Below are 288,358 nucleotides of genomic sequence, written 5' to 3'. Positions count from 1 at the left end.
ATAAATCACTGCCGTGAACACATTCTGAAATCTCAATACATGCATATTTATAATTGGTATATTTCTAATTAGGCATCCACAAAGATCCACGTTAAAATTGTTTTATAATAATATAAATAATGACTTCCCCAAGAATGATGATAATCTTAATAGCATTACAGGAATCGTTTCAGAAATCTGACGCATGTCATATATTCTTTAGTTAACAGATATAACGTTACGATTAAGGAGAAAAATATTTCAGTAATTGAATTCTTTTCTTTCCTTACGAAGCATCCTCTCTCAAAAGAAAAATTGGGACACGTGGAAATACGTAGGAACAAACCATGGTTCGACCAGGAATGCATTAAACTAGCAGAGAAGAGAAAACGCAAAATTACGTTGACTACAAAATCCGAATGAAATAACTACACAAAATTTCGTAGTCATCAGGCGGGAAGCTTCCAGAACTTTTAGAACAAAGAAACGCAATTCTTTGAAAGCTAAAATTAAGGAACTTGAAGATAATAGTAAAACTAAAAATATTCGGGACATGTATAAAGGGATCAACGAATTTAAGAAAGGCTATCAACCTCGTGCTTTTATTAAAGAAAGCTGACGGAACAGTTCTCACTGATACAGACAGCATTTTAAATAGATGGAAAGATGTCTTTGACGATTTGCTTAACACATAGCCAAAAACTAATGTGCGTGGAGAAAGTTAGATACACACCGCAGAACCGTATATTCCAGAATCCAACCGAATAGAAGTAGAAATCGCTATAAAGAAATTAAAGAAACACAAATCTTCGGGTGTAGACGAAATTCCGGCTGAGTTAATTTTAGCTGGAGGCGAAATATTGTGGAACAAGATACACAAACTCATCCTCCTTATCTGGAACAAGGAAGAATTGCCGCAAGAGTGGAAAGAATCAATCATTGTTCCAATCCACAAGCAGGCGACAAAACTAACTGTAATAATTATCGAAGCATCTCTCTTCTGTCACCATCCTATAAAAGCCTTTCAAACATTCTATTAGCAAGATTGACCCCATGCGCAGATGAAATGATTGGAGATCAACTATCAACCAAATATTTACCATTCGCCAAATACTCGAAAATAAGTGGTAATAGAGTAGCCCGGTACATCAACTATTTATTGATTTTAGAAAGGCTTACGACTTGGTTAGAAGAGAAACATTGTACAACGTTCTTACAGAATTTGGAATACCGTAAAAGCTAATTGGATTAACTCAGACATGTTTAAGTGAATCCCAAAGTAAAGTCCGGGTAGGAAGATTTTTATCCACGAGCTTTCACTTCGAGAATGGCCTGAAGCATGGAGATGCGTTGTCGCCATTATTGTTCAACTTTGTTCTGGAATACGCTATAACTAAAATCAAAGATAGCAACCAGGGCCTAGAGTTGAACGGTGTTCACCAAGTTAAGGCATACGCTGATGATGTAGATTTAATAGGGGTGATAGGAGAACAATAGAAAGAAATGCAGAGGTCTTATTAAACGTTTGCAGGGACTTGGGTTTAGAAATAAATGCAGAGAAAACTAAATACATGGAAGTGCATCGGGACCGTAATACGGCAAATTATGAATGCGTTAAAATATTAAATAATACTTTTGATAAAGTGGATACTTTCAAATATCTAGTATCAATTTTAACAGACGAAAATCATATTCACGAAGAAATTAAATGTCGACTAAAAACAGGGAATTCGTGTTATTATTCAGTTCAAAATCTTTTATCGTCGCGAATTCTGTCGAGGAATTTGAAGCTTAAAATATATAAAATGATAATCATGCCTGTTATTCTGTATGGTTCCGAAACATGGGCGCTTACTCTGAGGGAAGAACATAGACTGAAAGTATTTGAGAACAAGATCCTGAGACGAATATTCGGACCCAAGAGGAACGGGAATGGGAAATGGCGGAAACTTCATAACGAGGAACTAAATAATTTATACGGATTACCAAACATGTCTAGGAGGTTTAGGTGGATAGGTCATGTAGCTAGAATGGAAGAAAGTAGAAACGCTTTCAAAGTCTTGACTGAAAGACCAATCAGAAAACGACCATTAGGAAGACCTAGGCGCAGATGGCAGGACATTATTATGATGGATCTCGCAGAAATAGGAATACAAAGTAGAAACTGGATCCAGTTTGTTAAGGATAGAAGTCAGTGGAGAGCTTTTGTGAACGCGACATTAAACCTCCGGCTTTTATAGGCCATAGAGTTAGTTAGCTTAGGAAGCATGAGTAGATGCCTAGGCTGATGCTACAAATAGATGAAATGCGCATTTACTGACATTGGGTAGTCTATATACTCTTCGTGTGCTAGGGCCTAGGGGAGAGGAGGAGATAAGATTTCACATCAGATTACGTCATACACACTCACACACCTTCATTTTCATTAAAAATGGAAAAGCCAAGAGAAACCAACTTCATCTCACTTTTCTTTGTGGCAGTGGGACACAAATCATCACACTTATCTGCAAAAAGCACTTTTCAAATCGGATTATTGGGAGAGCCTCCAGTTCCAATGTTGGGGGGACATTGTTGGGGGGACATGTCCCCCCATTTCCCCGGAATTTGTGCCCGTACCTACAGCTGAGACAACTTTCCAGCATGAGGAGAGGGGCATATCCTCCTCTGGCATTTATTGCAATTTGTGCCCAAGTAGCGGAAGTGGAATTAATACATATTGATGTGACTACTAAACGCACTACAGCACGAAGTTCTGTTTGAAATACTACAGAATACGATCCTTTCTTTTTAAAAAATGAAAAAGCCAAGGGAAATCAATTTCATCTTACATTTCTTTGTGTCAGTCGGACACAAATCATCACACGTATCCCAAAAAGCACTTTTCACGTCAGATTATTGGGGGGACAGTCCCCCCAGGTCCAAGATTGGGGGGGGAATGTTCCCCTCGTCCCCCCTGGGATTTGCGCCAGTGGTTACATGGAAAGGATTTTACAGTACCTTGCAAGTAACTATTTGAAAGTTAAAATACGAAGAGAACTTCCTTCACTCTCATCTTGATTTCATCTGCGTCAATCTTGGTCAGGTCAACGATGACCAGCGGTAAAAGTTTCATGAAATATTCTTGATATCGATAGCATATGGAATATTACAATGTTGGCACATTGCTGTTGGCTGAGGAAAAGTGATCATGACAGTTACGACAAATGCGATAGTAGAAACAAATAAGCGTGCATCTAAAATTACACGCGTGCCTTATCAGTAAACATGCGAATCAGCGCAGCTGTGTATTCAATTTACATTATTAGATTGTCTTTTTTTTTAAAAAAAAAAAAAGAAAGAAAGAAATATTGTCATGATAGTTTCATTTATATATAGAATTTTTACTGAAACAAAAATTATGAATTCGTGTAAACTCTTCTCATTACTTTTGGTCTAGTGAAAATATTGATACATTAGGTAATTATATACGTGCAAGACGCGTTTATTGTAGTCATAATAATGTTGGAAATAAAGATTTCAAATTGTCATTTAGGATCGTCTATTAGTTAGTAGTGGCGAGGCTTGAGGGAGGGCAGAGTAGACAGCGTCCACAAGTCAGAATTTTAAATGAATTAAGTCAAATTCAACTAACTCAGTATTCCGTAACTTAATTTTTTTTTTTAACCTTAAGATTTCCTATACTTTCTTTTCCGAACAGGATGAAACTACACTCTTCTACAACCAGCTTACATGTAGGTAGATAGATCGCACAGAGTCTAGAGGAACCTTGAATATTTTCCCTGTGTTGGATCCATGTTACTGCATCAACTTATAGAAGCATAGGAGTACCTGCCGCACGCAAAATTAAAGTCTAATAACTCGCTGTGTAGAATCTCTGAAAAGACGAGACTGTGTATTACAGGGTTTTCAATCTGATTTGTTATAAGCTAGATTTGTAAGTGTTAAAGACAGACCGCTATTTTGTTCTTTTTTTAATTTTCAGATTTCTTCTATAATACTTTACATTGTTAGAACAAATTCTTGAAATTTTTTACACATTTTCTAGTAAATGTGTCTCCAACATCCGGAAAAAAGATGGCCCTAGCACAAAATTCAGATGCTGTCTTGGAAACTAATTTCTTCTGTATTTCGCGAGTGACATATGGAATGAAGCGACAACGGCTACTTCATCTCACCGCTAAGTGTCCATAAATTGTTGTGTTAACATTTAGTCGTGGAATCGCATTTAGTCATGGAATTCGATTTTAATACATTTGATTTCGATCCTACAGCTTGCTTACTGAATAATGAATTTTAACTTTGTTGTTTCAACTAAAGAAATGAAAAGGCACATTTGAGTTTGATCGAACACGATAGAAAGTACATTCGTACGTTTGAAAGTTTGAGGAATAACGAATACGAATTTCACTATCGAAATATAACCCTACAATGCATTTTGATGCCAATTGGCATCATAGTGAATCAATAATAATAACAATAATAATATTCTTAAAATGTGTACATTAGCGAATAGTGCACGCTGATACCATGTGGCACCAATGGAGTTAAGCTTTCTATCACTCAGTTTTCGTCTAGTGGCATAGGTCGGACAGAGACTGTCAGAGAGCACCAAAAAGCATATAGAAAGCATAGAACGTACACATTTGTTACTCGTAAATTTTTTCACAATACCTTTTTTTTCTGTTAACATTTTAAAAAGTTTCCCAATTTTCCATACCACATGGTTTCTGCTGATATTGACACTAAACTCTGTTTTCATTAGTGTAATACAACCGTGACATCTATCCTGTAACTTGATATCCCAGAAATAAAAATATGAAAATCATATTATTGGATATTAATTACATTTAACTCCGTAATGCATTAAGAAAGAAAGAATAAAAATAATTTCAACACGATCAAAATTAATTCGTGCAATAAAGGGTTAAAGGCATAATAAAAAAGAATGAAAACTTTCTTCCTGGTGCTTAATGTTCGGGATGTTGAGCCATGGTATAGAACTGAAGCAACAATAATATAAATAAATCTAATAAACATTAAGGGCCTTATGCAGAGTCGTTTTGACGCGTGATTAGTGCCATACTTATGAGTTTGAATCACATATGTTTCATGCAGTAGTCAAGCCTTTAGTATGACGCTAATCATTCGTTAAAACGATTCTGAATAAGGCCCTAAGCGTCTTAACCTCATATAAGGTTTGTTAGGCTGGGTTCACATAGAGATTGCGCTGTCAGAGGGCTTTAATCTACACGCTATTAAACATAATGAAGTCGTTGCGAAGAACAGAGAAATTGTGAGCAGCTTAATTAACGTTGTGCTGTTTCGGTATACAAGAACTTCCATTTAGAGGCTGCAGGTAGGTTTTAGAGTATGTAAAAATAGGAAACTATTTACAAAATTTTGATAGCTGCTTAGCAATCGTTATGGGAGATCACTTAGCACCGTTAGGGTAAGTACCCCATGCCGTAAACGTCGCCAACACCTAGTGGCCCACTTACCGGTAAACGGCGATCGTCGATATAGCGACGCGTCGAAGTATTGCCGCTAGTGTGCCACTAGTGGCAGGGATTCGAGGAGTCGAAACAGTTATCTAGAGTCGGGGTATTGAAGTTACCACCGCGTAACAGCGAGCATTTCATTTTGGTCGGCGCTTCTTCGATTCGTCGCGGAGAATCGCGAAGGGACCAATACGAACTATCGCCAGTCATGTGCATGCGGTTATTATATATTATTTTTTTCCTGGCAAATTGTACCTATAAGGACAATATTTGAGCTCCGGGGGTCAAGACTAACTCCTGCCTTTACATCATGAAGTGAAAAATCTTGAAATTTATGCATATAATTGTATGAATTAAATGACAACTGTAGCCGATCATTTGAAAGTGAATATGGGAGAACCATGAAATAAAGTAGATAAACCTTTGCCATTTTGTTTCAAATTACATGGCGAGTGTATTTGATCTGATTCCAAACAGTTATCGTCAAATATACACGGTTAGTGGAGCACTCTGATTACAAATATTAAAAAGACTTTAACGATTTATCCCTCTACAAGCTGTGTGTTCCTCATCGCCTCCGTGGCGAAGTCGGAAGAACACACGACTAGTAATCCTAAGGTTGGTGGTTTGCGCCCAGCTCGGAGCACTATTCTGTTTTAGTTTTTTTAGAAAATATTTTTAGACTCACCTTAATATAAACAAATTACACATATAAACGATTTAACGTATTTTTTGTGAATAATTTTGTGGTTCATTGGCGTTCTGTCGCATCTCTGCCTCTGGTGGGCCGCTGGTGGTATAATTTTCAAAACGGAAGTGAGGTCACAGCGTATCGTCGCTGCGGGGCTACCAATTTTTGGCGACATGTCGCTAGTTGCTCATCGGTGGTCCACCTACGCTTACGGCATGGGGTAATCTTTGACTTAAAGCAGGCATATACCCAGATTTTTTCTACAACTGAAAAGATGATAAGTAATTGTTAAGTAATTACATCAATTTTGTCAGAAAAAAAGATACACCTAGATTGTTTCTAAAGACACAAAAACACATATGAAGTGCAAGAGCAAAGCTTTATGAAACACCAGTCATTACTTTGCTAAGCATATATAGTTCTATTAGGAAAGTGTCTGGACCCGGTGCTCTCCGACATGCACCTCTGACAGTCTGAAAACGTGTTTAAGAAGGCTTTTAGTGATATTCAAAATGATTTAATCTAACAGAAACGACTGTAATTCAGGAGCATGTAAGAAATGAAATTTCAAAACCCCATATCTATATCTATCTATATCTATATCTATATCTATATCTATCTATATCTATATCTATATATCTATCTATCTATCTATATCTATATCTATATCTATATATATATATATATATATATATATATATATATATATATATATATATATATATATATAGGAAGGCGAAACAATAAACGTATCAATTAAGTGTCTACTGAGTGTAATTTGTAACATTTACAATAAGTAGTTAGATATGGTTACTACGAGCGCATTTCCCCTAACTGTCAAAAAAATTATGAACCCACCCCTGACTATTCTACTTTAACACAGAAGGAACCAACTAATTATTCAAAGTTACAGTGCGCAAAGTATTCCCATAACTACAATGTTAAAGTGAGATTGCATATGCTTTTATGACATTTAAAATCATAAAAACTTACATCTAAAACTACAATTAAATTATTCTACGCATTTACAAATATAATCATATCCATAATTTTCACATCTACTACATCTTCCAAAGCTACAGAAGTCACTTGTACATTCTTTTTTAGTTTGCGTTGCAATTGATTTACATGTTGTGCAATAATATCGAAAATAGTCTAATTTTATTATGTTTTGTTTAGGCATTTATTATATAAATGAATTGTATATATATTTCATTTTTCTTCTAACTTATAATGACCCCATGGTAGGGTATTGATCCCATCCTTTAAAACACATCTCTTATCATCCACGCAACTTAAAGCTAACTTATTTACTTCTATACTGTACAAATCGTGCTTATAACTTCTAATCAAATTCATCTTCTTTTAATATTCTTTTTGGCTAATCAAACAGTCCTTATATTCGTTAAATGTAAGTTCTTTATACACGACACTCTTCTTAACACCTTTAGCTTTCTTACAACACTTTTCTTTACCGAACTTACCTTTAAAGTCTTTATCTGTTAAATCTATTTGAGGTGCTTTTATACTGTACATCTTACTTCTTAAACCCACAAACTCTTCTATGATTGTACCTTTAATTTCATCTTTCATCTTACCAAGTATTTTCTTATTGATTTGTGGTATCTTATATTTGTTATCTTTAGGGTAATCGCTCGTGTCGAAGTAATCAATATAATTTTTCATGTCCTCGTACACATCTTCTGTTTGGATATGGTATATATAACTATCGGTATCTGTATAACATACTTCTATTTTGTCTTGATATTTTGGTTTCATCACATTATAATGGAAATCGTACATTAAATATTTTGACAAATCTAGAATTGACATACCAACATAAATTGGTTTGTTAAATTGCACTTTAACCTTGTTCATGTGAACTGCTACTAAATTTTCCGTAAAAACTGTAGTACTCTTATAATTCGGTTTTGCTACAAGCTTCTCGTATTTTTTCTCATCACTTACAAGTTTAATATTAACTCTCTTTCTAATATTTTCCCTAGTTTTCCCAAATACTTAATTATTCATGAGCTTATAAAAGTCTTTTTCAAAATCATTTGTTGCTTTCGTTCTCATTTGTGTGTTTAAATCAATATATTTATTTAACCAATCTGATTGTTCGAACTCTATTACTCGATGTATCTTGTTAAGTTTTAATCCAAGTGAAAGACATTGTTTTAGGTTTCGATAGTGAATTACATATTTTTCTTTGTCATATAGGGTTGTTAATAGCTTCGATTGTTTTGAACCAGGCGGACATATATTTTGAGGAGCTAATGGATAGTCTTTGTGATAGTCATGTAATTCTTTAGGATATTCAAGATCAACTTCTAATATATAACCAGTATCAGAATCATCAGTTATACTTGTAAAATCTATTTCTTCAATCTCATCTTCACTTAACCATCTAAATCCCTTATACGGTAAATATTGACTCATTGCCCACCCATACAAGTTATTGGCATCTACATACATTAAGTAAGAATCTTCTTTATTCTTATCATAATCTTCCATATACTTATTGTTTGCTTTTACATATCTTTTTGAGCATTGACTAATCCCACCTCTTATACCTTTCTCTACCATTAATACCATATCATAATCCCACAACAATTCTAATTTTATATTTGTCATCTTTAACATTGCATCCCAAGCTAAACCTGGTGCCGTCATATACCAAGCAGGATCAAGATCATAAGCTTTAAGACATGTTTCTCTAAAGTTCTCAAACACATCTGCTAACAATAATACATCTGTTTTTAAATATAAATCATGGTATTGTCCGAGATTCTTAATGTTAAATGTTCCCCATACTTTCTTTGCATGTTCATAATCTTCATCACTTATATGTGTGTTCATAAGCTTGTTGAAGAATGCTTCCTTTATCGGTAATTTTCTTTCTCTAAACCTATCCCAATTGTTAACATAATCATATGGGTAAACACCTTTTCTTATTACAAGTTGAAACTGTTCTTGATTAGGATAAAAGTGTTGGGTATGTATCATTTGCTCAGGTTTCAAGTTCGATGATAATTTGTCTAAACTAGAAGCCATAAATCTAAATGAATCTACAAATTTCAATTTAATAGTTCCAACCTTTTTACTGAATGATATGTATCTTTCTTCATTATTGGGTATTAGATCTATTTCTTCTTTATTACATCCAAGCTCTTTTATAAACAAGTGAGAGTCATATCCTCTTAAGTTATGTATGATCACTGGTACAAACTTTGGTACTTTAACTTTTAAATTGCAGTTATTACATAGTGGTGCTATAAATTTTCCTGTTATATGATCGTGATGCTTAACTTTATGATTTTCTTTAGTATACTCCTGCTTACAGTAATAACAACATTTAGATTCATTGAACTCTTTTCTCTGACATTTTGTTAATGGTAATTCGTTATTTTGTTTGTATATGTTCGATATGTGTTTGGCTTCTTTTGTTAACAGTCTTATAAATTTAGTAGCAGCGTTCTTACCTCTATACAAAACAGGATTAGTTTTACTTCCATCGCTCTTTACTACATAATAACAAAATCCAGATGGCTTATGTTGTTGATATTTTTTCGTATATGGCTCGTTATCCGGATAACATTCTTCACAACCCATAACTTTATGTAGCAAACATTCAAAATCAGCATCCAACATTAATGTGTTTTAACTTGGTCTTCATTTTGTTCTTTTATATATAATAAATTGACATGATTTTCTTGCTTGTTTTGTGTGTGATGTAGTATATAGATTGAATAGTCTTTATCATATGCATAAACATTTATAGAAATATTAAGTAATTTTTGAGCTCTTGGAATATCACATAGTTTTACAGGAAAATGAATATTTTTTAATTTTTCTTTTAAGTATTTAACAGCTTGCTTGTACTTGGAAGGTCGTTGTGGATCTTTATTAACTGGGTATAGTGCAGAACAAATTGAATATAAGAAACATTTTTCATCTTCGTTCTTTACATTTATGATTGCTTGTTTATTTTTAATTTTATCAGGTAATTCTATGTATGTTGATCCTCTATATGGTGTATATTTGACGATTGCTAGTTCTAAAAAGTTAATGTTTATAAGAGCCCAGCCAGAACCTCTAGCTTGGAACTCATCCATTTTTGTTCTTAATCTTTGTTTCATCTTAGTTATTTCTTCTTTTAAATTATTTGATTGATATATTTCTTGGTTTTCAGTGTTAAAATAGAAGTTTTGAGTTTCTTTACCTTTCTTATATGTACAACTTATATAAAGATTAGCTTTCAATGAACTATGTTTACTTAAGCTAATTTGTAGTCTGTTTAATATAGCTTTAGATGTTGCAATAATATATTGTTCAAGTGGATCTTGTGGTTTGTAATCTGTTGTAAATTCCCATGTTTCTAATCTTGATTTCATTGTCGTTTCTTTGAGTTTTACATCAATTGGTACTGATTCAGCTTTGATTTTTGGTTCTTCAATTACTTCTTGTTTATAGGGGAATATATCTCTAATCTGCCTTCTGCTTTGTTCATCGTCATGTTGTTTAAGAAGGTTTATTAGTTCTGCTTTTCTTAATCGGGAATATCTTTTGATTCCCTTTTCTTTACATTGTCGTCTTAACTCTATTACAGTAAATTTACTATAATTACTCATCTTATTTATTATATATAAAATCCTACTACTCAATTTTTATCTTCGCCGGATTATTTCTGTTCATTTTTGTACTATTTTTAGTTCCATATATCCTAATACAACGCTTAACATTGTACACTCCTGCCATTGTCTACATATTACGCGTTGTATTAGAACACGACTTTGATGAGAATACCCCATCAAAGTCACATATACACATATTAAAATTAAATCATTTTTGTAAACTTACTCATCATCATCATCATAATCATCACTGCCATATTTATATTCATCATCACTATTCAAATCAGATGTTTTTTGTTGCATTATTAATAATTCTTTTTCCTTTAACATTATTTGCTTCTCTACTAGTGCTGCTAAGAGTTTAAGATCATGATGAATAAGCTTAAGTCTATCATGTAATAAATCTAATTCTTTCTCCATATTTGTTATATAGAAAACCAACAAAAATGAAATAAATTTAAAATCTAAGAATAAAAAACAAACATGACTAGTGCTAAGGAAATATTATCTTACAAACCTGTATTTGATTGTGTATGTAAATATTTAGATATTGGTGGTTATAATGATGAAGACAAAATAAATTTTAGCATCTCCATAGGTATGTTAGATCATTTGTTCAAGAAAGCCACTAAAGAAAACAACTCATTTCTTACACAAAACATTCTCTATGCAAATGTTATGAATTTGTCAGATGAGATATTAGATTCACTGACTAATGAACAATGGTTATCTATAGGTTATGATGATTATGAGGGGGAATATAACTATGATCACATTACAGAAGACTTCATACGTAAATATTTGCAGAAAGTTAATTTGAACGAAATATGTTTATGGAAAAAGTTATCGGAAGAGTTTATAAGAGAATTAGCTGATAAAGTTGATTGGGAGATTATTTCAGGAAGCCAAGACTTATCAGAAGACTTTATAAGAGAATTAGCTGATAAAGTTGAAGGAAGTATCGTATAACCAAAAGCTATCTGAAGAATTTATTAATGAGTTTATAGATAAAGTTGATTTTGATGCTATATCTTATGGAAACAAACTCTCTGAAGCCTTTATACGAGAACATGCAGATAAAGTTTCTTGGGGACGCTTATCTGGAACTCAACATTTATCAGAAAACCTTATAAGAGATTACGCTGACAAAGTAGATTGGGAAATAATTTCAATATTTCAAAATTTAACAGAAGGATTTATTGCAGAGTTCAAAGACAGAGTTCATTGGCATAACATTTCAATTTTTCAACACCTCTCTGTAGAGTTTATATATTTATTTAGACATTATGTAGATTGGAGAGTTATAATAAGAAAATACAGTAATAATCCTGATTTAGGTGGTATATTGAATTTAGCATTCGATGTTACAGCAGATGGTTTGTTTAATGTTTAACTAATTACCTTTTATGACTATTATATCATAAAAGTCGTAACCTTAATTATTAGATATTAACCTTAATTATCTTTTATGATTATTATATCATAAAAGTTGTAACTTTAATTATCAGATATTAACTGATCATATAAAAAATCAATTCTTCTTCTGATAGTGATGTCCAAAACTCATTGTTTTTACCTTTTTACACCTATTCATCTTTTAACTCCAATCCTTTTAATTTTTCGATTACTTCATCATCCTGAATTTCTTCTATAACTTCTTTGATCGTGTTGAGTTCACACTTGAAAAATTCACCTTTATATTTAAATTCATCTAATTGTTTATGCACAAGTGACTAACTTTTTAGCATCATTTGTCTTATACGTTTCTTCATAATGAAATAGCTCGAAGTCAAGTCTAAACTCATTAAACTGACCTAGGCGTTGTTCAAGGTTTTTTGTATAACCCACTTTATATATATTCTTCTCTTGGTGCTGTTTGGTAGTTGCTATATAAACAAAACCTGACTTATCATTATCTTTTTTCAATTGAGACCATCTTTTTATTTCTTGGAACAAGTCTGGATGAGCATATGTACCCCTGATTATTGTTATTCTTCCTCCACTAACCACGTAATATTTTTTTGGGATTGATGCCCTTCTTCTAATCTTTTTATTAATGTTCTTGATTCTTTATTTTGAAGCCAACTATCAAACCTCCTGCCACCATCTTGACATAACTTAGTAGCGTTAAAGTATCCTGTACTCTTATCTATAATCAATTTAAAATCACCAAAAATACCATACCAATAATTACCCTTAATCTGTTCATAACAAATATCATTTAAACTACACGAATTATCCATAGTACTCATATTTTATTATATAAAAATGTTGATTTAATCATTTTCGGAGTTTTTACCCACACAAATAAATTCTCATTCACCATCTTGTCATATCAAGTATTAACTCTTTCGAAATCGTTACACCCTTACATAATCATCTAACACAGAGAGTAACGGTTCGCTAACCTTTTATGGAATAATAACCATAAAAGACAAACATTTATATTTTACACTACAACATTACTCTTATCTATCCAACTATTATGTGAATCATCAAACCCTAGCCATTTAACATATACTATATCACCTTTCCTTCTTAACACCCTTTCCACCAAGTATTCATCTTTATGTTTCGTCTTTAATAGTTCTGGTTCGTAAAATCTACCTTGTACATCTTCTAAATCTTTAATTCTATATGTAGGTGGATTAGATGGAATAACTTCACTAATAACAAATACTTCTGTTGACCAATTAGGTGTATATCCTTTCTCAAATAACCCTTTCGATTTACTTATACGAACATGATCACCTAATCCGTATTTGGGTTTAACACGTCTATATTCTTTTTTATACACTTTTTCCAATATTGTTCGCTCATTCTTCTTATTAACTTCTATAGGCTTTAAACCAATTGTTCTATGTACTCTATTATTATACTCACTAACCAATGTTGGTAATATCTCTATCCATTTATAATTTCCTTGTGTTGTGAACCTTTTCCACATGTTTTGTTTAAGTGTTCTATTAAATCTCTCAACAACAGAAGCTTTCTTACCACTATAGGTTGAGTAGTGATTAATCTTATTTTCATCCATTAACTTCTTAAACTCTTTATTATAAAACTCTTTACCTTGATCTGTTTGTAAGTTACTAGGTTTTCTCGTTTTTAATATGGATTCGAATGCTTCTGTAACATTCTTACCACTTTTATCTTTAACAGGAACAGCAAACGCATATTTAGAGAACACATCTATAATCGTTAGCAGATACTTATAACCTTTATTTAATTTGGAAACACCTTTTAATACTCCACTATCCATTTCAACAAGATCAGCTTGCCAAAGATCATCGATACCTTTTATAACTACACTTAATCTGTCAAAGTTTTTTCTAGATGGTTTGTGAATTTCTTCTATAATGTCTTCTCTAACACCTTTACCTTCTTCTAGTCAATCGGGCTTTTTAACGAATTGAGTTTTAGTAACACCACATACAGAACAAATACCTTTCTTTAGATATCTTCCATTCTTTGTTTGTTCAATTCTAATGGTATCTTTCTCCGTATCTGTTAACTTCTTACACTTAACACAATACATCATTATTTATTGTATAGAAAATCAACAAAAAAATTCAAAATTTATCATTACCTAATACTATACTTTTAACATTATCATCATCATCACTTGATTCGTTTTCATCTTCTATTTCTACATACATAATAATCAATAATAACTTACCTTCTTTCAATTCAGAATCTTTAGATGGTCTAATTGCTAACTGATCATTTATATTAAAGTATAATGGAAAACTTTCAACTAAAACGTCATTTAAAAATAAGTCTATAAGATGTTTATTAAAACTCGATTCTATATGCATTAACCTACCTCTATAAAGAAATTTGTAGGCAGCAGCTAAATTATGTATAAAAAAGACTGGTTTCCCAAGATCATCTTCTGCCAATCGACTTCAACAATTTCTTTTCTTGTAAGTAAATTAAACTCTTTTTTCACTGATTCAAGCTGTTCTAATGTTACAACATCTTGTTTATCAATAGCATTAGATACATTACCAAAAATATCCATATTTATTATATAGCAAACGTCTTTAGAAAAGCTCTCTTTCTATGTACATCACAACAAACAATAATTGACCTTCTTCCATAGCCGAATTTTTAGTTGGTTTAATCGTTATTATATCATTCTTCTTAAAACCAAAAGGTATATTTTCAATCAAAGTATCACCTAAATATATGTCTAAAAAGTATTTATCCAAACTTAAGTCCATATGCATTATTTTCCCATTATAGAGAAATTTGTAACCGTTAGAGAGATTAAATATTCTAAAGATTGGCTCCTTAACGTTTTTAGCTCTTAATCGATATAGTAGAGGTACAGTTTCTTTCTGCATAATCAATTTAGTAGTATCCATACTAACCTTTTGAAGATCTTCTTTCTTTATGTATGTGTCTTGTAACGTTTCTAATGCATCTTCAAATCGTTTTCTATCGTTCTCTAATTGAGCTTCTATTGATCTAAGTTGACTTACGCTAACAACATCATTTAAATTCTCCAACAACTTTAATTTTTCTTCACTAATATCAACATTATCTTTTCTATCTTTAACATTACCAAATATATCCATACTCATTTATTATACAGAAAATGTCCAACCTAATTTTTCAAAACATTTCTTTAACATCTCTATTTGTTTAGATGAATGTTTAAAATCAATATCAACATGAACATCGTGCTTTTTCAACACATAGTATAATACACATTTTAAGTTAATAAACAATACTCTTTTCGGATACAGTTCTTTAAAGGTTTTGTATAAGTTTTCGAAGTCCGTTATAAGTGTTTCTTCCATATGTCGTAAGTTTAATGGTTTTTGATCGGTAAGGTGATAGTGTATTAAATAAACATCATCATAATATTTTGTGTATTTGTTTTTCTTTAATACTTCTAGAACATCTTTTGTTGATATTAAATGTTTTGATATATCTCTAAATTCATCATTTAACACCTTGGACACCTCTTCAGGAATAATTCTATACTGTAAAGCTTGTAAACGAGATAACTGTAACTTAAATCTTTTTATAGTATCATACCATGGTTTTCTTACGCAAGCAGCTCTCATTCCTTCACAAGTACTGTAAACAAAACCATTCGCTACAGAACAATTATGACAAATATATGTACTCCTGCCTTTTGTTAATGACTTACTACCACAATTACTGCATTTTAATGGTCCGGTGTTATAATTTGATAACATATCCTTTAAGGTAATTATTGGATATAACTTTACCAACTCTTCTTCCGTATACAAAAATTTAGGTATTAACATTTTCCATAACTGAACAACTGTATATGCGTTGTTTTTATCTTTTAAGTCTATCTTACTAACATCCCAAAAATACCAATTAAAATTAAATCTAACTAGTGCATCTAGTTCATCCTCATGCTTCTCAAAATAATCTAAAAATCTATTGTGTATAGCTTCCATATTTATCTTAAAATAAAACTTTTATGAATATAAACCATAAAAGTACTTAAACTTAATCATTTTTAATCATATACATAACATCACTAAAAGAATACCCTTGATTTAGAAGATTTAAAACCTTAACACAAATATGACCACATATAACTGAACTAAAGTCTTGTATTCGTTCGTCATTGTAAAATAAGTTTTCGGTACCAAGATATTGTACTAGTTGTTTAGGAGGAACACCACCATAAGAATCGAACATGTACTTTATGTTGTTATCTTTCCAATAGCATATCCAATGAGTACCAATGTTTTCTGATTTATCAAAGTTAACTACACCACATTCATTTATATAGGGTTTTTGTGGAAGTTCATCACTCATAAATACACCTCTAAATTGTTTTATCTTTAATTCTTTAACCAACATCTCTATATCGAAGTTGGTCAATGGTTTTAGTTTTTTGATTTCTTTGGTTTACCTGCTCCCTGCTTTTCTTCCATAGCCATATTGTGTCTTTTTTGTTCTTCAAGTTCTTGTTTATTCTTCTTAGCATCCAGTACAGTTTTAGTAATCGCTGCTGCACCACCTGCTAATGAGCCAACTGCTCCTAAAGCTGCTAAAATGGCTGGAATTGTAAAGATAAAACCACCCATATGCTCTTTCTTAATCTTTTTCATTTGTGCAGTAGTTGAAGTTAAATCCATTCCTTTACCTTCTTTAATTTTCTTAGATTTATCACTAAGTTGTTTCTTTGTTAATACATGATCAATATTTAAATCCTTTAGTTCGTTATAAGGAACACTAAACATACAACCTTTAATAGAACACATCTTCCTATTTATTTAAGAGAAAATCTTAGTTTGTAAAAATACAGTTGTTGTTGCTCCACCAAAATCAATTAAGGAATCATTCTCATCTGTTATCCTTATCTCAAAATTGTCAACCTTGTCTTTGGATATAGGGAAAAATAATGGATAAGTAGGCTCGTAAATAATACTATGTTTGAACTCAGCATCTGTTTTGAATGATGCTAAAATTCCTGTTTCCCTATGTGTATATTCTGTATCTTTCACAAACATACTATCTGCTATATTACAGTGAACATTTATAGTATCAAACGGATGAAACTTTGGCAACTTACTTCCAATATGTGTTTTGTTCTTTTCTAAAACTTCAAAAACATTAAACCCGAGGACAGTACCTATACTCCCAATTGTAACATCATTACTATCAGTTTCAATTTTAACTCTATTTCTTAAATGATCTTCTGATAATGTTATGTTGATGGATTGAGAGTTTAAATATTCATTAAGTGATTTTAAATTATATTGACCTTCTGGTATAAAAACTTGTCTATTATCATATGAGAAACTGTTTTTTTTCTGTTGTTATGTTTGGAGTTAGATATGTACTGTAAAACCCAACTAGTCCTATACTTAAATAGTTGCTACTGTTGTCTAATTCGTAATGGAGTTTCTTCTTTAAAACAGAAGTATCACTCGTTAACTTAAATACCTTAGCCATTTATTATATAATAAATGAATGAGTTTGATTTACCTAGAGATATTCCAAGAGAGAAAGTAATCAAGTTAATAGAAGATGTTATTCAAAAGTTAAAATACAGTTTAAAGAAGAAAAAGAGAAAACTACGAATTGTTAAATATGCATACTACACTTTGATCACGTTATCAGTCATACTTTCTGCAACAACTGGATTTATTAATATTTTTATACCTGTAACAATTTACTCAATATTAACAACGTCTCTTGCAACTAGAAGTGCTATAATAACAGGTTTGTCTTCTAAGTTAAACATAAGCAAAAGAAAAGACGAATATAAAACCATTGTCACTTGTATTAAATCATTTAAAGAACAGTTAGAGATGATAATAACATTAAATGGTGAAATGGATAACGAATATATAAAAGATACGTTGCTTAAGATCAGAGAACAACTTAAAGATATAAGATCATAAAAGAGTCGATTTTCTCTATAATAAATGAGTAAGAAAACTATTAATTAGGATGTAAAAGAGATGATAAAAGAAACAACAGTTAAGAAAAGAAATGGAGAACTTAGACCTGATGATATTCGATGCCTTATAGTGGGTTCATCTGGGTGTGGTAAGACGTTTTTGTTATTTAATTTTTTATTACAGCCAGGTTGCTTAAACAATAATTACTTCTATATATATTCTAAAAGCATGAATCAGCCAAAGTATGAGCAGTTAAAAGATCGATTTGAAAAGGCAGAACTAAAGTTTAAGAAACAAATAGCAACGTTCTTAAGCGGTAATGATTCTATTGTACCTATTGATGAATGTGAAAAATACTCTGTAGTAGTGTTTGACGATTACATTTTGGAAAATCAAGATACTGTTAGAAATTACTTTACAAGAGGTAGGCTTAGACATTTAGACTGTTTCTATCTTGCACAAACATATTCAAAAGTACCTAAACAGCTTATAAGAGATAACGTTAACTTCCTATGCATATTCAGACAAGATGATACTAATCTTAAACATGTGTATAATGAGTTTGTTGGAGGAGATATGTCTTATGATAAATTTAAAGAGATATGTTCAAAATGTTGGCAAGAAGATTATGGTTTTATAGTAATTGATATGACAAGGAAGGTAAACAATGGTAAGTATAGGAACAAGATAAAACACTTCTTAAACGTGTGACTTTTTTCACGTTTATTTATGTTCTTTGACGTTTATTGACGTTTGTTCGTTTTCTATATAATAAATGGATGAGAAAGATATTAATAAGAATATCAAGTTAAAGGAGTTCTTGATAAAGGGCTTCAAATCTTGGAAGAAAGAAAGAGCAGGTATATATGATAAATTTAAGACACAAGAACAACCTGTAATTGATGCTATTCAAAATTTAGGAAGTGAGATCAAAGAAGTAGTAGAACAAAATAAAAATCTAATAACTGAACTTGTTCCAGTTGTACATAAGACGGCTTCAATAGATCCTAGTCTACTAGAAACACCTAAAAAGATAACTTATGACAGTTCTCCAAGTAGTAGTGATACGCCTATAACGGGAGAAATAAAACAAATGAGAAAACAAATTAAAGACAAAGTGGAAGGAGTAGAGCCTTTAACAACAGCACAATCATTTGGTAAGATTGCAACGAAATATTATAGTAAAAGAAATGATAGTGTGTTTGGAATAAGAACTGTAGAAGATGGAAAAATAATAAATAAGATAGGAAATTCTGAAGTTAAAGTGAATGGTGATGATTTGATAATTAATGGTAAAACTTATAAGGGAACAGAAGGTCTATGGGAATTGTTAACGATGAATACTAATAAAACCATTGAAGATTATGATAATGATGATTTTGAACAGTACAAGGAAATAATAATAGAATCAGATGCTGCCTTCCAAAAATATAATCGAGATAAAAAAGTAGCATCTAATAGAGGTTCTAAGTACATTAATATTATCAAGCCTATTTGGGATAATTATATTAAACCATCTTTACCTCCAACTCCTAAAAGGACTGGTGAAGGAATTAAACAATATACAGAGATACCTAAAGAATATATATGGATGGATGATGTGAGAAAGTTAATTGATCGGTTAATAGTTATAGATGGAGAACAAAAGGCTGGTAATAACTTTTATAATGAGAAAGTAGGTATAGTGAGTATGATTAATAATAAGCTTTCACAATTTATTCCTAATGATCCAAAAGGTATAGGTTATTTGATTAAGATCTTAAATACATTACCACCACGATTCTGGAATGATAAGAAGCTTGGAAAAGGATTAGTAAATGATTTGATTAATAAACTCCCATTTGAATTACATATTCCAGGTTTCAGATTTTGCAGGCCTGGGACTAAGCTTCAAGAAAGGTTAGAGAGAGGTGATGAAGGCATTAACCCATTAGATGAGGCTTGTAAAGAGCACGATATATACTACAGAGACAATAAAGATACAGAGTCAAGACATATTGCAGATAAGGAACTAGAAACTAAAGCATGGAAAAGAGCATTTAGTAGTGATGCGTCAATTGGTGAACGATTAGCTGCTTTTGGGGTTGGTACTGCTATGAATGCTAAGGTTAAGTTAGGATGGGGATTATAAGTTTTTAAATGTTATTATGTATGATTCTTTTATGGGTATATCCCATAAAAGCGTTGTTTCAAGATTTTCTTTATAATAAATGGATAGTGTTGAGAGTTACGAGTTACAGAGTTTTAAAGCTAACACGAGAACATTTAATAATTTGAATGAAGCTAACAAAGATATTGAGTTTGATTTCGATGTGGGGGATGGCTTTATACATCCACACAAAGCAGATTGTCATATGACTTTTGAAGTTGTTGGTGCATCAGTCGGAGGAACATTTGGTGCAAATGATACTATAAAACTTGTAGATAACTTCTTACCATTCTTCTTTTCTCAAATTGAGGTTAGAAAGCATGGTGTTGTTATAGACAAGATTGAGCTACCAGGAATAACATCAACAGCTATCGGAACATTAAAGATTTCCAAACCAGAAGTTGAATATCTAAAACAAGCAGGATTTGAAACAGATTATAAACTTGGTCTAAGAAAGGACTTTAGTGTTTTATATCCATTAAGATTAATTCCCGGCTTTTTAAGTGATTATAAAGAGGTTATGTGGAAAGGTGGATTGAGAATAACATTTACAAAAGCTAACAACAATAACGATGTCTTGTATAAATGGACTGGATCAGGAGCAGGTGCAGCAGCTCCTTATGATGGAAAAATAACAATAAAAAGTATGGAGATAAGAATGCCTATTGTTGAATACGAATCTAATTTTGAAAACAAGTTAAAGTTGAATATTCTTAAAGAACCTAAAATCATGTTTTCATTCCATACTTATCAATGTGTTCAAAAGACTGTTGTAGGTTCTTTCTTGGAGTTTGATGTTACTACTCAATTTAATTCTAGACAATTTGATATGCCTGATTTCGTAGTTGTAATGTTCCAAACTGATAGAAGTGGCAAACAAACAGCAGATGCAAGTAAGTTTGATCATTGTAAGGTAAAGAATATCTATCTTAAGAATGGAAGGAATGAGGTATTTCCAAAAGAATCAAGAAACTTAGATATTGCTAACAAGGATTATTTTAAGATGTACGAAGATTATACTGCATTTAAGAGAATAACATGTGGTAATATCGAAATGTACTATGATCCTAAAGAGTTTATAGATAACAGACCAATGTATGTGATTAATTGTAGTAAGAGGAAAAATGTATCGGTAAATGAGAGAACAAACATAAAGATTGTAGTAGATTTTGCAGAAGCTGTGGCTGCTAATACTATACGTTATGCGATATTAATTGGACAAAAGAACTTTACATATGGCCCTAAGAATGAGAAAGTAGTAGAAGAGTTTTAGATTGTTAAATGTATGTTTTATTAAAGTTTTTCCATAAACAAAATTGATAAAAAAATGATTAAATATTTTTTGGTGAAGATAACAATTGAAGAGTGTTCGTTGATTTTCTATATAATAAATACGATGTCAAGTCATATTGAGCTTTTAAATAAACTTGGAAGTCTTGAACAAAAACAAGTTATTGGATTAAGAGAATTAGAATTAAATACAGAATATAAGATTGTGAAAATGGAAAAGATTAAAACTAAGTTTGGAAAGAGCATATTAATTGAGTGTGAGGAGTTTAAGGTATTTCTTCCACCTAGATTTACAAAACACTTAACAGATAAAATGATTGACGAGATCGTTAAAGATGGAATAAAAATCAAATACACTGGTTTAAAAGATAATTACCCAACTGTTGAGTTCTGTATGTAAATTTTATGTAAATTTTGTGTATGTAAATGAGGATTGGTTTTATGAATTTCTCATAAAACGAACATTTTCCTTACAATAAATAAACTATGGCTAATTATTTGAATAAAAAAATGATGTTAAAGCATTGAGATTCCTTCGCATAGATGAGTTAGAAAAAGGTAAAGCGTACGAGATAACATTATGGAAATTGATTCAAACACAGCGTTATGGTCAAAGAGTTTTAGTACATTTAGATGAGAAATATAAGACGTTATTACCACAAAGATATAATGATGAAACTGAGCAAGTATTGAAAGATTTGAAAAAGTATAAGCTGTTTGTTAAGTATGAAGGTTTGAAAGATTTAGATAATGGTTATAAAATACATCAGTTTTACTTTAGAAATGAATCCAAAAAATAAAACTTGTAATTTTAAGTGTATAAGTGTTTTTATGATTTCATTATCAATATCCGAACTTGTAATTTTAAGTGTATAAGTGTTTTTATAGTATCAGACTATAAAAACTAAGACCTAGAACACAATATCATTTGAATTTTAAAGATACATGTATAAATAAGGGATTTATTTGAGTTTTTGTAATTATATCCTTAGAGTTATGCAATTTATAAGACATTCAGTAGATAGGAAATTTATTTTTCTATCGATTGCCGTTTGAATTTTGAAAATCGGTTAATATTTGACGATGTTACAGCAAGTTCAAAATTTCGGGAATTTTTTACGGGTTTATTTTTGAGTTTTGGGGAAAATGTTATTCTTTAAAAAAGTCTTAAAATTTTATTTGACTTATGGTAGTATTTTTATTTTTTCGATTTGTTGAAATTTTGTGGAGATATTGAAAAAAGGAAAAGTATCCTTTGGGTTATGCAACCATTTATGCTTTTTATAAAATTGGTTATTAGTATTCATTTGTCGTTTGAATTTTGAAAATCGGTTAATTAGGAGCCGAGGTATTAAATAATAACGTTATTTGGGGGTGGGACTGCAAGTGTTGCCAACTCACTTTTAACAATTATCATTTTTATTAGTAATGGGGTGAATTCGTCCCTATATGTTTTAAAGCGATATCTTGAAAAATTAAAATCCTGGAACGTTCCGAAAAAATATATTGAGTTGGAGACACTGACTTTTCTTTTTTGAACATTGATGTTTTAGCTATATTTACCAGCTAGGTGGTTATGATCAATAAGTTACTCACCTACTCAATAGATGGTGTTGCATGCGGTATGTTTCAGAATTATAAAAGCTAGAGATTTGCGGACAGATTTTGTATCAAGAATTTTTTCAAAGTGATGATCTTGAATCGAAAAAAGCGGGACAGACAACAAGCCGTGACAGCTAAGACAGACAGCCTGGACAGACAGCCAGGACGGACAGTTTTGGTGTTGTTATTATTACATATTCAGAAGAAAGAGAGAAGGAAACGATATATATGCATCTGCGAGTTGTATTTCTAAAAAGAAAACATGTTAACTGGTATTATGCAAGTCACGCATGCAGTAAAAAGCAATTCAACTCACACATATATGTAAGCAAGTCATGCAGCTTTCCTTTTTTGTGCTACTAGTTTATGATGTAACCCAGCCTTTAAAAGAAGTTTTATATATACATTTGCATCAAACACATGAGTAACTCAGACGAGAGAGTATGTAATTTTCTTCAGTCTATCACAACCAAATCTAACAATGATATTATTGAGGCTAAAATAATACGATTAAAAATTAGAAAAAGAAAACTAAAAGATAACATAAGGAAAATACAAACAAGAATAAAAGAACAAACGGAAAAACTTCGAGTATGTGAAAAGGAATGTGATAACATAGACATCGAAATCTTGAATTTGGAAAATATAAAAGAAAGTAATATAGAAGACATGGAGGAAATTAATTCACTATAATCTCATAATATTTTTTTGAAATCGGAGGGCACATATATATATATATATATATATATATATATATATATATATATATATATATATGGATGGTGCTCACAGGATGTCGCGATGGTTGGGGCGACATTCACCAAAAAAAAATATATAAAATTTTGTCTTTCCATTAAAGGAAAAGTAATCTAAACAAATTCTTTTAGATGTAAGTTTTTAGATGTAAGTTTTTATGATTTTAAATGTTATAAAAGCATATGCAATCTCACTTTAACATTGTAGTTATGGGAATACTTTGCGCTCTGTAACTTTGAATAATTAGTTGGTTCCTTCTGTGTTAAAGTACAATAGTCAGGGGTGGGTTCATAATTTTTTTGACAGTTAGGGGAAATGCGCTCGTAGTAACCATATCTAACTACTACAATAGAGAGTAAACTTGTGTTGGGACTTTGTAGGACGTCTGAACTCAAAGATAGAGCTATTAATATTATTGATGAAATGAAAAACAGGAACATGGAGCTCATTTTCAAAATTTGATATGACTTACTGTATTACCTTCATTTTTTAATGCTGATATTTCGTACTGTATAAAGGATGTCGAGATATATTAATTACTGACCAAAGCATGACGATCCCTGATAAGAACACATAAACCTATTACCGGTATCTTATTTTGAGTTTTAGATATTTTGTTATATATGTTTGCGCTATTTCTGTGAGTATATAATTTCATAATTAGTGCAACTTAGTGAATATAATATGTTGCTTCGAATTTTAAACTCCCAAATAGTACTACATCGCTAGAAATCAATGACATTACTTCCCAACACAATGTGTAGGAACTTTCAAATATATATACATAGCGTTAATTTACTATGTAGCCAAAATCCACTGGTGAAATCCTCACACCTAAACAATAATTAAAAGTTCATATGAACATATGACGAAAAATGCGTTGTTTCAAAGTAACGAGATGCCGAAATCGAGAAAATTGTGACTGAGTCTGCCAAGCTCGAAAACTATGAGAGATGTTAACAGCTGTTAAAGACATATTAGAGGAAGTAGTACGCTGTTTCTCCAACCAACCATGTTTCAGAATTGTAACATATCGGCGCAACAAATTTTTAGTGGAAGCTGCGGTATAGATTCCACTCTTCCTCCCCTCTCTAAAATCATATGCGCCGGTAGAGCCCAACTTTGAAACATGGCTATTCAGATGGTGTGCCACAGTAACTTAATGCAAAGGCAATTGCAACTGAAGTTTTATCCTTTTTGTCAAAATGTGACTTTGATATGTCAAACTTATGTGAACAGTGTTATGACGGATGCGCCACAATGGCACGAGTGGAAAGTGGTGCGAATAAAATAACACAAGAGTAATATCCTATGGCGTTATATCTTCACTGTGCTAGCCATAAATTTAAATTGGTTATTAATGACACTAATGAAGTTAAATAAATTCGAAATTCAGTTGCAACTATGCAAGATGATATCAACATTTTTCGTGAAAGCCCCGCCAGAAGAAATCTTGTTCTTAATGTGCCTCTCTTCTGTGAAACACGGTGATATGCAAAACTGAAAAAGCATCAGAATATTTTCGGAAAACTGCAGAAATAGTGAACTGCCAAAAACTGCTGTTTTCTGGTGGAAACAGAAAAGCTTGATAACGTGCTTATTACTTACAATCTTAAGCGTCATCTGGTACATCTACAATATCAATGCATATCATGGCCAAATACAGTTCTATTTTAGAACCAACCACAAATCCTTTACGGGGAGAGACAATAGATCTTTCTAGGGTACAAGAACACACACATTGAAATTATTTTGGACATATTTGAAAATGATCGCTGAGATGCCACCAACTGCTTTCACAACTATAACAGTTGCCGAAATCTCGGCTGTCGCTGTTGGGATTGTAACAGAAACATTACACTATATTAAGTGTCCATCGAAAACGTGCGCTTGATAACAAGAATGTGTTAATAGAGCATGCAATCACAAGATTCGCAAAAGAAGGGTCCTCGTCGGCTGCAATTTCTGTTCGACGAACACCAATGAATAAAATGTAGGCAAAGTACATTATTGTACTGTATCTTTTTCCCTCTCAATGCTACCCTAATATCTAATCTATTGATCCAATTTTTTATTTCTTTACTATATAGTTAATGAAGTTATACTATGCACTAAAATAAATTGATCAATTTGACATGAAGGATTACAAGTCTCTTAAGATGATTGTGTGAGAGAAAATGAAAAGAAATATTTAACTTTTACCTCCCACGGTTATGCCGGCTAGGCTAAAGGAGACCGTGATTATGCGAAAAGAAGTAGGATATACCTATATAACTGCGCATACCAAAATGTATGTAAGTGCATATCAATGGCGGGAGGTGTTATACGTTTTCAGAGGAGTAACGATATTTTTTGATTGATTTCCTTTTAGTTAAAATCTTTTATGAACACTATCTCTCGATTGATTTCCTTTCAGTTAAAATCTTTTATAAAGACTATCTCTCGATTGATTTCCTTTTACAGAGTAGTTAAAATCTTTTATGGACACTATCTCACGATTGATTTCCTTTTAGTTAAAATCTTTTATGAACACTATCTCTCGATTGAATTCTTTTTAGTTAAAAACTTTTATGAACACTATCTCTAGATTGATTTCCTTTTAGTTAAAATCTTTTATGAACACTATCTCTAGATTGATTTCCTTTTAGTTAAAATCTTTTATGAACACTATTTCTCGACTGATTTCCTTTTAGTTAAAATCTTTTATGAACACTATCTCTCGATTGATTTCCTTTTAGTTAAAATCTTTTATGAACACTATCTCTCGATTGAATTCTTTTTAGTTAAAAACTTTTATGAACACTATCTCTAGATTGATTTCCTTTTAGTTAAAATCTTTTATGAACACTATCTCTAGATTGATTTCCTTTTAGTTAAAATCTTTTATGAACACTATTTCTCGATTGATTTCCTTTTAGTTAAAATCTTTTATGAACACTATTTCTCGATTGATTTCCTTTTAGTTAAAATCTTTTATGAACACTATCTCTCGATTGATTTCCTTTTAGTTAAAATCTTTTATGACCACTATCTCTCGATTGATTTCCTCTTAGTTAAAATCTTTTATGAACACTATCTCTCGATTGATTTCCTCTTAGTTAAAATCTTTTATGAACACTATCTCTCGATTGATTTCCTTTTAGTTAAAATCTTTTATGAACACCATCTCTCGAATGATTTCCTTTTAGTTAAAATCTTTTATGAACACCATCTCTCGATTGATTTCCTTTTAGTTTAAATCTTTTATGAAAAAGTTCCATATAGAGCTGTGCTGTGAAAGTAAAATATACCGGTACGACAGAGACTGTTCAGCCTACGTTTGGCCGATTTCGTTCCTTCCCCCTCCAGGGCAGAATGGACTCACCCGATTTGCTCGTGGCGTTCTGCAGTGTTGTGTAGTGGCTTTCTGGGAACGGAGTTGTTTTTCCGCGCGGATGATAATAACGCACAAAACAGGACCATTGTTTTGAGTGTTGTGTTAAACTTGTTTCCAAGTGTGTGGGTTTCCTCTCTGTGACCAAAATGCAGCCCAAACTAAGGCGGTTTTCGGAAGGCTATGAATGCTATGTGATTCATATTTCAAGATTTTCACTATCACAACTAGCAACAATTTTCTATTCACTGCTGTTTTGAAAAAATGATCACCATTTTGAAATTTTAAACTGGACAACCAAGAAAATCTATACAGCTAATTTAGAGTGTCTCGTGCTCCTACTCTGAAAATTCGAAGTTGAAAGATTGAAAGTTGCGCTTAGTAGTGTGGATTTTCGCTATTTTAAAAAAAATAGCCGCCATTTTGAAATTTTAGGTTAGTATGCCGCCAAAATCTATACAGGAAATTTAGAATGTCTCGTGCTTGTAACATGAAAATTTAAACTTAAAAGACCGAAAGCTGTACCCTGTAGTGTGTGTAGTACAGGCAGATAAACGAACAAATGTAGATCGAGTAATACTAGGAGTCTCAGTAAATATGAATACAAAATATCTATATATTAAAAGGTTGGCTTTATATGTTTGTCTCAAATCCTTTCGACAAATGAGATCTTGAAACCACAAGTGCTAGAAACGTGCCGTTTTCGCTGATTGATTCCAACTTTTGGGTACATTGTTCAGTTCTAATTAAATATTTTCAAAAATGTGGCCATCATTTCTTAATTATATTTTTGGGAGGTACACTGAAAGTGTTGATTTAAAAAAAAAATAAAGCATCATATCCTATGAGTTATACATTCGAACAATACATAGTTGTATGCAGCGGTTGTATATCTCTCGGGCGTTTGCTTCATGGCCAAATGATAATGAAAAACGAAGGATAACCATTTGTCCAGGCTAAGATAAATCTTTATTGTTTGGAATGTTTTTCCAATGACACTATATATCACTGACAATATAATTAATTGTGTATGCAATGTATCTGCATACAAGAAAGAAAAAAATACTGATCATACATGAATTAGAAACTCCAACCGGAAGCATGCTCAATCTTGCAAATCGTGCGAGATATTGAAAAAAATTGAAAAAATCTTCCCTTTATGGTACTCCTTGCCGATTTTTATCAAGATGTTTTTCACTTGTGTTTGTAAAGGGACATGTACAGATGTGAGGAATAACAAGTAGATTCATGCTCATATGTGAATAATGCGCTGTGTAAAGAGTGCAGATTTAGCTAGTATTAATTTAAAATAAAAATATAATTCAACTTTTATAAAATAAATGTTTCAAAATGTCTTATGTAAAATAAATATTTTCCAGCTTAAAATAAATGGTTTTATTGTTGAAGTTCACTTCCGATACTTTCTGCGTTCAATTACGGGAATTTCCCGAACACTTGTTGCAAGACGGTTCTTTCCCGAAAATTAATTTTAAAAAACAAAGATATAATTCATATTTTATAGAGTAGCCTAAATTTTCAAAATGTTTAAATGAAATTAAATATCTTCCAGTATAAAATAAATAGTTTTATTGTTGAAGTATTCACTTGAGATGCTTTATGATTTCAATTAGGGTCTACGGGAATTTCCTGAGCACTTTTCTCACAACGGGTTTTGCGCGAAAACGTAGCTCTCGTTACTATAGAACGTACATCGAAACTTCCACTAGTACGAAAGTTTGAATTCAGCACTTGAACTAGTAAGCGTTACATAGTCTTCGGAACTCCGAGCATTATGCTTCTTAAGTTTGACAAAATTTTTACGCTATTGCTGGTATTGATTCTAACAATGCTTATTTGAAGTGTAGCAATAAATGATCGAAATAAACTATTGTTGTTGGAAAACCAAATTTTACTGAATAACACTTGTGTTACCATCAAAAATAAGAAATAATACTAACAGTTTTACTAATGTATTTATATATTTACTAGTAGTACCGGCACCAATGGAATTAAACCCGTCAAATGTATGATGTATAACATTCCTCGGCGTCACCGAGTCAGCGAGCACATTATTCACGGAAACTAAAATATAAAATTGCATATTTTACTTCAAATAGACTATAATCATAATCCATGCATTAATTTGTTGTACAATTATCCCAAGCTAAAATAAGTTTTTGCTATTCATTCAGTGCATTTAGAACTTTATAAAGGTCTTATGTTGAATGCTGTTGTATACCTTAACGTGAAAGCATCTGATTCGCCCAAGGAAAGTCCAATATCTGTTAATAACTTTCAATGTGATTACCTTAATTATACCAATAATATACTAACAAAAAGCTCAAAAACCCGGGTGTTTTTTTTCAGGTGGGCCCACCGGGTTTTTCGGGCTGGGGCCACTTGGGAAAACCCTATTACACAATCTGGTTCTTGGTCAGCCAGACATATTTTATTTTGTAGATAGATGCTCAATCCTTTCGGCGACCACATGAAATTTATCACAGCTGTGGTGCTTGTAGAGTGCTGGAGGGATATCAATGAACACCTATTCAGCTCATAGTTGTTACATGGACATCTAGTAAAAGATAGAGTATCCTACCGAATATGTGGGACCATGTTTGGTATTCAAAACAGTCTAAAAGCAGCTAGAAATTGAAGCATACAGATTCTACATCTTGTTGAACCACTCATCATGCAAAACCTGTTGCAGTTCTTTGGGAGATAATGGTGATGGAAAACAGATTGAGGATCCTGCCTTTGTGCAAGTTAGGATTAGTGTTGGTTTGCACAAATTCAGTAGATTGTCGCCAGTGCTTCTCGAAGAAAACGAAATCAGTTAGAAATCCTTTTAGATGATGCTATTAATAGAACATGCACTATTTTCTAGGATTTTTTGCTGTACTTTGTTATTGTACTAATGGGGGCACTGTAGCTTAATAGTAGAGCGGTCAGAGAGGATACTAAGATATGCATAAATGTAGGACTTGGTATTTTTTTTAAATGTATTTGATATTTATATTTGTTGCTATAATATCCATAACTGTGTTGTATATTTTACTTTCAATAGGTATGTTATTGTTAAATTTTTTGGTATGTAACATTTGTTGCCGTATTAACATACTCTTAGGCTTCCAAACTATGGCTTCGTCCGTTCGTCCCCCTATCGACAGGTAGGCTATCACAGCAAAAACGGTAAGAGATATCAAGAAGCACTTTACTGCAATTGTTTCATCGTCCCAAGAATATTTCATCTCGTCCATTCAAGCTCAATTCAAACCGGAAGTGGTTCGATTTAGCCATTTCTGGTTTTAACATTTATCGCTACAGAAAAAAAAAATATAATAGATAGCGACAGACGGTGTTCTACAATTGATTCAGGGTCTCAAGAGAATGTATGTTCACAACCCGTAACACTATAAAAAACCGGAAGTGGTTAATATTTACTATTACGTACAGACAGTGGCGTATTTACGATTTTGTTTCGGGGGAGGCTTTGCTAACTTTCGGGAGGGCTTTGCCTAAAAATGTGAAAATTCTGCAAGATATTCCATATACTTTACTATAGTAAGTAAGATTTCGGGGGGGCTTAAGCCCGGAAGTCCCCTAAATACGCCACTGCGTACAGAGCAGATTCCGATTTCCACAGAGCAGAAACGGTAAGAAACATTGATATGCGGTGTTTTGCAATTGTCTCAGCTTAACTCTCTGTTCAAACTGAAAGTAGTTCAGATTTATTATTTCCGGTTTCAACAATTATCACCACTGAAAAAAGAGAGTAAGGGATAGCGAGTACTGACTTTTTGATATGGATTCAGCGTCCGAGAAACAGGTTCTATCTTTGATCTTACTCTGTTGCAACTAGTACACCGGTACTAGTTATAGATGTACTACTTCAAGTTTGAGTACTGAATTCGCATAGTTTGGTAGTCTACTAAAGTGGCACTCTGTAAAACGAATCTCACTTGTTTATTTGTTAATTCCGTTTACTGTTGTTATGTTCGATGTATTTCCAATTTATACATATATGTATTTGTTATTTATGTATGTAATATATATGTATTTGAAGAAAGAATTGGATATTTTGTGGCAACGTGATTTTAGTATATCTTCACTTGGCTAACAGCCCGAGAAGACATACTAAAATATATCTATTTATTACTGTTTGCTACTGTTTGTTAAAACCAACATTGAGTTATTTAACGCAAAAACAACCCATAAATACGGTACCAGGCGTAAGGATAAAATCTCCAGCAAACAGCACTGCACTAAATTATACGAAAGAAATCCAACGTATATGGGTACCATACTATATAATAAGCTGCCTTTATATCTTCGAAAGACAGAACAAAGAGGAGAATTTAAGCGATTATACAGAATCCTTACAGGACTACCTATTACAGGACTGCTTTTATTCCGTGAATGAATTTATAGATGTGTAAATGAATTTGGTTATTGGTAGTATTTAAAATGTCTATTTTTGTGTTTCTTTTATAGAGTAGACGTAGCGTAATATTTTAATTAATTTGTATGCATATGTTAGAACTATGTATGTTTATGTATTTTTATACCCTGACGAGTCTTATTCATACGCACGATTTCGTGCAATATGTGTGATCATAAAGACGAAATAAAATGAATATGAATATGAATATGAATATTATTATCTATTAATATTGGTCGAGAATGGTGTGATAGGTCGCTAGCTCTGGGTTTTATTTTTTGTTAGTTTAATTATATATTTATTATTTATTACTTTCTATAATTATTAGTTTCCATATTAATTACTTTTATTAAATTTACTTATTACTTTTAAAAATGTGCAAAATGTTTGGATTATTCCCTTGTACTTGTTTGTTAGAAACTTGAAGCATGTCCTTTTAATATTACGAAAAAGTTAAGTCGTTTACACTACATGAGCGAATGGTGACTTGCTTAGATATTCCATATCTGCTACAATTCATTGAGCGAGACATTATTGAAGACAGTTTCGCCACTGCCAGTGGCGTATTTAGGGGGGTGGCTTCCGGGCTTAAGCCCCCCCCCCCGAAATCTTACTTATTATAGTAAAGTAAATGAAATATCTTGCAGAATTTTCACATTTCCAGGCAAAGCCCCCCCCCCCCAAAAGTTAGCAAAGCCCCTCCCGAAACAAAATCGTAAATACGCCACTGGCCACTGCCGATGTGCTTTGTCTCTTGTAAAACTAGAGCCACCACTGGATGAGGGATACTGGAAATTACGGAGCGGTATTTAGTATTCAGTGGCTGTTTTTGTACAGAGAAAACGTGTGCTATTCACTTACGCTATTTCAATGTAAAGGAGCAATTCCTGAATGATAGAAATTTCCCCTAATTAGAAGATCCCTTATTTATTTGATAGATAAATATACCTCTACTGGCATTTGAAATTTAATATTCTTTTTCTACTACAACTATTATGAGACTGTATACATACAGCTTAAAGTGTGATTCGAGCTTTGGTACAAGAAGAATTTGAAAAGAGATAAACTAAAGCCCGACATTCAAAGAAGATGCTCGAAGGCTTGTTCACAAACGAGATGTCCCTGCTTCTTCACGTGTCCACCGACTTTGAATCTGTGGTCAGCGAGAAAGAGATTCCTTGCATCATCGACACTGGCGAACTTCAATTACACGAAGCATCCTGGATTCCAGAAGAAAAAGGTTGATGTCAATTCTTTAGATCCTCTTTCACCTGCATCTTTCTTCTTGCCACTCATCAGTCACCTAAAAGGATGGGTGCGATCTCCTTAGGAAAACGACAGCATGCAATTTCGAAGAATTAAAAGTGGTGAATTAAAGAACCTTATGGGGTTAAAATATTATTACGGTGCTACCATTTTCTAATACTTTAATTTGTTGGCGAAAAAACATAACAAATATATTTTTAAAAAACAAGGATTTTGTAATAAAAAAATCTGCCACTAAAATTATTATTTTTTTTTATTGTAACATCCACAAAATGAGCAAAATTTGTGTAAAAACAAAAATCAAAAAGTGTTACGTAACAAAGGGGGAGGGGTTCGTCCTTGCATTACGAAGTGTGACAAGGGGGAGGGAGTGGGTGAAAATTGGTCAAAATAGCGTTATGTAATATGTAGACGGACCCTTACGCTAACAACAAAAAACTTGTTTTTAATATTGAGAAACTGCTCTTGGATGTGGGTGTGTGAAAGGAATGTATTATGGCTAGTTTTGCATGTCTATCTTTTTAGTTGACTTCAAATCTCGGTCCGCCTTATTTAGAGTCGTTTTGACTTACGATTAGCGTCATACTAAAGGCTTGACTACTGCAGGAAACATACGTTAGTCGAGCTCTTTAGTATTGCACTAATCACTTGTCGGAACGACTCTGCATAAGTCTCGTTATGTCCGGGATTTCTCCAGATGAAAGGTGGTAACCCTAAATAGAAGCCGGGTCTCCCACGCCAAAGGCGCGTACACTAACCGCTTAGCCACGAAAAAGCTCAATTGAAGATCAGTGTTAGATAGAATAAAAGTAATAAATACTATTTATATAGCAAAGATCAGTCTAGAACAGTATGGAAATAATAATAATAATAATAATAATAATAATAATAATAATAATAATAATAATAATAATAATAATAATAATAATAATAATAATAATAGCAACTAAAGGTCAATCTTAAATAGAATAAAAATAATAAATGCTGTTTTAAGTAGCAATTAAGGTTATTCTTCGCCTCAAATATATGTATCAAATAAAAGGTCATTGTTACGAATAGGCCCTATGCGTATTTCACTTGTTAAGTTGAATAGATTTTCAAGCTTATTTTGGCAACAGTGATGGTGAACAATAACAAAACAAGGATGAGAGATGAACTCGACGGAAAGGGATATTGAAAATTCTTGTAGAATTTGTGGATTTAAGGATTATAGCGGTATTAATATATACAGTCCAGAAGGAGCCGAGTGGAAATTGGAAATTAAAATCCTTCGATATTTGAATATAAAGGTAATATGCATTTGTTTTGTCTTAGTTGTGTGTAGTCACTACTCTGGTACTTACATGTATGTTTTCCGTAAACAAAATTTGTAGTCTTTCATGGTTAGTTATGCTATGTTCTTCATATTAGTTCATATAATTTTCTGTAATTCGTAATTTTTTGGCAGTCATGCACTTTGCATAAAATTGTCTAATATTGACAGAGAGCGAATCCTGCTTTCGTGGAGGCATCGTGATTGTATCAGTATCAAACATATTAGTTGCTTAAACTCTAAACAGTAAAGATTAGTTTTAAATGTAGAGAAATTCAGCATGTATGTTATATTTATTATATTGAAGTAGGGAAGAACCATATTTTCATCTATGTTTCTTATGGTGTTGAGCGCTAGAGTGATTTTTTAAACAAGTCTTCTAATGTCACAAAGACTTCTTATTGAAAACTTCTGCATTTTGCTTTTATGAGAAGTTTTGCTTCGAGTGTGGAAACCAGAGGATAAGACTGCACTTTGTGCTGAACATTCATAGGAACCAATGCTTAAACGAGCCCTGCTGGGTTTCTAACCCCCTTCGTTTGCTCAGCTGTTTTATAAAGTAGCACTGGAGATCTTATATTTGCAAGATTGGGGGAGAGAAAAATACCCAAAATCACCTGTTCTACACGAAGTGCACTCTTACCAAGCGGAGATGATGTAAGGCAAATATCACACATGGTTACGAGGGGTGGAGGGCACATGTGCGGGCGCTAATTAGTAGCAGGGTTGTTGGAATTGCCCCCAGCCCAGAAAAGCGGATTCTTTGAATAACGCTCACAATAACCCCTCAAAAAAAAAAAAATCAAAATATACTTCAAAACGTGGATTGAAATGATAATCTTCGGTGTCTTTTAGTTTCTCCCCCAGTCTTGAACATACAAAATCTCGGCAGACCACAGAAAAATTGAAAAAAAAAAAAAGAAAAAAGTGGAATATTATTTAGTTTCACCCTCCAAATACTAGGTTGTGACCCTGACACACTTTGTAGTGATTATTGTTCGAAATACAGTGTGGACATGTGGGATAAAAACGAGTACATAAAACACGAACCAACTTGTGCTAAGTGACCACTAAGAAGCACGAATGCTACCTAACCGAGTCAGAGCAGAAGCGCAGCAGGGGGAGCCCGAGCGGCACCGAGGGGGTGCATCGGTGTGTAGGAGGCCCGTAAGCGGCGGTAGATGTATGCATAAACGAGCATAATGGAAAAACACTTTATATGGCTTATATGTTGCACAGCTTTGGGGGAGATACTAAATGCCATCCAAAATAAGTATCAAAACTTACTAAATTCGGTTTGGGTAGATGTTCGTCTTCTTTTCTGTAGTTTCAATTCGTTTCGACAAACTGTTAGCCTGTTTAGTAGACCATGCCTTTCACAGAATTTCAACAACTGACACTCCTTATTTTTGTACAATCGATAGAACTCAAACACGATATGTGACGCACCATTTCCACATTGCCTTTCGCATAAATCATAACAAAAGTACATCTCCGCCAAGTAGTCCCTTCCACCTCCACATATAGTGCCGGTTACAACATCAAAAATAACAAACAATAAGTATTTTCTTAACTTCAACCATTCCCCTCACCTGACTTTCACTCACTCTTCCTTACAAACCAAACTAACTTCTCGAATTCAAGTGGGAAATTTTCTCAAAATGGTCCGGCGGCGATACAGCAGTTAACCCAGGTCACGAAGACTGGCCCTTTAATCCTGAATGTACTAGTGTCTACTTTCTAATGCTTCTCGAGATTTCAAAATATAATCGAGTGCAAAATGTGCCCCACGAAACGCGGATAGGTCTCCACGGATTCCCTTTGAGCGACAGAGGAATTCCATAGTTTCATTTCAAATGTGTACAATACACCATGACTGGTATTTTAAGTAGGAATGCGGCTTTAAATTTGCGTACAAAATTTTATTAAAACTAGTGATAACCAATTCCGGAATTGTTACTTTCCGAAATCCGGAAAATAAAATCAGAAAAATTCCAGATTTTTTCCAAAATCCGAAAAGTAAAATTTCCGATTCCGGAAAATAAGTTTTCCGGAATCCAGATTACGGATACTTTTGGCCACCCCTAATTAAAACCTAATTTTGCCCAATAAAACCCACTGGACTGGGTTTTTCATAACCATAATTAGAAGTCACTGTGATTTAAAATAGATTAAACTGTGACAGTCTTATCTAGAAACACATACGTAGTTTCATTATTTATTTGGTCTAGGAATTAATTCGTGCGGTTGGTACGCACACATTGAAGCTGTAGTACAAACACAAAATACATAAATACCTTAAGAAAAATATTGTCCATCGCTAGCCACCACTTTCGCCCATCTGTCAGGCAATGTACGGATTCCGTGGCGAAAGAAGTCCTCATCCTTGGAAGCGATCCAGTCAGAGACCCATGTTTCGATATCTTCTGAAGAAGTAAACCGCTGTCCAATCAAATCGTTGTTCATGCAATCGAACAAGTAGTAGTCCGAAGGAGCAACGTCTGGTGAATACGGCGGGTGGGGTAAAACTTCCCATCCGACATTTTCTAAATAGGTTTTGACCGGTTTTGCGACATGTGGGCGAGCGTTATCATGTTGAACAATAAGTTTATCATGTCTGTTCTCCCATTCTGGTCGTGTTCTGGCCAGAGCTTGCTTCAAACGCATTAATTGTCGTCGATAACGTTCTCCATTCATAGTTTCACCCGGTTGCAGCAGCTCATAGTACACCACACCTTTCATATCCCACCATATGCACAGCATAACCTTTGCACAGTGAATATCTCGTTTTGGTTGTGATGAACCTGGTTCACCTGGTTTCACCCGGGCCTTTTTTCGTTTAGGGTTCCCGTAATGGATCCACTTCTCATCACCCGTAATAATTCGATGCAGAAACCCCTTTCTGCTCTGTCGTTGAAGCAGCAATTCGCAAATGGTTTTTCGTCTTTCAACGTCTCTGTCTTTCAATTCATGTGGAACCCAATGTGACATCTTTTGAATCATTCCCATGGCTTTCAAGCGTTTGGAGACTGTTGTTTGATCAACGCCTAATGCTGCTGCAAGTTGTTCCTGCGTTTGACACGAATCCTGCTCGAGCAATGCTGTCAATTCTTCGTCTTGAAATTTTTTTGGCTGTCCAGCTCGCTCTTGGTCTGCCAAGCCGAAATCACCACTTCTAAACCGTGCAAACCACTTCTGACACGTTCGCTCAGCTAGAGCATGGTCACCATACACTTCCACCAAAATACGATGACTTTCAGTCGCACTTTTCTGCATGTTAAAGTAATGCAGCAGGACACCCCGCAAAAACACTTTATCAGGCACAAATTGCGCCATGTTCACTTAACTACAAACTGGTGTTGTTGACGCTTTAATCCACTGCCCTATACTACGAACGATACGCGATGACAGGGATTTGCAACACATGTGTGGATACATGGAACTGTGGGACGCTCCGTTCGTTGCGCCATCTCTTGTCCACCCGCACGAATTAATTCCTAGACCAAATATGTTAGTTCCTTCATTAGGAAATACACTCTTAATTTCTAATAAACTATTTCTTGTGGGAGGAGTTGCATTTCCGAGTGCGCTTGATGCAGATTGGTTTTAGAAAGCGTCAACCATCGTGTCTACAAATACAGCGTCCGGACACATACCGTAAAAAATAGTGCCAAAACGCGAATCAAGCTGTGCTAGGTAGCCACGAAAAATGCACGAATACTTAACCGAGTGAGGGCAGGCGAAACTAGAGGACCCGCATCGAGGTGCGTCCGTAGGGTTCAGATAATGGGTATACGCGTTAATAGGAATGTTGCGAAATAAATAAATAAACAAAACCTTACATATTTCTTCTGTACATATTAAGAACTTACCTCCCGCTGGAACATTGCCTTCACAAAGCACGAGTTCGTTATGACCTTCTTATGCAGTATTATGTAGTTACAAGTATAAACTTCGAATTACGTTTCGGAACATTATTACGCATGTATGAGGTAAGATTTTCATATGTTTTGATTACGTATACATTTCTCTTGAAAAAAAAAAAAAAAATTAAATAATATTTCTTCCGTAAATTCTACAAATCTGTGTAATTGAACTAGAATAACAGGGTAATTCGAGAGTTTTGATTCCATTGAGTTAGGTCTCGACTTTGAAAAGTGACCGCAACCTGGTCAAACTCGAGGTGAAAGGTTAAGTGGCTCTTTTTATCACAGATTGAAGCGGTATGTTCACTTCCACACAGCTAATGCTATAGTACCTGACACCAAGAATGCATCCGCTTGAATGGGGCCGCAGTTGCTCAGTGGTATAGCGTTCACCTCTGTTTCATACGCATGTTTCATAAGGTCCCTACTTCGATCCCGGGACAAACACAGTGTGCTTGGGTTTTCTCGGAGTTCTTCCGTTTCCTCCCACTTCATTTATTCCACCATTTCATTTATTTCTCATAATCACCGTCTCCTTTCGCCTAGTCGGCATAATCGTGGGACGTAAAGCGAGAAGATTGCATTCACTTGAATCAATTCAGATGGTGCGACCACCAAACGTATCTTTAGCCTTTGTGTCGTCTTCGTCCACTTCCAAGCCACTGCCTCGGCCACCATCATCTCTGCCTGAAAACCTTCAGATTATAAAACGAAGGCGTTGAAGAGAAGCTAAATATAATTTCAAGAATCAAAATCGTTTGAAGAAGCATGATGACAATTTAGGCACCTCCTGCATTGAATCAAGCGGATTCATTCTTGATGTCAGGTATTTTAGCATTAGCTCTATGGGAGTCAAGGTGGCGCCTCACTCTGTGAGGAAAACGAATAAGTTGACCTTTGTTCTCGAGTTTGACCGGGTTCTAGAGGTCGAGATAGAACAAAATCGAATCAGCTCCAACAAATTGCCTTTATTCATATATATATATATATATATATATATATATATATATATATATATATATATATATATATATATATATATATATATATATATATATATATATATTTGAAACAACATCGTCAACATTTCGAAGGTGATTTCTGACACCAAGATAAGACAAAACGTATAGACCAATCTAGGTGCACAAATGCATCCTTTCAGTTATAGACTGTCGAAAAAATGAAATTTAACGGTCCATAGCTCGAAACCTATAGGACCTACCGTAGTCGGGTCAAGACTTTATTTAGGAACTAATATCTGCGCTATCCAAAATTACGTGTTTCAGAAACCTGAGGTAATCACTCAACAATTTTTATAGAGGCAGTTTGGCTACGGGCATATAATTTAGATTACTAACCAGCTGCCTCAGTAAAAAAAATTGTTGCGGAAGTACCGCAAGATTCTAATACTTGGATATTTGGATAGGATGCATACAAGTTCCTAAGTGAAGTCTTGACATGACCTCGATAGGTCTCCTAGTTTTGGAGCTATATATTTTTTTCTATAACTTTGAAAGGAAGCATTTGTACACCCAGAAAGGTATCACAAAAAGTATCGAAATAGTAGTCAACAATACATTAAATATGTTAAACACAGCAAATAAAAGAGTACATTCACAAATTATACGACACCGAAATTTGAAAGCTCTGCTCTAAACTATCAGCCGTAAATTAATCCATTAGTCACTGATACCATTCGTGCCTCTTAAGGTTGCTCCTGTTCTATAATGAAATCAAGTAAAAAAAATAACTAATTTTTATACAATCTACTTAATGTACGGTGTCGGTCACTGAATTGTCGATTATGCTATGTTGTTTTTACCAGTATTTGCGTAGCGTGTTTTGAGGAAAATTAAAAGAATTTTCAGTCAGAGTGACTGGCCAAGGGATTTTAAATCTGAGTGAATTAGGAATCCCTATATACATTTATATTAGTGTATATGGAATTAACCACTTCGTTGTCACTCTACAAAATTGTCTGCTTCTTTCTTTGTAAAAATCGAAACATGTTATATAACCGAACGGTAGTGTTTATTTTGATTTTAGTTTTACGCTTTTGATGACTTAACTTAGATTATGTGTTTGAGATATCGTAGACGTTGTGATTTTTTATGGACATCATTTTTTATTGATTTATGGTTTGGTTGCTGAAGAAGCATGATTAGTCACGCATTGATTGCTTAGAACAGATTTTCTCAACCTGGGGGTCGCGAAGATAAGCGGAGGAGATAAATATAATTAGAATGTAATACAGGAAAATATTTTTAAATATTATTTTGAATTTTATTCTCATAGGCACCCGCATAGCAGAACATGCCGCGATCTGCGATGTGATCGCAGAAAATTTGCTGCGCCTGTGCAGAAAAATTGCCAAAGGAAAAAAAAAATAGCCAAAACAAAAGTATAAAAGCATATCTGCTATTTGTAGATTTCTTAAGTGCACGAACGACTCGCATGAATATAGTGTGAATTGTTTTTTTACGTCGCATACAGCATATTTTTAACAATCACAAGAGTTCCTTCTGCAGAAAATTTTTGCAGAATTCCTGTAGAAAATTGTTGACTTACAAAAGCTCATCGCAGAAAGACAAAAATGTTCTGCCATCGTGATAGGCATATTTTTATTTTTATACATACTGTTAAGAGCAACAAGAAATAGGACTACTAAACATTTTCAACAGGTGCAGAGTTGTTTAAAAATCAATTTAAATGAAAGAGGTACGATATGATGAAACTAATGAGAACTGCATATTAAAATACCAGAAAAATACAAACGCAACAAAACCTGCATATTGGAATACAATTAAAATTGAAAGCTAATTAGATAGCTGAGCATGGTGTGATTTCACTAGTGCAACAATGTCCGATCAATCTTCATAACGCACATTATCAAGTGATTTAAAATACTCAATAACTTTTTTAACAACTGTCCAAGTTTTTGTAACCAAAATTAGATTTTTTTTTTTTAATCATATATCCCTAAATTAAGGGAGTTATGAAGTCTTAAAGTTTTCAAACGACCTCCAATTTGAAACAGTATGACGGATCAGATTCGATATTTGTAATATGAATGAACTGACCAAATTAGGTTTTAATTCATTTGGTTTTATGGAAGTTAGTGTATCCATTATATACAAGAAATAGATTCTGCTGTTATGGAAATAGATGGATATCGTGAGATTTCCACAATACCTACACAAGCTTATTATAAACAAGAAATTATAAGGGGGTCGCTGGGAAGAGGATATGATGAAATGGAGATCGTGATAGGAATTAGGTTGAGAACCACTGGTTTAGAACATCAGATTATAGGGGACAAGTTAACTTTTTATTGTTATTACTGAAAGACAATGTGAGAACATTTGCAAAGGAACTTATTCTGTTGGTAGTATGGTTTGAAACGTTCTTGTTTTTTTTTTTTTTTATTATTATTATTATTTTATTATGTAATCAATTTCCCTTACGTATGTAAGAGAAATTCATTATAAAAGTAATATTTTCTGCTTGTTACTATCTTACAGGGTGTCTATCGGTCACGAAACTCATGAAAAAGTCACGAAATCAGAAAACGGTCATGAAAGTCAAGAAATTTAGCTTTTGAGTCACATTTTTTTTTTTTTTTTTCTGTGTAAATAACAGTCTGTTATAAGTATAGACTGGAAAATTTTGTTCTATAAAACGTTAAAATTCACCACCAAAAATGTCTCTGGTCTGCTTTAGGTGCTACCAAATCGCAAACAAACTTAACTTCTATCGCATGCATGAAAATTCGGCCCAATTTGCTCTTGAGAATGATACTAAATGTTATGGTTTAGGAAGGAAAAGGTCACGAAAAAGTCACGAAATTTGATTTTGGAATTTTAGTAACGACACCCTGTCTTACGATGAAATTAACTAACCGCGAGGATATTATCGTATTAGCGTTAATTTTCCTTTGTAGCTGTGTCATTAGTATAACATCATTCTTATTATTATTTTCAGGTGACTGAAACTGATGTACTTCCACGGAAGGTGTGTTATCCTTGTTGCCACAAGCTTAATTTTGTTCAGGATTTCGTAGAAAGTGCTATTAGAGTACAGGAAGAACTCCGAAAGTTAGTTGAGAAGTCAAAACAAGTCAAGCAATCGTCAGAGGCGGTAAGATTTTTTTAAAGATGTTTATTGCGATAATTTGAAGTAACTTGTAAGCATGTAAAGTGCAATAGAAAATTTTATATTGATATACATTTGTTGTTGTTGTTGTTGTTGTTGTTGTTGTTCTTGTTCTTGTTCTTGTTCTTGTTCTTGTTGTTCTTGTTGTTGTTGATTATTATTATTATTATTATTATTATTATTATTATTATTATTATTATTATTATTATTATTATTATTATTATTATTATTACGAGAAGCATATCAAAAGATGTGGCCGTTTTGTTTTAGCGTGGAACTGGTAATATTGACGAAGCTGCGCGACTAGGAGAGCATATTCTAGTATTCTGTACCCGCAATAGAGGTATAATTAATGTGGAATTCCGTACCTGCGAGTAGCAGTAAAATGAAATGAAATGAAATATCTGTTGTACGTCCCAAGGTTATGCCGGCTAGGCTAAAGGAGACGGTGATGACGAGAAATGAATGAAATGGTGGAATGAAGAAAGTGGGAGGAAACAGGAGAACCCCGAGAAAACCCACGAACAAGGTGTTTGTCCACCACAAAGTTCACTTGGCGCAAGCGTGAACCAAGGTCTCTAAACACCAGAGGTGGACACTCTACCACTGAGCCACCGCGGCCTCGCGAGTAGCAGTAAGTTGAAGTGATTACCGTCATTGAAAATCCCGCCCAATGAGAGGTGAGGTCTATGATCCGATTTCTCAACGCAAGAGGATGGAACGCAGTTGATATGTATTGCCAAACGCTGGCTTATCTGCGACGTGCCGTCCAAAAACCGACGAAGAAGAATGCTATGGTCTGGAATTTTTCTAATTCATGACAAGTGCTGTTGAGACAATTCAAAGCTTCTGATGGATACTTTGTATTCACTCCTTATACAATTCTGACATGTCCCTAGTGAGTTCTTGTTTGTTTTGTTCTTTCATCTGAAAAAATCCTTTACTTCGCAAATTTCAATGATGGTTAAGTTCTCAAGACATCAGTTCTTGAGAACTTAACCATCAGGCTGAGGTCTTAGGCGGCAGATTTGTAAACAGAGCGGTCTATGAAAGCTTGTGTCACTCTTATCAAAAATGCCTGGAGATCTATGGTGATCATGTAGAAACATAGTCAAGGTATGTACTTCTATAGAATCAGCAATAAATTTTTTCTCCTTCACAATAACCTCCTCCTCTTCTTATTCTTCTTGTTTCTCACCTCAATTATAGGTTGTGGACAACGTGGAAATTTTGAAACTTTTCTCTCCCGTGGGAGAGCTGTTTTATACTCTGATAAGGTCTCTTCTTGGTAATTGCATCTGGATATTCTATTTTTGGTCTTCCTCTTCCTGATTTTCCTTCTGCCTTTCCATCTATCAACACGGTGATCCAATTGCAGTGCCGAATGAGATGACCAAGCATGATGTTTCTTCTTTTTCCTATTATCTTCATAATCTGTGATCCTTCATTTGCTTCTTTTAGTACGTCTTCATTCTTTTTTCCTTTCGGACCATGATATGCGCCAACACCACATTTCAAGTGCTTCCAACTGGGATATTTAAGCTTTTCACGATATCCACGTCTCTGATCCGTAAAGCGCCACGCTCCATACCAGGATCTTAATGAAGCGTGTTCGAACGTCCAACGACACATTTCTTGATGTTAGCAATCCTTTTTTCCTATTGAATACTTGTTTAGCCAGCGCTGTTCTGGAACTTACTCGTTTTCACTTCTTTGACGTGCTTCTTGTATTATTGTTTATTGTAAACAATCGAAATGAATATAAATGAAGTGAAGATTTTAACGAATTACCTGCCTACTTGTGTTCCTATCTCAATTATTACGTCCAATATTTCAAATACTTCATTCAGGCACTCCATTTCAAGAACAAATTAAATTAATTTATTACAATAAGCTTTTCACATGTGTGTAGTTGTATCAACATTGTGTAGGAATTATAAGAATGATTAATGGACAAATTATATCAATACTTGGTGGTAAAATACAATCCCTGACTAAGGCCTGTGTTTCTCCTAAAGAGTGCACTCAGAATATTGGATATAACAATTAACATAAAGACACAAATAGGTGAGTACGTCGTTCCTTTATATAATGTGTTTCGTACGATCAATGAGTGGTGAAAATGAAGATTGTTACCTTGCATGTACGTTGATATTAACTTTGACCAAATTTTCAACCACTTTCCTTACGGTCGTCTTCCTCAGGATAGATTAAGATTAGGAATTAGATTTCTGGGCTCTCGGCATCTAAAGCCATTTAGCCCGTCACATGTATGAGGGATGACGTCCCTCGGCGAGTACCCTATCCAATGAAAGGGAAGGAAGGAAGCGGGATGGGACCATTATACCATCCCGCCATTGGCCTGCTGTGAATGAGGGGAAATCCAGGAAAAACCTCACTCAAGATAGCTGGCCTGAAAAAAGCTGTTACACTTTTTCGACCGAGTGTTCCCATCGGGAATCGAACCCGGGACCGCTCGGCGCCAATTCCTCAGGATAGAAAAAATGAAATGAAATCTTTGAGTTTTACGTCCCACGGTTATGCCGGTTAGGCTAAAGGAGACGGTGATGATGACTGATGAATGAAATTGTGGAATGAAGAAAGTGGGAGGAAACGGGAGAACCCCGAGAAAACCCACGCACACGGTGTTTGTCCACCACAAAGTTCACTTGGCGGGGGCTGGGATCGAATCCGGGACCCCAAGCACCAGAGGTGAACGCTCTACCACTGAGCCATCGCGGCCCCTCAGGATAGAATCTTCTATTCGAGGAGAGAATGGGTGGCCCCGCGTAGCGTAGTCGCTAGCGCGCTCGCCTTCGGTGCGAGTGGTCCCGGGTTCGATTCCCGGCGGGAAAACGATCGAAAGTGTAAAAAACTTTTTCAGGTCAGTCATTCCTCATTCTCCAGGCAAATGCCAGGATGGTACCTAACATACAGGTCCCAGGCCACTTCCTTTTTTCCCTTTCCCCTGATAGTGTGCTCGCCGAGGAACGTTCTCCGTCACATAGCTGCCAAAAGCATAGAAATCTAAATCCTAAATCCTTCGAGGAGAGTATGGGTCCTTATATTTGCCTCTTCTTTTTGCTTGTAAAACTAATTAATATTTAAGTGTATGTGAATACACTAAATCAAAGTATAACTACCCATCGTGAATATTCTGGTTCTTTTAGTTAATGCCGTTACCAGATAATCTGTTATTGAAGTTTTGTACACAAAAGCATTGAACGTCTTTTACACTTAAACGTCCCTAAATTAGTACTTCGAGGATTTCCTGATGTTGTTTAAAATTAAATGATTCTATGCGTATACAAGCTCGAAGAAGTTTTTTTTTCTTCGTGATTCCAGTTTCATGAAAGAATTTAAGTCAGATAGATATGACCCAAAGTTAAAACTCCAAGACTAATCTGCTGTGGTAAATGTATAACCAGGGTGTCTACTGGTCATGAAAGTCATGAAAGTCATGAAAAAGTAATATATTTTGCTTAGTGGTCATGAAAGCCATGAAAAAGTCCTTTATTTACCCAACTGGTCATGAAAATCTGAAATCTCAGAGTATAGTTTTATACTTCATACTTTTGTACCTCATACTGCATGTACTGAAACAGTTGTGTCACGTCAGTAATTGTGAGAATTTCCCCCACCAGTTAGTGCTGGCTAACTGGTACTTTACTGTCTTCCTAGCTGCTCCCCATTTCATCTTCTAGTCTCTGTAATATAGTAACAACTTTTTACTGTCCAACTTTCTGACCTGCTATTTCTTTACTTCTAAGAAATGTAAATTGTGTATTTTTGGACCTTTAGACTTATGCAAATAATATTATTCGTTTGAATTTGCAGATTTTAAATTTGATAATCTATTTTTTTAAAACGAATTTCTTTTATAATTTGTTTTATCTTTGGCAGTTCTCTGAGTGCTTAATTTCAGACAAATTTCTGCTAGATGGATAATTATACTCAGAATTAAAATTTCAAATACAGTATAGAGTGATTCACTGGTAAGAGCAGGCCCGTATTTAGGTAAGTGCTATTCTGTGCTCGAGCACAAGGCGGCAGAATTTTATATTCTTTCTTTAAGATTCACAATAAGTGATATTTAAGACTAGCAACCCGCATAGTTCCGTGCAAGCACGAGAAAATATGTTAATCTTTTTTTAATTCGCTCTAATTACAGTAGTTACTAATTAGCTATCTTATCTGAAAAAGTCATCCTCTCCTACCCCCACCCCAAGGGGTGACGATGAACTTGAACATCATGAAAACTGATATCGTTAAACTCAGAGACCTCGAAAACTATGAATTTAACACTAATATCGGTCGTTTTTGATTACTTTTAAAATCTCGCCCCCCTCCCAACCTCACTCCTAGAGAGTGGAGTATGACCTTGAAGTTGAATTTAATTAAAATGTCACTAATTATCTCAGCGACCCCTAAAATTATGAATACTTTGGAAAGAGCTTAAAAGTATACGACTCGCTTAAAAGTATATGAAAGTATCCAGACTCTATGTAAACTAATTTCGAATATGACACGATGGAAAAGAATTGTATATTTACGTAATCAGTCTTTTCTTGTAAACGAAAATTATAAATTTAAAATTCAGAGTACATAGAATGCAGATAAAAAACCTAGCTGAATGTAACGGGACTGTTCACAAGATTTTTTTAAATCTATAGAACCTGGTAAGCCTTAAACCCATACTTGAACCGCAATTAAAAATTTGTTTACTGCCTTTTAAATTGCTCTTGCATTTTAAAATTAGTTGTCAGCTAATCGACATTATGTACATTAGACAAATAAGAACATAATGTGATCTTCATCTTAACCGATACACCACTGATGGTAGGGGTTTATTATTACTAATGGTAAATTTTTATCGCCATGGTCATGAAAATTTGAACAAAAAGGTCATGAAAAGTCATGAAAAAGTCATGAATTTACTTTCTGGTATAACAGTAGACACCCTGATAACGTAGTCCCACTGTTTGTCAAGATATCCATGATCTAAATTTAACCCTGGTTGTTTAGTCCTGATGTAAATTGATTCTGTTATTCATTCAAGATAAGACGATAGTTTTTAAGGACTGTGATATACTTAACGGTATGTTTTGAATCATATAAATGCTTAAATGGTTCTTCCTCTTCGTCATGCCTAAGTATCTTTAAACACAAACACACGTCACCTCACAAATCCCTAAATGGACTTTCCGCTTACAAAATAATTTCTAAATTCCATTAGATTTGTTTCTAAATTTTCGGGTGCCTTGGAAGCAATTAACTGAACGCCATGTTTCAATGTTCATTCTGCAATGACAAATACTCAACGGTTATTCTCCAACGACAAATAACATTGAATTATTATTTCTACTGTACGTGAACAATGTCATATGCCGTCATGTACCATTACAATTACACACTCTTTTCATTACATTATATCGTAGTTACGGTCAACGAACAGTTTCAGTTAATCAGCCTTAATTCCATTAATTTAGTACTAATGTGCCAGACATTTTCCTTATTTCATATATTATTAACTAACTAACTCTATGACTGATCGAATCCGAAGGTTCAGTGCCACGTTCACAAAACTTCTCCATTGACTTCTGTCCTTAGCCAAATGGATCCAGTTTCTACTTTGTATTTCTATTTCTGCGAGATCCATCTTAATATTTTCCTCCCATGTGCACCTAGGTTTGGTCTTTTTCTAGTTGAACTTCCAGTTAAAACTTTGAAAGCATTCCTACTTTTTTCCACTCTGGCTACATGACCTGCTTACCTGAGCCTTCTAGACTTGATAACCCCCTCCTCCTCCCGAAGTTTCCGCCATCATCCATTTCCGTTCCTCTTGGGTCTGAATATTCGTCTTAAGATTTTGTCCTTAAATACTTCCAGTCTACGTTCTTCCCTCAGAGTAAGCGACCATGTTTCGCAACCATAGGCATGATTATCGTTTAATATATTTTAAGCTTCAAATTCCTCGACAAAATTTGCGACGACAAAAGATTTTGAACTGAATAATAACACGAATTCCCTGCTTTTAGTCGACATTCAATTTCTTCGTGAGTATGGTTTTAATCTGTTAATATTGATCCTAGATTATAATTACATGGGCGCATGGGGGAATATTCAGAATTAACAAAAAATTGGTAACTTACCAATGAATCCTCCCTTGAAAAATTTAAAGATTTTGACGTTTCGAAACTCTCAAGAAACCAGCTGAGAGTTCCGAAACGTCAAAATCTTTAAATTTTTCAAGGGAGGAATCATTGGTAAGTAGCCAATTTTTTGTTAATATTGATCCTAGATATTTGAAAGTATTCATTTTGTCGAAAGTATTATTTGATATTTTTAACGCATCCACAATTTGCACCCCTGCAAGCATTTAATAAGACCTCTACATTTCTTTCTATTGTTCTCGTTTCATCCCATAATAATAATAATAATATCATGTGACGAATATAAATAGTTTAGCTGCTGACGTTTTCATTAAACTTTTACTAATCAATCACTCAGTCATTATTATAATTTTAATTATAGGTGAATGAGAGCACATATGAAAACAGTAATTCCCAGAAGTGTGAGAGCACCAATGAGTCGGAGTCCGTTGAAGAAGGCGGGAAATCTCAAATTGAAGATGTAACCATAAAAACTGAAACGGAGATTATCGACTTCCCAGTCGAAGTGAGTATTAATATAGAATCAGGGGAGGAAGATGAGAATGCTGGAAGTGAGGATGCAGGTTCTGGCAGTGAAGATGCCAACGATGAGGCTGAAGAGGTTGACCTCCATTTAAACAACGAAAATACTCCACTTGAGGTCAGGAAGAGGAACTGTGATTCAACGTCGGGTAAGTTTTTCTATCAGGTCCTTCTTCTCAGGTGAGAATTTAATTTTTTTTTATTGGTTTAAAGCACCTTTCTTTTCCTACAGCATAAATTTATATGGTCAATATATTTTAATTACGGGCGTGCTCCGATGTGTTACAGCATTGGTTTTTGGCGTTGTTATGTTTACGAGGTTGAAGGGAATCATGGGAGCAGAATTGTTGGAATTTTCCTCAGCCCAAAAATCCCCAGTGTTTTTCGTTGTTATACGAGTGGGAGTCCGAAAATAAATTTTCCCCAGGCGACTGTGGACAGAGGTGGGGGTGCAAGACCAAAAATAGCATGTGACAGTAAAGATCAGACGTACGTTTATTATTCCACATATGTACCACCCCCATAGCAGAACATGCCGTGATCTGCGATATGATCGCAGAAAATCTGCCGCGTCTGTGCAGAAAAATTGCCAGAGGAAAAATAAATAGCCAACAGAAAAGCATAAAAACATGCCTGCTATGTGTAGGTGTCTTCTTGAATGCACGGACGACTCGCATAAATATAGTTTGAACTGTTTTTTTTACGTCGCGTAAAGTGTATTTGTAATAATCACAAGTGTTTCTTCTGCAGAAAATTTTCGTGGAATTCCTGCAGAAAATTTTTGACTTACAAAAGCTCATCGCAGAAAGACAAAGAAAGTTCTGCCATCGGGTGCACCACGTACATTGTTATCATACCGGTCCCTTCCTTCGGAAACCCTTCCAGGAAAAATTCGGGGCTCCTCATACGGAAGAAGCGTCGAACAGCTTCTGAGATTTCAGCATTGCTTCCAAAGCGCCTGCCGCCGAGAATCTTCTTCAAAGCCGGAAACAGATGGAAGTCACTGGCTGGGAGATCATGACTGTGTGGCGGATGAGCAAGGCTCTCCCAGCCAAGAGACACCATCTCCGCACTAATTGTTTCGACATCACAACAGGCCCTTAGACTTCTACGAGGCGATTATGGATTTCTGCTCCCGATACGGCACGTGCTCATTCATAGCGGACAATCAATCGCACTTCCTCCTCTGACCACGACGTCAAAACGCGCTTTCTCTCCATAGCTATCACGCTTAGACTAAGAGACTCGTTTCCGCTTTGCGCAGGCGCTGCGGTGGCACAATCTGCAGGATCGCGGGCGAACAATACCCACTTGTGGAGAGGGTGAACATATTTTCGGACTCCCCCTCGTAAAACTGATATAAAGAGAACGATAAAAAATTGAGTCTCCAATTAAACGCGCCAACATGACATACAGTATATTGCTGGACGGAGTTTCATTACGTGAGGGTGTACGCGAAACTACTTCCAACGACATGTATGTTCACAATGACCGTTAAAAGGTCAAGAAAAATAAAAATGAATCACCCCTGCTCACACCAAGTGAACTTTGTAGCGGACAGACACCGTGTACGTGGGTTTCCTCGGGGTTCTCCTGTTTCCTCCCACTTTTTTCATTCCGCCATTTCATTCATTTCTATCATCACGGTGGGGGGCGCGGTGGCTCAGTGGTAGAGCGTTCACCTCTGGTGCTTGGGGTTCCGGGTTCGATCCCAGCCCCCGCCAAGTGAACTTTGTGGTGGACAAACACCGTGCTCGTGGGTTTTCTCGGGGTTCTCCCGTTTCCTCCCACTTTCTTCATTCCACCATTTCACTCATCTCTCATCATCACCGTCTCCTTTAGCCTAACCGGCATAACCGTGGGACGTAAAACTCAAAGATTTCATTTTTTTCTATCATCACGGTCTTCTTTAGCCTAGCCGGCATAATCGTCATACGTAAAACTCAAAGATTTCATTTCATTTCATTTTCTTAAAACGAGCTACGAAAAATGCTTCAACGTATACCAAGAGTTAGGGGAAGGCTGTTATATTGTACAGAAGAGTCAGGGAATTTTCCTTTTTTTACTTTGTTTCTTCATTAATTAGTCTTCATATTGAAAACAGAATATGCAGCGCGAAGTTGGTTTGAACATTTAACCATGGAATTAACGCATATTTGTGATAATTGGTTTTTAACCGGTTCTTAGCTTCTGTAGTCATAGTGTCATGTTGTGTTCACGGTTTTAATACAAGTGAGTGATTCAGGTCACATCTAGCTAATTATTCCCAAGCGTTTCGGTTAGATAGATCTAATTGGTTCTTGGCTTCAAAAAGAAAACTATCTATTTAGCTAGATTTGTTGGTTGTAAATAATCAAAAAGAAATAGGCTAAATTAGTGTTCAGAATGCCAATATATTCAAGGTGTCCATGGGATATAATTATCGTATGGTACTGTTGTTATATTCCAACTGCAAAAAGTTAGACTCATAGTAAGTATTTTCAGTAAGAAAGTAAGTCCACAAGAGCTTTGAACGGCTATAGAAAGGGGGAGGATGTGATTGATTTCTTTCTTTTAACGTAACTATAAATGATAGTGTCGCAGGTGAGAGGAAATTTACTTACTTACTACTTTTTAAATAACATTATTATTTAATTTTAACAAAAACTCCTTCGTGGCTAAGCGGTTAGCATGCGCGCCTTTGGCGTGAGAGACCCGGGTTCGATTCCTGGCGGGAACTCACGTGGTTCGGATTCCACGTTAATCAGAAGATCCATGTCTCATATAGCCTCGCTGCTGAAAGGGACGTTAAACTCATAATCAACTCAATTAATTTTAATAACTGTATGTTAAAACTATTTTGTTTATTACAAACTAAATACAACTATTATTTAAAAAGTAACTCATACCAAAACAGTATGATACGTAATCAAATGCAGTTGAGTTCGTTCGTCTAGTCGATGTCTTAACTTGGATTTTGGGGAATTGTTATTCTGGCAACACTGTAATTTTTATGATGGCAACACTGAAGATTCTTCATGTTTATATTTTCTGTTGTAGAATAACATTATCTATGATTGTAGTAAGTTACATTTCATTATCTCCTTTCACTTATAAAAAAACAAGCAAAAGAAAAATGGTAAATTTTGTATTATTTTTTGTTAGTCATGCTCTTAATCAGAAATCTACTTTTCAGGTCGTTCAGAAGTTCGTCAGAAGAAGAGTGTGAAACTTTCAAAGAAGAATAAAAGTAGTAAACGTAAGGCCACAAGAGAAAAACGGTTGAGAAGTGTAAAGAAAGAAGAGACTGGTGATAGTGATGAATTAATAAGTGGATATCGTAGCAACGATGCTGAGAAAGAAGAGGAAGAGGGAGAATCGTCGGATGAAGCAGAAACAAATGAACCGGAACACGCGTATTCCCATGAGAGAGAGAGTGACAGTGACGGTGAGGAACAGGACTCTGACGGGAACGATGAAGTGGTGAACAATGTAGGAATTAAGTGTGATATCTGCCATCTTATCTCTACCTCCAAAGAACAATTTGATAGTCATTATGCATCATCCCATGACAAGGGACCAGTGTATCAGTGCTGCTTCTGCAATAAAACGTATTCGAAATATTCGACTTTTCGATCGCATAGAAATCGACATATCCATGAGAGAAGATATAAGTAAGTATGAATTCTAGAGTATTTACTGAATAATTTAAGTTGACGCATATTTGTGATAATTGGTTTTTAAAAAATCAACTTATTCCTTTATTTACTGTGTCGGAGTTTAATGTACCAAGAGCAGATTTTCTCAAGCTGTCGTCCTCGTGGTCTTCTTAGATTGAAAATTAGTCAGAAGAAAAGAAAACAGGGTGTCTTTCGCTCAGGAAATCAGAAAATGGTCATGAGAAGTCAAGAAATTTAGCTTTTTGGTCACGATTTTTTTTATCTGTACAAATATAAATAGAGACTGGAAAATTTTGTTCTATAAAACATCAAAATTCACTGCTAAAATTGTTTATGGTCGGCTTTAGACGCTACCAAATCGCAAGTAAAGCATGTTTCTATGGTATACATGAAAATTCGGCCTAATTCACACCCAAATTCGCTCTTGAGATTGTACTTCAGCTGGCATCATTGAGCAAATCGGATCGCATCGCGGAAACCACCTATGCTTCTAACCAGTTTAGTCAACTGTGAGAAGACACCAAATATTGATCGCTCCGGAGAACAGCCTTTGAATTTTTAAATGTTATGAATTTTTTTGGGTTTAGTAAAGAAAAGGGTCACGAAATTTCATTTTGGAATTTTAGTAAACACCCTGAAGGAGGGAAAATAAAAGTAAAAAGATACGAAATCTTTGAGTTTAATGTCGCACATTTATGCCCTTTAGTTAAAGGGAGACGGATTGTTAAGGCAGGTGAATTAATGATGGAAAAAGTAGCGTATGATAAGGTGGGAGAGAACAGGAGTATCCCGGGAAAACCCACGGAGGCAATGTTGTCGACTACCAGCTTACATGGTCGGGGATAGAACTAGCACCTCCACGCAACAAAGATAAGCTGTCTACCACTGAACCACCGTGCTCCCCTGAAGTAAAATTAAAATTCAAATAAATTTCTTATCAAACACTCAAATTGAGGATCTCAAACAGTTCTAGATTATATAACGTAATAGGGAGAAGATTATACAAATTCTAATAGTTTTCATAGATGTATTATTGTAAAAAATATTGGTGCACGATGGTTTAGTGGAAGAGTTCTCACTTCTAGTGTATGGGGTCCGTGGTTCAACCCCAGCTCCCGCCAAGTAGGTTGTGTTGAACGAACACCGTGTACGTGTTTTCCGTTGGGGTTGTTCCTTTTCCTCCCACTTCCTTCATTTGTGCCATTATTATTCATTTCATTAACATCATCTCCCTTAGCCTTGGTGCATAATCGTAGGATCTTAAATTAAATACAGGGTGATTATAATTGAAGTCCCACTTTCAAATTGCTAGATATATATATATATATATATATATATATATATATATATATAACACTGGTCAGAATAACTTTAAATTTGAACTGAATTTACTTGAAAAAGGGGGAAACGGTATGGCATAAGAAAAACAAAAGTTTCCAAAGTGTATCAGTATATGGCGCTGTAAAACTTACTTTTGTTCTAGAATTTCTTGCTCGCATAGAAGTGCTTAATGAATGACCATGAAACATTTTGTGGACAGACGAAGCCCATTTCCATCTTCAGGATAATTAAAAACCGATTTTTTCTCATCCAATGTGGTACGACCGTGCCGTGGTGGATAAGCTTTCCACTAAAAGTGCCACAACTCTTAAATGACTTGGAAGTCATTTTTTCTCTGTGACATAACCGAAACAATCATGCACATTGAACAGTACAGTTGGTTTAAAGTGCAACTCATGCCAAAGCCATCGTATTTTGATTCAAAATGTCACTTGTAGCTGAATCCACTTTCATTATGCCGCTTATAGCACCATTTATTGATACACTTTGGAACTTTTGTTTCCTTATGCCGTACCGTTTCCCCCTTGTTCAAGTATATTCAGTTCTAATTTGAAGTCATTTTGACCAGTGGTTCTCTTTTTACAGCATTTTGAAAGTGAGATTTCAATTATAATCACCCTGTATATGTAATATTCTTGATAACCTTCAATTATTTTTAAAGAAACTATTATGTATTTTCTTCTGTTAATGGTGGTATAAAAGTAAAGACATTTTTAATTTAACTAAAGTACTAACCTATTTGTGTTCTTTAATATATAATTTTATTATTATTATTTTCAATATTTCGGTCTCGTATACGAGTAACCTTTAACTAGGATTAATGAGACTTAATACATGTTGTATATTTGAAATCTTCAGATGCTTATTGTTTTAGTATCAGTGGATATTTCAAACTTATATACAAAGTAACGCATTTTTAGCGTCAAGAATATCCCTTTCTATGTAAAAGATAATCCAAATAATAGACTCCCCCGCAGGTGATAATGCGTAGAGTGCACTTCCATATACTTTACCTATTGAATCTTATTTGTATGGTATAACAACTCAGAGCTATGCAGAAGAGTTATTATTACCTTCACTAATCTTGATGTGATTTTCCGTCTTCTTAAAACCAGCAATATGGATTCTGACTGTAGTTCATTGTTGCCAACTTTTGTTTCCAAACTTGTAGTAATCCATGATTATGGAGTTCCACATAATTATACAAAACATGTAAACATAAATTTTGGAGTAAAATAATAATAATGATAATAATAATAATAATATAAATTTGCTTTGGAACAAAACATCAATGGGGTGGTTTGTAGAACATTCTAACTAATAAAAATCCTTTCGAAGAGGACAAGAGTAAGGTGGTCCGTAGAATTTTCTGACTAATAAGAGTGGTCCCCACTGGAAATAGTTTGAGAAGCGCTGTATTAGAGAGTTTCGATTATCTCTCTTACTCTTCATGCAAAATTTCTGTATTCCCTGCAGATTTTACAAATTTGTATAAATTACAAAGTATTTACAAAGATTTCGAATTACAGTGCTTTCTGACGTCAGTCCTGAAGCGAACATGGGGGCGCGGTGGCTCAGTGGTAGAGCGTTCACATCCGGTGCTTGGGGTCCCTGGTTCGATCCCAGGTCGCGCCGTGTGGACTTTGTGGTGGTCAAACACCGTGCTCGTGGGTTTTATCGGGGTTCTCCCGTTTCCTCTCACTTTCTTCATTCCACCATTTCACTCATCTCTCATAATCACCGTCTCCTCTAGCCTAACCGGCATAATCGTGGGACGTAAAACTTAAAGAATTCAAGAAAATTCTGAAGCAAACGTGTTAAAATTCGCTCTTTAAGCTGTAGAACGCGTCGTTTTGGTTATTCAAATCATTGATGTATATAGAAAAGTAATCTTTTTTTCTTCTTTCTTGAAATAAACAAGAATTTTAATGAATGAAAAATATAATTTGCTTACGAATGCGCTAAATCAATTTTTCAGGTGATGTTTCTGCTGTCCTGCTGCAGTCTTCCACCGTTCTATGTACAGATGTTTATTGAAACGAAAAAGCTCCTTTCTCTAATATGATCGAGTTCCTTAAACAAGAGTAGTGAAGTCCAAACTAAATATCATAGAGATTATTTGAAGAACACTGAAGAGTAAATTGAATAACTTCAATTAAAATCGCATATAAAACTGAAAATGTAAGGAATTTTCGTGAACTTATTCACTAATATGTCATCCCCATCATCATTGTTGCCATATCATGATTTTGAGTATTAAAAAAAATAAAATTATGTACCACTTTCCCATCTGTTACGTTGTAAGCCAAAATATGCCGTTACTTACGACAAATTAATCTTATTGACATTTTGTTAATACACGGTTTGGATAACAAATGACAGATGATTTACAGAGAATTTTTTGTAGGTATTCAAAATATTTTGTAGGTGTGATCATTGCCTGAAGTTCTTCTCGCATCAAGGTCTGCTGCAAAATCATATCGCCGCCAAGCATAATATTGTGAAACCGTATATCTGTGAAGAGTGTGGGAAGTGTTACGGGTCGAAAAAGGGTTTGGAGCTTCATCAGGAAAAACACAAACCAGGAGACAAAGCAGAATGGCAGTGCGAAGAGTGTGGGAAGATGTGAGTACATTTTATTCTGTTGTCTTAATTTATTGTTATTGTGATTAGTATTTTGCAATCATTAGCAGGTTATTTGTAACCGTCGCAAGTTTCTATACACCAAATCCTACAACCACTAAGCTTTTAATAATGTAGAGTTCCTACTGGTCAGAAAGTCAGGGAAAATGGTACAGGTCAGTGAAGCTCTGGGAAAAAGACTGGAAATCAGGGAAAACCAGGAAGATTTTATAAAGTATATTTTTTCTAACATTAATTGTATACATCAATTTCTGCTTAGCCAACCATTATTTGGTTTTTGTTGCTGTTTTTGTCTTCTACATGTAATTTTGTTTCTATTGCTTTTTATTTTATTTTCTACATGCAGTACTTCCTTTTTGTTTCAGGTTATGTTGTTAATGACGTGAGTAGTCATCAAGAAAAACATTTTTTTCAATTTTCATTTTATTAATGAATGTATATGTCTCATATATTGAGGGTGTTTCATTGTCAGACAATTGGTAGTGAAATAATTGCTATATAAAACAAGTAACATCAAAACTCATTTTATACAGATTTACAAAAAGTCTGGAGTGTAGTTCATTGTACAGATGTTTGTAGGTAATCTAATAATTGCAGTATTGGATAAGTAACAGATCTTTATTGAAAAACTGGATATAGATATTTTAAAAGAGCCTTGTCATTATTAAGTGAATATATATAAGAAGTATCGTATCTTCAAAGTAATTAATTGCCAGACGTTTGTGGGTAGATAGTAAGAATCACAGTATGGAACGTTGCTCAGATTTTTATGGATGGTAAGTGGAATGTGCGTATGAGCAGTTGATTACTATTTGTTCCTATAGAATAAATGTTCACATATATAAATATTCACTGTTATTTATTCCTTATTTATATATGAGCTCCCTCGTGGCTAAGCAGTTAGCATACGCGCCTTTGGCGTTGGAGGCCCGGGTTCGATTCCCGGCCCTAACTCATGTGGTTCGGATTCCACGTTAATCAGTAGGTTCACGTCTCATATAGCATCGCTGCTGAAAGGGGCGCTAAACTAAAAATCAACTTAACTCAATCAACTCCTATGTCAACGTCATTCGACATCTGTCATGAAAGTCAGGGAATTTCCTGCCGAAGATCAGGCAAGGTCAGGAAGAAGTCAGGGAAATAGATTTCTCCAGATTAGTAGGAACCCTGTAAGGTGAATTAATGAAATCAACTACCTCAGCGTATTTGTGTTCTGTAGGAACCCTGTAAGGTGAATTAATGAAATCAACTACCTCAGCGTATTTGTGTTCTATTGAATCGTGATAATTACGATATCACACTGACATCTTCTTCCAGACGTGCACCTTGAGTTACTTGTTGGGTTGCTGATATATTACATTTTTAATATTGTATCTTTCCCTTCCAACTGGAATGCTATTTCTTGTGGAAGACGATGTCAGTATGACATCGAAATTATCATGATTAAATAAAATAAAATGCGTCAAGGTACGCGTTTTTATTAATTTTTATAAATTTAACAGTGTATTATACATAAAATAAAAACACTAGTTTATTTTTATAATGTGGTTTTAAGTTCCTCTCTCATCGTTACATCATCATCATCATCATCATCATGGGTATTATTCCATTATTGGCAGGTTACTTGCAGCAACTGAGACGCTTCCATGCTCCACGGTCTTTCGCTAACCTTTTCGTCTTCATGTACGATTTTTCTGTTTCGATATCGTCAATTAATTGTAATCTCCTTCGCTCCATCCCTCTTTCCTGCCACCATACCCTCTAGCACGTCTCTCATGATACAGCTCCTTCTTATCCACTCCACTGTTCCAACCAGTTTCTCTTCCCCTACTTAATAATAAATTATTTTCTCCTCCATCATTTCTGACACTCTCTCATTCGTTTTCCGCTCGACCCAGCTAATTCTTTCCATTCTTCTCCTCACCCACATTTCGAAAGCTTCCAGTCGTTTCTTATCATTTTTGCGTAGTATCATGTTCCTAACCCATACAGCACAATACTCCACTCGAAGCATTTTAATAATTCTTTTTCTCAACTCGTTATTCAAGGTCCCATAAAATAGTCTTTTTCTTTTTCCTAAAGGCTTCTTTCACCATTCCTATCCTTGCTTTTATTTCTCTTTCCGTTCCTATCGTTTATAGTTTTGTTACACCGAAACATACATTTATATATATTTTCGTTTTCTTTTATATAATTTACACGGGCTTAGTACTATATTGAGTGTAAGCCTCCGTAAGATAACAGTTTTGGATCTTGGCCAGAATTTTATATCTTTGCATGGTTCGTTACTATTTATATTCAATATATTTCCCAATACTGTAGTCGTAGTCTGGTTCTGTTCTCTGATTTTTCATTGTTCCAGTGAATCATTAATGTTTTTATGTATTATTTGCATGAAATTATTCGCTGGAAGTTTTATATAAGGTGATTTACCTACCTACCGATAGTATTAATCGAATATTTTTCATCTCTGTACGAGATGTGGAAGTGGATCAAGGTAAAACTTTGTCGTGCACCTTTCGTTAGCCGGCAAATTTCAAAGAAATCACACATGTGCAAATTACATGTACAGGGAATGGACGGAATCACCAGTCACTCTGTACGAGGGCTGATCAACAAAGACTGAGACTAATTTTTTAAAACATGTGTTTATTACTTAAACTCTATGTTCACAGGATCTTTTTCAAAGTAGTCCCCTCCTGAGTAAATGCACTTTTTATAACGTTCCTGCCATTCCTGGAACACGTAACATGCCATTTTTTGATATGTCCTTCAGAATCACCTCACACTTCACCACTGCTTCAAAGTTCTCGAAGTGAGTACCGCGGAGCTTTGCCTTAAGAGATGAAAACAGAAAAGAATCGCACGGAGCGAGATCGGGACTGTAAGATGGGTGGATGGATATTCCATGACTGGAAGTGCGACGTGAGGTCATACGTTGTCATGATGAAGTCTCCAACCATTTTGATGAAGTTCAGGTTGCTTCTTCACAATGTGCTTCCTCAGTGTGGCCAAAACTGAAGTGTAGTATGCCCCTGCAACAGTAGTGTGAAGAGGAGCTACATGCTGGTAAATCATTACTCTACAATCAAAAAACGTGATAACCATAACCTTTCCTACAGATGGAACAACTTTAGTCCTTTTTGGTGTGGGAGAACCTGGTGATTTCCCCACTGTGCTGGCTTGCTTTCCCTCTGGATCGAGTGATGTAACCAAGTTTCATCTCCAGTGATAATTGACTGAAGAAGCTCATCTTCTCCCTCAGCAAAGAAACGCAACATCTCACGGGAAGTATAAACTCGCACAGCCTTTTGTTCCGGAGTCAGCAGTCGTAGTACCCAACGGTCGCAAACACAGGACATATGAAGGTGATCGTGCATTAATGAGAAAACACTACCATATGAAATTCTCAACATTTCACTTAGTTTACGTAATGTTATCCTTCGATCCTCACGGACAATCACAGCAGAGGCCGAAACACCAGGTCCACCGAAACTCTGTTGCTCGAGGTAGTGCACTTTCACCGTAAGCTTACTGGAGCTTTTCATATGTTTCAGAAGCTGTATGGTTCAAGCGAAAACAAAACTTTATTCCTTTATACTGTTCTTCTCGTGAACCTCCATTGTATGCATATACACAGCACGTTGTGAGGCGAAATGGAAACAGTGTCTAAAACACAGCGGATTACTCCCAACCTACCGATACGACAATGCTGCCACCTAGTGAGAGTATACATGAAACATAACTCTTTCAACCGTCAAACGTGCCAGCATTCGGCAACAAAGGAAACTGCGGTACAATAATCAGCCTGAGTCTTTGTTGATGAGCCTTCGTATATATATATATTGATTATTCTCTTGTCCTTACCCACCAGTGGATTACTAAATGAAAGTTACAGCACTCAGTTTGTTTAAAAGTTTAAATATATATAAATCTTAAATTATAGCACAGGCATAAGTTCGAATCTACTTATCTTAAGTTGCGAAGTATAATGTCTTCTTCTTTCTCACCTCAACTATAGGTTGGTGGGCAATTTGGAAATTTTAAAATTGTTCTCACCCTCACCCTTGGGAGAGCTGTTTTATACTTTGATAAGGTCTCTTCTTAGAAACTGCATCTAGATATTCTATCCTTGGTCTTCCTCTTCCTGGTTTTCCTTCTGCCTTTCTCTCTATCAACACGGTGATCCAATCGGAGTGCCGAATAAGATGGCCAACCATGCTGTTACTTCTTTTCCCTATTAACTTCATGATCTGTCGTCCTTCATTAGCTTCCTTTAGTACGTTTTCATTCTTTTTCCTTTCGATCCATGATATGCGTAGCATTCTGCGCCACCACCACATTTCAAATCCTTTCAGGTTGGATATTTCAGGTTTTCAGCTTTTATAATGTAGTTGTACTAAATTAATACTTATTTTGACGCCCCAAAGTGTCAGTTCATCTACATCACTTAAAGCTATAATTTTTGTATGATTTAAATCGTATCAAATAGTGAAAGTATATTAAATGTGAGTTGAAAACTCTTGTACTTATCCGGCTGCCATTTTATAAAACAACTGAACTTGATAATTTCAGAATCATTTCAGTCGTTTTGTTACTATGAATTTATAGAACTATTCTTAAACGATTGCAAATAATCCTTCTTAATTATAAAACTTTACATTTCTTATTGTTGATAGTTGTCATGGAATGTTAAAAAGTATCACTTCTATTATGTAACTTCTTCTTTGTAGATTGCAGACTAATAGTGGTTATCGGTCACACTTAACCCTGCATAAATTTGGAAAACGTTTTATGTGTGATTTGTGTGGACGCTGCTTTCATCAAAAGGGCAATATGCAACAACATAGGAAGTCTCACACAGGCGAAAAGCCGTTTGTCTGTGAGAAATGTGGAAAAGGGTGAGTGTATACTAGTTTATAAGTTCTATTGTGATTTGTGTGTTTATAGTTGTAAAATCATCTTTTATTTTTGACGTCAGCATTAATATATAAATTTTCCTATAACAAAAAAAAATCCTGTTTCTGTGATTTCACAATTAGTCTTTTTATTTTATCTTTAATATACATATTTGCTAGTAACTTAGCATTCATTCATTTCATTTCAGCCTCTTTTTAAGGCAGCTTCATAACGCATAGACCGTTAATCTAAATCACCACCCATATCCTTGAGTTGTAGCTTTTCTTTTCTTTATTTGGAAATATTCTGTCTCCTTGATTTTCAGATCTAGTAGGGTTTTTTTTAATTGTTGAAGCGAGCGTTAGCGAAGCTTCTACCATTAATTTGCCATTTGCCATTTGTGTATGTGTGTGTGTGTGTGTGCGTCTGCATCACGATAACTTTCGTAAAACTTATCCCATCTTAATGAAACTCGATGTGTATCTTCCTTCCACCTGCAGAAATAAACCCAATTATTTGGGGTTGCAGGCCACTCCAGGAAACAAGGTGGATGCTAATGCTCTTTTCGGAGCCGAAGTCACCCTTTTTCTAACGTCTCTTCTATCACACTTTCCAGTTGTACAGATGGTGATCAGAAAAATGGAAACACCTGTAGTTGGCAACACGTCAGATGTATGGGTTGGCAGTGGTGTCGTGGCGCACGCAGCGCCGGACCGCTAGTGGTGGTGTGTTAGATCGGTCTCCATACTACGTCAAGCGCAGTGAAACAGCAGTGTCCAGTAGCTGCAGCAGACGGAGGTAGTGTAAAATGGGAGACCTCTCAGATTTTCAAAGAGGGCAAATTGTTGGTGCGCGGTTATATGGAGTGAGTGTGACGGCAATAGCTACTGTGTTAGGTGTGTCGCATGGGACAGTGTCGAAGGTGATGACGGTCTACACAACACACGGGAAAACCACATCGGGGAAGCGGAACAGTGGGCGGAAGAAAATCATGAGTGACAGGTCACGCCGGGTATTAAAGCGCATCGTCACGCAAAACCGTCGTGCCACTGCGAAGCAAGTGCCGGAGGAACTCAATCAGCACCTCCCCCACCCTGTTTCGACAATCACAGTCCGCCGCGAATTACATGACATGAACTCACGGGGGGGGGGGGGTCGTGTTGCACGGGCCAAACCGCTCATCAGGGACCATAACGCTTTTGCACGCCGCAAATAGTGCCGCGACCATGCAACTTGGACCGTTGATGACTGGAAACGTGTGATATGGTTGGATGAGTCATCCTTCACCCTATTCCCAACCACGGGCCGTGTTCATGTGTGGAGAACGCCCAAAGAAGCTTACGATCTGCAGTGTCTCCGCCCAACTGTGAAACATGGCGGCGGCTCGGTGATGCTGTGGGCCGCCATATCATGGTTTTCATTGGGACCTGTGGTCACACCTAGCGGACGAATCACTGCCAACGATTATGTCGCAATTTTAGGAGACCACTTGCATCCTATGGTCCGGATATTGTTCCCGGACAATGACGCCATCTTCCAGACAGCTGGCGTTGTTGCAGCGTGGTTTGAGGAACATCGGGATGAAGTTCAACACCTCCCCTGGCCCGCCCATTCCCCAGATCTCAACATAATTGAACATCTGTGGTCCGTCGGCGACGATTTCCACCTCCATCCTCTCTCACAGAACTGGCCGATGCCCTGCACGAGGAATGGTGTAAAATTCCACTTGCTACCATTCACGACCTCTATACCTCCATCCCACGTCGCACCAAGGCTGTTCTGAAGGCGAAAGGTAACCCGACACCATATTAATCTGGTAAGTTGCAATTTTGTTCAGGTGTTTCCATTTTTCTGATCACCATCTGTATGTTCAGTATGCGCGCAATAATGTTTCCAAAGTGGGAAATAAGATAAATGGTGATGTTATCACGGCGTTTCTTTTGCCTGCTTTTTCTTTGATAATGCAACCATTGTAACACCAAGTTAATTCTTTGGTCATTCTCCACCCAAGTAGATCTTGTTAATAAATGAAGTTAGTACTTTCATTGCATTGTCTCCTGATTTCTTGAGCAAATCCATCAGTATGTTGTTGTCTCCAGTGGTCTTCATACTTCTCTTGTCTTTGTAATGGCTTGTACTACTTCATTTTCAATATACTGGGTCCTTTTTTCTTCATCATCCACCTCTTCCTCTGCTTCGATCGCAGAATCTTTGGCTTATTGATAGGAAAAGTCACAGAATGTTATGAAAAGCTGGTAAAACCTGAAAAACTAAAAGAATTTTATGTACGGATTTTTACTTCTTTAACCGTTATCTCTTTTTGCCTTACCCAGTTATTTGGTAGGGGATGTTTTATAAAATAAATTAATTTGTTTTGCAAAACTTCTCTACCTACACACATAATGCATACCTAGGTACATGTACATGCACAGTAGATAAGAATTTCCCTGATCGAGAAAAATGTACTTGCTTTTTTACATGATATATACATGTGGACCTAGAAGTTTGGGAATCATGACGTGGAAAAGCCAGGGAAGGGAGTTCGTGCTCGCCAAATAAGTGGGAACCTTACAATAGATACTGGAATTTATTATTGATTATTTCGGCTCTTGGTTTTAGTAAGGTATTTTTATCTTTACCCATGGGGACGTACTATATATATTTATTGTAGATTGGGAAAAATTGTAGCAACAGTAATTTTTGGAACTAGCGACTGAAATCTGTGACCTTGTAGTGATGTGGGATAGTCGTAAGCCATAAATTCTTACATTCTAAAAGGTGATACACAGTTCCGTCGTGATTATTATTTTTTATGGTATTAACGATTAGAAGTGTAAATTAATTGAAACATCATGTACCTAAAAGAGATTCACTTACTTTAGTCTAACTGAATTCGCCAATTTATTTATTTATTTATTTGTTTACAGGTTTGCTGTAAAACTTCAGCTTCACAATCACTACAGTACACACAGCGAAGAGCGGCCATTCCAGTGTCCCGTTTGTTCCAAGTGTTACAAAACGGACGGTGCTCTGAAGGAACACACAAAAATCCATTTGAATCATAGACCTCATATATGTAGTTACTGTGGCAAAGGATTTCTCAATAATAGGACATTACAGGTAATAGCATTCTCGTCTGGTGTGCAATTATTCTATGACAGTCATAGGGCTCTCAGAAAAAAAAAAGTGCGCGGCAATTGTGTTATGAAAAAATTGTTTTGTCAGGCTGTTACCAATTTGAAGATTTTGAAAATAAATCTTCATTTGCTGTTTTTAGAAAGAACATGCCTAAGTTAACACGTACAGGAGGGAAATATAACGTTATCCATTGTGGTTTGGCAACAGTACTTGGGTAGGTTGTTAGAAGGATAGCTCATAGGGTGGTTGGATTCTGTGTGGCTTTGAAGTCAGGAACCAATGCAACGTTGGTCCGTGCAGCGAGAGCTTCGTCAAAACGGACACTTGATGATAACCGGCAACGTGTTGCTGTGCCTTAAAAGAGGGGGGGGGGGAATCTGTGACTGACTCGAGGCTGGATTTGTACAGGATAAAGTCCCTAATCGTTACACCATAATCCGGCCTCCTCAATGAGAATAGACTTGGAGAGGCCATTCAGTGGCGCTGCAAATCATCGATATTGCTGCAGCATACTTAAAAAATAAATAAATAAATAAAAAATAAAAAAATCAGAATATTTCAAAGCTTAAGGTCTCATTCACACCAATAACATAACTAGAAAAACATCATGGGGGAGGGTGATGATAATAACCATATGGAAGAAGCATATACAGGGTGTTTCAAAACAACACCGACAACGTTTGGGAGGTGATTCCTGTCACCAAGATAAGACAAAAAGTATAGACCAACCTGGGTGCACAAATGCTTCCTTTCGGAGTTATAGGCTACTGAAAACATGAAAAAATAAACTTTAAAAGTCCATACTTTCGAAACTGTGGTACCTACCGTAGTCGGCTCAAGACTTTACTTAGGAAGTAGTATGTGCCCTATCCAAATATCCATGTTTCAGAATCCTGCTGTGCTTCCGCAACAATTTTTATAGAGGTAGTTGGGGAGTACTTCAAATTATATGCCCGTAGCCAAATTACCTCTATAAAAATTATTGCGTGAGTACCTCAGGATTCTGAAACACGTAATTTTGGATAACGCCTATATTAGTTCCTAAATAAAGTCTTGACCAACTACGGTAGGTCCCATATTTTTGGAGCTATAGACCTTTAAAGTTCATTTTTTTCATTTTTCGGCAGCCTATCACTCCGAAAAGAAAACATTTGTGCATCCAGGTTGGTCTATACTTTTTTGTCTTATCTTGGCGCCAGGAATCACCTGCCAAACGTTGTCGGTATTGTTTTGAAACACCCTGTATATTTTTAATAATGTTTAATTTAATTAAATGCTCCTTTCACGTAAGAGAGTAATTTTGTTCTTAATAACTATTTGAAATCAACAGATTAATTAAAGAATTCGAAAATTAAAGCTTTCACTCTTGTGTAAGCAGCTTTTAGTATTCAGTTTAATTCTTGTTTTCGGTCGATAATAAACACTATAAAAAATATTGATTAATATATAATAAAGTTAAAAATAAAATTGGCAGTTTTGTCCGAAAGTTTGACTTGTTTCTTGTAGAAAATTTTTCACCAGGTTCTCGATGAAAGATGAAAATAACAATAAGTTGAACGTCCTAAGTTATGCCGCGTTGTATCCCAAAATAGCAAAGAATAAAAGGAAGTGAATTGGTATAAAACCTGTAGAAGCTAATAAGGTGTTTTTTTTTTTTTTTTTTTTTTTTTTTTTTTTTTTTTTTTTTTTAAGTTCGTTCAGTGCTGTTGGAGCATTTTCAACTGGTTTTTCTTTGTTTTCAAATATGTTCCATTATATTAACAATGTATGAAGATAAGATAATTTAAAATATAACCTTCTGATGTTATTTTCTTGTCGTATTCGTTTCAGCAACATCTAAATATTCACACAGGCCGTCGTCCATTCAAGTGTAAATATTGTGAACGAACATTTACCAATTACCCTAATTATTTAAAACACACCCGCAGACGACATGAAAACGAGTTGCAACAGAGAACTCGAGCGGAGGAAGAGACCTCGTCCCCCGACAGACAAGACGAACTGAACATGCGGGTACCTCCACTACAAATGGACAACAACTCGTTACAAACACCACAAATGGATCTCAACATGGGGTTAGTGATGGGCTTTATGTATAATACGTACAGTGCTATGCAATCCGGTAATAATAATTACGGCATGTCGACCATGTAACGGAATGATTTTTTTTTTTTCCTTTTTCAAATAATTTATTGACGTAATAATCAGACTATGTATGTATGTATATATTTATGAGTGTGTATAAGTGCGTGTTGTATTGAAAAGATGTGACATTTTATATAAAAGAAACAAAAGTTTGTACCAACATGCCAATAGTAATTTACACATAATTGTGTAGCAACATTTGTGTGTTTAGTATGTAAATCAATATCATGTTTCATGCGCGAATTCAGCAGTTGTACGGTGTCAACTACTCCCCTTTTTAGAAACAAAAGTTTTGGAAGTTTTCTGTGAAAATATTTCTTATTTATATGTTGAGGAAACATATTGTGTTGATGAAGTTAAACTATATGAAAGGTAAATGCATGTAGAGAAATTTATACCTTACTAATCAATTGAACAAAATACCCACTAAAATATCCAAATATAAAGTAAGCAAATTTAGAAAATAAAACGAAACGCTCAGCAAATGGGCATAATTTGTCAGCCCACTTAAGTATAGTTGTATACCTTATTAATCAATTGAAGAAAGTACTCACCAAAATACCCAAATATAAAGTAAACAAATTTAGAAAATAAAACGTAACACTCAGCGAATGGGTATAATTTGTCAGCCCACGTAAGTATAGTTGTATACCTTATTAATCAATTGAAGAAATTACCCACCAAAATACCCAAATATAAAGCAGGGTTGGCAAAAACCATGGTTTTTTATTGAACTTTTTTTTGTTTAAATAATTTGCAGTATGTATTCATATCATATATGGACAGAAATAAGTTTGTTTCGCCTTGATGTTATTATGCAACAACCGAGTTATGCTGGAAGAGGTCACATAAGCTTAAAGCGGAATAAAAACCGCTTCTCGAGTTACATCCGAGATAAATTATCCTCCATTTGAACTCGGAACTAGGACTGATTGGCCACAAATGCGATACATCTGCCGACTCACTTACGAAGGAATCCTGATAAAAATACGTTGTACTGATCTTTACATGCTTCTTAATATAATTGTCAAGAGTCATTTGAGTCCACTTTGGCTCAGACTCATTTATACACAAATTGATACCAAAGATACTACTCATTTCACTAAATGCCTCTCGTGGGGGTTTGTATGACCCTTCCCCCCCCCACACACACACAAAAATACGGCATTTCGATGTATTTTATCAACAGTAAACATTATTAAAACGAAACAATATTTAGAATTTTTCTTTGATTGTAATTACATAACAATAATAACAACTACAAAAAATCACAAAACAAACATTTATAAACTTATAAAAAAAGTTGCTTTTGTAGTATAATCTTTTTGAGTAATGGCTCAGTGATAGAGCGTTTACCTCTGGTGCGTGGGGTCCTTGGTTCGATCCTAACTCGTGTCAAGTTAGCTTTGTGGTGGACAAACACCATGTGCGTGGGTTTTCTCGGAGTTCTCCCGTTTCCTCCCATTTATTCATTTCTCATTATGATCGTCTCCTTTAGCCCAGCCGTCATAATAGTGGGACGTAAAACTTAAAGAATTCATTTAATTTTTTCTTCAAATTTATTTATTTATTATTTATTAAGAAATTAAATATCGGCTAAAAGCTGGGAATTCGTATTATTATCCAGTTCAAACTCTTTTGTTGTCTTGGAGCCGCGGTGGCTCACTGGTAGAGCGTTGACGTCTGGTGCATGGGGTCTTTGGTTCGATCCCAGCTCGTGCCAAGTGAACTTTGTGGTGGACGAACACAGTGTGCGTTTTCTCCCACTTTTTCATTTCACAATTTCATTCATTTTTCATTATCACTGTCTTCTTTAGCCTAGTCCGCATAAACGTGGGACGTAAAACTTTTCATTTCTTCTGTTGTCTCGAATTCTGTATAGGAATTTGAAGCTTAAAATATATATAAAACGATAATTATGCGTGTTGTTCTATATGGTTGCGAAACATTGCCGCTTACTCTGAAGGAAGAACGTAGACTGAAAGTGTTTGAGAACAAGACCCTGAGACGAATATTTCGGACGCAGGAGGAAGGAGAATGGGAAATGACGAAACTTCATAACGAAGAACTACTTAATTTATGCTGTTTGGTATCAAACATTATTAGGGTCATCAAATCTAGGAGGCAGGTCATGTAGCCAGAATGGAAGAAAGTAGAAACGCTTTCAAAGTCTTAACTGAAAGACCAATCGGAAAACGACCATTAGGAAGACCTAGGTGCAAATGCGAGGACAATATAAGATGGAGCTCGCAGAAATAGGAATGCTAAGTAGAAACTCGATCCAATTGGCTAAGGATAAAAGTCAGTACTTCAGAAACTTCATAAGGAGGAACTGCATAATTTATACTGTTTACTAAACATTGTTAGGGTCATCAAATCTAGGAGGCAGGTCATGTAGCCAGAATAGAAGAAAGTAGAGACGCTTTCAAAGTCTTAACTGGAAGACCAACCGGAAAACGACCATTAGCCCTTTTAAGATCTTATGGTACAATTTGTACAATCCGCGGCAAAAAACCTGCAACATGAGCATATAAGTTTATTGTGAAACGACGAAGTGTTTTGCTCCAAAATAAGTGTGCACGGGAGGAGGCCGAGGTTTATCCTGGCGTGATTCGTTCCACTTAGACGTTATGTTCATTCCCTGTGCTGTTAGGCGTAGTTTCACAATAAACTTACGTCCTCATGTTGCAGGTTTTTTGCCGCGGATTGTACCATACGGGTGTTTTCTGAAACTTTGCGTTATAACTCTCTTATCTGAGCTTTTTCGTTCGGGTCTCTTTTGTTTTCCAGCTACAGAAAGATCGCAGACTAAGTTTTTTAACGTTTTAGAGCGAATGCGTACACCCCGTAGGTGTAGTGACGTCATATGCATCATCAATATGATACATTGTTTTTACTACACAGGTGTTTTCTGGAACTTTGAGTTATAATTCTCCTATTTAAGCTTTTTCGTCAGGATTTGTTTTGTTTTTCACCCACAGAAGCATTGCAAAATAAGTTTCTTTACGTTTTATAGCGAATACGTACGTCCCGTAGGTATAGTGACGTCATATACGTCCAGAGGGGCCCAAAGGGTGAAAAATTGGATTTTTTTTTTTTATTTTTCACCCGTCCTCTCAAATTTTCTTTTTCTGGTATATGGTATGGATATGGAAGTGGTACCATTTGAAAGCCCGTGACGATGCAGTAGCTGCTTGACTGAAAGTCTAAAAAATACCCCAAAAACCCAAGATCTTAAAAGGGTTAGGAAGACCTAGGCGCAAATGGAAGGACAATATTAAGATGGATCTCGCAGAAATAGGAATACAAAGTAGAAACTGGATCCAGTCGGCTAAGGATAGAAATCAGTGGAGAGCTTTCGTGAACGCGGCATTGAACCTCCAGGCTCTATAGGCCATAGAGTTACTTAGTTAGGTAGGTAGTTACATAGATCGAAGACTCGTAAGAAACTTACATATGAAGCAAGAAGTAAGTAAAATAAGGAAACAAATGACAGAGGAGGGTGCAATTGGAAAGGGATTTCGACAGGGATAAGATGTGTTTTAAAAAATGAGAAAGGGCTGTGAAGAATATGGGATGAAAATAAATGGTAGTAAGACAAAAAACCTTAATGATTGGAACGAAGCGGTTGGTGTCAAATATAGAGGTAACAGGGGAAAAATTGAACAGGCAACCAGTTCTCGATACCTGGGTAGTAGTACTAGTGATGTAGTTAGTGAAGATCTGCCAATAATGGCAAAATACCGATAATGATGATGATATAAGTTGGACAAAAAATAGTGGCAATATTCTTGTTTCGTCTGAGGGCTGTCTCTCAGCATTACAAGAGTTTCGTAGCTGATACGGATGAAATGGCAAATGGTAAATCTCAGAGAGTGTAGTGTGGCAGATAGTAACGACTATGTGTTATTCAGTCAAACCACCATTATTCGGTGCAATCCTCCATACACTTGTCTAAATATCGTGATTTTGTCTCAGCATACCACATTACTGCCTGTACGCTGAACAGTCTCCATTTTTATTTATACAATCGTGGCACTGCGTTGTGGATTAACGGATAATTTCAAGTTACGAAAGTAAAACTTGAATATGTGACCTTTCTTTTGCTTTTACACTTATTTCACAATTCATCGTACTTGTTCATAGTAATTGTTGAAATTAGTGAGATTTGAACGGAATACGCTATATATATCTATGCCCGCAACATTAATTATTCCATGGTGAGTACTTTTTTGTTTTGATTATTTGATATACATCATGTTATGTAATTAGGTAATGTGTACCTTATTTTTATTATATATACAAAGGGCGTTCAATAAGGTTTACACAGACGGATATAATATGTTTAATAGTTGCAATATGATGATGAAATTTTACGTGAACATACTTTGGTCCTTTTGCTTCAGAATGATAATAATATGAAGAACACACGGAAGAAAGGGGCTCATTGCAGTGTTTGTGAAAAAGCCGATATACACACTACCTGTTGGTGCTAGTTTGTACTTCTAAATGCAGTACGAATATTGTGAAAAAAGTGTCTCGTTAAACAAGAAAAACAGCTATACAAGGAAAGAAGGCGCCCATCAACATTTTAAATTGCTTCTTCTGATAAAAATGTAAAATGTTGATTACACCCTTCTTTCCGTGTACTCTTGTTCCCTATTGTTCACAGGTAAACCATAGTAAACACTGAAGTAAATATCAGGATCCAACAGCAGCCAGTAATGGAATTCCTGCTCAAAACCGGTGTTGAATTAGATACATCAATTCATAGAAAATTGCTTGCAGTTTATGGGGATCACATATTGGATCGTGCCAGTATCATGCTGGTTCTCCTCGGAAAAAAAAAAGACGTTCTAGATCAGGCCAGAAAATTATAGCGTCCTTTTTCTGGGATCAGTGCAGTGTCATTGTCATAGGCGTTTTGGAACGTGGCTCCACAATTAAGAAGGAGCGTTATTGTTCGTCACTGGATAAGGTACAACGTGCTCTCCAGACCAAAAGATCGGAGCTGCAAGGTAAGGTCATCAAACTCCATCATGACACCCGGGTTCGATTCCCGGCAGGAGCTCATGTGGTTCGGATTCCACGTTAATCAGTAGGTCCACGTTTCATATAGCCTCGCTGCTGAAAGGGACGCTAAACTAAAATCAACTCAACTCAACTCCATCATGACAATACCAAGCCTTACACAGCCATGATGACACAGCAGAAAATCATGAAAATGGGATGGAAGATCGCCCCTCAGCTTCCCTGTAGTCTTGACGTGGCTCCTTCGGATTACTTCCTGTTTGGTCGTCTTAAGACGCACCTGCGAGGAAATACTGCATTCGAGAGTGACAAGGCTCTCATTTCTTGTAAGCAGTGAAACAATGGTGTAAAGTCAGTGATCTGAATTTTACCAAGAGCTTTCAAGGCATGGAAAGAACGTAGGACGAGATGCGTCACAGCAGATGGAGGCTACATTGAGTGACATGATTTTGTAGCCAAAGCATCAAAGTATGTTCACCTAAAATTTCATCATCATATTATAACTAATAAAAATATTATAGTCATCTGTGCAAAACTTATTCAACGCCATTTTTATTTATATTTTGAGACAAGAATTGTAAAAATATTGTTTGTCACTGACTAGTAGTCGTGTACATCTAAAGGGGAATTTAACTTTTTGTTTTTTAATGAATTTGTAACTATTAAAAAAAAAATCAACTGCTGAAGTTCTTGTTAGCATCTTTATTTATTACTGTGATTATTTTGGGTTTAAAGTAAAGATTGAGTGAAGTTTATATATATGATGATATTTTTAGCCAGTGTAATTCGTGTGCAGCTTTTGTTTTGTACGTTCAGACATTGTTATAGTCATTAGACTAAAAGCATAGAGCTATTTATACGAGTGAGTCATGTTAGAAAAGTTTCAAGTGATCAGTTAAGGTTTATTATTATTTCTTTCTAGCTTTACCGTTCGCCTTTTTTATTATTGTAGTCATCTGTTCTTTCTTTCTGTATTCAGTTCTTTACTTGTGTACTTTTTGAAGTATCAATCATCAGGATAAATTATTATTAAGTATTATGCTTTTTAGCAGGTCCTGGAACTAATGAGTTTTTAATTTTCAATTTGGACCTGGAGATGTTTCTTCCAGTTTTCTCGATTTTCAGCTTCCTCTTTTAACTCCCAATATTTTCTTCTATTTTTCAAATCATCGATGAATTGTGTTCTTTTTCTTCCTATTCCCCACTTTCTTCCATCTTTCCTTCTAGGGCGGTATGAAGAAAATTTCTTCGCAAGATGTGTCCAATCCAATTGGCCTTTCTAAGGAGGATGCTAGCTAGAAGCATCCTCTTCTCTCCTATCTGTTTTAAAACATCTTCGTTTGCTACTCTTCCTGTCCATTTTATCTTGTCCATCTTCCTCCAACACCACATTTCGAAGCTCTCTAAATATTTCTTATCTAACTTCTGTAATATCCAAGTCTCTAAACCATAAAGTCCAATATTCCATATATATAGCACTTAACCAATTTCTTCTTTATTCCAATATTAAGGCTGCTAGTTGAATGCTTCTTTGGTTATAGCAATTGTTGACCTGATCTCTGGTGCAATAAACGTCTTTCGTCGAAATACTTCCCAAATATTTGAAATGATCGACCTCTTCAAATACTTGTTGTTCTACTAAGGGCGCATTTCCACGGGATATTTTCATGACTTTCGATTTTTCGATGTTGATTTCCATTCCATATAGTTTCCCAGTGTCAGCTATTTTGTCAATTATGTCCTGTAGTCCTTCTTTGGTTCAGGATAAAGAGGGGCACAATTTTAAATCTCACGTATTATTGGCAGTGACTTCGTTGGTTAAAATGTCAAACTTATCTGTTAGTCTTGGAGAGAAATGCGTTGATAAAAGATCAGTTTTGATCCTTAACACCGCTGATGTTATTTTCCCATGTTCTGAATTCCCTGAACACCAATAAAAGCAAATCTTATTTTAAAACAGCTGGCAACGGTGGCGTATTCCTGCAATCCAGCTCCTGGAGACGAGATAATGTGGTAAGGAGCGGCAGCCTACACTGTAAGGGTCGATCTTATATGATGGCCTGAGCATCCGCCAACTGAAACCAGATTGAAAACCCAGTCATTCGGAGCCCACGTTTATAGTAGATTTTATCCTTAATAACCTTCATGTTGTATAAGGACATAAAACAAAACACAAACTCTTGGTAATCGATCATAGCAAAAATTAATCCTGTACTGTAGGAACTATAGGGTTCACACTGATCTTGAAAGTCAGGGAAACGCTTCGAAATATACTGAAAGTCAGGGAAGTCTGCCAAACTACGTATAATCCATGGATTGTTTTTAGCTGCCTACAGAACAACACCACAATCAGTCAAATGAAATGTGAGTTTAACGTCCCACGATTATACCTTTTAGGTAAAGAGAGACGATGATTAAAGCCAGTGGATGATGATGATAGTGATAGTAGAATTGGTGGAATGAGAATGCTTGAGGAAAAGAAGTACCCGAGAAAACTCACGGATACGTTGTTGTCCACCACAAACTTACTTGGCCGGGTATCGAACCACGGACTCCACACATCAGAGGTAAGCGCTCTACCACTGAACCACCGTGCTCAAGATTCAAAAAGAAGGAAAGTAGAAAGCGAAAAAAGAAAATTACCTTCAGAAATTAAGAAGCTTGAGAGGTACCGAAAGGTGTTGAAACTTCAAAATTTTAAAGGGAAAAAGAAATGACCAAAAATTGAAATGATACCGAAGAAAGATGTTGGTTGTAGATAATGAAAGAGATAGGCCAGTTATGATATATGTTTACTTGCTTATGCTTGTAAACTGTATTGAGACTGACGAGATATTAAAGACACCCATAGTGTATAATGATTTTTTGGTACTAGTCTTTTGTTGTATTCCAAATACTTTCAGTTTGACTTACAGATAAGTATTTTCGATAAAAAAGTAAGCTTATACTCTATTTAGAAAATAAAATAAAAAGCGTTGGACAGTTATGGGGGTGGTGCTCTTTTGGAGGCGACGTAATGTGGTGAGAAACGACCTTTATTGAAAGGATTGTCCTTGTATGATGGTCTGTGTACTCAGCAACTGCACGGGATTTTTAAGCCCTGATCGTGATTCGGGGTCCACGTTTTCATAATAAGTCTTGTCCTTCATAACCTCGGTCATAAAACTTGTTGCATAAGAACATAAAACTTTTTTTTTTTAAGTCGATCATATTAACAATTATTCCTGTACTGTAGAAACTACGAAATATTATTATTTTTAGTTGTCGAATGAATATTACGTTTAATTCTTATTATATCTCGAAACAAATATACTTTATATACTTTACGCAAGCTATCACAAATTAGTCTCCTTTGTGCTTTACAATATTTACGCCACTATTCTAACGTTAAATAAATAACTTCTCCTCCAGCCAGACATATTTGAATAAACATTAAATAAAATTTTATAATCAACGAGATCATTAGGATATTTTTTCCCGGTTCAGAAAACTTATACAGTACTGATACGAAGTTTTCAGCGATCACGGATTTGAGTAACGATCTACTGTGGACCTATTATTTTGGCACGAGAACTTTGCCGCTCAGTGTCAAGAGGTACTCCTCTAAAACATAAAATTTAACGATAATTTGATCGAAATCTAAAAAATATGTACAATCAGGTAAAATTTATTTTGGGAATAACAGTGGTATGACTGAAATGTACAGAAAATTACATTGTTTTAATTGACTGAAAACTGTACTTATATTGCCCTTCCATTCTGAAGTTATTTATGAAACTAATTTCATCAAACGGGAAGAAACTTTTGTCGCTGACTGTACAACAATTGATATGTTCAGGGGCGGATCCAGGACCGACTTCTGGGGGAGGTTGTCATACTGCTACTTAGAGCTACTTTTACGAGCTTCAAACTCTGGGATGGGTTTTATTTATTTATATATATAAAATAAAGTTTCCTCTTCTGGGGTGACGATGGCCCCCCACCTGAATCCGCCACTGGATATGTCTAATTATAATTTTTGAAATGGACACTCAAAGGAAAGCAATTTCTAATAGAATGGATATTGCACAGTAGAAATAAAAGTATAGAAGGTGAAGTAATGTATTAGTTTTGTTTCAAAGGTATAGATATAGGGGGCCAGTGCAGTGACATTAATTTGTAAAGAAAACAACTTTTATTGTTTTGTTGTTCTTTGTGCCTGGTTGATATGTTAACATTTAAAAGCAAAAATTACCATGTATTGAAAAGTATTTTCGATGGCTTCGTTGGAACAGTAACGACGAGCATTACATACACGTTCCCATTGAGGGACATTGTGCAAACAAGGTCGTATATCATGCGCGAGAGCGTTTGCCAATGCATTCATAACCGCCTTATGCAGAGTCGTTTTGACGTCGTACGATTAGCGCCATACTAAAGAACTCACTACTGCAGGAAACATATGTTAGTCGAACTCTTTAGTATGGCACTAATCACGCCTCAGAACCACTCTGCATAAGATTTATAATGATTACCTATCACTGGCTGTAAAACAGTAAAAGGAGGACATAGTAGTTGAACCGTAAAGTATTTACCCCTGGTGCGAGGGAGTAATCCAAGACCTAGTTTTAAGTTTCGTACTTCATATCAATCGTTCGACATGATCCGTAGTCTTCTACTGAATGACGGGAAAACTTAGGTGTTTAACTGAAAGAAAGAAAGATCTGTTGAGACCACGGTAGCTGAATGGTAGAACAAGAGGACACGGTAACTTCGTTGTAGAGCGCTTACCTCTGGTACATTGGATTCTTAGTTCGATCCCTGGCCAAGTAAGTTTGTGGTGGACAACATAATGGGTTTCCTCCCACTTTCTTCTTCCACCAATTCTGTCACTTGCTTTAATCATCGTCTCCCTTAGCCTAAATGGCATAAATGTGGAACGTTAAATTGAAAAATTGTATTTCTCAGTGGTAGAGCGCTCACCTCTCATTAGTGGGGTTCCTGGTTCCATCCCAGCTCGCGCCAAGTGGGCTTTGTGGTGGACAAACACCATATACATGTGTTTTCTGGGAATTCTTCCTTCATTGTTCCATATTTTCATTATAATCATAATCATCACTGTCCTACTTAGCCTCGGAGCATAATCATGGGACGTTACACCAAAAAGCAAAAAAACTAAGAATTCACTGTTGCTCGTATGCGTGGAAAACTGAATGGATATAGAGAACGTTGAGTACCTAGATTTTATCCATCACCATGATTTTCCTGTAATAGCCAGCAGAAGACCTACGAATGGTGTCGAAAACTTTAATAATGACCGGATGTCAGGTTTAATCTAATTCTATTTATAAGCGGAAAGACTGTGTATAATACAATACATTTTTTCCTTCAAATTATACAATAAATTTTATTTATTTATTTGCAATAAAGCATTTATTTGAAATATTTCAAAAATTTGTAGGAAACTTTTCACTGGTCAGTTAAAATTATTGTTAATATCTTATAGATATGTTGGATAATTATCCTAAATGAGAATGTACAAAATAATTTTTTTTTTTTCCAGCCACAAATAAGTTTTTTATTGTCATTTATAAAGTAATTCAGTGGTTTTTATCTTCAAAATTAAAACATCTTTTTTTTAAAAAAAAAAAAAAAGTGTCATATATATATATATATATATATATATGTTTCTACTATAAAATTGAAAGTGACTATGTTTGTGACTCTTAATCTCTTGAACCGCCCGAACAGTCTCGATCAAATTCGAACTCGATCTCGATATATATAGCTTAATAACTCTTGAACCACCGGACCGATGTTGATCAAATTTACAACCTAGATGAACTTTAAACTTGTGATAGTTTTTGTCATGTCACTGTAAGATAGGGGAGGGAAGAGACCTTTAAAAATGATCGAAAATGACCTATATTAGTGTCAAATCCATAGTTTCAAGGGTCGCTAAGATGAACACTGACACTTCTGATGCAGTTTAAATCCAAATTCAGCCCCTCAACTTGTGGGAGGGATATATATATATATATATATATATATATATATATATATATATATATATATATATATATATATATATATATATATATATAATGTATGTATAAATGATTGAAATAACCAATATCAGTGTCGAATTCATAGTTTTCGGGGTCACTGAGATGAATAATGACAATTCCGATGCCGTGCCCCGCAACATGGGGAGGGGAGGGGAGGTGGATATATACAAATCATCGAACATGACTGATATCAAAGAGCGCTTGAGTAATAGTAAAAAGTGACTGAGTAACATAACATTTTCCGCCTTATGCAGAGTCATTTTGATGTATGATTAGCGTCATACTGAAAGCCGGACTACTGCAGGAAACAAATGTTAGTCGAACTCTTTAGTATGGAACTAATCATACGTCAGAACGACTCTGTATAAGGCACTGTACTATTTTTTTAAAATTTAACCCAGCGAAGCAGGTAATTGATGCTAATATACCGTAATACGGGATTACTTTGCACAAGATTTAAGCAATTTTAAAGAAAATCGCATATAACCTACAAGGTAATGGTTTACAACACTGTATTTTAAACATATAATAGCTAGATATATAAGGAAAACATTAGTGCAAGTTCATTAGTAAACATTCAGTATGACCATGGTTATTGAAATATAAATTTTGGTGCAAAGTAATCCCGTAGGTGAGGATACTTTGCACCACATACAAAAAGTATGTTCAACATGCGAACATAACTTTTCTGTGCATTGTTTTCCCTTCAGTATTTATACAGTTTGCTTTCTACACAAAACTGCGTGCAGTCTACAAATATTGATATTAAAATGATGGTACCGGTATCAGTACTTAGTTTGAATTATCGATATTTGTAAAGAAAATTATTTTTTTTTTCTGGTACCGGCACAGGAACCACATTCTGATAGTTTAGCATATGTCTCACAAAAATGCCAACTTAGGAACAGAAAAAAATCCCCATGAACTGATTTGCTTTGGTTATTCCTTATGTCCAAGAAAATCATCCCAACCGTAACCACTGGAAGATTTAAGAGGTTTGGGACTTTCAGGCTGAAGTCCACCCAAATTGCATAATATCTTTTTAAAAATCTACTGTTAGTGATTCCTATGTGTATAAGCTTGAAGATCCCCGCCCCCAAAAGCTTGTGATGTCTTAAAAAACGAAGCCTTTGTGATTGAATTCCCTCTCAAACTACTTTTCTGGATCCGCCACTGTTCATAATTTATTTTCCAACAAGAAATTCATTCCAGCATCTATCTAAATAGGAAATTTACCTAAATTTAGAATGCAGAAGGTTCCAGTAGTAATAATATCCTATCTAAGGGGTATTTTGGACCGGTTTTTTTTTTGGGGGGGGGCTACTTTAAATCGTTTCACATTTCAATTTCGCATCGAAGTCCCATTATACACAGTATTATTCTACGAAACTGACTTAACTTTAACGGAAATTCTTGTAGGCGATATCTTTCAAATTTTGTCGGCCTTTACAGTGACTGCTTTCCATACCTCTGCAACAACAAACCCTCCCGGTAATTAGAATTAACCTCCAATCAGGGGCGGATCCAGGATTTACTTCTGGGGGGCAGTGGGTTGTAGGACTGCTAGTTAGAGCTACTTTTAAGAGCTCCAAACTCGGATGGGTTTTATTTATTTATAAAATAAGAAAGTGTCCTGTTTGGTAGGGCAATGCCCCCCCCCCCGGATCCGCTCCTGTCCCCAATATTATAGCCAAAATACAGTTAGATGTTCTATCTTACGGTGACAGTTGAAACTTCCTCTTTACAGTTCATGGTTTTACCGACAGAGGACTTTGAAACTTTTTTCATATTGTGTGCAAAGTAACCCTGTATATATATATATATATATATGGCCGGATCCAGGATTCTCTGAGGGAGGTGCACCAATAACTACCAGTACATTTGAATTAAATTTGAGTTTTTTAAAAGCCTTTAGGCATCTGTGATGTGAATGAGGAATTCCTTTGGAAATGCTAAATGTCTGCTCTCGATGAATTATTTTCCTTCAACCATCAGAAAATTGACTTAAACTATTGATTTTTGCAAAATTCACTGCTAGCTTCTCACTTTAGGTAATGTATATTTACAACGAAGGAGGGCGGGTGCACGTGCACTTTGCACCCCATAAATCCTGCTCTGTATATATATATATATATATATATATATATATATATATATATATAGATATAGATATATATATATATATATAGGGTATTAATGAATTAGACTGACAAACTATAAAAACGAATTCCTCATATTAAAACAAAAAAAAAAAATCCGACAGGCCTGTGGGGAAAAGTGCTTAATTACGAAGCTAAAGCCGTCCAAATGCGTGTAAAAATACATGGAAACATGCCATATTTCGAACACGAGGAACCGTGTAGCTGACAGTCCATGACACCATAAAAAAAAATCACACATACACTATTCAAAAATGTTCAATGATGAGTATGTTTGAAAATTCCTTATGCCTTGTGATGAATCCCTTTCGCACTCATTTTAACGCCAAACTTACCTTCTGAATAGTAATTCAGCTATAGTATATGAAGGATCAAATCATGTGTTTGTTCCTGTAAGGATGAGGACTGTCTCCACTACTACTCAACATCAATGTAGAAGAAGCTTTGAAAGAATTCTTGGCTAGTGACGAAAATGTATAAAAATAAATGGCCAGATTTTCAGTAGAATTAAGTGTACGGACGAAATAGCAGTAGCAGCGGAGAATGAAGAAAATCTACAGGAAGCATTCTGCAATTTGAACGAACGTATGAAAGAAAAGTAGAAAATGAAAATATATATATCAAAAGAAAACAAACGTACTGAAATATATCAGAAACGGACTGCGAAGAGTAAGTATCTGGTTAGAAGAACTGAAGAAGTTAAATTTCTTCAAATAATTGGAAAGTATAATCTCCTCAGAGCCTCAAACGGAAGAAGCGAAAAAGATTTGGCTTCGAGGATATCACTAGTGTTCCCACAAGAGAAGACGAGACACGAGAAATGTCTCGTCTCGTGGCAGCACCAGAGCGGCTGAAGCCTACAAAAAAGAGCTGTTATGCCAGTGGCGTAGGGAAGGGGAGGGGCCGGCCCCCCCTCCCAAAGAGGTCCGACAATGTACTTTGGTACTTTGATGTTTGTAATTTTTTATATTTTTTTATGTTTATATGTTTTTTTGTTTGTAATTTTTCTATATGTGCCTATAACAGCACTTGGGCCCCCCCCAAACACACATCCTGGCTACGCTACTGTGTTATGCCAAGTCTTTAAAATTACAACTTTTAACCAAGTTTAGCTTGGTTAAGAGAGCACAACACGACCAGAATCTTCCAAAAACGACTGTTTGGTTTCGACTGAACCAGTAATAAATTACTACAACAAGAATATTTGTCAATACGGTCGGTACAGTCGAAAGGCAAGCTTTCACCACTTGAAATTCTGCCATTGTGAAATTCTTTTTTCAGAACCTCTGGCGCCATTTCAACAAATAAGGAGGCCTATGTGACTTTCCGATTTTAAAAAATGGCGTCAGAGGTTCGAATAACACCATAAAACAATAAGAAAAACTAAATCTTATTGTCAAACCAGTATTCTTTCAAAACTCAGTACCGAAAAAGGCTGACACGTTTCTGTCTTTTGTTCAGAACAAGAAAGACCATGAAACAATGGTTAGTTACTGATAAAACTGCCATTAAAGAGAACTTGTATTTCTATAACAGGATTATTATACAAAGTTATCCTCACATGCCCTCGGAATGAAATCTGAAACACTGATCTCGATGAATGCTTTAACATTGTATTCGGATCTGAGGAACTATCACAAAATAATTAAACTTGAATGAATTGAAAAATGGGAATGAAAGCTGTAAGAATCATCTAAAAAAAATAACTTTAGGTGTTCCCAGTGGCAGATTAACGCATAGGCACAGTAGGCACTTGTCTAGGGCGCCAGCGTTGAAAAATCAGTTGTAGAGAAATGGGTCTTTGTTACAAAAATCACTTGATAGGTTTGTTTTATAATTTTAGGGTAAGTAACTAATCTAATGTTGCATTTGCATTTTATTTTTTAAAAGCGCTGTGGCAGATTTTGGTGGCAGTAAGGAACCCATTTCATTTGCTGAAGCAGAAATACAGAATGGACGTAGTAGGAGTTTAGGAAGTTAGGTGGGAAGGAAATGGATCTGTGAATTCCGGAAATTTTACGTTCTTTTACGGGGAAGGAAATAAAAATCACCAGTTAGGAACAGGGTTTTTCGTTCATAAACGTATATTACCAGCAATTAAACGGGTTGAATTTGTTACTGATAGACTTTCTTTTATTACTCTTAAGGGACGGTGGTGTGATATTATTGTTTTAAATGTACATGTCCCAACTGAAGATAAGGATGACGATATAAAGACAGTTTTTACGAAGAAGTGGAACGGATATTTGACCAACTCCCGCGATACCATATGAAAATTCTATTAGGGGATTTCAATGCGAAGGTAGGCTGAGGGGACATTTTCAAACCGATTATAGGGAACGAAAGTCTGCATAAGGAAAGTAATGGCAACGGCGTTAGACTCGTGAACTTTACAACATCCAAAAGCCTAATCGTGAAGAGTACAAAATTCCCACATCGTTAAGTTCATAAATACACTTGGACATCACCAGACGGAAAAACACATAATCAAATTGACCACGTTTTAGTAGATAGAAGAAGGCAATCTAGCATAATTGATGTCCGGTCGTTTAGGGGGGCTGATTGTGACACTGACCACTACCTGGTAGCAGCGATAATACGAGAGAGGTTATCGTTGAATAAACGTAATATTCATTGTCCGAAAACGGAGAGATTCAATTTAAAGAAATTAGAAGAGAGCCAGGTAAGAGAGAAATACCAGATTGAAGTTTCGAATAGATTCTCGGCTTTAGAAGATTCTGAGTGCACTAGTGTTGAGGATACCTGGATTGAAATTAGAGATAGCATTAAAATTTCAGCAAAAGAAAAATTGGGACACGCGGAAATACGTAGGAACAAACCATGGTTCGACCAGGAATGCTTAAAACTAGCAGAAAAAACAGGCAAAATTACGCTGGCTACAAAATCCGAATGAAATAACTACACAAAATTTCGCAGATATCAGGCGGGAAACTTCCAAAACTTTTAGAACAAAGAAACGCAATTTTCTGAAAGCTAAAATTAAGGAACTCGAAGATAATAGTAAAAATAAAAACGTCCGAGACATGTATAAGGGAATCAACCTCGTGCTTATATATTAAAGAAATCTGACGGTACTGTTCTCACTGATACAGATAGCATCTTAAATAGATGGAAAGATTTCTTTGACGATTTGCTTAACACGCAACCAAAAGCTAGTGTGCGTGGAGAAAAGGAGATACACACCGCAGAACCGTATATTCCAGAACCCAACCGAATAGAAGTAGAAATCGCTATAAAGAAATTAAAGAAACACAAATCTCTGGATGTAGATGAAATTCCAGCTGAGTTAATTTTAGCTGGAGGCGAAAAATTGTGGAACAAGATACACAAACTCATTCTTCTTATCTGGAACAAGGAAGAATTGCCACAAGAGTGGAAGGAATCAATCATTGTTCCAATTCACAAGAAAGGCGACAAAACTGACTGTAATAATTATCGAGGTATTTCTCTTCCGTCAACATCCTACAAAATCTTTTCAAATATTCTATTAGCAAGACTGACCCCATACGCAGATGAAATTATTGGAGATTATCAGTGTGGATTTAGACGAAATCGATCAACTATCGACCAAATATTTACCATTCGCCAAATACTCGAAAAAAAGTGGGAATACAATACCCCGGTACATCAACTATTTATTGATTTTAGAAAGGCATACGACTCGGTTAGGAGAGAAACATTATACAACATTCTTACAGAACTTGGAATACCGAGAAAGCTTATTAGATTAATTAAGTTATGTTTAAATGAATCCCAAAGTAAAGTCCGGGTAGGAAAATTTTTGTCCACGAGCTTTCACGTCGAAAATGGCCTGAAATAAGGAGATGCGGTGTCGCCATTATTATTTAACTTCGTTCTGGAATACGCTATAAGGAAAATCAAAGATAGCAACCAGGGCCTAGAGTTGAACGGTATTCACCAGGTTATGGCATATGCTGATGATGTAAATTTAATAGGGGATGATAGGAGAACAATAGAAAGAAATGCAAAGATCTTATTAAACGCTTGCAGGGACATGGGTTTAGAAGTAAATGCAGAGAAAACTAAATACATGGAAGTGCATCGGGACCGGAATACAGCAAATTATGGATGCGTTAAAATATTAAATAATACTTTTGATAAAGTGGATACTTTCAAATATCTAGGATCAATATTAACAGACGAAAATCATATTCACGGAGAAATTAAATGTCGACTAAAAGCAGGGAATTCGTGTTACTATTGGGATTAAAATTTCTTGTCGTCGCGAATTCTGTCGAGGAATTTGAAGCTTAAAATATACAAAACGATAATCATGCCTGTTGTTCTGTATGGCTGCGAAACATGGTCACTTACTCTGAGGGAAGAACGTAGACTGAAAGTATTTGCGAACAAGATCCTGAGACGAATATTCGGACCCAAGAGGAACCGGAATGGGGAATGGCGGAAACTTCATAATGAGGAACTACATAATTTATATGGTTTAACCCAACATTGTTAGGGTCGTCAAGTCTAGGAGGCTTAGGTGGGCGGGTCATGTAGCTAGAATGGAAGAAAGTAGAAACGCCTTCAAAGTCTTGAATGGGAGACTAATCGGAAAACGACCATTAGGAAAACCTAGGCGCAGATGAGACAATAATAATAAGATGGATCTCGCAGAGATTGGAATACAAAGTGGAAACTTTATCCAATTAGCTAAGGATAGAAGTCAGTGGAGAGCTTTTGTGGACGCGACATTGAACCTCCGGGTTCCATAGGCCATAGAGTTAGTTAGTTGGTCCACCTGTGTACACACATCGTATTCGCTTCCTTTCTATTCTCTAGCAAGTATCAGATTAAAAAAAAAAAAAAAAAAAAAAAAAACTAAACAGAGGGCGCTGTCGACTTGGATTTTTTAAAGGATTGTAGATGGAGCACTGCAGTGCAATGTTTGTTTCAAGTACACCCGCATAACAAAGAACGAGACAGTGTTATCAAGTTCTATGTTTACGTTGTTATTATGCAATGTCTCTTCGATAATTGAATCCGTATGCTGGGAGAGGAATTCCTTCCTATTTGAGCTCGACCATATGTAACGAATTCATCCAACTTTTGGGAGACAAATTAACTGAAGAAATTGTGAGAGAGTTGAAAGAAGCCAAATATTACTCCATCATTGTTGATTCCGCATCTAATATTGCACAAATAGATGAGCTCACTTTCGAGATTCGCTATGTTTATTAGGTTTATTTAGCACCCAGGACACAAATCTGAGAAGTTAACACAAGTCATGCTGACAGAAATTCTAAATCTTGGACGTGATATAAACCACTGTAATGAACAAAGCTACGATAATGCTAATATATATATATATATATATATATATATATATATATATATATATATATATATATATATATATATATATATATATATATAAAAGTCCTTTGCCACCATTAAAACTCGGAAACGGTGAAATATATGTCAAAACGAAAAAACACGTATTTCATTATTTGAAAAGTATCAGGTATTGAGTGAAACAAAATTGCCCCAGGGTCCCAGAAGGGGTCCAACTCAAAATTTTCAAATTGAAAGGAGGTCAAGTAGTATATCGTTTGAAAGCTATTTTCAAAAGAAAGACGATAGAATTAGTTTCGATGTTCTATAGTACATCTGTACTAGTGCTCTCAACGGGTCGCGTCGGGTCGGGTTGAAGACCGACCCGACCCGAACCGTGATCCGATCTGATTGACCTGACCCGACAACCCGACCCGAGCTGACCCGATTGACCCGACCCGACAACCCGACCCGAGTAGCCTGATCCGACAACCCGACCCGAGCTGACCCGACTGACCCGACCCGACCCGTTTGAGAACACTATGGTCACGACACTGGGTGAACGCCAAAATGCACTCACATTGGGAATTAAACCCGGACTACGTGTACGGAAGTCTTACACGTTAACCACTAGCTAGATCAAGCGGGGGATTTGTATATGCATCTTAATGAATATTTGGCACTTTTGAGGTTTAGTTATTTCTTTTTATAACTGATACCAATGTCAGACGAGGGAGAATTTTTTTTCTTGCTTTAGTTCTATGTGACGAAATTTTTCTTCAAGGTCACTGTTCTCACCTGCTCGGACAGCAGGGGGTCTTCACGGAAGGCAGTAGCAAGAGTATCTTGGCGGAGACAAAAGGAAATCGTTTAACTACAATGATAAGGGTTGAGGAAACAGGAGAACAACTGTGATTTTTTCCAACCCTTCAACTTTCATTCCAAAATAGGTTCCTATGATTCCGTGACCCGTGCCACTTTGATTTTTCTTTTTCGGTAATTATAACGTTGAGTTGAGTTGATTTTAGTTTAGCGTCCCTTTCAGCAGCGAGGCTATATGAGACGTGGACCTACTGATTAACGTGGAATCCGAACCACATGAGGTAATTAAAACGTATTTTACAGTATATATAGTTGCACGTAAGAAGATACATAATGTGAGTTTTGTAATTTAAAATTTATAAATACAGTATGATGATTAATTATAAAGTACTAATTTTATTTCATCACTTTCAGCCCAACAAATGAAATTCAAACAATTCGCTCCCTGGGTCTTGGGCATCATCCTTCGTCTTGCAGTCAAGTCTTGGTCCTGCATTTCGTAGTCTTGGTTATCTTTCATGCTATACAAGAGCCAAGAATGCTCGCCTCATCGGTACAAATGAAGACCAAGTGTGATTTTGATTATGGTCTTTCATACTATACGGAAAGCAAGAAAATACGCTCATCGCTACTTGTTTATCACCAAAACAAGGCCAAGAGCAAAATTACTATGCACTTCGTCTTGCATATCCAATCTTTATCTTGTTCTTGTATCGGTGTCCTGGGGCTTGGTGAAATAAAATAAAATATTCAGTTTAAGGTCCCTCGATTCTGCACCGAGGCTAAGGGATACGGTGACCATGAGAAATGGTTGAATGAAGAAAGTTGGAGGTAACAGGAGAACCCCGAGAAAACCCACTACACGGCGTTTTTCCACCACAAAGCCCACTTAGCACAAGCTGGAATCGAACCATGGACACCATCAGTGGCAGAGCCAAGGGAGGACCAAGGGGGGCCAGTCCCCCTTGCTCAAATTCTTGGTCCCCTAGTGCCCCCCCCCCCCACACACACACAGATGATGCTATTATAGGTCGACAAACGGTGAGTTGTCAGTGGCTACAAGTGAAACTACTTCCAAAACATCTCTCGACAACAAAGTTACGAACTGCAGAATACCGTTGCGTTCCGAATAAAATAGCTCCACTCGTTTTAGTTTGTAGTACGGGAAGATCTAATTAACGGAAATCTGTGGGATGCTTGCATTGACCTCGCCACTTGGACATTCATTTTAACCTCTGTTCATTATCCTGTTATCTCCTTTGTTTTTGACAAACAACCAGAAAAATAGAAAATCAGTCGGCATTCTCATTCGCTTCAATGTTGAAAGTCATACTAAAATATGATATGCATACTTACAAAAAACATGCACTGCAGCAGTAACACTTGTGTTGGACGAAAAAAGTTTTCGTACACTAACTAATTGATTTCCATTGATTATGGCGACATAGAACAAATGCATAGCATCCATTAAATAATTTGGTATTATTGTTATTATTATTATTATTATTATTATTATTATTATTATTATTATTATTATTATTATTATTATTATTATTATTATTATTAGTTTATCTACCAAACAACTATTTATTGATTAATAAAAATGATTAATCAATTATATTTAGTTACGTATGGTAGATGACTTCAGATTATATTATTTACTGACCGACAGTATCCCACGCTGTCGTATCTGTGTATAAGAGGTAAGTTCTAATCTTTTCTTTGTAGAAGTTAAGTAAAAGAACCTGTTTTACCTCGAAATGCTTAATTACAATTTTATTTACACAAAGACAATTCTAACATACAAGATGATATTAACGATGCTATTTGCATATACGAGTTACTTCACAAAAACTAATTACGCTAGGAAACTAAAACTATGCTCAAACTGTCTTTCTTAGCTAACTTTTACAAGTGGTAGCAATTGAAACTCACATGAGTATATGGTAACCTCTCACCCGAAGTCCAAGGTTAATCTCTTTGCACATGGCTTTTAAAAAAAAAAAAAAAAAGTCCCTGTTGCCTTCGTTTTCACTCTCCCCCTCTGCCAGCCTGAATCCCCATTATATTACCAAATGTTATCAATCTTTAATTTCAAATTAAGTGCTTTATGATTTTTTTTTTGCAATTATAAAGTCTCATTAGTTTCTATCACCGTTGTCACTTAGGACAAGTTATTATAACAAAGGAAAAACATATTAATGGTTCCTCTTGATTACTTTTCAAGGCTTTTTCTTATAATTCACTTAAGCACTATCACTTTTTTTCACAAATTATCATATCCATTTATTCCTTTTTTTCCATAAAATCTGTTTTCAACACATTACCAGTATATTATCATGCGGTATTAACCCTTTCCGGATCCGGGGTTTTTGGACTATTTTTTAGACTTTCAGTCAAGCAGCTACTGCATCGTCACTATTTATCCTAGGATCATGGTTCATACCTCATTCTCTTCAGAATTGAGCTAGCTTTCAAATGGTACCGCTTACATGCTCATACCATATACCAGGAGCGGGAAAAATGATGTCAAAGGGAAAATTTCGGAGGGAATTTTTTCTCGCACTTTGGACCCCTCTGGAGCGGCCCTGCGTGAACGTAGCCATCTAAGAAAAAGTCTGATAAATAGCACTTGGTATACTGAATGTGTGTGCCAAATTTCAAGTTCCTATCTTGAATACCAAGGGCGGGAGAAATTTTATCAAGAATCCCCACAATGCCCCAAATTACCGTAAAATACCATGATCTCAGGTAAAAAAATTCTTGAGACATCCCTAATTACCCTAGGGTCATGTTTCGCCCATCATTCTCTTCAGAATAGAACTGCCTGACTCACGTGTCTCCATCATGTATCTAAGGCGGGAAAATGAGGAAAAACGGGATTTTTTGGGTCTAAATATCCTTTTTTTCAACTTTTAGCGCACCTGGACCCCCCTGTTTTAACGCAGAGATCTGAAAAAAGTCTGGTAAATACTACTCGGTAGGCTGAATGTTTATGTACAGTTCCAATTTTCCAGGTGCAAAAGTAAGCCCGCAAAAAACAATATATATATATACCGACAATGTCCCATATTTCCGTATACAGAGGGAAATTTTTAAACATTCCCTGAGACATCCCTAATTACCCTAGGATCATGTTTCGCCCATCATTCTCTTCAGAATAGAACTGCCTTTCAGGCGGTACCATTCACTTGTCCCCATGATGTATCTAAGGCGGGAAAATCCCGTGAAAGGGATTTTTTGGTAAAAATTTCCCTTTCTCAACGTTTAGCCCCTCTGTACCCCCCTGTTCTAACGCAGAAATCTGAAAAAATCTGGTAAATACTACTCGGTGGACTGAATGTTTGTGCACAATTTCAATTTTCTAGGTGCAAAAATAAGCCCGCAAAAAAATAATACCGAAAATGTCCAAAATTCCCCTATACAGAAGTATATTTTGATAAAAATTCCCTGACACTTCCCTAATTACCCTAGGGCCATTTGTCGCACATCATTCTCTTCAGAATAGAACTGCCTTTCAGACGGTATGACTCATGTGTCTCCATCATGTATCTAAGGCGGAAAAATGAGGAAAAACGGGATTTTTGGGGTAAAAATATCCCTTTTTTCAACCTTTAGCCCCTCTGGTTCCCCCCTGTTTTAACGCAGAAATCTGAAAAAAAATCTGGTAAATACTACTCGGTGGACTGAATGTTTGTGCAAAATTTCAATCTTCTACGTGCAAAAATAAGCCCGCCAAAAATCCTTTACATAACCCCCCCCAAAAATATTACACGAAAATATATATTTTAGAATTATGACGTCATCACCTCCTATGTCTCGACGCAGGAAGGTGTGAAACCATACGTAATGTCTTCTACAATGCTTCTGGACTTGAAAAAAAAACGGACAAAAAAGCTCAAATATGAGAGTTATAACGCAATGTACCATGAAACACCCCGTATGGTACAGATTGTACCATGGAATCCCCAAAGTGTTAAATCTTCTGATATTTATTTACCTCCATCATTCCATCCGGAAAATTAGTGTGATCTGTACACGAGGGAATGTTTTCGGGCTGCTAAAATTAAGATTACTGGTGCCATGCTATAACTTTGAGTTTCGCCTTATCTCAAGTAGATGCAGACATTTCAGAAGGTTTGATCCTTGTAGATACACTAGTTCAAACACTGTCCAAGATGAGGTCTGGTAAATACGACTCAACGAACAATATTCGAACAAATTTATCAAGAATGTTTGAAGATGAACCCTGATAATTCATAAATATAATATTAATGTTTGAGTTTTCAATATTCTTTGCAATATTTGTTTACTCTGTTCCTTTAAGTATAACATTTTATAATTAATGAAATTTGGTGTACAGTATTTCTTTTCCCAAAGTATAGATTTCTGAATGGTACCACATTTGCTAGAAATGGGGGCATTACTTCCCCATACCTTCTTTAGGGATAGTCATGTCTATATTCCTTACACTTGTTAGAAATGAGTTGGAGAAAAACGATAGAAGTAAAACACCTTACAACACCTAACTTAGTACCTAATACCAAATACCTTACCTAATACTGTATTGTAAATGAGCTCTATACCCTGTTCTTCATTTCGGCGAAAATATTAAGAGCTCGTTCTTTGGATTCAGGTATCCTACAAAGCCTCCACACCAAGTTCTTTATTGTAAGTGTCTGTAATTGAAAAAGAGTGTCCGTAATTTGTCATGCTGTTCGTTAAGTAACTTTTCACTCTTTTCAAGGCACTCATTGAATGTTTTCAAAAAACTGAAGTTAATGGAATGCTCAATACCATATTTAGCAGCTTTGTTGTTTGCTGATATACGCTTTGAAGTTCATTGCTGAGAATATATTTCAAGTTCGGGAAGAGAAATGTGTTCGTTACTATCAGAACATAAGGTGATAAGTTCATTCTTAAGCTGATCTGAGCAAAAAGTATTAGGAAAGGTGGATATCAAGTCATTCAGTTTGTCGTATGGAAGAATTTATTGATACATGCTAAATTTTCTATAATTTATTAGTGCTACAATGACCAGATTTTTGTATTTTTCAAATCTTTCATTTGCACAATTATTAAGCAAAGAATCTAATATAAATAAAATAGAGTTGTCACTCTCGCGAAAAACATAAAAGTGATAAAATTGCCAATACATCTCAACTTTTCGTTTGGGAGGTATTATTATTATTATTATTATTATTATTATTATTATTATTATTATTATTATTATTATTCTGATGTTGGAGACACATAGGGATAATATATATATACTAATGTTCTTCAAGGGTACAATTTAACATTTTATAGAGGGAGCTTAAAAGATGGTTTAAAATAAAAACAAAATAAGAAGAAATAGCGGTCTGTTTCTGTCACTTACAATCCCGTAACAACACACGCCCGTCTCTGACAGGTGTGACTGCTCAAGGTACCACTCACTAACTTTTTTTTCCTGTTGTAAGATTACATTTCGCTACCACCTAAACGTTCCTTGTGCTGCTGCCGTTGCAACCTCACTGTCATGTGTTTGTAGCTCTTATAGGGGTCACATGATTAATTGTTCATTCTGGCTTGCTGTCTGAGAGACGGGCGTGTGTTGTAACGTAATGCATGTTGTCCCTGGTCCTTCGCTTGCTGTGAGCTTAAATGGTCCATCTTTTCGGAATGTTGTTACCCAGTGGTTGCAGGAAGAAGAAGGAAGTGATGAAGATTTGACAGTTGATGAAAACTTTAATTTAGAATCGGACCATGATGCAAATACTATGATCGGACCATGAGTGTTCTGTCAAGAATTGCCGTCATTGTACAAAGTAAAAAGTAAAAACAAGCAAAACGACTTGGTGTTTTTGTTTTAAGAACATTAATTAATCTTGATCACAATGGAAATGGAAAATATATTGTTCTTTGGTACAGTTTATATTAACTCAAATATTGAAATTCATAGCCGAGTTTAATTTTCCATTTAAAAGCATGACTTTATAGACATCCTGTATTTTTTCTTAAAATGTTTGCCTTTTTATAAGTTTGTGTATTTTTTATAAAAAGGATCCTTTGAATTTTTTAGGTGGATTATGCTGTTTCTGTGGACTATAGTAAAAGTGTTTTTTTTTCAATAGTAATATAATACTATCAAAATAGGCAAAAGTTCTCGTCAATATATTTTGTATTTGTAATAGTTATCATGTAACGAACTTTGTAACGGCTATTTGCATTTATTTTGTTAAGTAAACATTGACAGAAAATAAAAATGCACAATTTTTATTGTTCAGTACAAACATTGGTTAATAACGATTGTAAATTCCAGAGGGAGTCTCACAGACGGGCCTGTGTTGTTATGTCAAAAATTCTGGCGTGTGTTGTTACGGGTTAAAATAAACAAAATAAGTAGGCTTGCCGTAATTTTTTGATCCAAAATAGGTACGGACAAGCCTTAAAATGACGACCCATCAAAGGTACGGTGCCCAAACACAGAACAAATATTTTGAATTTTCTGATCTAAAATATCGCCTTTTAAGGTTATCACACAATTATTTATTGTAATACTTAAAACACTATTGGAAACTAACATGTTTAACATTTTTTTCATTAATACAAATATAATAAATCATTCCATTAAATTACATATATGAAATCTAATCAAATGAGATATTAAAAAAAAAAAAAACTACTGAACTGAAATATACGTAAGTTATATACGCTATGATGAAAAAACAATTCTTTTCGCCCGAGATTTTGACGATTCCCGACTCGGAAATTTTCGGGCAACCCCTGTCAAATACGGACATTTTCCTATGTTATGCTTTGTACGATACGAACACGGACCCAAAAATACAAACAGTCCGTACAAAATACGGACGTATGGCAAACCTAAAGATAGGCAGTCCGGTAAACGTAGACAAAACAACAACTGTCTTTTCGCCGGTACTACTACACAGCGCGAGTCTTTGGACTTTAACTTCTCACGTGGCTGTTTCTCCTATGCTTCTATAGGTTGATACAAGTTAAATGGATGCAGCAGAGGAATAATGTTCAAGGTTTCGCGAGACGTTTTGTTTTCTGTCTTTCATATGGAAACGTTAAAAAAAAAAAAAAAAAAAAAGCTCAAAATGAATGATAGGAAATTTTAAGTTCAGAATCTTTAAATTACAAAATTTTATGTTAGTAATTTAGGCTTAATGGCTTAATACATATAAAATTCTAAAGGGTGGACGCTGTCTCCCTTGTCTCCCCTGAAGCCCCGCCACTGATAGTGCGTGAAATCATTTCTTGGTTTGATTAATTTAGCGTCTCTTTCAGTAACGAGGTTATGCGAGACGTGGAACTACAGCTTAACGTGAGGTCCGAACTACATGAACCCACACCGGAATCGAACCCGGATGTTCCACTTCACATGAGAATCAAATTCTATTTACAATGGGTGAACATGATGTTAAGAACGAAATCTTTCAGTTTTACGTCCCACGCTTATGCCATGTAGGCTAAAGAAGACGGTGGTAATGAGAAATGAATGAAATGGTGGAATGCAAAGTGGGAGGAAATGGGAGAACCCTGAGACAGCTCACGCATATGGTATGTGTGCACCACATACCCTACTTGGTGCGAGCTGGGTTCGAACTAGGGGCCACAACACTGAAGGTGAACGCTCTACCACGGACCCACCGTGACTCCCTATCCGTTTACCATTTATTATTATTATGTTATTATTATTTAGGTCAACATAGTATTTTGCTGTCTGTTATAGGTTTACTGGAAGCAATATGGTGCTGCTACTGAACATCCCACCCGGGGAGACATTTGTAGTTTTAAATTCGTATGATGTCCCTTTAAACATAACTCGCTAAGGAAAATCGATTTTAAAAACAATATAATTTAATAAGTTAGGAGCACTTTAAAAAATAAGAAACTTGGGAAGCAAGTAGCTAGATGACAGCTGTTTCTTTCCTTGATTTTGATTTTATTTTTTAACATTTCTTTTTCCCTTGGCTTGTTTTCGTATGAGATTGGTTATACTAGTTGATACAGTTATCAGGAGCTGGAATGTTTATCTTTATTAGTAGGGATTACATGTGTGGAATTACATAATGAAATTTAACCTTTCGTCTTAACATTTATAAGGATAACTTGATAGCACTAGTCTTTTAGTTCCGTGATATAAACAAATTCTCGAAGCAGAGTTCAAGTATATTATATGCATTTATTTTTCTAATTTTGTATCCATCGACAAAAATTGAAAAGCGACAGGCGAACTTGCGTAGGCGTCAGCCAAAAGGTAGAGGTAAATAACCAGGACCGAAGCAAGAGGAAAAAGGACAAAATACATGAAAACAATGATTGATGTCTAACCAAAACTCAGTGTCATGACCAATACATATGCATGACAAGATAACGATGTGTGTGATCTCGCATACGGAAAGTTAACAATGGGATGACGTGTAGTGAAGGTGTATTTAGATGTAATAAAAGTGCAACAAGTGGTTTACAAATAGTTTATCACAGAAGGTGACTAGAGCTTATACTTTGAGGCTAGATAACTTATTATTACTTAAACTGAAATCCTTTTTATTCAATCTTTTTGTACAGTAACTAACATTGTACCCATGTTCAGTGAAAGATATGTGAATTAGTTTAATTATTTTGTGCCCTGTTTCATTATGTCCACCGGTGTTTGTGGCAATCTTCAAAAGATGTGATTGATTTGAAGAATTCTTTTTTAGAATTATTTACACAATAAGGTAAGTTTCGTAACCTTATCACTTAAGAAGTTACAGGTTCGATTCTGATCTTCAATTATCTGACGTCTCGGTCATTATTTTAATTGTCAATTACATAACACTACGAGATGGTAGCTTTAACTTTTTTTTTTTTTTTTTTTTTCAGGTTTGAGAGTCTAGAATCATAGATCAGTTTATAATATGTTTACTTCTTTCTTCAGGGAATGTACTTTTAGTACTGTACCTGCAAACATTATCGCTTAAGAGTAAAGTTGCATTCCTGAATGCACAATCACTTTATGAGGGCTTAACCATTATGTGTATAAAATACAGATGTCATAAACAAATATGCTATAAAAACGACAGTGCAAGGAAACACAATTTAACTTGTGTTAGGCGATAACTAAAGGTAAGAAGTATATCTAAGCGAATCAGTTAGGGCGAAACTGGTGGGAGCAGGCGCTTGAGCGATAGTGGGTATGTACGTTAACGAATGTGGTGAAAAAAGAAAAGAAAGAAATTCTTTGTTCTGTATATTAAAAAGCTATTGTCGCCGACACTTTTATTGGCCTATGTTTAGCAGAAGGGGTCCAGCTCTTTTCTCTAAAAAGTGTTACAATTTTGGTAATTTCTGTTCCCATTCGGTTAGTTTAGGGTAGGGTTGGTTAGTTTAAGTTAGGTTAGGCTAGTTTAGTTACGTTAGGTTAGTTTAGTTTATGTTATATTAGTGTAGGAGTTCCGTATAATTTTCCAAAAAAAAAAAAAAAAAAATGATAGAATTTCGCTTATTTCTACTAATATTACGTTAGTTTCAGGTTAGCTTACGTTAGTTTATGTTAGATTAGGTTACGTTATATTACGTCTAAGTACTTGCATTACTCATTTCTCCTGTAAATCTTGTGTTTTTTACGTGCCTCTGGACCCCTTGTACGAAACATACCCCCTTTTATTGTTACGTATCATGTCCTAGCATACTGGCTTGACATAACATAACAAAATGAAAAAGAAAAAAAAATCTTTAAGTTTTAGGTCCCACAGTTATGCTGACTAAGCTAAAGGAGAGAATGGTGATGGGAAATGAATGAAAAAAAAAAGTGGGAGGATGCACGCACACGTTGTTTGACCAACAAAAGCTCACTTGGCGCGAGCTAGGATCAAACCAAGGACATCATGCACCAGAGGTGAGCACTCTACCACAGTCACCGTGGCCCCACATATCAGAACAGCTTATCAGGTTTTCTTTATGGAGTATAAGGTATTTATGAGCACACACTTTGGATTAGATAATTCCGTCGTATTACTTACGTCACAGGTAAGATCCCCATATACTTTTGACTGCTTATATGATATTGCTCTTTTTAAATCACAATGGAAGTTTCTTCTGTGGTCCCATTTTCTAAACCTGCACTCTTTTCTGTTCCATCCTTCTTATACGTAACAAAATTTAGAATTAAACTATTTACTGAAGCTGCGAAGAAGGAAACTCACATCTCCTATTTGATGAGCAACTGTTAAAGTGTCTATTTTGATATGCCAATTATATCGTTCATTCTGTGCATTTGTATTGCGGAAGACGAGAATTCGATTGCCTGAAAGTAAATATATTTGAAGTCAGTAGCGTAGCGTTAACTTTAGCAAAGGGGAGACAGCACAGGCGCACCCGCGAGGGGGGGGGGAGTCAACCAGGTTCCGACATCCGCAAAACTTCTTAAGTCAATATATTTTTATTAATTTTCTTAATAAAACTATGCTTGTATAGTAGAGAAATTATTGATGTAGAATGAAAATTTAATCTTACATATCATCTGTACTATTTCTCTTATAATAACAATGTAGTTCCATATTTTTCTCTGAAAATATAGATGAAAGTACTTTACAGTTACTTGTCTTGTCGAGTGCAGAATAATATCCGTTCAATACTACATAGAAGTAGTGGCTTGGATCCAGGGTCGTAACTTGTGGGGGGGCAGGGAGCAATTGCCCTAGAGAAGCTCCCCGCCGTTCGAGGGGGACCCATTTTAAGACAAAATTTTCTTGCTCCATATACGACACGAACATGAAATTATAAATGAATCATCAAACAGATTCACTACATTACATAAATAAAACAGCACAAAAAATGAAATAAAACAAAAGAGTCGTGGGCCCATTTTAGTAAAAAAAAAAAAAAAAAAAAAAAGTCTGCTATTAGGGGACCTAAAGATAATATTTATTCGTATGGCTTTGAGATTTGTCAATATTGTTCCCTTAATTAATTTGTCATGTATGGAACGAGCCCAGAGGCGTAACTAACGGCCCCGCAGACCTTGTCATACTTGAGGGCCCACAGGCTCCAGGGGGGTCATAAAGAGTAAGAGAAAGATGGAAAGAAGGGGCCCAAGAATTAGAAAAACAACTTTTCTAGGGGACCCAAATACGCGTATTAATGCTTGCCCTCCAGAAAAATCTAAGTTAGGGGGACGCTGCTTGGATCCCCTCAAACCCTGCACTCCTCCGCCATGAATGGAGTTAGGAATTGTCTGCTCGGGCAGACCTTTTGGTCAGTGTCGGACCTGTGGAACATTTCTACACAAATGTGGAGTTAGCATATGGGTGGCATTTTATTTTTTGTCAAAAAGTTGGGGGCAACTCCGCCCTCCCCAAAAAAAAATGGGTGCCTGCCTGGTAGATATTATTATTATTTCTTCTCGAGTTCGGAGCCAACATTAAGTTGTAGGGCCATGTCTCATACAGCTTCGGTGATGGAAAAGAATATGAAACTCCTAACCAAATTTTGTTATAAACTGATTTTTGCGAGGTTGCGCTACTGTATATAACATGGAGACTTAATTTTGATCAACAAAGCCCTCAACGTTTAAATCAAACAACCATACCGATATTAATTCATTCTGAAGAATCCCAGTATATACACTGGATACGTTAAATTGAATTAATAATTTACTTCCTATGTAATATCTTCTTATTTGCTTAGCCTTTGTAAAGTGTGATCTCTGATTCAAAAAGTAAGCTCAGAAATTGGCTATGTTTTAAACTTGATACTAATTTTCATACGACAACTTAGCATATCATTTAATAACAACTGGTGCAATAAATCTATATCTAATCATTTAGTTTTCACATAATACATAATTAACACACGTATCCAAATTCACACAAAGTTAGCTAACGATTTTTAAAGCAACAACAGAATAGCATACAGTGAAACCTGTCTATGTTGACCACCATCGGTTCCATTGAAAAGTGGCCAACTTACAGAAAATAAGTGTGATTGGTGTATTTTTAAGATAGGATTACTAGTATTACTTGATTGTAAAATTTTAATAAGCAATGGCACGACAGCTACTTTTAAATAATGTATATAGAGTAATCATAATAATGTACAGTACTAGAAAAAAGTACTACAGTATGTTTAATATATGTACCTTTATCTTCCTAAAAAAAACTAGTCTGGTATACTTAGTTATTCGGACTGAAAGCGCAATAACACCAACAACCATTTAATAGAAACATATTCACGCAGTTTATTGAAATTGATATTGTAGCATACTGAGCTATTTAGATTGAAAACAGTGGCCCCAGTGGTTCAGTGGTAGAGTGTTCACTTCTGGTGCATGGGGTCTCTAGTTCGATCCCAGCTCGCGTCAAGTGAACTTTGTGGTGGACAACAGATACCGTGTGCGTGGGTTTCCTCGGGTTCTCCCGTTTCCTCCCACTTTCTTCATTCCACCATTTTACTCATTTCTCATTATCACCGTCTCCTTTAGCCTACCCGGCATAAACGTAGGACGTAAAGATTTCATTTCAGACATTGAAAACAAGAAAAGCAAAATTATAAATTGAACAATTTATGTGCAGTTTATGTGTCTTTTTTTTCGACAGTGACAAATATTTTCTGTAGATACTTTTCGAAAAAATAGCAAATCAGTTATTATACAAATTTATTCATCGTGGTTCATTCTAAACGTACTTCTTTTATTCTTTTTAACACACATAAACGTTCTAATTTTGTAGTTAACTACTTCTTATTAATGAGCTCCAAGTGTTTCCTCGGAGCAAAATATGTTTTAAGAAAATCTTATGGGAATTCATATCTTCCGCTACCTTTCGACAAGCCGTCAGGTGCCAATTCTTGACAATTGACATGGTTGCTTTAACCTTGAGAATTTTCAAAGCTCCCCACTGATGAAAGGAGTTGATATAGCTGTTTTTTTTCCAAAATGGGTAAACAAATAAGTGTAACCATTTCCTAAATTCCTGTACGTGCTTTGTCATATTCACATCTTCCTTCATCAACCCTTTATGATGGTAGTGTTCTGGCCATTGACCTCCAAGAACAAGTCTTGCGAATCCGTGTTTCTTTGTGTCCAGTCATAAATACAGAACATCTGCCTTTCATATGGGAATAAGAAAGAGTTAAGAAAAATAACAAAACGGTATTTTGCGTGGCCAAGATACGCAGGTAAATTTATCATTATCATCATAGAGCAAACATTGCTTCAATGTGGCCAACTTCCAAGATAGACAGGTGGCCAACTTACAGAGTAATAAGCAACGAATGTCTTATGGGAAAATGCAGGTTCAATACGAACCAGGCCAAGATAAGCAGGTGGCCAACTTAGAGAGGTGGCCAAGTTCACAGGTTTTACTGTACTATAAAACATCTTGCGCTCGCTTTTGCCTTTCGCAGTGTTGATACACTGATATTGCGATTAAAAAGAAGCCGAAGCTAAATCGTGGAAGATTTATATGAATTACTGGTATTCATAAAACTTTCAGCAATTGTTCCGGTAGTTATTAATTTGGTTTTTTTCTTCTATTTCTTGAAATTTTCTCTGAATTATGATTGAATATCTAAAAAGAAGAGGAAAAAGTGTGTTGGATTTACAATAGTACAATTGCGGTGAGTGTGGTATCACTGCAGCTGAAAATGTCCCATTGCCAGGTTCTTTCAGCGAGCGAGAACCCCACACAGCCACATGCGCGCGCAACTTTCAAGTAGGAGCTCCACTGACTTGTTCAGCCGCATTGAGACAGATTTCTTGATGTCTCTCTGTGGCCTGTTTGACGGAGATAGAACTTTAATTTCCCAGTTTTGAAAAATAAAATTATTAACAAATTAGACTCTACCACTATTGCTATTAACCAACCTATCACGGACCCTATTATTTCTATATTTTTCTACAACATGAAATGTATATTGGTTCTTATTAATTAAGAGATTCTAAAACTATGTTCTTTTAATTTGAAAGGGTAGACAGTGTCTCAGTGTCTCATAGCACTCTACGCTACTGTTTGAAGTATAATTTTGTTTTCAAATACGACCCTAGAAAATAATGCGGATGTGATAGTTTATCTATTCTAATGTGTTATATTTAGATGGGAATTGTCTATCAATTAAAAACAACGTAAATGAAATTTCATAGATTAAGATCAATATCTCGTCCGAGTTCGTTAATCAAGTTAACATTTTAACAGATAACGCGTACTTTAACTGTATCTGTCTGCATCCTATATTCCAGGGTTAGCAAAATCCATGGTTTTTATTGAAAAAAAAAAAACAGTTTTTTTGGTTTAAACCCGGTTTTTTTGGGTTTAAAACAGTTTTTTTTTTGGTTTAAACCCGGTTTTTGGGTTTAAACCAGGTATTTTTGGTTCAAATAATTTGCTCTATGTATTTATATCACATATGGACAGAAATAAGTTTGCTTCGCCTTGGTGTTACTATGCAGCAACCAAGTTATGCTGAAAGGGGTCACAAACTTAAAACGGAATCTAAACGGCTTTTCGGCTTACATCCGAGAAAAATTGTCCTCCCTTTGAACTCGAAACCGGGACTAATTGGGCATAAATGCGATACGTCTGCCGATTCACTCGCGAAGGACTCCTGATGAAAATACGGTGTACTGATCTTTACATACTTGTTAAAATAATTATTAAGAGTTATTTCAGAAGGACAAGTTGCAGAAGTGAAACCATTATACAGAATTACAAATGGACAATTTCAAAATACTGCAGAATACAGAAAAACTAATTTAGTCCTAGTAAGTTCACTACGACTTTTATTAGTCGCAGTTAAAGAAATACGACTTAATTTTCAAATCAGTAAGAAAAGTGCATAAAGATACGAATTATTTGAGTCCACTTTGGCTCTCACCAATTTATATATAGATACAAAGATACTTCTGATTTCAATAAATGCCTCTCTTAAGGTTTGTATGACCCCCTCCCCTCCCCAAAAAATACGGCATTTCGATGTATTTTATCAATAGTAATCATTACTAAAACGAAACCATATTTAGAATTTTCTTCGATTGCAATTGCATAACAATAGTAACTATAAAAAATCACAAAAGAAACATTCATAAACTTATATATATATATATATATATATATATATATATATATATATATATATATAAACTTGCTTTTGTAGTTTAATCTTTTTGAGTAATGAATGGGGTATTTAGGTCTGAATATAATACTATAATATACGGGAGTGAAACGTAATAATCCATAAATGTGTGTTCAAGATTTTACGAACACTTACCCTTTTACGAACATTTTTCGCTTTTTGGTTTAAACCAGTTGTTTTTTTGAAAAAAAAAAAAAAAAAAAACAGCTGGTTTAAACCAGCCAACCTTGCCATATTCTATATATGAAATCGAATTTTCGAATTCTGTTTACGATAGGTACAGTATTTAGAGCGGTTGTTGTCCCTACCGAATTTTCTAAACGAGTCAATCCGTAAACTTCTTAACGAGTAACGATCACTTAAAATTTTGCTATCTACAGTATGTTCCATAATTATATATATGATATTTGACTGACTGTACGCCTAGTATTTGTAATTCTGGACAAAAAGTTTCGATACGGCAATATCGTGATAGTTGGGATAACGGTCACTGGACTTAGAACCGTTACCGTATGCTAGACAGGATGGCGGAACGGTTGTCTCTGGAACAGCGTGTGCGTTGTGTGCGCTGGATCGATCGACGATGGGTCTGTGGAGTGACCAGCTCGATCTCCCGATTCGACAGCACCCGACTTATGTGCGGTTTTATAGGACAAAATGGATCAATATTACATACAGAATTTGGCTGAACTACAGAACGCTATCACGGAAGAGTTCCATAGGATGCCAGTATGGGTCTGTGAAGCTGCTTGTGACAGCGTTGCCCTTCGTCTCCAGGCATGTATCGATTTGAATAATGTGCTGGTGGACCATGCCGTAGAGAACAGAGATTATTCTTGTAACGAAAGGTATGAGAATGCGTAATATGTTTATGTTCCAGTTATGTTGATAGTTTCTTTGCTGCAGTCTTTGGAACATCATGAACGTAATTATGGAGCCACTCTATACAGGGTGGCCCAAAAGTAGGTATACACCCCTGCATTGATCAAGTATAACATTCTAGTTTATGGGTTTATATATTTTGGCTCTTCAGAGCTTAAGATATAAGTAAAAACACATTAAGAACAAATAATAAAGAAACTAAGTCTATTTGATGGATAACAATGAGAAATGATGAAATGCAATGAGCTGATCCGTACGGAACTGTATACCTATTTTTGGGCCACCCTGTATATGACATACATGGACATATTTCGCTTGACCCTATCTACTGCTTTACCAGAGTTATTATTGTCGTTCCTATTAAATGTTGATATAGATTTCTAAAGAAAAAAATCATTGTACAGTTCATTTCCATCGAAACGAACTTAAAGGCTGTTGAATCATTAAATGGAAACAGTATCGGTGCCGAGTGATTATACAGGCGCAACAATGAAAAGAGTTTAAATCTAGCTTTGTTTTGTTACAATAAAATATAAATAACTAACATTTATATTATGTAACAATACTCTCCATATTGTAAGTCAAAACAGGCCAAATAAAAATTAAGTAAATAATTAAGGAAAAAATAACTAACAACAAATAAGTATAACACATATTATTAGGCATAAATTATTATACGAGGAGTGATCGGAAAATAAGGTTACAAAGCCTGCAGTGAAACGTATATATTATTTCAACAGATAGTATATACACAGTAGATTGTTTTTCGACATAGTCCCCATGTCGGTTGAGGCACTTGTCGCATCATGGGAAGAGTTTAAAGATCCCTCCTAGTAAAGATCCTACTCTTGCGTGTTCAGCTACGTTGTCACGAAATGTTTCACCGGCTCATCAGGAGCGAATCAACGTCCTCCTAAATGCCCCTTCCAGGTGAAAGTCGCTTGGAGCGAGGTCCGGGCTGTAGGGAGGGTGGTCGATGATGTCCCAGCGAAACTGCTTCAACAGCACGGTGGGTTGGCTACTGCACTCCTCGACGGTGACGTTTTTTCTGCCAGCCACAAACTTTCGATACAATTCTCCGACATGCTGACGAGACATTACTATCTGTCCGTAAACGTGTACCGGCTGACGGTGCATTTCAGCCGCGGTTACATGTTTCGCCCACAGAAATTGAATACTCAGCGGACTTCTTCGTGAGACCAGTTTTCCAAACGAGTTGGCATTTGTGTTTACATACAACTATCGTCGTGGGTGGCTGAAGCTGTCCACAGTTTCCAACTCCATGTAGTAAAATTATCACACACTTCTCATTCCTCTATAACAGTTAAAACTCCAGAAATATCGGCTTTGTAACCTTAGTTTCTGATCGTTCCTCGTAAGTACTTTAATATTTAAGTTAGTAAATTTAATGATTTGTGTTTTTGTGAAATGAATTCTACGTGTCTCCACGCAAGCCAGTTTTTTGAATCTGGCGCCCGATTTGGCAACTCTTCTTGAATATAAAAAATTGGTTCAGAATATTCACATAATACGAGAATTGGCTGTATAATATAATTGCCAGATGCCTAATTAGGTGGGGCGTACGGAGTAAGCAAGGAACACACAAAAGTGACTTGTGTTGCTAGTAGCTCAAATGCTACGTTCCAATTGCTCACCTACTAATGTTACTCGTCAGTTTTTCTCCAATATTTTGATTGAGACCCTAAGCTACTCTTCTTCAAGGGCTTAAGTCCTTTTTCACAACTTTCTTCGAAATGTAATTGCCAATTTTAAATATGCATATGCAAATACCACTATGAGCCCTGCTAATGTAATAGACGGAATTGACTGTGCTCATGATAGGTTGTGTTTGAATGGCGAAGAACCTTAAGGTTCTTTAAACAGTATAGTTTATTTATTTATTTATTTATTTTGTTCCAGGATGTGTAATAAATACTTGTACTGAGGATACGTCTGGTGGCTGGAGAGAAGATTCCACGATGGGTGACAGCACATCCTATGGAGGTTCGAGAGGCGTTTTGGACACAGGATCTCTTGAGAACATTGACTTAAATGAAGAGATACACGAAGCATTGGAGGACAGGTAAGCTGAAGAAAAGTTGTTATTGTAAAGTAGGCCTACACCGTGTTTAAAAAAAAAAAAAAAAAAAAAAAAAAAAAAAAAAAAAAAATCTGATTTTGGGCGGTAATAATTAAGGAAATGAGTGTTGTTTGAATAGGAGTGGACTAGAGTTTCAGAAAATCGCCGTTAGATGTTAGTCAATGCGTCTTCTCAGTTTGCAGTCACTCAGAAGTAAGATGGCGTCCGCTCAACAGAAGGTGTTTTGTGTGCTGCAGTTTGCAAAGATTGAATCAGTGATTTCGGTCCAGCGTGCTTTTCGTCGGCGTTTTGGTATTGATCCACCTGCACCCAAGAAACATTGGTCGTTGGTATTGCCAATTTAAAGAGAGAGGATGTTTGTACAAATTTAAGAGTCCAGATCGGCCTCGCACTTGTAAAGTTTATGACGAATTTAGCTATCGTCTAGATATTGTTCGTGTTGTTGCTAGTGGACACGTAGAGCATTTGTAATTGCATAGCTAAAACTTGAAGATTTTGTGAGTATTTTGCAATTTATCCCATTTCTGTAGTATGTTTTTATCAATACATATGGGCTTTTAAAATCAGGTCATTCTTTTTGAAATACCCTATATAGTGTATTCTCCAAGTTAGGAATGGTACACCTAATGAAATGTCCAACAGTTAAACACTTAAACTCTAAATATGCTAAAAATTTGTAGAAAGCTACAAATGGTTTCGTTGAACCACTTTCGAATTCCTCACTGTACGTGAAATAGTAAAGCTGCTTAATTCGTCACATTGCGTAGTTGCCTGCAGTTACGAGATGGTGGAAAGTATTGTACACGTGTTTTTTTTATTTGTAAATAAAATCATGTGCTATCTTACTACAATTACTACAAGCAAGCAAACAACAAGCATCATTATTAACTTTAAGTTATGTAACAAAAAAAAAAAAAAAAACACTAACACGTACCGCTGTTCAAAATAAGATATAAAACGCCATGTAAAGTTTCAATTAACACTAGTTTCAGCTAGTTATTCAACTCTATTGGAGCCCAACCCCTGCCTTAACTTTCCTAAAACTCAAAAAAAAAAAAAAAAAAAAAAAAAAAAAAAAAAAAAACGAACCATAACCACCTAGCTTGCATAGAGCTGTGGTTTCCCTGCCTGCTTAGCTTGCCTGGAGCTCTGCGGGACACTAACCTATATTTGCTTGCCTAAAACACTAAAAAGTCCTAAACCTCTTCCACTTAGCTTGCCTGGAGTTCTGTAGAAATCTTCCCTTAACTTCCTAGGCCTTAAAACACCTGTTTTACCCAAACTACTTAAAAAAACTTTGTAATGGTCTTCAAGCCACATATTAGCTTCGTGTTATATTGCATATAACAGGAATTTTATATTAAAAAGGTCGTGGGAAAGAAACAAATTTCAAATGCTAAATTCTTCTGCCTACCACCTTGCCAAGCTAATTTTAGAATACCAATGGAATGAATGAATCCTTCATACACTATATACATAAAAGAATGTTCACGATCTTGATTCCTATTGAAGGAAAATGATCATGTGATCAAGCTTGCAAAACGGAGTAAGCTGCTTTAGTTTTCTATTTACACTGAGGAAGATAAAAGTAGTGCAACGAAGCCATTGGCAGCTGTGAGCGTGTGTCCTCCCACACTCCCATTCCATTTGTTTAAATTCTCCAGTTAGCCCCACCTGCAGTGGAATAAGGCTCTATGCACAATACGTTGACGCAAATCTTGTATAATGGTGCTGTTCTTTAACGTGTTGGCAACACTTTACCGTGATGACTTGCCTTACGTGCTCAGAAAACAAAGGGATATGAAGTGGCTATGATCTTTTTTTTAAAAAAAAGTAGTTTCGTGAAACTTGTTATCATCGACATTTATTTCTATTGTTTTTGGTATTTTTATTACTTTATTTAATTGGTAAATAGGTTTAAAACTTAATAGTACACATATTATCTACAAATGAATGTTTTCTAATAATATTTTAATATTACTCACTGCCATTCATAGGCCTAGGAAGACGAACACTTTGTGTCGAAGGCACGAAAGGTTGACACTGCGACGCCATTAACAAAAAAGGGAACAAACATGTAAATCGAGTGTAAAGAAAATCTGTGATTAAACCAGTCATCCCCCACGGTGTTGTGAAATTAACTTTATAAATATTTTCTATAGTTAACGCAGTTTCACGTAAATATTATGGTGAAACTTAGAGAATATATGTGAAAATGATACAACTTAGTTAAAACCAAGTGAACACACGTCGTGAAAATCCATTGCGTACATGTCTGGTCAACTAGCAAATTCAATCTTCGCAGTTAATCACGTCAATATTAATGGTAAGATAGTAAAAGATATGTGAAAAGACAAATTCGTTTGTCGTACTATCAATTTATCGTATATCAAATAATTTCACCGTAAATCGTACAATAAGAAGGTGCAAGTTGAAGTAAACCCGGATGGAGCCTTAAATTCATCGTCGGAATAAGAAGACAAAACTAAAAGGATTTATTTTCTATGGAATTACACTAAATCCCTTCCAAAACCCCCTGTGATCAATGTGAAGAATGGTGAAGTGTTCAGTGAACTAACGTGTGCTAAGTGGTCGTGCACCACTAATCTTAATATAGGACGGCAATAAAAATATAATTCCATTTTAAATTAATTCTTCGTCTTTTTTATTTTTTTCTTCTATATTAAATGGGCTAGAAGGTTCTGAAAATATATTGAAATATATGTATCAATAGAAGTATACTAGTGAAAGATACAAGTAAGTGTGAAATGTAAATCACCTACTGATCAAGTAAAATTTATCCTATTGTTTTCAGTTATCTTTTCCACGTTTCTTACATAAATCAGTACAAGAATTCTTGGCGTTTTGTGTTGGTATTCATACATACTCTGTACGCCTCAACGATTCACACGTCAGGGATGGTTGGTAGGTACGAGAGCAACCTCCGCATGAGTTCATCTTGGTTTATGATTTGATTAAGAACTGCATTTAACTTTTGTTCTAACCACTGCCACCTGCAGAGTTAAGTACTTGTTCTTACTGACCACTAAATCCATTTTTGGAGATAAAAATTAACAGCCCGAACATGGGAAATCGAACCAGGCCGGTCATACAGCTTTCTACTTTTTTTCATGATAACCACGTCTTCATCAGACTTCCACTCCTGCTGGCTGCTTGAGAGTTGGTCACCTCTTATATACTTCCCAGAGATCAACTTTTAATTAGGTTCCGCCCCTTCGTGAGAAAGTAAAATGGCCGGCAACCCTGCAGAAGGAAAGTTGAGTAATGAACTCTGCAAATGTTAAGTTGAAACCATGGAAACACTTGCCAATTAACTTTGAATTCATCAACCTAGCATTCTTATCTAGAACATTTTTATATGTTTTTTAAAGTGCTTCTTTGAGTGAATAACTAGGGGTTTGTGTTTTTTACATAGAGGACAGTATATTGTAAGAAAAAATAAACCTGTATTATGTGCTTTCTTTGTTTAAAGCACAGGCTTTGGACCTAATGAATGCGGATAAACTCTTTGTTTAATGAGTTCTGCTCCGTTTCCACAAGAGAATGGCGTTCCACAGGGTAGTGTGTTGAGTATCACATTGTTTGCTGTTGCAGTGAACAGTGTGATGTCGCAGCTCTCCTCTTCTGTTCATGGGCTGCTTTATGTGGATGACTTGACTATCTACTGTCGCTACGTGATCTCCCTACAGTTACTCGCCAGTTGCAGTTAGCGCTCAACCGCCTTCACCGATGGTCTACCACTACTGGTTTCAGCTTTTCTCTCACCAAAACACACTGCGTACATTTTTGTCGCCTTCGTCACTGTGCCTATGATCCTGAGCTGTTCCTTGGCTGTTCCCGATTGTCCTATGTGGATCATGTTCGTTTTCTGGGCTTGGAATTTGACCGACGACTTACCTGGGCTGTTCACGTTCGAGACCTGAAGTACCGCTGTCTCCGCTCCATGAACTTACTACGTTTGGTGTCCCATCTTTCGTGGGGTGCTGATCGTGTGGTGATGTTGCGTCTATATCGTAGCCTCATCCGCTCCCAATTGGATTATGGCTGTGTTGCATATGGTTCTGCTCGACCTTCCATCCTACGTCATCTGGATTCTGTTCATCATCTTGGCCTTCGTTTGGCGCTTGGAGCTTTCCGAACTAGCCCTATTCCTAGTCTCTATGTCGAGGCTCATGAACCATCTCTTTCCCACCGTCGTGACTGCCTGCTCCTGCGCTATTACATTCATATCCGTGCCGTACCTGACCATCCTTCGGCCTTTGCCCTTGAGGCTGGTGCTCGCTATGACAGATATCAAGCACGACCTACTGCTACCCGGCCTTTTGGCATTCGTGCTATAAACCTTGGGGCTTCTCTTGGACTCGATGTCCCTGCCATCTATCCATTGGGCCTCCTGCCCATTCCTCCATGGACAGTTCTTCCACCAGTTGTCAGCTTTCATCTAACGCAATTTAAGAAGTCTGTTACCAGCAATCAACAATTTTGTCAGGAGTTCTTCTCTTTTCTGGATGCGTACCGTACCTACGCTGTCTTCTACACGGATGGTTCGAAGCATGAAGATTCTGTTGGCTGTGCCTTCGTCACGGATGATCATAGCGCTGGCTTGAAGCTCCATCCTACTTCCACTGTGTTCACTGCTGAATTGGTTGCTATTCTGCAGACTCTGCATTATATTCGTCGACGCCATCTCCGACATGTTCTCCTGTGCTCTGACTCCAGAAGCGCTTTACATAGTCTCACGGATGTGTCAACTGTGCACCCTATAGTTCAGCAAATTCTACTCTCTTGCCATTCCTTACGACTTGCAGGTTGCGATGTCCAATTTTGGTGGGTGCCTGGCCATGCTGGTATTCCAGGGAACGAGCGTGCTGACCGTGTTGCCAAAGAAGCTGCCCTTACAGGACCTGAGTATCCGTCACCGCTTCCCAGCTCTGATATTCGCCCTGTAATCAACCGTCTTCTCCTTCAGCGCTGGCAGACAAACTGGGATGAGCAACTTCAGAATAAATTGCATGCTGTCAAGCCGCGACTTGGTGTTTGGGCCACGAGTTCTCGTCCTTCAAGACTGGAAGAACGACGATTGGCACGATTACGTATCGGGCACAGCCATCTGACCCATGGCTACCTGTTACGTCGTCAGAACCCGCCTTCCTGCACCCAGTGTGGTGCATTCCTGACCATCCGCCACCTTCTTGTGGAATGTGTTCCTCTTGCTCCTGAGCGAGCCCGCCTTGGCTTACCAGCTGATCTGTCTACCTTGCTTGGAGACGATGTCCAGATGATCCAGCAAGTTTTCACCTACTTGCAGCTTTTGCATGTCTTGCGTGATCTGTGAGTGCATTTCTCACATTTCTTTTAATTAATTTATTTCTGCTTTTATCTACCGTTTGTGTTTTTTCATGGTGGTTTTATGCTTGTCATAGCATTTCCTTGCTTTTGTCTTCTTTACTGTACTGTCATATTCATTACTAATTATGGGCTGCCCCACGTGTGTGCACCTATTGCCGAGCTGCCCTGGCAGAGAAGATTAACATGCTGTTGTGTACTAACCCGTCCTTGTGTTTGTGTATCGAGTTTGCACATTTCTTGAATGCTATGACATTTTAATTCATAAATGACCGAACACCTTTTACGTACTCCAGACTTTGCTTTTACTTTATTATATCTGTGATACTATGCTTTTTTGTTCTTGGGTACTTCATTTTTCCTGTCAGAGAAGGGTGCAAAAGACCTCGATGTCGACGCGCCCATATAAACCCTTTCAATCAATCAATCTTTGTTTAATGAGCGTGTGAATGATCATTCGCACAAGCTTCGGACGTAATGAATGCGGATAAATGATGCTCTACTGTAATTGTGGTAGAAGTTAATGTGCTAATCACAGATCAGCCAATCAAATGTCATCTGCCTGACCATAGCCACCGCCAAAATCACAAACAATAAGTTTACTGAAGATAAACATACCTTATTTTCTATCCGGGAAGAAGAAGACTTTTCCAAAAAGTTTCCGTTGCTCTGTTACCACTTCGTCAGTGCCATCAGCTGCACTAGTAAGCTGTTAACATCAGAGTAAATGGAAGTTCTACTAGCGATAACCTATTTTGAAGAGTATCTGGGCATTTTCTTGACATTTTGATTGGCTGATCATCTGTTTCACCGTTTTTCATTGGCCGTTGCATTCTTGATTGGAAAAAATAGGTTGGTATTATTCGTACAACTTCCATTTACTGTGGTTAACATGATGTGGATTCCTTCTTTTCCATGGATTCCCTTTTCGTGAAAGTTGAATAGTATTTTAATGTCCTCTTGATATAGTTGTTAACTACCTGAAAAAAAAAAGATGAACGTTGTATGTTGTAATATAACATTCTCTCTCTCTCTCTCTCTCTCTCTCTCTCTCTCTCTCTCTATATATATATATATATATATATATATATATATATATATATATATATATATATATATATATAGGGTGTTTCAAAACAACACCGACGTTTGGGAAGTGATTCCTGACACCAAGATAACACGAAAAGTAGACCAACCTGGGTGCACAAATGCTTCCTTTCGGAGTTATAGGCTGCCGAATACATGAAAAAAATGAACTTTAAGGGTCCATAGCTCCAATACTATGGGACTTACCGTAGTCGGGTCAAGACTTTATTTAGGAACTAGTATGTGCCCTATCCGAATATCCAAGTTTCAGAATCCTGCGATACTTCCGCAACAATTTTTGTAGAGGTAATTGGTGAGTACTTCAAATTGTATTGCCCATAGCCAAACTGCCTCCATAAAAAATGTTGTACGAGTACCTTAGGATTCTGAAACATGTATTTTTGGATAGGGCACATATTAGTTTCTAAGTGAAGTTTTGACCCGACTACGGTATGTCCCATAGTTTTGGAGCTATGAATATTTAAACTTCATTTTTTCACCACACCTATATATAACATTTAGGAGTAGACACTAACTCACGTGTAAGAGTTCCGGCACGGAATAAGTTATATATATATATATCCTAAAGCTATATGTAGCGAACAATAAGAGTAGTTAAATTATTACTGCTATTAACAACTATTAACGTTTCTTAAGGAATGTGATTTTCCTAAACTACTTTACATAACAACGAGTGAAGTTGCACTTAAATGAAAGAGAAACCAATAGTGTGGAGATTGGAAGAGGAGTTGGACAGTAATGTATTGTGTCCCCCCCAATTATTCAACATTTACAATGAAGGAATGAAGGAAGCATTAATGGAAATTGGGGATTTCAAGATTGGAAGGCAGATCATTAACAAGATCAGATATGCGGATGATACGTTTATTATACCTAGAAGCGAAAAAAGGACTACAGGAGATGATTGACAAAGTAGTTGACACTGAGAAACTATATGGAATGAAAATCAACATTGTAAAATCGAAAGTCAAAAGAATATCCCGTGGATTTTGACGAGGGACGCTTATTGCACAAAAGAGATTAGGTCAAGAGTAGTCATAGCCAAAGAAGCATTCAACAAGGAAAGATCACTCTTAACTAGCAGCTTTAATATTGGACTAAGGAAGAAGTTGATGAGGTGCTATATATGGAGCATTGGACTGTATGGTTCAGAGACTTGGACATTACGGAAGTTAAAAAAAGAAATATTCAGAGAGCTTCGAAATGTTGTATTGGAGAAAGATGGAGAAGATAAAATGGACAGAGAGAGTAACAAATGAGGATGTTTGGAAATGGATAGGAGAGAAGAGGACACTTCTAGCCAGCATCCTTCGTAGGAAGACCAATTGGATGGGACACATCTTGCGAAGAAATTATCTTCTTCATATTGCTATAGAAGGAAAGGTGGAAGGAGAGCGAAGAATAGGAGGAAGAAGAACGCAACTGATAGATGATTTGAGAAACAGAAGAAAGTATCGGGAGTTAAAAGAGGAAGCTGAAGGTTGAGAAACGTGGAAGAAAAACTTCCAAACCTAAATTGAAAAAAAAAAAAAGAAAAAACAATCGCAGGACCTGCGGAAAGGCAGAATACTTAATAATAATAATAATAATAATAATAATAATAATAATAATAATAATAATAATAATAATAATATATTTGCCCTGTCTGTTCGACCGTCCGGGAGACACTATCTCAAGAATTACTTAATGCATCACCATTATTTTTCGCCAGAATGTAGATGGCGAAAAGTTAGAAATTGAGTTTCTAGATGGAAGTGACATTGAAACCGGAAGTGCTAGAAATTAACCATTTCCAGTTTTAATGTTGATCAGTATAGAACAAGAACCGTAATAGATAGCGAGAAGAGGTTTTCCTGCAAGGATGAAGCATCCCAAGAATATATTTAATTTCCATCCTTTCTCTACCAAAACCGGAAGTGATAGAAATCCATTACCATTTCCGGTTTCAGAATTGATCTACATGTCAATTGTACATCTTGTAGTAGAATTGATCCATCCTAATCTACCACTACTTCCGGTTTCAGTATTAAATGAAGAATTTATCATGCGATACAAACCAAACTCCATCACGTGGTGTACATGACGTGACACTGTTGCAAGAACGATAAGAGATAGCTAGAAACTGTTTTTTGGAATCGATTTAGCGTTCTAAGAATAGCTACTATCGTCTCTCTTAACTCTATATTCAAACTAGAAGCGGCAGAAATCAACCACTTCCGGTTTTAACATTAATTGCTATAGAATAAAAACGGTAGTAGATAGTGAGAAGCTGTTTTCTGTAACAAATCAATTAAGGGTCCCAAGAATATATTCCATGTCCACTCTAATCTATTACTACTTCCGGTTTCAATATCAAATGAGAAATTTATCATGCGATACAAACCAAACTCCTTCACGTGGTGTACATGACGTGACACTGTTGCTTGTTTATGTGCTTTGGGATTCCTTTTCTTACTGTTATTGGTAGTTGATAAAATTAAAATTACTGGTTGTTATTTTCAGGATCAATAACCGCAATGATTAGTGGTTGTTGATCTCAACAAATCGTTCTTCAAATGTTATCGTTCTTAAAGCAATATTATTCAACGAACTTTAAAACAGTTCGTTACTAAATTCTCTCTCTCTCTCTCTCTCTCTCTCTCTCTCTGTGTGTGTGTGTGTGTGTGTCTGTCTGTCTGTTTGTTTGTTTGTTTGTTTGTTTGTTTGTTTTTTGTTTCTTTGTTTGTTATTTGCGAATTTTGGAATTTTGAGTCCTTCATTAGGTAGAACATTAAAAGCTATCTGAAAGAAGTGAAGGAATGATTCGCGTCACACTTACCGTTCCGAAAATATTGGCCAAAAAAAGTTTGGGTTTCGGGAGATTTAAGGAGCCATATCTCGGGAACCGTAAGTCATAGAGAGATGGTATTGATGTTGGTCAATACCTAAGAGAATAGTGAACATTTTGGCACCAAATAGTAATCGGTTATCACTGATTATATCTGCTTTTTCAGTATATATATACGGTGATAAAAAATGACAGCTCAATATATATCTAATAAATAGATCCCCTAATACGCAAGTTCTAAATATGTAAATGTATTATCTATTGAATTTAATGATATACATTTATTAAGTTCGTTCTGGCAATGCTCTTCGAGCATTCAGAAGTTTTTTAAAATTCTGTCTGATTAATGCATTTACTCATTACATAAGGCATGCATCTGAATATTTACTATGATATGTCTTGGAATATTTTATGTAAATTACAATAGGTTGTTTTTGTATGTCTTGTATTTTATCTTTCTTTTTTTTCTCTTTCATGTACAGCTTCAGAGATTTAGATGACGGTGCAACTATAAAGCCAGTTACATCTCGATATAGAGCTTATGGAAAACCTGTTCCTCGATACATACCTGGTCAAGGAGTATCCAAGTACAAAACTGCACTGAAAAATTTAATTCCAATCAGGAGAGATAAGAGGTGAGTAAGGTTATGGGTAAAAGTGTGTTGCTTTCGTGTTTCGTGTAATATATTGTACAGCTGCCCAATATGGATTTGCCCAACTCATCACAGTTACGTAACTTTTACAACTTGGCCGTGAAAAGTTCGCGGTGGGGTATTTGATAAAGTATTTACCTACTAACTGGACGGCCTGGGTGTCGATCCTCGGTAGGAACAATATGTATTTCCCATTCTACTCTCCTTCCACTATTAGGCTGACCAAAACTACCGTTTTTCAGCTTATTTTCTCACTGTCTTGTCGTTTTAATAAAAAAGGTTAATTTTGTTTCTTTATAATATTGGCAAAAAAAAAATGGCGTTACAGCTCATTTAAGGGCTTGAGCCGCTCCAACGCTATCTGTCAGCAACTGACTGAACTACGAGCGCGTGGTTAGCGCGCGCTGCGTCTCCCTGCCACTAACCGGCGTATTGGGAGCTTTCTAGACCTAGTGACTGTCACGTCTTTCATTCACGTGACTGCCCAGTTTGCCTCATGACACTGGGTGGACGCCGAAAATTTGGGAAGCACTGGCCGCAAATCGAACTCGGGACCGCGCGGACATGAACCCAACGCTCTAACCACTAAACTACGGTGACCCCCTTATAATATTTGTCAGCGGCAAATTATTATCCAGTCATAACCTATGTTCGTTTATCAATAACACATATATAAGTAATTTATATTTCCATGAAATCTTGTTGTTCGACAGTACTCATCGACATCTGAAGTGTATCTCATACGAGGCGTATGTTTCACTGAGTGTGTTGCTTCCCAGTGTCCAGATGACACAGTGGTATAACGGTAGAGCGCCCACTTATGGTGCTATGGGTTCTTGGTTCCATCCCAGGTCATTCGAACTTATGGTGAATAACATCATACTCGTAAGTTTTCTCGGGGTTCGTGTTTCTTCTCGTATCCCATTTCATTAACTCTTCATAATCTCGTTAATTATTAATTATTTAATTCATCATCTCTCTCTTTTACCCTAAAGAACAAATAATACGAGGGAGGATCAAAAACTAAGGTTACAAGGCTGATTCCGGAGTTTCGTCTGGTATAGAGGAGTGAGCAGTGTGCTGTAATTTTGATACGTGGAGTTGGCAACTGTGCAGTCTCAGCCACCCACCGCGTACGGCGCTAGCTGTAGGTAAACATAAATGGCAACTCATTTAGAAAACTGGTCTCACGAAGATGTCCACTCAGTTATTCGATTTCTATGAGCGAAACATGTAACTGCGGCAGAAAAATTCACTTGCAGCTAGTATAGAGGTTTACGGAGAGATTGTAATGTCTCGTCAGCATGTTGCAGAATGGTGTCGAAAGTTAGCGGCTGGGAGAGAAAATGTCATCGACGAGGAGCGCAGTAGTCGATCTAGCATGACATCAACAGATTTGAACACAGCAGTTTCTCTGGGACATCATTGACAACTCTTCCTACAACCTGGACCTCGCTCCAACGACTTTCACCTGTACCCGCACTTGAAGAAGCACATAGGAGGCCGTCGCTTCACTTCAGACGAGGAGGTGAAATCTTTCGTGACAACGTGGCTGAATATGCAAGTACAGAATTTTCACCAGGAAGGAATCTTCAAACTCATCTCATGATGCGACAAGTGCCTTAACCGATATGCAGACTATGTCGAAAAATAATGTAATGTATGTCCTATATGTTGGCTGTATTGGTTATATGAAATAATATATACATGTTTCAGCGCAGGTTTTGTAACCTTACTTTCTGATCACCCCTCGTAGGACGTAAAAGAAGAAATTTCGTTTTATTTTCCAATGTCCCGGTTTTGTCTCAAAAGAAATATGATTTGTCTGTCCAATACAGCCCAGGACTTACAATGTGTGTCTGTTTGTATCTTCCATAATAACTGTCAATAATATTTTCAAAAGCTGTACAAAACATAGGTTATATTTTCTTTGAAATTTTAGACTCGTTGCAGTTCCTTAGGGTTGAAGTCGTTGAGGAAATAATTATCAGCAGATGATATCTATCGACGTGTTGATATTTTTTTTTGTTTCAAAATAACTTTAAGGTTTCAGTTGTCATTTTTCACAAGCGGTGGTAATCAGTTTCGTATACGATATTCAGGACAAAAGTGGCCTGGAATGATTTAGTTTCGTAATCAACAGATTATTCACCTGTCCACTAAGAAACCAATTCCAAGCAACGTAATCTCTCTATGTTCATTTACTAGGAAATAGTAGTGGGAAGACATCTCAGGCTATTAAGTAAGGAAACCTGTGAAAAAAAAAATCTTTCAAAAATGACAGCCATCAGCTTTTACAAGAAGGAAGAGTTGGCGAAAATATTGTAATGTACCACGTGCTAGTGTCTGTAAAGAATGACACCTGCTCCTGTTTGTAAACATCAACCAGATGTATTTACGTTGGACTACTACACCTTACGCGGGATTACTACAAGAAGCAGGTGACTTATCACCAGCACCACCTACAAGTCGCATGACTACATGGGAGCAGCGACGCCACCACCGCCTGGAGCGCCTATGTAACGAAGAATATTCAACGGACAGCCACCATTTTGCGATTGGCTACCCCTCCTCTATCTTGCCTGGAGCTCTGGGATAAACCTAATCTAAAATCCTGTAGTTTGCTGCGATACTCTAGGCTTTCCTTCCACCCGCCTTAACTTGCCCGGAGCTCTGTCGGGATCCCAACCTTAGTTGCTTAGCCTGCTCCGGGGCTCTGTAACTCTTAACCCACCCAGTGCTTGCTTTGGAGCTTTGGAGTTTCCTACGCCATTCTACCTGACTTGCCTGGAGCTCTTTAGAGATCCTGTCCTAGGTCGCACAGTTATCTACCTAATTTCTACCTCATAGTAGAGAGAATTGTATTGAAGTATTTCTGTAAATACTGTTATTATAGAGAACCTTTTTATAATGAACCGGTAGTGGGAGTCGATTCCGGACTCGGATTTACTTAACCTAGCTCTACCTATTACTGCATTTCCAAAATTTTTACAATATAGTTCTTGGAGCAACATTGATTTTTAAATAACGATGTCGAAACTTTATCGCTGAAAGAGTTCGCGACTAGTTTTTAATTGGATGCTTCAGGTGAATGTTGGACTTTATTATTGTTTAGTGTGCATCCTATTATTTCATTAAGTTAGTGAGACATGTGAATGCTTTTGTTCATTTTTCAGTCCGAAAGATGAGATGCCTGTGGATAAAGTGGGGTTCTTCTCCTTCGTCACATTCTCGTGGTTATCTGAGTACATGTACAAGGCCTATAAAAAGGGGCTCACAGCAGATGATCTTCCGTCCGGGTCGCCGTTGGACTCCTGTGAACTAAATGCTCAAAGGTAATCAGAGATATTTCTTTTATTATTATTTTATTTTAAATATTGAATAGATTTTCCTACTTTTCTACTTGAAATAACTTTTGTGTTTAATCTGTTCAAGATTGTTCTTTTATAAATCGAAAAGATCATTGTTATCAAACTAACTAACTAACTCTATGGCCTATGGAACCTGGAGGCTCAATGCCGCATTCACCAAAGCTCTCCATTGACTTCTATTCTTGGCCAACTGAATCCAATTTCTACTTTGTATTTCTGTTTGTGCGAGATCCATCTTAATATTGTCCTCCCATCTGCGCCTAGGTCTTCTTAATAGTCGTTTCCCGATTGGAATTCCGGTTAGAAATTTGAAAGCGTTCCTATTTTCTTTCATTCTGGCTACATGAGCTGCTCACCTAAGCCTCCTGGATTTGATGACCCTAACAATGTTTGGTAAATGGTCTAAATTTTGTAGTTCCTCGTTATGAAGTTTCCGCCATTCCCCATTCCCGTTTCTCTTTGTTCCGAATATTCGTCTCAGGATCTTATTGTCAAATATTTTCAGTGTATGTTCTTCCCTCAGAGTAAGCGACCATGTTTCGCAACCATACAGAACAACAGGCATGATTATTGTTTTATATGTTTTAAGCTTCGAATTCCTCGGTAAGATTCACGACGACAAAAGATTTTGAACTAAATAATAACACGAATTCCCTGATTTTAGTCGACCTTTAATTTCTTCGTGAGACCATTGTTATCGCTATTGACAATACAGTTCATAATACAGTATTATAGGCAAATGTTCGCAACTTAATGTAATTTATGACGTTTATTTCATTAAAAATAAATTGTAATTGAATTGCATGAGTAAAGGTAGTTTTGCATTGGGTGGCGGGTAAAAGCTACGAAGTTTAATTAATACTAACAACCACGAATTTAATAACAACACCAAATTCACATTCAACATTTAATAATTACTACATTCAACTACAATCACCAGCTGAAAGTTGGCTTGTGACATTTGCGTGCAGGAAGTAATACGAATTTGAGACGACCCCACCAACGTATTCTAAATATTTTCACTAAAATCAGTATAATTCATGATACACGTTATTCAGATAGCTGTACAAAATATTGGTACAGAATATTTATTACAAACGTACTTACATGAGTTTCAACGATCGTTTCATTAGCTTGACCATCAGCATCGTTGTTGGAACACGGAACAAACTCCTAGTTACAAATTTGAAAAGTCAACAATATCATTATTCTGCAATAATCATCTGTTTCAATTCAGATTTACAGATGAAGAAAATACAATTTGTATTGTTGTCTAAGTATGTGATATCATTTATCAAGTTGTAAGTTCAGCCTTATGCAATTACACTAATCTAACTAACTACTGCACAGTGGTCCAGACAACCTTCAAACCTGACCAAAACCTCAAAATTCGAAATTATCACAAACATATGAAAGACCTTACACATTTAATGATGTAAGGTTTTTAGAAATTATAGATTTCCGTTCTGCTCCTAAGGGTTGGGCTTACAGTTAGTACTAATATGAAAGATTAAAGTCGATTGAAGAAGGCTATGTATCTATACCGGTAGCAGACCTAAAGTTCATGATGTGAAAACAAAATAATGTTTTGTTGTTAGGCGTCAACAATGATTGTGCAGAACATTGTTACACATTCATCGTTTACGACACACATATAGAACTCTAATATACTTTTATTTACGAGTCAATATGTGGATAAATAAAATTAAATCAAAAACCAAAATTGGTATACTTGATATTGAATTTCATGTAGAGTTTTATTTTGAGTCCAGTCGAGTCCAGTTCTACTTTGTCCTGGATGTGATAGTAGAGGATGTTATCTGTTCGAGAAAAAAACCTATTGTTGCCCGTTTTTGCCGATCTGGTTTGAAAGGCATATTTGTATATAAGTAGGGTAATATTTTTGCGAGTAATATTTAGGCTAATGACTGTTTTTCCTTGTCATTCTCGAAATGTCATACAAAACAACACGAAGAAGGCTTCTACAAGTTCTGTGGAATGTAGAAGTAGACAAAGACACCAAAAGGCAACATCGGATTGGTTTCCATGATAAAGAATCGTCCACCGCATTGACTAGTAAATGTATTGTGAATTCGTACGAGTCAATTCAGTGGACGTTTCTTTCTCAAGAAAACCAATCCGATGTTGCCTTTTGATGTCCTTGTTTCTTTTTACATTCTAATAGAGTTTTCTAAAGAAGACATTTATTTAGTTCGTATAGCCTGAAAAAAAATCTTGGTTTTAAAAGTTAATCTTTTACTTACAGGTTCGAGCTTATGTGGCAAGAGGAACTCGTGAGGAAAGGACCCAAATCAGCATCAGTAAGATCTATAGTATGGAGGTTTATTCGCACACGCATTTTAGTTGGATGTCTTATATATTTCCTCAGTTTAATTTTAGGATTTCTTAACACAGTGAGTATTTAATTTTTATTTTAGTTTTTTTTTTTTTTTTTTTTTTTTTAAATTGTTTAACGATCTGAAGTCAATCAATTAGTTAATAAATATCATGCTAAATTATTCGACTCACATATTTCATATTTAGTTCTTCTTCTTCTTCTTCTTCTTCTTCTACTACTACTACTACTATTACTGCTACTACTACTACTACTACTACTACTACTACTACTACTACTACTAATAATAATAATAATAATAATAATAATAATAATAATAATTGCCTTGCTCATCCGTTAGTTTAGTATTTTTTAGTATTTAATAATAATATATAATAGGCGAAACTGGTATAATGGAGAATATTACAAGAATTATGTATTTAGAAGTTTGTTTCTGGGTTCATTTAGCCTTCAAAGTTAACAGTTACAAGTTGTATATGCGTGTCTGTTAGAAGTATGAGTGTCACTATTAGAAGTATGTGTGTCAGAGTTAAGAGCATGTCTGTCACTGTTAGAAGTATGACTGTTACTGTTAGGAGCATGCCTGTCACTGTTAGGAGCATGTCTGTCCTGTTAGGAGCATGTCTGTCACTGTTAGGAGTATGTCTGTCACAGTTAGGAGTATCTGTCACTTAGGAATACATCTGTCACAGTTAGGAGTATATCTGTCACTGTTAGATGTTTGTCACTGTTAGGAGCATGTCTGCCCGTCTGTCACTGTTAGGAGTATGTCTGTCACTGTTAGGAGCGTGCCTGTCACTGTTAGGAATACGTCTGTCACAGTTAGGAGTATGTCTGTCACTGTTAGGAGTATGTCTGTCACTGTTAGGAGTATGCCTGTCACTGTTAGGAGCATGTTTGTCACTGTTAGGAGTACGTCTGTCACTGTTAATAGTATGTATGTGACTGTTAGGAATATGTGTATTACAGTTATTGGTAGTTGCGTGACTGCTAGGGGAATACAAGCAACAATAGATATGTTTTTTTAGGAATTATATTTCTGAGCTTTGGGCATCTATAGTTACATTAGCCAGTCACGTATGAGGAATCACACTAGCCAGGGAAGTGAGGAAGGAAGAAGGGAATGTTGAAGGAAAGAAACGGCCTGGAACCTTTATGTTGGGTACCATCTCGGTATTTGCCTGGTATGAACAAGAAAACACAGGAGAAACCTCACTAAGGGTGATTGGCCTAAAAAAGCTTTTACAACTTTCCGACCGAGTGTTCGCACCGGGAATCGAACCTGGGACCGCTTGCACGAAAGTTGAGAGCTAGATACAATCGTAGCTCAACAATGTATTCTTTTTTTTCTTTTGTGTGTTTTTTTTTTAACATAAATAAACAAATTATTCTAGCAAAATATACTATCAAGTCGGCGTTCCAAAACATCCCAAAGGTGTTCTATAGGATTCAAGTCAGGACTCTGAGCAGGCCAGTCCATTACAGGGATGTTATGGTCGTGTAACCACTCCGTCACAGGCCGTGCAGTATGAACAGGTGCTCGATCATGTTGAAAGATGCAATCGCCATCCCCGGATTGCTCTTTAACAGTGGGAAGCAAGAAGGTGCTTAAAACATCAATGTAGGCCTGCGCTGTGAGAGTCCCACGCAAAACAAGGGGTGCAAGCCCCCTCCAAGAAAAACACGACCACACCATAACAGCACCACCTCCGAATTTTACTGTTGGCACTACAAACGCTGACAGTTGACGCTCACCGGGCATTCGCCATACCCACACCCTGCCATCGGATCGCCACATTGTGTACCGTGATTCGTCACTCCACACAACGTTTTTCCACTGTTCAATCGTCCAATGTTTACGCTCCTTACACCAAGCGAGGCGTCGTTTGGCATTTACCTGTGTGATGTGTGGCTTATGAGCAGCCGCTCGACCATGAAATCACAGTTTTCTCACCTCACGTCTAACTGTCATAGTACTTGGAGTGGATCCTGATGCAGTTTGGAATTCCTGTGTGATGGTCTGGATAGATGTCTGCCTATTACACTTTACGACCCTCTTCAACTGTCGGCTGTCTCTGTCTGTGAACAGACGAGGTTGGCCTGTACGCTTTTGTGCTGTACGTGTCCTTTCACGTTTCCACTTCACTATCACATCCGACGCAGTGAACCTAGGGATGTTTACGAGTGTGGAAATCTCGCGTACAGACTTCTGACACAAGTGACACCCAATCAATCACCTGACCACTTCAAAGTCCGTGAGTTCCGCGGAGCGCCCCATTCTGCTTTCTCACGATGTCTAATGACTACTGAGGTTGCTGATAATGAGTATCTGGCAGTAGGCGGCAGCACAATGCACCTAATATAAATTAAAAAAACGTATGTTTTTGGGGGTGTCCGGATACTTTTGATCACATAGTATATATATATATATATATATATATATATATATATATATATATATCACCTTTTGATATTATAATATTTAAATAAAAGGTACTGTTTAAGAGGTAGTGAAAATTTTGGGCTATACCTCATTAACCAGTATTTGAGAACAAGACGAATATTTGGACCCAAGAGAAACGGGAGTTCATAACGAGGAACTATATAAGTTATACCGTGTACCAAACATTGTTAGGGTCATTAAGTCTAGGAGGCTCAAGTGGGTAGATCATGTATTTGGTCTAGGAATTAATTCGTGCGGTTGGTACGCAAACATTGAAGCTGTAGTACAAACACAAAATACATAAATACCTTAAGAAAAATATTGTCCATCGCTAGCCACCACTTTCGCCCATCTGTCAGGCAATGTACGGATTCCGTGGCGAAAGAAGTCCTCATCCTTGGAAGCGATCCAGTCAGAGACCCATGTTTCGATATCTTCTGAAGAAGTAAACCGCTGTCCAATCAAATCGTTGTTCATGCAATCGAACAAGTAGTAGTCCGAAGGAGCAACGTCTGGTGAATACGGCGGGTGGGGTAAAACTTCCCATCCGACATTTTCTAAATAGGTTTTGACCGGTTTTGCGACATGTGGGCGAGCGTTATCATGTTGAACAATAAGTTTATCATGTCTGTTCTCCCATTCTGGTCGTGTTCTGGCCAGAGCTTGCTTCAAACGCATTAATTGTCGTCGATAACGTTCTCCATTCATAGTTTCACCCGGTTGCAGCAGCTCATAGTACACCACACCTTTCATATCCCACCATATGCACAGCATAACCTTTGCACAGTGAATATCTCGTTTTGGTTGTGATGGACCTGGTTCACCTGGTTTCACCCAGGCCTTTTTTCGTTTAGGGTTCTCGTAATGGATCCACTTCTCATCACCCGTAATAATTCGATGCAGAAAGCCCTTTCTGCTCTGTCGCTGAAGCAGCAATTCGCAAATGGTTTTTCGTCTTTCAACGTCTCTGTCTTTCAATTCATGTGGAACCCAATGTGACATCTTTTGAATCATTCCCACGGCTTTCAAGCGTTTGGAGACTGTTGTTTGATCAACGCCTAATGCTGCTGCAAGTTGTTCCTGCGTTTGACACGAATCCTGCTCGAGCAATGCTGTCAATTCTTCGTCTTGAAATTTTTTTGGCTGTCCAGCTCGCTCTTGGTCTGCCAAGCCGAAATCACCACTTCTAAACCGTGCAAACCACTTCTGACACGTTCGCTCAGCTAGAGCATGGTCACCATACACTTCCACCAAAATACGATGACTTTCAGTCGCACTTTTCTGCATGTTAAAGTAATGCAGCAGGACACCCCGCAAAAACACTTTATCAGGCACAAATTGCGCCATGTTCACTTAACTACAAACTGGTGTTGTTGACGCTTTAATCCACTGCCCTATACTACGAACGATACGCGATGACAGGGGTTTGCAACACATGTGTGGATACACGGAACTGTGGGACGCTCCGTTCGTTGCGCCATCTCTTGTCCACCCGCACGAATTAATTCCTAGACCAAATAGCTACAATGGAAGAAAGTAGGAATGCTTTCAAAATCTTAACTGGAAGTCCAATCGGAAAACGTCCATTAGGAAGACCTCGGCGCAGATGGGAGGACAATATTAAGAAGAATCTCGCAGAAATAGGAATACAAAGTAGAAACTGGATTCAGTTGCCTAAGGACAGAAGTCAATGAAGAGCTTTTGTGAATGTGGCTTGGAACCCACGACTTCCATAGGCCATAGAGTTAGTTAGTTATGCCTGAATAACCATGCTGTGACCACCGTGTTAGTGCCATAATATAAAGCTTGGTTAGGATATATTTTGGTATAAGTTTCATCCTAATAGGTTTCGTGATTGTGCAGCATTACTTTTTCAGGGTAGCTACTAGACCTGGAAACCGGGAAAAGTCAGGGAATTCGATTTACCTTGGAAAAGTCAGGGAATTCTATTCAGATTGTAAAAATTTTGTGAAGATCTAAATTAAATTTAAAAAATGCCTATTTCTAAAAATAAATAAATAAATAACAGAGGTTTGGTCTCTGAGGGGTCCGCCCCTTAGACCCCCTTTTAATACTGGTCTACCAAGAAATTCTAAACAGGGTGGGAATGGTGCCAAACAACTTTCTAAATTTTTCAGCTTTACTTTCGTTTCTGTTGATTATCAATTGTAGTATCTTGCTATGTTTGGCTTTTTTTTTTTTTTTTTTTTTTTAATGACAATTTGCAAGCAGTTCCCCTTGTCCGGAAGTTTAGTTCGAACACTGCTCCTTCGCTGCCACTATTAGATTCTCCCTTCAACGAAACTACTCAGAATACTGCAAAGTTAGTACGAGGACGTTGTTTCCCCTCAGCAGTGTTTATCCTATACGTCCGGGTCGTATAGGCTCATTACATAGTAGTGTATAAAGTCTCAGTATCGGTATGTTTTTTTTTTTTTTTTTTTTTTTTTTTTTTTTTTACAACTTTGCAAAATTTTATTGTGTAATGCTCGCAACCGATAAATTTTTAATATAATTTCATTAAAAGTTTGACTGGAAGTTTTACAATTTTGATGTGTAAAACCTGGAAAAGTCGGAATTTTGAAATTCCGAAAGAGTGGGCACCTTGTTTTTAATTTTTTTTCTTTAAAGTATTTTTCTCTCGAGTTTCTTGAGAACTACTCGTAAAGATTTACACTCACCCATATTATTATTATTATTATTTATTTTTCATCTTAATAAGGTCTGTGGATTGGTATGTGCCTCATCTTTTCGTTGACATTCTTATTTCTGTTGAGCGTTAATAATATTATAGAAGTTCTTAAACTAAATTTTTATTTAATATTTATTTACTGTTTAGGAATTAATTGTAATTTTTGTTTCATGTTACGCAATTTCTATTTCCAGATTATATTTATGAGGAAATTATTGGAGTTTGCTCAAGATGAGAGTGCTAGTCTTGAGGAAGGAATCACGTGGGCTGTGTGTTTAGCTGTCTCAGAGTTCTTTCGAGTCTTCTTATTTTCTTGTACATGGGCTCTTAATTTCAGGTATGTATCAGCGTTGTAGTAATATTCTCATTCCGAAAATAGTCATTTAGACTAATCTGTTGATTGTCAGTTGTTTTGTTCTCAAAAACGAGACTATTCTTTAAGCGCTAAAATACACTTCAGACGTCAGACTAATTAAGACATATATATGTCAACTTTTTCAAGTGAAGTGGTCCTGGGATCGAGTCCAGGTGGACCCTGCATTACAGTGTTTCGGATTCCATCCTTAGATTGTAGATCCACGTTTCATATAGCTTCGATACTAAAAAGGGACGGTAAACTTCATTAAACGACAAACAGATTTTTCAAGTGTATTTACTTAAGTATGCTATAGGATATGCTGGGTGTGTCAAAAGTCCGGAGCCAGAGGCCAACTCCATTATTAGTAGATATATCAGAAAATGAAAAAAGAAAAGAAAAGTTGTGGGAAAAATGTAATTTTCAATATACGAGGAATGATCAGAAAGTAAGGTTACAAAGCCTACAGTGAAACGTGTATGTATTAATTTCATACAACCTATACAGTCAGCAGATATTAACATACATTAGGTTATTTTTCGACATAGTCTCCATATCGGCTGAGGCACTTATGATATCGTGGGATGAACTTGAAGATTCCCTCCTGGTAAAAATGTTGTCCTTGCATATTGAACCACATTGTCACGAAATGTTTTTCACCTCCTCACCTGAGACGAAGAGACGACCTCCTAAGTGCTCCTTCAAGTGCGGGAGCAGGTGAAAGTCACTTGGAGCGAGGTACGGGCTGTAGAGAGGGTAATCGATGATGTTCCAGGAAAACTGCTTCAACAGCGTGCTGGTCTTCTGGGAACCCATCGGAAACAAACATTCCGGTACTGCAGAATATCGTGCACAATGTGCAGGAGCGAGGTCCGGAATCAGCTACTTCACGCAAGCTGTGTCCAAATCTGTTGATGTCGTGCTGGGTCGGCCATTGTGCTCCTCGTCGGTGACGTTTTTCTCTGCCAGTCGAAAATTTTCTACACTATTCTGCGACATGCTGACGAGATACTGCAGTCTCTGCGTAAACCTCTACCAGATGCCGGTGAATTTCAACCGAAGTTACATGATCCGCCCACAGAAATCGAATAACTGAGCGGAATTCTTCACGAGACCAGTTATCAAAACGAGTCGCCATTTTTATTTACATACAACTAGCGCCTTACGTGGCTTGTAGATAAAACTGCATAGTTGCTAACTCCATGTATTAAAATTATCGCACACTCCTCATTCCTCTATAACAGACGAAACTCTAGAAATATCGGCCTTGTAATCTTAGTTTCCGATCTTCCCTCCATAAAAAGGTGAAATTTTTCCAATCACAACAGCCGTTTGGGTTTTATACTGGTAAGGCGCCCTATGATACACGAAAAAGTAATGTATTTAGTTCAGTAGGCTGTTCGAATGGAACATAAGAGCACGCAATAATAATACGGTGAACATGCACATTGTTGTGTGATGAAACCTTGACCACCTCATACCCGTTTCCCAACAATGGTGAGGAAACAAGGAAATAGGCTGCTGAATTGGCAACGTTACTTTTTCATTTAACATACAGTATCTTATCAGTGTAGAACCCAAGTGGCTGGTGCGATTGAAAATATTCCACAATTTTAGATTGGAAACTACATATCTCCAATAACTTTCCTGTTTTTCTATTTTTTTCGTATCTGTACTCATAATGGAGTTGGTCTATGGCCCCGGACTTTTGATGGATCTGGTATATTTAACAATGAAAAGAAGATCTTATCTTTGTATCCACTAAAATTTCTTCTTCTTCTTCTTCTTCTTCTTCTTATTATTATTATTATTATTATTATTATTAATAATAATAATAATAATAATAATAATAATAATAAAAATAATAATAATAATTTCAACACTCACTGGTGTTTTGTTTAGTAATGCGTACATCGTTACATAACAAAGAGTGGAGGAGGTATCAGTGAGTGTTCAAATGATATAATAATAAGTCTCAGTGGTAGAGCGTTCACCTCTGGTGCTTGGGGTCCCTGGTTCGATCCCAGATCGCGCCGTGTGGACTTTGTGGTGGACAAACACCGTGCTCGTGGGTTTTCTCGGGGTTCTCCCGTTTCCTCCCACTTTCTTCATTCCACCATTTCACTCATCTCTCATCATCACCGTTTCCTTTAGCCTAACCGGCATAACCGTCGGACGTAAAACTTAAAGATTTCATTTCATTTCAAAGGTAAGAGAGCACGATGGAGTGATGACATGAAATGCTAGTTGTCATGTACACAAAAGGGTTCTGTGCAAATCAGTAAAGTGTATGACCACCTCGGACACTAATGTATGCTGCGTATCTGTTAACCATACTGTTCACGTACGTTCTTGAGTTCCAGGATATGTTGTCCCATTCCGCCCTGAGGGCAATTTTAAGGTCCTGACGGGTCAGTTGCGGCGGATTCCGTTCTACAACCCGTTATCGAAGAGTATCTCAGGCATGTTCTGTGGAATTCAGATCGGGGAAACATAGTGGCCGGTACATGTGGTAGATATTCTCATGCTCCAGGGTTTCTTGAACAAAAAAGTATAGCTGAAAATACGTTCATTCCCTAGCAATTGTCAACCAATGTAGTTTCTGCATTAGAAATGCGTATATTGAAATCTCTGATAGTTTTCACTTCAAAAATATATTTGCATTTTGTAAGTTAACTAAGTTTCATCCAACGATGGCTAACTACTTTAAGATAGGTTTTACTACTATCCAACGGTCTTAAGTAGATAGGCTTTACTACTTACAAAACCGAGAATTCTTTCTTATGTTGTGTTAAAAAATCTTTCTACTAGTAGTGTTACGTTTTATTTATATTTACAGGACTGCAGTAAGACTACGATCAGCATGTTTAGCAGTTTTGTATAGAAAAATTGTTCGACTCAGCAGTTTGGGAGATAAATCCGTTGGAGAGGTACGCATTTCGTTAATATATTAGTAATTATTGTAAGTGGAAAGTTCATAATTTATATATTAATGATAAAGGTGTTAATATTTATAAACACGAACAAAAGTCGTATGCAGAAAAATTCTTTCAGTTTACTTCTTTCGTGAAAAAAGAATATTATTATATTTATGAAATGGTTCCCTTTTTGGGGGGACAATTTTGGTCAAGGAATCGAAATAAAAATATAAACAAGCTTACAGTTTGTATTATAGGTTTTAATCCTGTCTATTAAGGATGTTGGTGAACTCTATGTCCTAAATTTCGGAGGTGATTCTTCACATCAAAATCAGGAAAAAAATATTCACATAAACATATGGGTCAATCCATACGAAGTGGTCCAGAGCAGGTTGCTCGACCGTCTCCGAAAATTATAAAAATTTGAGCATGGTGAACCTTTTGCATGAGAAAGTCAATAACACTATTCACGTTGTCGTATGTACAAATGTTCCTGAATGGCGACCGTCTTTGTTGTCGGTGGAGTGCTAATTTTTGCATTTGCAAGCGTGTACGAGAACTACAGTTGCTCAGGACATACGAATCAGAGGAACACCAAATAAAAACGAGTGTTAGAGGAGAGAGACTAAGGTGCATGGAGAATATATACTCTTGCTTGTAAATAAATAAACTAATATATGAAATCACCAGAAAAAGTACAGAAAATTACACTTTTAAAAGGGCTGTATGTTGAAATGGCATAAAGTGGGGAAGGGGGGGTAATAAGTTTTGTGCTGAATACTATTGCATATAAAGAGTCTGCAGAAATATTCACAGCTATGATACTACTGGCACCGTAGATTTATGGGGTTCGAATGTTGAAGTTTATGATTTTGATGCCATTTTTGGGGCGTAACATCACAGGAGGACGAAGTGCTAAAATATTGCTGCTTATGCCATGAAGTACTTCCGTATGTGAATAAATTATTGCAAAAAATCAGGACTGATATTACATGGAAGAAAGTTTTGCACATGGTAAAAATGCGAAGAAATCACGTCCGTGATGGTGGTTGTAGCCTGGAAAAATTTACATATTTGGATTTTTTTCATGCTAGATCTCAAAAACTACGCATGGTGCAGCAATCAGACCCGCTTTTGTTTGCATTTAGTTGTGCAGAAGCTTACGAGTGGCGCTTGTTCCGTCTTTCTAGCTCCATAGTCATTGCCACGTCTATATGGGAGAGGGGATTAGCTCCATCTTGCACCCACGACACCATCGGTCCACGGTACTGAAGCACTCAATGTATCAGCAAAGTGTCATTGAAATCCAATCCCAGTTACGGAAGTTAATGTGTTCACACAAATTGCTTTACATCTATCTATCCTATTACGCAACCTTGTGTATTTCCCAACAAGGTAATTAACGTATAAACGTATACAGATCCATTTTATCATTCAGATATCATTGAGAGAGGTAAGGACGATATAGGTAGACAGTAGTTAATGATAGCTTATATATGATATTCTACTGTGCTTTCAGTTGTACTGATGCAAACTTATTTCTTTTCCAGTTGATAAATCTTTTTGCTAATGACGGTCAGCGAATTTTTGATGTTGTAACCCTGGGTCCTCTTATTATTGGTGGTCCAATAGTTACTGTGTTTGGAATATTATACGTAATCTGGATACTTAGTCCCTGGGCGTTATTCGGCATGGCTGCTTTCTTAGTTTTCTATCCAATTCAGGTATGGTCTGCTTATCTAATACTTCAGATATAAATATTAAATGTCAGTGTAATTCATTTAAGTTTTTCTTCAAGATAATTGTAATTTTATTTTACCAAGTCATATTATAACTTATTAGCATGATCATTAACGCTAGTATGAATCTGCCTTTCTGTCTTTTTATTGCGCCTATAAGAGTTTACCTGAACGATTTCAGTCACTTATACTGTGACTTTTCTTAATAGGGAAATCATTCAGATGAAGATCGAAATCATTTTATGAAAAATCTGCTTTTTAGGAGCAAAGGTTCTTAAATTTAAAAATTAAACAACTCACCTCTTGTCCAATTTGTTTTTCGAGAAAAAATGTAGGGCTTCTAAACATCAGTACTGGAAATTTTATTAATATATATATATATATACACTACTGCTAAGAAGTTACTGAACACTATGATTTCAAAGATATAGGAGGAAAATAGGGTTACAAACTTAAGATTGATATACACAAAAATGTACTGAATCACAACGAAACAATACATACTAGATTTTGCTTTCTTCAAAGTAACCACCTCGTGCTTTGATCACTGCTTGGCACACCCGGAACATTCTTACTATCAAGTTTGTAGCGCCTACGTTTCTTCGGAAATCGCCTGCCGTTCGTGCTGCAAATGGCAAAGAATTTACATTCGTCAAGGGGTTTGGTTAATCATTCTATCTAGCTGATCTCACAGCAGTTCTAGTGGATAGCAGTCTTGCCAATTAAACGTATACCATGTGGTTTTGCCTGACATTGGAGAATAGCATGATACCGTTCCTTCGTCAGAATCCCCTCTATTTTTTTTTTTTTTATAAGGTCACCTGTACGATTGCTTCCACACACACCATCACTGAACCCTCCCCTCCCTGTTTATCAGTCGCGGTAACGCACTGGGCTGTCATGTGTTAGTCTTTTACATGACGCACAAACTTGCGGCGTTTTGTTCCAAATACCTCAACCTTCGACTCATCCGTAAGTAAGACATTTTTTCACTTATTTACAGTCCAATGTATGGTATTTAGCCCACTGTAGTAGTTTCTTCTTATTGCCAACCCACAGTAGAAGATTTCTTTGTCCTTTAAACTTTGCATCCTGAAGTTCTCTTTACTATTGACACACTTACAGGTTCATCCCTACACACATTCAGTTCCACTGTCAGCATGGGAGCTGTTTTAAAGCGATCACATTTACTGGTTACTACTAAATACTTATCGTCCTTTTTCAACGTAACCTTAGGTCTTCCCGTACGATACCGATCCTTATTACTCTTGAGTAGATACATACCGCATCAGAGTGTAATGTACAGTTCCCAAGAAAACATGCATGCTCCGTATAAGCTAACTATTGCAGCTAGCATTTCTGTTGAAAGTTCTTTTCCTTTGCCCATTTCAACGTCCGCATAACTGCTTCCACCATTCAACACACTGTCTGCCGTGTACTTGTTTCTATAGTATTCACTTGCCTTCCATTACGCAAACATTTGCTCCTATGTGTGTGTACGTCATTACTGTAAACGCTGTCTAGTGTTATACAGACACAACACCCGTTCCACAGCAACTTACAGGGAAGTGTTCATACCAGAGCCTCAATCCTTCAGCTGTCACCTGTCTATTTTGATTAACACTAACACACCATAGTGAATTGTCATTGCGTTTCTGCGGATTTTTACGGTTTTCTACGCATTTCTGCACTTATTAGGTTTCAGCCGTACATACTGCGGTTATGCTATGAGTTATCTATGATCTACATAGAACGGGACTATGCAAGAGGTGTCATAGCAATAACCAAAACTTTCTTAATAATCAAGACATCGATAAGTTGTACACCAATAAATTCGTCATTAATCATTTCGGTTGAAATAAAAGAATAGGATCTGTGGGGAATGTTTTTAATGTGTGTAATTTTGATCAGTAGTGTCTATTTGAAACTTCTCAAGCACTGACTCATGACTAGGCATTGACAAATATGAAACAGGTACATACCTTTCCTTATTGATGTCGTCTAGATGAACAATATGATCCATACTAGTAACAAGGTGTTCCTTCTGATAGGTCTTCGAAGCTAGCAGTGCCTGACTTTGGAAAAGCCCAGTAGTTCTGTTACTCGACTCGAGACGACGTTATGGAACTTCCTGTACTCGTGGTGGAATACGTGAAGACGTGAACCTGTGAAATTCACTTCTGTCATCATATTTGTCAATGCATGGATCTTACATGTTGAATTGCGAAAGCTAGCTGACTTCAGTGCTTGGCAACGATTTCAAAGACGGAATTACATAGCAGTTTTACAGATAAAGAATTCATTAATTAATCACAATTTAGTTTTGAAATATCCATTATTTCCTTTCGCTGTTCGTTGAATGTCCTTTGAAGAATATTGAACTAAAAGTACAATCACGGACAAAGTTTAACGATGATATCGATGAGCGTCCGTGACAATACTACCTGTTCTCCCCATTAGTCAAGTGAGTTCGAAAACATTTGAGTGGTACTGTATATTTTAAAAATGAAATCGACATTGTATGTCCTATCATCACTGGAAAACTGCTGAACTGTTTGAGATGAACTTTTTGACACAGTTAGTACCTACTGGAATTTTATTATGTAACTTTGATTTAAATGCTTATCCTAAGGGGAGGGGCTTAAAATTTATGCCGAATGTAGGTATCTGAGAAACCTCTGAAGTTATGGAGGTGAAATTCGGTATGTTAACTCATTAAAAATAAAAGCACACATGTTCCTCCGTTTTTGAACATTTCCTTACGTTATCTGTTGTTTGTAATAGCATGGCGAGAAAACGGCTAAATAGTTTAAAGTGAATTTTGGAATATAGTTAACACTACGTCAAGCTACGTTTCTGTCATGTCACTTTGATTAATTGGTTGATTTGGACGTTTAGCATCCCGTGCAGCACCGAAGTGTGGGAGACGTTTACCGAAACCTTAACTTGGGATCAGGGCCGTGCCATGAGGAAGGGGGGAAGCGGGGCGACGGCCCCGGGCACCGAAGTAAGAGGGGCGCAAAATTCAGGAGAAAAAGGAAAAAAGATACGAAAAATTGTTTGGAATATATGTATGGGGGCGCCGTCGTATACTCTCGCCCCGAGCGCTGATTTTCCACGGCACGGCCCTGCTTGGGATCCGAACTACATAACCTTTCACTGGCAATTAAACACGAGTATCCCACACCAAAGGCGCGTATGTTAACCATATACCCGCAGGGTAGTTCTCATATCACTTTAATTAAAGGGCATATCTTAAAGGGGTTTAAAATTTGTCAAATATAGAGTATTTTATTGGCTTTTTATCATTATACTTTCTTTGAAATGCGTATCCTAAGGCGAAGAAAGGGAGTTCAAATATTTTCCATAAATGTATACCCCCTGTGCGATGAACGGGCATTTTAGCTAGCCTTTCATAAACATCAACTCTGTGTAAGCCTCACGTGGGCACTATCTTCTTCATTTCTTGGAGATAATTTTACACAAGACCTTCCTTGTAGCTATATGCTTAAGCGTACGCACCTTTGACCTGGGAGACTCGGGTTCGATTCCTGGTAGGAACTCATGTATTTCGGATCTTAACGTTAAGCTGTAGGAACGTTTCTTATATATTCAAACATAGCCGAAATTGTGATTCTGTATTCTATTTATTCAACTAAGTGTATCCTAAGTCTGCAACTTTTTAATATTCCCGATGAGACCGAACTTTTGGAATATCCTTCACATTAACTTTTAACTTTATATTATTCAATATTTGTACATAAAATTGTACTATGATAATAAATTTAAGTTTTAATGGTTTTCTAATTTCAGTATGTGATATCCAGGGTAACAGGCTATTTACGCGCGAGGACTTTAACGTTTTCTGACAAGCGGATTCGTTTGATGACTGAAATTCTGAATTGTGTTAAATTAATCAAAATGTATGCTTGGGAGAAGAGTTTCTCCAAGGAGTTATTTGGTAAGTTGTCACAATTAACAAGGTGCAGAAATGTGGGACTTTTGTCTTTAGTTTTACGTAAATATATTTACGAAGAGCATGTATGTCACTGTTAAAAGATAAGTAGCTAATGATTGATGAAATCTGCTACTTAATATTATTTATATATATATATATATATATATATATATATATATATATATATATATATATACATATCCTAAATATCAAACTGCATGAACTCACTCACTGGCATTAAATACGGATACGGGTACTTCCGGTTGACGTGGAAAGTTGAAATCTGTCTTTTCGGGACTAACTCACATAAAATTTGCTAAAAGTGAGTTTTTTTAAAAGGGGATCTAATGGAAGGGGGAATGAAGAAATTCCGCATATTATTTAAATGGGCTTTTTTTTATTTTTTTAATTTATTTATTTATTTTTATTTTTTATTATTTTTTTTACCTATTATACTGTATCATGTTTTAGGTACTTGGAATTGGAATACAAACTTGAAATTCGGTATGCTTGTATATTTTCGTTAGCGTTACTTAAGTATATCACCAAAAATAAAAATTTCCAACTTTAAAGTGGTTGTATGGGGAAGTGAAAAATCTTTTCCGTTATTTATGTGGGACGTCTGCTACACCCCAAAATGTTTAGGCACTTCCGGCAGGGTTGGAATAATTAAATTTAGCATGATTTTGTACCCTTTCGGGATTAATCCACGGGAAAATTTCCAAAAGTGAATATTTTTAATTTTTAAGGGGTCTAAAAGGAGATGAAGAAATTTTCATGTTATTTAAATGTGCGTTTTCTTGGAGTACAAAATCTTATGTTTTAAATAGTTAAAGTAGGGAAAGAAACTTGAAATTCGGTAGAATTGTGAATTTAAGAAGTGTGAGGAAATAGGTAGATCAAACGCGGGGTCTGGGGGCGAGGCCCCAGCTAGTCGAAGGCTATATATATATATATATATATATATATATATATATATATATATATATATATATATATATATATATGTATAGAGAGAGAGAGAGAGTAACTAAATAAATAGTAAATAAATAAATAAATAAATAAATAAAGAGGTAACTCCAACAGTGAAAACTAATAATTACTATTGACAACGAATGGCATACTTTCTAGCACCATAGAAATATTTTTCTCTCAAAAATTACGCATAAAAATATATTCCGAAGCATGAAATTCTATTCAGTTCCATTTGACCTATTGATTGATAGTTAAACAACCATTTATCTTTAAAGAGTTAAAGTAATTTTGTGATAGTAATTGTGTAATAGTTATGTAGATTTTTTAAGGTTTTTTACACGTGGAAATATTATTATCACCTATTATCTCTAAAGAGCGGAAGTTATGGCAAAATGCCATAGTTTGCCATTTTTAAGAAAAATCTTTGATAAATGCCATTTCTTAAATAAATTGCTGTATTTGCCATATCCTGACTGCTTCTTATTTGTCATTTTTCCTTGCATCGGGAAGTGCATGTCTTGTTGCTAACTGATAGAACGAAATGCATTGTCACTCAAAGGAATTTAAGGTTTCTAGCTGGTTCGCCCCAGGGGCTGAATCACCGTATTATTGACCAACTAAGTCCCAGAAATTCCTGGAAAGAATAAAAGGTAGCAGATGCTGCGATGACAAATGATCTCTTCAGTTAAAGGAATTCAATCTTGATTATTTCTTGGTGCCATTCTGTGAGTTATCGTTCCTCTCTCATTATGCCAAAGTTTTGGATGGTGACAGTACAGTTGATGTGGGTTTGGATACCATTGTTGTCACGTGTTTTAAGTATGCTTCTCTCACATCGGTAATGTTAAAAGATCGTTTTCGCGTCTAAATAAATCTTAACAGACAGGCGACATAATCTTACGGTGATTTTGTTTTTTAGAAAAAAAAAAAATCTTGTTATTCCATGCAACAAAAAACTTTGTTATTCCATGCAACAAAAAACTATGTTCTGTGTAACAGGGCTGCTTTTCCAAGAGCCAAGGTAGGCTTATCTCTGCTTATTTTTTAGAGTTTCTTTTTCATAGACACACTCACATAAGCTTATTTCTGTTAAGTTTTTCTTGTGCTACAAAAACTGCTAATATTTATCTACTATGTACTTTTTTATTTAAAATTTGATGTGTCCTGTTTTCTCATAATTCCAAGATCATGAATGAAATTAGTGATACTTGCAATGATTTTTTTATTACTTATTTTGTTATTTACAATAATCTGTGTAGTTATTAGAGATCAATTGATTTTTCTTTATATACAGAGTTTTCATAAAGTCTGGACGGATTTAATTCGCTTATAATGTACATAAAAAGGCTCATATTGAAATCAAATAAAGTGCAAACGGTAGCGGAAGGATTAAATTTTTACCTGTAATCTGCACCAGCTCAGTTCATTCACCGCCACACCTCCAACTGGGCGCCATTTACGTCCACACATTCGCGTAGGCGGCGCTGGAATCCACTCACAGCGTTCCGCCGTGTTTGATCCGAAATGCCAGCCACAGACGTCCAGGACGCTTCCTGTCTCCAAGAACTTAGCATGCCACTTTCGGATTGCACTCTCAGTCGGTGCCGGCTTTTTGAACTCTTTGGTGAACTTTCGACACACCAGAATTGGTGATTTTAGCTCTGCGTACCACAGAACACATTGCGCTTTCTCTTTCACCGACGCCATCTTTGATACAGTAAAAAAAAATAGTCTTCTCAGAGGAGTTTTTCATTTATTTATTTCTTTAAAAGACACACACACCAATACAGCTTACAACTTACTTTTAACAGTCAACATTGAAACAACAATGGATGGAATTTGGTAAGAAACTGACCCTTGCCCTCCCTCTCCCTCTCTCAACGTGTTCAGTTTCCGCTTATCTAACAGTGTTGCCAACTAAAAATTTAATCCTTCCGCTACCGTTTGCACTTTATTTGATTTCATTATGAGCATTTTTATGAAAATTATAAGCAAATTAAATCCGTCCAGACTTTATGAAAACCCTGTATATATATACTAAGACGGAGTCTTAAAAGTAAAACGGATATGCTCATTTCTGCTACGTAACGTGCCATTTTTGGAATTTATTTTGCCATTTTACCTGCCATTTTTGGTGTTTTATTTTGCCATAACTTCCGGTATTTAATTATCACCACTTTCTCTCCTCTTCCTCCTATAATTTTTCTTACTGTTGCGTGAAACATCATATATAATTCTGTGTGACCTGTAAACCTGTACGCTGGTAGACCCGTTGAATTTTCGTCCTCCCTTTAGAAAATTTTAAATGGGAGGGGAACACCTGACTAGAGCTACCCCACAACAGATACTCTCCTGTAATTATTCAAAATTTCCTTTCAATTTATACATAAAACTTTATAGGCAGATTTATATACCAAATTGTGGGAAAGGATCTATACTTCTGTTCTTTGAAATGTCAAATATCCTGGGAATTCGGGCAATAAACATTTCATTACAAACAAAATATATATGTAATAACAACAAGTGAATTCTCTCAAAAGTAATAATTAAGTAATAATTAAGTAAAGAATTAAGGATGATAAGTATATTCAGAACTTTGTTAAAGAAGAATCGCAGAAGATTTTTTTTCCGTAAGTTGTTAACATTATTCTCTATGAAACCACCATTCAAGTTTTCAATTGGAAGGGAGATTCAAGAATTTAGGAAAGCAGCGCCATAACTTAGATTTTTTTTGGGGGGGAAGGGCAAGCATTAAGATTTGGGCCCTTCCGCAAAATTCGAAAATAGGTTCCATCTTTCATTTACTCTTTGTGGGCCCTCCCGCATGCCGCTGGGCCCGTTCCATACATGACAAATTAACTAAGAGGGCAATATTAACAAATCTCAAAAGCCATACGAATAAATATTATTTTTAGGGCCCCTAATAGTAAATATTTTTACTGAAATGGAACAAGGACTCATTTTTGTTTTATTTATCTTTTATGTTCTGTTTTGTTTATGTAATGTAGTGAACCTGTTTGATGCTTAATTTATAACTTCGTGTCCGTATCGTATATGTAGTAAGAAAATTTTGTCTTAAAGTGGGCCCCTCGAATGGCGGGGAGCTTCTCGGGGGACGGGGTTCAGTAGCACTCCCTGTCCCCCACATGTTACGGGCCTGTAGGCAAGGTTACTTCCTTCTCTCTCTCTCTCTCTCTCTCTCTCTCTCTCTCTCTCTTTTAACATACCAAGAGAGAACGTTAATATAGATGACTTTTTCCCATGACCAAAGGTGAGTGTTTAATAATGACAGGAATCTATCAATTTTGAATAAAAGAAAATCCAAAAGAGATTTTTGATAGTTAAACCCTTCATTAAACTAGTCTCATTTTCTATCCTTGAAAAATAGAGAACACAAAACACAATATAATAAGTTAGCCAGACCCCTGCCAAAATCCCCAGGTTACTTACATGCAATTTCAAACATATTAACCTGTTTCACAAAATTAAAAATTATCTCATCCATTTGCCACAATTTCTTAACCAAAACAAACTACTAGGTTGCACTCAGAATTGGACTTTAAAAAAAAAAAAATCTACAGAAGTCCCATACACTTTAAACAGGTTCCGCGATTTTAACTACTACATGACACGTTAGGCCGGGCAACTCGTGAGTAGCGGGGTGGAAGCCTGGACTATTACGTCATCCAACCACTCCCGCAACTGGTCTGAAACGTAACTCGTTGACGTAGTCACAAGACTCTCTGTCAATGTTGCCACCTGTTATCTTGAAAAACATTTAGAAGGGGTTTCATTTACAAAACGGGTTTAACAATTATAGTAATTAATCGTAATGGTATCTTCCTGTGTTTGAAAAAAAAAAAGGGTAGATGCGTGACGTAAGAGAGATTTTGTATTTAGTTTTCTTCCCTGAGCTGTAATCTTGCATTATCAGGAACCATTATTATGTTAATGTTTATCCACCCGCTTTGCTCTATGGAGATGTTAATAATGATATTCCAATTTCGATAGGTATCAGGAAAGAAGAGAAAAATCTTCTTCAGAAATCCGCATATTGCCAGAGTTTAAGCTTATCGATGGCTCCCACGATTCCTGTTATATCCGCCATTGTCACGTTCCTAGCTCACGTCGGTGCTGGTTATAACTTGACCGCTGCTCAGGTAAGTGTTAGTTTCTTAGATGTCAAAGACAAAGCAGGTTATAGTTTTAAAGAAACAAAAGTAAAATAGAAGAAACGATCCACATAGAATAAGCAATCATCTTATAGTTACGATATTGAGTTCGATGCTCTGGAAGTATTAATTGGGATTTTTATTTTCCGTATTATTTTTGAGTTCTGCTTCAAAAAAAGGCTTATCCGATTACAATGATGTGAACAGGCCTTGGGAGAGATGACAGAAATTCAGCTTAAGTATAGAAGAGACTATGTTGGTTCTATATTTCAGAAGCAAATTATCCTAAAATGGATGGAACATAGACAAAAATCAAGAAATATTATCATTAATGTCAATGGAAAATCAATGAAAAACAAATAATTCTTCCACTTATCTCAAAAACCAAAAGAGGAAGATGGCTGAAATCCAGCTTAAATATAGAAAATACTATATAGATTCTATATTTTAAACGCAAATGTCCTAAAATGCATGGAACATAGTCAGAAAAGCACGGAATATTACCATTAATGTCCCCAGGGTCAATGGAAAATCAATGAAAAACAAGTAATTCCTGCACTTATCTCAAAAACCAAAAGAGGGAGATGGCTGAAATTCAGCTTAAATATAGAAAATACTATGTAGATTCTATATTTTAAACGCAAATGTCCTAAAATGCATGGAACATAGTCAGAAAAGCACGGAATATTACCATTAATGTCCCCAGGGTCAATGGAAAATCAATGAAAAACAAGTAATTCCTCCACTTATCTCAAAAACCGAAAGAGGGAGATGGCTGAAATTCAGCTTAAATATAGAAAATACTATATAGATTCTATATTTTAAACGCAAATGTCCTAAAATGCATGGAACATAGTCAGAAAAGCACGGAATATTACCATTAATGTCCCCAGGGTCAATGGAAAATCAATGAAAAACAAGTAATTCCTGCACTTATCTCAAAAACCAAAAGAGGGAGATGGCTGAAATTCAGCTTAAATATAGAAAATACTATGTAGATTCTATATTTTAAACGCAAATGTCCTAAAATGCATGGAACATAGTCAGAAAAGCACGGAATATTACCATTAATGTCCCCAGGGTCAATGGAAAATCAATGAAAAACAAGTAATTCCTCCACTTATCTCAAAAACCGAAAGAGGGAGATGGCTGAAATTCAGCTTAAATATAGAAAATACTATATAGATTCTATATTTTAAACGCAAATGTCCTAAAATGCATGGAACATAGTCAGAAAAGCACGGAATATTACCATTAATGTCCCCAGGGTCAATGGAAAATCAATGAAAAACAAGTAATTCCTGCACTTATCTCAAAAACCAAAAGAGGGAGATGGCTGAAATTCAGCTTAAATATAGAAAATACTATGTAGATTCTATATTTTAAACGCAAATGTCCTAAAATGCATGGAACATAGTCAGAAAAGCACGGAATATTACCATTAATGTCCCCAGGGTCAATGGAAAATCAATGAAAAACAAGTAATTCCTCCACTTATCTCAAAAACCGAAAGAGGGAGATGGCTGAAATTCAGCTTAAATATAGAAAATACTATATAGATTCTATATTTTAAACGCAAATGTCCTAAAATGCATGGAACATAGTCAGAAAAGCACGGAATATTACCATTAATGTCCCCAGGGTCAATGGAAAATCAATGAAAAACAAGTAATTCCTGCACTTATCTCAAAAACCAAAAGAGGGAGATGGCTGAAATTCAGCTTAAATATAGAAAATACTATGTAGATTCTATATTTTAAACGCAAATGTCCTAAAATGCATGGAACATAGTCAGAAAAGCACGGAATATTACCATTAATGTCCCCAGGGTCAATGGAAAATCAATGAAAAACAAGTAATTCCTCCACTTATCTCAAAAACCGAAAGAGGGAGATGGCTGAAATTCAGCTTAAATATAGAAAATACTATATAGATTCTATATTTTAAACGCAAATGTCCTAAAATGCATGGAACATAGTCAGAAAAGCACGGAATATTACCATTAATGTCCCCAGGGTCAATGGAAAATCAATGAAAAACAAGTAATTCCTGCACTTATCTCAAAAACCAAAAGAGGGAGATGGCTGAAATTCAGCTTAAATATAGAAAATACTATGTAGATTCTATATTTTAAACGCAAATGTCCTAAAATGCATGGAACATAGTCAGAAAAGCACGGAATATTACCATTAATGTCCCCAGGGTCAATGGAAAATCAATGAAAAACAAGTAATTCCTCCACTTATCTCAAAAACCGAAAGAGGGAGATGGCTGAAATTCAGCTTAAATATAGAAAATACTATATAGATTCTATATTTTAAACGCAAATGTCCTAAAATGCATGGAACATAGTCAGAAAAGCACGGAATATTACCATTAATGTCCCCAGGGTCAATGGAAAATCAATGAAAAACAAGTAATTCCTGCACTTATCTCAAAAACCAAAAGAGGGAGATGGCTGAAATTCAGCTTAAATATAGAAAATACTATGTAGATTCTATATTTTAAACGCAAATGTCCTAAAATGCATGGAACATAGTCAGAAAAGCACGGAATATTACCATTAATGTCCCCAGGGTCAATGGAAAATCAATGAAAAACAAGTAATTCCTCCACTTATCTCAAAAACCGAAAGAGGGAGATGGCTGAAATTCAGCTTAAATATAGAAAATACTATATAGATTCTATATTTTAAACGCAAATGTCCTAAAATGCATGGAACACAGTCAGAAAAGCACGGAATATTACCATTAATGTCCCCAGGGTCAATGGAAAATCAATGAAAAACGAGTAATTCCTCCACTTATCTCAAAAACCAAAAGAGGGAGATGGCTGAAATTCAGCTTAAAGATAAAACAGACTATGTAGATTATACATTAAAAAATAAATTGTTCTAAAATGGATGGAAAATCACGAAACATGAACATTGAAGTCAATGGAAAAATCAATGAAAAAAGGAAAGTCGTTTACATATTTCAAAAACTATAATAAGGAGATGGCTAATTGAAAGCTTATCACAAAGACATAATGAAGAGCTTAAAAACAATGTATAGCAGGTATGTTAAATATGAATAGAACATTGTCATAAATCAAGTTGTTTGAGTAAAATCAATAATAATGATAAAGTATATGCATCTTCTGCGAATTACCCAGGGCGCCCCACGCGGAAGCTACGTGCTTGAAATATCTCACATCTGGATTTGGAATCTTACAGTGGATGTACGATGAGCGTCCAGTAATTTATCTACTTAGACAGGGTGGGGGTGGGGGTCTAGATAGGCTCACCTGGCCATCACTCTTTTTCGATGTAGTCCTCATGGAGGTCTATGCACTGTCGCCATTTTGTGGGCAGCGAAGAAATCCCAAAGATAAAGTAAACTTTGTCATGGCCTGCAAACCACTGGGAAACAGCCTGTTGGACCTCGTTGTCCGATGGAAAACGTCCGCGCAGATGTTTCCGGTACACTTTCACTAATCGTTCGTGTATCTCCTTTGGTCTCTTCCCTTCTTGAGTGAGAAACTTGGTGACCGAGCAGTACTTCAACTTCTGAAAATCCATTGGTCGCAGCGTAACACAAACACTCTGCTCACGACCATTGCTTTGCTCCGACTGACCTCAAATTGCACAGCGGGGTTCCCCAAAGTGGCTTTGGCGTGCGTGTGAGACGTCATTAGGCTCCGCCCCTCCCTTTCTGTCTAGGTAGGTAAGTTATTAGACGCCCCTCGTAGATCAACAATAAGATTTGAGACAACAATAAACGAGTCATTGAAGAGTGTAGACGTTCTTATGTGATTGTTTTCCTAATATTATTCTCCCTAGTTCGTATTTTTCCTTCATCTGTATTTCATTTGTATCTCGTCCTTAAATTTTATTATTGATTATACACACAGTTTACCCATAACGTAAGGAAATCCGTATTTAACATATTTTAGTATGTATTTAGTTGTTGAATATTCTGTGAATTTAAGAGTGTATCAGAAGCTAAAAACAATTGTCTAAATGTGTTCAGAGTGTTTTTTTTTTTTTTTTTTCGTTAAGTGAATTGACAATTATGTAGTAAAATCGTAAGAATCTAAGTTTGTTAGTTGTATTTACAGTTTGATGTGTTTTATTTTATGTATTAATTTATATCTTAATTGTGAATAGAGTGATAAATATAACAGTACAGAAGTTTGAGTAGAAGCATAATAATACAAACTATGGTTCTTCTCTATCATCACTTGAAAGATATCATTGTTCGAACCACGATTGAAAATCTAAAGTTTTTCAAAATAAAAACGCAACAGAAACACGGTACATATCATAACAGAACTGCAGAACCTTGTGTTTTAATTTCTGATTTGGAAATCCTTGATAAATTATCCAACCATCTTCGAGAAGATCACCCTTCTAGACGAACGATTTTAGTTTAAGATTTTGGGTGTTCGCTTTAAGAGATGACACTGTATTTAAATTCTTAATATTTTCCGATGTCTCTGTAGATGATTTCAAGTTGCTTAAAGCTGCCAATATGCTTTAGTGTTTTCGTCTGGTGTGAAAGTGAGGAGGGAGTGCTTTTTCTCTGAGAGTACTTTTGGGAGTGGTAATTGAATATTTCACCTAATAAATTGAATGGATATTTTTTTTTCTGTAGGAGAATTAGTTTTTTATCTAAGAATTATCTATTCATACGTGGTGCATATACAGAGGTTGATTCATTTATATTGAGCCGATTTTGAATGTGACACTTACCTAGGAAGTAGGGATGGCCAGAACCGGTTCCTGGTGAAACCGGTTTTCGGGTCTGAACGGATCCGGTTCTAGAAGATCCGGTTCCGGAACCGGTCTTTCGGATCCATGTCTGGAACCGGTTCTTCGGATCCAAGTCTAGAACCGGTTCTTCGGATCCAGGTCTGGAACCGGATCCGGAACCGGTTCTGAAAACCAGATCTCCAAGAACCGGTTCCCCTGGAACCGAAACTTTGTGACCATCCCTACGCTAAACCCGAGCTGCTGGCAGGCTGTGAACAGGATGCTAGATGAAATGGTGGAAGCGATAGGCAAGCGCCCAGGCGGCGGCAGCTTGTCTCATTTGGCTAAATAAACTGGGTAACTGACAAACTCATTGGCTAAAGAGGCAAACCGGCCAACTCGTTTGGCTAAACACTCACTGGTGGACCAAAATTTATTCTGGGGGCACGAGCGGGTCTGGGCGGAGAAGGCACAAGCGCATGGTCCTCTTTGCATTTATTTTGAAGGTGAACTTTGTGCCTCCTATACGGGTCTGAGGGCTTTCGGATCCAGGTCTGGAACCGGTTCTGAAAACCGGATCTCCGAGAACCGGTTCTTCTCGGAACCGGTTCCGCCGGAACCGGAACTTTGTGGCAATCTCTACTAAGAAGTGCCGTGTTTCCATCACCCGTTGTGTTCAATCTGCAGAACACCTCTACTGACTATTGCCCACCATCGCAGTTTCCATTACAGGAGACTGCGTTGCAGTTGGACCTTGGGTATTGTATCCCACACGTCTTTACAAGCTTTCCACAGACCGGTGCGGACTCGACAATGGGACAGGCACCGCATGAGGAGTCCAAAAGAACAATAGGCAATTAGCATCTGGACTCTTTTAATAGGGGTGTCAGAGAAGGGAATTATCGAAAGTACAAAAAATGAAATGAAATCTTTGAGTTTTACGTCCCACGGTTATGCCGGTTAGGCTAAAGGAGACGGTGATGATGAGCAACGAATGAAATGGTGGAATGAAGAAAATGGGAGGAAATGGGAGAAGCCCGAGAAAACCCACGCACACCGTGTTTGTCCATCACAAAGCTCACTTTGCGGGGGCTGGGATCAAACCCGGGACCCCAAGCACCAGAGGTGAACGCTCTATCACTGAGCCACCGCGGCCCTACGTTATCGAAAGTACAGTTTCCTGTTCCATACGTTGATATAATTTCTGCTGCAGTTCTTTTCTCGCTTAGCCAGATGACACAGTTTCATTACGTGCACATTGCTCTTGAGAACGACCATGAGGCATAAATCCCTGTGAATTACGCGGTTGATTATCGCCTGCGATGTGTGGCATTTGCTGGTCATCGCAAACTGTGTGGCGGATTTTGGAGGTCACTATACGCCGAACCATACGTAATAGCGGTGAGATCCTCCTCACGGAAGGCCGGCTTCTAGCTGCTCGCGTCGGTATGATAGGCCCGGAACTGTACATATGTTGCTTATTTTCGTATAATACAATTCACATTGGCACGATTTACACGAAAATTACGCACTTGACACATTTCTACGATGGGCGACACCGTGAACTTAGCATCGGAAAGTGTCACAATGAATCCCTAACAGAATCTGTTCAGTTTCGGTGGCAAGACTATACTCAACCACACTGCTTTACTACATGATTAACTGAGATACTGTTGCTTGCTTCATGGCAAATCAGGGTGTCTATCGGTCACGAATGTCACGAAAACGTCACGAAATCAAAAAGCGGTCATGAAAGTCAAGAAAAAGTCACGAAATTTAGTTTTTAGGTCACGATTTTTTGTTATCTGTACTAATATAAGTACATACTGCAAAATGTTGTTCTATAAAACATCAAAATTCACCACCAAAAATGTCTATGCTCGGCTTCAGATGCTACCAAATCGCTAGCAAAGCATGCTTCTATCGCATCCATAAAAATTCGGCCTCATTCGCACCCAAATTCCCTCTTGAGAATGTTACGAAATTGTATGGTTTGGTAAAGAAAAGGTTACGAAAAAGTCACGAAATTTCATTTTGGAATTTTAGTAGACACCCTGCAATTTCACTTCGATTGCGCATGCGCGGTACAGCAGCAAAATTGGCTTCGACTCAGTATAAATGAATCAGCCTCTTTAAGAAGAGGAAGTTAACGAGCAAAAATTCTGTTTCTCTTACAGAGAATTTTTTTTCTTTGTCAAGTGAAGTATTCAATATCTAATCCCAGAAGTACTCTCTAAAATAAGCGTCTCTGTTTGTCCTCCTTAAACGATTAACACACTCAAACGTGTTGAATGTTTTCGGCGAACCTTTTTGTAATTTACAGTTTGACCCGGAGATTTGAATAGAAGGCTCCTCATCACGTTTTTAATTTCTAGTGTATCTTCATAATTTATCCCTATTCTTCAGATATTTATTTATTTTTGGCACATTGCAGTTGGAGTTCCAGTATAGTTGTTAATCTAAAATAAATCAAACTTTGTTTTACAATTTATACTAATCTGTTTTACGTATTGTACTGAATTTTGTGAATGATTTATCTGTAAATTTACTTTATTTTTTTTAACATACACATCATAGCTTTGTAGGGGAGTGGAGCAGTGAACAGATTTCTCTGCTTTATTTAAGTGTTAGAAATCAAGTTTTTTTTAAAAAAATTATTTCATGCGTTGTTTCGTTTTCCAGGCTTTTCCATTGACAACTCTGTTTGGGAATCAAATGAAAAATTCCTTTAGCAGGTTGAGAGAAGCTACAAAGGCGTATTTCGATGTTAGAGTCTCGTGTAAGAGATTGAAGGTGCCAATCTATTTAGTGTGTCTCACGCGCTGTGTGATTCACTTCTCTTCTTGTCGTCTATCCTCTTTTATATACAAAACCGTCTGATTGAGTATTTGTGACATGTGTGTTGGTGTATTTTCTTTGACGAAATATGAGTAAAGAATGAGGCTTTATCGTTTCATAACGATTATTTAAAAATATGAATTGACACATGTTTATAATAATTTGTAAACGTACTTTTTTTTTTTATTTATTTACTGCGTCTAATCTTTAGTGTATTATTACTATATTGTTTCGGTGTTCGATTACATCTTCCTCAGCTGATCTGTCAACTCATACGCAGCCCATCTGACTCAGAATTTCCTGTTGCACTATTTTGATATGATAATGTTAATTTTTTTGCTAATGTAAATCCCTTTCTGAAACAAAGAAGATTCTAGTGCAAGAAATTTACATTATCTTAATAATAACAGTGCAAGAGAAAATTGTTAGTTATAAAGATTACTGCGGATGGCAAAAGAAACCAATGTGATAACCATGATCGGGAATCGAACTTGGAATCCGTTCAGCATCCGTGCATTGATAGCTTCGCTAATATCTACCTGAATACACACAAAGCTACCTACACACAAATGCTGTTTTCTTGCTAATTGTGATGAGATTCAAACAAAACGAAGTTTTGTTCCACTCTCACCACAAACAACCTCAATAGACCACTATATTAGAGGCTATAGAATAAGTAGCAACTTCAGCAAGATACGTTCGCTGGAAAGAAAATAATATAAGGAAACCTATAACAGGCAGTCTATGCATACAATAGACAAGGAAAGGATCAATGAATCCAATGCATCCAGAATTCAATTTGAGTATATTCGACAAGTTTATAACATGTACATACTTACGTTGTTTGGTTTCGGTTAACAAGATTAAAAATAAATGAGTATTAATTAAATATAAAACGTGATACAAGCCCAATTACTCCATAGATACTTGAGCACAACGATATGCAGGTCTCACTATTTCGTGTCCATGTTGAAGAGAAAAGTATCCGATCCTCTCGCTTCTCTCACGAAGCCCCGCACACTGTTCTAGAACCCAAGCGTAAAATGTAATCTCGGAACCCTCAGTACATGCAAAGTTTCATTCATTTTGTCTGCACATGTGCTCTCATTGGCTGGAGCCTTATCATGACGTATTAGCAGAATCTGTGAGAGCACGTTATTATCTCTTTTCCCACGGGTGAGGGTTAAACGTGAACAAGGGACACATTGTATTGTGAAAAGAAAGAAAATGCAGAAATGAAACGAAATGCACTTTTTTAAGTCCATTTGCACAAAATAAAATGAATGTTCTCAATGATTACTTCATAATAAAGATCACTATAGAGTGAGACGTGTTGCGCAGTAATTTCCAGGATTCGTTGAGGAAGGTGACAGTGAACACCGAAACAATACAGTTAATAGTATACTTAAGATTTGACGCAGTAAATAAAAGGATATATTTACAAATTATTAACCGTTTAGTACTTTCCAGCTTCGAGAAATATTTGGAGCCATATTTAAATTCTAATGTGATCGAAGGGGGAGACAGTCAAATGTTATATTAGTATGAGAGGGGTAGTTTAAAATGTTGTAGCCCTATTCCTATTTACAAAAGAAAGATGAGTAAGTGGTTCCACTTCTGTTATAAGCGATGCCACTTTCGAACTTTTTACGTTCGTAACTTAGCACCTTTTAACGAAGTGTAATGAAGTTGGGTTGTTGGTGCGTTCTGAATAGTCAGTCCTTAATATTATATTCAACCAAAACAAAAATTATTCTCGTTTTGGGGCGAGAGGCCTGGGTTCGTTTGCTAGTAAAAGGTAATGAAGTTTTAACCTGACTGGAAAATTTAGATTCATATCGCGTGTAGTCTTCGTGCTAAAAATATGTTCTCTGCCTCTCTTTTTCTGAAAGAACCTCTTCCTTAACTGTTCTGCATTTTTTCTCCTCTTAAATTTGGTGAGAAATAATAATAAATTATTAAACGTGGTATTTTATGATGTGGACAGCATTTCACAAATACTCTTTTTCGCAGTGTTAAATGACAGTAAGCATCGTGGAAAGGAGCACATTTCCAGATTTGATTACTTTTCTGTTATAGATGTTTCTGTATACATATTATTGCACTGTCTAATCTAAGTCTTTGTCCGATGGGTGATCATATTATAATTCACAGTTGACAGATCTACTTTTTATTTAATAAAGTAAATTATCATTCACACTATTGTTCTATCAAAATTGGCATTAGCATTAACGCTTTGCACACGTGTTTGTTCGGAGAATATTCCGTTTGCGTTAAAGATTACGGAACTCACATTAATAATAATAATAATAATAATAATAATAATAATAATAATAATAATAATAATAATAATAATAATAATAATAATAATAATAATAATAATAATAAAAGCCTTATGAAAAACAGTGCTTCTATAAAATGCATTAAAGAAGAGGAAATCTTTTCGGTGGAGTAATAAAAGAGATTGCTGTAAGACTAAAAGCATTGGTCACTCTTCCTAAGGTCGAGGGCTAAAGTTTTCATGTATTTGTATATTAGAGAAATGGCAGTAAGACTTAATGCATTGGTCGTTCTTCCTAAGTTTAAGGGCTAAAATTTTTACGCATATTGAAGGAATAGCAGCAATTAAACTAAAATCATTGGTCATCCATTCTAAGATTGAGGGCTAAAGTTTTTATGCATATTGAAGAAATAGCAGTTAGACTAAAAGCATTGGGCGTCCATTGAGGGCTAAAGTTTTTATGCATATTGAACAAATGACAGTAAAATTAGAAGCATTGCGACACTCTTACTAAGATTGGGGAATAGAGTTTTTTCGCATACTGAAGAAAATTGACAGTAGGACCAAGAACATTAGGCGCTGTTCCTAAGATTAAGGGCTGAAGTTTTTAATGGATATTAAGACATCTTTTAAACTTTAAATTGCACCCATTACTTTTAGTGTTATTGCGATATCTTAACTCATACTGCTACTAATAATAATAGTAATAATGCATTTTGGTGTATTTTATAAAAGCATTATTTTTAGATTTACCAATTGTTACTTTTTATTGTAAAATATTTTCGCATTCAATCAGTTGTTGAAGTCTATCGTACGTAACAGAACTAAATCACCAAGATACGTACGCGCCTTTGGCATGGAAGACCTGAGTTCGATTCCCTTCTGATTCCCTTCTGGAGCTCAAGTGGTTCGGATTCCACGTTAAGCAATAGGTCCACGTCTCACATAACCTCGCTGTTGAAAGGGAAACTAAAGTCAGAATCAATTACCGCTCTAGCGCAATTTTGATAGCAAAACGCAATAGGGTATATCGTTAGTAGAAAACATGGCTACTTACCAATGACTCCTCCCTTGAAAAATTTAAAGATTTTGACGTTTCGGAACTCTCAGCTGGTTCCTTCCTCAGTGGCAAGGTAAAAAGGATTAAAACGGAAAGGAGATAAAAGGAGTAAAACCAGGAATATATACCACTATATAGAAATAACGTACAAAAAAGATCCTGAGATGAACAGAGCAGAGTGAAAAAAAAAAAAAAAAAGAATGAGCTGAATAAAAAAGAACGTGGTGTCTATGTTAGGCAACTATTGCCAGATCCAAAGTATGCATCAAAGGTAGGTACCCAAGTTCGATCAATGTTGCCAGTATCAAGGTTCAATGCAGGTTTGTATTGATGAATAAAAAACGATTCTTTAATTTCCCGTTGTTTTTTTGATTTTATTTTTTTTATTTTGCTGAACCTATTACCTTAACCCGTTTTATATTATGTGAATGTTGTTTTAGATGAAACGCTAAACCCGACATGCCTTCTTCTTGTGACTTTTTTGATTGTCTTAACGTTCCTTCACACGCGTGTTGATATTACGTTTAGTTAGGTCAATGTATGAGGAATCACATTTGCAATGGACGCGATAAATATCTGCCTTATTTAATGGATCGACAAAATAGCTTTTAAATCCAGTGAGATGTTTTTGTAAACTTTTGGGGGGAATACTTGAAGTATATATGTTATGCTTTGCAAGAATACGTTGAATTTTTGTTGAAAGTTGTGGAAAATAAGGAATTCCAATCCAAGTTTTTGTTTCTTTGGAAGTTACCGTTTTGGGGACTTGCAGCGATCTACGTGTTTGATAAACCATTTTTTGTAAAATACACAGCTTATAACCGTTTTCTTGTCCTATTTTATATAAATACTGTATTTCTTCATCGAGATCTTTTTGACAGTCACAAATTAATAATGCTCTACGAAAGAAGTTCTTCCAAATATTGGCCTTGTACATTGGCGGATGAGCTGACTGTTGATGTATGTAAGTAGTGCCTTGGGTTTTCGGTATACTTTTGTAATAAATTTATTATGTGATCGGGTAATCAATAGGTCTAGAAATGGAAGGCCATTATCAGATTCACGTTCAAGGGTGAAAACGGTTATAAGCTGTGTATTTTACAAAAATGGTTTAATCAAACACGTAGATCGCTACAAGTCCCCAAAACGGTAACTTCCAAAGAAACAAAAACTTGGATTGGAATTCCTTATTTTCCACAACTTTCAACAAAAATTCAACGTATTCTTGCAAAGCATAACATATATACTTCAAGTATTCCCCCAAAAAGTTTACAAAAACATCTCACTGGATTTAAAAGCTATTTTGTCGATCCATTAAATAAGGCAGGTATTTACCGTGTCCATTGCGAAGTGATTCCTCATACATTGGCCAAACTAAACGCAATATTAACACGCGTGTGAAGGAACATGTTAGACAATTAAAAAAGTCACATAAAGAAGGCATGTCGGGTTTAGCGCTTCATCTAAAACAACATTCACATAATATAAAACAGGTTAAAATAATAGGTTCAGCAAAATCAAAATCAAAGTAAAAATAATAAAAAAAAAAAAAGAAAAAAACGGGAAATTAAAGAATCGTTCTTTATTCATCAATACAAACCTGCATTGAACCTTGATACTGGCAACATTGATCGAACTTGGGTACCTACCTTTGATGCATACTTTGGATCTGGCAATAGTGGCCTAACATAGACACCGCGTTCTTTTTTATTCAGTTCATTTTTTTTTCCACTTTGCTCTGTTCATCTCAGGATCTTTTTTGTACGTTACTTTTATATAGTGGTATGTATTCCTGGTTTTACTCCTTTTATCTCCTTTCCGTTTTAATCCTTTTTACCTTGGCACTGAGGAAGGAACCAGCTGAGAGTTCCGAAACGTCAAAATCTTAAAATTTTTCAAGGGAGGAGTCATTGGTAAGTAGCCAATTTTTTGTTAATTTTGAAAATCCCCCCATGCGCCCATGTAATTATAATCAATAACTTAATTTATTTTACTGCAAAACCGCGATAACATAGAACAAAAATTATGTGAAAATGTATTGTCATCGATTTTTGTAAGTACAAAATTTTTCAGCTCGAATTCGTGTGAGAGTGCTTAAAATTTAAGTTCCAAGATTGTGACCTAATAAAAAACAGTGTTATAATAATAATAATAATAATAATAATAATAATAATAATAATAATAATAATAATAATATAAAAAGTAGATCTGCAGCAGAATTTCTCGTGATTTGATCGAGGACTCAATATTTATCTATTTATATGAGTTCTTATCGATAGTCTTCGTAAGAGTGTTTTTTGTCTATTGTTGTATGTTCATGCACTTCATAAATTATAATTTCACGTATTTGTATTCATTGATTCGTGTATTTATTTATTTATTTATTTTCGTAATTTAATTTAACTTCTTTGTTCTTTCTCTGTAACGTAGTGCTCACTGGGAAGCTCTTTGTTATGCACTGAGGGACATCTGTCTATCTGTATTATTATCATTTTTTTTTTTAAATTTTACTTTGTCAGTATCAGCTGTGCGCTTTCTAATTGTGGCAAAGGTACTTTATATTCTTGTGTTACTTTGAAACATTACCATGACATATTTTAGACAAGAAACTTGCTGTTACTTCAAAGGGACTGATATTTACTTGCTAATTCTAAGTCTGCACCTTTTCAAACATGTAACCCACTAGCTCGGAACTAAGCGTAATGATAATACGGATTTCGGTATCCTTTACTTGCTTTACTGAAACAGTGATGTAGTCTTAATGCACTTCAAAATTATAGTATACATAAACATAGGAAGTCTTATTTAGTAATTCTGACCGTTCGCTCGTTTATGGACAGGTATCAGAGCGTAAACTGAGAAATGGTGAGAAACTGTTTTTGACATGAATCCAGTAGCGAAGAACTATGCAAGATTAGTAAGATGTTTATGTGGTTCAGGAACAATATTCTTGTTTTACATGCCGTCATGTAGCGGCGTTAACAAAGTAGGTCAAAAATAGTGTGTCTTGTTCAGATCGTGTTTACGGAGCGAGGTAGCTCAAGTGGTAGAGCGTTGGCTTCGCATTCGGGAGGTCGTGGGTTCAACTCCCACTGCCAACTATCCTGACTGGGGTTTTCCTCAATCCTACAAGGCAAATGACGGGATGGTACCTGCTAAACAGGCCCTAGCCGATACCTTCCCAAATCCTTTCCATTGTTATTGTTATGAGGTATCGAGTTTAAAATGGCTTCTGAACTGTATCTGGTGATGGTAAAATAAATAAGATCTTTTGTGTCAGTTGAAGAGTACGTATTGATTCAATTTCAAACCGCGAACATTTGAGTTGGAACCAGGTTTAGGGGAATAAATTCGTAATGAAGAATAAGATTATTTTCTGTCAATCTGGGATCATGTTCAAGTAGTTCACATTATCTTTACTTGCTTATTTTGTTATGTTTTGACATCGCTTTAGGCGAAAGCGAAATATAAAATTCTGTTTAAAACTGTTCTTAGCAATATTTGCCGTTACCCGTAGGAAATGTAAGTTTTCTCATTTAAAATGGCAATTCAGGACTAACTGTTATGCAGGATTAATTAATGGTAGGAAATATTGTTAAAGTTATGAAGTATATTATTTTCCTTTTGTTTTCGTTGATCTTCAAGGAATTTTTTTATTACTTGTCCTGATTCTGATCTTACGAACATGATCATTCATTTTGTCTGATTCTAAAGTAAAATAAGCAAAAATTATTGTTGTTCTAGGAGAAAATGCTACATTGATTTCACGACAATATTGTTTTTTCTTTTAGGTATTATTAACATACTATCACATGAAGCCAACAGCTTCAGATATTGGGAACTATCAAAATACTTGCCTTCGAAAATTTTTGCATTAGTGTGTATTTGGTATAAATATGCCTACAGGTGTAGGTTGGATTATTCAGATGGAGTTGCAGACATCACGTAACTTTCCTAAAATTATTTATTACGCATTTTAATTTTTCTTCTATTAAAATGTGCTTTGGCGACGTGATCAGGAATTTAGAACTGAAGGTTCAGAAAGAACAAACATATAACTGAACATGTTCCGGAAATGAATCAACAAACTTCGTATAAGTGTTCAGGAACTTAATACAAGAAAAAAGCTTATCTATGATTTTCATCGAAAAGGGGGCCGCGGTGGCTCAGTGGTAGAGCATTCACCTCTGGTACATGGGGTCCCTGGTTCGATCCCAGCTCGCGTCAAATGAACTTTGTGGTGGACCGACACCGTGTGCGAGGGTTTCCTCAGGGTTCTCCCGTTTCCTCCCACTTTCTTCATTCCCATTTCATTCATTTCTCGTAATTGCCGTCTCTTTTAGCCTAACCGGCATAACCGCGGGACGTAAAACTCATATATTTCATTTTCGTCGGAAACGCCTACTTACGGAGATAGGACGAGTTTATGGTAATTAGTGAGGTTAGTCGTAGGATGGAAACCTTCAATTAGCTCCATCTCCGTAATTAGACATTTTCGACCGGAGATAAATTGAGGTTCTGAACACGTATGCGAAGTTTGTCAGTTGTTTGATTCCGTATAGCCACCGTACGACCAATTCTACTATTTACCTTAAGTTTGTGCCACATCTGTAATTAGACTTTTCCAACAAAAATCACAAACTTTTCTTCTTATATTGAGGTCCTAAACATGTATGCAAAATTTGTCAGTGGTTTTATTCAGTGTAGCTACTCTGCAATTAATGTCACTACTTACCTTGAATTGACCTCATCTTCATAATTAGGTGTTCCCGACCAAAGTTGCAAATATACCTCACTGTTTTTCACAAAGACTTACCGTTTTACTCTGGAGAGAAAAAGCCTTTGTTGGGTCGGATTCCACCTTAAACTATATAGGTTCAAGTTTCACATAGCCTCGGTGTAAAAAAAGGGACTAAAGTGAAACCTTGGCGCTAAGCTCAACCAATGAATTCCGAAAGAAAAAAGTTTTAAAGTATTACTTATCATGAAGTCATCTAATTTTCTCACATACAGACAGACTAGCTTGTTATTAATCGAAATCAAGTCATTTTATGCTGTACGAAGAACGCTTGTTGTATATCACAAATTTAATTGATTTATGTGAGGCGAAAACTCGCTTCTGATGGTTTAAATTAGTGATTTATTCTTTCGCTCCATGTTTGGTTTTTGAAATACAGAAGTGTTCGTAGAGAGACTGTAAAAGCTATGAAAAGGTAACTACGTAGTAGTGAGCTAACTCTTGAAGTTGTGACACTCGCGTTCAAACAAATAAAGGTTAGAAGAAACAGTTGTTCCTAAATGAATATCGAGTTTTAGTTAAGTTTATCTTACGTTACATATAGAAAAATGAAACGTACATTGAAAGGAACAGGAAATCTGACAGTTTTTTTTTTTTTTTTTTTTCACACGTTAAAAGTTCAATGGGGGAGGATCCCCTTGTAACATGGCACACATCTAGTCTGTGGTTAGTTTCTTGCCACACGGAAGTTAGCATGTCTAGTGTAACATACTCCATTACTGCAACAACCCTGAGGCGGCAAGTAGTGGTGATGCGTAAACACGATCCTTTATACCCTCACAAAAAGAAATCGCAGGTGGTGTGGCCTGATATCTTGGATCTGATCACACGACTCAGAAAGTTATTTTTTTTTTTTCATTGTCCTGCTCTTTTTCGCGGAAATTGGCACGGATCACTCAGGTTTTAGGGCTTGTAACAATTGCAGTCTCTTTCGTAACACTCTCCAAACAATCGTGGTCGGTATTGCTAACTCCTGACTCACCCGCGTTACAGACTTTGTGGGACTCCGAACGAAACGTGCTCTGACTTGTTCCACTTGGTCATCTGATACCTGCGATTTTCCATAGCTCTTCCCCGTGTACAGGCATTCTGTATTCTTAAATTGTTCGTACCACCTTCGAATGTTGTTATCCGATGGGAGATCACATCCATATTCCCGGCGAAAAGCACATTGCACTCCAATGCTGAGTTACACCTTGTGAATTACAAAGTAGAAAAAAAAAAAAAAGGAGTTACCGTTCCTTTTAAGGTAACCCTGATAATCAATTAGAAACACCCTGTATAAGTGAATACTACAATTGGAGCATCAGTTATATGTGGAATTATAATAAACACGATGCGATCTTTTCACTAGCTCGCGTGGTGAAGCGGTCTAAGGTGATCACAGAGCTGGTCAATTGCGAGTTCGAATCCCGTTCAGCGCATAAGTGTTATGTACAATCCTATTATTTATTTCATTACTATCATTCATATTTTAATGTCTCCTTTAGCCTAAGAGGCAGATACATAATACATGAAACTGAAAAATAAATAAATAAAGAAATATGTGACGTTTACTTACTCAAAGAGACAAATGGACAGCAATTGAACTACAATAAAATACTTAACTTACAAGTGTCAATATTTTTAAAACTGTTTCAACGGATATGATTTTCGTCTTCATTAACATTCATGAAGGAATTTCCCCTGCGATTGCATCGCATCTTGTAGCATTAATCATTGGAACATTGTTTGTAATCCTAAAAAGTTTAAGTTAGTGCTTCTTGAACCCACCTATTTTGTTAGTGCAAAAAAAAAAAAAAAAAAAAAAAAAAAAATCTACAAAACAAATTAGAACTAATTATGTTTTTTTTTACATTTATTGCGGGAAAGTACTTCTATGTATAAAGTAGAGAAATGTTTTTAAGAGTTCAAATTCAGCTGAAATCTGGTCACCATTGTCTAATCTATCGGATTCATCCTTACGAAGATATTATTCAGTTTCCTAATCGTATCAAGTGAATATCCTTGTGAATCTTCAATTACATCTTGAGCTGTCATGTTCTCACATTGCTTCCGTGAAAGTATTCACGTTCTATTACAGTCTTTCAGGATACTTGCGGAAGTTAAATAATACCTAAACGTATACAAATGAGAACTTCAACAATGATATGTAAAAGTGAAATATAAATTAATGTATCTCTTTTTGTAGTCTTACTATTCTTTTCAGCATGAAGAGAAACGCAGGTTTTGTTGAGCGTTTGTCTTTTGTAGTGAGGTGTGGCTCTTAAGAAACTGAACTGCTAAATAGTAGCAAGTAGGGGCGTACTCAGACTTTCATCAAGAAGGGAAAGGGGTTCACTCACTCACTTCCATGACAAAGTGAATTTATATATGAATTCCACGACAGGGTGTTTCAATACAACACCGACAACGTTTGAGAGGTGATTCCTGACACCAAGATAAGACAAAAAGTATAGACCAACCTGGGTGCACAAACGCTTCCTTTCGGAGTTATAGGCTGCCGAAAATATGAAAAATTAATTTTTAGGGTCTATAGCTCCAAAACTATGAAACCTACCGTAGTCGGGTCAAGACTTCACTTAGGAACTAACATGTGCCCTATCCAAAAATCCACGTTTCATAATTCTAAGATAGTCACGCAACAATTTTTATAGAGGGAGTTTGGCTACGGGCATAAAAGTTGAAGTACTCACGAACTACCTCTATAAAAATTATTGCGGAAGTACCACAGGATTCTGAAACATGGATATTTGGATAGGGCACATACTAGTTCCTAAGTGAAGTCTTGACCTGACTACGGTAGGTCCCATAGTTTTGGAGCTATGAACCTTCAAAGTTCATTTTTTCATGTTTTCGGCAGCCTATAACTCCGAAAGAAAGCATTTGTGCACCCAGCTTGGTTTGTACTTTTTGTCTTATCTTGGTGTCAGGAATCACCTCCCAAACGTTGTCGGTGTTGTTTTGAAACACACACACTATATATATATATATATATATATATATATATATATATATATATATATATATATATATATATATATATATATATATATATATATATATATAGTAAATGTTTCTTTTCCATTATACCTTGCTCAGAAAAGATTTAAACCCTGAATCCCCCCACCCCCCTTTGCGTACGCAACTGGTAGCAAGAGAAGTAGAATGAACACCGTCACATGCAGAAGTAAGCATAGTTGTTTAATTAGATTTAGAGTTCTTTGGAATAGTTTGACATTAGCGCTGTTTTCACCTTGTACAAACACCAGTTCTTAAGAGGGAGCAGTACTTCAGTTGAACAGCAGTCACCTCCGGTGTGCGTGATAGCGACTTCGATCTAACGTCGTGTCATGTATTTGATGTGACTTTTTGTGCGAGTTTTCTCGGGCTCTCTTGTTCCCTTCTAGTTCGTCATTCAATTTCATCATTACCTCATAATTACTGTGATATTTTATTTCATAACTACCCTGTAATTACTGTAGTATTCTGTTACATCATTACACGGTAATTCGTCGTTTCATTTCATCATTGCCCCATAATTACATATGTACTTGCTGTTCTGTTTTATCTTTAAAATAAAATTTGCATCACTTTTCTTTCTAAATATCTAGTGCTTTTGTCGAAGTTAGTTCATGTACTCGTTATCCAAAATTTCCGAGAATGTTATGTTACCCTGAAACTAGTACCAGCACGAGTTCCCGCCGCTAGATGCCTTTTGGTGTATATTTCAGCTGGTAAGTCCGATATGTGGCGTTATAGTGAGTGACGCGTGGCGTTTTGGTTAGTTTCTGCCGTGTCTGTGAATTTTGAAATGGCTGACCTGAAGGAACAAAGGTTCTGCATTTAGTTATGTTTCAAGCTAAATTCCACCGAATATTAGGAAGTTTTAGGTAAGCAAGCTTTAAGCAAAGCAGAAAGATGTAAGTTGTTCAAAGATGGCCGAGAGTCTGCGTAGGATGACAAATATACGGGTTGGCCGTCGCCATACACAACTCCAAAAACGAAAAACTACCGCGAGAGTGTGTAAAGTGATCTTTGAGCACAAAGGATAAAAGCAGACTATCTATGACATTTGTAGGTTAGACTGTCAGATATGATAAATAGTGTGAAAGACAGGGAAACTCAGATATGATGAATAGCGAGAAAGACAAATATGAGAAATAGTGAAGAAGACAAGGAAACACAGATATGAGAAATGGCACAAAAACAAGGAAACCTAGATATGATAAATATAAACGGTTGGGAATGTAGAGAATCTATGACAGAAAATAAATGCTAAAAACACCATGAACGTAAAATATTTTAGCCAATAAGTACTTTCTAATGATCGAATGCAACCGCATAATGTATTTGCATATGACATACACTATCTTTGAAAGATAAGATTACTGTTGGGAAGATAGATAGTGTAGCTAGCTAGTGTTTATTTTAAACACATAAGTGTATGAGTGTAGTTGTCAGGTGATACACTAAAAACCGTTCTCCTTTGGGTAGTAATTATGTATGTCGTTTTCTGATAGCTGAGAAAATTATCTATGTGATTTAAGAAATTCTTGATGGATAAATTGTGCAAGCCATAATAGTGATTCGGAACTTTACTGTCCTATATATATATGTAAATATGTAGTAGTTGGTCCTATGTGGAAGGTTCTTAACTAGGAGGATACTAGATTCTAGTAATAAGAATAAGATTGCATTGACTGCACCCTTAAAAATGTATGTAGGGAATACATTAATCACATTAAAGGGAACCTACTTTTAGCCTGTTATATGACATAAAATCGTTAACGACCGGTAATGCAGAATTCGGTAATTTGTTGTATAAAGTAATAAATACGAGTATATTAAAGGAAATAACATTTATGAAGAAACCGTGTCTTTCCCACCAGTTCTGTAATAGTAACACTTCGTATCTTATCTTAATGTTGTATTTGAATTGTACTTTTCGTATTGTTAATATTCATTGTTGGCAATTATTTTGTTTCTTGTTATGTGATACGTTTTCTTTCTTTCCTTCCTTGTTCTTTCTTCGTCATTAATTGTGTATTTCTGAAACTGTGTGTCAGTGTACTTTATGTTTTGTTTGTATATGTATGGTGTCAACTTTTACTATGGGTAGTATTTCTTTCAGGCATTTTCCCTGATTTCTTTTTACAATAAACTGCTGGGTACTGCTATTACGGCATTACGGAATGGGACGAGTGTTTTGTATGATACACTTGTAACGTGGGAAGATTGAAGGTGCTTATAAAATGTGATTATTAACTACCTCAAAAGTGTGAAAATAGCGTTATTTCGTTGAGTATTAGCTATCCATATTCAACTGCGCATTAGATTGTTCACTTGACACCATCCCCACGGTGAACCTAGGTTCTCAATAGGGATTCGCGGTTAAGATCTTAAACTACCATGTTTTACGACATGCGTGAGACTTTTATAGCAATCACATCGTATTTTGTAATACTGCAAAGTTTTGTGAAATAGGTATTAACCTAAATGTAGTGGACATCGAGTATAATATGGCCCGAAATTTTTCGGATGATTCGAATAGAAAAATAAGAGTACTAGCATAAAATATTACAAAACACTTTAAAAATATTAAATACTAGATTTACCAATTTTAAAATATATATTTCTTCTTCTGAGAAAAACGAATAAATCTCAGTATTTCTTGCATCTCCTTCTGGCGGTTATCACTCTATATTCAGATCTCTGGTGATATAATCATATCGATTTGAATAGCTCGTGGAAAATAACGTTAATGACGAAGTTTAAGTATCAATTAAATTGAACCTTAACTGAGGCAGTACCATAACGTCGCTACAGGGTCCGATCCAGAATTTTCTAAGGGGGGTGTACCAATAACTACCAGTATATTTGAATTAAATTGGAATTTTTTAAAATGCCTTTAGGCGTCTGTAGTGTGAATGAGAAAATGCCCTGGAAATGCTGTGTCTGTTCTCGGTGAATCCTTTTCTTTCAGCTTTTTGAAAATTAACTTTATCGATTTTGCAGAACTTCTCTTTATTTTAAGTCCAAAAGGAAACATAACAGCATAAATTTACGGAAAGTATTGCTATTTTCACTGCTAGCTTCTCACTTTAGGTAGTGTATATTTACAACGAAGGGGGGTGCATGTGCACCTTTGCGCCCCCTTAAATCTGGCCCTGCCTCACTATTATCTATCTATTATATAAAAGAAAAAAATGAACTTGATTGTGATCGAAACACGGGAAAACAGCTGAACTATTTGAAATTAATTTTTGGATATAGTGTAACTTTTTATTACATGTTATTTTGATGAAAATGCATATTCTAAGAGGGAAGTGAAGGGAAGGGGTCATAATTTATGCGAAAAATTGAGTATCTTGTGAGCTTCTGAAGTTAGAAAGATGAAACTCGAAACTTTTTCCCTGAATTGTTTACTGTCACTTCTAAGTATTTGAAATTTTTCACTTGGTGCAGGACTTCATTAACCAACTTGGTTTTATGCTTTATATGCTTCCTACTGATTATCACTGTTTATTTTTTCTGTACTTACCATATGTTTCGTTTTCAGCTCCTCATTCATCATATTTCAGTTGTGTTGTAAGATTACCGATGTGCTAGCTATTAATATAACATCACCGCCACACAATAACTTCATCAATTTGATCATTTCCGTAGTTCAATATCCTAGGTGAAATTGCTTCATTTTATTATGACACTCTTTCATTACCGTACCTAGTATAAACAGAATAGCTTCTTAATTATTTAATGAGATGAGTGAACGCATGTTTATAACAATTTATAAACGCACTCTTTATTTACTGCGTCTAATACTTAATGCAATATCCCCTGTACTGTTTCAAAGTTCCTTGACATCTTCCAGGTTTGATTTGAAATTCTTGACTTGAGATTACCAATTCTTACGTAAGTTTGGCTCGACTACCATTTATTTATTAAGATTCTTGTCAACGTTTCTTTTTCTTTTTTTTTTTAAAACAATTCTTTCTATTGGATTCTGTCAAGAGTTTTATAAATCCATAAGACATGAATGTATTCATCTCATTAGATTTAATAGTTTCGTTTATGATTTTCTTAAGAGCTAATATATGATCTTGTTCCTTCCAGCTGCGGTTCGGTTGTTTTTCTTAGTCTATTACGTAAAATCCTAGAGTATATCTTGCCTGAGACACTTAATGTAACACTGAAAAGCGAGGGAAAACATTAACATCAACTGTTGAAGAAATGTGGGAAGTTTATTGCTAAACACTATTCTCCGAAGCACTATTTGCTTAACACACTTTATAGCCGAAAATATTCTCTAATTCTGTTGTTTCATCCTAACTTCTAGTTACATATGGCTTAAACTGTTTTTTAAAAGTTAAAAGTAATTCAATGGCAAGTCATTTTCAGTTTGAGTACATAATATTGCCTGTGATGGAGAATTGGGTAACAAAAACGATTTGTTGCAAAGATGCCCATTTTGCAATCAGAGCTCGCAGCGCGCAGATTGGCTATCCTCAAAGAGACTCAGACACACTAATTTCATTGAGGTTCTCATTGCTCACGGTTGCTCAGCTGGATCTGGAATCCATTTCGTTCATTGAGCTCGCGGTTGCTAAGGGCTCGAGCTCGCTATCATCAATGAGCCTCGCATTCGCTCGTGCTCGCGTCCGCTAACGTCATTGGGGCCTGTGCTTTCTCTGACTGAGCTCTGGTTTGCTATCGTTTGTGCTCACATGTGTTCGTGCATAATTATTGAGCTCCAGAGCCGGTCTCGCGAGTTTGAACATGTTTTATATCAGTTAATTTACTTGAGAATTTTAAGAGAATAAGAGGTATAAGGATTTTAATTATTAACAAATCCTTACAAAGCAGTTCAGCTTCTTAGTTGTCACACTTTTTTACTTATTGTTATACGTAATAAGTGTACATTTATATTGTATTAATTCTTGTAAGCGAAGCACCTAATTTTTGTTCTTTTTTTTTTTTTTTTCATTTGTTTCGCAATTGGTTTTGCATTTTTTGAAACAGTGGATTTTACGGTTGATGTATTGTTGAGTAGACGTATCATGTATGGTGTGAATATTGTATTTCTTTCAGGCCTTTCCTCTGGTTTCTTTTTTCAATAGACTGCTGAAAAATGCTATTACCTCTTTACGGAATGGGACGAGGGTTTTGTATGATACGTTTATAACGTGGGAGCGAATGAAGGTGCTTAGTGTGACTACTAACTGTCTCAATATCATGCAACTAGCTGTTATCTCGTATGTATTAGTTATCCACACATCATAGCGAAGGTCGCTCAATGAGTTGTTCGCTCGACGTTCTGTTTTAGTGCATCTAGCTTTTCAATAGGGATTCAGCTTCAAGGTCTCAAACTGCTGTCTGTGAAATGATAGCCAGGAAATATAAGAATAATTAAGAAATTCGGTTTGTCCGTCCGGGAGACCAACGGTTTGTCCGTCCGGGAGACCAAAAAATTCCTTTATATATTTACCCTGCCTGCTTGTCCGTCCGAGAGACCGAAAATTTCCTTTATATATTTATCCTGTCGGTCTGTCTGTCTGTCTATCCGGGAGACCAAAAATCTCCTTCATATATTTACCCTGTCTGTTTATCCGTCCGGGAGACCAAGAACTTCCTTTATATATTTACCTTGTCTGCCCGGGACACCAAAAATCTTTATATATTTACCCTACCTGTCCGTCCAGGAGATAAAAATTTTTCTTTATATTTTCACCCTGTCTGTCTGTCCGTCCGGGAGACAAAAATCTTCTTTATATATTTACCCTGTCTATTTGTCCGTCCGGGAGACAACAAATCTCCTTTATATATTTACCCTGCCTGTCCGTTCGGGAGACAAATATCTGCTTTATATAATTACACTCTCTGTCTGTCACTCCGTCCGAATGCAAAAAATCTCCTTTATATATTTACCTTGTCTGTTTGTCCGTCCGAGAGACCAAAAATTTCCTTTATATATTTATATTGTCTGTCCGGGACACCAAAAATCTCCTTTATATATTTACCCTGTCTGCCTGTCCGTCCGGTACACAAAAAATCTCCTTTAAATATTTACCCTGTCTGCCTGTCCGTCCGGTAAAAAAAAATCTCCTATATATATTTACCCTGTCTGCCTGTCCGTCCGGTACACAAAAAAACTCTTTTATATATTTACCCTGCCTGCCTGTCCGTCCGGTATACAAAAATACTCCTCTATATATTTACCCTGTCTGTCCAATCGTCCGGGAGACAGAAATCTCAAGAACTACCTGACAGATCACCATGAATTTTGGCGAGGATGTAGAAGGTCATACGTTAGGAATCAAGTTCGTTTATGGAAGTGATATTCAAACCGGAAGTCACATAAATCAACTATTTCCGGTTTTAGAGGTTGAATACTATAGAACAAAACGGTAGTAGATAGCGAGAGAGTCCTTTCCCTACAATCAATTAAACGTCCCAAGAACTACATCCTTAACTCTTTACTAAAACCTACAACTTCTGTTGAATTGAGTTGGTTTAGTTTAGCGTCCTTTCAGCAGCGAGGCTATATGAGACATGAACCTACAGCTTAATGTTGGATTCAAACTACATAAGCGAGCTCCTTCGTTGCAAAGCGGTTAGCGTACGCGCCTTTGGCGTGGAAGACCTGGGTTCAATTCCCGGCGGGAGCTCATGTGGTTCGAATTCCACGTTAATCAGTAGGTCCCGTCTCCTGTAGCCTCGCTGCTGAATGGGACGTTAAACTACAAATCAACTCCACTCTTTCACGTTACACTGCTAGTTGTTATTATTTTCTATGGTATCAGCCAAGTACTGGCCATGTCGCTGTCAGCTCTTCATTAAAATTACGTAATTCTCAACCATGTCATGATGACACCACCGGCCATCCATACATGTATATACTAACTACTTACAGAACAGCAGCAAGTCTTTCAGACGGTCGCATGGTGCCGCTGCTGTTGATTGACAACAAGCCGGAACCGGTTTTTAATAGAAAACTGAACTGGTTTAAAGAACCGGTTTTGTTTTTTAAAGAAAAAGCCGAAATCCGGTTCTGTCCCCACAACTACTTTAAACACATTTCATTCAGAAATTTCGCATTATAATCAAATATTATTGCCATTTAGAAACTATTAAATATGGTAGTTACCTGAATAATTGGTTTCTATCCATACATAATATTTACCATCTATTGTCATTTGTCTTTTCTTTTTCTTTTTCAAGTTTAACTCCCCATGATTATGCCCCGAGGCTAAGAGAGACGTTGATTATGTCACGAGGGGTATTCGAATATAAATTTCCCCAGGCGACTGTAGACAGAAGAGGGGATGCAGGACCAAGACATTCAAGAGAAGACGTACCTTTATTTTTTCACATAAGTATCACATACATTGAGACATTTGTCATACCGGTCTATAAGCTTCAAAAACCCTTCCAGGAAACATTCAGGGCTCTCCACACAGAAGCAGCATCGAACAGCTTCTGTGACTTCAGCATTGCTTCCAAAGCGCCTGCCACCGAGAGTCTTCTTCAAAGCCGGAAACAGATAGAAGTCATTGGGTGCAAGATTAGGAGTGTGTGGCGGATGGGCAAGGCGCTCCCACTCAATACTTACAATATAGTTTTGCATTGCCGTCTCTTCATAGCTACCATGCTCAGACTGAGAGACTCGTCTCCACTTTACGCAAGCGCTGCGACAGCGCCATCTGCAGGATCTCGGATGAACTTGTGTCTGGGTGTGTTTCGCGTGTGCTGTTTTCCCCCATTGCTGTTCACTTTCCTGGGGAAAACGAGAGGAGAAACTTATTTTCGGTCTCTCCCCTCGTAATAAACGAAATCTTGAAATGAAGAAAGTAAGAGAAAACGGGGAGAATTCCCAGAAAACTCACGCAGTTCGCTTGGTCCGAGCTGATTTCGAACCAGGGATCCCACGGACCAGATGTTATTGCTCTACCACTGAGCCAACGCGGCCTCCTCCTGTTTCTGTAGCACACAGGACAAAATCCCATATCATTAATCTAAAAGCTCCATTTTCGTCCTCTTATCTAGTAATAAAATTACAACAAATGCTGAATGTCAGGAACAATTAAATTTCAATTCGAATTTGTAAAAGTCGAGCGGATAACGTATTAAGCGACCTTCGTACCGTATGCATGTATCACTAACGGTGAAAGTAAATTATATGTATATGCATATATATAAGTTAGAACTGGTCATGCGCTTAACTTGATTTCAGCTTGATTATTGACTGATTTTTCTCTATTATTATTATTATTGTATACTTACTTGCTTTTGATTTATTTGCACTCTGTATATAAATGTAATTATGTAGTTTTAATTTTGCTTGGTATTTGAATTTGTTTATTTTATTTTATTTTAGCATGGAATAATGTAGGCAATGCAAGTGTACTATTAAAAGTGATTCTACTAAACCTGAACTACAAATTGACTATGATTATTTAAGGGTGCTACTGCTGTACAGATTTGAATAATTACTTTATTCATTACTGTATTTGACACATCAATAACAAAATCACTTGACAAAAATGGATTTGCAGTGAAATACGAGGTGTGATCAAAGAATACGGTGAATAATTTTATTACAAACAAAATAATAAGCTTACATGGAAATTTCTTTAATTTCCTTCAGAGTATTATCCTTACCTAGCAATGCACTTATCCCAATGTTGAATCCATGACTGGAAGCATTTCTGGAAAAGCGTTCAACTGGTCTGTCGTGGCCCTCTTAATGTCAGGAATAGTGTCAAAACGTTTTCCTGTAAGCATGGTTTTAATTTTTGAGAAGAGTCTGCCAAGTCGCATGGTGCTATATGTGGAGAGCAGAGTGAATGTGGACAGACAAGAATATTTTTTTTCGGCCAAAAACTCATGGATCAAAGGCAAGGTTAGGCACGGCGCGTTTTCGTGGTAGAGACCTGCACGGGCCGGGCTTAGGCTGGCCGACACTGATTTCTCTTCATGTCGGGCCGGGCTGAGACCGATTAATTGCAATTCTTTAATAATTATTGACTTTCATTGAACGATAACTAGAATAAGGGCAAAAGTTTAAGAAGTGTGCCCGTGGAAAATGTTACAAAATGAAACTCTTAAAATTTATCGGGCCCGGGCCGGGCTTGGGCCAAGAATTTTAAAAAAAACTTATCGGGCCGGGTCGAGCTCGGGCCGAAAATCTCCAAAACTTTTCGGGCCTGGACTGGATTAGGCTCGGGTCGAGAAATTCGGCCCGTGCAGGTCTCTTTCGTGGTGAAGAAGAAACCAATTTCCCCATTTAGTCGGTGGTTAAAATGCTTTTCACAGACCCATACGAGATGTTCTTTAGAATAGTCATTCACCTGTTCGAACAAATCATTTGTGCCACGCTTTATACGTTTTCAACTGTTTTTGACGTCGAAGGATGTCTCGATCGTTGTTCGTTTTCAACCGACTCCTTTCCGCTTTTGAATCGCTCATACCACTTGTAAATAGTCTTCAACGCCACCACTTCATCGCCATACACTTGTTTTGACATTGCGTGAGCTTCTTTGGCACTTTTTTGCAGCTTAGAACAAAACTTAATGTTGTCGCGCGAAGACACTCTTAACACGTCCTCACTCTTCTGCCTCTGAAATCCAACTAACATGTCACAACTCGTTCAGACTTGACGTTGATTGTACCAAAGGTTTAGGCTACCGGGCTTACTAGTTGAAATGGATCAACATCGATAGGTGGCACTGTGCAAATACATTCACCGTACTTTTTGGTCACACCTTGTATTTATCAACTACGAAACTACTAAATTACAAATTGTGTCGTAATATTAAGTCGGGTTACCTAAACCAAATGTTCAAAATATCATCCATTCATTTTCAATGTATAAAGTACATATTTAGAATATACAGGGTGACTCAATAACTCCGACCCCCCCTCCCACACACATTTTAAAGGCTAATAAATCAAACAGTATTGCCGATCGAAAGTTGTTTATTCAAAAATGTACAGTAAGTTTGTAGGTGAAATGATAGAATTGACAAGAGCTTCAGTATGCTTCCTTGCAGAACGTTTCGACGACTGCGAAACAGACAATCTTACAGTCTCAAATATTCTCAGGTATACGAGCACTTTTAGATCGGCTAGATGTTTTTTTCACACTAAACCCGTTCGGAAATTCTCGACCTACTTCAAGATAGTCTTCTGATCAAGAACATTTTTATTACGTGGAATAGCAAAATTTAAGCACGAAACTCTCTGCATTGTAGTCACAGAATTGGTGTTTTTGAAAAACATTTCGACTGCATACGCACGATGAGCTCCTGACCAAACTATAATGCCGAAGGGACCGGTAGAAGAGTGCTGAGCGGAAGCGATGACCCTCACTACTTTTGTCCCTCCACTGACAGTGTTACAGCCGATCAAAAAGTGGAAGAGTTTTATTGGTTTTATTGACAATAATCGTAATGTCAATCATTGTGTCATTTCAACAGCAACAGAACAAGAGTAATTCAAATCAGAACAAAATAATTACAAACTATTTTCAGTACCTAAAATATTATATTTTTAAATAAACAATTTTCTGTCTGCTGTACTTCTTGTTTTATTAGCGTTTAAAATGTTGGGTTACTCTGTATTACATCAAGGATGTTGTTGGATGATAACTTGCGGAATTCAGAATTAATACCGCTCTTTTAAATACTCTAGATCCGTAGGTCCTTATGCAGAGTCGTTTTGACGTATGATTAGCGTCATACTAATGGTCAGACTACTGCAGGAAACATGTTAGTCGAACTCTTTAGTATGTCACTAATCACGCGTCGGAATGATTCTGCGTAAAGCGGGCAATCTTTTCAGAAAAAAGTTATATTTCGTTATTCCTCAGAAAGAGCTTAATCACATCTTACTAATTCTAGACATGAACCACTACATTTGAAGCACGAACACACATTCATCCTTTAATAACGTTCTGTTTATTGTAAACTAACTTAATGATATATGCAATAAGATTTAAATCCTTTATAAAATCATTTCTTACAATGTATCATTCATGAATCTCACCATAATGTTTTGTTTACATCTGTCAGCTAGCTACTGCTACTCTCGTCAGTAAAAACTGCATAACTGAAACTTCAGTCAGTTGAGAACTGAATAACTACTAATCAATTGAGAACTCAGTTACTACTACTCCAATGAATTGAAAATTGAATAACTGCTTCTCTAATCAATTGAGAACTAAATAACTGCTACCCTTATCAATTGAGAACTGCATAACTGTTACTGTAATTAACTGAGAACTGAATAATTGCTACTATAGTCAGCTGAGAACCGAATAGCTTCTATCGTCAACTATTGGAAGTAGTTTTTGCGACAAAATTCATTGCGACAAAAAAAAAAAAAAAAAAAAAAAAAAAAAAAAAAAAAGAGCAAGTTGCAAAATAAAGAAAAAGGGAGTGTTTTGTGATAGGAAGATAGCTGTTACCTGTGAATTTATTACTTCTAATTTACAATAAAAATTTCCTTTTAAATCAATAAGAAGTTTAAATTGTAGTAAATTTAGTTTATATAGAATGCGAACTAGCAGCAATGAGAAGTGTGATGTAGTTGAAGCTTAAAAAAAAAAAAAAAAAAAAAAGTGGCGATGTATTGGCTGGGCGATGACCGCATCTCGGTTCTCATTGACTGCTACGCTGAAGCTCCAACGTTAATTCCAAGTGACGAATAAATTTCCAACTTGAGGAGCCCTGTATTACAACACTTAGTCCAGATGCATTAGTTGATTAATTTGAAATTTAATCTCCCATTCAGTACGAGACTATATGAGACCGTGGTTTACAACTTAATGGGGGATCCGAACCACATGAGCTCTCACTAGGAATCGAACTCGGGCCCCCCTTATAACCATGGTAGTGCACTAACAATATAACTACGAGAAAGTTATCATGAGTGTTACTAAATTCTCAATCACAGATTGAGTGATATTTTTACGATTTTCTTCCTGTGAACTGAAGGTCGTCTTTTGTTTTCCTACATTTGGAAAGATGTGATAGAACAATGTAGATGGTTTGAGACTTCCTTAGAAAAGATATAACAGTGTAGGTGCTCACAGACTTCCTTGGAAAAGAGATAGAAGAGGTAGGTGTTCTCAGACTTCCTTAGAGAAGAGATAGGTGTTTTCAGACTTCCTTGGAGAAGATAAAACTGTATAGGCTTTAGTATAGGTTTCTGAGACTTATTTGGAAAAGAGATAGGACAGTGTAGATGTCCTGAGACTTCCTTGAAAAAGAGATAGAAGAGGTAGGTGTTCTCAGACTTCCTTAGAGAAGAGATAGGTGTTTTCAGACTTCCTTGGAGAAGATAGAACTGTATAGGCTTTAGTATAGGTTTCTGAGACTTAATTGGAAAAGAGATAGGACAGTGTAGATGTCCTGAGACTTCCTTGGAAAAGATATAGGAGAGTGTAGGTGTTGTCAGACTTCTTTAGAGAAGAGATATAGATGTTTTCAGACTTCCTTGGAGAAGAAATAAAACACTGTAAATGATGCTCTAAGACTTCTTGAAAAAGAGTTAAAACGGTGTAAGTGTTCCGAGGCTTCTTTGGGAAGGAGATAAAAGAGAGAATAGGTGTTCTGACACTTTCTTGGAATTGAGGATTTGCTGTTCTATGTCCTATAAAAAGAGCATATTTTATTTTTTGTTTTTAAATAATAATGGTTCATTATTGAAACAACTTTACTTAGTATACGGGCTAATTTTGGCCATATCTATAGAGTTGTATAGATATAGCCATGAGTTATTAGTAGTCTGCAAGTCAGCCACCTGTATAAGTTAAAGTTGGACATTATGTGACGAACTTAGATTTCACTGTAGTTCATCTTTAACAGTGGTGAAGTTATCTTCAGTATATAAACACAAGATTCTCAACATTCATATAGCGATTGGATTTTTTAAAAATGTAAATACGAGGTGTGTTCAAAAAGTATAGAAACTTTGGTTGGCAAAAATACATCCCCTTCAGAGTAGTCTTCTTGGTAATGCATACACTTCTCCTAGCGCTCCCGCCATTGTTGGAAACACATCTGGAACGGTAAGCAACCATGCTACCAAATTCCGCATGATATCTTCTCTTGAATCAAATCGGGTTCCTTTTAATGGCATTTTCAACCGGGAAATAACTGAAAGTCACACGCAGCCATGTTGGACGAGTAGGGAGCCTGACAACACACAGGAATGTTGTGTTTGGCGATGAAAGCCTGAACCAAATTTCGTGGACAGTTTCCCCATGCCAAAATTCTCGTTCAAAATTGAATGTAACGATCAGATTAAATGGTTTCTGCTTGGATATCACTAAGCTTTTGGCAAAATTTGATGCAATATCGCTGTTCAGGTGTTTCTGTCATTTTACAAACAACTAAAATCCGACGACCGCATACTACACGTCTTCACCTGTTGGCCGACTACCAGCGACTGACGTTTTCTGCGGGCGAGAAAAAATTCACGACTGCGCGTGAGTGTCCCCTCTACATCTACTCTAAAGAAAATCTCCCGCGCTTCAATAGTTTACACGGAAAAAAAAATAAGGTTCGATATTTTTTGAACACACCTCGTATAATTCCAAGACTTCGAAGACGCAGATAACTTGTTATGCAAGATTCAACTTCGTTCACTAATTGTGTCAAGAAACATAATTATTGTTTTTCAGGACTTATTTCTTTTAATTTTCATGTGTTTTGCATTTTGTTTAACACTATGTAGAACTTTGTTTTGGACATTTTTTGTGTACCTTCCCTTTACAGGCATTTGCATTTGTAGCCTACCTCGACACTTATATGAAAAGCTCAGTCAATTTACTGAGAGCAGGGACCAAGAGTTTATATGACGCTTTAATAGGTTTCAGTAGAATTCAGGTGATTATTATTATTTTCGTACCGGGTTGATCTTAGTTTCTTTGGTATAATGTAAACTTGGTCTTGATCAATCTTTCGGGATAATACAGTGAAACTTGTAAAGTTGACCATCTTTTGTCTTGGTCACATATTTCTTTATGGCCCATGTCTATGTAGCTGGGTAGAAATTACAGAGGATGCTATTATTCTCTAAGTTGGCAATCTTGTTTGACCAATTTTCTCAGGTATTTCTTTAGTAAAATTTAGGTGGGAGCAAACAAAACTTATTATTTTTTTCCCTTAAGCAGCCTATTTTTGTTGATATTTACGCAGAATATTAGTCGCTTTTCTTTCTTCAGAAAACGTTTCAAAAACAATAGTAAACATTTTTTTTCATTTGTTATTCTGAATACAGAAAAAAAAACAAAAAAAAAAAAAAAACACTAATTTGAAACTTGTGCGAAAAGGCTATATAAAGAGGAGCTTTAACCTTCGGTATAGCTGATAAATCAATTTCAGCCATTACAGAAAGTTGCTCACGATCAAAGTATTTGATTTTAAATCACTTAACTGGCTAGTGATGGATCTTCACAACTGATTGTATTTGGTGTGACGGTCACGAGCCCGAGGACCACCCAGTTGCGTAGTTTATACTGTAGCAATTTCCTATGTAGAATAGGAAAAGGAACGTCTCGCCAGACCGCTTGGGCAACTTTTCAAAGACCGTGTAAGATACAGGAGAACCTCGTCGACTAAAAGTCTATTTGAAAAGTTCCACGGTAAACCATTGATGAAGTGTGGATTTCCAAGGGATTGGTGACATGTCTAGAGATCGGACTCAAAATTGGTTTTGGATTTGATTAACGATCTGCTAAAATATTTTATGTGCGAAATTCATAATTTGAGCACCGGACGGCACAAGTTTGTACAGTGTTGTTTTGTGCAAAAATGTTGAAGTAACCGATAAAATACGAATTAAAAATATACAATACATATTTTTCAACACTAAATATATGGTACTTTTTTCGGATACTATCCCGCACGAAGATACGTTTTTTCTTTAAAAGCTTTGATTTCTAATATAATGAGAAACTTGGTGAGGATTGCTCTAAAAGCCAAGAGATTTTTGTAAGCTCAAATAAATTGTAAAATACTTGTCCAATTACACCTATTAAGTGAGCTCCCTCGTGGCTGAGCGGTTAGCGTAGTCGCCTTTGGTGTGGAAACCCCGGGTTCGATTCCTGGCGGAGCTCGTGTTGTTCGGATATCAAGTTAATTAGTAAGTCCACCTCTCATCTAGTCGCGCTGCTGAACGGGACGCTGAACTCAAAATCAAATCAGAGCTCATTCGCGGCTAAGCGGTTAGCGTACTCGCCTTTGGCATGGAAGCCCCGGGTTCGATTCCTGGCGGGAGCTCATGTGGTTTGGATCTGACCTTAAATTGTAGGTCCACGTCTTATATAGCCTCGCTGCTGAAAGGGACGCTAAACCCAAAATCAAGTCAGAGTCTTTCTGGCTAAGCGGCTAGCGTAGCGCCTTTGGCGTGTGAGACCCGGGCTCGATTCCCGGCGGGAGTTCATGTCCAGATTCCACGTTAATCAGTAGGTCCTGTCTCATATAGCCTTGCTGCTGAACGAGACACAAAACTCAAAATCAAATCAGAGCACCTTCGTGGCTAAGCAGTTAGCATACGCGCCTTTGGCCTGCGAGACCCGGGTTCGATTCCCGGCCGGAGCTCATATGGTTCGAATTTCATGTTAATCAATAGGTCCTGTCTCATGTAACCTCGATACTGGAAGAAACATTAAATCAAAATCAAATCAATTCACCTTTTAAGTGTACAAATTGTTTGCTCACACCTATTGAGGCTTCAGTAGCTAACTTTCTAGCATTTTTTATGTTTCTTAATAAAAAATCAAAATACTAGGTGGCTGGTGACTAAGCTATCTTTTTTTTTTCTCTTCAGGGTTTAGCTTTAGTATAATTACTATTAATATTTTCTTTTGATTAGTCGCATGTTGTTCGCATGCTCAAAGTGGAATCGAGTCTTTTGTCTAATAATGTAACTTACTAACCCAATTAGCTTTTAGGAAACAAAAGTACCAAAAAATGGTAATATGCTTTATATTCCTTCGATGGATGGGATATATATATATATATATATATATATATTCATGGAACGAGGATAATTTACTTTCTATATTGTCGACTAAAATATATATATGGCAGCTGTTATCAGTGGTGAGAGAAATAGAAGATACCTCAAGAGGTTTTAGAACAATATGTTAGGATTCTATTATGAAGTAATAAAGTAGCAATGATCTAAAAATGAAATGTAGAAACAGATTTGAACACAACGTTAAAAATAAACAAATAACAATAATATATTATTGCAGGAGGATGGAAGTGTTGCAAACTTAAGTATTAGTAATTTGTAAACGGAAATATTCGAGAATTATATTCCTTATAACTCGAAAAACCAGAACCAGGGCCTAGAGCTGAATGGTATTCACCAGGTTATGGCATATACTGATGGTGTAAATATAATAGATGGTAGGAGAACAATAGAAAGAAATGTAGAGGTCTTATTAAATACTTGCAGGGACATGGGTTTAGAAGTAAATGCAGAGAAAACTAAATACATGGAAGTTCGTCGGGACCGTAATACGGCAAATGATGGATGCGTTAAAATAACAAACAGTACTTTCGAAAAAGTAGATACTTTCAAATTTCCAGGGTCAACATTAACACACCAAAATCATATTCACGAAGAAATTAAATGCCGACTAAAAGCAGGGAATTCGTATTATTCTTCAGTTCAAAATCTCTTGTCAAGGAATTTGAAGCTTAAAATATATAAAACGATAATCATGCCTGTTATTCTATATGGTTGGGAAACATGGTCGCTTACTCTAAGGGAAGAACGTAGACTGAAAGTATTTGAGAACAAGATTCTAAGATGAATATTCTGACCCAATAGAGACGAGAATGTGGAATGGTGGAAACTTCATAACGAGGAACTACATAATCTATACGGTTTACCAAACATTGTTAGGACCATCAAGTCTAGGAGGCTTAGGTGGGCAGGTCATGTAACCAAAATGGAAGAAAGTAGGAACCCTTTCAAAGTTTTAACTGAAAATCCATTTGGAAAACAGCCATTGGGAAGACCTGGGCACATATGGCAGGACTATATTAAGATTGATCTCGCAAAAATAGGAATACAAAATAGTAACTGTATCCAATTAACTTAGAACAGAAGCCAATAGAGAACTTATGTGAACGTGGCATTAAACCTCCTGGTTCCACAGGCCATAGAGTTAGTTAGGTAATAACTCGAAAAACATTTAAAATAATTATAAATACCCGTTTTTGTAATATGTTAAGATGTACATTTCAACACACAAAGTTTATATAAATATAAAATAAATTTTCCTTTGAGTGCGTTGGCAAGTTGAAATATCCGACAGCACTTCGTTGACTGGCTTGTGTCAATTTAATCACGTAGAATTTGTTCTCGGGTTGAAACTCTCTGAACTGCTAACTATTTCATTTTTATTTTTACATATGTCTAAAGTAAGTGTTTCACTTTTTCTTCTGAGTTATTTAAAAAAGAACTGTTTACTTTAGACTTTCAGTTCTCAAAAATACGTAAAAATAAATATAAAATAATCAGCAGTTCAAAAGAATCAGAGATTCTACATGGTCAAGTTAACAAAAGCCAATCAACAGAATATTGCAGAATATTTTAACCTGCGTAGCACTCAAAAGTAAAACTTCTGTATTTATTATAAACACTAGGTTTTACTAAGAATACCAATGAGCAGTATTTAATTTAGATTAAAATAAAATGTAGATACATAAAATCCTAACTTAATTTTTCTTACCATTTTCCATGTCCATAATGATAATTTAACGTTCAAGTGCAAATAGCTAACCTTACAGCTAACTTTACCAACTTACCTTACCGCATACTAATCATAAAATTGTATTAGTGCTTTTCAAGTGTATTTTTTTTCGCACTAATTCTAAAACCACTTTCAGACAATGAAAAATGAGGAATTTAAAGGTAACAGTGATTAAATGAGAAAAGTAAGGAATGTGCGCAGTTACTAGTGGGCACAGTCAACTTCCTCTCTTGTGTGAGAAATGGAGGTAGTAACTAATGTTTTCTTATACCACATTCTCTATAGCTACGAATCCAATGAAAATGAAAGAATCGCCGAATTATTTTGTTGGTGCGATAGTCAATGCAAGTGTACTTCATGCGCTTTCCACCTGTATTTTGTTGGTGCGATAGCCAATACAAGTGTACTTCACGCGCTTTCCACGTGCACTTTGTTGGTGCAATAGCCAATACAAGTGTACTTCATGCGCTTTCCACCTGTATTTTGTTGGTGCGATAGCCAATACAAGTGTACTTCATGCGCTTTCCACCTGTATTTTGTTGGTGCGATAGCCAATACAAGTGTACTTCATGCGCTTTCCACCTGTATTTTGTTGGTGCGATAGCCAATACAAGTGTACTTCACGCGCTTTCCACGTGTATTTTGTTGGTGCAATAGCCAATACAAGTGTACTTCATGCGCTTTCCACCTGTATTTTGTTGGTGCGATAGCCAATACAAGTGTACTTCACGCGCTTTCCACCTGTATTTTGTTGGTGCGATAGCCAATACAAGTGTACTTCACGCGCTTTCCACGTGTATTTTGTTGGTGCAATAGCCAATACAAGTGTACTTCATGCGCTTTCCACCTGTATTTTGTTGGTGCGATAGCCAATACAAGTGTACTTCATGCGCTTTCCACCTGTATTTTGTTGGTGCGATAGCCAATACAAGTGTACTTCATGCGCTTTCCACCTGTATTTTGTTGGTGCGATAGCCAATACAAGTGTACTTCATGCGCTTTCCACCTGTATTTTGTTGGTGCGATAGCCAATACAAGTGTACTTCATGCGCTTTCCACCTGTATTTTGTTGGTGCGATAGCATTACAAGTGTACTTCATGCGCTTTCCACCTGTATTTTGTTGGTGCGATAGCCAATACAAGTGTACTTCATGCGCTTTCCACCTGTATTTTGTTGGTGCGATAGCCAATACAAGTGTACTTCATGCGCTTTCCACCTGTATTTTGTTGGTGCGATAGCCAATACAAGTGTACTTCATGCGCTTTCCACCTGTATTTTGTTGGTGCGATAGCCAATACAAGTGTACTTCATGCGCTTTCCACCTGTATTTTGTTGGTGCGATAGCCAATACAAGTGTACTTTTATACGATTAGCTGCAGGCAGCTGAGTGCAAGTTGAACCATGGCAACTATTCTACAGCCATATCAGTTTGTCTTTCGCACGTACTCCATATGACGTCAACGATAGCTCAGAGTCTGCGCTGATTCGCCAGAGCAGACGACGGGAATTATTCTCATGGATCTCCAGGCGGTGAGAAAGTGTTTATATTAAAGCAGAAAGAAGTTAGTACACTTCCTTTCTTGTGGCCTGTTTTCCGTTTTCGTCCATAAGGAAATGAAAGAAAAGAAAGTTTAGCACAGACTGAGCTTTTGAGTTTCTGATATTGCACATAAGGAAAACGTATCTGTACCTTTAGACCAGAAATCATATTTATCGTTGAGGAGTATGTGTTCAGTCATATAGAACAATAATAAATTGTCCAAATGCAGCAGTAGTTGTGATACAGTTCATGTGATTTGAATGACTTGAGCACTAATCTCAAAAGAGAAATGGCATAACGCTTAGGGACAAGCTGGGTATCATTAGTTAGCCCACTGCTACGTATTCGATTCACGTATTTCTTTACTCTTCAGATATTATGGTTGAGTTTAGTTCAGTGGTAGAATATTGTAAAGTTTTGCATGTACAATTATAGGTAGAGCATACGTAGAGCAAACTACAGTTTGGATTTTTTAAATTTTTTTTTTCTACTTACTGCTGGTTCTCATTAGAAAATTTATTATAAACAGTATATCATAAATATCACTATAATGTAAATTTTTTGTACTGGGTAAAGAGAGGTGACCCAAAATCCGTGCAGCCTAGGAAAGGATCTCAATAGAGTTTTGAATCAAGCTAAGTGGAGTGGATTTAAGATCCACAGTGCTCCACCTTTGGCGTGGGAGACCCGGGTTCGATTCCCGGCGGGAGCTTATGTTTTTCGGATTCCACGTTAATCAGTAGGTCCACGTCTCATATAGCCTCGCTGCTGAACGGAACGTTAAACCCGAAATCAACTCAACCCACAGTGCTCCACGCAAGCAGAGAGGAGGTTAGGAATCATAGAGCTGCGAAGCAAGCTAGGTGACTGAGGTTAGGAGTTTAAGCTTTGATCAAGCTGAGAGGAAGCCTAGAGTTTTGAGCAATCTAGAGCCTTTGGGTTACGTTTCCTTCAGAGCTCCGAAGCAAGCTAAAGGAGGGTTGACCAGTTGCAGACTGATGCTTGTTGCCGAAATATTTTTGATTATATAGCTGCTCCAGATAATGCGATGGCGCTGATAATCCTTCATCGTTATATGACCAATCGTTTCACTGGTATATTAGTCGTCTGCGTAGTACGATGCACCTGGTCAGTTGTTTATAAAGACAACCATACAGAATATTACAATATCTTTATAATAAGCTATGCGTTGAATCCATTGAAGAAACCTGTAGTATCGCCTGCGAATAATTCGGAAAATTAATCCCTCGATGAAAATTAGATAAATTTGAAATTCTTGCCTAAAATTCAAAAAGAGGCTACAATTTCTGTAAATTTTAATCTGATCCTCGTTGTAAGCTTCAGTGCGAAAAGCTTAGTGCATTTTTATTGTTTGCATGAATTCTTGATTTCTGAATTAACTTACCAAAAAAAATAAATAAATAAATAAATTAAATAAATAAATAAAATGTAGATTTAGTGGGTTTACTTGCAGTATTTTAGAACTATAAATAAATAAATAAATAAAATGTAGATTTAGTGGGTTTACTTGCAGTATTTTAGAACTATATTGTAAACATTAAACAAGGGATTGTTTTCAGTAGATAGCATGAAGTAGCAAAAATAACTTATGAGCATGCTGAAAGAGGGTACTAATTGTTTTCTTTTTCAGTAAATACCAAAATAGTAACGCCATTTTGATACTTAGATTAGACAAATTTATTTTAGACAGAAGGAACGCATAAACTGGTTTATTTTGTTTGGCAACGACTATTCGTCGAAATTTTAAATTAATTTTATTTTTACGTCGAATAGAATCTACTTGGAATTGTGCTTTTGTTAGCATAGTCCTTTATTTAGTATCGCTGTGTCGATTTCTTTCTCACTTCACTTGGAATGCGATGATACTTCTCATAGCACATATTTAAGTGTGTTTCACATTTTTCGTTATATAAAAAAAATAACCGCTTATATGTAAGTATAATTAGATCAATATATGTACAGAGTGTATCAAAAAAGACTTTACAACTTTGAAAACTCATACTAATTTGTTTATTTAGCTTACAGACATGGTTTTGGTATCATTTTGTAGCAAAATAAATCATTTTTTCCACCTTATACCTAAAGAGGTTCAATGTGGCTTCAATTGTTGAAACGGCATACATCCCATCTGAAGTCGATTTCTTGCCAAACCTGCTGCAGCATGTCAGGTGTGACTTGTTGCAATTACGAGGTAGAACCTAGGTCTGAGCTCTGGTAGAGAAGCCGGTAAGGATGAAACAAACACGGTATCCTTGATGAGTCCCCAAAAGAAGAAATCAAGAAATGTCAGGACCTGTGAACTTAAATTCTTCAAAACAAAACACACAGCTAGCAAGCTTGGAACTATTAAAGGTAGCCATCTTTGCAGCAACTGCTGCTAACGCTTGCAGTGGCTTGTTTCTGAACTAGTGTACTACGTGAGTCAAAACTTGATGTATTTTGCTTCAAAATGACACCTAAACCATGTCTGTAAGATAAGTGAATAAATCAATATGAGTTTTCAAAGTTGTAAAGTACTTTTTGATGCACCCTGTATTTATGTTGTAATATGTGACAAAATCTATATATTATATATATAGTTTAGAAAGTAAAGTTTTGCTGTTCATTATTGTCAACAGTTCAACAGCTATAGCAAAACTATTTGATATATCGTAAATCATTTCATTATATTTTATGCAACATATACACCTAAAAATAAGACTAGTTTGCTCTAAGGTTATGTATTCTGTTTCCCGGCGGAATCAGGTTTTTCTCTGTTATTTCATTTGCTGGGATTGCTCAGAGCTTCGTGTATTTGTAGTTTGAAACCTAAAGTAACTTCACTCTTTTCATGTATCTTTTCTTTCCTGATGCTGAGAAGTCTTGGATGAATCACCTATACGAGGGAGAATCAAAAACTAAGGTTACAAGGCCGATATTTCTAGAGTTTCGTCTGTTATAGAGAAATGAGGAGGTAATTTTAATACGTAGACTTGGCAATTGTGCAGAGTTTCAGCCACCCGCCACCTATGGCGCTAGTTATATGTAAACACAAATGACGACTCGTTTAGAAAACTGGTCTCGCCAAGAAATCCGCTAAGTTATGTAATTTCTGTGGGCGAAACATACAACCGCGGATGAAATTCACCGGTAGCTGGTAGAGGTGTATGAAGAAACTGTAATGTATCGTCAGCATGTCGCAGAATGATGTCGAAACTTTGCGACTGGTTAAGAAAACGTCACCGACGAGGAGAGCAGTGGCCGACACAACACAGCATCAACAGATTTGTACATAGCTTGCGTGGAGAAGCCGATTCAGGACAACGGGAGGATCACGTTACGGCATCTGATAGCAGAATGGGAAAAGTCATTTGGAAGCGTTCGTCACATTATGCACGATATTCTGCAGGAGGTGAAACATTTCGAGACAACGTGTCTGAACACGCAAGGGCAGGATTTTTGCCAGGAGGAAATCTTCAAACTCATCCCACGATGCGGCAAGTGCCTGAACCGATATGGAGACTATGTCGAAAAACAACCTAATGTATGTCCTATATGTTGGCTGTATTGGTTGTGTGAAATAATATATTTGTTTCACTGCAGGGGCCGCGGTGGCTCAGTGGTAGAGCGTTCACCTCTGGTGTTTGGGGTCCCGGGTTCGATCCCAGCCCCCGCCAAGTGAACTTTGTGGTGGACAAACACCGCGTGCGTGGGTTTTCTCGGGGTTCTCCCGTTTCCTCCCACTTTCTTCATTCCACCATTTCATTCATTACTCATCATCACCGTCTCCTTTAGCCTAACCGGCATAACTGTGGGACGTAAAACTGAAAGGTTTCATTTCATTTTTTTGTTTCACTGCAGGCTTTGTAACCTTACTTTCTGATCACTCTTCGAAGCACATAATGATATTTCAAAAGACTCCGAGATAATTTAATTGTAGATTCATAACTTGTGCTGTACACGATACCTTCAGATGTATTGTTTCTTAGTTTCAAATAATTCTCATATTCCAGTTATTCTCTATTTAAAAATAAAGCTGAATATATCAAAACAAGTACAAATTGAAGTAATATAAAGATTCTAAAACACAAGATAATCTTTGCTTCAGCCGTCATTTTCAGCTTCTGCGTCTGCGAGATGTATTCACTTCTCAATGGGTTGTCACTCAACCAACCTAATAGTTCGCAACACAGATCAATTTATGAGTATTGAGACTAACTTATCTCCGTACTGCAAAGGACAAGAAATTTCAGATTATATTCAGCGACTCTTTTGCTCTTTTATCTTCCTCGAAGGGTAATTTGATAGTTGCAAATTGTACCTATTTCTTTATTTCAGAAACAAATGTATCCGTATTTTTTTTAAAAAATATTTTTTGTTTCTGCCCTTTAATTTTCTTTCCATCGAGCAGAAAACAGTGCTACCAGAAACTATTGGTTCGAGAAGGAATGTAAACTTTGATGGTTAAGTTTGCCCTTATATAAGGATAGAAGTTAAAGTGCGTAAATATAAATCACCTTTTGCAAAAATCGTATTTGCACGATGATGTAATATAGTGCCAGGATTTATTATGGTTTCTTTAATCCAAGTTTAATTTAAGCTCTTTTTTAAGAGTATGTTAACTTCGGAAACTATCCTTTGTGCTGTGATCTTGCGTTTTGAAATATCTGTATTTTAATTAAAACCCTTTTTTTAAGTACACTCATGCCCAAAATGATTGTCGCATATCTATAACTGTCTTCTTGTAAGAATATAATTTAATAATGATTTTGCAGGGTACTTTTAATACTGATACTATATGTATAATCGGGAAATTATATTTGTGGTAAATTTCATAGGAAAAGAATTATAAATACGAAAATTAGAATGAGTAAAACAAAATCTTGCTAGATGGAAAAAAAGTTTTATTTTCGTTTTATTGCTCTTATTTACTGCTCTTTTGACATGAAATTTGCCCCATACATGTCTTTGCCGATTATACACATATTAACATTATAAGAAATACCAGGCGAATTCGTTATTAAATTATATTCCTACAACAACATATTTATAGATATGCGACAATAATTTTGGACATGAGTGTACCTGTACTTTATTTATTAGATGCTTACTTTCCAATATACGTATAGGTAAACCAGAGTGGGATTAGAAGTACGAGAAAGGATCAGAAACTAGGTTGCAAGGTCGATATTCCTGGAGTTTCGTCTGTTACAGAGGAATGAGGAGTGTGCGGTAATAGTAATACATGAAGTTGGCAGCTGTGCAGTTTCAGCCACTCGTTTCACCTATGACGCTAGTTATATGCAAACACAAATGGCGACTTGTTTGGAAAACTGGTCTCGCGAAGAAGTTCGCTCAATTATTCCATTTTTGTGGGGGAAACACGTAACCGCGGCTGAAATTCACCGGCAGTTGGTAGAGGTTTACGGAGAGACTGTAATGTCTTGTCAGCATGTCGCAGAATGATGTCGAAAAGTTTTGGCTGGTAGCGAAAACGTCACCGCCGCGGCGGGGAGCGCAGTGGCCGAGCCAGCATGGCATTAAACATATCTGAACACAGCTGGGACATCATAGACTACCCTCCCTACAACCCGGACCTCACTCCAAGTGACTTTCACCTATTTCTGCACTTGCAGGAGCACCTAAGGAGGCCATCGCTATTGGTTGTATGAAATAATCTATACATGTTTCACTGCTGGCTTTGTAACTTTACATTCTGATCATTCCTCGTAGATACAGCTAGTATGGATAAATAGCTTCGATTTAAGATTGACCGTAAACATGGGCATATTAAAATTTTATTATATGTGGAGTTATTATTATTTTTTTTTCACACACACTAGAATCTTTTATAGGTGCAAATTCAATAACATACAAAGAGTGAAAAAGTGATTGACTGGACCGGAACTCGAACCCGGAATCTCCGGCATACCGTGCCGATGCGTTAACCACTACACAACCCAGTCCGCTTCCCTGAACAGCCACTCACTCTTGAGGTCGGTGCTTTCATCTTGGACCACGTGGGTTGTACCACAGACCCTTGCTGTGATTGGACAATCCTGTGTCCATATATCGAGCACCTATGACAGTTCTGATTTCATATAAACTAATGAAAGAAGGAAACAAACTATTTTTTTTACACACCAGTTAAATAGTGAAACGGACTGAGTGGTGTAGTGATTAACCCATTGACACGGTATTCCGGAGGTCCCGTGCTTAAGTCTCGTCCAGTCAGTCACTTTTTCATTCTGTGTGGTACAGAATTGGCACTTATACAGAATTCTGGTGTGTAAAAATATCGGTTCCTCCTTTCATTAGTATATATGAAATCACAACCATCGTAAGGTGCTCGGTATATGGACACAAGATTGTCAATTACAGCAGGGGTTTGTGATACAATTCAGGTGGTTCGAGATGAGAGAGTGGATGGTTGATCTGGGAAGCGGACTGGATGGCGTATAGTGGTTAATGCATCGGCACGGTATGCCGGAGCTCCCAGGTGCGAGTCCCGGTCCAGTTTGTCACTTGCGTTAATCATAGATAGTTTCATCACCACAACCGCTTATTATGCAACTGCTACTGAGCTTATTATCGAAGCATGCTAGACTATGACGCAATGAAGGGGCACGATGACTTACCAGGAAAGCACCCATCTTTGGTATAAGGGGTCCAGGTTCGTTTTCGTGCTACGTCAGTTTGTAGAGGACAACATCGTAACGTTGGGATTTCTCGGGCTTGTCACATTTCCTTCTACATTCTTATTCCACCATTCTTTGATAATCATCTACTTCCTTTAATCATCTGTCTCTTTTAGCCTAAAGGAGATAAACGTGGAACTTGATCAAAATGAAAAGATCTCATTTCATTGTTTTTCTAACGTAATAAACATCTCGGCAACAAAACTTAAGATCAGTCCATTACTAGAAGTGAAATGGTTCGCTATTGCTCTCGCCTTCGGTGCCAGAGGTCTCGGGTTCGATTTCCGGTGGGGCACTTGGTCGAAAAAGTGTAAAAAGCTTTCCATCTTAAATGAAGTTTTCCTCATTCACACCAGGCAAATATCAAGTCCCAGGTCGCTTCCTTCCTTCCCCAGTCCTTTCCCCTGATAGTGTGATTTCCGAGGGACGTCATCCCTCATGCGTGACGGGTTAACACAGTCATAGATGTCGAAAACCCAGAAATCTAATTCCTAATCCTAATCCTAGTGATGGGCTAACATGGCCATAGATGCCGAAAGCCCAGAAATCTAATTCCTAATCCTAATCCTAGTGACGGGCTAACATGGCCATAGATGCCGAAAGCCCAGAAATCTTAATTCCTAATCCTAATCTTAGTAACGGGCTAACATGGCCATAGATGCCGAAACCTCAGAAATCTAATTCCTAGTCCTAATCTTAGTGACGGGCTAACATGACCATAGATGCCGAAAGCCCAGAAATCTAATTTCTAGTCCTAATCTTAGTGACGGGCTAACATGGCCATAGATGCCGAAAGCCCAGAAATCTAATTCCTAATTCTAATTCTAACGAGAACTGACTACAATAGAGCAGTTTGGTATTACTCCTCAAAACACCACAAGTGTAACTTCGGGGCGTTCAGATTACACGTAACTTGGTTGAAGCTCGCCTTTACTACCCGGAAAGCCTCATATGAAACCAGATGTTAAAAGTATTAAGCTGAAAGCTATCTAGAATATTCTAAACAATTCTGTGGAAATTTAATTGTACTTGATGTAATGAATCTAGATATAATTGCATGGATATCAACACATACCGATTAAACATATTCATATATACCTACAGATTAAACAACAGGGAACTTCATTAGCTTCTAAACGAATCACACGTATTCTCATTTATTAAAAACGACGAATCGCAACAAATTTCGGGCTTTGTTTTCAAAGAGAAGTTTTAATAAAATAAACTGTCTTTTGTTGGTAATTCGTGAATTATCTTAAAATGATTTGCATCACCTATTAAACTTTGTTGATGTGAATTATATAGAAGATAGTGCATTCAGTCTCCGTGTAAGATTTCAACCAAGTCCAAAGATCAGATATTTGGGCAGGTATCCTTGGTGTATATATATATATATATTTAAATAGATTGCGTACGTTTTGAAGTATTTCATCGTAATGTAATTCATCAGTTAAAACAGAATGATTTTTTCTCGAGCTAACTAATCTGTTAAGTTACTTTAACCTGTCTACTGGGATTTATTGGGAAGTGTACGTAACGGTTACTGTACAAGGATAAAACTATTTTCATGATAGTATGCCTTTATATATATATATATATATATATATATATATATATATATATATAATAAAATTGGCCAAAGTTAAATAATATTCTTTTCTTCATTATAAATAAAATCAAAATCAAATACTATATGATTTGAAAGTGTGATATGGAGAGTAATTTGATTCATACATTATATATATATATATATACAGGATGGTTCATTACCTTGAAACGTACTTGTAACTTTTAAATTAATAGACAAAAAAAAAAAAAAAAAAGTTAAAATTTTGTACGAGGTGTTCATAAAAATGTGTGCACAATATCCTAAAACAGTCCCTTGCTGTCGATATTTACATTGTAAAAATTTCACGTTTTTTTAAAAAATCTATTAACTTAAAAGTTACAAAGGTGTTTCAAAGTAGTCCATATATATATATATACAGCGTGTTACAAATATTAGTCGTAATATTTTGGGAATACATTCTTTACACCAAAATAAGAAAAAAGTTCATATGGACCCGTGGACAGACGGAAGTGTATAGTTTCGTAGTTATATGGTGCCGAAAACGTGGAAAAATGAACTTTAAGGGTCCATAGTTCCACTACTATAGGAACGATCGTAGTTGGGTCAAGACATTACTGAGGAACTAGTATGTCAATTATCCAAATATACATCTTTCAGAAACTCCAGTACTTCACAATCATTTTTAGAGAGGCTATTTGGGAGTGCTTGATCACTCTCCATCTACCTCTCTAGAAATTGGTGTACAAGTACTGGAGCATTCTTAAACATGTCTTTAACCGACTACGATAGGTCCCATAGTAGTGGAGCTATGAACATTTAAAGTTCACTTGTTTCATGTTTTCGGGACCCCATAACTCCAAAACTACCCACTTTTGTAACACCCTATATAATATATAAAGAGGTTTTTATAATCTTATTTTAAACATTAGACAAGCATGTTTGTAACAACACGAAAAAAATAAAGTATTAATTAATTTTTAAATTGTAATATAATTTACATTCCTTCCTTCCTTTTGTTAGTTGCGTTTCCTCTAAATTTTATTGCTTATATGCTTTTAGCTTATGTTCTGCTTTATAGATATGTGTACATGCATGCATTAGTGGTTTAGTATACATTTGCATGACCGTATGTATATATATATTTTCGTTGAAAAGCATGAATCTATTTTGTTTATGTATCTATTTTATTCTTGTTTTCTTGTAATTTAAAAATAAGATTTTATATAGCAGTGTACTATATTTAATATAACATTGATGTTATTATTATTGTTATTTAGATAAAACATAAAAGCAAGTTTCATTGAAGTCAAAGTAAAGAATTAACAATTATGAAAACAATATGTAAAGTAATATATAACCTGTTCAATCAATGAAAGTGTAGACTGTGTTAATTATTAGTTAATAGAGTGTATAATATAAATACATAATTATTTGTAGTTCCCCTTTTGCTGTCTATACAAGGTGTAAAGAAACTGAGAGACACATACTTTTCGGGAACATTAAATTGAGCGAAATATCCTAATAAGTGTTGTATTTAATTTCTAGTAACTTATCTCGACTTTGTACGTAGGTTCACAGCTGTATCTCCTATAATTCAATATAAAAACAATCCTTTATCGTAAGAAGCACAGCAATGGTATTTCAAATAAGAGCCATGCTTTTATTTCACTAATTCTACTGCTATCATCTTTCTTCTTCAAATGCAAGATATTAAGAAAATGTGTCACGATATTTTGTGAACAGATTTCTCACATCAAAATAAAAGGAAAAAAATGCTCATATAGGCCTGTGCTAAAAAGCAGATAGTTTCGGAGTTATAGGGTGCTGAAAACGTGAAATAAGTTAAATTTATAAGTTCCTAGCTCCACTACTATGGAAGCTATCGTAGTCGGGTCAAGACATCGCTGAGGAACTGGTATGTGAACTATTCAAATATCCATGTTTAAGAATGCTCCAGCACTTGCACATCAATTTTTAGAGAGGTAAGTGCAGAGTGATCAAGTACTCCCAAACAGCCTCCCTAAAAATGATTGCGCAAGCACCGGAGATTCTGAAAGATGGATATTTGTATAGTTCACACTAGTGGTGGGCACAAAAACCGGTTTTTCGGTTTTCAGAAAAACCGAAACCGGTTTTTGGAAATTTTCAAAAAAAACTGTTTTCACCGAAACCGGTTTCGGTTTTCTTCAAAACCGGTTCGGTTTTTCACCTGATCCGGTTTCGGTTTTCTTCAAAACCCGATTCCGTTTTTTTTTTCAAAATTTGTTCTATTTCTGACCAGAATGGTGTTTCGTTGTTCTCCGGAAACCGAATCCATTTCCACGGAAATAGTTTTATGTGTTTTCGAAAAGTTTTCATCGAAACTGGATTCGGTGAAAAACCGAACCGGTTTTGGAGAAAACCGAAATGTCGGTTTTTCGGGTTTCGGTTTTTATGAAAACCGGTTTTGCACATCCCTAGTTCACACACTAGTTTCTCAGCGACGTCTTGACCTGACTACGATCGGTCCTATAGTAGTGGAACTGTGGACCTTTAAAGTTATTTTTTTTTCACGTTTTTGGAACCCTATAACTACGAAACTACGCACTTCTGAGCACAGGTCCATATGAACTTTGTTTCTTATTTTGATATAAGAAATCTATTCCCAAAATATTGTGACAGATGTTTGTAATACGCTGTATATGTTTAACGACCCGCATGTCGGATAGCAACCATATAATAATCAAACAAAAAGATAAATAAAATTCTAGCAACCGAGCTGCCTTTTCATTTTCCATCTAAAATTCAGTGTTACTATCAATTTGAAGATTTTTTTTTAACAATTATCATCCCTACATCATTTTCCCGTGTCAGCTCGTGGGACGCAGGCCAGCGCCATCTACAGGCAAACCCAAATTGACGAAGATTACAACACACTGTACTTCGGGCTGATCCCATCTGTATTGCCAATTGACGTGTACGTGTGTGTGGATCGGTTATCACAACACACATGTACTGTGGTCTGATCCCATCTGTGTTGCCAATTGATGGCTACGTGCGTGGATTAGTCGTCAAAACACCCTGTACTTTGAGTTGATTCCATCTGTGTTCGCAATTGACGTATGCGTCAATCGGTCATCACAATACATTGTACTTTGGGCTGACCTCATCTGTGTTGCCAATTGACGTACGTATACGTGGATTGGTCATCACAACACACTGTACTTTGTGCTGATCACATCTGTGTTGCCAATTGACGTGTACGTGTGCGTGGATCGGTCATCACAACACATTGTACTTTGAGGTAATCCCAACCTGTGTTGCCAATTGACGTGTACGAAGGGGGGCGCGGTGGCTCAGTGGTAGAGCGTTCACCTCCGGTGCTTGGGGTCCCTGGTTCGATTCCAGCTCGCGCCGTGTGGACTCTGGTGGACAAACACCGTGCTCGTGGGTTTTCTCGGGGTTCTCACGTTTCCTCCCACTTTCTTCATTCCACCATTTCATTTATTTCTCATTATCACCGTCTCCTTTAGCCTAACCGGCATAATCGTGAGACGTTAAACTTACAGATTTGACGTGTACGTATGCGTGGATCGGTCATCACAATACACTATACTTTGGGCTGATCCCACCTGTGTTGCCAGTTGACACGTACGTGTGTGCGTGGGTCGGTCATTACAATCAGCTCCGGTAAATTCTGTTCGACGCAATTGATCTTCCGACCAAGACTAATGAACTCCGCCCAGAATCGCTTAAATCATTTTTGAGCTGTTCGAATATTGAGTTCTCTCTCATTCCACAGTACAGATTGCTTTTTAACTTTTGTAGCTTTAATTTCTTTTTTTCCAATAACGTGTTAACAGTATACAACTAGCAATTTGATTGAGCTTCATGTTTGATCGTCTCAGTGTGAATGCAATACAGAAACAAGCGCCATGTCCTTGATTGACATGCACTGCACGTTTGAGTATCTATCCTTTTGACTCCTTCAGTTTCAGTACATCTTGTATGTAGGAAAATTGTTGTGTATTTTGAAGTAATAAGTAAGCTTTCTAACCGTTTTTTTCTGTTACCTTTTCTTTCCCTGATCCATATATGAAAGAGCGTTCTCCTTCTAGAAGAAATAAACCCTTATGTCGCAAAGCCTATAGATAGATCACAGTCTGTTTGCATAACTAATGGAACTTTTGCATGGGAAATGGTACAAATGGAGAACAAAAACCAAAGAAGCAAAACATCTAAGAGAAATTCACTGTAAGTAATTATTAGATAATAATATATGTTTTATTTTTTAAATACTTAAATACAGTAGACTCCCGAGTATTTAGCCCAATGTGGCGGCAGGGCAGCCCGGATAACGAAAAAGCCGGATAGGCCAGAGTTCTATGAACTGATTTCTTTGCCCCACCAATACCAGAAGACCAAGTTTTTATGCCAAAACTCACTGTTATAATACAGTACGTATTTTCTCACTTCGTATTTGGCTCTGTGCTCGTAGTTTATAAATGTTTATGTATTGCACTGCACGTTTCAAGAATTTATTAGGGAACAAGTAAGTTAAAGAATATGTATTGTACAGTTATAATCAGGAATAGCGGTAAGCGTTCTGTATTGAATTCCGTTACACATTGACAAAACAATGAACAAGGAGCAGAATGCTGCTCTTTTCCTGTCACCACTTGTATTTTGCACACGATACTTAAGAGGTTCGTAGCAGACGTTCGCTTCCAATGCCTTGGCAATGTTGCCAATGCAGCGCCTTGCCTTCCTCATTTAATTACGATAAAAGAAAACTAGGTCGGATAGTCGCAAACCGGATACTCGGGAGTCTACTGTATTACCAATAGATTCTATAGGATGTATATTTAATATTTAAAAAGACACAAACATTTTACCGTAGATCCTTGCAATAAATTATAACACGTACTGTGTAGGACTCTTCCTCGTGTAAATTTTTCTGGTGTGCTGATATGTGTATGTTACATTGAAAAAACTTTTCATTGTAGAAAAGTCTGTAACTCGAAATAAGGTGTCTTTTAAAATTAAAACTTATATAAGTTTATTCCACGCTTCCGTGTTCTGTTGGATAAAATTGCTGAAATGTTCCTGTTCAAAAGACGCATTACAGGGGCAGAAAAGTGTTTCACAAATATTTAAATGTAGATTTTTCGTATCTATTAAGAGAATCAACATATTGTACATTTGCTGTTTTGTTTGAGACAGAACTTTTTAACTCTCTCAACCATTTTAATTACGAGTATAATTTGAACATGTGTCCAGCTCATTAAATGTTTGTAAAACTTCTTTTTTTTTTCTATCTAGTAACGGGTTTTCAAACATTTTTTAGCCATTTTTGACCATTATAACATAGAAGCGTGAAGTGAACTTTTATAAAGTTTTGATTTTGAAAGGTATTTTTATTTCGAGTTAAAGATTTCTCCAGAGTGAAATATCGCTTCAGTATGACACGTTTAGCAATGCAGCCGAAACAGTTAACTCCGAGGAAGAGGCGAGAGAGTCACAGTGTGTGTGTGTGTTATAATTCAGGACAAGGATGTAAGGTAGAATGTTTTTGCCTTTTTAAATAGTTAAATATTATTAGCGTATTGCTTTTGTCTGTTCCCTACTCGTAGAGTTCACTCTCCAAATATGTGGAGCTATATTATTATTACTTTTAAACATGGATAAAATAGTATTGTAAAAGTTGTAGTTCTGGCTACAACAGCCAGATTGAACAGCATGTTTGTAGAAATCACTCACCATCTAACTATAAATTTATTCACACCTCACTAATACACTTCCGTTTATGAAAATTGCAACACCCAGAACGAATGGCCCGAATGAATCCAAACTTTGTGAATATGTGTAAGGAAGTTTTAGGAGGAAGTGATGAAAAGTTTAGACAAATTGCGTCTACGTACGGCAAGCAGAACGCTCTCCTCTGTACTCCGAGTGGTACCACACAAGGTCAGTGTATGTCGCAGGTAGGCAGTGGATAGTGGTCAAAGTGGAAACACGTTGGAAAGTGCCAGCATGCCTCAGCGACATCAATGGGCGCAATATACGCAGTTGAGTGAGTTCAAACGAGGCAGAATAATCAGTCAGAAGGAAGCGGGTTTGTCATACCATGAAATTGCTGCTCGTACAGGACATTACTGCGACGACAGTGATGCGTGTGTGGAAGCAGTGAACTGAAGAGGGTCGTACAAAGTGACAGGCAAGGACTAGACCACGCAGTGTGACCACAGCACAGGATGACAGACACATTGTCCGGATGGCCATAATGAACCGGACAGCGGTACCCAAACTGTTGGCTCAATGCTGGAGTACTGTTACGGGTGTTTCTATGTCTGCGTCGATTATTCGACATCGTTTGCTGAAGACTGTACTGGTCCGACCGTTGCCACGGCTCCCCTTGACCAGAAGCCAAAAACGCATCAGACTGATATGGGCACGCAAATATCGTCACTGGTATGCTGAATGGTTACGTGTGGTGTTTTCGGATGAGTCCTGTTTCAGCCTGTCCAACAGTGATGACCGCATACGCGTACGACCTATCGTCGTGAGCGCAATCTGCCCGCTTGCATTGTTGAGCGTCATAGTGAACAAACGTTCAGTGTGATGGTGTGGAGTGCCATTGGTTACAACATGCGATTGCAACTCATCCAGGGCAATTTGAACAGAAACCGGTGATATTTTAGAGCCCGGGGCGATGCCCTACCTACAGGCAACTCCAAACGCCATATTTCAGCAGGATAGTGCAAAGCCATGTAGCGAGAAATGTGCAAGTTTTCTTCACTGAACGCCAGGTATCATTACTTTTAGCAATGCTGGCTTCCTGATATGTCGCCCATCGAGCATTTCTGGGAAATGGTTGGTCACAAACTTCTTCGTTACAATCCGCCACCGGTAAATCTGCATGCCTTGTGGACTCGGGTACGAACCGGGTGGCAGAATATCTCCTAGGAAGATATCCAGTACCTTCTTGATTCCATGCAAGGACGTATAGAGGCGCTGATCTCAGCACGTGGTGGATTCACAAGATACTGATTTTTCAGGGTCATAGGTGATTACAGTTCTGTAATTCTAATCATTTGTATCTTGTCATGTATCTAATCTCTGGAATAAATTTCATTGTTGTAGCATAGGTCTCTCTGGGTATTGCAGTTTTCATAAATAGTAGTGTATAAGCTGATGGTGTAAAACACGGTTTTGAGACATGTGGTCAACTCATCAGCTACCTCGATGCTACTTCGGCAAAAGGTCTACTGATGTAGAAAACCTTGAATTTACTTTTGGACCTGGAAAATGTGGAAAGAAGTCTAAAATTTAATCGCAGTATTTGAATTTTCTTAACATTATATTTTCTTTTTTGTACCTTACTTATATATATATATATATATATATATATATATATATAATATATATATATATATATATATATATGTTCACACAGCAATGTCTCAAAGAAACAACTTCTAAAAATAATAGAAAATGTGATGAACGGGTGAATCTGGGAACATAAGTGAAGCACGTAAAATATTTAATTTTATAGTAAATTGCTGCTAAACAGTATTTCCTAAATTTAATGAGAATTTGAGTCAAGATGTAAATTTCCGTAGAACTTTTTTTTTTCGTCTTTATCAGATGGTAGAGGACTGCACAGGCCGGAATTTTTAGCCCGGGCCCGGCCTGGCCCGTGAATTTACAATGTGAGACCCGACCCTAAACCGAAATAAGTTTTAGTATTTAGGCCCGAGCCCGTCCCCAGCTCGTATAATAACTAAATGAGCCCGAAATAAACCCGAATTACAGAAAATAATTAACACAAAATTGTATTTTTATTTACATCAATTAGAGGTTTAATTTCGCAGTAGTGTTTTAAAAGTTCTCCAGAAAGAACGATGCAATATATATCGTTGTACAGTATATTTAGAAAGTTAGGCCCGAAAAGTCCCGAGAAATATGGTATATTTAAAAATTTACGGCCCGGGCCCGAAGTGATACGCTTTGTAGGCCTATGGGCGAGCCCGTGCAGACTTCTATCAGATGGTCTTTCAGAAGGGTATATTCTACTTCAACATTTTGTTAAAGTATTTTTTTCATCTTGTTTTTGACATTGTACATTTTAATCAATGCATACATACAGTAAGATCTTGTGGCTAATGTAACCTCATTCATCTGGAACTTGCATTTTTTTTTTATAAGGCATTGCTAATTACTCTGTAATTTTATCACCAATTTAGTACCTTGGCCGCATTAAAAGTAACATTACTCATATCCTGCTAATGTTTAGTTTATCTCTGTATACAGGGTGTTTGAAAACAACAACAACGTTTGGGAGGTGATTCCTGACACCAAGACAAGACAAAAAGTATAGACCAACCTAGGTGCACAAATGCTTCCTGTTGGAGTTATAGACTGTCGAAAACATGAAAAAAAAAATGAACTTTAAAGGTCCATAGCTCCAATACTATGAGACCTACCATAGTCGGGTCAAGACTTGACTTAGGGACTAGTATGTGCCCTATCCAAATATTCATGTTTCCTGCAGTACTTCCGCAACCATTTTTATAGAGGTAGGTAGTGTGTACTTGTGCCTGTAGCCAAACTCCCTCTATAAAAATTGTCGTGTAAGTACCTTAGGATTCTGAAACATGTATTTTTTGGATAGCGCACATATGAATTGCTAAGTGAAGTCTTGGACCCGACTACGGTAGGTCCCATAGTTTTAGAACTATGGACCTTTAAAGTTTACTTTCTAATGTTTTCGGCAGCCTATAACTCATAAAGGAAGCGTTTGTGCACCCAGGTTGGTCTGTACTTGTCTTATCTTGATGCCAGAAATCACCTCCCAAACGTTGTTGTTGTTGTTTTGAAACACCCTGTATTAGACACCTACAGTGCCAAACTGAATTCTTTGACTATGTATGTGATATTCTTGTATCTCAGATGATCTTTTACTATTGCTTTGTTTTGGATGGTCAATAATCCCAAGGGAGGAGGAAAAACTTGTCCATTGAGAGTGACGTGGTCGACAATGTAGGAGTTTATGGTATTGTTTATTACTTATGTCTGTTATCGGGAAGTGTGTGAACAGATCAGTTCCATTAAGCTTTCTCATTTTATATTCTACATTTTCAATACATTTGATTGTCTAGTCCAGACTGATTTATTGGAATATTGATGTATATATTTCTTTATCTGTTCGAAGTATTTTATTTCCGAAAGGCACTTGCAGCACGATCACACTAACAAATAAAAGTCAGATTCTTGTTGCAAAGTGTTAGAAGACTGAAAAAAGACCAGTTGAGAATGCTCCAAGAGCATTGCCAGAACGAACTTAAAAAAAATTATTATTATTATTATTATTATTCTGCAGGTTTTATACCAATGGTTCTATGTACTTTATTATTATACTCATTAAACAATTCGTGTATTATATCTGTCCATGTATAATTTGCTTGAGTACTAAATTTTTTTCCACATGTTTTGTGTAAGAGTTCTGTTAAAACGTTCTACGGTATTTCGTTTTACCAAAACACTTGCTCAAAATGGAGGGCTCAAAATTGAAAACTTCGCAAAATATCATCTCTCTCTAACTTACGGTTCCCGAGATATGGCTCCTTAAATCTCCTGAAATCCGAACTTTTTTGGCCAATATTTAGGGAACGGTAGCCAGTTGGCCAGTGGCCACCGGTTACTATTTGGTACCAAAATGTTCACCATTCTCTTAGTATTTATCAACACCAATATGGTCTATCTATCACTTACGGTTCCCGAGATATGGCTCCTTAAATCTCAGGAAATCAAAACTTTTTTGGCCAATATCTCGGGAACGGTAAAAGTGACGCGAAAAATTCCATAACTTCTTTCAAATAGTTTTTGATGCTTTGTCGAATGGAGGGCTCAAAAATGAAAAATTCGTAAATAACACACACACACACAGACATAGAGAATTTACTAACGAACATTTACGTTCGCTGACAAGGGTTCAAGTCTTCTGTCTTATCCCGTTGCTTGCTGGTATTGCACTATTTAGAGGATGAGGTATCGTGTATGTTCCAAGTCTTTCGTAGTTCTTATGGAAGGATTATCTTAACGTTATAGACGGAAGGGGTAAAACAATAAAAAATATACCATAGAGTTTTGCAGGCAATTACCGTAGAATGTTGGTGCAACATACAAATCATAATTTGTTTGTTGTTATACTGGCGTAAATCAGAATTCAGTGTAAAATTCCGTTTATACATGTGTAGTTACAGCACCGAGTCTATATGAAAGATAGACCTATGGTTTAAGGTGGATTCTGAACCACCGAAATGTATTCAATGGTGTTCGATCAGGAATCGAACACAAGATTACATGAATCAAAAGTGCCCGAGCTAGCCACTAGACCAGCATGGAATTGTAAATAAATACTTATTACGTGCGATGTTTACAATTTATATTGCTAGTACTCGTTTCTGCAATATATATATGTACGAGGTAGATCAAAAAATACGGTAAATAATTTTAGTAGAAACAAAGTAATAAGCGTATATGGAATTTGATTTAATCTCCTTCAAAGTACTGTGCTTGGCTAGCAATGTACTTATCCCAACGTTGAATACATGACTGGAAGCATTTCTGGAAGGCTTCTTCTGGAAGGGCGTTCAGCTGCTCTGTCGTGGCCCTCTCAATGGCAAGAATGGTGTCAAATCGTTTTTTTTTTTTTTTTAACACGGTTTTAATTTTTGGAAAGAGCTAGAAGTCGCATGGTGCTATATCTGGAGAGTACAGTGAATGGACAGGCAGGAACATTTTTTTTCAGCCAAAAACTCGCGGATTAAAAGCAAGATGTGGCACAGCGCGTTTTCGTGGTCAAGAAGGAAATCGTTTGGCTTTATAATCCGCTATTAAAATGGTTTTCACGGAACTATACGATATGTTTAGTTCTTCGGAAAGCTTTCGAATAATTGTTCGCCTCTTTGAACAAGTCATTTGTGCCACTTTTTGCACGCTTTCATCTCTTTTTGACGTTGAAGGATGTCTTGATATTTGCTCGTTTTTAACAGACTCTTTGCCGCTTTTGAATCGCTCATACCACGTATAAACAGTCTTTAATGCCACCGCTTTATAGCCATATATTCATTTTGACATTTCGTGAGCTTCTTTGGCGCTTTCTTTGCGGCTTAGAACAAAACTTAATGTTGGCGCGCGACAGACACTTAACGTGTCCTCAGTCTTCTGTCTCTGGAAGCCTACTGACATGTCACAACTCGTTCGAAGTGGACACTGTCTGTACCTTTGGTTTATGCTACCAGGCGTACTAGTTGAAATGAGTACAACAACGATAGATGGCACTGTGTAGCTACATTCACCATACTTTTTGATTATACATACAGGGTGGTAGGTAACTCCACCAACAAACTTTGCGAGGCGATTCCTTATACGAAATGAAAGAAAAAGGTTCTAATAAACATGGGCTGAAAAATGCCTCCTTTCAGAGTTATGATCCATTGAAAATTCGAAAAATCGTTTTTCAAAACTCCCCCCAAACGGTTTAAGGAATTACACAGGAACTGGTTTACGCTCTATCTAAATATCCATGTTTCAGAATTCACTGGTGCCAGCGAAACGAACGCACCATTAGTACTTAAAGGAGTATTCCTATACTTCAACTTCCTTTTCACAGTTCCTTTCACGACAACGGAAGATGGTAAAACATGGATATTTAGATAAAGCACATACTAGTTCCTGTGTAATTCCTTAAACTGCTTGGGATAGGTCCTATAGTTTCTAAGTTAGGGAGTTTTGAAAAATGATTTTTCGAATTTTCAATGGATCATAACTCTGAAAGGAGGCATTTTTCGGCCCATGTTTATTAGAACTTTTTTCTTTCATTTCGTATAAGGAATCGTCTCCTGTATATATAGTTCTTTTCTCTATAGGCCACCTGTAGTTACTTTCCAGTGGAACTGACGATGCAAGGCAAACATAGGTTTCACTGTATTTATTTATTATTTTCAGCTTAACGATAAGTTAAAGAAATAGTATTTGTTTGGGACTTAGTTTACTCATGTTATTGGTTATTTGATAAAAAAAATAATAATAATAAACACTCTCTATTTGTCTTAGTAGACTCACGTGCAGGAAAACCAATTATAAATAAACAGATAATAATGCTGAGATAACTGTTATCTTAAGTGATTTCTAGTTACAAGCCATCACAATCAATCAATATATTTCAAGCTTTTAGCAATGCTCGCTCAGGAGAAAGTAAAAAGATTTTTAAAAAAAACTTAAGATAAAAATATATTAGTATACAATTTTAAAAAAAATACTTCAAAATATAACTTCAATAATTTAATCTGTCATACTATTCGAGTGCCCACTAAAGACAGTGATTTTTTTTCTTTTCAGAAGATATTAATACATTTCAGAACAACTCTTCTAAACATAATTTTCAATTTCCTTTTTTTTTAATAAAAGACCAATAAATTCACCGAGAATTTTTATTTGGAAAGAGACTAAACTAGTTTTATATGATGTTATACAGCCGCATTCAATATTATATGATTACACTTAGCTTTTAAATATGTCGTAAGGATACAAGGAATTACAAACACAGATATAAGATGAAAATAAATCTTTGAGTTTTACGTCCCACGGTTATCCCGGCTAGGCTAAGGGAGACGGTGAAAATGAGAAATGAATGAAATGGTGAAATGAAGAAAGTGGAAGGAAACGGAAGAACCCCGATAAAATCCATGCACACGGCGTTTGTCCACAACAAAGTTCACGGCGGGTGCTGGGATCGAACCCGGGACGCCAAGCACCAGAGATGAACGCTCTACTACTAAGTCACCGCGGATCCTATATATATATATAGGGTGTCTCAAAAGTTCCCTCATAGGGGGTAACCCTGTTATTATCAGAGTTACAACAAAAATGTAAGAGGGAAAACAGTTTTCAAATATGATGTGTTCAATCTAAAGTGAAGGATTTTTTAAAATCGGATGACCCGTTTGGGCTGTACACTCTTTATGCCCGCAGTGTTAAATGGAAATGCAACGTTGCCATTTACCTGGATCCGCAACATAAGTGAATGAAATTACTTCTTTTACTTCGTGTCGATGGCCAACCTCCATTTCAAACAGTAACTTTATTTACTTATGCTGTGGGTCCAGGTAAATGGCAACGTTGCATTTTCATTTAACAGTGGCCATATAAAGAGTGTACAGTCCAAACGGCTCGTCCAATTTAAAACATTCCTTTACTTTAGATAGAAAACGTCGTATTTGGAGACTGTTTCCTCCCTTACATTTTGTTGTAACTCTGTTAATAACAAGGTTACCCCATGTAAGGGGACTTTTGAGACACTCTGGATACATATATATATATATATATATATATATATATACTCTACCGCTCAAAAATTTTGGAACATCCTTTATAGTTTTAAGCATCTACAGTGAAGTTATTATTTTGACACGAGACCTTTACCACCGTATGCAGAAAATGCTCCTGCCTCAAGCATAAAATTTGCGACAGCTGAATCCAGATTAGAGAAGTACTACTGATGATATGTCCAATCATATTTCTTAAAATTGGAACCAAAAAAGACAATTTGATATAGATATCGCATATTATAAACAAAACTATGCAAGGATAGACAAGATAATGGTTTTGTTCGAAAGATATAGACATGCGAGGTGAATGCAGTTTCAAAAATTTGGAAGAAAAAGTAGTTGTCAGAATTGTGTAGTTCTTTATAGCTTGTTGTTATGCAAAAGTTAAAAAAAAAAAAAAAAAAAAATACTATACATCGAAAAGGGGTTCCGATGGCCAATACACGTGCTTTCGTGCTCAATTGTCGCTCGGTGGAGAGCGTACACGTAGTGCTCGTTGTTGCTGTTTCAACGAGCAACAATGGAATACACAAAACCATTATAAACACTTTTTCAGAGTGTGATATTTTTGCCCCTCCCCCCTTTTTTTTCGAAAAATGAAATGAAATCTTTGAGTTTTTCGTCTCACGGATATGCCGGTTAGGCTAAAGGAGACGGCGGTGATGAGAAATGAATGAAATGGTGGAATGAAGAATGTGGGAGGAAACGGGAGAACCTCGAGAAAACCCACACTCACGGTGTTTGTCCACCACAAAGTCCACTTGGCGGAGGCTTTTATTTTTTTCGATTTTTAGTTGTTTCATGTCTTCATTGCTTCTTTACGGTGTGCGACAGCATTCTGGTTACGTACAGTTCAGTGGTTCAGTAGATGTAGTTTCTATACAGTCGATCTACCATTTCACAGTACATTTGTTTTTCTCCAGACACGCATACGCTATAGACGTTCCCAGCTGCGCATGCGATTCTACATTTAATTAAGGATTGGTAACTCCATACATTTCCCTTTCTAAAAATATCACTTTGTATTTAAAAAATATTTTTTCTTCAGAATTGAATACAGAAAATAGAATACGTGTAATACCCCGACTTTTTTCTCACCTCAACCATAGGTTGGTGGGCAACATGGAAATTTTAAAACATTTCTCTCCCTTGGGATAGCTGTCATACTTTGATAAGATCTCTTGTTCATAACTGTATCTAGATATGCTATCCTTGGTCCTTCTTTTCCTTTGTGTTCCTTCTACATTTCTCTCTATCAGCACAGTAATCCAATCGGAGTGCCGAATAAGATGGCCAAGCATGCTGTTATCTTCATGATCTGTCGTCTTTCATTAGCTTCCTTTAGCATGTCTTCATTCCTTTTCTTTTCTGTCCATGATATGCGCAGCATTCTGCGCCAACACCACATTTCAAATGCGTCCAGCTTGGATATTTCAGCTTTTCTCAATGTCCACGTCTCTGATCCGTAAAGTGTCATGCTCGGTACCAGAGTTTTAATAAATCGTTTTCGAACGTCCAACGACACATTTCTTGATGTTAGCAGTCCTCTTTTCCTACTGAATGCTTGTTTAGCCTGCGCTGTTCTCGAATACTCCGGCAAATACCGTAAATATTAGCGTTTCGTTGCTGATTATAAAAGTTTCGTGTGAAAATATATTTTAATAAGAAAAGAGTGAAAGTTACTAACCAACAGGCATTATTTTTGACCATACTTTTATGACTGTTCTTGAGTATGGGTATAGTATACGAAACAGTGAACACAGGCAGATGTCGGTACTCTGTTACGTAACATTACATACAGGCTTACATAACTTAATACTGTTTAAGAAAATTACATTTTGGAAATCAATCGTCGAATATAAAGCGCAATAACAAACTTATATCATGTACTTTTTCCTCCGAAGGTCGTTCACGGCCATGGCTCATAAACGAGTAAACGTATTGGTAAGCTTTACTTGAATGTCGTTTGTGTCTGTTTTTGCTGTGTGATATTAACTTTCAATGTAATACATGATTAATTAGAATATTGTAACAAAACTGTAAGTGGTCGAAAAATATTATTATTATTATTATTATTATTATTATTATTATTATTATTATTATTATTATTATTATTATTATTATTATTATTATTATTAAGAAATTTATTGAAAAATACAAATCCAGACAAGAACTGACTGAGGGTCTAAAAGTTTATTTCTAAAGTATGTGTGTGTCTAAACTTAACCTCTATGCCTCAAAATAGACAGAATCACATAGCCAAGAACTAGATGAAGCTAATATCTTTCTACAGTGAAATCTTACTACAGTAAGATTTACTACAGTGAAATCTTAGAGAAAGTAGGAAAATCTTGCCGACGTAAGGGACTGACTGAACTGCACTACGAACTAAATGGATCATTCTCTTACATCGACGATACGAGATGACTTGCGGGTCGTACCTGTGCTGAATGGCATCCTACAACTGTGAACATCATCTTTACATCCCAAACAGATGTGCAAATGTACAGAACGATAGAAGCTCGAGGAATAGTTAAACGTTTTACATTTCAGAGGTTCTCGGTTCGAACTTATCTACTTATTCACGATTAGAGAAACTTTCAAGTTAATGATTTTTACGCTTACGAAAAAAAAAAATGCATAGAAAGGTTTAGACTCTGTGTAATCATTCGCTTGCGTAACTCCTTAACTTAATGCTTGAAAACGAGCAACTTTATGTAATTGTTGTAACTTTAATAATTAATGTAATTTTGTACTTTAGTGTACATAAATGTAGTGAACTCCTGATAATCCTAGCTCGTAAGTTGTATAATATGTTCTTTTGTACTAACAATAAAAGTGCTAATGTCTGATTCGATTATTTTTCCAGTTCTAATCGAATGTCTAGAAAACAGGATAAAAATAATGACCTCGAGAAAGAAAAGCTTCAGCCAAGTCCGGAATCGAAGAATAAATACGTGGATACACTTTTCAGTATTGATTTTCTGGTACCAAAGGTAAGTGAATGAGTTTTCAGATAGTATTCGGAACACTTCTTTCTGTAGCTTTGCAGCTACGTATAACGAGATACTTCTTCCTCTAGCTTTGCAGCTACATATAACGAAATATTTTCCTCTAGCTTTGCAGCTACGTATAACGAAATACTTCTTCCTCTAGCTTTGCAGTTACGTATAACGAGATACTTCTTCCTCTAGCTTTGCAGCTACGTATAACGAGATACTTCTTCCTCTAGCTTTGCAGCAACGTATAACGAGATACTTCTTCCTCTAGCTTTGCAGCTACCTATAACGAGATACTTCTTCCTTTAGCTTTGCAGCTACGTATAACGAGATACTTCTTCCTCTAGCTTTGCAGCTACGTATAACGAGATACTTCTTCCTCTAGCTTTGCAGCTACGTATAACGAGATACTTCTTCCTCTAGCTTTGCAGCTACGTATAACGAGATACTTCTTCCTCTAGCTTTGCAGCTACCTATAACGAAATACTTCTTCCTTTAGCTTTGCAGCTACGTATAACGAGATACTTCTTCCTCTAGCTTTGCAGCTACGTATAACGAGATACTTCTTCCTCTAGCTTTGCAGCTACGTATAACGAGATACTTCTTCCTCTAGCTTTGCAGCTACCTATAACGAAATACTTCTTCCTCTAGCTTTGCAGCTACGTATAACGAAATACTTCTTCCTCTAGCTTTGCAGCTACATATAACGAGATACTTCTTCCTCTAGCTTTGCAGCTACCTATAACGAAATACTTCTTCCTCTAGCTTTGCAGCTACGTATAACGAGATACTTCTTCCTCTAGCTTTGCAGCTACATATAACGAGATACTTCTTCCTCTAGCTTTGCAGCTACATATAACGAGATACTTCTTCCTCTAGCTTTGCAGCTACATATAACGAGATACTTCTTCCTCTAGCTTTGCAGCTACATATAACGAGATACTTCTTCCTCTAGCTTTGCAGCTACGTATAACGAGATACTTCTTCCTCTAGCTTTGCAGCTACGTATAACGAGATACTTCTTCCTCTAGCTTTGCAGCTACGTATAACGAGATACTTCTTCCTCTAGCTTTGCAGCTACGTATAACGAGATACTTCTTCCTCTAGCTTTGCAGCTACGTATAACGAGATACTTCTTCCTCTAGCTTTGCAGCTACGTATAACGAGATACTTTTTCCTCTAGCTTTGCAGCTACCTATAACGAAATACTTTTTCCTCTAGCTTTGCAGCTACCTATAACGAAATACTTCTTTCTCTAGCTTTGAAGCTACGTATAACTTAAGAATAAAATCTGACCAAGACAAAGATCTTTAGATATATATAAGACTATAATAAGATCAAAGATATATATTTATATGTCCAAAAATATTATAATAAGATTTTCAGTGCAGAGGTTTGAACGTAGTCCTCATGTAAGTAGCGTAATATTAAGTATAGAAGTACTAGCATAAGACACCATGCCAAATACTGCTCGATTACTGTACGTTGTCGTGAGATTGGAGTAATACAAATGAAGATAAAGGTTAAAAAGAAGGAATGTCGCAAAACTGCATTTTCGAGAAAACGACGTTTTAATATTGAAGACCGCGTACAAAATGAATAGGGTTAGTCAAATCTTTTGCCTCTTTCCTCGGACATTTCTACATCTACGCATAGGGCAAAGCACCCGTTAAAGCTCATACATGGATATTCCTTGTTTTTTCCCTATACCCTTCAAATGCGCTATTCTTGTTTCTTCATAATCCACAATAACTGAGATACAAAACTATAAAATTTAAGAATGAATCAAGATTCAGCACTAATACAAATTTAAATTATAATTTCAACATACACACCCATAATGGCTGTGTTAATATAACCGCGAAGTACCACAACATGGAAATAGGCATCAAAATTTCAAACACGCCAATCAAATTAAGTGTACCAACTTTTAAATTAAACCTTCGTCCCAGTGCATTACTTGTTACATGTTGGACAAGAAGTAAGTATTTAATGAAAGGCAAATTCTGACCAAAGCGTATATTAATATCTAATAATTAATAGCGTTATAGTTTTTGGCAAAGTATCTTCGCCTACGAGTAGGAAATACTACTAGGTGAGTAATACAATTTCTACTGGGATAAGTTTTAAATTCGATAGTAACATTTCCTTCTATAAGGCGATAAAGTATTCATTTTTTAAATTACGTTACATATGTATATTTATATACGCTAATAAAATAAAATAAATTATTTACCTTGTACGTATTTTCTTATTTCTTTTCCCGATGTTTCGTTAACTGTTCGCTGTTATCTTTGACTAGGAACGAAAATTTGACACACACCCCCAGAAGAAACGAGATTCCACCTGTTCCCCCCCCCAAAAAAAAAAAAACTCCTGGTCTATTTTTCTGTAATTTTAATTTTCCTAAATATAGCACCGAGTCTTTTCTTCAATTGGTATTTGTTCCTACGTAACCATATACATTAATTCGACTGTCTCGGCTGCTTAGCAGTGTTGCCAAAACATTTGAAAAGAATAAAAGATAACATACAGATTAAAGTATCTTCTAGTTGTAAGTCCTTGGTGCTTCTACGTAGGCCACAAGTAATAAATACTCGACTGGTGATCTTGAACTGCGAATCACTCAGGAAACTAATGATGCCAATGTAATATATGTCGGCAGTAATTTTTTAAACTTGACATATTTAAACACACACACACACATTCTAAAAGTATTTGCTGTGTAATATGATTTGTGAATAACTTTTGTCGTTAGTTATTGAGTGCTTATAGTGTAACTCTTTCTTCTTATCTGTGTGCAGTGAAGCGGGTGAACGATATATAGTAGACTATTTCTGTTCTACCGGCCTTATTTCCATATTTTAAAACTAAACACAACACACTGAGCAAGGCTGTGTGAATATATATGAAAAGCACAAGCAAGTAAAATTTTCAAGTTTCAACACAATAACTGTATCTTCATCAGACTTCCATTCCTTCTATTGGAAGTGAGTTGAGTTGATTTTGGGTTTAAAACCCGTTCAACAGCGAGGCTATATGAGATGTGGACCTACTGATTAACGTGGAATCCGAACCACATGAGCTCCTGCCGGGAATCAAACCCGGGTCTCCCACGCCAAAGGCGCGTACGCTAACCGCCTAGCCACGAAGGAGCTCTATTGGAAGTGAGTGGAAATCTAATGAAGACACAGTTATTGTGTTGAAACTTGAAACTGTTACGTGATTGCGTTTTTAATATATATTATTACATAGCCTTGTTCAATGTGATGTGTTTAGCTTGGCAGTAGGCTATTTATGCACTGATTATGTAATTTTAAAAAAGTATTATCTAAACTGAGCGTTAAGAAAAGTTTTTGAAAATCAGAAGACTTAAACTCATGCTTCTTTGCTTGTAAAAGCATAGGAATTATTCTGTATATCGGTCCTTCGCTTCTCTTAAATAATATCATTCGAAGAGTAAGAAACTGTAAATATGAAAAATAAAATAACAGTTAATTTTGTAAATAAAAAAAAGAAAAAAGACTACAGGTATAGTAACAGTAAATATTATGAAACTTAACTTATTTTATTTTTAGGGCAAATTGATTGGAATTTGTGGCAATGTTGGTTCAGGAAAGTCTTCTTTAATCATGGCCATATTGGGACAAATGAAGATTGTCAGTGGGCATGTTACTAGGGAAGGCTCGTGTGCATATGTCAGTCAACAACCATGGATTCTTAATGATACTTTGAGAGAGAACATCCTTTTCGGCCAAAGTTTCGATGCAAAAAGGTAAGTGATGGGGAAATATAACCATCCTAACATTAAACTGTGTTTCATGCATAAAAATTCAAATGTGTGTACGAGAAGTATTCCGTAAAGTATCATAATGTATCAAATCTAGTAAATCGTTGAAGTTAGGAATACTCTACTTATACAGATTGTTATCAAAATAATAGGAACATCTGTAGTTTGCAAAGAAGTTGGTAAGACCTAGATATAAGAGATAGTGGTAAGTGACTTAAAAAGTTATGTGGGTTGAGTGAAAGTTTTTCTCTGTGTCCACATAATAAGGTTTGAAGGGTTACTTTGCTACAATTACTGAGCTTCCTTCTATACCGGGCATACACGAAAGAAGGATGTGGATCCAAAAGTTAATAATAATAAACTTATACACCATCAGCACGGCAATTGTTAAAGTGTCTTATTTATTAATTACAATACTTCGGTCTGTACACCCTGGGTTACACGACACACATCTTCACGGTAATTAAAATTCGTTTTAGACTCGATGTAGCATGGGGAGCGCGGTGGCTTAGTGGTAGAGCGTTCACTTCCGGTGCTTGGGGTCCCTGGTTCGATCTCAGCTCACGCCGTGTGGACTTCGTGGTGGACAAACACCGTGCTCGTGGATTTTCTCAGGGTTCTCCCGTTTCCTCCCACTTGCTTCATTCCACCGTTTCACTCATCTCTCATCATCACCGTCTCCTTTAGCCTAACCGGCATAATCGTGGGACGTAAAACAAAGATTTCATTTCATTTTTTAGATGTAGCATGTCTGCTGTAATAGTCTGCTGTGCATGCGTTATCCAAACACGAAGTTTCTGAATGGATTTAAGTATTTTTAGTACACAAACTGTGTCTTGAACGAACTCCCAAACAAAGAAATTGCATGTTGTAAGATCCAGCGAACGTAGTGGCCAAAGGAGAAGGTAGTTATGGTGGTAGGTGGCAGAAGTACCCAATTACATCATGCTCGATCCAACGCTGTGGAAAATACAATTGAGAAGCATTGTACACATTTATCTGAAAATGGGGAAGTTCCGTTAAGCTATAGAGTGTAATTGTCATATTTGGTATTCAGTTAATGATAACAACCAGTTTTCCAACATATTGAAGAATAAATAATCAGTAACAGTTGTTTCAGGGAAGAAAAATGGGCCGTATACTTTCTCTTGGAATGCTTCAGTTAAAAAAAAAAAAAAAAAAAAAAGTCTTAGACTACCGCACAGAAAACATCAACTTTTGTAAAGTCACGCTTCTGCTTTATTTGTGTATGTGGTTGTTGGGTTTTTTAAATGGGAATGTTGTGTGTGTTCACTTTGCCACTGATGTCGAATGTGGCTTGATCAGAGATGATGAATTCAACTGCATCTGCTCGCAGAAGTTACTGTCTGTTCGTGAAAGAGTCTCTGACAAACGCATCTTGTACGATTTAAAACTATCCGCTTACGCAGCACCTACATCGTTATCTGTACTGTGTTCAATTCCCCGTTCGTCGTAGTCACTGACTCGCGAGGACTTCACCGAAACACTTCCTTCATTCTTTCAGTGTTATCATCATGTACACAAGGTCAAACAGAACTCTTACCAGCGTCCATTTTTCACAAACTATCTCCAACGCCTGCTTTTGCGTGGTGCGTCTTGTTTGAACTATGCTTGACACTCATGCTTCAATGTAATCACTGATCTGGACACCTGAAAACGAAGCACACAATGCCTTCTTCTATTGCGACTTTATCTTGGAAATGGCCACAGTAAGCATGAGAAGCAAAGTGCTGGTAGTGAATGTGAAGCTTGAATAGTTGCTGCTGATGATGATATGGGTTCTTTCAGTGTATATGAGAAATAAGATCAGTATTAACTTTTGAAACGGTGCCATTCTTTTGTGAATACTCCGTACATTCTACTTACTGTATTAAACTACAGTATAGTCACGTTTAACCGAAGCCCGGTTATCCAAGCTGGTTATTATAAATATTTATTTTTATTTTCAGCTTGAACGTAATAATTAAGGGTTAAACCTTATTTTTAAAGAAATTAAACTAATATATAATTTTCTAATGTATAATGTAAATTTAATAGGGGATGATAGGAGAACAATAGAAAGAAATGCAGAGATCTTATTAAACGCTTGCAGGGACATGGGTTTAGAAGTAAATGCAGAGAAAACTAAATACATGGAAGTGCGTCGGGACCGTAATACGGTAAATTATGGATGCGTTAAAATATTAAATAATACTTTTGATAAAGTGGATACTTTCAAATATCTGAAGTATTGATTATTTTTTTCCGTTTCAGATTTGAAGATCAAATATCTAGCATCAATGTTAACAAACGAAAATCATATTCACGAAGAAATTAAATGTCGACTGAAAGCAGGGAATTCCTCTTACTATTCGGTTCAAAATCTATTGTCGTCGCGAATTCTGTCGAGGTATTTGAAGCTTAAAATATACAAAACGATAATCATGACTGTTGTTCTGTATGGTTGCGAAACATGGTCGCTTACCCTGAGGGAAGAACATAGACTGAAAGTATTTGAGAACAAGATCCGGAGACGAATATTCGGACCTAAGAGGAACGGGAATGGGGAATGGCGGAAACTTCATAACGAGGAACTACATAATTTATGCGGTTTACCCAACATTGTTAGGGTCGTCAAGTCTAGGAGGCTTAGATGGGCAGGTCATGTAGCTAGAATGGAAGAAAGTAGAAATGCTTTCAAAGTCTTGACTGGAAGACCAATCGGAAAATGACCATTAGGAAGACCTAGGCGCAGATGGGAGGAAAATATTAAGATGGATCTCGCAGAGATTGGAATACAAAGTAGAAACTGGATGCAGTTAGCTAAGGATAGAAGTCAGTGGAGAGCTTTTGTGAACGCGGCATTGAACCTCTGGGTTCCATAGGCCATAGAGTTAGTTAGTTATATAATTTTCTAAATTTTTATTGTAATTCATTGAATTTCATACTGTAATAATTGGATATACACGTACAATACTGTACTTGTAATTTAATTTAAATTTGGAGTTTGTAAAGTTAAATTTTGTCCATGAACAATTTCATTTTACTGTATCACTCCTAAAACTGTTTATCTTTAAAAATCGTCTTCCTATAGACTTAACACTTGATGTATTGATAATAAAGGTGTTTTAAATTCATTTACTAGAATTCATTTCTTGTTTAGAAAAGTCTACGTACAAAATAATCTCAAACTGCATTTCACCTCCGTATTATCCGAGGTTTGTGTTATCCGAAATAGTCTCTGTCCTGATGATCTCGGGTAATCGGTAGTATACTGTAAATGCAACAAGTGCCAAAACGACTGATAGACAGTTCTCTTTTTAGAGACGACCTGCCTCAAGTCCTCTTCATTTCCACCTTCCTGGTCGTCGTACCTATCTTCCTTGATAAGATGTGATAATTTTAAAATTAGAAGAAATACGTAACATCACCTTGGCTTTTCAAAGTCACACTCTGAAACATGTGATCTGTGCTTAAACAGTCAAGGAATACATTTATTTATTTCATCACTATTTTGTATAAATGTGTGTAATTTCTTATTTTTACTTTTACTTTTCTTGGCAGGTATTATAATGCTATTTATAGTTGTTCATTAACTCAAGATATAGCCATGCTCCCAGGTGGTGATCAAACTGAGATTGGTGAAAGAGGAATTAATTTGTCTGGAGGACAAAAGCAGCGAGTAGCATTAGCCAGGGCGTTGTATGCAAACAGGTATCACTCTTACAATTAATATTAAATAAAATTAAAATAACTTTTTTACATTCATTTATACTATTTTTTTTCCTTTTTCTTTCTTCAAAATAGTAGAAATCAGAGCATAAATGTCTGTAGCCATGGTTTTTTCTTGTTGTGGCTGAAGATTTTAGCGGGCGTTAATTTAAATAATAATAATAATAATAATAATAATAATAAAACTGATCGTTGTTCTCAGGAAAGCTTTTGGATACCCCACACACATATTTAAACGAGTGCACATACCTATTTTCTCATTGGGAGACCCGGCTTCGATTCCCGGCGGGAGCGCATGTGGTTCGGATTCCACGTTAATCAGTAAGTCCATGTCTTATATAGCCTCGTTGCTGAACGGGACGTTAAACCCAAAATCATCTCAACTCAACTATTTTCTCATTCCCATTACTCAATTATTTTCTCAAAGTTAATATAGTTTTAGCGTATATTTCTGTCTCATAATTTGAGCTACTTGTTAGAAGAGTCACCCGTAGACCAAAGTGTTCTTTCAGTATATGCTGTAATGTCGGTGTTGTAGCGATATGAAAATTAGTTGCTCGTACTCACTTCATTTATCGCGAGCTTTCGAAGTTGAACGTGCTGTAATGAAATATAAAGAAATGATTCGTCTCATTAGGAATGCTGAGGGAAAGAAGGAGATGAAAAGAATTCGTGTAGGAAATGTGGCGGAGTGAAATTGAAATTCCGTTTCAGTTTTAAATATACCCATACACAGGAATTATCACAGAAAAAAAGTAGGTCTTGAACATAGGTATTACTGTGAAAAGATTTTAACATAAAGCATCGTAATATAACTATAAAATCGACCAATTACTGAGCAAGTTCCCATTTAATGCGGGAGATGCGCGTGCAGGTAGTAGTTCTTATCTCTGTCGCAACAGCGCTATAATTGTTAACATATCCTATTATCTTTACATCTATATACTAACCATTTACGAAGCAACAAGTTTCTTCAGAGCAATAATCGCTTAGTTAATGCATTGCGTATAATATTGTGAAGCTTTGAGTGTTAACCTCATTCCAGTTCAATTTCAGAAACTTCCATACTATAGTTATTTATTTTGTGATCTGTTACGTGAAGACTGATTTCATTCAAGTTAAAAGTGAGTGTATATTTGGACTGTGGGATTCGTAAGTTTGTATTTGTATAAATCGTATAAAAGAATTGATATTCATAGTTCCTACACGAGTCGCCGAAGGCGGCAATAACCGTGAGGTAGGACGCCCTCAGGTATTTGTAGTTGTAAAAATGTACAAAAGAATTTATTACGAGCTGCCCAAGGCAACAATGACTAGAGATGGGGCCAGGCCGTTAGGTGCTTGCCCCTGGTACAATTACAATATAGTCTAGTACGTATTATTCTCTGTTCTTATTTATTTCTTTGTAACTTTCTTTTGCTTGCCCCTGGTACAATTACAATATAGTCTAGTACGTATTATTCTCTGTTCTTATTTATTTCTTTGTTACTTTCTTTTGCTTGCCCCTGGTACAATTACAATATAGTCTAGTACGTATTATTCTCTGTTCTTATTTATTTCTTTGTAACTTTCTTTTGCTTACCCCTGGTACAATTACAATATAGTCTAGTATGTATTATTCTCTGTTCTTATTTATTTCTTTGTAACTTTCTTTTGCTTTCTCCTGGTACAATTACAATATAGTCTAGTACGTATTATTCTCTGTTCTTATTTATTTCTTTGTAACTTTCTTTTGCTTGCCCTGGTACGATTACAATATAATCTAGTGCATATTATTCTCTGTTCTTATTTATTTCTTTGTAACTTTCTTTTTAGGGACATATATTTATTGGATGATCCATTGAGTGCGGTGGATGCCCATGTTGCGTCGCATATTTTCGAAAAATATATTCTAGGAGCCCTAAAGGAGAAAACAGTTATATTTGTTACGCACCAAATACAGGTATTTATTTAATAACATTACTTTTTAATAGTGCATTAAAAACGTATTTATTGCCTTTCATTCACAAATTTACTGAATTTAAGTTCAGTAAATCAGCAAATACTCATATAACATATACTATAGAGCCCTCATATATGGTGATTTCGTGTTACGATACACACACACGCTAAATGTATTCTATGTGACCGTAAACACGCACTAGTGAAGTAGTAGCTCCCTACGAGAACTTTAACCCGTGCCGACTTGACGACAAAGTCATGAAATTACGTTTGCACATTATAGTATAATTTAGGATGTCCTGCCATGATAACGGAGAAACCGAAAGAGACAGAGAAACGGAACTTTGCAGGAAGTAACTAGAGAAAGAAAGACACCTGCTCGTGTATTGACGAACATCACCGGATGAACAATGTTGCCAACCCAAGAGAAAGTTATAATTTTAGTTTGTAAAAGATGGCAACGCTGTGTGCGCGAATGGCGAATGGCGTTTACATTTAAGAGTCTTCATCCCAGCGAAATTAAAATACCGCTAATTTTACAGCAATTATGTGATATCTTCAAATAGATAAAAGATAATCGAAATGTGGAACAAGATCGCCCTAGACAATATTATTTTACATAAGAAACCGTTATCACGACTCACTTATATGCTTTCGATTTCGAGCCATTTTGAAAATCGGCATTTATTTTCGCGTTTCTAAACAGCTGAAAACGAAAAGCCACTAGGTGACTTGTGATAACGGCACCTCACGCAAAATAATATTGTCTAGGACGCTCTTGTTCCATATTTCAATTATCTTTTATCTATTTAAAGATATCACATAATTACTGTAAAATTAGCGGTATTTTAATTTCGCCGGGATGAAGACTCTTAACACATGTTTCACATTATTTCTCGAAACGTTTGCAACAGTGATCAGCGTTTACCATCTCTTTTATCTTGATTTTCATTGTTGCTTCCGATGATGATATCCAATTTAGGTCATTCGATTTACAAAAACATATTTTTTTCTTGGGTTGGAAACACTGTTCATCCGATCATGTTCGTCAATACACAAACATGTATCTTCCTTTCTCTAGTTACTTCGTGCAAAATTTAGTTTCTCTGTCGCTTTTGGTTTCTCGCGTTATCATGGTTGCACATTCTAAATTATATTATAATGTGGAAACGCCATTTCATGACTGTCGTCATGTCGGCACGGGTTAACGTTCTCGTAGAGAGCTGCTATCTCATTAATGCGTGTTTATGCCCACATAGAATATATTTAGCGAGTGTGTGTATCATAACACGAAATTACCTTATTTAAGGGACACCCTAATATATAAACAGTAAATAGTCATATAGCCTTATATCAATAAAAAAATCATATGTAGTAAAAGACAAACTTCTCTATAATGACTGTATGAAAGGAGACTTACATGATGTTAAAAATGACGTCTTCCGTTCTGTTTTTTCTGATCATATTAAATAAATAAATTCAGAAACAGGTGAGGTGATTGCACCGACCGAATTTAACACAGAAGGAACTGTTTTTGAAGCTCCCGTATTCCGAACTAGAAAAACCACATTGTGTATTTATTAACGATTTCTCATCAAAGGTTTCCACAAGTTCAGAAATACTTTTTTCAAAATATCCTAGAATCGTCATAACCTTTGAGTATTTTGTCTCTTCAAGATCTAACATTATTTGGTATCGCTTTGTTGTTTTCACGACACCCACCCACCCACACACACACACATATATATATATATATATGTTAATGAACTATACCGACAAACTTTAAGAGGTGATTCCTCACATCAAAATAAGACAAAAAGTTCATATGGACCTATGGCGAAAAGTGCATCTCGAAAAAGCCAAATTTCAAGAGGCCGTATTTCGAATTCGAGAGAGACTGTAGATGGGTGGTCCTTATCAGCATAAAGGAAGTCACGCATACGCAATCCAAAAGTGCGTATTTCATTAATGCTGAATGGGTATCAGATTATACCCTGCATTGCTAAATTCTCAGATATGCCATCAACCGAATTTTGAGATATGCTCTGACTTTATGATTGGTCCAAAGTAGGCAAACGATAAGCCTTGATAGCAGTGAATACAGAATCCTTTGGCGCGATGTCGAAAGTGTTAAGGATCGTCAGCACCACGGTCTCTCGTACTCGGGAAAAAGCATACTGCAACGTTTTCTTTCACGCTTATAAGTGAAGAAATCGTGAAATATACCGTGATGAAATACATATTATTATCACACGTTATTCCGAACATAAAGGAAAATAAAGCTGCCGGTTTCTAACACTTCCGACTTCCTTCCGAAGCATTAGATGTCCACTGTTGTCAAGGTTTACCTCTTGCCTTCTTTGGACCCTTCTTGAAATCAGTGTATATCTGAAAACTCTATTGAAGACATATCTGAGAATTACACCCTGTAAGAAATACCCTCTACACCTATTGACAATTGATTAAATATGCACTTTTGAATCATGCATGCGTGGCTTTCTTTACGCTGATAAGAACCACATCCACAGTTTCTGGAATTCGAAATAGGACCTCTTGAAATTTTGCTTTTTCGCGATTTTGGACAGCCCTAGCTTTGAAACTATGCACTTTTCGTCATAGGTCCATATGAACTTTTTCTCTTATTTTGATATGAGGAATCATCTCTTACAGTTTGTCGATATAGTTCATTAACACCCTGTATCCTTCATTTTTAGCGTCGTTCTATGGTTCCCGGCATACCATTGAGATACTCCTCAACCAACTGAATAAGCCTCACATAGAATCTGATGTCCAAGACTGCATATCTGGCTGGTCTAACCTAGTTGGTTTAAGTCCTCTAGAAATAACGGGCAGAAGTTCGCAATCAATTTGGGACAAACCAATCATCAAATTATATCAATCAGTGTTATTACAAGAAGCAGGCAGTCAAGAGGATAAGGCTAGACTTCTCGTCTCCTCATCGCCAATTTCAGGTGCTTCGCTACAGGCATCACCTTCACACATCCTAGGACTGCACCAGTGGCGGATCCAGGATATGATTAAGGGAGGGGCTAAACCATAATTTGCCGTTTTATCCAGTGTAAAGCAGAATTGAAGCCCATTTTATCCAGTGTAAACCTGAGCGTCAAGGGGGGGGGGGCTATAGCCCCTTAACCCCCCCCTTGCATCCGCCCTTGAACTGCACCTTCCAAACGAAAGTTTTCGTATTGTAGTTGCACTTCGCCTAGGAGTAGACATCTGTGAATCACACAACTGCTCTAAATGTGGTGCATCAGTCAAGCAGAATGGTCTACACGGTCTGTCTTGTATAAGTAGCTCCGGAAGACATGTAAGGCATTCGAACGTGAATGACATTATCTGGAGAGCACTCGCATCGGTGGAAGTTCCATCTGTTCGTGAACCTGTGGGATGTAACAGATCAGATGGCAAAAGACCAGATGGCATGACGCTGGTACTATGGAAGAGGGGAAGGATTCTTCTCTGAGATTTCACCTGCTCTGACACTTTCGCGTCATCTAATCTCACTCTTTCTTTATCTCGAAAAGGAGCTATTGCAGCCCGCAGAGAGTGCGAGAAAAGAAGAAAATATAAAGATCTGCTCAATAGATACATGTTCGTGCCCGTAGCCATTGAATCGAGTGGCATTTGGGGCCTTGAAGGGCTCAATTTCATCAAAGCAGTAGGCCAACGTATTGCACACCTTACTGATGACAAGCGGGCTACTACTTTTCTGATACAACATATCAACATAGCAGCTCAGCGAGGAAATGTGGCTTCCATTTTAGGTACATTACCACCTGGAAAATTATTAGAAGAAGTTTTCCTTTTATAACTAACTGTTCAGAATTTGCTGTATATTTTTTGAAAAAAAAAAAAAAAAAAAGTCAAATATGTTCCAATTTATAGATAGTTACTGTCCTTAACTAAACAATGATTCATAGAAAGTTATTGTAAACAAGTAAGAATTGTTAGTTTTTGAAAGATTGTCAAATTTCTTGTGTTGGAATTTAATATATATATAGCTTTTATATGTAAAATAAGATATATATATATATATATATATATATATATATATATATATATATATATATGTACAGGGTTATTATAAATGATCGGAGCGATTTCACAGCTCTTTAATAACTGTATTACTGTATATATTGCGATATATATATATATTTTTTTTACACACACAGAAAACTCAAAAAGTTTTTGTTAACAGTTGCAAATGTTTGATATATGCCCCCTTAGTGATTTTACTATGAAAGACTGCGAGAAATCTGAAGTACATCTGAAACAAACAAAACGTTTTGAGTTTTTGTATGTTACTGTTGAGTATTGTTACAATATCTCAATTACTAGAGCTACAGTGAATTTATGAAATCGCTTCAATCAATTATAATATATATATATGTATATTGTATATAAATTTCTCTAATATTATTATTTCTATAATCATACTTCGCCTATCTTCTTTGAGCCCTGAGATGTCAACTACATTTAATTCGGGAGAAATTTCACTCTTTAACGCAACTGAAATATTGCATTTTATGTTACATGTTTCTTGTTTCAGTTTCTTAACCGTTGTGACAATGTGTACCTGATGAAAGAGGGTCGTATCATTGAACATGGAACTCATGAGGAGCTCATGGCGAGGGGTGAAGAATACGCTTTCATAGTAAAATCGCTTTCGGCTACAGATATCAAACCGAAAATCAAGTTTCTCTTACACTCGCCCAGCATGTCCCTTTAAATGAGTTCGAGAGCATTATTGATGCTGACTCGCAGTTCTGGCAAGTTTGTTGGTAGAGGAGGTGTGAAAACTGAATCTTTCACATAACCTCACACAAAACAACGAAGGTTTACGCATAGGGTTAGGTCAGGAGAGCGTGAAGGCCATGACATGAAATGCTTTTTCGGCGCCTGTCGCCATCTTGCTTCACTGCTGCGCCCTCGTGGAAGAAATCTGAAGTACATCTGAAACAAACAAAACTTTTTGAGTTTTTGTATGTTACTGTTGAGTATTGTTACAATATCTCAATTACTAGAGCTACAGTGAATTTATGAAATCGCTTCAATCAATTATAATATATATATATATATATATATATATATATATATATATATATATATATGTATATTGTATATAAATTTCTCTAATATTATTATTTCTATAATCATACTTCGCCTATCTTCTTTGAGCCCTGAGATGTCAACTACATTTAATTCGGGAGAAATTTCACTCTTTAACGCAACTGAAATATTGCATTTTATGTTACATGTTTCTTGTTTCAGTTTCTTAACCGTTGTGACAATGTGTACCTGATGAAAGAGGGTCGTATCATTGAACATGGAACTCATGAGGAGCTCATGGCGAGGGGTGAAGAATACGCTTTCATAGTAAAATCGCTTGCGGCTGAAAGCGAGAAGAGAAAGGCCGAAGAAGTAGCCAAAAGGTAAGAAGAACTTGTTTCAATTAATTCAGTTCAAAGAAAAACGACAGAGAACTTTTTAGGGTCAGTCTTGTACTAACTAACTAACACTATGGCCTATGGAACCCAGAGGTTCAATGCCGCGTTCACAAAAGCTCTCCACCGACTTCTATCCGTAGCCAATTGGATCCAGTCTCTACTTTGTATTCCTATTTCTGCGAGATCCATCTTAATATTGTCCTCCCATCTGCGCCTAGGTCTTCCTAATGGTCGTTTTCCGATTGCTCTTCCAGTCAAGATTTTGAAAGCATTTCTAATTTCTTCAATCCTAGCTACATGACCCACCCACCTAAGCCTCCTAGACTTGACGACCCTAACACTGTTGGATGAACCGTATAAATTATGTAGTTCCTCGTTATGAAGTTTCCGCCATTCTCCATTCCCGTTCCTCTTGGGTCCGAATATTCGTCTCAGGATATTGTTTTCAAATACTTTCAGTCTATATTCTTCCCTCAGAGTAAGCGACCACGTTTCGCAACCATAGTCTTGTACTAAAACGTAAAAATAAAAAGCAGGCTGCAAGGCATATTTATGTGGTTCAACTATTCCTAATATCATATTAGCCGGAACATGGAATTTTAGAATCATTTTCCCATAGAAAGAATAATTCTTGATTCATACGAAATATTTTTAAAACATAACTATCGTCAACATCTCAACTGTGAGCGTCCCACAATCTGTTCACTTGTATGGTACATATTTCAAGGATTCAATCATTTTTCTGTACAAAATTGTACATCGTTCGTAAGTTGGCGGGAAATTGATAATGTGATTGGTTAAGTAGCGTAGGTTTCTCGCTTCCACGCTGATGAAAAGGATGAAATCTTTTAGTTTAACGTCCCGCGATTATGCCCTTTAGGCTAAGAAAGATGGATGATGTAAGAATTGGTGGAATGATAAGATTGGAGGAAACAGGAGTACCCCGAGAAAATTCAGGGACACAATGTTGTCCAGCACAAACTTACTTGGACGAGGATCGAACCAAGAACTCCACGTACGAGAGGTAAGCACTTTACCACTGAGCCATTGATCTCCTCCTCCACACTGATGAAGACGACAATTGATCATTGAAACCATGTGTAGTTATCTACATTATTTTGCTTGCGCTTAGAGGTGTTTTTTTATATCAGGGTATCTATCGGTCATGAAAGTCACAAATATCACGAAAAAGTCACGAAATCAGAAAACGGTCATGAAAGTCACGAAAAAGTCACGAAATCAGAAAACGGTCACGAAAGTCACGAATATCAAGAAAAAGTCACGAAATCAGAAAACGGTCATGAAAGGCACTAATAGCACGAAAAAGTCACGAAATGAGAAAACGGTCACGAATATCACGAAAAAGTCACGAAATCAGAAAACGATCATAAAAGTCACGAAATTTAGCTTTTGGGTCACGATTTTTTTTAAATATACAAATGTAAGTACAGATTGAAAAATTTTGTTCTATAAAACGTCAAATTTCAATACCAAAAATGTCTATTGTCGACTTTAGACGCTACCAAATCGCAAGCAAAGTACGTTTCTATTGCATGGATGAAAATTCGGTCTAATTTGCACCCAAATTCGCTCTTGAAAATATTAGGAAATGTTAGGATTTGGTAAAGAAAAATTCACGAAAAAGTCATGAAATTTTATTTTGGAATTTTAGTAGACACCCTGTATACAATTTAATATGTGTTCAATATAATTTTTAAGCTTTTGTGTTACTTAACAACTGAATTTTACGTTTTGTTTAAGATATCAGTATCTCATGACTACTGACATTCTTTTAAAATTTGGTGGTAAGGATCTTCACTATAACCAAGAAAGATTTATTATTGGTTTGAAAGTAAATTTTAATCATTATTAAAATTAGAATTAGAAGAATTAGAAGAAGGAAGTCATCAGAAGCAATTGCAAGCATGGAATTGATTACATTTAGTTATTGAGCTTCAAGTATTTAACGAACTTTTTTTTTTTTTTTTATAGAAAAAATAGGGTATTTTAAGATTTTATATCACGTTTGTTTTCTCCTAATACTTAATGCTTTTAAAAGTAAAAAAATATAAAATAACATGGCCAGAACACAGGGCCGGCACTAGGCAATTTTCCCCCTGTGCAATGGCATGATTTGAAGCCCTCTCTCCTTTTTCCAGAAACAACAAATCTTAAAAGCCAGGATATTAAGTATGCTACCCAGTGTTCGAAGTCGAGCAAAAGCAGAGGCGGTATGTTTTATTATAAATTTGACCCGACATATCGGCTATCTAAATGTTGAAATACAGTGAGGATATGCTGTCTAAAAGGTTGCATTTTGGAGAGCTTTCCTGTAGTTACGGTGGGGAGGACATGGAAAGATTTTGATACCCCGCCAACAACTTTCTGAAAAAATATCCCCTTAAGTTATATTATAGAGAATTATACACGAAAAGTCTCAAAAACCGACTTTTTTATATTAACAATTTTCTGTGGGAATACTCCCGTACCACTCGACTGAAGGGTATTCCAAACCTCCGGAAGATCCGCCTCCACAGCAGACAACCCTTAAATCCGCCCAATACTCAAACCACGACATTTATATGCATTAAGGCAAGAAGACATACATATATATAATAAAGAAACAATTCAACATAGCACATCAAAATATAAACTAGGTGAACTTCTTTGAAGACACTTCAGTTTAAAAACAAAAAGTTAAAAAAAAAAAAAAAAAAAAAAAGTGACAAAAATATCGGTGTTGTCAACTTAGAACTTATTTCTATATAAGAAATAAAATCTTTTTACATGCAAAGCTGTTCGTCAATTATTGTGTATAAAAATGAATTTATTAAAGGCATTTGGCATCTACTCTCCAGTGACTGTATGTCTTGATCACTAAAAACCAGAGGTGGTGTGGCATGCCACCGCATACCGTCTCACTTCGACCACTGATGCTACCCCATTATGAACAATGAAAGGGAGCGAAAAGGCACTCGCACTCAGAAAGGCCTAAACACTTCAAATACAATCTCGTTATGCCTCTTGTTTTCTTTAAGTAATAATCTATTATAGTAGTAAAAGATAAAGCAAACACACCTGCAGAGAAAAGACGGTAATCCTTTTGGTAGAATTTAATATTGAGCTTCAGTTTCAATATATCAGTTTACAACTCCAGTGCAACTACCTCTTTCGTCTTCATTTCTTGATTTTCCTTCTACATGTGTCCAAAGATTTTTTTTTTTTTTAAAAAAAACTTGTTTCCACTTTCAATAATAAGGAACTTGTTTGTGACAAAGACAAGACTAGTTTCCATATCGAAACTGTGATAACTAACTTAATGAACAAGTATTCGCTATTGTTCGAGAATTGAGTCCTTGTATTTGACAACAATCAAGGAATTCATGCTGGGATTTGACCATTTGCATTAGCACTGTCCATATGACCTTAAACTAATGCGACCTAAACATGATTTATGAATGTAGTATTCAAATAAATGATCAGCTTAGTAAATATAACTACTATCATCATGACGTCTGTTTCCAACAAGAAATATTTATTTTAAATAACAGTTATGACAGATTTTGCCGTCCCGTACAAATGCACGTGTTGCACATATGTTAGAGCCGGCCTTGTTAGAACATTCATTGTCTTTCTTTCAAGTACAAAATCAAGCAAGCTTAATGTTTTTTTTTCGATTTTAGGGAGGAAACAAAAATATGACAGATTATGAAAAAAAATGTTCATGAGTTCCTTTCTGTTTTGTAGTGCTTCGCTGACAACAGTTGGTGATACTTTAAGCGAAAACAACATTGTTCGAAAGAAGTCGTCGCGCAGCCAGAGTCATTCTGACGCTTCAGAGAAGGAAGATAATGATAGTGTCAAAGGTAAGTTGTATTGAACATTTAGAAGGAAGCGTAACATAATTATCAAAATGATACTTAGGTAGGTACGTATTTAAGGATTTTTGTAATAACATGTACGAGGAGTGATCAGAAAGTAAGGTTACAAAGCCTGTGGTGAAACGTGTGTATATTACTTCATACAACCACTATAGCCAATAGATAGTACATACATTAAGTTATTTTTCGACATAGTCTCCGTATCGGTTAAGACACTTGTCACATCGTGAGATCAGTTTGAAGATACCCTCCTGGTAAAAATCCTCTCCTTGCATGTTCAGGCACGTTGTCTTGAAGTGTTTGACCTCCTCGTCTGAAGCGAAACGACGGCCTTCTAAGTGCTCAACAGCTGAAAGTCACTTGGAGTGAGGTCCGGGCTGTAGGGAAGTTGGTAATTGTGTTCAAATCTGTTCATATTGTTCTGATCGGCCACTGCGCTCGTTGTCGGCGACGTTTTCTCTACCAGTCGTAAACTTCCGACACCATTCTGCGACTGCTGACGGAGACATTACAGTCTCTCCACAAATTTGTAGCAGCTGCCTAAGAATTTCAGCCGCGGTAACATGTTTCGCCCACAGAAACCAAATAACTAAGCCGACTTCTTCGCGAGACCAGTTTTCCAAACTAGTTGCCATTTGTGTCTACCTGCAACTAGCGCCGTCGGTGGCGGGTGGCTGAAACTCTCCACAGTTACCAACTCCATGTAGTAAAATTATCACACACTTCTCATTCCTCTATAACAGAGGAAACTCCAGAAATATCGGCCTTGTAACCTAAGTTTCTGATCCTCCCTCGTAAAAATAAATTTTTCACTTATCCCGCATCTAAAGTGTAATGCACTATTAAATGTACTAATTTGTTTCAGTAATCCGTTATCTTTCTTAGCAGCCCTCATCAGTGATCTAGTGGCTAGCGCGTGCGTCTTCCTGGGTTCTATTCCCGGTGGAGTAGCATTAATATTTGAACGCATTATAATGGTTCGGATTGCACATTATATATTCCACCTTCGTTCATATATCTCATTAACCATATCGTCTACTGTCGTCTTGCTAGTGTCATTACGAAAAATGATGAAGGTATGCTTTAATATCTGTTTCATCTTAATAGTGGTTATTGTAGACTTTTTTACCAGCGAAGTTAGGAAGCATATCTAATCTAATATTTAAAATTGAAAGTGACTATGTTTGTGGCTTAATAACTCTTGAACCACCCGAACGATCTCGATCAAATTTTTAACATAGGTAAGGTTCAGGACTGAAATGTTTTATATATATAATTTTACTTTGAGCATGCCACTTAGGGGAGGAGGAGGGAAGATATTTAAAAATGATCGAAAACGACCAATATTAGTGTCGAATCCATAGTTTTTGGGATCGCTGAGATAAACGATGATACTTCTGATGCTGCATAAACAGGGTGTCTATCGGTCACGAAAATGTCACGAAATCAGAAAACGGTCATGAAAGTCACGAAAAAGTCACGAAATTTAGCTTTTGGGTCACTTTTTTTTAACTCTACAAATGTAAGTACAGATTGGAAAATTTTGTTCTATAAAACGTCAAAATTCACCACTAAAAATGTCTATGGTTGGCTTTAGACGCTACCAAATCGCAAACAAAGTACGTTTCTATCGCATGGATGAAAATTCGGCCTAATTCGCACCCAAATTCGCTGTTGAAAATGTTAGGAAATTTTGTGATTTAATAAAGAAAAGGTCACGAAATTTCATTTTGGAATTTTAGTAGACACCCTGGTAAATCAAAATTCAGCCCCACAGCCCGGGGGAGGGGGGAATATATAAAAATGATCGAAAATGACCAATATTAGGTGTCGAATCTACAGCTTTTGTGGTCGCTCAGATGAACAGGGACACTTCTGGTGTCATTTAAATCCAAATTCAGTCCCGCAACTTTTTGGAGGGGGAGGGGGAGATATACAATATAAAAATGACCGATATCGGAGAGCACTTCAGTAAGTACTAGGCTAGTCGAGCGAGCGTTACCCCCCAGAGCGAACGCGGCCTAGGTGGCTACACGGTAATTTTAGTTTCACCAGAGTTGTAAATCATACTATGAGCCAGTCAGGGTTTCCAGGTCTTTTCTTTTCACTTCCCGCGCCAGAAGTGTAGAATGAGAATGAACTGCTTCAGTTGGTTTCTTGTGACAAGATATGAAGGTTATCGAAGAAGTATTGGTGTTAGCTGCAGTTTCTTCTTATGTAAAGAAAAAAAGACGCAGAGGAAACTAAGTGCAGACAAAGTAAACGACCAAAACAGCTTACTTTATCTTAATCAAACTTGGAAAACAATTCAGTTGGGGTTAGATTGTTGCTTTTTCAATTTATTCCTACATCCATATTAATCTGTGTATCTGTATAAAAAGGATGTGTATGTATGTTAGGAATGGTATAGAGACGATTTTGGCTCTCCCTTCTCTATTTCTTTCTCTTTCTTTCTCTCTCTCTCTCTCTTTCTCACTCTCTCTCTCTCTCTCTCTCTCTCTCTGTATCTCTCACAAAAAAGGCAAATTTACACTTTTTCGTTTTAAAACCTATTGAAAAGGTTGTGGAATTAATTAAATAACAAGTAACTATCAGCAACTAACAAAAAAACAAATTTTGAAAACATAATCTCTTCCAAGCGACAGAAAAGTTTTAAACTATCCATGTTGCCCACCAACCTATGGTTGAGGTGAACAAGAAGACTGAAAATATATGAAACACTCATCAATATGTCAACAACAAAATCTGTCACTGGCAGAATTTATAACGAACTACTCTCAACTTCCAACTCCCTTTATTTTCTTTTTCTTACTTTTAAACATTATTTCACTTAGAACTAGTTTTCTTTTTACTTTCAGTTTTATTGTTCTATACTTTGTTCCCCTTTCGTAAATGACAGTATATTATATCTTAGTTAAATCACGGAAAAACTGTACTGTTCTGATGACAGCGCCTCAATCTTCCACCCCCCAAAACAGAGAGTAAAAACAGTTTGTTTTTCATAAGACTTTCAGCCCGTTGCACTGTCATCTGCGCAGTGGGAGTCTTGAGGGGGAGGCCTAGGAGGGAAAACAGTGCAACCACCACATCCAATATCGCAAACGTCGTAATGACGTTGCTCAGTAATTAGACATATTCCAATATAATTATTTGGTCTAGGAATTAATTCGTGCGGGTGGACAAGAGATGGCGCAACGAACGGAGCGTCCCACAGTTCCGTGTATCCACACATGTGTTGCAAACCCCTGTCATCGCGTATCGTTCGTAGTATAGGGCAGTGGATTAAAGCGTCAACAACACCAGTTTGTAGTTAAGTGAACATGGCGCAATTTGTGCCTGATAAAGTGTTTTTGCGGGGTGTCCTGCTGCATTACTTTAACATGCAGAAAAGTGCGACTGAAAGTCATCGTATTTTGGTGGAAGTGTATGGTGACCATGCTCTAGCTGAGCGAACGTGTCAGAAGTGGTTTGCACGGTTTAGAAGTGGTGATTTCGGCTTGGCAGACCAAGAGCGAGCTGGACAGCCAAAAAAATTTCAAGACGAAGAATTGACAGCATTGCTCGAGCAGGATTCGTGTCAAACGCAGGAACAACTTGCAGCAGCATTAGGCGTTGATCAAACAACAGTCTCCAAACGCTTGAAAGCCATGGGAATGATTCAAAAGATGTCACATTGGGTTCCACATGAATTGAAAGACAGAGACGTTGAAAGACGAAAAACCATTTGCGAATTGCTGCTTCAACGACAGAGCAGAAAGGGGTTTCTGCATCGAATTATTACGGGTGATGAGAAGTGGATCCATTACGAGAACCCTAAACGAAAAAAGGCCTGGGTGAAACCAGGTGAACCAGGTCCATCACAACCAAAACGAGATATTCACTGTGCAAAGGTTATGCTGTGCATATGGTGGGATATGAAAGGTGTGGTGTACTATGAGCTACTGCAACCGGGTGAAACTATGAATGGAGAACGTTATCGACGACAATTAATGCGTTTGAAGCAAGCTCTGGCCAGAACACGACCAGAATGGGAGAACAGACATGATAAACTTATTGTTCAACATGATAACGCTCGCCCACATGTCGCAAAACCGGTCAAAACCTATTTAGAAAATGTCGGATGGGAGGTTTTACCCCACCTGCCGTATTCACCAGACGTTGCTCCTTCGGACTACTACTTGTTCGATTGCATGAACAACGATTTGATTGGACAGCGGTTTACTTCTTCAGAAGATATCGGAATATGGATCGCTTCCAAGGATGAGGACTTCTTTCGCCACGGAATCCGTACATTGCCTGACAGATGGGCGAAAGTGGTGGCTAGCGATGGACAATATTTTTCTTAAGGTATTTATGTATTTTGTGTTTGTACTACAGCTTCAATGTGTGCGTACCAACCGCACGAATTAATTCCTAGACCAAATACATAGCTTAGAAAATAATAATATAAATTAGGAAATTTTAGATTGGAAAGTATTTTGTACCCAGTGTACGTAAATACGGGACATTTTGGCGTCCCGGGAAAATTTTTCGGGACACCGGGAATGGTAGTGAACGGATGGTTACCCTAGGTTAGGGTCCCACGTTGAGCTGTAGTTCACGTCCGATGTAGCCTCGCTGATATAGTCGAAAGAGACGGAGCAAGAGGCATTTTTTTCTAAGATATCCTCTGTATCGAAAACAAATATTAGACCCCAATCAATAAATTCCAACATTTACACTACTTTATACTTTACTAGCTATGCACGTGCCTTTGGAGAATGGGGTTCCGGATTCGAATCCTGTGGGAGATCATTGAAAAGTTTCAGCGCATAAAGGTTGTTTAGATTCCACCTTAAACTGTAGGTTCACATCTTGTATAGCTTCGGTGCTGAAAGGACCGCTAAATTCCAAGCCACCAAGTATAAAATTTACATCATGATATTTTAAACCAATTCTCTGGTTTAATCTTTTAATTTTTTTCTTCTCATGATTTAGGCTAATTCTGAAATTCCTACTCTCTACCAATTTTAGCACCTTATTTTCAGTTTCAGAACAAAGTTGATAAAACACGAGCAGTTGCAGTTAAAATAAATAAATAAAATAAAATTACATATCTTTCCCAGGAATATTTCTAAGCTGCATGGAAAGAAATGTCTGGAAACTGAAACATTATGTGTTTGTTTTACAAAACTAAATTTCGAAATAATTTGGCAACGTAGTTTTTCGGTCATTTCAAAGACTGGAAAGAGAATAAGATGTATTGAATCCCAATTTAAAATTATGGTCTTTGCTGTTTAAAACATTTTCGATATACCTAAGTACCAAACTATTAGAGGTGGCATTTTCCGCCTTTCTCTTGTGAACACATCTATGGCTTAGACCATCTAAGGGCAATTGTTCCATCATCTAACATATCCACCCCATAAAATGCCGCATAGCCGGCCCTGACCCTTTCGGGCTGTTGCGCCTTAAGGTTTGATATATATTAGGTATATTGGAAGTTGGCACAACTGTAACAAAGTATTTATTATTATTATTATTATTATTATTATTATTATTATTATTATTATTATTATTATTATTATTATTATTATTATTATTATTATTATTATTATTATTCATAGTGAACATACAATTTAGCTCGATGTAGCTCTACTTAACGTATTAAATGAAATCATAAAATAAGAATATTCTTCCTTCTTCATTCTGAGAATTCTGTTCCATTCCCTCCTAGTCTGGAACAAATATCGCAGCCACTTCTCTCCACATTTTTATTTTTAAGTCACGATTCATGTAGTTCGGATCTCTTAAATTATATAGGCATGGCCTATTTTGTATTTCGATTATAAACGCCTCTGTGTTAAACACACTAATCATGATTGGAGATGTACACAGGACACGTTTTCAAACACAACTGAAAATTTCTCTTTGTGATTACACTTGTGGTTATCTGTTTGGGGGTGGAGTTCGAGCTTCGGAGATAGGGGCTCAAATTCAAGTTATTTCGTTGTTTCATGTTTTGCCTAAAGCCACAAATATTTTGCTTATAGATTACCATGGCACCAGCTAACTGTCAATCAAGTGTATCACGAGAAATCACCGTGTTACATAGATTTTTCTGTGATTAGCTATTTTTCGGAATTTCCTTCTATTTTTGTGAATTTTCTTTTGTTATACACACACATACTTTATAATAGCAGAGTTCCATTCTCTGCACAAAGCATCTTCCAAGCAGCTGTTTTTTGCTACAATCCCCCTTGCCTGGCAACACGTCTTTCCTTTCTGTCCTTCCTTTTGAAATCTTTTAAACAGCAGGCGGTCTATTGTTCCGACCTGCACCAAATACGCTCGAGCCGACGTTTTCTCTGCGATTTTATTGCTTTCGCGTTCATGTTTAGCCGCTCAGATTTAAATACATGGTCAGCGTATTTCAAGCTTACGCATGAGCAATAAATGCGCTTTGCGATCGCTTCAAATAGCCACCTCCTAATAGTAAAAAGTGACTGACGCTAACGGTACATATTAGTAATTTTCCTTATTTTAACCCAGTGAAGCGGGTATTGACGTTAGTACTGTATTGAAAAACAAGTTGTTTCATATACATGATATTCTTACATTTCTAATTTAATAAACTATTGGTTTTTGTCATGGGAAGTGATGCATGATTGTGACATTGTAAGCGTTAAAATATACTGCTATCCATTGTATAACTACAGGAATTATCCATTGTTTCATAACAGGTAAAGGGTTGACATCTCCTGAGAAAATGGAAACTGGAAGCATTCCATTTCAAGTGTATCATTCGTACATTCAAGCTGCTGGAGGCTATTTGGTGGCTGCCTTGGTATGTTTCACGTTTCCTCTCAACGTTGGAACCACAGCGTTTAGTTCATGGTGGCTGGCACAATGGCTAAAAGAAGGCGGTGGGGTAAGTTTCTGTAAAGCGTGTAAAACATGTAGTTTTTGTTCGATTCGTTATGTTTAATTTGAATCTAGATTTGGTTATTTGCTGCTAAAAATAATTTGCTTCATCTTCTTAATCACTTATATAAATGCAGATCCATTACGAAAAGAATTATCATAAAAATAGTTACTAACCTTTCATATACGAGGCACATCCAGAAACTAAATTTCCCATGCGTTCCATAGCTAGAAAACCGTATGTTGCGCGAAGCGACTGCATACACGTGAGAGAGTAAGATCCCAACAAGGCGCATGCGCCAGCGGAACTTCCCTAGTGCTCTCAGTAGCATCGTGGCAGTGGTTGAAGATGGGCGTTCCTATTCCAGCTCCCGCCGCGTATGAAGCGCGAGCAGTCATAAAAGTTTTTGAATGCACAGGTCATAGCGCCAATTGAAATCTACCGTCAGCTGTACCAGGTCTATGGGCCGAATAAGGCCTACAAGGTCGTCTGTGATAACGCTTAGCCTCTCACTGCGCTCCTCATCATGCACATTTTGGCGTCCTGCTGCAATTTGTCTACACCAGCAACGCACCATCTGCTTGCTCATGACGTGAGGTCCATAGACTTGGCACAGCTGATGATGGATTTTAATCAGCGCTATGCCCTATGCATTCAAAAACTATATCACTGCTCGCTCTTCACATGCGGCGGGAGCTGAAATAGGAACGTCCATCTTCAACCACTGCCACAACGCTACTGAGAGCACTAGGAATGTTCGGCTGGTGCATGCGCCTTGCTAAGATCTTACTCTCTCACGTGCACACAGTCTCATCGCGCAACATACGGTTTCCTAGCTATGGGACGCGTGGAAAAGTTACTTTCTGGATGCGCCTCGTACTTATCAATATTAAACTTAAAAGCATATGCAATAGTGGCACTCCTTTTCAACATATTTACCAATGGAATTCAGACACTTATCATACCGTGGGATCAGCCTTTTGTATTCCGATGTCGTAACAGTCAACTAGGTATGACAGCATTCTGCAATTGTTCATCACTTACGGGACAGATATTTCTTCGGGTATAAGAAGGCACGAAAATCGCTCGGAGCAAGATTTGAGCTATATGGCGGGTGACAACCAATCTTCTGCAATCGTTCCACTGGAACGTATTTGACCACCCGCCACATAGCGCAGATCTTGCTCCGAACGGTTCTTATGTGTTCTTACACCTCGAGAATTGCTAGTCCAGTAAGCATTTTGATATTGATGAACAATTGCAGACGGCTGTCGTACACTCTTTTACTCCCAGGCGGCTGACTGTTACGACATCGAAATATAAAGTTGATCCTACGGTATAATAAATGTCTGAATTACGGTGACAAATATGTTGAAAAGTTGTGTTATCTGTGCTGCATCTGTAGCAAGAAATCTTTCAAGATTCCTGTATCTCCTGTGCGTTAGCTGCCCTAGTGAAACTTACTTTCCGGATGCGCCTCGTATTATTTGTATGTTATATATATATATATATATATATCAGAATCCCATGTACTGTGATTCCAAAGTTCTGTATTTGCTTTTCTTATAATTTCAGGGCGCTACAATTGTTGTAAATAACGAAACAGTACTTAGTGATAACATCAATGATAATCCAAGCTTCCATATTTATCAGCTAGTGTATGGATTAATGATTCTTCTTATCTTCGCTACGAGTATGGTGCGAGGATTTACATTTACAAAGGTAAGTTTTATATATACTAGCCGAAATGTGCGTTCTTCGTACAAGGAGAATAGGTTTATGGGAAATACTTGAGCAATCCCCTGCCATCCTTTAAGATATTTATTTCAGTGAAAGTATTTATAATAAAAACCCATAAGATACTCTGTTTTTGACATCAGTTTTGGTCCACTTACCCCGTTTAGAATATGCCGTTTAATCAAAGTGATAAAACCCAGCTTAAGGTGAATATTAACTTTATTTCGATTCATTTCAAATTGTTCAGCCTTTTTTTCCGTGATATGATCACAAAAAAACAGACATCGCTTTCAGTGTAGCGAAGAAACTTCAAAAATATGATCCCTCTGTCCCTTCAAATGGAAATTTTCAAAAACTCGCAAAGATGTAGCCGTTTATGAGGCGTATATCTGCCAAGTTTCATCTTTCTAACTGAAAAAGCTCGTGAAATACTCAATTTTTCGCATACATCCCCTTCCCCCTTGATAATCCCTCTTTAGGAAAATCATTTTAATCAAATTGACGTGATGAAAACCCAATTCGAAGTAAGTGATAACTATATTCTAAAATTCATTTTAAACTGTTCATCCATTTCTTCGTAATTCGATTCCAGTGCGATTTCATTTTGATACGAGGGTGGATTGGAAAGTTCGTGGCCTGACCTACAAAATGAGAACATATTTGGACAAGTTGCGTTTTATCTTTCCACGTAATCCCCTTCGACCGAAATACATTTGCGCTACCTCTCCGGTAATGCTTCTATACCACTTTTAAAAAATGATTCCTCGATCCTTGCAAAATATGCCAGTACAGCACTTTTCACGTCTGCATCCGAAGAAAGTCGGTGACCCTCCAAAAACTTTTTCAGGTTTCTAAACAAGTGAAAGTCCGAGGGGAGAAGAGGGGCAGATGAGAGCAATATTGCGGGCCCGGCAACGGTTCAAACCCATACGAATGAATTTCTACCATGAATGCAAGGGACGTCTGAACATAGGCATTGGCCTTGTGGAACAACACCTTTCTTCGCAGCATTCCTGGTCTTCTAATTCTGATTTCCTAACACAAACATTCCAGAAGTGTGCAGTAGTATTCAGAATTGTCCAAGAAATCAAACAGGATAATGCCCATAGCATCCCATAACAGGGTGTCTATCGGTCACGAAATCAGAAAACGGCCATGAAAAAGTCACGAAATTTAGCTTTTGGGTCACTTTTTTTTTTTTTTTTTTTTTTTTATCTGTGGAAATATAAGTGTAGATAGGAAAAATTTTGTTCTATAAAACGTCATAATTCACCACCAAAATTATTTCTGGTTGGTTTTAGATGCTACCAAATCGCAAACAAACCACGCTTCTATCGCATGCATGAAAATTCGTCCCAATTCGCACCCAAATTCACTCTTGAGAATGTTACTAAGTTTTATGGTTTGGGAAGGAAAAGGTCACGAAAAAGTCACGAAATTTCATTTTCGAATTTTAGTAGACATCCTGCATAACCTTGTTTGTCGACAAAAACTTGTTTGGCTTTCTTTGGGACATGGGATCCAGGTCGTTTCCATTGCTTCTATTATTGTTTTGATTCTGGTGTATGATTGTGTACTCATGTCTCGTCAATAGTTACAAATCTCCAATAAACTGCTCCGGATCACTTTGAAACAGGTCCAAATAATCACGGGAACGGTTACTCGATTGTATTTGTATTCAACTGAAAGCAACTTGGGTACCCATCTCGCGGACACCTTAGAAAAGCCTAATTCGTTTAAAAGGTCAGCAGTGGCTCAGTGGTAAAGCGTTCACCTCTGGTGCATAGGGTCCCGGGTTCGATCCCAGCTCCCGCCAAGTGAACTTTGTGGTGGACAAACACCGTGGTTTTTTTCGGGGTTCTCCCGTTTCCTCCCACTTTCTTCATTCCACCATTTCATTCATTTCTCATCATCACCGTCTCCTTTAGCCTAGCCGGCACAACCGTCGGACGTAAAACTCAAAGGTTTCTTAATTCGTTTAAGAGAATGTTTTGTGCTCTCTCATACGAAATACCCACAGTCTCAACTATGTCTCGGATTTTCATTCTGTGGTCATTCAAAATCAGGTAACAAGTTTTATTGACATTTTCTGTAGTGGTCGACGTTGAAGGCATGCCATTGCGGGAAGGAGGATCATCTTCAATGCTGTTCCTGCCATGCTTAAATCCAGCTACTTTCTGCCACTTTCACCATGGAATACGAGAACGAGGAGTCTCCTAGTGTTTCTACCATGTCCATATGAATTTCTTATTATGTTAAGCCTTTTCTAGCAAAGGTATTTAATAACAGCTTGATGCTCGATTTTCTCCATGTCACTTCTACTGATTTAGCGCCTTATAAACTCCTCACGTGAAACAATAGAGAAATGAGATTTTACACAGTGACTACCAACGGATATAGCTACGCAGCTAATGTATACAAAATAAAATAATTGCTTCATTTCTAGTCATGGCACGAACTTTCCAATCCACTGTCGTATATTTGATATACAGTACAGTACATATAGTAAGTTAGCATTAGCTTAGATATAATACATAAGGAACACACTTTTCGTTCGTGTAGCCTTCATTCAAGAAACCCAGGCTAGTTTTTCATTAAAGAAAAAGTTTTCCGTACATACTTGTTGTCACACTAACTATATATACATATATATATAATTTAAGTAATAGGCACAAAACACCGATGAATTAGCAGAAATTTCGTGAGGATTCGGATCTGATGCTCCTCTTTCCAATGGTAACTTAAATGTTTTGTACTTATTGATACTTGGTACATATAAAATGTATTATGTACGGCAGTAAAAAACTTATGCGGTCACTGGTGTTGGATTTCGTCAGCAGTTTGCTAGTAGATGGGCGCTTAATAGACGTTTCAGAAATAAAGGACCAAATTACAGGAAAATGGTTCTATCTGTGGCAGCTCAATTCCTAGAGCAGTCGATCGGTTCAGGAAGTAGTAGTTAGGTAGGAATAAGAGTCTCCGCCAACCAGGAACCGTATTCCTATGATATTCTGAATAGTTGTGTTTAAGAGTATGTTCTTATTTGCAGATAACTCTACGTGCTTCAAGTCGGCTACATAATCAACTCTTTCGGAAGATTATAAGAAGTCCGATGAGGTTCTTTGAAACAACCCCTACTGGACGTATTCAAAATCTCTTTGCCAAAGATGTAGATGAAAGTAAGTGTTGGTCTAGTCACTCTAGTTGAGAAATTTACTATGTTAAATGTAAATAGCAAAATAAGTTATATTTAACATTAATCAAAAGAAGTTTATAAAGTTTGCTACAATTTCAGGATAGTCCACTGAGGCCGAAAAGCTTGTTAGGGACCGGGAAAGTCTGAGAAATGACATTTGACCAAAGAAGCGTATAACTAGACAGGTATTATAGGGTGGTAGGTAACTCCACCGAAAAACTTTTGGAAGGCTGTTCCTTATACGAAATGAAAGAAAAAAGTTCTAATAAACATGGGTCGAAAAACGTCTCCTTTCAGAGTTATGAACTACCGAAAATTCAAACTATCACGTTTCAAAACATCCTGGCTTAGAAACTATAGTGCCTATCCCAAGCGGTTTAAGCAATTACACAGGAACTGGTATACGCTCTATCTAAATATCCATGTTTCAGAATTCACCGGTACCAGCTAAACGAACGCACCACTAGTACTTAAAGGAGTATCCCTATACTTCAACTTCCTTTTCACAGTTCCTTTCACCGATAACGGAAGATGGTAAAACATGGATATTTAGATAGAGCACATAGTAGTTCCTGTGTAATACCTTAAACCGCTTGGGATAGGTCCTATAGTTTCTAAGTTAGGGAGTTTTGAAAAATGATTTTTCGAATTTTCAATGGATCATAACTCTGAAAGGAGGCATTTTTTCGGGGCCCATGTTTATTAGAACTTTTTTTCTTTCATTTCGTATAAGGAATCGCCTCCCAAAGTTTGTCGGTAGAGTTACCTACCACCCTGTATATATATATATATATATATATATATATATATATATATATATATATATCTTACGAATAAAGAAACTGAAAATAAGATACAGCAGTCTGCTAGTAGATAAAAAAAATGCATATTAAGAAATAAAAAAAGCAGTGTCACGTGTATTTCACGTGAAGAAGTTTGGTTTTATGGCGTGATATTTTCCCAAATAATATGGAAACATGAAATGGTAATAAATTGTTATCACTTCCGGTTTTAATAAAATATATATCCTTCGGACGCTTGATTGTAGAAAACCGCTTTTCTTTGTCTATTACCGTTTTTACTCTATTGCGGTCCCCGTTAAACTGGAAATTACTATTTGTTACTTCCACTTTTAACAGAGAAGTTAAAGTGAAGATGAAAACTACTCTTGAGACGCTTAATTAATTACATAATACCGCCTCTCGCTATCTATTACGGTTTTGATCAATGTTAAATATCGATTTCACTTTAAATATCGTTGGTTTTCAAAATAAAATTCCGCAATTGCGATTCTTCGTTAGATATTGAATCTCTCCATCTTCAAATCAGAAACGGAAAAAAATCAATACTTCAGAGCTTCTAGTTTTGAAATCTGAAACAGAATCAAAAGAAAGTTTTTATTATTGTAAAAGTTATTAAGTTTTAAAATCACATAGTTTCTTTTAGGACATCCTATATTTATATATGGAGGTTGGGTGCTTGTAACAAAATATATTATAAGAGTGTTTATTATATTCCTGTGGTGTTTTAAGAAATACTCTCTTAATAAAAAGAATTTGATAATCTGTGTAAACTGATAAACGTTTGATTATATGTGAAGGCTGTAACATAGTGGCGTAGAGAATCTCACCACGAAATACAAGAAGAGTACAATATGAGGTGACTTTTCCTTGCATAACGATTAAGGTAACATTGTTTTTAATGTTAATAAATATAGGGAGAGGATCAAAATACGTACTTTACTTTCTCAACAATAGATAGGATCAATTGTTTCCCTCCTCTGGTGTCACTGACTGAGCGGCTTTTCGTTCCGGATTTTTATTAAACCATAGAGTTAGTTGTATACGAGAAGAACCTACCACAAATGTATACTGTTTGTTTAACACAAATTAAACATAAGTTTCTTACAAGGCTGTTTATATTCTTTATTATAAATTAACGAGAATTGTTACAGTTTCGGAAGTATATCACTTCCTTCTTCAGACTACTGCTCCAAATGAAATCATAGATAACATAACATAATTTGTTATCTGTACCAATCAAGAATCATTTTTTCATTTTTCATTAAAATTTAAAATATATGCCCATTGTTGTGACAATTTTAAACTCTTAACAGAAATAATACATTGTTAACTAATCTTTATATTTCTTTTAATATATATTAACTATCTAAATATAGAAATTTTCTACCTAATATTGAATACTAACTTTTCTACCTGAATATTGATTACTAATTAACTACGTGAATATTGAAAAACATATAAATAAAATTTTAAATTTATATTGTCCTTATATTCTACTTTTCTTCTTTCTTCTTTCTTCTCTTTTCAAAATGTCTTCCCATTCTTCATTAATACTCAAACCACTATTCAAGTTCATAGCTTTAATATACACTTCTTTTATCCTTTTCGCTTCTTTCCACTTCCTAACCAGATGTCTCCCTTCATATTCCAATATTTTCGCTCCTTCCCTTATGTCTAATTTGTGTTTAAGATGGACACAAGGCCTTTTTATAAAAGTATCTATGTTTGTTTAAGTATTCTTTGAATGGTTTTCATTGCAGTTGATGTTCGACTACCAATATCATTGGAGACTGTTCTTCAGAACATTTGGATTATTACTTTCGCCCTGTTCTTCGTTGCTATGGTGTTTCCTTGGTTTCTTATACCCTTGGTTGTCTTAGGAATTATTTATTTATTTATCAGCAAGATTTTCAGGTGGGTGTTTGAAATAATGTATAAATTATTTTATATAAATATTGTAGTGGATAAACCGTTATGATTATGTGGTAATGAACTTAAAATATATTAAATATATCAAATCAATAAATGATTGTACTAAATTTCTGAAATGATGTCAAAGTAGCTTACTAGATGTAAATATTAGTAAATGTTTTAATCATGAGTTTTACTAAACGTAAGAAATGTTTGCAATTTCAATATACAATGTTACTTTCGTTTCAGTATAGAATAAATTAAGCTGAACTACTCGTTGTAAGTTCTATAAATGCTTTAGGCGTAATATACCTAGTTATTTTATAAATACCGTCAGAGGTTTGCAAATGCTACACAGACATAGTGTTGGTGATGTCTTGTTACACTTTTGCTAGATGATACATGTACGGTAAGTGTGGAGCACAAAGAGCACCAATCTGTTTTCAAAATGTTCACCTTAATCCTGGATGTAGGCCTGGAGTCTTGCGGGCCACTCGTCAATGGAATTATGAACAATTTCGTTGGGGAAGTGGCGGACTACCTTGTCCAGGGCTGCTTCAGTGAGCCCACATTAGGATGTATCTTTTTGCAGTCCATTGATTGAAACACTAACCACAGTTTGTAGTCGAGTGAGTTAAGATCCCTGCTGCTAGAGGGCCAGCCTGATGTGGAGATGAAGTCTGGGACATTGACCCATAGCCAGTCTGTGTTAACCGTGCCTTGTGTGCGGGAGCAGGATCCTGTTGGAAGGTCCATTGTTGGTTGGGGAACATGGTTGTACTTAGTGGTTTCACAATAGAGTCTACTGTGATTTGGTACACGGTTCCCGATGTCTTCACCCCTTATTTACTAAAGTGGAGCCACGTTGTGCTGTTAAAACTCAAATCCCACCACACGTAACTGATGCTGGAATCTTTGCACCCTGAAAACAAGTTCAGCATCTTGCACTGATGATGATACGCACACATGGTCATTGTGAGCATTAAAAGACTGCTTAACTGAACAGCTTCTCATCGGAAAGGAGAATTGTTCTGTGACCATTTTCTGTATACCGCTTGAGAAGACGTTTGGCTTTCACCACTCTGTGCTGGTGTAATTCATCAGTGAGAAAGTGACCTGTACGTTATTCGTAGGCTTGAGTCTCAGGTCTTGATTGAGTACCCGTGACATGCTTGGTCTTGAAATTTACATCTCTCGGGACATAACTGATTTAATCCTGACGGGATTTCGCCGAATCCGTGCTGCTACAGCTTTAATTGTCTGTCGAATTCTCACGTTCGTGTTCTGTCACTACGTTTCCGGTAATTGACAGTTCCTGTTTCATTGTAACGTTGGATGGTACGGTTGATAAATCGTTCACCGATTTGCAGGAGTTCCAGGACGGTGAGAAACCGTGGTAGTAGCATGGCCAGCATATGTAGTGCTATGACTGCACTACGATTTTCGTAGTTGCCCCACTCCATTGTTACATATTACCACTGCCAGGCATCTCACAGTGGAATGAACAGCTCAGGAACCACTTCACCCACGACACCCAGATGACAGCACTCAAGTCATACCCATCGTTGCCCAAACGGCAATCAAAGTCTCTGAGATTGTTTATGAAATAACAAGGTACAATACGAAAATTACGTTTTAAACTCACATTGATAGCTCAATAAATGAAGAAACAGAAATCTTCGGTTCATTGTAGGAATTAGTGGGGAGTTTAGTAAACCTTGCTTCTCTTTAAAAATTGGGGGCGTGGTGGCTCAGTGGTAGAGCGTTCACCTCCGGTGCTTGGGGTCCCTGGTTCGATCCCAGCTTGCGCCGTGTGGACAAACACCGTGCTCGTGGGTTTTCTCGGGGTTCTCCCGTTTCTTTCCACTTTCTTCATTCCACCATTTCCTTCATTTCTCATAATCACCGTCTCCCTTAGCATAACCGGCATAACCGTGGAACGTAAAACTCAAAGATTTCATTTTTCTTTAAAAATTGTATCAAATTATGTTTGCTTCAAGTTTGAAAATGCGACGCTTATGTGTAACACGGACACGAAAACTAATTTATAGGAAAATTCCAGTTCATTTTTGAGGTATTTTCTTTACAAGCAAAGAAACATTTTTCCAAGATCTGTAAACTGTTACTCACTAAATAGGAATTCCGAAACTACAGTCTTTAAGCAAAGAACATAATGACATGACATTCTTGTACAAAATACCTAATGATAAAGTAAACTGTAGTGAGCTGCTTTCGAGTTTTCAAATAAACGTACCGAATCGAAAACCACACATTGAAAACTATAATTTCTTTTGTTGTACTTAAGTACAAAAAAATATGCTAAGTCGCCATCATGGCGGATGATTGCAATTTACAATAGACACATAAAAAGGACAGCTGATGTAGATATTTATGCTGACTGCTTTACGAAGTTAGCAAGTTAAAATTACAAATATATCATGAAAGAGAGCACTGTAATTGAATATAACGCCTTAACGCCTGTTGTGTTCTATCTCAACAAATAAATAGTTTAATTATTTTAAAAGGAAAATATCTAATCTAATTAACTGTATGTTAGTGAAACATTTATACGTAATAACTTCTTAGTACAGTGAAACCTCCCTTAATGGACACCTCTCAATAACGGACACATTTTTTTGTCCCTACAAAAATATATGTTCCCTTATGGAACAAAACCCTCTCAGATACGGACGCGGACAGTCCTTTTTTTTTTCCCAGACCTTTCAATAACCTCTTCATAACGGACAGGAATTCTTCTCGGTTCTGCGATATATTATTCCTCACAAGCGTATCTATCATGAGTCTAGACCTGGTGAACCATCAAACAGAACAGCTTCAAACTGAACTTGAAATTACTCTTTTTTTCTGCCCTCAATAAAATGCTTTCTGGTGGAAATCGTAGAAAACCTTCAATACGCGTTAACACTCATCCAGAGTCAGTCGTATGGCCAAGAATTCTATGCAAACTATCTTCCCTTCCCTAACAAATTTAGTCCTTTTGCCTCTGGGCCTTGCATCTTTCCCGACAGTTTCATAGGTAACAAAACATTGTTTGTTTTACAATAACATTTTCAACGAGCAATGTTTCCTTTATTACGTTTTTTTGGACAAGCAACATTTTTCTTTTACTGATGATACTGGAACAAGTCTGGGTTGGAGTTTTCCCGGCTTACTTTTTCACTGTCTCTAAGAGGATATTCGTAGTGACTGGGGCTGGGTCAATAAACATATGCACTCCCATATGCCTTGTCATCCATTCCACCAACGAAGATACCGCTCCAGTACACACACACACACACACACACATCCGCAACCGTACCGAGGATTCTCAGAGGACACTTGCTAATGAGTTTTATTACCTTTGTAGAGGAGAAATTATGCCTTTTCTCGCTAAACAAAAGAGTTTAGCCGATTAGTTGACTCCTAACGCATCTTTTAAGAAGGTTCTAGAATGTGAAATAAATAAGAAATGCGTACAGAGTGATTACATGTACTTAAGAAAATTAGCATACACGCATTATCTTTTGCAGTACCGGTATACGAATATATTAAGCCCCCCCCCCCCAGCAATAATATTATTTAACAAAAATGAATTTCTCCTTCATCCCTCCCAGTAATCCTAATACGTACTAAATAGAGTATTTTCATATTGAATTTTACGTATGTACGCTCATACATAATGAATTCACTGAATATTACTGCATACAATTACCGTTGTGAGAAATTAAATTTCTGAACCTCTCTGTAACGGACACCTCTCAATAACGGACAAAAATTCATGTCCCATTGGTGTCCGTTATTCAGAGGTTTCACTGTATATCTTTATTTTTCGAAATAACGTGCTAACATTGAATGTACTAAGTTATAGAGATGAAGTAATTATTTAGGAATCCAGAAATGCTGACGATCTGAAATTCAATGGTAAATTACGGTATAAGAGAGAGAGAGAGAGGGAGGAAGTTCAAACCAAACATTTTTGTATTTATTCATATATGCCTTTAACAGAGTAAATAACTCTAATTAAAGAAGGTTTACAAATAATGCTTACATAATTTAGGTAGATATTAATAAGGAATATATGAAAATAATGTACGTGTTAAATAACATACAAATATTATTTACATGCATAGTAAAAAGAAAAAATAAACAAAAAAAAAAAAAAATTAAATATAAAATCAAACATTGAAAAGAAACAATCTAAGTAAATCGCTACATACATACAAAAATCTACCGTCCAGTAATCTAATGATCTAACATTCATGTCGGAGAACTCACATTCTTGTTAATAGCATTATATTAACAATGACGAGTGTCTTAATTTAATGCTAAAATTCAAATTCGAGAACAATGTTTTAACATTACTCATACCATTAGCAATTTGAATTTTTAAGCATTGATTTTATAATTTTTATAGAGGTTATCAATGGAACTCCTAAATCCAAAATTGGATTTTTTGCTTATAGATCATTATATAATTACACAAACGTATTAAAGGAGAGTTCTTAAATTTTCCAGTTCTAGGAATATCATATTTAAATAAATAAATTTCTGTTCCTATTTCTAATTCCAGCAGCATTAAATGACATATTTTCCAAAAATTCTGAAATATCTATTTTATAATTTACAATTTTATACAACAAAATTTGCTGGTGTATACAACTCCGATCCTTAAGGCTAATATATTGAAATTCAGACAGTAAATTGGAGTATGAAATCCTTAATCTTAGTGTAGACATATGATATTTCTTAAAATAAAGAAATTGTAAAAATTTCTTCTGAATCAGTTCTAATTTATTTGCATTCAACTTACAGAATGTAAACCACACAGATGAACCATACTCCAGCCCCTCTAACTAACGTGTTATATAGTAATTTGAAGCTGTTCATGTCATTTAAACCAAAACTATTCCTAATCATAAAGCCTAGCTTTCTATTAGTGTGATAGAAACTGACATTGTTATTTGGTCACATGAAATTGAAAGTCGGAATTGACATACATATCCAGTAGACCCACGGGTTCTGATCCTCTCGGTTCGCGAACAGATCTGTTTTAGGAATAAATTTTGAGAACAACTTTTCGCTCAGTTTACGAACAGCATTTTTGAGTATGAACGCACACATATATGTGTACCTACAATTCCACGTGCCCAGTAATGTTTTTGTGCGTTTTCCGTAATCGTTATGTGTGAGAATGCTGTGATTAAAAACTAATTTTTGTCATTTTTTAAATACTTTTTGTCTGTTTAACCCTCATACTGTTCTGTTTAATTTAGCGTTATTTATTTGTATTTTAAAAGAATACTGTTATTTTCATTCTATATTGTTCATCCAGATAAAACAACATGAAAAAAAAGTACCACGTATCTGTGACTACAATGGATAAATGACAATGAGAAAAATAATTTTTGTTCACAAATAACATTACGGAACGTATAAAGTTCGTAACCCAGGGGTCGACTGTACATAGATTTATTTTACCACTAATGAGGTATTTTATTCCACAACCTGTCGCCAGCTATGCAGCAGGTGCATGAATTCCTCCTTTCAGAACTTGCCAATCACTGCATACTACAGTTGATTTACAGTCTTCAAGGTACTTGGAAGTTTTTTGCATTAACAGAGACCAGAATAGGTATTTTGAAGGTATGACATGTACCGAATAAGGCGACCGACGAAGATATTCATGCTCTGCAAAGAGACATGTGGCGTGGCGTTGTCCACATGGAAGACGATAGTATCTCGAGAGAGCGGTTTACGCAGTACTCGGACAGTAGAGTGTGAAAAAGAAAATATGAAACATGTGGTCAATCATCATTGCGCGTCTCAACGTCAAAGAACGCAATATAAGCAGACGCTTGTGTTCGACCGGGCGCGTGATCGGCCTACGGGAAAACGGTTTTTCGTACCGCGAAATTCTTACGTGTAAAGAACATACCATTGTAACAGTGATGCGTGTGTAGAAACAGAAGACAGAAAATTTTTGTTTGTTTATTGAAATTTAGCGTCACTTTTCAGCTCCGAGGCTATGTTAGACGTCGACCTATAGTTTAAAATGGAATCGGAAATCATCGTAATGCGTTTATTACTCTCCAACTGGGATTTGAACGCGGAGAAAAAGATGTACGCGCTAGCCACTAGAGAAGCAGCCAGGGCAATAGACAGAAAAGAACCGTACACAGCAACCGTCAGGCAATGAATCGCGCAATGTAATTACAGCACGAGATAACAGGTATCTTTCTCGTATAGCGTCGTCCTTGGAATATGATAACGGGTGGAGACTTGTCTGTGCCCACGGTTAGGTGGCGTCTTTCGAAGGCTTAACTGGTTGCACATATGCCTTTACGTCGTCTCGCATTGATCCAGAATCACAAATACCTCACATTACAATGAATACCTGAACACTACAATGATAATCAGATACCAGTGAGACGTATCGTGGTAATCGCAGCCTAGGAGTGTGTACAGATTGTCCACCGCTAGCGGCCGAACGGCAGGTATAATGGTGTTGGGCGCCATTGGTAACAACACATGATCTCAGCTGTTATACATTAAAGTAACCTCACAAGTGATCGCTACAGACCAAGCTTGCTTCCCTTCAGACAGTTTCGGACGCTATATTTCAGCAGAAACGCACGTTCACGTATTTCCCGAAACATACATACTGCTCGAAAGTTCCTGAACACTCCAGGTTTGAGTGAGAATCTACTGTGAACCTATTACTTTGGGACAAAAACTTTGCTACTATGTATAAGATGTACTCCTATCGAAAGCATAAAATTTGAAAACAAATCGGGATTTACAAGATATTGCAGATGATATATCTAATAATAATTTTTAAAATGAACACACAAAAAGACAATTTGTAATAGGTGTTGCATAGTATAACCAAAATTGTGGAAGATGAGGTAACATATTAGTTTTGTTTGAAAGATGTAGACATACGAGGTCAGGGTAGTGACACAAACTCGAAATGTTTTGTACGTCTTATGTCTTGCTGATACGCTAAGTTTAAACAGCTAAAAGTCAAAAGAATATTTTGAAAAGTGTTTACGGTGGTGTATATGCAGCCTTCTGTGCTCAATTATCGCTCAGTAAAAGCGTATATACAGTTCTCGTCGTTGCTATCTCAACGAACAAAAATTGGCCATACAGAATCATCGCAAACATTTTTCAGTATTTTTGGGTTAATATATTAATAAGTTATAAAGAACCATGAAACATATAAAACTTGTTTTCCTTTCTGACTCCGTATGTTTATATTTTTCGAACAAAAATAATGTTTCCTCATTTTTGTTTATACTAAACAATATCTATTACAAATTGTCTTGTTTTGTGTCCATTTTAGAAATTATGATTGAATTCTTTCAGATCCTGATACAACTGTCGCCAAATTTTATGTTCTAGACAGGAGTACTTCTAACATACGGGAACAAAATTCTCGTGTGGAAATAATAGATCACGGTAGATGCTCACTCAAATTCGGAATGTTCGAAAACTTTCGAGCGTTACTGTACAAGTCTTCTTCAATATGGGACACTACTGCTTCCCTGGGCTGTACGGTCGTTTATTTTCTGCTTGCTAGATTTCAGACCTCCGCACTCGAACCTTCTTCATAAAAGTACTTCTGTTTTGAACAAACTTTTTATTTTTTCATGATTAGCAATGTGAGAATGTGTCTATGTCGCTTTGTAATCCTTGTTCCAATATTGATCGATGTCATTACTGCTGTCTTTGCAGGCATGCAATTCGAGACTTAAAAAGGCTGGAAAATGTTTCTCGCTCGCCAATCTTTACTTGTGTGTCCACAACAGTTCAAGGCCTAAGTACTATTCATGCATTTGGAAAGGAGAGAGATTTTATAAGACAGTAAGTTTCGAAATTTTCAAATGTAATTATATATTTTGATTTAATAATGATTAATAAAAATCAGTGTAAACGTTTTATTTAATGTGTACTGGCGCTCGAAAAGTATAATAACATAATTGGATTTGAATTTGATAAGAATTTGATTGTCACACTGATACCTATACTGATTTTAAAAGTAACAATATATTTTTCGTACAGAGGGCAGTCAAATAACACTGCCACACAAAAGAAATAAATAAAAATTGTGCTGCGGACCTCATGGTATGAATTCGATATATTTTGTTAACGCAGAATCCAAATTTCGAAACCCCAGAACGATCGACCGTGTCAAGTTATGGGCGAAAAACTTGAGCGATTTTCAGGGCTCATAGCGAGTCACTTTTTTAATTAAAAGTTACTTTTTTTTCAGGTTGGTCACTAAAAGTTACTTTTTTTTTTCAAATTTGTCACTAAAAGTTATTTTTTGGGGAGGTAAAGTGGCTTTTTCGTGTGATTTATGTTTTGCATTGGCAGTTTTCTGAGAAAAATATTATAAAAATAAATGGAAAAAGGCAGAAACTTGTTACTCATTACTCTTCTGAAAGCTTCAGTATTTTCTGCCACATGTGAAACAGTCAGTTTTATGCTCACTTCAGCTTTTATTCTTTCTAAAGCACAGTGGATGGTTGGTGGATACTTAAGCTCTCAAAGTAGGACTGAGAACCCTTCTGTGTCTATTCTTTCTCCTATCATAATAGTCTTTTAGTTTCCTCTCGTAATAGTTAACGCTCCGCTCAACGTTGTATATATGTGTTTGTGTGGTTCATCGTGTTCGTCTTGTGTTATGCTTCTTGTATGTTCTTCTTAAGAGTAGGTGATGAATTTCAATATTTCACGGCTTTGAACTCTCAACTAAGTTAAATATAATGTCTGAGGTGAAGAAATTCGGAAATAGGCCAGAACTGGTTCCACTTACTCAGAAGCTTCTTACATCTGCTAAGTCTGCTTACCGTAACTACAAAGCATACTTAGAAAACCTAAGAAAGGAGGAAGCTGAAAAAGAAGAAGTAAAGAAGAAAAGATGAAACAAAACAACAAACAAAGAGAGAGGTGATGGAGAAATTGACAAGATAAAAGGGGCATGATGAGATTTTGGTCACTTTTTCGTGTGCTTTTGGTCACTTTTCAACTATTTACAAGAGACCAGACCACTATGAGCCCTGGATTTTGGATAGGGAGGATACATGTAACACAGTCATACAAAAAACTAAGAGTTCTGTTCAGCGGTCTCCAGGATATGGGTTCGATGTATTTTCTTACACAGAATCTAAATTTCGAAGTCCTAAGACGATTGACCGTGTAAGTTTTGTTTTATGTGCAAAAAATGTGTGTCCTCCCTGTCCAAAATTGCTCAGATTTTTCGCCCATAAAAACTATTGACATGGTCAATTGTCCTGAAGTTTCAGGATTCTGTGTAACAAAATACATCGAACCCATATCCTGGGGTTCACTGTACAGAACTTTCGTTTTCTTGTATTTTATGTTATGTGTATCCTTACTATCCAAAATCGTTCAAGTTTTTCGACCATAAAAAGGAATTGACACGGTCAATTGTCCTGGGGTTTCAAAAGTTGAATTCTGTGTAACAAAATACATCGAATGCATACCTTGAAGGCGCTGAACAGACTTTTTTTGTATGGCTGTGTTACGTCTATCCTCCCTATGCAAAATCACTCAAATTTTTTACTCATAACAAAACATTAATACGGTCAATGGTCCTGAAAATACAGTGCACCCGAACTCACTCACACAATTTTTTTCCAACTTCTGTTGCCTAGAAAGACCAACTTTCGGCATCTTGAAATACTGAAACGCGCATAAATACCAGTTCTATATCACAGACACCTAAGATTCACAATAACTGCCCACCTGGCTACTTCTTGAAAGTAAGCATCTTCGTTTGTCATTCCAAGAACCGAACACTGCTTCAAAATTCCAAGAACTGAATACGCACTAGCATCCCCGCCCCTCTGCTTGTCACATTCCAACGGGAATAGACCAGTTATTATCAGACACCGAGATCGCGTGGCCAGATAAGAGGGACTCAGGTTTGTGGTATGCTGTCATTCGTAGTGGAAGAGAAAACCTGTGACAATGGCAACAAATTGCTTCTAAATTTAAAATTGCACTTTTCCTGAAAATATCATGAAAATTGCAATAATGGCACTTATGGCATTTTGCTATTAATTCCGGGCTTTAGTTATTAGTGTTCTTGTATATTTCAAGATCTTCTTACAATAAGTAAAAAATAAAATAAAGGGTATTAGACGGCTTTGGGGTGATGGAGATCAATTAAGAAAATTATTATTATTACATTTCTAACTTAATCACAAATGATAGTGTTTGTAGTGCCGTGGGTCAGGAAAAATTAATAATTCCTTAGTCAGGGAAAGTGACGAAAAACATACCAGAATTTTAGTGTGGACCCAGTTAACGTACCTGTATCTATTGTTGATAAAAACTATTCATTTGATGCTTCGGCTATATTCGATACCCTTGTTCGATACAAAGGATAAATTGAAAGTATTATAGATTTTATTCGACATGAAGCTTTTACTTTAGCACTATTAAATGATGAAAGATCCAGATGCCTATTGCCTTTAAGACTCCTTGGTGTGTGAAAAACATATATGTTGACATGTCTTGAACACTATATGTTACATATTTAATACATGGAGTTGACAGCTGTGCAGAGTTTCAGTCACCTGCTATTTACGGCACTAGTTGTAGGTAAACTCAAATGGAGACTCGTTTGGAAAACTGGTCTCGCGAAGAAGTCTTCTCAGCTGTTCGATTTCTGTGGGCGAAACATGTCACCGCGACTAAAATTCACCAGCAGCTGGTAGAGGTTTACAGAAGGACTTTTCACAAAGGGCTTTATCTTCTTTCACGACAGCACGCGCTCGCATATAGGTCAGAAGACCATTACACTGTTCAAGCAGTTTTGCTGGAAGGTCATCGACCACACTCCCTACAGCCCGGACCTTGTTCCAAGAGACTTTCACCTGTTCCTGCTCTTGGAAGAGCATCTAGGAGGCCACCGCTTCGCTTCAGACGAGGAGGTGAAATACTTCGTGATAACGTAGCTGAATTGAATCCACGATGCGACAAATGCCTGAATCTATATGGAGACTATGTCGAAAAATAACCTAATGTATGTACTGTCTATTTGCTGTATTGGTTGTATGAAATAATATATATACACATTTGTGATCTTCTTTCTGATCACTTCCCAGAAATCATATATTTTTATAATCATGTGGATTTTACATCTTTTAACACTAATAAGTTCAAAACTTTATTTTCCGCTAAATCCCGTACACTATAAGAACTATCCTTCCTTTACAAACAAGGCTGCGAAATACATCTGAAATATCGAAGAAATTATATGTACAAATAGTACAAATAGAAGGGATTGGTCAGTTAATTTTATTATTTTGCATCCTGTCTTTTTTTTTTTTTTTTTTTTTTTTTCCTGAATATACTGTGTGTATATACTTGTATATTTGTTTTAGTCTGTTTTGGTATATTAAGGCATATGTTCCTCTTCTTATTCTTTGCTGGAAATAAATACAACGATGGTTTCTGTAATTTTTCCTCTGTAAAATAAATAAATATGTTTTTCTTTCAGATTTACAAACATATTTGATGAAAATACGACATGTTTATACATGTACTCTATAGCCATGAGATGGCTGGCTGTACGAGTTGATGCATTAGCAGGTAAAGATAATTTCTTATCATTAATATGTCAAACTTGTCTTACATGCACATTACTTTAGTAAGAAATTCTTGACAGGAATGTTTCATTTTATTCTTTGGATGTGTAGAAACTATTCTTGGAGACTTAGGGTTTCGAGTCCTTTGGAGTGAAATGGGAATCTAGTATATAAATGTTTTAATAGGGAATGGGATTTAACAGTTTTATCTTTCATTTTTGGTGCTTATTGTTGGTTCGTTTGTTATTTTTTGTTGTTATATGCTAATAATAGTGTGATTATGTGTTGACACATTAGCCGTTAAAACTTTTGAAGGTAAAAGAAATATATATATATAAAGTTCTTTATTATATGGTAAATGGAAGGATTCAGCAAACTTCTCAACACACCATATCCCCTAAATGTACGACTCAACGGAGTATCGAACTTAGGTCCCTGATTTACCTTGTCGGTTACTAATCAGCACGCTACCTAGTGTGTTCCGTGAACATCCACAAACGTTTTACTCGTAAGGTCAGTGTTGAGTCATTTAGATCACATTATCATGATCTTTATCATAAATTCCTTCGTGCTTCTATAACTCAGTTTCTACCCTTGATTAACAGGGTTTCTAAACCTGAAGGTACTTCTTAGGGGACGCGAAGAGGTGAAAAAGATAAATATAATTAGGCAATTTATGACCTATCATTTATTATCTTTTGCATGTATTATTTTGTATTGTCTTCTTATTTGATTTTATTATTCTGATTATCTTTATTCTGTATGTTTCGTTTAATGTGTCTTTGTATATTTATATTTTATGCTTTACAATCTTCTTTTTACGCATGCTCTTTTGTTTTTATTGTTAATTCATATATTATTATTTTTTGGACATGGTAATTGGACTCTATGTGTGTAATTGCTTGATGCTAATAGAATAATAAATTATTATTTTGAAAAGAAAAATCTCCAGTGCTTCAGCGCTATAAAATGATCTGGCCAAATAAAGGATTTATTGTACAGTCAAAAACAATATTAAATATAAGTTGGAGGTATCATTTTTTATACTTTCAATCTATAATATTGTTTCTGACTGTACTTGTTATATAATGTATCCTTAAATTATAAATAACAAATTTTGTTCTGATTGTTTATAGTATCAGCTACTTGCATCACAGCATTTTTGATTCTTGCATTGCGTGGAGAAGTAGCTCCTGCACTGGCTGGTTTGGCGCTGGCATATGCTGCTCAGATTAGTGGTGTGTTTCAGTATACGGTCCGAGTAATGTCTGAGACAGAAGCTAGGTTTACCTCAGTACAACGGGTCAAATCATATATGGAGGTAAGTTTAATTAACTACTTGATTGTATGTACTTTAATAATATTAGTAAGTTCGAATGTAAGCATGCAAAACTAGCTAAGTGGGATTGGTCAATAATTCCAACCATATCATTAACCTACTAGGGAGGATCAAAAACTAAGGTTACAAGGCTTATATTTCTAGAGTTTCGGCTGTTATAGAGGAATGAGGAGTGTGTGGTAATTTTAATACATAAAGTTGGCAACTATGCAAAGTTTCAGCCACCCACCATCTAGGGCGCTAGTTGTAGGTGAACACAAAAGGCGACTCGTTTGGAAAACTGGTCTCGCGAAGAGGTCCGCTCATTTATTTGATTTCTGTGGGTGAAAAATGTAACCGCGGCTGAAATTCGCCGGCAGCTGGTAAAGGTTTACGAAGAGACCGTAATGTTTGGTCAGCATATCGTAGAATGGTGTCGAGAAAACGTCACCGACGAAGAGCCCAGTAGACGACCCAGTTCTTATTTGGAACAGAACATAATTTGGACACAGCTCACGTGGTGGAACTGATTCAGAGCAACAAAAGAATCACGTTACGGCATCTGATAGCAGAATTGGGAATGACGTTCGGAAGCGTTCGTCACATTGTGTACGATATTCTGCAGTACCGGAAAGTTTGTTTCCGATGGGTTCCCAGAAGACCAGCACGCTGTTGAAGCAGTTCTCCTGGGACATCATCAACCACTTTCCGTACTGCCCGAACCTCGCTCCAAGCGACTTTCACCTGTCCTCGCACTTGAAGGAGCACCTAGGAGACCGTCGCTTCGCTTGAGACGAGGAGGTGAAATACTTTGTGACAACGTGGCTGAACACACAAGGAAATAGTTTTTACCAAGAGTAATCTTCAAACTCATCCCATGATGCGACAAGTGCCTCAACCAATATGGAGACTGTCGAAAAATAACCTAATGTACGTATTATCTGTTGGCTGTATTGGTTGTATGAAATAATATATACATGTTTCACTGTCAGCTTTGTAACCTTACTTTCTGATCACCCATATTTTGACGTTGCGATATTTGTTATTCCCAAGCCAAATATTCTTATTTAGTGTTTTCAGATTGTATGCATTCATATAAAGACCGATTATTTTAATACATATATGCAATATATTCCCGTCGCATTACATAGAATGAACGAATAGATAATATTATGCTAAACTCTTTTTCCGGATGTTCGAAGGAAAATTTCCTTCAGTGCAAGGTGAATTTTTGGGATATTGACTTTAACACAAAATAAATTTGTATCTTTCAGATTTCAGTGTCACTACTTACGCAGTTTTTTTTTTTTTTTTTTTTTTTTAAATCAATGTTTGTATGAACGGAAAATGAAAAATTGACGACTTTGAAACATACTTGTATGTGTAAATCAGAATGTAAACAGTATGTATATCTTGAGTATCACATACATTCTAACAACATACTTTTAATGTTTAAGGTATCAATAGAAATCACCAATAGTTTGATCCATATACTCAACAAAAGGCTCCATCTCTCTTGTAGGAAAAATGTTCGGGTAAAGTTTAATGTTTCTTAAATATATTCATCAAAGTATCGCGGGGATTATTTATCTTAAATTTTCTTTCTATCCTTTTCTGTCTTGCTGTCTTTCATGCTTTCCTTTTCCTTCGCTCTTTGCTTTTATTTCATTCTTCTCCCTTCCTTTTTCTTTTTTTCTTTCTCTTTCATTCTTGTTATTCATTCTTTCTTTCATATACGAGGGAGAGTCCAATGGGGGAAACAAGACAGCCAGACAGAAATGGGTATCGTTCGCCCGCGATCCTGCAGATGGTGCCGTCGCAGCGCGTGCGAGTCTCTCGGTCTTAGCCTGGTAGCTATGCAGAGAAGGCGCGCTTTGACGTCGTGGTCAAAGGAGGAAATGCGAGCGGTTTTCAGCTATGAATGGGCACGTGATGTATCGGGAGCAGAAATCCATAACCGCCTCGTGGAAGTTTATGAGTCTGATGTGATGTCGAAACAAATGGTGCGGAGATGGTGTCACCAATTCAGTGAGGAGCGACAGCAAGTGCTGGACACACCGAGACTTGGAAGGACGTGCACGACCATTACAGACGAAAATCCATCTGTTTTCGGCTTTGAAGAAGACTCCTGGCGGCAGGCGCTTTGGAAGCAATGCTGAAGTCACTCAAGCTGTTCGACGCTTCTTCCGTATGCAGAGCCCTGAATTTTTCCTGGAAGGCCTTTTGAAGCTTATAGACCGGTATGACAAATGTCTCAATGTACGCGGTACTTATGTGGAAAAATAAAGATACATCTGATCTTTAATGTAACATGCTAGTTTTGGTTCCTCTGACCACAGTCGCCTGGGGAAAATTATTTTCGGTCATTTCCTTTCATTTATTCTTTTCTTTGTGCTTCATTTTTCTTTCTCTATGCTTCCCATTTTTCTTCCTTATTTTCCTTTCCTTTATTTTCTTTTTTGTCTGGTGTACATAACGTTATCTTTTAATAATTCTCATGTAAATTTTTCGGAGCAAGTTATAGAAGTTAAACTTTTGCTTTGTATTGTTACTGTATTCCAGAGCTTAGAAAGTGAAGGCGTTTCAAACCGTAACATGAAACCACCGGATAACTGGCCTACCAAAGGTAGCATCATTTTCCAGAATGTCAAAATGAGATACCGTCACGGACTACCTCTTGTATTGAAAGGAATTACTTTTCAGGTTGCACCAGGAGAAAAAATAGGTATGTGAACTTCTGTGTTTCCTTTTATATATATATATAGATAGATAGATAGATATAGATATAGATATATATGTATGTGTGTGTGTGTGTGTGAGGTGCTTTTGAGCGTAGTTTTGAATTCATTGTCCGAACAACTTATATAACAAAAGCTATCAACAAGTAAATTAGTCATGTGCAACAGCCGGTTCCAGCTCACCGAAATCATTCATTCGACCCGCCTAACGCATTATTGAAAATGTATTTCGTCGGCGTTCAGGCAGAAGTCTGTAACTCCAAAAACATACGAATAGAGATAGGTACTTCTTCTAGTAAGATAATGATACACAAGGTGAAATATATGACGTTCTGATACGTATTATGAAGCTAGATGTAGCAGATGACATTGCTGTGCTAAAGATAACCACGCTTAACATCACAAGTTCGCCTGCTACATCTAGCCTGACAATGTTAGAACGTCGTGTATTTCACCTTTTGTATCGTTATCGTACTGGAAGAAGTACCTAACTCCATTCGTATGTTTTTGGGGTTAGTGACTTCAGCCTGAACGCCGACGATTTCTTTCATAATCTCTTAAACAACTGAATTCAAAATGTTTCCTAGATAACTGATATCCAACTTGAAAATATCCTTCATGTTAGAACATGCAGGGTACCGCCGAACATTAGGAGATTGGGTCAAGTTTCCTACTAAAATTGTGAATACATAGATTTCTTTTTCTGTTTTTTTCTTTTGCAAGTAAATATTTTGATTACCATTACAACAGTTTTTGTGTTCCTGTCATGTTAGTGTGCGACGAACGAGTTTCTCCAGTAAATATGTCTACTCAGTTTTTGTAATCTTCTTCATAAATTGATGGCAACTTTAATTTTACGTTTTAGTAACTGCCAATTTATTTTCTTAATATTATAATTTATTCTTTTTTCTGCTATGATTTACTCATTTTCTGTTGTGTTCTTGCGTAAGTCAAACATTATTAAATGGTGATTATTATCTGTATCAGAATCCTTTACATGAATATGTATTGATATTAGTATGTAACAATTGGTATCTAAAATGTGTGATCAAAAAGTAAGGTGAATATAGTTGCACAGTGCCATCTATCGATGTTGTATCCATTTCAACTAGTAAGCCCGGTAGCCTAAACCTTTAGTACAGTCAGTGCCAAGTTTGAACGTGTTATGACATGTTAGTTGGCTTCCAGAGGCAGAAGAATGAGGACGTGTTAAGAGTGACTGTCGTGCGTCAACATTGTTTTGTTCTAAGCTGCAAATAAAAGTGCCAAAGAAGGTCACGAAATATCAAAATCAGTATATGGCATGGAAGGGGTGGCATTGAAGACCGTTTACAAGTGGTTTGAACTATTCAAAAGCGGCAAGGAATCGGTTGAAAACAAGCAAGGATCGAGTCATCCTTCGACGTCAAAAACAGATGAAAACGTGCAAACAGTGGCACAAATGATTTGTTCAAACAGACGAGTGACTGTTTGAGAGCTTTCCGAACAATTAAACATTTCGTATAGGTCTGTGAAATGCATCTCCGTGCCCAACTTTGCTTTTGATCCGTGTGTTTTTGGCCGGAAAAAGTGTTCCTGTCTGTTCACATCACGTACTCATCCGCCAAATTTAGTACCATGCAACTTCTGGCTCTTCCCAGAAATTAAAATCGTGCTTAAAGGAAAACGTTTTGACACCATTCCTGACATTGAGAAGGTCACGACAGAGCTGCTGAACACCCTTCCAAAAGAAGCCTTCCAGAAATGCTTCCAGTCATGAATTCAACGTTAGGATAAGTGCATTGCTAGCCAACGACAGTACTTTGAAGGAGATTAAATCAAATTCCATATTATTTATTTATTTTCCTAATAAAATTACTCACCGTATTTTCTAATCACACCTCGTATAAATCATTTGACCGGTTGGTCATATAGACTCAGTATCAAACTCGTTCATACTCCTTTTATTTAAGTAAAAATGAAATCTGGCCAAAGCAAGCACCTATCATTACACTAGGGATGGCCAATTCCGGAATTTTTACTTTCCGGAATCCGGAAAGTAAAATCGGAAAATTCCGTAATTCGGAAAAATTCCGTAATTCGGAAAAATTCCGGATTTCGGAAAAAATCCGGAATTCGGAAAAAATATTTTTTCTTTTGGTAATCCTAAGAATTTTGTTCAAATGCAAACGAACAAATTTCCTTTTTGTAATCCTAAGAATGTATAATGCAAGTTAAGCTGAAACTTATACTACATCCTAAAGTATTCACTACTCAATCTTTCCATGGTTAATGAGATGTAGTCCAAAAGTACGATGTACTCCTAATATTTAATTTTTGTTTTACTGTGATGTTGTCCAGAGGTAAGGCATATATCACACTGAGATAAACAACATGACATAATGAAGATGTTATCATACGTACTTTTCCAGAAAATCGTGAGAAACGAATTTTTATGAAGTTAAAATATGCGTCGCTTGTTGCCAGTGTGATGCAATTGATAACTTTTATGCTGGAATAGTATTATTATTATTATTATTATTATTATTATTATTATTATTATTATTATTATTATTATTATTATTATTATTATTATTATTAATCGTTTATGTACTGTAAAAGAGAAATATGAACCGTCAAGTAGTAGATTTTATCTGTTGTTTTCTGAAATCTTCTAACAGTAGTAACAAATTGCTTGTAAATACGCAATGATTATCAAGGACAATGGCATATTAATGTAAGGACTACTCTGCAGACTAGCAATAAATAATAAATAATAACAGATAAACAATAGTTGCAAAAAAAAAGTAACTAACTTGGGCACGTCAGGGGACATCCACATTGCGCATTATGTTCGCGAGAATATAGGGACGCATTGAGATGGAGGCATTAACGTTCATGTTAATGGCACTAATGAGCACTTACTTGCTCTAACGGTTAACCTCATTTTTGAGATGATTCTTAGAAGAGGGTGTGTTGGCATGCAGTTAGAAGACTTATATCTATTATTTAATAAGCACGCGTTATCTGTGGAGTACTAACGATTTGCGTCACTATCGAGCACTAACGTAGCACTAGCGACGTTTAAAATCGAAATTGGGGTCTGACATAAGTGGCTTGTCAACTTCACGGACATTATATTTTCCTTGAATGAGAATTTTGCGCCCGGGAAATTTGCGCCCTACCACAAAAATAGGGAAAAATGCGCTCGCAATATATTTGCACTGGGATGTTTGCGCCCTACCCCAAAAAGAGGGGAAAATGCGCCGGCTATATATTTGCACTGGGATGTTAACGCCCTAAAATTCATCTTATTTTTGTATTGTGTAAAGTAACTTCCACTCACACTTGAACTAGGCTTGCCTCTCATCGTCTCAGTGAGTTACTCCATCCGTTATAATATTCCGAACAAATGAAAAAAATACAATTTTAGTTCACTAAAGGGCAATCCATACAAATACAATTTTTCATTATACTACAAAATTTACAATAAAAGTATAAATGAGTGATATATAATTATTTATTAATATAATCAAAGAGTATGATTTAATCTACAAAAGGCTGTTTGGCTCTACCCAGATATCTCTGTTCACAATCCTTGCGAGTTGTTTGGCTTTTCAGGACCCAAAATATAGAAAAGAAAATGTAAAGTGAATGTAAAATCAGGTCAGTAATATTATCAAGAAAACTATGTACAGTGTGTTTACTTGCTGGAATTACACTTCAAACACACAATTGCGTTCAGTCGTTCTTTCAAAAAAAATGTTCCGGGGGACACACTTAGTATTCCGGAGGGAGGTCACTGCTGGTACTATTCTATTTATTATTATATTATAGACGTATTATTTTGGTCTCCTCCGAGGGGGCACTCTGAGAGCTCTGGGGAGGCCAGTGTTTCCCCAAAATCATCTCTGGAAGAAGCAGTGATTGCGTTGATCCGTTGTGTTCTTTTGGCTTATATTGAAGTTTATTCTCCCCTTACATAGCCACAATGAAAATAAATCACAAACGGCATGGTTGTGGGGGGAGGATGGTTTATGCTGTAATGTCAGCCCCTCCGAGCAAATGCGTAAGCTCGAATAGGTTCTTTTAATTCGCAGGGCTCAAACTTCCCGGTGTTGGTACACCGCGGGCGCAATTTTCCCTGTTCTTGAGGTAGGGCGCAAATTTCCCAGGCGCAAAATTCTCGACGCCGTTCGAATGACCTCGGAAGACTATATCTTTTTCAATACTTTTTTATATTCTTTTACTCGAGATTTCCTCATAGCTTCTTATTAAAATACCTACTAACATATCCTCATTTTATTGTCCTACCCAATCAATATGGGTATGTTGTCAGTAAAATATTTAGATTGATCGAGCCCCTGGTGTGTAACCACAGTATTTCATATCATCCCCCCATTAGAAATCTTGGCTAAACGAACCAATATATGTTGCCAATAAAATAGTTTAGAATGATTGAGCCCCTGGTAAATAACCACAGTATTTCGTGACAGACACCCCCCTTCCTATTACCATATTCTAGCTACGTGCCTGACTCAGCTAATTCTCTACATTCTTTACCAAGCACACATTTTCTAAAGCGGAAAATGCTCTCTAAATACCTAAGCTCATTATTTTCAGCAGATGCACAAATTGGGTAACATTCTATCTACACGAATGTTATATATGTCGATTACTGGAAACCGCTTCTCGCTTTCTATTACCATATTTACTATATAATGATTAACGTTAAAACCGGAAATGGTTGATTTGTACCGCTTCCGGTTTTAATATTACATTGATAAGGGAACTCGATTCTTAACTATTGACTCTGTACATCATGGCCAAAATTGATGGTAATCCATCAGATAGTTCTTGAGACTGATTGTTTCACTGACGGACAGAATGAATATATGGCTATAGAGTTTTGATAAACTAAATTCGTTAATGAGTGATGATGGAACAAATATAAGAAAGGGAACCAAGAGTACCACCGGGAAAATTTTCGAACACAAAATTAGCCATCGAAAACCCACATGTCCTGGGTTAGAATACCATAGATGAAAACTCTACCACTGAGTCATCAATCACCCGCTTATTAGTTTTGTTAATTATTATATTAATATAAATTAATGAATGCCTGCTTATGTTAATTATTGAACAATTACATTGTATACTTCGTAAAGTCAAAAATTATAAATTTGTATTTACTGTACATAGGTATGTTGACAATAAGCGAATGTTATTAGAATATTTGTTGAGATTTCTTTTCCTTCACTGCCTTTCGTCTGGTTAAAAAGTAGTTGCAGTGCTTTGGAGCAGCTGCAGGTGGGAACGCGATAATGTTTGAGACATACTGGCGACCTTTTTGTGTGTGAAAATAAGACCTTCCTCATAAAGCAGTAAATAACTGCAGTAGCAATTGTCTACGTAAGTAATAAACACATATCCAACTACAAGAAACTAATACAGTATATATATTCATTATTGGGTTTTTCTTTTAACAGCTATTAGCCAGGGATGGCCAATTCAAGAATTTTTACTTTCCGGAATCCGGAAAGTAAAATCGGAAAAATTCCGGATTTCGGAAAAAAAAATCCGAATTCCGGAATTTTTCCAAAATCCGATTTTTCCCGAAATCCGGAATTTTTCCGAATTCCGGAAAGTAAATTTTCCGATTCCGGAAAACAAAATTTCCGGAATCCGGATTCCGGAAAATTTTGGCCATCCCTACATTACACATTATCTGATGATGACAGTGCTATATTGTCGAAACAGTAACACAGGTTAGTAATAATAAGAGTTTGCTTTGATGGGGTTTTATGTTTATTTAAGTTATTCGTCGTTCCAAAGCTAGAATGAGCGGCATATATAGCTATACTTAATGTTTCAAATGTACTTTCATACACTAATTAAATACTTGCTCTGTAGGTATTGTTGGTAGAACTGGATCTGGGAAGAGTTCTCTGATAGCAGCGTTGTTCCGACTTGTCGAGTTGTCCTCAGGAAGAATTCGAATCGATGGTCTCGATATAGCAGAGTTGCATTTAGAACATCTCAGGTCAAGGCTATCCGTGATTCCTCAAGATCCGGTATTATTCATAGGAACAATTAGGTAAGCATGTCCATTTCTTGTTGTTGGTACAACGTACTGCAGGGTGAGCGGAAATTTTTGTAGCACTTTATAAATTCTTAATCAGTTTTAATAAGACAGAAAGCATTTTGTTCCTTACAATGTTATAATGTTACACAGTGGCGTATTTAGGGGGGCTTCCGGGCATAATCCCCCCCCCCCCGGAAATCTTATTTACTATATTAAAGTAAATGAAATGTCTTGCAGAATTTTCACATTTCTTGGGCCAAAGTTAGTGAAGTTCCCCCCGCCCCCGAAATAAAATCGTAAGTACGCCATTGATGTTACGTATTGCTCAGATTCCACACAAAACACCTCCATTATCCATCAGATACCGTAAACTGTTTGGAATAATACCGACAGACTTTTGCAGGTGCTACAGCGGTATGTTTATAATCATTTGACTAATTCGCTTCTCTGTTTCGTCAAGAGTTTTGTACGATAAATAAATCTCCCAATGTAAAATATGGCTTCATCTTCCTACAGGATATTGCTGAAAAGATAGAGCCAATATTCATACCAAGGAAGTATCATCTCCCCATACTCTAACCCAGTGGTGTTATTCTAATTTTTTAACAACCGATTCTGTATATATATATATATATATATATATATATATATATATATATAGAGAGAGAGAGAGAGAGAGAGAGAGAGAGAGAGAGAGAGAGGGAGAGAGAGAGAGAGAGGGAGAGAGAGAGAGAGAGAGAGTAGATGGACAGATATAACTTTTAGAAAACAAACCATATAAAAGAGACAAAAGCTTTTTTTTTTTTTTTTTTTTTTTTTTTTTTTTTTTTTTTTTTTTTTTTTTTTTTTTTTTAACTGGATGCGACAAGTGACATATAGGAACCTACGCAGCATCCTAATACAAGGTGGTGTGATGAAATTAGGTAGCACTGTGAATGTCTTGGAAACGAATTATCCAAGGTAGATAGTTGTCAAAAAGTATTGTAAAGGCCTTAATCCAGCAATGGATCCATAATTGTTGATAATTATACGTAAGCATTTAAGATATAAATAACCGTCACCACTACACTCATGTGATTCCAGTTCTCATTCTTGATACCTGAACATTTGAGATTAAGAAATAAACACTTATACTTTGTTTTGAGAGATCATATGTTTGACACATATCTGTAAGAGTTTCTAAAAACAAAGATAGTTAAACTAAAATTTAGTGTTCCTGGGTATAGCTGATAAAATTTACTGTTATATCTGGGTATAACAAACAGTTCCGCGAACTGCAAGTATTTTAACACCCAGTTCTAGCTAATCATATCTTCCGCGAATAATTTCTGGCGGTAATGTGATTTCCATGGAAGAAAATTCAACTTTTTCTACAGGACGGTTCGGAGTGCGTGTGTTGGGTGAAACGCCTTTCGCGAGATGCCTGTCTTTGTGATTTCTGAAGACTTCATGTTAGCGTTTCCCAAATTATACTGTCCTGCTCGTAATATCTGCTAAAGAACCTGTGTTCAGGGCTCATAGCAAGTAACTTTTTAACTAAAAGTTACTTTTTTTCAAGTTAGTCACTAAAAGTTACTTTTTTTGGAGGTAAAGTGACTTTTTCATGTGATTCATGTTTTGCATTGGCAGTTTTCTAAAAAAAATATAAAAATAAATGGAAAAGGGCAGAAACTTGTTGCTTATTACTCTTCTGAAAGCTTTAGTACTTGCTGCCACATGTGAAACAGTCAGCTTTATTCTCACTTCAGCTTTTATTCTTTCTAAAGCACAGTGGATGCTTGGTGAATGCTTAAGCTGTCAAAGTGGGGTTGAGAACCCTTCTGTGTCTATTCTTTCTTCTATCATAATACTATTTTAGTTTTCTCTCGCAATAGTTAACGCTGCGCTCAACGTTGTGTGCGTATTTGTGTGGTTCATCATATTCGTCTTGTATTGTGCTTCCTGTATGATGTTCTTAAGAGTAGGTGATGAATTTCAATATTTCATGGCTTTGAACTCTCAAGTAAGTTAAATATAATGTCTGAGATGAAGAAATTCGGAAATAGGCCAGAACTGGTTCCACTTACTCAGAAGCTTTTTACATCTGCTAAGTCTGTTTACCATAACTATAAAGCATACTTAGAAAACCTAAGAAAGGAGGAAGCTCAAAAAGAAGAAGTAAAGAAGAAAAGATGAAACAAAACAACAAACAAAGAGAGAGGTGATGGAGAAATTGACAAAGAAAAAAAGGGGCATGATGAGATTTTGGTCACTTTTTCGTGTGCTTTTGGTCACTTTTCAACTATTTACAAGAGACCAGACCACTATGAGCCCTGTGTATCCATTAATTTGAAATAAGAACTTCCTATAATCTTTGCATCTACCGAGACACGAGATCCTTTCAAAATTTGCCACCGTCTCTGTACTTACACCACTGACTGCTATACTTCATACCACGATGCCAACTGAGCCCGCACCACTGATACTTGCAATGACGTTAATGTGGTACTGTTTAATAAATACTACTATTGCAAAGAACAAAATGCCTGCTACTTCGCTAAAATTCATCAAGGATGTGAAGAGTCATAAACAATTTTTAATAGGGAGTTAATTTCGGACCACCCTGTACATTAGCAGAGATCTAAAGGGCGAACGGTCAATAATAATAATAATAATAATAATAATATAATGATATAATAATAATAATAATCATCATCATCATCATTATCATCATCATCATCACCATCATCATCATCATCGTCGTCGTCGTCGTTGTCGTCGTCGTCGTCGCCGCCATGGAAATTTCGCTCCTATGCTTACATCGCAATGGAAATCCCAGCTTGCTCACAGTTTAGTGCATTTTTAATAATAATAATAATAATCATTATCATCATCATCATCATCCAGATAGGAATGGCGAAACAAGACTTGGTAAGGTAAGTGTTTATTTTGTGAGATGTTGATTAGAGTGTTACGAAAAAAAATCAGAGATCAAGATTAACCAAAGATACTTTTGGTATAATTTGTTTCCGGTGGTTTCCAAAGAAATATGCTACATATAGAACTTACGAGGGATATTTATTATATTCTAAACCTAAAGGTAGTGCAACATTCGGGGAGAGAGGAAACTTGGTGAAACGATTTTATCATCCTGCCTTAGGATAAAAACAAAAATAGAAGGTGATGCTAGAAATTGGATTTGTGGCAAGTTTTCTGATTTTTATGAGAAAATTGTCGGAAATTTTGGGTAGCATCTCGTACGAACCAAATACTAGGAAATTTATTTCCTAACTTAACAATTTCGCTCCTATGCTTACATTGCAATGGAAATCCCAGCTTCCTCGCAGTTTAGTGCATTTTTAAAAGAGTGTATTCAGGCAGTAAAAAGAAGGTAGGCATGCGAAATACAGGGAAAAATAGATCTTTAAACATTCTATTTTAACACGAATACAAAATATCATTGGATTTGTTCGGTGGAACTGGTTCCATATGACTTCAAGTAAATGCGTTTTCACTTACATGAAAAAAAAAAAAAAAAAAATACAACGGAAACAATGTGAAAAAGGTGCAGAATTCGTTTATTATTGTTATCATTGAGTGAAACTACTAATAATCGCTATTTTATTCTTTGCCCATTTATATTCCTTTATGTAACTACCGGGAAAAAATGGAACGACCTCAACACGAAATATTCCTCTTGTCCGTCAGCGATGTATCGCAAAATATTGTAATGTAATTTCCAAAAATATTAATGTATATTAAAAATTTTGTTATTAAAAGTGAAAAGAAACAAGTCTTTATAAACAAATATTTTATTTTAAGAAAGTAAAAACAGGTAAATGAAAGTAACAATATTAAAAAATAGAACAAGTAAATAAAGAACTCATATAGGTGAAAGGCTAAAGCAAAAAATATATAAAGTAATCAAGAAATAAATAAAGGATTAGAATTGTTAGAACGATTTGAACAATTGGTTTCATAAATATGCGTTTTATAGTTAGCTAAGTTGTTAGTAACTATATTGTAATTATTATGGTTTTTAGTTGGTTAAATTTTACATCTTTTTTGTAAATAAATCCTTAAATTAATTATGTATAAAAACGACATATAAATAGTTTATTTTGCATGAAGGTTTTTCTTCTTGACAGGTATTACTTTATTTTATTTTATTTTGTAACTATTTTGTAAAAATAATAAATATTTTAATGTAACATTATAAATATAATATAAAGAAATAGATACATCTAATCTATTTCTTTTACTACTGAGATTCTATAACCTATTTAATAACTTTCAAACTAATGTTCCATTTAAATTTTAACATGGTAAATTAAGCAATTATATATCAAATTTTAACGTTATTCTTTACCATCATTTTTAATTTCTCATTTTATTCAGCCGTAAAACGTAACTCTGTATCGCTAGATATTAACCAAGTAATGTTTTCTTTTAAGTGAGATCCGGATAAGTTTTCTACACGACAGGCTGCCACCCCGAACTAGACTCGGGCTTTGTCTAGATGCATTAAAAAATACCCCGAGTCCTGTCCGGGCTTAGGATCGAAACTGTTAATTCTGCTAACTTCTTAACATAACGTATTTAGACCTGCCGACCTACGTAGATATTTTCTACTGTGATTGTCATTTGTTTGTCATGGAAGTCTGTCTTGAGCACCTAATTATATTTTTCTGTTCTTTGCTGTTCGTATCTAGGTATAATCTTGATCCGTTTAATACAAAAGAAGACAGCGAAATATGGGAAGTCCTTGAGAAAACCAGTATGAAGGAGAAGGTGGCAAGTCTTCCTGGACAGTTGCAAGCATCCGTTGTGGAAAATGGGGAAAATTTATCTGTTGGTGAGAGGCAACTATTGTGTTTAGCTAGGGCAGTTCTTCGGAAAAGCAAGGTAATAAGATAAAGTTTTCTATTCCTTACACAAGATTAACAATGATAATATTAGTTTTTACTTTCGAGTGTACGAGTTTGCAAAAGATTTACACATGTGATTCTACATGTTGGAAATGTGATTTGGATATTTGTCCTTCCCTCAAATTTACGTAAATCTCTCAGGCGCCGCACATTCCAGTGTGTTTCTTACAATTTATAACCAATGTAGCACTGCCAAATTAGCACGGGTTCGTGCCTCTCTCATAAGATGGCTTTGAAAATAGAATTTAGAAATTTAATATTTCTTCTTCAGGTGTGAGTACGTAGGTACTATTCACAAATTTTACTTCTGTCGAAAATTTCTTACGTAAGTATGAATTTACGTATGTCGCATTACGATCTGTTTATAAAAGGTGGAGATCATTTGTGCTGTGTTTTTTCTTACACACTCTTCCCTGAATTCTATAGACATACGAGTATATCTAAAGAAACTTTGATCCATATGAAAGAAAAATGAAAAGACACTGGGGAGATCGATTTCTGTATTCTAGATTAAACATTAAACAGAGCAGCGCTCTCCAATCTATTGACTAAGGCATATACAATTCAGTGTCAAGTGATCTGAATTCTTTCCTTGCTGCACAAGAGATTAATTACCAGATAATCCGTAAGATAGAATTTCGGAAATAGAATTTGTAATATGTGTTATACATACACTGGTAGTTCTATATATACTCACCTACCTTTCCTAAAGCAGGAACATTTTATATGAGTAACTTCTGATTGGCAACAAACAGAATCTGGCAGTGGAAACTTGGGACATATTGCGTAGCTACCACTTGTCTCGACTGTGAAAATATTTCAAATAAAATGTTCAAAGTGCTTATCTCCGTGTTTTTTTTTTTTTTTTTTTTTTTTTTTTTTTTTTTTTTTTTTTTTTTTCCCTTAGAACTTAAATGACAGACCTTGAAAACTGATCTAAGTTGTGCGAAAGGTTCTTGTCGGCCGTAACCATATAGTTAAGAGATTACCTAAGTACTTTCAGCTAAATTGGGTATATAGCTAGGGCTAGCCTTTCTTCATAAAGTACAAGTCTTAAAAGTCACGATTTTAAGCATGCTACTCCATCATGAACAACAAAGGGGAGGGAAAGATAACTCACACCCACAAAGGCCAAAACACTACAAATACAATCTCGTTGTGTCTGTATTTGTTCTTTCTTTAAATCTGTTATGTTAGTGAAAGATAAAACAAATACACCTGCAGAGGAAAGATGTAATTCTTTTTATAGAATTCATTATCGAGCTTCAGTCTCAGGATATCAATTTGCAATTCCAGTGCAACTAGCTCTTTTATCTTTATTTCTTGATTTTCCTTCAACATCTGTTAAATTAAAAAAAAAAAAAACTTGTTTCCACCTTCAATAATAAGGAACTTGTTTGTGGCAAAGACAAGACTAGTTTTCATTATCAAAACTGTGATAAGTAACTAAGTTGAACAGGTGTTTGCTACTGTTAGAGAACTGAGTTCTTGTATATGACAACAATCAAGTATTCATGTTAGGATTTTTTGACCATTTGCTTTAGCACTGTCGATTGATCTGAAACTAATGCGACTTAAACATGGTTTATGAATGTTATAGTCAATAGAAGGTCAGCCTAATAAATTTAACTACTATCATCATGAAACATGTTTCCAACAAGAAATATTTATTTTAAATAATATAGTTATGACAGATTTTGCTACTCCGTGCAAATGTACTTGTTGCACATATGATAGAGCCGGCCCCGTATATAGCTACGTCTTTAAACTGTAATGTACAATGTGCCTACTGGAATTCATTTTTAAGTTAGTTTTAATTTAAGATCTGTTTACAAGTTGTAAAAACAGGCCTTTTTTTAACAGTACGCACCACTTTTTACCACATCTGATGCATTAACCATTATTTCTAGCTATCTAGACTGGTGTTTTTTGTCTCTGATTTAAGTACGATCTCCAGTCCTGTAAAATTTTTATGTAAAGGATGAAGAATTGGAAACCTAGTGTGAAAAATAAATACATGTGTGGGCACTTATGGATTTTCAAAATATTGTCCTTTGTTTTTGATACATTTCCGCGGTTTTCAGCCCAATGTGTTTAGTAAAATGTAGTTTCTTTTTCGTCGAATACCTTCCCTCACTCATGAATTAGTTTCTAAAGCATTATGTTCATAACCAATCAGTCACCTTATTTATTTCCTGTATGGTGAACGACGATCCTTTCTAATTAGCGAGTGCATTCTTTCTCGGTTTTCGCTCGACGCTGCAGTTGCAGGGCTGCCACTTCGATTGTTACTAACCACCGAAGGTTTCCCTCCCAGAATGTCTTTATCCATCTTCTAACATTGGTAATGTGAATTGTGTCCTCTTCATATGCCGCTTGTAGCTTATTGTGAATATTCAACTCGTGGCAACCCCGTATTTGCAACAATTCGATCACAGCTCTTTATTTTCTTCTGCTATTTATATTGATTATTTGATTACTTGGCAATAAAAGAAAATGTTCGCATTAGTAACATGTATTACATCTATGTAAGGTTCCGTTCTAATCTGAAGAATATCTGAAGAGCTTTTACCGTGGAGGTACGAAGAGTCATCAGAAACTAGGATTACAAAACTTGCAGTGAAATGTGTATATATTATTTCATGAAACCAATACAACCACAGATAGTACATCAGGGTGTCTATCGATCACGAAAGTCATGAAAAAGTCACGAAATCAGAAAACGGTCATGAAAGTCAAGAAAAAGTCACGAAATCAGAAAACGGTCACGAAAGTCAAGAAAAAGTCACGAAATCGGAAAACGGTCATGAAAACGTCACGAAATCAGAAAACGGTCATGAAAGTCATGAAAACGTCACGAAATCAGAAAACGGTCATGAAAGTCAAGAAAAAGTCACGAAATTTAGCTTTTGGGTCACGATTTTTTTTTTATCTGTACAAATAGAAGCACAGACTGGAAAATTTTGTACTATAAAACGTCAAAATTCACCACCAAAACTGTCTTTATGATGGGCTTTAGACACTACTAAATCGCAAGCAAAGCATTCTTCTATCGCATGCATGAAAATTCGGTCTAATTTGCACCCAAAGTCGCTCTTGAGAATGTTAGGAAATTTTATGGTTTGGTAAAGAAAAGGTCACGAAAAAGTCACGAAATTTCATTTTGGAATTTTAGTAGACACCCTGTTCATTCATTAGGTTATTTTTCGAAATAGTCCCCATATCAGTTGAGGCACTTACCCCATCGTGGGATGAGTTTAAAGATTCCCTCCTAGTAAAAATCCTGTCCTTGTATGTTAGTTGGATAGATTGCGTGGGAACCCATCGGGAACAGACTTTCCGGTACTGTAGAATATCGTGCATGATGTGACGAATGCTTCCGAACGACATTCCCAATTCTGCTATCAGATGCCGTAACGTGATGGTTCTGTTATCCTGAATCAACTCTTCCACTCGAGCTATGTTCAAATGTGTTGATGCCGTGCTGAGTCGGCCATTGCGCTCCTCGTTAGTGACGTTTCATCTACCAGCCGCAAACTTTCGACACCATTCTGCGACTGCTTACGAGACATTACAGTCTTTTCGTACACTTGTACCAACTGCCGGTGAATTTTAATCGCGGTTACGAGATTCATCCACAGAAATCGAATAACTGAGCCGACTTCTTTGCGAGACCAGTTTTCTAAACGAGTCGCCATTTGTGTTTACCTACAACTAGCGCCGTAGATGGCGGATAACTGAAACTCTGCACAGTTGCCAACTCCATGCAGTAAAATTACCGCATAGTCTTCATTCCTCTATAACAGATAAAACTCTAGAAATATCGGCCTTGTAACCTTGGTTTCTGATCCTCCTCCGTATTAGTTTGCAGATTACCTCTGTATAGTGTGCGCAGAAACATAACCAACTTTTTTCTTAAAGGCCAAGTCCTACGAATAGCATTATTCAAAGGAAGAGCAGGTCAGTCCTCTTGTTCCTTGTGATGACAATGACATATGGTCCACTCTTAATAGCAGTGGCAACATTTTGGTTCATTGACAGTTGTCCCGTTTCCACAGTTTTAATACTGATAAGAAAAGTTGGTTTAGTTTGTAATTCAACTATAAGTCCCAGCTCCCCTTACGTGATACTGAGTCAACCTTAAAAATTTTGTACCACGGCTGGAAATTTATCTACACATTGAATGTTAGTACGCACTTGAAAAAAATGAAATGAAATCTTTGAGTTTTACGTCCCACGGTTATGCCGGTTAGGCTAAAGGAGACGGTGATGATGAGTAATGAATGAAATGGTGGAATGAAGAAAGTGGGAGGAAACGGGAGAACCCCGAGAAAACCCACGCACACGGTGTTTGTCCACCACAAAGTTCACGTGGCGGGGGCTGGGATCGAACCCGGGACCCCAAGCACCAGAGGTGAACACTCTACTACTGAGCCACCGCGGCCCCACTAGTACGCACTTGAGTATACAGTGTGTTTGAGAGGTGATTCCTGACACCAAGATAAGACAAAAAGTATAGACCAACCTGGGTGCAGAAATCGGTCATTTCAAAGTTATAGGCTGCCGAAAACATGAAAATTGAACTTTAAAGGTCCATAGCTCCAATACTATGGGACCTACTGAAGTCGGGTCAAGACTTTATTTAGGAACTAGTATGTGGCCTATCCAAATATCCATATTTCAGAATCCTGCGGTACTTCCACAAAAAATTTGTAGAGGTAGTTGGTGAGTACTTCAAATTATATGCCCGTAGCCAAACTCCCTCTTAAAAAATTGCTACATGAGTACAACAGGATTCTAAAATATGTATTTTTGGATAGCGCACATAGTTCCTACGTAAATTCTTGACCCGACTGTGATAGGTCCCATAGTATTGAAGCTATGGACCTTAAATTTCACTTTTTATGTTTTCAGCAGCCTATAACTCCGAAAGGAAGCATTTGTGCAACAATGTTGGTCTATACTTTTCGTGTTATTTTGATGTCAGGAATCACCTAACAAATGTTATTGGTGCTGTTTTGAAACACCCTATATATATATATATATATATATATATATATATATTATTAGATTACAGGAATGAATAAATTTTGTTTATTTGAATTTTTGACGTTGATGTTTTTGTTGTTTTAGATCTTACTATTAGATGAAGCCACAGCTGCTATTGATCCTGAAACCGAGGTAGCTGTTTTGAAAACGATAGAAGAAGTTTTCCAGAAGTGTACAGTGTTAACCATTGCTCATCGCTTATCCACGGTTGTTAATTGTGATCGGGTGTTAGTCATTGATAATGGAGAGGTAAGGAACAGTTTGTGTTAGCATCTGCTTCTTATAAATCTGCCATTTCATCACAGAGTCAGTAAGAAGTTTTTATTGATAAATGTCGTATTCTTAAACACGCACAATATTTTCAACTGCTGTCATCTTCTTCTCCAATAGAATCTATAACAATTCAGAGCTTTGAGTTTGCTAATTGACCTAATAGAATTCATATTAAATACTAACTAAATCTGTAGTTAAGAAAAACACCTACATTGCAAATCACATCGTGAACGTTTTAGCAAAGATTTATTGGCGTTCTCAGCGTGGGACCTTTCAGAAAACAGGATTCCTACTGGTCAGAAAAGTCAGGGAAATTGGTGCAAGTCAGGGAAGCTCAGGGAAAAAGACTGGAAATCAGGGAAAATCAAGGAAATTTTATAAATATAGTTTTTCTAACATTAATTGTACACCAATTTCAGATTTTTAGGGGAGATAAGTGGAATGTACGTATGAACAGTTGATTACTATTTGTCTCTGTAGAATAAATGTTCTCATATATAAATATTCATCATTATTTATTCCTTATTTATGTCAACGTCATCCGACACTTGTCATGAAAGTCAGGGAACTTCCTGCCAAAGATTAGTTAAAGTCAGGGAAATAGATTTCTGCAGATCAGTAAGAACCCTGGAATATTAATATTGCTTAACAAACTACATCTGTGTTCATTAACCTTTACTGTATACAATAACTTATGCACCGCCAATAGTAGTGTTTTTTCAGATATTCTTGGTGTATCTATGTTGATTTCCTATATTCTGGGTATGTCCTGAATTAAACAAACACGTTTCAGGTTTATTTTTATGAACGTGCCTTCTATTTTTACTATACAAAACAAACGACCACTGTAAATTTTTGCTATTTCACACTATAGGATACACATTACTAATTTAAAAATAGGTACTAAACCTTTTATCCCCAAAAAGTGTTTCTTTATATTATTTCGACCTTCTCTAGGCTCTTCATAAGTAACTCTTTTTCCCCACTGCTGTATTTGTTGTTTTTTTTTCTGATAATAAGTGTGCTAAATTCTTGAACCGCGAAAAATTAAGATTCTAGGGAAAAACTAATAAATTTTTGTGTATTTTGTAAAACCTTACATATGTTCACTTTTGAGCACCCATTTTGAGTGATAATTACAAGCACTTAAATGATATAAATGTTATTTACAAAGTGTGCAACTAATAACGGTAGAAAACTTGTGCAAGTATTCAGACACATATTCTTCCAACGTAACTTCGTAAAATGATTCTGTGTACATAACAATTTTCCCGCCTGTCCACAATCTTGTTGCTGAAATAACTAAAAAGAACTTCTTTTTGAAACTAGTTATATATAACTATCCTTTGAAAATCAATGAAAAATCAAAAGCTTTCATGCTCTTAAGTAAAATCATTAAGAAGTTATTTTCAATTACTAATAGAGCATATGGAACAGTTAATTATCTGCTCACTAAATAATGTTCCTTCCCATGTGTATTTTTTTCCTCCGATATTTGAAATGTATTGTTCAAGCATTTTTCATCAGAGTCACAAGGCTTAAGTCGATATTTTATGTATAACTGGTGAAATACAAAAACATTATATAACGATTTAAGCCTTATTATGAGTCTGACGAAAAATGCCTGAACAGTGCATTTCAAATATCGCGAAAGAATATATAGATATATATATATATATATATTGGAAAGAACTTTATTCAGTGAGTAGATAAATAATATTGTAATGTTACACTGTATTAGTAATTAAAAGGAATTTTTAGTGCTTTTACTGAAGACCATGAAGGCTTTTAATTACTGATTGATTTATAAAAGATAGTTATATACAGAAAAAAAAGTTCTTTTTCGGTATTTCAGCAAGAAGAATGTGGATAGACGCGGAAAATGTTATGTAGATACAACTATTTTTGCAAAGTTGCGTTGAAAGAATTTGTGTGTCTGAACATTTGCACAAGCTTTTCTGCCATTAACAGTGGCATGCTTTGTGAATAATGTTTATATCATTAAAGTGTTCAAATTCATTTCTCAAGATGGATGCTCAAAAGCAAACATGTAACAGATTATACAAAATATACAAAAATTTATTGGTTTTTTATCAGTCAATTTTTGGTGGTTCAAGAATTTACCCCACTTGAAAGTATAATCAAGAAAAAGTATAGCAGTGGAAAAAGAGCTATTGATAAAGACTCCACAGAAGGTTGAGACAATATAATGTAAGGAAGCACTCTTTTGGGATCCAAGGTTAGTACCTATTTTTAATTTAGATCACTGCTTAATATTTAGTATTAATTACTACAATTGCATTCCCGAAATTAAAGCTTAAAATATATAGTGTGATAATCATGTCTCTTGTACTATATGGTTGCAAAGCATAGTTGCTTACTCTGAAGGAAGAACGCAGACTGAAATTATTTGAGAGCAAGATCCTGAGACGAATATTCGGACCCAAGAGGAACGGGAATGGCAGAAACTTCGTAACGAGGAACTACATAATTTATACGGTTTCCCAAACATTGTTAGGGTCATTAAGTCGAGGAGGCTCAGGTGGGCAGGTCATGTAGTTAGAATGGAAGAAAGTAGAAACGCTTTCAAAGTTATGAATGGAAGACCAATCGGAAAACGACCATTAGGAAGACCTAGGCGCAGGTGGGAGGACGATATTAAGATGGATCTCGCAGATATAGGAATACAAAGTAGAAACTGGATTCAGTTGGCTAAGGACAGAAATCAATGGAGAGTTTTTGTGAACGCGGCATTGAACCTCCGGGTTCCATAGGCCATAAAGTTGGTTAGCTACTATATTTCCCAAGTGGTATAGCCAGCAAGTTCTGGGGGAACATGACTCTTTCAGAGTATGGAAGTACTAATAACGCGCTATACAATATACATACATATTACACATAATACATATTATTTACATATATTTATTTATCTATTTATTTATTTTTCAGTATGCTATTTTATGAAAACATAAGTCTTAGTGCGTGAAGTTAGAATCACAGGTTATAGGACATGTACCAATAATTATTCATATATAAACAGACATTGTTTGTGTAAATCCATTTGTTTGACTTTGCGTTTATACGGTGTTACTAATCAGAAAGAAGAATAACGTAGAAGAAAAAGTAAGATTAAACTCTGACACTGTTATCCAATCGTCGAGTAACAAATTTGCAACTGTATACATCAAACTAGGCATATGAGAGTAATAAAATGGATGGTTAATTTCAGTCATTTTATTTCTTTTAACGTACTGCCGTAGTTAATTCTTTTAAAAAAATACTTTTCTTTCATTTTCTATTACAAACTTGTATTTTGTAAGTATTAAGCAAGTTTATGCAAACGCGCTATAACTGCATTGAAATACCGCTTTTCATGAGATCAGCGATGTTAAGCAGTGACGGATCTGTGTCAGAGTAGAGATGACTGACCATTCGTACTCACTAGATGGCATTGGCATTGTGACGGCTGCTCAGCGTCGTGAGGACAGTTGGGAAGCTACTTGAAAGAAAAAGAAGTAGCAAACTCTAGTTTAGAAAGCCAATGTCTCAAAGGCATGAGTACTAAAAGCCGGCTTGTAGGCCCTGACCCCTGACGGCTGTTGCGCCATGAGTTTAGTTTAGTCTAGACTAGCGTTGATTACCCGCTTCGTGGCTTGAAACAAATACTTTAAATGCACAACTCTTTTATATATTCACCCCCGTCCCCTCTCTCAAGTTGCAAGGCTAAATTTGGATTTAAAAGGCGGCATCAGAAGTGTCACTTTCATCTCAGCGACCCCGAAAATCTTGGGTTCGGCATTAATATCGGTCATTTTCTATCATCATATATATATATATATATATATATATATCCTACTCTCCCTTCCCTAAGTTGCACCGTCAAAGTGAAATGATAAAAAGCATCCCAGGCCCGAACTTCATCTATGTTGAAAATTTGATCGAGATCGGTTGGGTAGTTCAAGTGTTATAAGGTCACAAACGTAGTAACTGTCATTTTTTATTTATTTTTATATATCTTCCCATCCTCCTGCCCTAAGTTGGACCGTCAAAGTGAAATGATAAAAAGCATCCGAGGTCCAAACCTCATCTATGTTGAAAATTTCATCGAGATCTACCTGGTGTTTCAAGAGTTATTAAGTCACAAACACAATCACATTTATTTTTATTTATAAAGAGTAGATTATGAAACAAGTTTTAATAAACAGACGAACTCTATTTAGAGGGGGAAGGGGGATATCGTTTGAGGAGGCTGGTCCCCCGTGACTATACTCTTGCCGTAAACATTAATCCTGTATTTTCATTTCAGGTAGCAGAGTTCGATTCTCCATCATCTCTCCTGCAAAACTCCAAATCTCAATTTTCTCAGATGATGGCAGCCGCAGAGGCAGCGGAATCTGGAGCACAAAGTGAATAACTGCCGTGCGATACGAAGGGCTGTGAAGAAAAGAAAAAATCCATGTGTGGAAATTTCTTGTTTTCGAAACTGTGTTTTTATTCGTGTGTTGATAAGTGTATATCCGTGTGAGCAAATGTGTGTTTTTTTTTTTTGTGTACATTTCGTGTGGGCCTAATGATAAATGAGTCAAATCGTTGAAACTTTTTTATTGGTTGTTGTGAAAGAGTGTGTAATTATGTAATTAGTTAATGGTAATTATTTAAATATGTATTTTAATAAAAATAATTTTAAGCGTATTGTGTGAATAGTGTGATTGTTGTTAGTACAACATTCTTCGTTTCTTTTTTTTTTTTTTTTTTTTTCTAAAATACATTTTTGTAGTAATATCTATATTCATATATACACTCAACGTGGGAAATATAAATATTATTCTAGAGTGGATTTATATTTTTTTATTGGACTTTATGAAAACTTGTTCACAATTACTGATTAAATCCATTATAAATATAATATCATCAGCTTATTGTTGGAGTTTGGTGGTGTTAAATATTGTATACGTTAAGTTTTTGATTTATATTGAGCCTTCTGATGCCCTTTGACGCATATAAGTGTAATCTCATAAAGTATGACTTATCTATAACATGGATATCTATTTTTTTATAACTATAACATGATTAGTTTTATATTTTCGTTTTTATCACAGGGTGTATATAAAGTCTGGAGTCAGGTAATGAGATTTTTTTAAACAAATCTCAGTTGCAAGGGTAGCTTTTGAGGGAAGTGACACCGGTAAAAATGTAAATTTTGATCTCTACAAGCTACGAGAAGAAAGCTATATACGAGGGTTGTTGTAAAAGTTCTAAGCCTACCTATGAACGGAGTAGCAGAGTTAATGGATAGTGTTACTTTTCAACATAGTCCCCTGACAAGTCAACACATTTTGCCCATCGATGTCCAAGTCCGTCAATGCCGCTGGTAAAAAAAATGATTTGTCGAGGGTGTGTAAAATTCATCTACGGCTTGCATTATTATCAAAATGAGTACCTTCTAATTTCTACTTGAGCTTTGGAAAGAGATGAAAGTCAGAAGGTGTCAAATCAAGCAAATAAAGGTGGGGAACGATTTCGTAATCGCAATCGTGAATTACTGCCATTGCGGTGACTTACTTGTGGCTAGGGGACATTGTCTTGATGGAAAAAATCACTCCTGCTCTCAGTTTCCCACGACGCTTCTGGAGAATATTATCACGCAGCTGTCGTAGAAGACCTGCATAGTATTCCCCAGTCACTGATTGTCCCTTTGCAAGATAATCCAGCATGACTGCCCCAGAAAAGTGTAGCCATCACTGTTCCAGCTGAGGGCAATGACTTGGCCTTCGGAGAGGGGATGAGGGGTGTTTCTACTGCTTGGAACTTTGTTTGGACTCTGGTTGGTAATGGTGAACCCAGGTCTCATCTACTATTATAAACCGAGAGCGAAAAGCACCTGGTTTGTCCAGAAGAGATGAAGATTGTCACTTGAAATGTTGCATCTGGTGAGCTTTTGATCAGGTGTCAAAAATTCTGACACGCATCTCGCGAAAACCTTGTTTATTCCTAGATGCTGGGTGATAATTAGGTCAACGCTTGCAGTAGATGAGTCCACTATTTCAGCAATCTTCCTAATGGTCATTTGCCGATCATTCATAATGATTTCATGACTTTGTCAATGTTCTTCTGAGTTTGTGCTTCCACGGGTCTTCCTTATCGAGTGTCATTTTCAATGGAGGTTCTCCCTCTCATAAATTCGACACCCCATTTCTTCACTGTGGTATATAAAAGGACACTATCACTTAAGTAGCATCCATCTCGGTCTCCTGCGGCTTTAAACCTTTCTTGTGAAGATATTCAGTAACAGCTCTCGCCTTCAATTTCTCCAGATTAGCCGAAAAATATGGGAAACATAATTCGGCCCTACCCCTGCCGCCCTCTTACAAAGAAAGTATTCCCTTTGCTTTTGGGAAAGAAAACTGTCCGCATCCAACTATTGAAGGATCTCGGCCACAGCAACTTGTCCTTTCTCTTTTGAGGGAGGCACGGGAAAGAATATCGACAACAGCACCTGCACCAGCAGTTGCACATTTGAAATAGGCTGTAATGAATCATCAACGTATTTTGGTTGGTTGGAATTTAGTGTCCCTTTTTTCAGCACCTAATACGAGACGTTGACCCACAATTTAAAATGGAATCCGAGCCATTGTAATTCGTGCAATTTTATTGCTGTCCTACTAAGAATCGGACCCGGGACCCGTGCACCTAAGCGCGTGCGCGCGCGCTAGCCACTAGACCAGCGGGGAAAGCTATCAACATATTAGTAACTATACGTGGTATATGTTTGAAACACAAAGGGGCACATATATATTTGTTATGTGTCAAAAGTATTTTCGATCTCTCTCGTAGCGCTTGGTACAGGAAATTTGAGTTCGATTTCCGGTGGGATCTCACGTTAAGATGTAGGTCACCGTCTCATATAGTCTTGGTATTGAAAAGAAACACTATACTTCAAACCAGCCGATCAACGACTTTTTTTTGGGGGGGGGGACAACTCTTATCCTCAACATATCTTTGGTTAATAAATAACCCTGACAGAATTTTATTATTGGCTAAAAATTAAGGAAAAAGAAAGCTGAGAGGACTTAATATAAAAAAAAGTTATTATCTCATTAATGATATCTTTGCTCAGCGTTAACATTCATATCAGCAAACGGTATTATTTTCTGAAAGGCGCACGTTCTAGAAAAGAAAATAATATTTGGAGTACGGGGAACGATCGCCTGACCATGACCCCATGAACTTCATAACTTGTGGAATTTTAAAATCCGAAAAGTATTCTATGATAACCACTGCAACGGCCGCTCTGGATCGTTAAATGGTGCTGAGAACAAAGAGATATTGTGTGTGTAAAGAATTAGCAGACATGAGGACCACTTATAAATTAACTATGTTCCCCCATTGTATCCAGATCTTATAAGCACCCTGTATACATTTCAGTTCCTTTCCCATTAACCCTTTGACTGGCAACGGGATACATGTGTCCCATGCGAATAATTCAAACATCGTTGGGAATTTGTTTATAGAAAATTCTTTTAAAAAATACATGTTCTCCCATCGGTTCAGATGTGACCAGGAGACTGTGTTTAGTTTCCAAAACTGTGTACAGATGTCAGGAATATCCCACATTAAAGGAGTCGTACATATAAAAGAATGTTCACATTTAAAAAGAAAAAAAAATGGTAGTCAAAGGGTTAAATGGGAAATTGTCAAGGGGAAAGAAGCTTGTTAACCTTTGTCACAGATGCATTAGCCTATCTAAGATAGAAATTAAGTAAAATGAAATCTTTCAATTCCACGGTTATGCCGTTTAGGCTACAGGAGACGGTTATGATGAGAAATAAATGAAATAGTGGAATGAAGAAAGTGGGAGGAAACGGGAGAATCCCGAGCACACCCAAGCACACGATATTTGTCCACCACAAAGCCCAATTGGCACGAACTGTATTTAAAGTAGATATAACTGTAGTACATTTACAGATTCCATTCAAATTTTTTGTAAGGAATATTTGAAAATGGTAAGACACATCTCCACTGCCGTCAAATTCGATGTTTGGCACATATTTGCATTGTAGCCAGATTTATTTGTCAGAAATGTTTTCTTTTTTCCTACATGTGGCTTGTGATCAAGCTAATACTTCTATTTATAAACTTAACGTTCCATTCGATAATTAGAGACAAAACCAGGAGTCATTAAACTTAAGTTTTCACTGCATCTGAGAAATATTAATAAGCAAATTATTGAAGTATTTCCTAAGCATTGTATTTAGTGGAAATCGACATCTTCGGGCATTTATTAAACATAATGGTCGGCCAATGTTGTTCGAGTCAATTGTTTGGAAATTTGGATAGTTTTTTTTTTAAGTATTGTCGTGTTTTCGTCTATATATATATATATATATATATATATATATATATATATATATCACTGAACGGGCATAAATACTCAGAATGTAAAGTCTGTACTGTCTTTAAAACAAGGTATAATTTATTACAATATGTCAATTAGATATTATACATGGGTGTGTTAAAACAGATTTCAAATAGTTTTTTTTAAAGGCGTCAAAGGGTTAATGAAACTGATTTTATTAGTGTTTAATATTGAGCAGTAGCTTTTTTGAAAAATCGTTGATGGAAACAATTGTTCCTTTTGTAATATTATCTTCAAAAAGGCAGCTTTTTGGAAAATTATTGTTAAATAAGTGTTTTGAAACAGAACAATTGTTCTTAAATATCGTTGTACATGTGTTCTATATGAATTTTTCAATTGTGCATAATATAAAAACATTTTTCGTTAGTATTCTGCTAGAAATTCATTGTTGTGTGGTGCTATAATGTTAATATGTTGGGTCAATCATACAGTATTCTTTTTCTTCCATCTTCTAATTGTGACAGATTGCAATAACTGTTTTTTGGAAAAATATATATCTATGTTATATAAAATGTTTTTAAACCTGTGTAAATTATTACAAATAACCCCTCCTTTTAAAAACTCTTCTCTAAGTAATAACAAATTTTTCAAAATGGTTGTCCGAGTTTCGTCATTGTTGCATTAGATTAAGAACAAATGAAGAAGTTGAGGAGGAACAGTTTGGATTCAGGAGAGGAAAGAGCACAAGAGATGCAATTGGATTATTAAGGGTGATCGGTGAAAGTTTTATAGAGAAAGGGAAGGAGGTGTATGTTGTATTTATTGATCTAGAAAAGGCTTTTTGACCGCGTGATTTGGGAATTGTTTTTGGAACTTCTGTCGTGGCCTCGCACTGTCGACAGGACTTTCTCCTTGCGATTTTTTCCTCTGAGGCTACGTTAAAGATGCAATTTACTATTTTCCATTATCGCATACAATTGACGAACTAAAGGCGCATGTAAGCAATGCTATCGAAACTGTTATTTGTAACTTGCTAGGTCATGTATGGCAGAAAATGAACTACCGCCTAAATATCTGCAGGGTTGCCAGGGGAAAGCACATTAAAAATTTGTAATAGTTCACAACCAAATCGGGTGAGTGATCTTACATTTTGTATGTATGTATCTTCATTATATGAAATAGTACAATGTTTGTTTGTTAACACCGACTATCATTTTGAAAAGCCATGTATAGTAAAATGTCACTGTAACGAACGCCAGTATTACGAAATGTTCAGAATTGCGAAATTATTTACAAGCTCCTTCTCTTTGAATATGTTTAAAAACATTTCATTTAAACGAGTATGAAACTTTCAGTATAACGAATGAAAATCTCTTTTTTGCTTATATTTAACTTCCTTTTGTCCGAAATATAATTGAAATTCATCCAGTTTTAAAATATAAATATTTTTTATATTACATTATTTTTATTGTTCAAATGATTTGTAGCAATCTTTCTTATGAGTACGCAATTGGTCGAGCTGGATAATGATGTGCAAGTAACTAATGATCATTGTTCCATTAAGTAAGCTTTGCGCATCTTCCAGACCAGGAAATAAGAAACTAAGTCGTGACTCAGATAAATTCTCTCTTATTATAAAATATTAAAAATTATCTACAATTATTAAGGATTTGCTTTTATCATGTAAATGCTCATTTTAACGTTACGTCTCCTTTATGAACTGTTTAACACGTACCTTTATTTTAAAACGAAACAGTTCCAGAATGAATGGATGGATAAATAGTGGCCGATTACACTTCATGCTGCTACACTTACACGCTTTCATATAGGGTGTTTCAAAAGAACACCCACAACGCTTGGGAGGTGATTCTTGACACCAAGATAAGACAAAAAGTATAGACCAACCTGGGGCCAGAAATTCGTCATTTCGGTGTTAGAGGCTGCTGAAAACATGAAAAAATGAACTTTCAAGGACAATAGCTCCAATACTACGGGACCTATCGTAGTCGGGTCAAGACTTTACTTAGGAATTAGTATGTGCCCTATCTAAATATCCATATTTTAGAATCCTGTGGTACTTCCGCAACAATTTTTATAGACGTAGTTGGTGAATACTTCAAATTATATGTTCGTAACCGAACTCACTCTATAAAAAGTGCTCTGTTAGTACTGGAGGCTTCTGAAACATGATATTTGGACAGGGCACTTACTAGTTACTAAGTGAAGTCTTGACCCGACTACGGTAGGCCCTATAGTATTGGAGCTATGGACTTTTAAAGTTCATGTTTTCGGCAGCCTATAACTCCGAAATGATAGATTTCTACACCCAGATTAATCTATACTTTTTGCTTTACCTTGATGTTTGGGAATCTCCTCCCATACGTTGTCGTGGTGTTTTGAAACACCTTGTATGTGTGTATATACAGGGTGACCGCGTGACTATGTTACAAAATTTAAGGGATGATTCCTAACACGGAAACAAGAAAAAAACGTTCAAATAAACTTTTGTCCAACGTACATAATTTCGGAGCTACAAGGTGCCGAAAGCGTGGGAAAATGACATTCAAAGCTCTATAGCTCGACTATGGTGAATGATAGAGCTAATGCGGCATGGTCACGTCAAAGACACCGAAGCTGCTGTATTCAAAAATGCTTAGATCGAGATCGTGCAATTCGTGCACAAGGGATTCCCCAAAGGAGTGTAGGGATTCCCGGATAATCTGTCAAGAAAGATGGGTCGAAAAGGATACGGATGAATAGCTGTCCCAACTGCTAGCAATAATGCGTCTGTACTAAGTCGATATCTCGCATAAGCACAAAATGGCGAACAGTTTTATACGTGCCATGTGTGGTTGCATAACGCGCACTAAATAAGAATGGGAAACATGAAAGGAAAATGTGAATAATTTGGTACAAATGGCAAATACATGATATTACGCTGTCCTATCATTGTACAGACGCTTTTAATAAAAGGTAATAGTCATGAAACGTACTAAAATGCTGTACAAACATCACACTAACATTGTTTTCTTCCATGTAGTTTTGTCATTGAAAGCAAGTAAAACGAAAGAGAAAAACCGGGGGATATGGATGCTTTCTTCCAGGCAGAAATCTTATTTTATTTGATGATACGAGCCGAGGATACTTTTTACGAGAGGGGGATATTTCCGCCATCCCATGTTAATGTGACCACTGCCAGAGAACAACAGTAAAATATCCGTTTCTTATCATTAGCCGTAATGTGCGTTACCCGAACATTGAACAAGAACAAGGAAAAACAATTTATCAGGACGTTTGTTTTAGTCGCTGCTTCCGATGTTTTGCAGGACTGATTCCGAGATGTCTAGAATGCTTAACATGTCGTCATATTGTTATCGTTTAGAAGATATTTTGTTTTCACAGACGGTGTTATCACCTGAAGTACGCCACAGTTTGCAGGTTCGACCACAAGCATTTGTTCTTCCTTCTGTCGTAGAAAACAATCGAAGGTAAGGAAAGTATAAGACAACCCTACTAGAAGGCGTTGTGGAAGGTAGAAGGTCATTCTTCATGTGGTTTGTTCGTAGCGTACGAGATTCTTAGTGCAGTTTGTGCTTTGCTTGTTCGAATGTGAGATCAAATGGAGTATTCGATAACAGAACTTGCGGACATGATATTTGTATACGGTCAAGCAAATGGCAACAGTCGAGAAGCTGAGAGGTTATATCGACTGAAGTATTCACAAAGAAGACATCCAACCCATACTATGTTTGCCAGACTTTTTCAACGCTTACGAAACACGGGGAATTTACAACCTCAACACTACGACCAAGGAAGACGAAGGACCACGAGGACTCCGGACTTTGAAGAACAAGTGCTTGATCGTTTCGCCCAAGCCCCAACAGTAAGTACCCGGAAAGTAGCACGTGAAAGAGGAGTAGCACAAGATACTGTTTGGAAAGTAGTACACAAGCAGCAGTTACACCCCTATCATCCGCAGAGGGTTCAGGCCTTACGTTCAACTGATACAGGGCACATACTAGTTACTAAGTGAAGTCTTGACCCGACTACGGTAGGCCCTATAGTATTGGAGCTATGGACTTTTAAAGTTCATGTTTTCGGCAGCCTATAACTCCGAAATGATAGATTTCTACACCCAGTTTAATCTATACTTTTTGCTTTACCTTGATGTTTGGGAATCTCCTCCCATACGTTGTCGTGGTGTTTTGAAACACCTTGTATGTGTGTATATACAGGGTGACCGCGTGACTATGTTACAAAATTTAAGGGATGATTCCTAACACGGAAACAAGAAAAAACGTTCAAATAAACTTTTGTCCAACGTACATAATTTCGGGGCTACAAGGTGCCAAAAGCGTGGGAAAATGACATTCAAAGCTCTATAGCTCGACTATGGTGAATGATAGAGCTAATGCGGCATGGTCACGTCAAAGACACCGAAGCTGCTGTATTCAAAAATGCTTAGATCGAGATCGTGCAATTCGTGCACAAGGGATTCCCCAAAGGAGCGTAGAGATTCCCGGATAATCTCAAGAAAGATGGGTCGAAAAGGATACGGATGAATAGCTGTCCCAACTGCTAGCAATAATGCGTCTGTACTAAGTCGATATCTCGCATAAGCACAAAATGGCGAACAGTTTTATACGTGCCATGTGTGGTTGCATAACGCGCACTAAATAAGAATGGGAAACATGAAAGGAAAATGTGAATAATTTGGTACAAATGGCAAATACATGATATTACGCTGTCCTATCATTGTACAGACGCTTTTAATAAAAGGTAATAGTCATGAAACGTACTAAAATGCTGTACAAACATCACACTAACATTGTTTTCTTCCATGTAGTTTTGTCATTGAAAGCAAGTAAAACGAAAGAGAAAAACCGGGGGATATGGATGCTTTCTTCCAGGCAGAAATCTTATTTTATTTGATGATACGAGCCGAGGATACTTTTTACGAGAGGGGGATATTTCCGCCATCCCATGTTAATGTGACCACTGCCAGAGAACAACAGTAAAATATCCGTTTCTTATCATTAGCCGTAATGTGCGTTACCCGAACATTGAACAAGAACAAGGAAAAACAATTTATCAGGACGTTTGTTTTAGTCGCTGCTTCCGATGTTTTGCAGGACTGATTCCGAGATGTCTAGAATGCTTAACATGTCGTCATATTGTTATCGTTTAGAAGATATTTTGTTTTCACAGACGGTGTTATCACCTGAAGTACGCCACAGTTTGCAGGTTCGACCACAAGCATTTGTTCTTCCTTCTGTCGTAGAAAACAATCGAAGGTAAGGAAAGTATAAGACAACCCTACTAGAAGGCGTTGTGGAAGGTAGAAGGTCATTCTTCATGTGGTTTGTTCGTAGCGTACGAGATTCTTAGTGCAGTTTGTGCTTTGCTTGTTCGAATGTGAGATCAAATGGAGTATTCGATAACAGAACTTGCGGACATGATATTTGTATACGGTCAAGCAAATGGCAACAGTCGAGAAGCTGAGAGGTTATATCGACTGAAGTATTCACAAAGAAGACATCCAACCCATACTATGTTTGCCAGACTTTTTCAACGCTTACGAAACACGGGGAATTTACAACCTCAACACTACGACCAAGGAAGACGAAGGACCACGAGGACTCCGGACTTTGAAGAACAAGTGCTTGATCGTTTCGCCCAAGCCCCAACAGTAAGTACCCGGAAAGTAGCACGTGAAAGAGGAGTAGCACAAGATACTGTTTGGAAAGTAGTACACAAGCAGCAGTTACACCCCTATCATCCGCAGAGGGTTCAGGCCTTACGTTCAACTGATACAGGGCACATACTAGTTACTAAGTGAAGTCTTGACCCGACTACGGTAGGCCCTATAGTATTGGAGCTATGGACTTTTAAAGTTCATGTTTTCGGCAGCCTATAACTCCGAAATGATAGATTTCTACACCCAGTTTAATCTATACTTTTTGCTTTACCTTGATGTTTGGGAATCTCCTCCCATACGTTGTCGTGGTGTTTTGAAACACCTTGTATGTGTGTATATACAGGGTGACCGCGTGACTATGTTACAAAATTTAAGGGATGATTCCTAACACGGAAACAAGAAAAAACGTTCAAATAAACTTTTGTCCAACGTACATAATTTCGGGGCTACAAGGTGCCAAAAGCGTGGGAAAATGACATTCAAAGCTCTATAGCTCGACTATGGTGAATGATAGAGCTAATGCGGCATGGTCACGTCAAAGACACCGAAGCTGCTGTATTCAAAAATGCTTAGATCGAGATCGTGCAATTCGTGCACAAGGGATTCCCCAAAGGAGCGTAGAGATTCCCGGATAATCTCAAGAAAGATGGGTCGAAAAGGATACGGATGAATAGCTGTCCCAACTGCTAGCAATAATGCGTCTGTACTAAGTCGATATCTCGCATAAGCACAAAATGGCGAACAGTTTTATACGTGCCATGTGTGGTTGCATAACGCGCACTAAATAAGAGTGGGAAACATGAAAGGAAAATGTGAATAATTTGGTACAAATGGCAAATACATGATATTACGCTGTCCTATCATTGTACAGACGCTTTTAATAAAAGGTAATAGTCATGAAACGTACTAAAATGCTGTACAAACATCACACTAACATTGTTTTCTTCCATGTAGTTTTGTCATTGAAAGCAAGTAAAACGAAAGAGAAAAACCGGGGGATATGGATGCTTTCTTCCAGGCAGAAATCTTATTTTATTTGATGATACGAGCCGAGGATACTTTTTACGAGAGGGGGATATTTCCGCCATCCCATGTTAATGTGACCACTGCCAGAGAACAACAGTAAAATATCCGTTTCTTATCATTAGCCGTAATGTGCGTTACCCGAACATTGAACAAGAACAAGGAAAAACAATTTATCAGGACGTTTGTTTTAGTCGCTGCTTCCGATGTTTTGCAGGACTGATTCCGAGATGTCTAGAATGCTTAACATGTCGTCATATTGTTATCGTTTAGAAGATATTTTGTTTTCACAGACGGTGTTATCACCTGAAGTACGCCACAGTTTGCAGGTTCGACCACAAGCATTTGTTCTTCCTTCTGTCGTAGAAAACAATCGAAGGTAAGGAAAGTATAAGACAACCCTACTAGAAGGCGTTGTGGAAGGTAGAAGGTCATTCTTCATGTGGTTTGTTCGTAGCGTACGAGATTCTTAGTGCAGTTTGTGCTTTGCTTGTTCGAATGTGAGATCAAATGGAGTATTCGATAACAGAACTTGCGGACATGATATTTGTATACGGTCAAGCAAATGGCAACAGTCGAGAAGCTGAGAGGTTATATCGACTGAAGTATTCACAAAGAAGACATCCAACCCATACTATGTTTGCCAGACTTTTTCAACGCTTACGAAACACGGGGAATTTACAACCTCAACACTACGACCAAGGAAGACGAAGGACCACGAGGACTCCGGACTTTGAAGAACAAGTGCTTGATCGTTTCGCCCAAGCCCCAACAGTAAGTACCCGGAAAGTAGCACGTGAAAGGGGAGTAGCACAAGATACTGTTTGGAAAGTAGTACACAAGCAGCAGTTACACCCCTATCATCCGCAGAGGGTTCAGGCCTTACGTTCAACTGATACAGGGCACATACTAGTTACTAAGTGAAGTCTTGACCCGACTACGGTAGGCCCTATAGTATTGGAGCTATGGACTTTTAAAGTTCATGTTTTCGGCAGCCTATAACTCCGAAATGATAGATTTCTACACCCAGTTTAATCTATACTTTTTGCTTTACCTTGATGTTTGGGAATCTCCTCCCATACGTTGTCGTGGTGTTTTGAAACACCTTGTATGTGTGTATATACAGGGTGACCGCGTGACTATGTTACAAAATTTAAGGGATGATTCCTAACACGGAAACAAGAAAAAACGTTCAAATAAACTTTTGTCCAACATACATAATTTCGGGGCTACAAGGTGCCAAAAGCGTGGGAAAATGACATTCAAAGCTCTATAGCTCGACTATGGTGAATGATAGAGCTAATGCGGCATGGTCACGTCAAAGACACCGAAGCTGCTGTATTCAAAAATGCTTAGATCGAGATCGTGCAATTCGTGCACAAGGGATTCCCCAAAGGAGCGTAGAGATTCCCGGATAATCTCAAGAAAGATGGGTCGAAAAGGATACGGATGAATAGCTGTCCCAACTGCTAGCAATAATGCGTCTGTACTAAGTCGATATCTCGCATAAGCACAAAATGGCGAACAGTTTTATACGTGCCATGTGTGGTTGCATAACGCGCACTAAATAAGAGTGGGAAACATGAAAGGAAAATGTGAATAATTTGGTACAAATGGCAAATACATGATATTACGCTGTCCTATCATTGTACAGACGCTTTTAATAAAAGGTAATAGTCATGAAACGTACTAAAATGCTGTACAAACATCACACTAACATTGTTTTCTTCCATGTAGTTTTGTCATTGAAAGCAAGTAAAACGAAAGAGAAAAACCGGGGGATATGGATGCTTTCTTCCAGGCAGAAATCTTATTTTATTTGATGATACGAGGCGAGGATACTTTTTACGAGAGGGGGATATTTCCGCCATCCCATGTTAATGTGACCACTGCCAGAGAACAACAGTAAAATATCCGTTTCTTATCATTAGCCGTAATGTGCGTTACCCGAACATTGAACAAGAACAAGGAAAAACAATTTATCAGGACGTTTGTTTTAGTCGCTGCTTCCGATGTTTTGCAGGACTGATTCCGAGATGTCTAGAATGCTTAACATGTCGTCATATTGTTATCGTTTAGAAGATATTTTGTTTTCACAGACGGTGTTATCACCTGAAGTACGCCACAGTTTGCAGGTTCGACCACAAGCATTTGTTCTTCCTTCTGTCGTAGAAAACAATCGAAGGTAAGGAAAGTATAAGACAACCCTACTAGAAGGCGTTGTGGAAGGTAGAAGGTCATTCTTCATGTGGTTTGTTCGTAGCGTACGAGATTCTTAGTGCAGTTTGTGCTTTGCTTGTTCGAATGTGAGATCAAATGGAGTATTCGATAACAGAACTTGCGGACATGATATTTGTATACGGTCAAGCAAATGGCAACAGTCGAGAAGCTGATAGGTTATATCGACTGAAATATTCACAAAGAAGACATCCCACCCATACTATGTTTGCCAGACTTTTTCAACGCTTACGAAACACGGGGAATTTACAACCTCAACACTACGACCAAGGAAGACGAAGGACCACGAGGACTCCGGACTTTGAAGAACAAGTGCTTGATCGTTTCGCCCAAGCCCCAACAGTAAGTACCCGGAAAGTAGCACGTGAAAGGGGAGTAGCACAAGATACTGTTTGGAAAGTAGTACACAAGCAGCAGTTACACCCCTATCATCCGCAGAGGGTTCAGGCCTTACGTTCAACTGATACAGGGCACATACTAGTTACTAAGTGAAGTCTTGACCCGACTACGGTAGGCCCTATAGTATTGGAGCTATGGACTTTTAAAGTTCATGTTTTCGGCAGCCTATAACTCCGAAATGATAGATTTCTACACCCAGATTAATCTATACTTTTTGCTTTACCTTGATGTTTGGGAATCTCCTCCCATACGTTGTCGTGGTGTTTTGAAACACCTTGTATGTGTGTATATACAGGGTGACCGCGTGACTATGTTACAAAATTTAAGGGATGATTCCTAACACGGAAACAAGAAAAAACGTTCAAATAAACTTTTGTCCAACGTACATAATTTCGGAGCTACAAGGTGCCAAAAGCGTGGGAAAATGACATTCAAAGCTCTATAGCTCGACTATGGTGAATGATAGAGCTAATGCGGCATGGTCACGTCAAAGACACCGAAGCTGCTGTATTCAAAAATGCTTAGATCGAGATCGTGCAATTCGTGCACAAGGGATTCCCCAAAGGAGCGTAGAGATTCCCGGATAATCTCAAGAAAGATGGGTCGAAAAGGATACGGATGAATAGCTGTCCCAACTGCTAGCAATAATGCGTCTGTACTAAGTCGATATCTCGCATAAGCACAAAATGGGGAACAGTTTTATACGTGCCATGGGTGGTTGCATAACGCGCACTAAATAAGAATGGGAAACATGAAAGGAAAATGTGAATAATTTGGTATAAATGGTAAATACATGATACATATGGTCATGAAACGTACTAAAATGTTGTAAAAGGATCACACTATTAAAGTCTTTCTTCCATGTATTGTCATTGAAAACAAATAAACAAAACTGAGCGAAACAACCATAATGCAAAAGAGGTTGTTTCCTAAAAACAAAAGTCACAAGAATGGAAATAATGTCTTCAATCAACATTTTACAGCAGGATTGAATGCATCCAAGAACATCATCAATTACCTGTAAACGAGACAAATCTCCCAATTATCCTACAATAGGTGATGGACATGACGTCCCTCTACTTCAACACAGGCGTTACAGCGTCGCAGTAAGTTCTGACGCATCTGCTGTAATAACCCAGGAGCTGTTCTTATAGTATCACAGGCAGCGAGTATTCGTGCTAATGGTTCTTCTGCGTTGTCTATAGGCGTTTCATAGACAAGTGTTTTGACATGACCCCACAAGAAAAAATCAAGTGGAGGCAAATCTGAGGAACGTGCAGGTCAATTACAAGGACCGCCTCTTCCAATCCATCTGTCACGAAACGTTTGATTCAAATACTCTCGAGCACTAGCTGAAAAGTGGGATGGGGCGCCATCATGTTGAAACCACATCCGTTGACGAACACCGAGAGGGACATCCTCTAATAACTCTGGGAGTATGTCTCGCAGGAATCTCGTATACACTGGTGCAGTTAATCGTGGTGGTAGTAAATATGGACCTATTATCTGATAATACCCGCCCACATATTTATGGCGAATCTGTCTTGGTGGCCCCTTTTCACAATTGCATAAGGATTTTCGTCTGCCCATACATGACTATTGTGACTATTAAATTTCCCGTCTTTCGTAAAACAAGCTTCGTCGGTGAAAAGCATGTAGGAAGCAAACTGCGGATCAATTACAGAGCGTTGGAGAAACCACTCACAAAACCGAACGCGAGGTTGAAAGTCAGTTGAACGTAAGGCCTGAACCCTCTGCGGATGATAGGGGTGTAACTGTTGCTCGTGTGCTACTTTCCAAACAGTATCTTGTGCTACTCCCCTTTCACGTGCTACTTTCCGGGTACTTACTGTTGGGGCTTGGGCGAAACGATCAAGCACTTGTTCTTCAAAGTCCGGAGTCCTCGTGGTCCTTCGTCTTCCTTGGTCGTAGTGTTGAGGTTGTAAATTCCCCGTGTTTCGTAAGCGTTGAAAAAGTCTGGCAAACATAGTATGGGTGGGATGTCTTCTTTGTGAATACTTCAGTCGATATAACCTATCACCTTCTCGACTGTTGCCATTTGCTTGACCGTATACAAATATCATGTCCGCAAGTTCTGCTATCGAATACTCCATTTGATCTCACATTCGAACAAGCAAAGCACAAACTGCACTAAGGAACTCGTACGCTACGAACAAACCACATGAAGAATGACCTTCTACCTTCCACAACGCCTTCTAGTAGGGTTGTCTTATACTTTCCTTACCTTCGATTGTTTTCTACGACAGAAGGAAGAACAAATGCTTGTGATCGAACCTGCAAACTGTGGCGTACTTCAGGTGATAACACCGTCTGTGAAAACAAAATATCTTCTAAACGATAACAATATGACGACATGTTAAGCATTCTAGACATCTCGGAATCAGTCCCGCAAAACATCGGAAGCAGCGACTAAAACAAACGTCCTGATAAATTGTTTTTCCTTGTTCTTGTTCAATGTTCGGGTAACGCACATTACGGCTAATGATAAGAAACGGATATTTTACTGTTGTTCTCTGGCAGTGGTCACATTAACATGGGATGGCGGAAATATCCCCCTCTCGTAAAAAGTATCCTCGGCTCGTATCATCAAATAAAATAAGATTTCTGCCTGGAAGAAAGCATCCATATCCCCCGGTTTTTCTCTTTCGTTTTACTTGCTTTCAATGACAAAACTACATGGAAGAAAACAATGTTAGTGTGATGTTTGTACAGCATTTTAGTACGTTTCATGACTATTACCTTTTATTAAAAGCGTCTGTACAATGATAGGACAGCGTAATATCATGTATTTGCCATTTGTACCAAATTATTCACATTTTCCTTTCATGTTTCCCACTCTTATTTAGTGCGCGTTATGCAACCACACATGGCACGTATAAAACTGTTCGCCATTTTGTGCTTATGCGAGATATCGACTTAGTACAGACGCATTATTGCTAGCAGTTGGGACAGCTATTCATCCGTATCCTTTTCGACCCATCTTTCTTGACAGATTATCCGGGAATCCCTACGCTCCTTTGGGGAATCCCTTGTGCACGAATTGCACGATCTCGATCTAAGCATTTTTGAATACAGCAGCTTCGGTGTCTTTGACGTGACCATGCCGCATTAGCTCTACCATTCACCATAGTCGAGCTATAGAGCTTTGAATGTCATTTTCCCACGCTTTTGGCACCTTGTAGCTCCGAAATTATGTACGTTGGACA

General features: G+C 36.4%; 2 protein-coding genes across 2 annotated transcripts; both read left to right on the top strand.

Annotated features, from left to right (window-relative positions):
* The first annotated feature begins 34,191 nt into the window (after positions 1–34,191).
* Positions 34,192–76,450, top strand: LOC145684320 (uncharacterized). Its single transcript, XM_081756511.1, has 8 exons — positions 34,192–34,377; positions 42,308–42,463; positions 49,013–49,322; positions 52,349–52,826; positions 56,601–56,798; positions 61,550–61,717; positions 64,643–64,835; positions 66,684–76,450. The coding sequence occupies exons 1-8, from the start codon at positions 34,240–34,242 to the stop codon at positions 67,005–67,007; spliced, it is 1,965 nt and encodes a 654-aa protein (XP_081612637.1). The 5' UTR covers positions 34,192–34,239; the 3' UTR covers positions 67,008–76,450.
* Positions 76,451–94,382: 17,932 nt separating this feature from the next.
* LOC145684319 (ATP-binding cassette sub-family C member 5-like) lies at positions 94,383–276,355 on the top strand. The gene is made up of 31 exons (XM_081756510.1): positions 94,383–95,105; positions 104,299–104,461; positions 114,263–114,415; positions 117,610–117,768; positions 120,071–120,218; positions 125,490–125,632; positions 128,490–128,580; positions 130,119–130,292; positions 134,121–134,268; positions 139,252–139,400; positions 146,827–146,937; positions 171,903–172,013; positions 189,791–189,942; positions 201,952–202,078; positions 205,660–205,856; positions 209,436–209,585; positions 211,419–211,545; positions 216,837–216,997; positions 220,760–220,878; positions 227,616–227,803; positions 229,373–229,519; positions 232,584–232,713; positions 235,294–235,447; positions 243,182–243,310; positions 246,981–247,072; positions 248,205–248,389; positions 250,949–251,111; positions 257,017–257,200; positions 261,880–262,072; positions 267,229–267,393; positions 271,724–276,355. The coding sequence occupies exons 2-31, from the start codon at positions 104,358–104,360 to the stop codon at positions 271,829–271,831; spliced, it is 4,362 nt and encodes a 1,453-aa protein (XP_081612636.1). The 5' UTR covers positions 94,383–95,105; positions 104,299–104,357; the 3' UTR covers positions 271,832–276,355.
* The last annotated feature ends 12,003 nt before the right edge of the window (positions 276,356–288,358 follow it).

Source organism: Thermobia domestica, chromosome 4 (assembly GCF_964235325.1).
Source record: "Thermobia domestica chromosome 4, izTheDome1.hap1.1, whole genome shotgun sequence".
Lineage (NCBI taxonomy): Eukaryota > Metazoa > Arthropoda > Insecta > Zygentoma > Lepismatidae > Thermobia > Thermobia domestica.
The sequence above is the reverse complement of the archived record's forward strand: the minus strand, read 5'-3'. Positions and strand labels throughout refer to the sequence as shown.

Bases quoted from the DNA above. Each gene is read 5' to 3' on its own strand.
- LOC145684320 (XM_081756511.1), top strand. From the start codon at position 34,240: ATGAACTCGACGGAAAGGGATATTGAAAATTCTTGTAGAATTTGTGGA. The intron at 42,464-49,012 runs GTAAGATTTTTT...TTTTAATTATAG, and splicing joins TCAAGCAATCGTCAGAGGCG to GTGAATGAGAGCACATATGA. The intron at 49,323-52,348 runs GTAAGTTTTTCT...TCTACTTTTCAG, and splicing joins GAACTGTGATTCAACGTCGG to GTCGTTCAGAAGTTCGTCAG.
- LOC145684319 (XM_081756510.1), top strand. From the start codon at position 104,358: ATGGGTGACAGCACATCCTATGGAGGTTCGAGAGGCGTTTTGGACACA. The intron at 227,804-229,372 runs GTAAGTTTCTGT...TTATAATTTCAG, and splicing joins GGCTAAAAGAAGGCGGTGGG to GGCGCTACAATTGTTGTAAA. The intron at 267,394-271,723 runs GTAAGGAACAGT...TTTTCATTTCAG, and splicing joins TAGTCATTGATAATGGAGAG to GTAGCAGAGTTCGATTCTCC.